The sequence below is a fragment of the Opisthocomus hoazin genome, chromosome 9 (genome assembly GCF_030867145.1).
Source record: "Opisthocomus hoazin isolate bOpiHoa1 chromosome 9, bOpiHoa1.hap1, whole genome shotgun sequence".
Lineage (NCBI taxonomy): Eukaryota > Metazoa > Chordata > Aves > Opisthocomiformes > Opisthocomidae > Opisthocomus > Opisthocomus hoazin.
In genome coordinates, this window is record NC_134422.1 from 21,490,469 (window position 1) to 21,699,448 (window position 208,980).

The window sequence follows — 208,980 nt, forward strand, 5'->3', positions numbered from 1 at the left end:
TTTGACTCATGGCCTTGGGTTAGAGATTACTCCTGCTCCCAACTAATTTAAACTCAAGCTACCAGCTTTGTTCGGTCACGTGGGATTTAAAACAAGAAAAAAGAGTATAAGAGAAAATTAATATTTTGCTGTCTGGTGGCTCCTGTATTTTCATTAGGTACCTCTTCAGTAGTGGCTAGAGGCAGCCCCATTCTCTGTCCCACTGGTCACATGCTTCGCTCTGGAAGTGAGGATGCCAGGGCAGCCAGCACATATCCAGCCTGATGGCTGCTACCGAATCACAACTACATGAAGCAGCAGTAGTGGCAACAACTGCCTACAACCGATGTCCCTTATCTCTGATATCATACAGATATCCCTATTTCAATTAGCATACTTAAACCACAGTCCTTAAGCACTTGTGTCAATTCGTGAGTAGTCCTGTTGATTTCAGTTAAGCTGTGTCCTTGACAGATACAAATACCAAATTCCTGAATGTGGCTAATAACAGCAAACAGAAGTATGTCTGCAGAGGATGTATGTATTCTGTATCTACAGAATAATCTTTGTATATTAAGTGAAAGAGATGTTCCCCCCGCTTGTAAATGCAGCTGCCTTACTTTCCTTGTTTGTTTTTGTAAAACTGAGGCACATGGGGACACTCCTGACCACACTGTTCTGTTCAAGCAAATCCCCCCTTTCATTTCAAAGAGAGTGTGAACATATACCACAGTTTTATAAGATTAAAAAAAAAGATTTGCTCTCCTTTTGATTTTAGTATTTACATTTTCAAACTTTCAGCAGTTAAGAAGGAATGTATTTTTAATAAAAGTGTTCATAGACTCTAAAGCATTGGTTCTGCTTTCATAGGATTATGTTAATTTGGAAAACCCATGAATGAACAGAAGCTGGTGTCTTGATTTTAAACTGCTTAGAAATATTGTTTTGCAACTGTATTGTGTTTTGAAAATCAAACCAGTTTTAGGACTTTTATTTGCTTACATGCTGCATTTCTTTTATTTATTATTTTTAATCTTAAAAAATTTTCTTAGTGGTCTTTAGAAGTTTTCTTTAGAAAGTCTTTATGTCATAGTCCAAATGCAATCATCCTCTAGTAACATGCTAGTTAAGGGTGAGTTATACACATTGAATCTCCTTCTCCTGGAAAAATAAAAAAATTCTAATCTAAACTGTAAACTAGTTCAAAGTCATTAAAACATAGGAAACATAGTCCTTTATATCAGCAATGTAATTCCAACAGAAAAGGGTGTATAAAAAGCAGTTTAGAACCTGAGCTGATTTAGAGATTTGATTCTCTGATAAGTTTTATAGCAGCATGTTCTTGGAATAACTAATTTTTGTGGGCTGATGTTCCAAATAATGGTTAGATTTATGTCGTACTACTAGAGAACCCCAAGTTCTGATTTTTTGTGGTAGTGCCCTTATATTGATTGCAATCTTCTGTGATGTACCAGCTGGCACAATGACTATACGTAATGTATTCATCCATACCAAGACAGCCTGCTCATAGATGTAGGTCTGATATTAGAGAATTGTTGGGTCACTGATTTAAACAGTTCAATTATCAACCCTCACACACAAAAAAAAAAAAAAAAAATCCAGAAAAGGTAAAGTTTTGATTGTAAAAATGATCATGCCACATAAAGTCATGGTAAATATTCATTTATAAATGTGGTGCACATGTGGCTCATATTCTTCTCTAATCAATGTACAGACTTGTCTGTATAGTGATCCAATTCACTGAAACCAGTCAGAGTCAGTCAACTGACATATCTGAAAATCTGAAGTGGTCATTTAAAAGACAACAACAAATAGACTGCTTTGACAAAAGTAATTTATAACAATGCCAGCCTGACACTTGTTTCAATTTAAATTATTAGTACAATTTTTAATGAATCATCACTGAAAGTTCACTTCAGAAATTACAGATAAAAATATAACTTGAAAAGCCCTGACATTTCTAAATAATCTGTTTGTCTGGGAATCCTGCCCCAGGTGCAGTTAAGCTCTCAGTAATGAGTAAAGAAATGCAAAGCTATTCAGTCACTTGTAACTGAGCAGCTGAAACAGAAAGAAATGTTGAAGTATCTTACTTGAAAAGAGAAAAATAATTTAGAACTGTTAAACATGAACGAATACAGCCCCTGTACGAGGTCTCATATCAGGGCAAACCCCATACATAGCTCACATGTAACTTCTCAGCTTCAATGCAGTCATCAGCTTGTTTTAACATCAAATATTTTGTTGGATTAATACCAATATTTTGGACAATAATTCTCTTTAGTGATTCTCAGGCACTTTTGTGAACACTATATATTACACTACTCATAATTTGTCAAATTAACACATATGTAAAGGCACCAAAATATAAGACATGCTGTCATATCTGTTCCTTTGATTACTTACCTGTACTAGCCTATGAAAGTGACCTAAACTGCAGTATTTAGCTAAGTGTGATGGATCTGACTTCAATTCAAGTTCAAGACTGGCTGGTATAACTGTATAAACACATTTTTCCACCTTTAGGTTCTTTCTTTTTTTCTCAGAATCAAAAAACCCTGCTTTTAATAAATTTTTTACCAGTCACTAAAGCATATTTACAAGCCATAAACCTGCCATATATAGTGCCACCACCAGCTAATAATGTGCACTTTTACTTGAGAATCTATTTTTATTTCACTCCCACTTAGAGTGGTAAGGGAAATTTAGGGAAGGCAATACACCCAAGTGCAGTGGAAGAATCTGGTCTAACATTTAAGGAAGATCAGTGGTAGGCTTGCAAATGAGTTTCTACAGTTTCTTTTTATTCAAAAACTTGTAGATTGAACACGTGGAATTTCAAAACTGAGAAAGAAAATACAAAATGTGGCAAGCAGTTAAACGCTATAGAACAGAACTGCAGAACTTCCTGGGGTAAACAGGAGCCTGAGGATATGCCTCAACTCCACATCCTTGCTATATCATCAGTAATAACATAATATTCTGTACAGGAGCACTTAAATGTATAAGGACTTCATAGTAACTTAAGCCTTTGACTGCTAAAATATTATAACAGGCCACAGAGCATACTATCTGAAAAGTTATCTGCTTTAAGATATTAATAATAATGTCATCGTCAAGATAAGTGATGAGCAATCTGTACTTTAATGGTTATAGCTTTCAATAATAACACAAAATTATTTTAACATCAATGTTACTAAATAATAGTTAGACCCTCTTATTCTTGTAGAAAAATAGTACAAAGGCTTTACCCAAATGGCCTTAGACAATGCGAACCAAATAATTCCATCGTTTTAGTAAAAATTAATTAAAAATAAATCTCCAAGCATAAACCACCCCAACCATCTTCCATATGTGCCTAAGTGCTTCCAAAATGTTGACCTCTAGTTACAACTTCCCTGTCATTCAGGTGAACTACAATCACAATTATAAAATTATTGAGCTGAACAAAATGTACACAACAACCACAGCTTAGAGATGTCTTAAAATATTCAATTTATATATAAAGTATATATGTATACACACACACTTTGTGTATGTATATAGAAAGAGTAAAGATCTTGTGTATCCACACTGTAAATAAATAAGATCATCATGTGAGACAGCTATCTGTTTAGTCCAGTGGTCTAACAGTGGCCAGTACCACCAGCTTCTAAGTTCAAGATAATTGGCAGCAGACAATAGTAAAATAACTGGTCGATAAAAAGATGTTCTCTTATGCCAGTGATCCTCAAGCTAGAGGTGGGTCTAGCTGGCACACCGCTTGGTTACAGAAGCTTCACAGCCAACTTCTCTTGGCATTGTTAATTATTTAGTGAGAGAGTTGGTGAAAAGTTCCATAGGTTAACTGCAAAGATGTAGCTTTCCCACCATATGTGTGCTAGATGTTTCTGTCCTCTAGCATGTAGCAGGCACTGCATCTGTTGCCACTACATAAGCAGTTTAGGAATTTCTAGGTGCTAGGAGAAATATTCCTTCTAATCTTGTTAATCTTCCATGATCAGACTTCTTATTTTATGTCTATTTCAGCATAAGACAGGAGAGTCATAGAAGGCAGCTAATTCATAAGGAAATACTTTTTTGCATGACTTTTAGTGTACCTTAAGAACTTACAGATATACGGGCCAACAGCTTAGGAGGATTCTGAAAAACACAGGATATTAATGTGAGTAATAAGAGTTAGAACAGGGAGCAGGCGCTGACTCAGATAATAAGGATTCAGTATCTAAGGCTCGCAAGCTTCTTGTGTAACTTCCAAAACATAATGTATGTATCTCAGTTCCTCATCTATGGAATGGGGATAATAATTCCTGACTTCAGAAGGGGCTATAGGACAAATTAATTTTGTTAGCCAACCGTGCTGTAGAGAACAAGACTGAAGAAGAATTTTAATATTCCCTGTAACGTCCAGAGAGGCCAGCCAGGCCTAGAAAGCTATTATTTTAGGCACTATACAGTCACAGGACACAGACCACATCCAAAAGAATCTACTCTCTACATATGACAAGACAGATAAACAGCGACGAAATGCAAGCAAGCAGTTTCAGAGCGAACAAATACAATTTCAGATAGACAGATTTTAAGAGGTGGACAAATGGATTAAATGATACCTCAGCAACAAGTGCAGTAGTGCTCTCAGAGCTAGTAGCAAAATCTAATAATATTCTCCCAGGACACCTATAAACAGAGAGATTGCATTCATATGTTTTCATTCCATTTATTGCTACTGAGTCATGTGGTTTAATTGGTCAGATGAAAGGTAATCATCACTTGGAGAGAGAGGAGGTTTTGTTAAGCAAACCTCAAGTTATGATTTATTTATTTGCTAGTCTTTTAAAGCTGGAATGCCTAGAAGAATTGCTCTGTTTAATAACACATGTGTGCCAAGTTGATTTTGCATTAGAAACTTTCTCTGCATCTCACAGTATGCCTAGCAGTTATCTGCACTGAAAATAGTACCTTTATAATTAAACCATGAAAATATATTACACTGAGAGAGATGATACAAAATTTCAAACAATTGACTTCAATATGTTTAAGAAAAATAACTTTACTTTGACCTGCTTTCGGCCAAGAATGATAACGATACAGAACGTGTAAGCTGTTTGGTGCACCGAATCGTGAAGTAAGCACAAGCTAATGCCTTAATGGTTCTGACTGTAGGCATACTAATGTCTCAGAAAGCAAAGATGGAAGTAATATGTACTTCCAAAACCTGTTGTACACATTCATTTCCAAATCTGTCTTCACTGTTGGTCATTAAAAGTGACTTTATTGTTAGCCCCAGGCAGCCAGAAATGATTGGCTTTACATTTTGAAAATATTATGCGTGTGATTTAAAATACTTCCTTATTCAAAAGTAATTATCGAGACCAAATAGTTTTCATTACATAGACAAGTGTTCAGAGATCTATTAAATATCAATGCTATCTTTCTTCTTAGGTGGAGGTAAAAAACTGGCAGCCTGCACTAATACACTGCAGATGCAAAGATTTTAGATATGAAATAAATGTAAAAAAATTAAGAGATTGCTGATGTTTAGTAATCACCAGAATAATCTATTAAAGTAACTCTGGAACAGGGAAAAAAATATGCTTCATATTTAGAATCACCTTAAAGATCAGTTTCACTTCAATGAGTAAGTTACAAAGGTGACTCTCAGACTTTAAAGGCAAGAACGATAGGCTTTACGACTTCATCAGAACTAAATAACAGAGGCTGATAACTTTTGCTTGAGATTCATTTACGTTTTTTAATAAGATGACATGTCAAGGAACCATGAACCTGTTCACTCTGCAGACATGTCTTTTGCCTTAGCAAATTTACAGATTCAGGTCTAGAGATCTAGAGTTTAAGAGATTTATGGAGAAAAATTATAAAAAGGAAAAGTAAGGGTTCAAAATATGTGAAATAGCTATTTCTTCGAGGCATGTAAAGGACAGGCGCAGATAAATGTCTGTTGGCCAGAATAGCTACTGGCATTCCTCCTTAGGCTTAACATCCCATGCTGTGTGGAAACTAGAGTTTGACCTTTTGCTCCATTTCTTCTGGGTAAATGTTTTTGCATGATTTAATAGAATGGTTATTTTTTATGCAGATGACTGTTAGCCATGCTCTGAGAGGCAAAGAGAAATTTCTGGTAGAAATGAGCTCTATCAGCATGGTTGAATAAACAGAAAGATTCTTCTAGCTATCCTAGTTTTAAGACACTTAAATAAAAAACCGAGATTTGTTCAATGGACATTTGTTTTAATTACTATATAATTACTATTAATATTATTAATTAAACCATTGTAAGCCTTGTTGGAGAGCTTTAGTAGATTTAGAATTAGCTCAGAGAGATTTACTGAATTTGTTGATTCTCACAGTGCTCCTCTGAATTTTCAGAGAAAAACTCTTTAGGTTTCTCACATACTGGTAACTAGACAAGTTTGTGCCACTGACAAATGCATTTTTTGGTAATGAAATGTAAACTTAGCAAATTCCTATGAATTTCAGAATTTAATTTTTTTATTGTCTTTGACTTATTTTATTGTGGTATATGTGAGATATGGTATCTCATTTTCATTGTACTTTTCACAGAGGATACAGAAAAGCAAAGCTAGCTTTGCCAATGAGCTTTACCGTTAAGATTTTATTGTGATATACCTACAGATTAAAGAAGTGAGAGAGTGATAGACTGTAGAAGGATGAAGATTACACAATGAAAAAAAAAAAAAAAAAAAAGAATAAATACTTCTCTGAGTTTGGGAGAGAGAACAAAGTGTTTACAATGGAGCTGAAACACATCTTTCTTCCCAGTAGTCCTTTAACTAAATGGTTACTCTACAGCTAAAAACTATATGTTAGTACTAGTAAAGGTAATAAAGATTCATACAATTTCCAAATCTCTTGTACTACTTTTATGTCATTGGTTTTATATTTCAGATTTTAATTCAAATGATCTTGTTGTTTTAGATAGCATAGAAATTCTTGTTTAGCTTATGTAGCAGGTCAAATTAATACTCAGAATTTTGATGTTACATATTCCAATGCAATTACTGTTTTGTGAAAAGTACATTCAATAAATGACTTGATTAAAGTAGGCTGTGGAATATCAGCTTCACGAATTCAGGCCTATAGTAGGCCTACATTTATTCCTGGTGTATTTATACCAAACTGTCCAAGTGTGCTCCGCAGTGTTTCCTGTTCCACGGCCTGGCACGGGCAGGGTCTCCGGGCAGGCCGGGCCGCGCGTCAGCACCACGGACAGCGCCGCTGCCCAACAGCTCACAACGGGCCGCGCTGTCCAGGGACATCCCTTTCCAAGGCAGAAATAATATTTTTTATATAAAACAGTATTTTAGAGCAAAAAATCCTTAAAACAAGGTCAAAAGAGAGTGTATTTTTTTGTGACAACAGGATTTCTAAAACTCCCAGTCCGTGCTCGCACAAGAGGTATTTTGACCTATTATTGTCATTACTTGAACTATTTTAGTACTTTGGAGCTCTGTCATGGTCCAGGATACCACTGTGGGGACTGAAGAAGCATAGAAATTGGTCTTTTTCATGAAGAACTGACACTCCGAGGGTTTGTGATAACCATGATGAATCGCTTAAACTGATACAAGTATGAATTCCTACTGAAAGGTACAGTCTCTCCAGCAACTTCCATGTGTTGACATTAGTGATCTTTGTGATGAGCTAGATCACAGATCTTAATTAAAAATTACATTATTAAAAATTCCATGATTTTCATCTAGATCCATTCCTAACTAACTCTTGTGCTTTTTCCTCCCCAAAGCCCCATGTTTTGGTGCGATGAAATTTTCCTCCGCGGCCGAGAACTGTTGAGCCAGCCCTGTGTGCAGATGGCTGCTTGCTGTTTGACGTGGCAGAGCAGGTGTAAGCGATAGAATACTTTTAAGGAAATAGAGAGATAAAAGTAGACATACTCAGCTATACAGCATTCCAGTATAAGGCATCCTTTAGTAACAGTAAACCCAACATTGCTATCATGGGGATGGTGGCTAGAGACAACTGAGGTGAGGCAGTTGACTTAGTCTTTTATAACTAAAAGTATAATTAAAAAGTATAACAAAATATGAAGTTAGAAAATTCCTGTGAATTTCAGAATTTTTTTTTAATGTCTTTGATTTATTTTATTGTGGTATATGTGAGATGTTATATCTCGTTTTCATTGTGTGCTTTAGGGAGGATACAGAAAAGCAAAGCTCGGAGTACCAAAGAGCAGTTTCAAGATGCTGTCCGATTCAGAAGAGAGCCTTGCATGAAACAAAGTAAAACAGATCACGATGAAAACTCTCCATTAAGCAATAATGTAATAGACCTGGCTAAATCCAAGCATCCGATTATTTTGTCTTACAAAACCATCCTTGTTCCTCTGGCATTCAATGAAGATACAAATGTAATTTACATTTTGCAGAATCAATGATGGAAGGGGGAAAAAGCAGCCCACTCCTATTTTCCACTGTTTTGTAGTGGTGGGTTCCAAATAAAGAACGACTTCTTTTTTTTTTTTAAAAGATGACGTGCATTAGTACATAGTAAAATAACAATACGTGGCAGAACAAGTTTGCTGATGACACCAAACTGGGAGGAGTGGTAGATACACCAGAAGGCTGTGCTGCCATTCAGCGTGACCTAGACAGGCTGGAAAGTTGGGCAGAGACGATCCTGATGAGGTTCAACAAGGGCAAGTGCAGGGTCCTGCACCTGGGGAGGAACAACCCCATGCATCAGTACAGGCTTGGGGTGGACCTGCTGGAGAGCAGCTCTGCGGAGAGGGACCTGGGTGTCCTGGTGGACGACAGGTTGACCATGAGGCAGCATGAGCTGCCAAGAAAGCTAACGGGATCCCGGGGTGCATCAAGAGGAGTGTGGCCAGCAGGTCGAGGGAGGTTCTCCTTCCCCTCTACACTGCCCTAGTGAGGCCCCATCTGGAGTACTGTGTCCAGTTCTAGGCTCCCCACTTCAAGAAAGATGAGGAGCTGCTGGAAAGAGTCCAGCAGAGGGCTACGAGGATGATGAGGGGACTGGATCATCTCTCCTACGAGGAGAGGCTGAGGGAGCTGGGCTTGTTCAGCCTGAAGAAGAGAAAGCTGAGAGGGGACCTAATATATGCTTATAAATATCTCAAGGGCGGGTGTCAGGTCGATGGGGCCAAACTCTTTTCAGTGATGCCCAGCAACAGGACAAGGGGCAACGGGCACAAACTGAAGCACAGGAAGTTCCCTCTGAACATGAGGAAGAACTTCTTCCCTCTGAGGGTGACGGAGCACTGGAACAGGCTGCCCAGGGAGGTTGTGGAGTCTCCTTCTCTGGAGATATTCAAGACCCGCCTGGACGCGGTCCTGTGCAGCCTGCTGTAGGTGTCCCTGCTACGGCAGGAGGCTTGGACTAGATGACCCACAGAGGTCCCTTCCAACCCCTAACATTCTGTGATTCTGTGAACCTTGCATTTTCTACAATTATTTTCATAGAGATGTATCCAAATACTTACTTCATTATTAACAAAACAAGTCGCGCAGTTCAGCTCCCAGACCAATTTTTAAAGCTCTGGAGGCATTCGTTAGTCCTGCCGCTCGCTGTGCTTTAAAGCCGTACAGCCAAGGGCCAAGGTGCGGTTTTAACCCCAAACCGCGGTGCCGGGGGCGGGAGCGGGGGGCCCGGCGCAGCCGCCTCCTGGCCGCTAGGTGGAGCTGGCGCGGAGCGAGCGGCCGCCCCCCCCTCCCCCCTCCTCCCCCCTCCCCCCCCCCCTCCTCTTTTTTCCCCCACCACCAATTTTCTGATCGATGCTGGGCTTCAAAGAGTGAATCTCCAAAGAGGAAGGAGGCGAAGAGGCCGCGGAATACTGCGGAGGTTCCTTTGTTGCTTGGATGGGGAGGTTCGTTCTTTATTTCTTTCCCTTTCCATTTCAGTGAAATTAAGAGTTTACAAGCGTCTTTGCCTGTGAACCTGAACCTGCAGTAGAAGGAGCCTCATAACCTACAAGTGTACGGATATCTCTTATGCCATGATTTGCAATTCTTTTTCAATCAGGTAAGACAACACGATGTTTAATTAAAATGCTTAAGCAACAAATTCCAGTTGTTTGGTACCAAGATTCTTCTCTTGTGGTGCCACACCTAGTTTTCAGTTAATATTGATAGAGCAAGAGGAGGGGAAATAATGGCCATCTTTGCCACTGCACGGATTTTTCATAGCATTGAATTAGGTCTTAGCACAATAATAAAAACTGTGGTTGTTCTTTGGAGATCTCTGGTCCTATTGTTTTTTTGAGATTGTATGTTTATAACTAGAATTACTTTTGAGTTTGCATTTTTCATTCTAATTGTGGTAATTTGTGGCTGTTGTTTTGAGGCGGTCATCCACAAGTGTTTTCTTTTTCTGCTGGAGGTTATACTGGTGCTGTATCCAGAATACAAATTGGAGTGTATTTTAAAGCATACAGACAGATCCCTGGGATTGCTCAGTTTTAATGCGGAAATGTGCTGTTGCTTCTGTATACCATCTTCAGTCAGAGGCTTTCTTTGCTTCCTAAATACATCATTTTGTTTTTGTGAGGTATAGGAGATTTACAGGATTATCCCCTCCCTCATCTCCCAAAACTGCCTCTCTTTGATGGAAGACAGAATGGAGGACCTGTGTCTCACTAAACATGGTTTTGCACTGCTGCAAATATCGTATGCAACACATGTGTGTTTTGTGAATCATTTTATATACATAAGAATGAATTTTTATTGTAAAAACTTCATTCCCTATTCCATGAGACAGAAAAAAAATATTCCTTTCATTATTTTTTTTTTGGATGCATGATACCCACTGGGAGAGACAGCAGAATGACTCAGGAGGTGGGAAGCTTATGCAGCACCCCCTGACTCTTCTTTCAGACCTTCTGGGTTTTCTTCTTACCTTCTCTTAATTACAGCAATAACTTAGCTAGTCAGGGAAAACAACATAGAAATGCATTGACTTACACAGTCACAGATCAGAGAAAGGGCTATGCAGCCAGTATGTGAGAAAAAAGAATGTGTGGTTAATATAAATGCATTTTGCTTTCTATTATAAGGTAGTAAGTAGGAAAGCACTTAAGCAAAATGTTCACACACCTGTGTAAAGGTAAACTTTTTTTTTTTAGTGGTGATTAGTGAAGCAACAGAAAATTGCCTGTTGGGATTTGAATGCTAGATACTGCCTTGGCTTTAGATGATTCCTTAGATACATGCAAACTGTTAAGAAGGCTCACACGGATTCTTGCTATCTATGCATGTTGCCTGCTTAGTTGTATTCTTCTGATCAATGTTTAGTATAAGTATGTATGGGTATGGCTCAGCCGTTGTAGTGTCTGAAGATACCTTCAGTAGATGGTAAAGGATCATCCATTCTTGAACAGATCTGGAGAAAAGATGAATAATTGTGTCCAAGTGATCTGCAGTCTCCTCCAGTGGCAAATGCATTAAATAAATGATGCTCTCTTATGTCTGTAGGCCCCAATTCGAAATCAAACGGGCATGTCAATGGGGTGACTCACATCCTTAATATTAGGCAAGTGGATAAGTACCTGGCTCTGTTCTCTTGATTTTCAGACTACACCAGTGTTCAGGGAGAGAATAACTTCTTTTAATCACAGAAATTTTTCAGTGTCCATAAAATGCAGTTAGTAGGCCAAACAAGCATATAGTTTCAAAGACAAGCTATAGATTTACTTTTATATTTAAAAAATAAAAAGAAAATCATTGGAGTTGTTACAAGCCTCAAAGCAAAATATTGAAGCTGAATTCTTATGAATTTTGAGTGTGTTAATTGTGAACATTAGTCTTCGGGAAATACAAACACAGAAATGGCCACATCACATCAAAGCATGATCCAGTTACCTTTCTGTAGCAATGAAGTCAGATGTTTGTCGACAAGTTCAAGTGAAAGTTGACCCTAAGAGAAAGTTGCCCCTCCTTACCTTTTGTGAAATTTAACTTTGGGGGATATTTAAGCCTTTATGTTATTTTTGTTCACCTGAATTACTCTAATTGAAGTGTACTCTGTACACATGTAAGCACCAAATCTCTGCAGCAGAGACCAGCAGACCCACTCTGCAGCCAGAGCAAGAGCCCAGCAGCAGTTACACTAAGGGCGTCGCTTGCTGGGTTTCTTCATCGCAGACCTTGGTGAATGGCTTTGCTGGGTCACTACCTGCAGCCCTGCTCTACCCCCAGGTAGCCCCTAAACTCTCTCACTGAGGGGACACAGAGGACGCTGAAATCTAACACAGCCTCTCTGCTTGAATGGCACCAATGAGTGCAACCGTAATCCCTTCTTACGCATGCAGCTCACGGCTGGAGCACAAAAGTCGCAAACAAGCTTTTTACCGTCTTGCTTCCATTGTTTTAAGGCCACGCACACACTCGCACCAACTTCTCCAGAGGACAGCGTGGACCCTTTGCAGCGGCAGACCATGGTCCTGTGTTCCCCCAGAGCAGGGGCAGCCTCCCACCTGTCAGAGGCCCCCTGTTCCTCCCTCTTCCTCCTCAGCCCAAGCTTGCCGAGCAGGCGCTGGGGATCCTGGAGGCCTCCTTTCTAGAGGCTTCCTGAAGCCACTCGAAAGAATCCATTTCTTGTGCCTCTTCTCGCTGACACCTACCAGTCTCAGAAATGCTCATTTCTGCCAATGGTGGCTGGAATCTCCTGTTCTTCCATTATTGTCTTTGAAAGACAAATAATGTACCTGATTTCAAAGAGGTGTTAATGATGGGAGGCAAATGATGTTGTGAATCACTAAATACTACAAGGATAAGAATTATTAAAAAAGCTAAGGAGGAAATTAATAATCCTGTAATCACTGCACATTTGTGAAGATATGCAGTAAAGAAGGTTTGGGACCAAAATACTGAAAGAGGACGATTTAAAGAAACACTGAATAACTATATTCATGTTATTCAGTTCAAATCCCTATTGTTTCCAAGCTTGCAACTTTACCTCTCTTATTTCTGCTCCTTTTCCCACCCTTACCTCCAATTTAAGTTAGGCTGCTGCTTCTTTCTGCCTCTAACTGGTTTGGGACCAGCAAAAGGGCTTCACTTCTGCTCCTAGTTTCGGCATTTGGTGCCTCAGCAGCTGTCACTGTCAATTGCACTGAAGGGGCTGCTAATGCTAGGCAGAAACACAGTCAACACGTGGCAGCTCTGTAAGTATTTACTGCAAGCTGCTAAGAAGCTTTTTCTGAGCATATTTAGAAATTAGAGAAGTGCTGAGTGGCCAGATTTCAATAAATTTAAATGGCAGCAACAAAATGCAAACTCTTACATTGCCTGAGCAGCCTACTTGACAAAACTCAAATTAAAGACATTGTAGCAAAACTTCTCAAAAAATGGTGGGCAGTATAATTTAATGCTGCAGTATTACCAACATACTTATTAAATGATCACAAAAACAGTTTTTCGTCTTCCTGTTAAAAAAATCAACATAAATTCATTGTTCTTGCGTTTTCGTTTTTAAACTTGCATATTAGTGAAATAATACTTTCAAACCTTTCCCAATAAGCGGACTACAAATGTACCTTTTCTATTTAATGGTGAAGTTTTTGTTGTTATAAGTGTTCAAGCTGAAAGAAATAAGTGCCATGAGGACACATGGATCCATATTGTCAAGTTAAGCTTTTCTTTGTAACTTATTGAAAGAAGTATCTCACCATTTATAGTGTCATTACAGAAAGAAATCGGGAGGAGGCCAACAGCATGAACAAATTCAGCCTCAGCAATTAATGTTTGGCAAAGCTGAAGGCATTAGAAAGAGATTCTCATGATGGAAACTATTAAGCAGACAAAACTCTGTCAGCTCTGTTCATATTATATAGAAAAAAGTTCAAAAAATATTAAAAAAATCAGCAATAACTTATTTTTTAGGTCTCTCTATTGGAAGTTCAGTGATTGTTTCTGTATGAAGTTTTCCTAGGTTTTGTGTAATTGTGATCACAGTTGCTTCTTGATTCTTAGCTCAGCATCCCTTAAATGCAGGCAGAATCTGATTTTGGCCAGATGAACAGCTAAAGCTAGCCAGTTCTCCCTCATCTTTTTGGAGATCCTCACAGGTACTTCCTGTTATGCAGTAAAAATGCAGATTTCCTCCATCAAGAGAGAGGATTATGTTCAATAAGGTAACTATTGCTCTATGCAGTGTGTAGTTACCTTACTTGGACAAACTGACAATGTGTAACATTAGCAGACATCTGTTTGAAGATGATGGCTGTCCAGGTTTTGAACATACAGCAAGTAGTCTTCTCATGGTCTAATGTGGACCTGTCATACGACTGGAGATGCCCGATTTTTATGCCATATGGTGCTGCTTGTCTGGTCTTAAACGGAGCTGTAACATACAGCTTTTGAGCACATTTAGATGTCAAATGACCCACTCTAGCCAAAAAGATTAGGTACCATTCAACCCTGCAGTAAAAAGCATGACTGCAGTAGGTTTAGCCAGCTCTCAGCTTAGTCCTTTGGTTTCGAAGGCAGTGTACATGCTTTATGGAACTGTACAAACCCACCTGATTATTTTGGCTACTCATTTGGCCTGCTAGCCTATCATTCCATAGCTTTCCAGTGACTGGTACCGAGCTAACTAAAGCCACAGTATTTCCACATCTACTGTTGTCACTCCTCTGACGGCAGTGTGAATGTTACTTTAGTTAAATTATTACCAGCAGGCTCTCAGAGTGGGGCAGAAACAGATTTCCTGTTTGAATGGGTGTTATTTATACATTTTTTTTTCTGTACCATCCTCACCACACTCCTCAGTGTAACTGCAAAACCCTCAGCAGACTTTGACCCCCATGTAGTTCTGTTTGATGATAAATGTTAATGACTCACTCTGAAATTAGGAGTCTGACTCAAGTTCTCTAAAGCAATACACCGCATTCTAGACTCACCCATTTGTTTCGGTAGAATCACAGATATATTAGGAGCCAGATTCCACATATGTGTACGAAATGGAGTCAGATGCATGCAGAATGACAGTCTGTGATCTTGAGAAGAATAGTGGCCAGAGTTTAATGCATTATAAACTGCATACAGATAGAGCAAGGTCAGAAAGAAGTGTCCTTTCCCTAGACGCTGTGGTCTGAATTTGCTCTTTAAAAACGAGTTCCATTAGCGGGTGCCAACAAAAAGAAGGTTGAAGTAGCACCCAAGTATCTAAAGAGACCATATGCTTATAGAGAAATGTATGGCAAATTTCTATACAACCACAACTATTATGAAACGAGAACTCTGACTGGTATATTTGAAATTTGACAGCCTATCTGTAAGTATACTCATTGTGTTTTGTTTATTAGTAAATATTTGTACCAAATGCAAACTAGCAGAAAATCCTACCTCCTGGACCTGACGGCAAGATTTGTTAGATCAGCCTTCCCCACTGCAAATCTCTAGCAAGGTTATTCTGACTGGGACTGTGGCACACAAGGTCACATCACAAGACTGTAACAGGTGTATTTGTAGAATGTGTGAGCTCCATATGTTTTCTCTTTACTGAGAGTCAGTAATGAAACCATGGAAACTAAAAGATAAGTACTGACACCAGGCAGAATAACAAACCTTCTATTAGTTGCGTTAACCTGAAAGCAGACATGGGGCAAACACTGCACGATTGTTTCCAGACGGAGACTTCAGTGATGGCTGCACAAACATCCTGATGGCAAATGCATCCGCACAGGTTAGATGGTTGCAGTGCAGGGGCAGGTTTCCGTTTTGCAGGGAAGTACCACAAAAGTGCTGACGGTAGACGGCCTCCTAGGTGCCACGGTAATACTGCTGAAGAATTCTCCCAGTGAAGCAATGAGGATATGCTTTGAAATACTGGGGTGCAGAATGAGCTAATGTTTTATTTTAATATGGCTTCTGGAAAACACTAATAGCCAAGATGGAAAGTGCCCAATTTTACTGTCAGTAGCAATGGTAAGGTGCAAATCTTTCAAGTTATTAAGGAAATAAATTTGATTAGGAAGCAGTACTGTCAGTGTTACTGGGCCACATTTATGAGAGGCACTTTTCAACAGAATAACATTTTACATCTTGCAGACAGTTTGCTTTTGTAGTTTTGTTGGCTAAACATATGCAAAAGTCAGAACATTTTCAAGAGTTATTGTTTCAAATTAGTTTTTTTACAATATTTTCAGTCAGAGTTAACATGTAAAATGCTTCACAGCCTTTACAACATTTGTGACTGTAAAAAGACATTAGTGCTTTTGCCAGCTGTAGTTTTTATGAATTACATGATCTTTGGTCTGAAGCAAAGCTTCGGCCCTCTAAGCCAAGCTGAAGGCAGGCTAGTCTTCGCACAGAGAGAAATCTGTTCTCTACCAGTATCCTTCAGGAAAAAAAATAAAATGAATTTGAATGTAAGCCTCAGGGTATGAAGATTATGACCTTTAATATTATATAGGACACTTGGGTGCTATTACTCATGCTGATAGCTTGCTCTGTGGAGTGGCAGCAGCTGGGAATCCAGAAGCCTTCTCCATTGCTAGGAAAGGATTATATTGCTTTTCTCAGTATTGACCTGGCTTCCAAATTAGTTTAAGGATTCACACATTCTCAAAATAATCTGTCCTTAGTGAGAGAGATGATGGATATGATGCAGAAATTGAGTGAGCTGGTATAAATATTGTAAAGACAGGCGAACAGCTCTGAGACTCTGACAAGGAAAGGAAATATCCCCTGGGAATCTAGAGAAGAGTGAGTGATGGGGGGAAAGCAATCAAATGTTGGGGGGAAAAAAGAGAAATTTTAGGTGGGTAGACAAATTCAGTTCGTATGAGAAAAAAGAACCCATTGTAAAGCAAATATTGAAATGTGTATGCATGTTGCTGTACGGGTGAGCAGTGGCACACATGGCTCCAGTGGGAAGATCTCCGTGCAGTGGTGCAGCTCCAGGTCGCAGGAGATACTGTGAGCAAAGAATGCTTGTGACAACTCTTTGGGGAGCTCTTGTAGTCTCTCTAATCAGAACCCATTTTGCTGGCTCAAACATAGTGGGAAAGGAAAAGCTCTCCTGTGGAGGTTTTCAACATCTGCTCCCTTGCTTTATTCACATGTACCAACAAATGCAAATGGAATCTACTTAAAAAAAAATAAAAATACAGTTAGGAAATTATTCCAAACTGGAGTAAATTGTCAGACTCCACTGAACAAATCTCAGTTCCACATCACCCAGCTATAATGGGCTGGAGTTGTATTTTAGCCTAGACTTTTGTAGATCATCCTGAGCAATCCTTCTTTTCTCCACAGTTATAAAATGACACTATAATGAACAAGTGTCCCCTCCTTTTTTTTTTTTTTTAAAGTTACCTTGAATCTGAGTCTGCTTTTTTAAAGACAGTGACTGAACTTTACAGCTGTTGGTTCTCTGTGGTTTGTTTCATGAGTTTTTTTTTCCCCTCTTATGAAAAAATTCAGGAGCTAAAATAGATTAGTTTTGAGCAGATATATGGTGTAACTGTTCAGTTTTCCATTTCTGGCACATTCCCATACTTGAAAGGAGAAGTGGCACAGAAGTTTTCTTAACTTCACTACATCTAAGTATAAAATAAGTCACCCATTTTATTGCAGTAATACTTTGCCATTAGGTAACTTCCTAAGGCATTCTCATGAATTTGGTGCATTCCAGTTGAGGGTCATGTTAAATGAGGGGACTGTTATAAGCCATACTGTGCAGAACGTCAGAATAAACACTCATAATCTCCGCTGATCCCACACTTACGAGTCTGTGTTGCTCCCTCAGGCCTTTCAAGTTTCTTGATGGAACAGTGTTACTACCTTTCTGCTCTTACTTAACTGCAGAGGTCTGCCATATGCACTTTGTCCCTCAGGATAACTTGATCCATGAACGTTTTTTTATAGTGTTCAGAATATTCTCAATTAATGTCTTGATATGACAGTTAGGTTATCAGGACACTGTAAAAGGCAAGCAGAAACTGGGCCTGGCAAGCTGTTTCAGGGGTTTTTGTAATGGCATTTCTATTTAATTGTGGGCCAATTAACTAGTCGGTTTCCTTTCAGATAAAAAAAATAAATCTAAATTTAATAGAGAGTTGTTTAATGCTTCCTAATGCTGTATATCTGACTAAGCTTTTCATTACCCAGAGAAACAAACATGCTGGTCAGGTCACCAGGGAGTAGTGGTGATGCTTGCTGTCTTCCTTTGCATGGGAGGCGGTGGGGGGTGAAGCTGTAGCTCTTACGTTTTCTAAATGGTTCCTGTATGATGGTCTGGGAAACGCTATCTAACCACTCAGCTGTGTTCTGCACAAGTCACCAACCATATTATTCATCGTGGGGTCTAATTTCATGCTGTTTGGTTTAATTTTTACTTTTTGGTTGACAAATTTTGAATATACAGCCAGCCTTATGTGCCTCACACTGGTGACATCTTCATTTAAAAGACATAGTTATGCAACTGTAGAGACGCCTGTAGTGTGAAGTTTTGGACAGTTGGCAGAACTGTAATAAATCATAACTATTAAAATTACAGTAATTAATATATACGTGAAGTACTACAAGAGGAATATTCAGTTCTCTCCCTGCCTCTGTTAATGTGTATCAGCATGAAAACTGCAATACATTTTCATATGTCATTCTCTTTCCAAAACCACACATGGTTCTGTTTCTCAGAATGTAAAGTGGGAATAACGTTAATAATGCAAAATAAGTGGCTGATATTTAATAAAAAATTGTGGAAGTACAAGGTTCCACTAAATATTTCACATTTTAAAAAATCAAATTAAAAGTATAGTCCTAAGAGGCGGAGTCGAGCAGTCAGCTATGGGACACTGTATTAAGGCTGTCTTCACATTCTGGAAATCAGACATATGCTTTGTAGCCACCTGTGAGAAGAGCAATTTGAGTGAACTGCCTGCTGCAACATGGGAGTACTCGGTAGGATTCATCTCATCTCTCCCCCTTTCTAGTCTGTCGAGAGAAACAGGCACTTCTAGGGCACAGCTTGGCTCATCTTAAGGCAGATATCTAAAAAAGGTCAGAAGAATTGCCTTTTAAAGGACCCATTTTTCTCCAGTGAATATGAAAGGAGTTCAGATGGCCTTAGATACAGATGACACCAGGGAAGGTGAATCCTACCTGTGACACAGGCAGGGGTGACATCCAGTCCTCCAAGAAAGCAGACAGACCTTACACAAAGGACAGTACATCTTGCCCATGTATTTATTGTCCTTTTTCCACTTCCCACTAGTCGCTTCTCCCAATCTATGTGCAGCACCAATGAATCAAAAAAGTCTCCTCCAAAACAAATGTCACTGCTCTGAAGAGGTCATCCATATTGTGTACTACAAAAGACACTGAATGTTGCCTTATAGTTTCTACTGACAAATGGAGCAAAAGTGAGGCAGATTGCATTTCTGTTCTATGCTGTGATTTGAGTTGTCCTTCCTGCAGAAATAGGTGGGGTTTTTTGAGTGTTTGTACACAATTATAGGGAGACCACCTTGATATCCACATGAACAATCGGGAGTTACTGAATGCGTATTTACACATATTTCACAGATCTCTGAACTTGTCATCTTTATAGTGGTCTATAAACTCATTTTCAGATCTTATTGTCCATCCTTCCAATTAATTCCAGCCCAGCTTTCTCAGCTTTTTATTCCCTCTCTTGCCCATTCAGTCCAAGCTTTTTTGCTTTGTCCTATCTCTGCTTGCCCCATTATACTGGCTCCCCCTGCCCCCTTCCCTTTTCCTTCACTTTTTCCCAGTCTGGTCTCCTGTGAGGTCAAACTGATCAACCTAGATGATTTTCTTGGTCATAATAATCTAAAAGTCTTGGAGCTTTTTGTGTCTCTCCAGTCTGCCTCCAGGACTACTACAGCTAATTTTGAGACGATCGCTTTATCCAGGCAGACAGTTCTTCCACATATCATTTCCCTGGAGGCTTTTTCTGCTGCCAGTCTTCAATCCCAGATACATCTCCCTTTCTTCCTACCTCCTCCCTTTTTCCTTCTGTATTATTTTTTTAATAACCAACATATAGGATCATTAAGAACACAATGACAAAAGCATTCCCACTCTTAGGTCAGCACAGTCCACAAAGACACGGAATTCAGCTGCAGGAAAATCCCCTCTGCTGGACACCGAAATATTAACAGAAAAGGCATTATCTCTGGAATTTGCACCTTTAAACCTCTGCAGTGTTCTTCCAAATATATGCAAACTCATTTTTTCACAATTTTTCAATGGGGCAAGTGTTATCGATATCACTCCAACAGAAAAGTAAAAAATTCAGAATGCTATTCTGCAAAAAAGTTCTGCAGGACTTCAAGCTTTGGAAATTGGCAGCTATAAAATTTTAAAGAGAAATACATATCTGTAGCTTTTTCTTGGAAATAGTTGCATCATTTAAGTGGAAGCTTGCCTCCAAAAATCAGCCCGAAGCAAAAATGGAAAATTTTAGCCCCGGTACTTCAAGTTTGGCATAATCAAGGAAGGGAGAGGGGAAAACAGGACAGGTCAAGCATCTCAGTAATAAACACCACTGCCAGCCCCATCTGTAATTATCATGAAACATGACAACCTGTAACTAGAAGCTGGACCTATTTGCACTCTATCCCTAAGGATATAGTAACAACTGCTAACCCATAAACCATCATAAGACTAAAAGAATATTTAAAAGTAAATATGGGACCTCTTCTATGACTTAATTTCCAGAGTCACCGAAGCCACTTTCCTTCTGGCTTATCTGAAGCGGCACTTCCCTGAAACAAAGCCAGTTTTCCATTTTGGTAGCAAAGGCAATCTGGTGGAGACTGTGCGTGGGGAAGGGAGGTGTGCTTTTTGGTTGTGCTTTTTGCCGTTCCTATCCGCTTCGGGGGCCTTGGTAGGTTTCCAGGTGCAGCTACATGGTGGGGTGTGAGCAGTGCTGATGAGGAAACGCAGGCTGTGGCACCCTGCCCCGGGAGGCTGCGGGACATCCAGGGGCGAATCCTTCCCGCGGGATCCCTCGGCAGCCGGTGCAGCGCAGCTCCCGGGGGAAACCTCTCAGCTCTGAACCGCGGAGAGGCTTGTTTCCCACGTGGGACGGTCCTCACGCTTCCCGTGCCTGTTGCTGTTTGGTTTTAGAAATAAGTTCCTCAAAAGGCCGTAGTGTTTGCTACTAACAAACCATCTTGGCAATTGCAGACCTGCTCAGAGAATACTCTGTTTAGATTCAGGTCCTCTTTGTTTATTTCACAAAGTTACAAACTGGATACACAGTGCCTGATGCTCTCTCCCTTACACCCAACCTAAACTCCGGGTTATTTGTCATGTGGTGGAGGAGGTTATTTTTTCTTAAAAAAGTATCAACAGCTTGAAATAAGGACGTCATCTTTTAATAGCAGAGATGATGTAAAGGCTGTCCCAGCACCCCGCTCCCCATCTCCGTTTTTATGGTTTTTACAGTCACCATGTCCTATTGGAAAAAAACAAAACACCAAAAAAACAAAACGCAAACCCTCCAGACGACGAAGGGGAGCTGGCTGACTGCAGGCAGCGAGCAGCATGGCTGACTGCCCGTACCCGACGCGGGCGGTAAACAAGCTGCAGGGACGGAGAGGTGATGGCCCCGGCTGCTTCCCACCCGGGTCGGGGCCATGCCCACCACCCCCCCCCGCTCGCCGGGCCGTGGCCGCAGCCGTCCCTCGCCGGTTCCTCCGAGGGGCGGATTCGCCTCATCCCCGCGGAGCGAGGCCCGCCCCCTTCCGCGGCTGCCTCTCGGTAACCCTGCCGCTGTCCGCCCGACGCTAAACGCCCGCTCTTTTCCGCCTCTCCGGCTCCTGCCGTTTGATTCGGTGCTGCTGAAGCGGGCAGGGGAACCTTTCCTTCTGGGGAAAAAACGGCCTGCCTGGAGCGCGGTGCCACCGGCGGCTGCGCAGCCGGCTGCGCTGTCTGCCAGGCCGCAGCGCTGGTGCCGCAGCCGCCAGGCCGGTTGCTAGGCAACCTCCCCTCGGCGCCGCTCCGTGCCGGCATTGCGGAGCCGCGTCCCCTCACAACGCGGCGGCTCCCCGCCCGCCTCCCCCGCCGGCTTTTCGCTCCGTGTCGTCGCTTCGAGCGGCGTCGGGCTGGCCGCCTTCCCCCGTTGTAGCCCGGTGCGGCAGCGGGAGGTGACGAAGCCCGGAGCGCAGGCTCGGCTGCCGCACCTGAGGCGGTTCCGCGGGCGCGCTCGGCTCTGCAGCCCGCGCCCCGCCCGGCCGCCCCGCCCGGCTCTCCGCAGCGCCCGTCTGGGCGGGTTGTCGGCTCGGCGGGGTTCCGCGGGGCGGGTGGGCGCGCTGTGGGGCCGAAGCGGGCGCTGGCTGCAGCAGCTTGCTGAGGCGGGGGGGGGGCGTTGGACCTTCGTCCTTGACTTGGGGGGAGTTTGGCCCCACATCGCTGTCAGGGCCTGGCCTGACAGGTGAGCGGTAACTGGCAAAGCACGGTTTTGCGCATAGGTGGTGTTGGCCGGGGAAGACAGTAGGAGGCTGTGAGAGTGGAAACACACAGTATTTTCCACAGACGCTTGTCGGTAGGTTCAGAATCATGGTTTACGTTGTTCATTCAAAATTGCTAGGGAGTTGTTAGGGAGAAATTACAATCTCCTACCTACCTGCTGTCTTCTATCCTAAAGGATATAAATGATATGTGATTGAATTTTCTGTAGCCGTGCTATAGTCAAGATCAATGGAGATTTCATTCTAAACATCTTTACATAATGCCCTTACTGGGAATGTTAAACTCCAGGGTTCTGGTTTGTCAGGAAAGAAACCACAGCGTGTTTTATTAACAGCATGAGTAGTGAGCACATTCTCCTATCCAGGCATCTGGAAATATCTAGCTCATCCCATACATATGGCATTTCTGTTACCATTACATCTTTGAATTGTATAGTCACTCTCCCCACACAAATGCACTAAAAATGGATGTATCTCTAGCCTGACGCTTACTTATACAAGAGCGTACTTGAGGGGATACATTTCTCACAACGAGTATCAGGGCAAAGATTGATTTGATGAACAGCCTGCCTCAGCTGGATGGCTGAAAGACCTTAATCAGTTAACCAGCCTCGTTAAGGATTTGGTCAATGCTCCTCTCTCATCACTTCGTCTCCCACATCACTGTTTTCTTTGGTGACAGTCAGGATATTCCTCTTTTTTTTAAAGAGAAACTTGAACTGTTGTCCTGAATCTTTCTCAGGTATGGATTGCCCTTTGTTTTTTCTTCTGGTCATGGAGCACCAGAGGAGCTCATCTGAGTGTGGCAGAAAGCTTACTTCACTGAATACAAAAAAAGTTAAGAATGGTATTTTCATCAAGTGAAAAAAACAAATTGTCTAATGCTAGAAAGAAGGACTTAAGGGCCTCTTACTAGAGAAAATAAATAGCTTTTTTGTTCATTCACTGACATTTGAGTGAAAATCAGCAATTGTTCAGAGACTATTTCTGATAAAAGAAGAAAATGGAGTATGTAACTATAAGCAAATGCAAGTTATTGCCAGTTATTGGCTAACAGTAAGTAAAGATAATGATCAACTGATTTTTGCCAATGTATTTTTCATACTTCCTTAGAGTACATCTTGCCATAGCTCTATGGGCAGTACCCTGAAGTAAGTTCTAAAGAGAGTGAGAAAATTTATTTGAAGGAATTTGCAAACCTTCCCAACAGAGGTCTTTGTATACCTATTTCCACATTAGATGATCCTCACCTGACGTTTTGAGTAAAACGCTGTCCTCGTGTCGTGATGTCCATGTTGAAAGGCAGAGCGTGATCCTGGTCACCTCCTGATCTTGGAAGAGCAGTCATGAGGCTGCTGCCACTGAATGCTAGCCCAGTTTGATCCCTAGATTTGTTAGTGTTTGCACACTTTAGTAAACCTTTTTGCCTTTTTATCCTACCTGTACTGGGTTCTATACCAGCTACAGGATCTGTACTAGTATGTGTTGACCGTGCAATTGTTAGAGCTCTGTTCAGCTCCAGCACTGAGGCACTGAAGATTCCTGTACTCATACTCTGGCACCTTAAGCCCTCTCGAGCTTTGCACTTAGGAGAAGCGCTAAAATTTGGAAGACACTGTAGGTAGTCAGCTAGTCCCTTGCACTCTAAAAGCAAGAGGACATGGTAAGCCTCTTAATTTCTCTTCTGTAGTGTGTTGGATCAGTTCTTTGAGCTGTCTGAAATCCAGCCATTTGTTTGTAGTTTTGGCCAGACCAGTGAGCTGATCTGGCTAAAATGCAGAGGTGCAGATGTCCTCAAGCCAGCACAGTCGGAAATGACCAGGGTAGGCTTGGGTGGAGAGTGGGACTGTCCCTTCTGACAGCACCATCTCATATTGGCTTAAGATTTTCAGAAACTGCATTTTCAAAGGTGACTTGCTAGTTATACATCTATTTAAAATGTTGGACAATGTGTAGGAAGCTCTATTTTTGTATAGCTCTTCTAAGAGCCATTTGGAGAGATTTGTTGTATAGAAACACCTACTGTTCAAATCTCACAATTCAGCACATAGATACTGTATGAAGAGACCTTTGTCAGAGCTCTGACTACTGAACATACAACACAGCACAGTATGAAAGGCACAAACCTCAAGCACAGGAAAACTGATTTTCATTTGCTGTCTACTGATTTCAGCAGTGGAGTAGCGAAACCGTAAATCTTAGCAGAGACACTACACCAGCTGTAAACCTTCCGCCTTCAGACAGGGCAATCACATGTTACACAGTCTTTCATGCAGTGCCATGGTGTGCAGACACATCCAGAACGTCTATAACCTTTTGAGGCAGAACAGGGTTTTTTCCGGCATTTATTTTATCCATGTATAGGAATAGCAGTGATGCAAAGTGCAAGTAGGAGAATGCACAATGGAATAGCTTTCTAAACTGGGTTGTTTTAATTTCTTTTTGTCAGGCTAGAGGAAAAGAAAAATACTGAAAGGAGAGAGAGGTGAGTAAAGAGAAACTGAGGGCAGATCTCCCCTGTTGCACAACAGTGCTTCCTTAGGCACTGTCATCTCTTTCACTGTAAAGAAGTCCTTGGGACTTGCCTACCTGTGACACGACTCTTTTTTCTATTCTGCATCGCACTGGTTCTTCAAGAACTTTCTCAGCCAACAGTGACTGAAATCAGCACCCTTTTCTGCTTCTCTCGTGTATAAACAGTAAGCTCTTGCTCCCTTGAGGCCTGGGGAGAAACATAACAGATAGAGCAGAGCAAAACAATAAGAAACCCACGCTTATGAAGACCCTAAAACAGTGAGGGCCTGTTACAAGTTTCTTGATTCTCATCCTGATCAGTTTTGCTACAAATCTCACACTAATCACTGATCTTTCTTTTTACAAGGCCTAGACTTCTTTAAAGCCCTTGAATGACTGTGGTGTGTCCATGCTGTTCATTCTCTATTTTCACTGTTAAAAGGTTTTCCTAAGAAATCCCTCTTGCTCTAGTTTAATCCCACAAACTGTTTGCCTGTATGCCAGACAAAAAGAAAACAAATTCCTCCTCTTTCTTGGAGGAGCTTTCTAGACATATAAAGAGCCTGTCATTGCGTCTTCCATCAATCTTTTCAATGTAAAATGAAGACAGAAAGAACTCAGATAAATCCCACAATTCCTTGGATGGTTTTTTTTTTATTGCTGTGGTCCAAATTCTTTCCAGGTGGCCCCCATAGTTTTTGAAATGTAGTACCCAAGTTGAACATACTGCTCCCAGCTAGAAGAGTACAAGATCATATCACAAGTTTATAAATCCAAGTACTTGCCTTTTTTTTTTTCCCTCCAATACTGACAGTTTTCAGTCATGCTTGGTTTGTGATGCAGTTAAGTACTCTAGATCTTTTCCTGCAGAGCTATTGGTGGGGTTTTGTTCCTTATCCTATACATTTTCAGTTATTTATTCTTGCCTAAATATAAAATGTTGGACTTGTATCTCTTGAATTGCATCATTTTTTGAGACCATTTTGTTATTTATCAGGACATTTTAAATTCTAATACTGTCCTCCGGTATACCTGTAGCTCTCCCAGTTTCACGTCATCTGCAAAGCCAGCAAACATGTTTTTCAGTCATCTAGATTGCCATGAATAATGTAGTAGTATAGCAAGTGTTTTAAGTGGCATGGGGGGAAGAGGTAACAGGAATTTCTTTAGATTCACTGTACTTGATTAAATGTATACTATTTATAAGATTAAATGTATACTGTTTACAAGAAGAAAAAGCTCCCTTTTCCTTCTTCTACCCCTTTTGCTCTTTAAATGCGAAAAATACTATTTCCTTTTCGAGCATAAACTTCAGATTTTTTTCTAGATTGACGTTCTTAGAGTAGTATTAACATATTTTGCAAACTACGGCAAATACCACAGTAACCTACGCTATGGTCAAAGTTGCCTGTCACCATTATAATTTTGGGACAGATTTTATTTAAAATTTAATTAATTGTTTCAGCAAAGAAAGCGGAAATATGCCAACGTAATTTGCTCCTATCACAAAGTTGGGGGGGCACTGTCAAAGAATGAGCAAGCTATTATACAGAAAGGACTGGATGAGTCTGATGACTGGTGTTACTGGAATGAGATGAAATTCAGAACTGTAAATGAAAAGTCATGCACTTAGGGACAATTCTAATACAGTACAGGAACGCTCAGCTGGAGAGTATGAGGATCACAGAACCACAGAATGACGGCAAGCTGCCACTTGTGGATTTTATTGCTCCACTTTAACATTGGATGAAGGCAGTTAATTTTTACAGATTTCTGAGAAGCTGGTAATCTGTTTTCCTTCTGATTTTATTAATCAGGATTGTCTGTAGATGAAGGGCTCCTGGACAGCCAGGAAGAGACTCAGAAGTTTCTCTCAGCTTTGTCCTGTCAAAAATCATTCACACTCATTGTAGAGTTTCTTCACATACGACACTGAACACTTCTTCAACTCTACCCTTTATATGCGCTGTGAGTGTTTCACCAAATGCTTAAAAGACAAAGTCACTTCAAGCTTTCAGATGTGCCATAGTAGTGGGAAGGTGGATACCACTGGTGATAAAATTATTCATAAAATGTACCCGTGGCTGTAGGCAGGAAGCTAGATAGCAGTTGGAAGTTACCTATTACTCAAATTCTTCTTATTCCATGTTTATATTTTGGTTAAATTTTGACCACGTTTGAACAATAGTTTTTAAGTGTTGGATTATGTTATGTTGGATGGGTTTTTGATTGATATTTACTATTTTATTTGATCATTTTCTCTTAATGTCTTTACTGATTTTATCTATTACATTTTCTATAGCTGTGTAGTATCTAATTATTTGAATATATTTTGAGGATTGTTACTAGCTTCTCCAGATATACTACTGTGGTCACCTCTTTAGAAGTATATATATTTCTCTTTTAGACTCCAAAGATCATATTGCATTTCCTGCCTGTTCTGTCTCTCTGGAATACTACTTCTTTTCGCCTTACAGCCTAGTGAGACTGTAGACCCAAACGTGTAAGGCAATGGGATACAGTGTCCCACTGGCTATTGCCTTTTCGTCTTTCCTTTTCACTGTCCTTCCTAACACTATACATGTAGCTTGTGTAGCTCTGGTGGAAATCACATGGAGATCTCGGGTAATTTCAGACCCATACAATAAGAAACAAAGAATCAGACGCTTTAACTTAATATAGCATTAATGGCAGGATGAAGCTCCTTTTCCATATTGTGTGAATTAGCCCAGCTTTTCAAGTACTTGGTTTACTGTAACTTTCATAAACAGCTGCATACACACATACGTACATATCCACACATATAAATAATCAAAATACTTTTGTAGTTAGAAGCTCCTTTACTCTTTCTGTGAATCTGTGCTGTGCTGTCTCATAATCCTCTTATTTTGAGACTGCAGAGCAGTTCCAAGTAAACCACAGTCCTAATTAGAGCCAGCCAGAAGTTTTCATCCCAAGCTTTTTAAGAAAAAGAAATTGGTTACATGAAATGGTTTGCACGTTTTCAATTGACTTCATTGAATCATTTGTGAAATTAGAAAACTACCAATAAAAGACTTTTCTAAAGAGGCTTTTAACATTATTTTAAAATATTGTGTAATGTTTAAATGATTCAAAACCAAATCAATATATCTGATGTGGTTAAATTGTGTTTTTCATTTGTCATATTTTTTCTTAGTTGCTGAAAATTCAAAAGTACTATTAGATCCAGTCAAACTGTTCATTCTCTCACCACAATTACCAGAGAACCAAACTGTCAATATTTGTCCCTTTCTTCATTATCCTTTTTTTTCAAAGCCGCAGTGGCATTTCTTCAGCTACTGTGTGCTTTCCTTCTCCAACCTGTCTCACTTTAGAGTTACTCTTTGCTTTTTGTTACTTTCCACAACTTCTTTAGTCCTCCTGCAGCTGAAGGACAGGAGATGGCAGAGGTACAGAAGTCAATGACTGCCTGAAGGTCTGAATCTATAGATACAGGAATGTGTTGCTTCAAAAGTTTGGAAGAGATTTGGGTACATGTGAGAGGAGGAGGGGAGTGCAGAAGGTTGATGATGGGGAAAGAGAGAGGCTGAAGAAGTATGAAAGTCATTCAGCGCAGCAAATACAGAGAAAACAGGAGAGTGAAAAGAAGCAGGATAGCATTTCGGCGAAGGGGTGCCCAAAGGTGATGTCTTGTTGATTTGCCCCATGGGAGGGCCTTATACCGCTCCTGATCATCTGGTCTTGCTCCCTGCTACAGTGGGTCATTTCTGTATGGGAATTCACCGCTGCGGTGAACACTCAAAACTGCCGGCCTTCCCTCTCGGTGGTGGCTTTCCCAGATTTAGAAAGAATACATATCAAATATATTGTATAAATTTATTTTAGAAAACTGATACAAGCTATAGTTTAAAATAATCAGACTGCCGATAACCCAGTCTCAGCAGCTGGTTTGGTTGTACACTGTCTGTGCAACCTCCATTTTTCTATTTCTTTTACTTTGCTATCCCTCCTACTTCCTTTCTGTGTCGCCTTCACAGTTTTAACAGCTATGGTCTCAGCAGCAGTAGCTGCTATAGATTCGAAAGGATTTCTGAGAATTCTGAAGCCTGTCTGGTTATATAAAAATGTGTATTTTAGTCCCAGAGTCTCAGTTTAAGCAAGCGTTTGCGCGTCGGCCGGGCGGCCCAGCTGTCCCGCGGCAGGGAGCGTTATGGCACCGGAGGGCTGGCACGGGGAGCTCCGGGCTTGACTTCGGTAACAAGCATCCCTCAGCATGAAGTTAGGTGGGTCTGGAGAAGGGGAATTTAAAAACAAAAAAAAAAAAAAGAGAAAAGAAAAGGAGAGGGGAAAAAAAAAAAAGAAAATACATGATGGAATTTTAGCTGCAGTCTTCCCTGGTGCCATTCCAAGCCCACATAAGTGCAAGATTCTTCACTGGTAATGAATTTTTAATTGTCTCCTGCAGTATTAAAACAGGATTGTGCTTTTTTTTTCTCTGTAATTAACAATAAAATCTAACAGGATGCTGCTGCAGGACCACTTTCCTTTTCCTAATGAACCCTTGTGCTGCTACTCATTGGTGGAGCTGCCAGCAGCGGTGTGCTGCCGACCGTCCGCGGCAGAACGCACCCGGGCTGTGTGCCCGCAGCGGCCAAGCATGTGGGCAGCTGGCGGGGAGACTGGCAGGAGTTGGGCTCTGCCTGGGTGGCTGTGCAGGCGTAAGGGGCTGTCTGCATACGGTTGCAAAGGAGGAGGAGGCATCGTGTTGCAGTTTATTTAGCAGTCTTCAAGAATATGTATTTGCAGCTGTGCTGGAGTGTGTGTATTTAGCAAGACAGAAAATAGGATCATGCTGGTTGTGTTCTAACTATTGTGTTATTGTAATATGATAATTGTTTCTTGGGTGTATCGTCTTACTCAGAAGTTGTTAACTTTTTATTACATTTTCTATATTTTTAATGTGCTTACTCAGGAGAAGGACTCTTGAGAAAAATTCGTGAAGGGTACAGCAGAGATCCTGTTTATGATTTCAGATCAAAGTATTTGCATTGGGAATATTTTTCACTTGTTCTTTTTGGCTGTACTGTCTGGAGACATTGAGATGGTGCTGCTCTTGTTAGTGAAAATTGTGAAAAATATATACAATACATGTGGTATCAGATGTAAAAGATCTAAGTGCAGTACGTAATGATTACAGATCATTTTTGTTTAGTTCAGTGATTCTTCCAGTGCACAGTGTGTTGCCAGGCAGGGGATCTGAATACAGGTGCTTATGCCTGAATCTTGTTTCCTGAGCTGGCAGCTCTGCAAGGGCAGCATGTTTGTACCTGAATAGAAGGAGCATCTCACATTGCTTTCAACTGGCCCCTCTGGCCTTACATGGCAGTAGTGGAGTCTAGGAGTCGTTTCTGGACCTTCTAGCTAGAGGGAGGGTTGGTCCAAGGTGCAGCTTTCAGGACAATAAAGAGATGAATTGTCTGGAGTCTCTCCTCAACACTGAACCAGAAACACTTCAGAACTGTGGATTCCTCACACTGAGTGTGGTGGAATATATCTCCTACTTTATTCGTGGGAATGGAAAGTATTACCATTGGTAAAGGCAAGAAGATGTTATTGTATTTTACATGACTGGTTTTTATACGGTCTGTATATGGCCATCTCTCGTCACAAGCGCTAAGCGAATTTTAAACTAAATGTTTTAAAAATTAATACCTTCAAGACAGCTCTAAGAGGCCAGCTGCAAAGAAAAATGGTTTGTCTTGAAATAAAAAAAAAAAGAAAAAATCCGCTTCACAGCAGCCTCCTCTTGGATGATAATGACGGAATTTAACAAAATGTCCCACAGAACATTCTATGAAGGAATATTCCTTTACATTATTTGTAGCCATTTGTGTTGCTTTACATTTTTCTGTGTTTTTTATATTTTTAGCACATTTTTATGAGAGAGGCTAAACAGTAATTAAGAGGTGCAGGATGAAAAGATGGCACAATCAGTGCTGGTACCACCAGGACCTGACAGCTTCCGCTATTTCACAAGAGAATCGCTTGCAGCTATTGAGCAGCGTGTCAATGAAGAAAAAGCTAAAAAATCCAAACAAGAACGCAAAGATGATGATGATGAAGATGGCCCAAAACCAAACAGTGACTTGGAGGCAGGAAAAACACTACCATTTATTTATGGCGACATACCTCCAGGAATGGTGTCCGAGCCCTTGGAAGACCTGGACCCATATTATATCAATAAAAAAGTGAGTATGTTGTATATTTCTATCAGACTTGAAGAAGATTAAAACACAACAAACTCTTTCACAGGCATAGTATTTCCAGTATTCTGGAACCTGGTCTTTACGTATGATATATTCCCCCAGCAGCTGATTTCATTGGCAGAAATTTCAATTGTAAGAACAGAAGTTAGTAATGACAGTTTGTGGGAACTGGTCTGTTGGTGCAGATGTATATGGGTTTATTTTAATATACCTGGCATTTTACTAAAATCTGTAACTTCCAGTGTTTTACACACAGGAGAATTGAAGAAGTAGCACAGGGGTTATCTTTAGAAATATTATTTTGTTAATTGCTGTATTATAGATGTGAAAGGAACAGCTAGACATCTCACTAGCTTTCTTCACTGTCACGTGGAAAGCCTGTGTTGCGTTCCCTTGTCGCTGGGAAGGACAGGGAAGTCTGTAAAGGTAGTTGCTGAGGATATGCTGAAGATCTTCCATTTTGTACTCTATAGAGGTATCATATATCCGACTTAGTCTGATTGAAAAATTTTTCATATCCAGATGTATATTGTTCTATGATTGTTATCAAAGAGGAGCTGTTTAAAAGAGGGAAATATATAAAGAGGAGGTAGCAGTTCCTCCTGGAGTGTCAACAGAATGTTACATAATTTAAAAAAAATATTTTTTAAAGCTGTTCATTTTTTAAAAAATAAAAGCACGTGTTTTCTTTTTGTTTAAAATTACAACAATGACTGTTATTCCTTTAACAACTGTGGCCAAGCACAAAAGTGCTGAACTTTAGACTTTTGACCACATGGCCTTGGGTTTCCTCCAGAATTCCAGTCCCTCAGATTTTGGCATCCTGTGTATTGTACCATCATTATTCTACCAGTACAGAAGAAATTACTGATTTTTTTTTTTTTTCTGTCCTTGTAATGTTTTTCTTGTGCTTTTTTTTCTTTCCTGTGGAAATTAGCTAGTCAATAAAAACAAGTGAATTTTAAAAAAAATGAAAACAAAAAAACTACTTCAAAGAAAAAGGAAGAAAACCGCCAAGAATTGTTAGGAGTCAAAGATGAACTAACTAAAAAAAACAAACAAGATATTTCCTGCAGGAAGTAGGGGTATACCTAATCACTATTATGTTGAAACAGTAACAATATAGGAAAACTAGGATAAACTAAACAGAGACAACAGCTTTAACAAAAATCAGCTGTACCTTAAATGCTCATTGCAGAATTTCTGAAACTCAATTCATGCATGGGGAATCATGAGTTACATTTGAAAACAAGATTTTCAGTTAAATATTGTGTTCTGCTCCCTTTACTCAAGTGATTTACCCTGTTGAAGTCTGGAAGTAAGACAAATGGAATTTGGGTCAAAGTGCTGATCCCTTTCCTGCGTTCTTTCCCAGTTCTGCAGTAGGGCAGATTCAGTGCTGGAAATCCTAATGTTAGTGCATGTGTTATCATGCTTTGCAAAGTAGATAAGTAATTCTCCAGTTACTGGACGTGAAGTAAAATCCTGCTGAATTGCTTGCTACTGGTTGAGAAATGCATAGCAGTTGTCTTGATCTTTTCCAAAAGCATAGTGGTTTCTAGTGGGAGATTTTTGCTATTATTTTTCTTGGTGTTTCTTTGCATATTTTTGAACATCCTTGTTTAAGGTTCCATTTCAATTTTTTAGTATGTCTTGATGAGTTAGCGTTGCACAAATGATGCTTCATCAGAGGTTTTGTCAGAGTAAAGGGAACAGAAAACGTATGAAAAAATCTGTTTTGAGGGCAGATTTTCTTAAACTCCAGGAAGAATAGTAATACGGTTGAAAAGCAATGGTAGCAAATATAGTATATTGCAAACCAATCCTTTCTCCTCTACAATAAAGGACCAAAGTCTGGCTTGAGAATTGATGGGTATCTGGGAATGCAAGTATGTTCAGTTTGGAAGAGCTGAAATTTACGATTTCAGGCAGGGAGAGGCATTGTGTTTTCAGGATTTCAGCTGCTGTATTTGGCACACCTGCTCAGAAAGTAGAGCATAATCTTTATAGATGCTGCCCTCTGATTCCAGCTGAGGCAGATCATGGCTACTGGCAGTGCTCCAGGTTTGCATGGATTACGTTCCCTTTGGGCTTTTTAGGGCTGCCACAATGCCCGTTAGACCCACTTACCTTCAATGAGCATGAACTTTCACTCGTGTAGAAAGAAGGTATGACATACCTTCAAAATAGGTGTGACAGAAATAGGAATTTCCCCAAATGCATGGAAATCTAAGTAATTTTAAAACTTACTGCATGTTAAATAAAGGCTTTATTCTTTATTTCCAAGGTTTTAAGAAAACTATTACATTTATAAATGCTTTTTAAAATGTTGGCAGAGGCATGACTTATTGCTGCAGCTGTGGAGAGACAGTGAAAATACATGGATTATTGAATTCTGTATTAGGTGAAAGTAAAGCATGATGTAAGAAAAATGGACACAGTTGCACCTATGAAACTCTCACAAGAAACAGTTGAAAAGAGAAGCAATATGTTATTTTCTTAGAGTATAGCAAAAACTATCTAGTACATTAGCATTATGTTGAAAAACTGGTTTTGAACTCTCAATTTCCTTCTTTTCATGAAGACCACTCTTGAAATTTAGATTGCTTTGTAGTACTATTGTCTTAGTACTTTGATATGATCATTAATGCTGGTTATTTGATTCAGGGAATGTTGAAGTTTTAATGGCTCTAATTTTTTTAAAAGCTACGTACCTCAGTGTACATATGTTATAAGGTACAAAAAGTGTACTAATCCTTCAAATATTATGCAAGTTTGTACCTTATATACCTGTCTTTGTTTTTTAGCTAGCAATATCAGGATTACTTATGATTTCTAAATAAACTTATTCAAATGTTTTCATGAAGTTACATTTGTAGTAATTTGGCTGGACTCTACTGTGTGTGAACTGGACAAGGGGATTGTGATTCTAGGGGAGATGTAATTTGACCAAACACGATTAATGATGAAATGAAAATGATTCTGGGTTTGAATTTGTAACTTGTTTGTAACTTTTAAATGCTATTTTTAATTCTGTGTTTCTTTTTCCAGACCTTTATAGTATTGAATAAAGGGAAGGCAATATTCCGATTCAGTGCCACCTCTGCCCTGTACATGTTAACTCCTTTCAATCCTCTTAGAAAAATAGCTATTAAGATTTTGGTACATTCATATCCTTTTCAAGTGGTTAGTCTAAAACCGTAGTGAACGAGATGTTACTTAGTATTTAAATCATTCTCTGGCACATGTCCCAGGACCAATATGGTCTATCGTGCTTTGTCCCTCTTCTCTCTACTAGTTCTGTCTTCTGTTCTTTTTCTTATTCCCTTTTTACATTTGTGTTCATTGCTGGATCTTAATATAGTAATACCAGAAGCCAGATAACCACTCATCGTTCTTTACCATTTCTTCCTGTGTCTTTTTAATTCCCCCACCTATTTTCCCTTCCTTCTTATTTTTTGCATAATCATCACATCTTTTTTCCCCCTCCTCCACATTTTTCATAAACTGCAGATATATTGCTCAAAACACTCAGTTCTTCACTGATGCTTTGTGTTGAAAGTCAAATCTGTGATCCCAGGTTTGTGCTTGCATGAATATTTAGTGAAAATATGGTTTCATTATTCCTTTTCATTTTCTGATTCACATCACAATTGCAGAAGGATAGGTTGATAAAACAGCTTACGTTTCGTGTTTTATTCTACATTCTCAGTCCTGTATGTATCTTACCTGTCTGTTTTATTCTTGATCATTACTGCATTATGCACTGGTAATCCTTGTAGATGTTTTAATGTCAGTCTTCAAGTAGGTAGTGAGATTTCCACATTGCAGATAGAGATTTGCAAAGCTGAATAACTGTAATGACTTATCTATTATTTTGTCTTTTTCAGTGTTTTAATAGCTGACTGTAGTAGGCATCCCACTGGTCTGATCCCAAAGGCTGATATAAGCAATGAGGGCATCGACTTCAGCATGTCTGTTTACTTAAGGAACAAATACGAATGCTTGCACACTTACATTTTACAAGGGTGTACCCTAAGCACACTAAAAGCAGTTTTATGTAGCATGACAACATAGGGTTCCCAAGATCACACAGAATAAATCTTGACAGGATTTTTTCAGTCTTGGTGTAATGGAAATTTCATTATTACAATGGTTGTTTTATGTTGGCAGTTGTTGTCGATGGCTAGCCTAAAAATGACTTCAGAATCAATCAGGACACTACATAGCCTGTTTTGTATTTGTTTGCTACAGGTGTCACTACAAACAATTCTTTGTCAATTATCTGACAGTCCTTAGCATGTTATAGAGCATAATTCAGTTACATGGAGTAATGGAAGATCATGGGACTGAGATGGTGATGAAGAGCTAGTCACCAAAGTCAGAATGTTAAAAAATGTTGGTTTGAAACTGTGGGAAGGTATGTTCTAATTATTACTCCACTGATGAAAGAATAGTGAGCATTTGCAACTCTGAGAGGACATTTCATCAAAAAAGGTTTTGAAAGCTTATGTAAAATACAGGCTTGTGAAACTCTTATAACACATTATTTTATATGGTTGTTTGAATACCTTTCTTTCTCTTCTGCTCTGTTCAAATATGAATTATATAGTGAGAAGCTAGATTCTGAGCAAAGGCTTGAAGTATATTTACTAAGCAAAAACCCAAAGAATTGTTGAGTGTAATGCCACAGTTTGACAATTCAGAAGGCAGAGGTATTCACTGTCTTTTTAAGATTTTTTAATTAACGTAGACATGCAAAGAAAACTTTGTGAAGGGAATCTCACAGTACTTCCCACCCCATTATACTAGGATTTAGTAGTTACAGAAGCGAAAGCGCTTCTCAAAATTGAGCTTTGTCCTCTTTCTAGTTTACGTGAGGGTGCCATCACGTGGACATTTTGTGCGTCATCTGTGCGGTTTTCATTTTTGTGTTTGTGTTTTCCTTGCCAAGAAGAATGTCATCAGTCCTGAGAGTGAAAAGTTGTAGACCCAGAGCAGTTCTGTTAAAATTAATGGAGTTATTTATGAGGTGGACCTGTTCTGGAATTCTTTTTAAATTTCTTTTTTTGAGAATATAACGTGCCTTCCCTTCTACCAACATTTGTATTACAAAAGCCATATGTAAAACAAACAGCAATAAAATAATTCTCTCCCTGAAATTTCCCTATGCTCTCTCCTACTATGTGGTAACTAGCTTTCAATATATGTATTATAATGATAAGCAAAAATTGATACACGCCAAATTTTATGGTGAAACATAAAAGAAGAAAAGTGAAGAAAATGTATTTTTCACAGTTTTGTATGCATGAAATAGATCAGATTTGTCTAGATCATCCGAAACAAATGCTTTTTGTGATATTCCACTAAATTAGAAGCTATTACTTCACTGTCAAATTTTTATTCAAAGAAAAAAAAATCATCTAAAGTCTTAAAATGAAGGGTTGGTGGGTTTTTTTACATATTTCAGGTTTTCTAATTTTTAGTATGTGATTGTTCTCTTTTAGCTATATAGCAGTGACTGTGGAAGCTTTAGCATATGCAGGGCTTTTCCCTGGGTGTTGACAGAGCAGTGGAGGGATAAATAGCTCCTGATAGTGGAAATCTGCCAAAGCAGCATGTTATTTGATATTCTTTTATGAGATTTTCTGGCTTACATTCCTTAACTCTTAACCTACATTATTCAGCATGCTTATCATGTGCACTATTTTGACCAACTGTGTATTTATGACCATGAGTAACCCTCCAGACTGGACAAAGAATGTAGAGTAAGTTAAATGGATTTTCTTTGAATAATATTAGGTAATCTGAAATAAAGTGCTGTAAATTATTTTATATTGGGATGGCATCCACTGGCAGCAGCTACCTTGTTGGCATATCCTTTCAACAGCTATTCTGATGCTGGTTTCTTCTGTGTAATGTTAAATGTATCTATTTTGCAACACTTCCCTTATTACAATTTGTTCAATGTCCATCCTCTGTTTGCAGTACTAGATCCAGAATGTAAGAAAATAAGCTAGTCTTATGACCATGCAGAAAAGTGGTCTATACATATTTTCCAATGTATTCTATGTTACGTCTGCAGAAGAGTGCAGGGAAACACACTCCTCCATCTCTATTGTAATAACCATTACAGATAAAGGGATCATGAAATGGATCGCTATGTTCACATAGTGCAGCTTTCCTTTACCAAAGACAATCTGACAGTGGAAAGCTTGTATGAAAAATAAGCTATGAAATTGTTAAAGTGGTTGGCTGTTCTTCCCATAGGAAGAGGAAAGGTCCAATATAATGTCAACTACTTGGTGCTGATATACAATTGGTGCATATTTTGTGATAGTTCCAAGGCTGTAGACCACAGTGTGAAATACTGCTCTTCAGGGTGCTTCATTTTTGCAATAGCATTTTCTGCTTCTGCTTCTTCTTCTTTCCTGACTGCTTTGGATGCTATGTGCCTGTTTAATGGTCAGTAATCAAAAGTGAAATCATATGGCTGTTAAAGTCAGTAGAGGCATTCTCAGTTTGAGTTCAGTATGAACATAAATGTGTTCAGGATATCCAGCATATATCAAGTATTTATTAATAAAGATAGCTAGCTTGAATGTTTCTTCATGTCATTATATTGTGCCATTTAGATATACAACAGAAGTCCTTCTCATCTGTTGAATGAAGTTGTGCAGGAAGGAAATTTTTTGTTTAGTAATTGAACTGAAAAAAAATCACATTGGCAAATTGGTTTCAGGTTGGCTCAAGTCTAAAAACCAGTTCAAGCCTTTTAAGCAGTTTAATCTGAATTCTTTTGCATTAAAGATATAAATGGAACTAAATTTCAAGATGACGTCATTTGGAGAGAGAAAATTGAAATGGCTCAGAATGCCAGAATTAAATATTTTTAATTTTTTGCATTTCAACCACATTTTTTAGTCAAAATCGGTAGCTGATTTTTATTGGCATTTGTAAATATTTTTGGTTGTTTGTGCACAGAATTTTGCATCTGAAAACACTCGTTTCATTCTGGTACTATGCCTGTCTTGCTGAAGGTGAAGTACTGGATATACCTGCTCTGTAACTAAGTCAGATGAGGACTGATAAGGGTTGGTATATTGCTAGCTCATGGTACTAAACAACATTTCAGCATAAAAATAACATTGAAGAATGAAATTTTTAGTCTGGAAGCAACTTCTGAAACCTTAGCGTAATCCATCTATGTGTTTTGTTATAATGTGGATTCAGAGTGGACATAAACATGCACCAATGAAGTAACCAGGAGTTTTGCAACTGTCTCGTTGGTATAGATTATAGAATTTGAACTTAAGCTATGGATTGTCATTTAGTCTTTTAATCATAATTTGATTCCTCCTTTCTTGTGGTATAAATTCTGCAGATGTTTCAAGTTGGTTGTAACTTCCATTAAATTCTTATGCCACTTCAAGAGAAGAAAATAAGAAAAAAGCAACTAGAGAGCATAACGTGTAAAGATAACATGTATGTGTTTCTATAAACTCTGTCTTGCATGTCTTCCTCAGATACACATTCACAGGAATTTATACCTTTGAATCACTTATTAAAATTCTTGCAAGGGGCTTCTGTTTAGAAGATTTTACGTTTCTTCGAGACCCATGGAATTGGCTAGATTTCACTGTCATTACATTTGCGTAAGTCTTCTACTTTTTTTTTTAATAAAATATCTTTCTGATAACATGAAACTAGTGACTAAAAATTGCCTCATATTTTGTCAGCCAGAACATTTGGAGCCTGGACTTCCTGTGGTTTCAATATGTTTCTTCTACCTCTTTTACACATTTTAGTATTTCTAACTAAGCATGTGTGCAGAGGCCAGCATGGTGTGCCAGCCGGTTCGGATTGTGAATGCCATCAGCCTGAGCTGTTCATATCCTGTCTCCTTTCTGCATACCAGAATTAAAGGAATCCTTTTGACTTCCTGCTATAAGCTGACCAAATTAGGTTTCAAACATCAAGTCGATGTGGTTTATTTTGATAAAACATAGTTTAATTTTATGGTCAGAGGCATATTTATAACACAGGCAAAATACAGTGAACGGTGAAGAGGTCTTGATCAAAGACCCAAGCAAATAGAATAAAATCTGCCTCAATTCTAAGTAACTGTGATTTAATCCTACAGGTATGTAACAGAATTTGTAAACCTAGGCAATGTTTCAGCTCTTCGAACTTTCAGAGTATTGAGAGCTTTGAAAACTATTTCTGTAATCCCAGGTAAGAAGTAGTTGGTGTAAGGTGTTAGGCCCCTCGTATCTCCAGCTGTTATTTGTGTGCTGTCATTGTGTTTGTGTGTGAACTCCCCTATTACAGATATGTGACAGAGTTTGTGGACCTGGGCAATGTCTCAGCGTTGAGAACATTCAGAGTTCTCCGAGCTTTGAAAACAATATCAGTCATTCCAGGTGAGAGCGAGGTTAAACACCGAGGCTGACTTTTGTTCCACAAAGGCTGTACTCACGTTTTTAAAGCATAAGCCTTGTTTACTACACATCGTTAACAAAATAAAAAAGCAGGAAACAAGACATGTAATTTTATTTAAATTGATTCTTGCTTTTCTTATATTAGTTGTATTTTCTTTTCCAAAAAATCAGCCTTTGAGTTTAACAAATTCTTGCATGAGATATTTGCAGTAAACAGCCTATGTGATTTGCATCTTATGACATCAAGCTTTCCTTTACATGTTTTAAATATAAGTTAATTTTAAGCTTTCATACTGATGCAAATTTTATCATTTATTGCAGGCACTTGATCTAGCAATTTAATTCAGTTTTAAGTCATGTATAAAAAATTAAACTCTAAAGGATAGCATGGGCCATGCATGGGGTATTGTTCTAAAGATGTCTTTCTTCTCCAAACCATCACCCCTCTTACAATATAAGAAGGTTATTATGAGGATATCATTTAAATACGCACTTATAATGTCTTTATAATGGGTTTACTAATGCAGAATACTTTTTTAAAGGTTCATATATGAAAGGTTTGGGCAAGAAGCATCAGCAAAAGCGAACGATGCTTTTCTATGTAGGGTTGAGATACAGCATGAATAATAAAATCACTTGTTTTGACATAAACAATGTGTTTGGTATTTTCTTCTTTTTATTTCTGTGCACTATAAACTAAGCATAAACTTACAGCTTTTCATTCATCTTCACAAGTAATAAGGCTTTTCATCAAAATTATTGTATCACGAATGTTAGACTCAGTTGTCATTTTGCATGAAATCTTTATCTTGTCAGGTGAAAATCACATGATTTTTTGTGTATTTAGTATCTGTTCAATGTCATAATAAAAATCTTTTCTCATTGCAGGCTTGAAGACTATTGTGGGAGCCCTAATTCAGTCTGTGAAGAAGCTCTCGGACGTAATGATCCTGACTGTGTTTTGTCTGAGTGTATTTGCACTAATAGGGCTGCAGCTGTTCATGGGCAACTTGAGGAATAAATGCCTGCAGTGGCCTCCAGACAATTCCACTTTTGAAACAACTGTTATTTCCTACTTTAATAGTTCTATAGGTGAAAATGGAACATTTGTTAATACAACAATGACAACATTTAATTGGGATGAGTACATCGAAGACAGAAGTAAGAGTTAATTATATCATCTACTGCATTGATTTTCTGGAATTTTTTTAAACAGATACAAAAGCATCAGTATCTTTCCATTGAAGTTAAAATAGTGTAATCTGGCCAAGAGACATAAAAGCACTCATTTTGTGTAGTGAATAAAAGAACAATCATAATGGAATTTAACATACTCATAATATTGTACTGTGTACCAAAATATATTTTTAACCTTTTACTGAATATGACTTTTAGAGTAAACCCACATTGTAACAAAAGAAGAAATTTCTGTGCTAGCTACAAGCATCCTGAAATAGTGTGACAGTCCTAATATGGCATCTGAAATCATATAGCTGCATTAATGCAAGATAATACCCAATATCATAAATCCACATTTGAACATCAGTTAGCTCATGAATCCTGCCACAGCATGTAAATGCAGCTGCGTTGTTTCTTCTGGAACTTGGTGAGTGTCTCCGTACCACGCTCCCTTGCACAGCACAGACATGCCTTTATGAGATTACTGGTAATTTATCCCATGCTTCTTATTCTAGAAAAATAAGAACTAGATGCCATATTATGTATCTTTTAATTTGTTTCTTATCTGTGGAAAATCATAAAAAAAAAAGCATTTTGGTCTGCTTTGTACCTCATAATACAGTATTTTTACCATTTTAGGTAGTTAATGTCACTACTGTGTTAACAAAAATTGTTGAAAATTCAGATAGAACAACTCTGAACATATAGATAGTAGATTGCTATTCTGAGTTTCATAATGGTAAATAGCTTCAATCTCTCCAATTTATCTATTCAGTTTCTCCTATTTATTTTAGTGTATTTAGTGTTTTAACTTTGTAGTTAGGCATAATGTTGGGTTTTTTACAAATAGAATCATAGAATAGTTTGGGTTGGAAGGGACCTTTAAAGGTCATCTAGTCCAGTCCACCTGCAGTGAGCAGGGACATCTTCCACTAGAGCAGGTTGCTCAGAGCCCTGTCCAACCTCACCTTGAATGTTTCCACTACCACCTCTGTGGGCAACCTGTGCCAGTGTTTCACTGCCCTCACTCTAAAAAATTTTTTCTTCTTATCTAGTCTAAATCTACTCTCTCTTAGTTTAAAACCATTACCCCTTGTCCTATCGCAACAGGCCCTGCTAAAAAGTTTGTCCCCATCTTTCTCATAAGCCCCCTTTAAATACAGCCTTTCTTCACAGGTCTTCATTTTTCTTCATAAAGTCTGCATAATGTTGTAACTAATGCCTGTATCACCAAAAGTTAGGAAACTTCAGTTTAACAGCTAAATGCTCTTGGATCCAAGTCTTATTGCCTTATAATCTTTTAATATACTTATCATCTCAGCATGCTTGCAGTATCATAGAAATGTCTTGGAGAAGATTTTGGATGATAACCTATTCCTAAAAACATCTGAAAAACAGATTCCCCTTTAGCTTCTTCTGGTACTGCATCACACAAATAGAAATTTTTTTCCAAATATCTGACCTAAATTTTCATAATTTCAGATTGAATATATTACTACTTCTCCTGTGGATTAAGAAATAAGATAATCATAGACTATATTAGTCTTTATGGTAACTTAAAACTGTTATCTTCTTATTTCTGATCTTTTCTAAACCAAGAAAGCCGATTTTCTGTTTTGCATTTTCTATACCTACTTTAACATCTTTTTGCTTTTTTGGACTCTTTTCAATTTGTCTGAAATTTTGTTGGATTTTTTGTTTGGTTGGGTTTTTGTTTGGTTGGGTTTTTTTTTAACTGAGATGCTCAAAGCTGGTACTTCCTAATAAAGGTAGAAATTACAAGTAATTGCCTCATGTGCTGTAATGTTCCTATTAACAGATCTCAAAATTACATCCTTTTTATATCGGCACGATATTGTTGATTTAGTCAACTTGCAGTTCATGACAGTCACTGCATCTTTTTGCACAGCAGTGGCTGTTGCCAGATCCTGTCTATTTTGCATTTACGTATTTGATTTTGCCTTGTCAACTGTTGCATTTTGTACTTGTCCCTCTTGAAATAAATCCAATTGCTTTTAGACCAGCTTGTCAGTTTGTAAAGGTCATTCTAAATTTCAATCATCTTCTCTCCAAGCTTGATGTCTTCGGAATACTTGATGCATTTTTTCTGTTATTTCATGTCTTGAGTTGGTAATGAAACATTTTATGAAAACCATGTATAGCACAGATCCCTGGAGGATCTTGAGAAAGATGCCTTTATGAATTGACATTGGGCCACTGGCAACTGCTCTCTGAGAATGTTTTTTCCAGTATTTTGGGATGATTCCAGCCAGAACATATCTCCTTTATTTGCTTATGAAAGTGTCATGTAGGACTTATATCCATGACTGTTGTCCTGTAAGTTGGCAGGAGACAGGAATAGTTTTATGTATGGCATATTGTTTAAAACTCATACTGACTATTTTTATGACTTGATCATTATTATCTTTGTATTGAAAAATTTATTATTTAAATGTTTTCCAAAATAGTGGGCTGAGAGTTGAGCTGACTGGATAGTTTAATTGAATCCTCTGCTTGCCAGAGGAGGAGCTGTGCCACGTGAGAATATGAATTAGTCCCACAGACAATTTTGAAAATCCAGCTTGATGCCTATCTGCATCTAAACTTTTTAAGCTTTTGAAGCAGGGGTTAGATCTCTCACGGGGCATGCTATGTGAGCACCAGAATGTCTGAAAATCCACTGTTTTCTTATCTGATGTCTGAGGATAGATTGCAGACGCACAAGTTACACACATAATCTCTCATTCTCTCTCTTCAAAATAAGCAGATTTTATGCTGCCTCTATTGTTTACTGGTGGTGACAGAGTAGAAACAGTCAATAGGAACTGGTTGCAATTCCCTGCTTGTCTCTAGTATTAGCCCTCAGATAGTTCATGCCAGCTAATCTAGTCCATTCCAGCTGGCAATGAATCTCAAGGAACCATCTGCTTCCTGAGAACAGCCAGAACATACCTAATTTTGGCAACTTTAGCTTAATATGCCACCTGACCCAAAAATCTCCACTAGATATTCCCATTTTACCATAAGAATTACAAAACAGGAATTGATGGCAAATTGCTTTTCCCTTTCTGCTCCAAAGCAGAACAAAGAAAAGATAAGAACGTGCTGGGGAGGTTTAAGACTTCTATCTCTTTAAATTATGTTTTACCTCATTTTGATAATTAGCCTATTAACAAAATACTTATAGATATTTGAAGTACATTTCTCTGCTATAGAATTTTGTGTAGTATTTTTTTGTAATTTACAATAAAAGCTTGGTTTCTCCCTCAGCTACTCAAGTGAAGATCCAGTTAGCATTTTCTTGTGCATGTTGTGTTGTGTTTTCACGCTGCAAAGATTTCAGTACTTTTTCAAGTAATATTTGGATAAAATAGTATGTAATAAATAATTATAAATTAATAAAAGTAAATGGCATATATCAAAATGCATGAACAAAGGCAGGGAATCGCCCTCATCCTTTGTCTTTTTTCAATATACAAAGGTCTTTTTTCAAAATACAAAGGTATTTGTACACTCTTTTGCTGATGTACACAATTTGGTGATCCACCCATTGTACCTTATTCATTTGGGTAGGTTAATGAGAATTACCTGTACAACTGCCTTTCTATTTTCTAAAGAAAGGCCAACTTCAAGACTCTATAGAAGGTCATTTTCCTGTCAAAACAGTATTTCCCATATTTTCTTTCATTCCTAATCACTATATATTGCAGTTAAACTCTTTTAGCTCTGCTCATTTCTTGAAAGTATGAAAGTCTACACCATTGCTCAGTTTCCATTAGGTATAAATGATGCCTTTCTCATCACTTTTTTCATTTACTATTTTTTAAAAACAGATCATTTCTACTTCTTGGAAGGACAAAATGATGCTCTGCTGTGTGGCAATAGCTCAGACGCAGGGTAAGAAAACAATCATCATTTTTCACTATGCATCAAGAAAAAAACATTAACTACTTAGAATAGCTCAGGTGGCCAACTTTAGTATCATCTGTACCATAGATTTGCGAATTCACTGAAGTTTTGCAATTGAGGCTATACCTAAATATAACCATCTATGTGATTTGAGTTTACGCAGGCACCTTCTTCAGCATCCTAGGCTAATTTTCTGAAGGTAACCACATGAATGCTATGTGCATAAATGTTACTGCCAGCTTGCTGACCACTGTTTATTAGCAGCCATACTAGCTGACATTTTTCTCTTGTCCTGCTGGAGATGTGTTGATATGAAAAATTGTGGGGAAGGGTAGATTACTATTAGCTATTATTAAAGTATTGAAATAGCATCAGGAAATGGAATTAAAAATTGGAAATCACTAACATATATATATTTTACCTTAGGTATGTAGAATAAAATCTTACTTGTTCATAATTTCATTAGAAACTGGTACTCCTGAACAATTTTGTGATTTACTATAGCATATCGTAATTTAGCGTAGTTGTTAAAAATAGCATTTCCTCTTCTTTTGTAGTCAATGTCCAGAAGGATATATATGTGTGAAAGCTGGTAGAAACCCCAACTATGGCTACACAAGTTTTGATACATTCAGTTGGGCATTCTTGTCACTGTTTCGATTGATGACTCAGGACTTTTGGGAGAATCTTTACCAGCTGGTGAGGACTTATTAAAATAAACAGCACCATCACCAATACCATTACTGCATAGTACTTGCATAGTTATTTTCATTCACATGTCCCTAAGGCCTTTTGGACAGAAATCATCTTTTATTTCATATATGTCTAAATCAATAGGGGTCTTGTTCATGATTTAGGTTCCCATGTGCTACTCAAATACGTAATAAGAAATAGCTGCTATTTTATGAAGGTGGTTAAGCATTATTGTTTCTTTTCACAAATGAGTAAATGAACTTAGGTTGTTAACGCTTCTTGCCCAAACATGCTGTAAATAGATACTAGTTAAAGTGATTTGCAGTCTAGTACAAATATGTTGTCTTTGAAAAAGTTACATCTTGTCCCTGAACTACACATACCCTTAATCTGAAGGACAGTGATGTTGTGCAGCATGACATTTTGTACACTGCACTGTCTTTGTGGCATTGCGGTTTGGGACTGATGAGACAAGAAGGTAAGATGCTGGTTAGTGCCCCCACTACCATTAGATTTGAAGGCTATAATATAGATGTATAGTGGGGGCAGCAACTTCTACTACAGATTTTCACTGGTAGAAGTTCTGAAGTATTCAAGCTACAGAATCTTATTTACCTTGACCATAGTAGACACAAAACTTGGGTTTTTGCACATGTATCCAAGATATAATACTCTTTGTATATGGAAAAAGTAACTAAATAATCTTGTGCTAACAAAAAGCAATCTCATAATGTATTTCTAGATTATAAGACAGATGCTGCCATGTTAAGCAACAGTATTTAAAAGTCTGCTAAAAATGTGTATTATCTCTTTTTCCCCAGACACTGCGTGCTGCTGGGAAAACATACATGATATTTTTTGTTTTGGTCATTTTCCTGGGCTCTTTCTACCTGATTAACTTGATCCTGGCTGTGGTTGCCATGGCCTATGAAGAACAGAATCAAGCAACCATGGAAGAAGCAGAACAGAAAGAAGCAGAATTTCAGCAAATGCTGGAACAACTGAAAAAGCAACAGGAAGAAGCTCAGGTATCTGTGTAAAGTAAAATTCCTTCTTCTATTCATGATTGTGTTCAGATGCTTAATGTCCACATATGAGAATACTTTTACTCCCCTACTCCTAAAAATATATTAATTCCAGTCTTGTAAATTTCTTCATTTTGCAAACAATCTTTAATGTTTTCCATTGCACTGTATCTGCTGGCTTGAGTGAACCTGTTAATTTGTGACAAAAATGATAACCAATAAGCTAAAATACTGTTTTTTCAAAGTGGAGATGGAAATTAACTTGTTTACTGAGCACCTGAATAAGTTGCCCAGAGTGCTTGTGATAATCCTTGGAGATAATCAAAAGCCATCTGGACATGGTCCTGGGAAACCTGCTTTAGATGACCCTGTCTGTGTTGGGGAGTTGGACACGATACCTCCAGAGGTTCCTTTCCAACCTCAATTACTCAGTGATTCTGTGAAATGGTGATGTGTGGGGAAAAAACCCGAGGAATTCTGCTTATTTAAGTAACAGAAGCAAAACTATTGTAGGTGCTGTGGGAGAAATATTTTGCTGCAGCAACATTTGGCTTTTTCTACGCCTTCCCCAGCACTCACAACAGAAAGTCATGATGTTCCAGTTTTAAAGAAAACTGCAAAAAAGTGGAGAAATTGGAGAAGGTGCTTCTGTGGTACAGACGTGATTACATACTGCTTTGAAATTCCTTTTCATTTTTTGAAGACTGTGAACTCTTTAATAGGTTAATTGATAATGTCTGCTTGGTATGTGGCCACACAGAGAAGTTGAACTGTATCTTCCATGTAAGCACATGACTAGAGTCAGCAATAGGGGGTTTTTGTTTGATTAGTTAGTTGGTTTGTGGGGTTTTTTTACCACAACTTATAAATAAATGTTAATCAAATGCTCCACAAATGCTTGAAACTTCAAGCAGCAACAGCTCTCTAACAACCTGCAGTTTAACTCAAATCTCTGATTATGATTTGCAAAACTGAGATAAACACTGTTACACCAGATCTTTAATAGACCAGAGAGTATTCAAAATCCAGCAATATGGTGTAAGAAAGTGTTGCTTCCTGTTTACAGGGATTTTTCCTGTTATTTGAGACTTGATTCCTTACTTTTACTTAGTATTTCAGGTGAAAAATTCATTGCAGCATATTGCTCTAGTGTAAAACAGATGCTTGTTAACTTGGTTCTCTGACAGCACAGTTTTCCCTTGGGCTTTCTAAGTCCTGGTTTGTGGAGCAGTGGCAAATTATGGTACCTGTGGTATTTCACAAATTATACTTCTTGTGAAATGCTTGGTTCAGTGAAGTGGGATCATTGCTTTTATTTCAAAATCATTATTTTTTTAAGAATGGCGATAAATTTAAAATAGCAAGTGGTGTGTGTTTGTATAAATGTTGTAAACTGCATATGTGCTTGTACGTATAGGCAGCAGCAGCAGCTGCAGCAGCTGACTCAAGAGATTATAGTGGAGTAGGTGGAATAGGTGGATTCTCTGAAAGTTCTTCTGAGGCATCAAAACTGAGCTCAAAGAGTGCTAAAGAGAGGAGAAATAGAAGAAAGAAAAAAAAGCAAAAAGAACAATCGGAAGGCGAGGAGAAGGATGGGGAATTTCACAAATCTGAATCAGAGGACAGCATCAAAAGGAAAGGTTTCCGATTTTCCATTGAGGGGAATAGACTGACATACGAAAAGAGATTCTCTTCCCCACACCAGGTACCGTGGTATTATTACTTCTTAAGCACGGTTATTGTCTACTCATTATATAAACAAAACTCTGTAGTTTGGTCAGTTCTTGCAAAAGATACCATAGATGCTTTAATATCTTAAATCAAAGTATGACCATGTTAATACTTTCAACCAAAGATGAAACCATTAGGATTTGAGAGATTTTGTTTCTATTCTGAATTTATATGTGAAAAATCACAATAACGTGTATTAATGAAAATGAGTTGTATTTCAAGTTTCTTAATGAAAATGGACCTATCTCCCCATCAAAATGGATGTATTCAGCAGGATCAGTGGCTTCAAAATTTGATGCGTATATACGAAGGAATTTCATGTTTTAAGTCAGAAAAGTACTAAATTCAGGATGAAAAAAACCCAGTAGAAATTGAATAAATGTTCATGTGAAATTTGACAAATTAATTGACGTGAGACCATTAATTGTGTTATCTGAAAGAAGGTGGAAATATCTGTGGCAATGTGTCCTTGCATGTGTTCTCTTACATTGAAACACCAGTGACTCAGAATGCCATCTGCATCTCCCATCCAGACATTTATTTCATTTAATAGTTTTGTTATGTTATCCCTTCTACAGTTTTCAGAGCTCCTCTTCATTTGCCAGCCTCCAGCTCTCCTCTCAGCACTTCAAGTCCAGATCTCACTGTCTTTTTTCTGCCCCTTTGTGTGCCTCAATATGCTTCTTCCTTTTATCCCCACCTTCTCAGTTCTCCCTGGTCTTTGACTTGCTTTCTCCCTCTTTTTATTCACTGTTACTAAACTCATTCCTTCCTTTTTAATCCTCTTCTATTACTGTCTCTGGAAAGCCTGTTTCATCCCTAAATAGTTCATGAGCATCCATATTCTTTTCACGTGTCACTTTCTCCAGCTCCTATTCTCAAAGAAGCTCAGACCTCTTCACTGAATATTTTATTACTAAGGTTTGTCCTCCTTAGACCAGACTGTGGGGGGAATATAACGTTTCTAGCTTCCTATTTCTGCTAAGTTAACTCCTCCTTCCACTTACTTCCTAACATACTTCCTTTTTTAATAGTACTGCATCCTTTCCTCCCAACACCCCACCCCTTGGTGTGCCACTGTTTTATGATGTTAACTACCTCGTCTCTGTCAGACTTCATTGCTGAATTTAGTTAGTTCATGATTCATTCTGATCCTTATACAAGTTTTCACAACTATATCCATTGACTTCAACGTCATGTTGAAGACCCATCTGAACCGTTAGGTGCATATTCTTGCTTGTGTCTTCATTCAAACTGCAGCCTTATTGAACTGCAGCTCAATTCATCCATCTTTTAAGAAATGGAGCATTCCTCATACAGCTTGCTTCTCTGACCTTTTCATCTCCAAATTCATTTACAGCTGTTCATTATGACAGTCTAGCAACACCCGCCCCTCTGGTTTTCCATCCCTAGTTCCTTTTCACTCTGGGTTCTAGCAACCAAACAAATTCCACTCACCAGTTTTTAATAACCTTGTCCTAGACAAAACTCAGGTTTATATCTCATCTTTGACATTTTCCTTGACATTTCACTTGCCTTCAATGTAACTGACCATTATGATGTTCTTGACAACTTATTCTTCTTAACATTCATGATTTTGTCCTCTCTCAATTGTTCTGATTTAGTTGTGCTTTAGAATATTCTTTTACCCCTTTGATAGTTTTCTAAGGGATTTCCACAAGGCCTTGTGCTATTTTCCTTCTCTTTCTCTCCCTTTTTTTTTTAGCACACAACTGTGAATCATTTTTAACTTGGACCTCTTTCCATGTTCCAGTTGCTGCTGTATTCGTCAAGAATGTTGTTGCAAAGAGCACTAACCTATCTCATTGCTTTTAGCTAATCGGCTAGTAAATATACCTACCTAAAGATATTTTTTTAAAACCATAAAACATACTGTGCCTAAAGTTCTTCCCAACCCACCTTGTCCACTTACAGTAAACAACTCAAGTCCCAGCTTTGACTGACCCATGCCAGCATCCATAACCTCCTGTTAAATTTTCAAACTAGTTTCTTTGAGCTCTCTCTGGTATGCTGCCCCTCATGCTTGGAAGAAGCTCCCGTGAGTTTCCACAGAACACTTCATTGCTTTCCTCAAATCCCTCTTTAAAACTCTCTTTTACCATGCTGCCTACAGAAAGCTTGACAGGGAAGTGACTTCAGGTGAGCTAAGACCACTGTTTATCATACCCATTGATTTTGCCTCTTTTGTATTCCCTCTCTTTTTGTATCCATCTGTTGTGTTACACTTAAGTGTAAGTTCTTTGCAGACTGCCTTTTTGTTCTGCATTTTGCAGTACCTAGAACAATGGGGCTCAGGTCCATAAAGATAAGTTGCAGAAGAGAAACAAAGACACTGCTTTGTTATGTATCATCTCTGCTGTTCATAGAGGTCTTGGGTGAAATCAGGTGCTAATGCTAATCAATCATGAGAATCACTGATATGAATTAAAGTTAAGAACATCTATGATTATTCGCAAGATTACAGCATTATTGTGACTCTGGCCCTGAAAAGATCCTCCCATAGCAGAACATTTACTCATGAGTGAACTGATGAAGATTATTGAGACTGTTCATATAAAATTACAGGCATATCTTTGCATATTTAGGATAGCTAAGAATTTTTAAGAGAATAAAAACCTTATTGTGGTCTACTTGACTAATATCTAAAAAAATAAGTATGTTTTTTAAACTAGGCAGTATTTGGGAGCTACCTTTGTGTACAGACTGAGTCACAGGAAATTTGCCTAAAATTTTGTTTACTCAGCCTGTCAGACTAATGCCAACCTGGGGTAAATATTGTCTAGATGTGCTTACTCAGTTTATGAACAGTTGGTAATAAACCAGGCAGAATGGCAGAGGAAACAATTCTGTCAAGCAGTTTCTTTTACTCTAATTAAACCAATCAATTTCATATATCCAGAGTAGTAAAATAACTAGTCTTTGTCTGTCACTTATGTGCTCTTTGTTTACTATCCAAAAAGGAGTGTATTAGGGGGGGCTGTACCATTAATTTCTTTGTAGATGACCTTACCCATTAAGACCTATTAACACTGTGTTTTTTTCCCTTGTATGAAAACATTATATTTACAAGGATTTTCATCTGATAATAATTGTTTTTATTTGCCTACAGTCTTTGCTGAGCATTCGCGGCTCCCTGTTTTCCCCAAGGCGCAACAGCAGAACAAGTCTTTTCAGCTTCAGAGGTCGAGCAAAGGATATAGGATCAGAAAATGACTTTGCTGATGATGAGCACAGCACTTTTGAAGACAATGAGAGCAGAAGAGATTCTCTCTTTGTTCCTCATAGACATGGTGAACGGCGCAACAGTAACATTAGTCAGGCCAGTAGGTCATCCAGGACAGTACCTCCGCTTCCAGCAAATGGGAAGATGCATAGCACTGTGGATTGCAATGGAGTAGTTTCTTTAGTCGGTGGGCCACCAGCTCTGACGTCACCTACTGGACAGCTTCTGCCAGAGGTGATGATTGATAAAGCAGCCACTGCTAGCAATGTAAGGAAGTCTGCAATGGCTCAGGCATGATGTCCTCTCCCTGTATGATCAGCTACTGTTTCTGCAAAATTTAGTCACTTGGAAATGATTCCCTTTCTGGCCAAGTTGTGAATGTTCCTTTCATATATTCCAGTTATAAGCCAAATCAGAAACTGAAAATATATGCTAGTTTACTGGAATTAAGAGAATAGCATAATAAACCATTGCATAAATGTAGTATGTGTAGTTTTATACCCATTGATTCATTATGCTAACTAAAGGTTTAACTGGAAGATTCTGTATTTGTATATCAGATAGGATATCAAAATGAAAAAAAAATTATAGATTGATTATATTTACTTAATGGAATATATTAAATGAGTATTTAACTTCCCACTGACCATATATGAAACTTTTGATAACACTGATAGAACAACTTACATGGATTGTGGTAGGGCTCCTGTCACATAATTAATTTTTCTAGGGTTTTTTTTCTGGAGATGTCAACATTATTAAATATTTTTTCTTTTATTTTTTTGAAAACGTGTGCTAAGAAATTGATAATTTATTCTAAATTAAGAACTATCTTAAGAAAATACATTTACTCTGTGCTTTTACTGCTAGCTGTGTGGGCTGTGCATTTTCATGTTTAGAAAAAGACTTCACTGCCTAGTTAAATATTTATGGCAGAGCTTATTGACAAGCATTATGGACCTTTTTATAGTCTAAAAACTGTTTATAGTCTACAATCTGTTTTGATGTCTCAGCCCTGTTTCAGCAAAATACTTAAAACCTGTTCTGTAAGCACAAGAGCAATCCTACTGATGTGTTTGATTATTTGCTATATACGAAGTTAGGCATACATTGTTCTATTGCAAACCATGACATAAATGGAGCATGGTGCAGGACAGCAGAGTGTTTTAAACCTTTCTACTTTTATAATAATTTACAGTGTTATTAAATGAACAATCAATAGGCTATTTTATCAGTGTTTTATTTTCAGGGCACTACTACAGAAACTGACTTAAGAAAGAGACGGTCTAGTTCTTACCATGTTCCTATGGACTACTTAACAGATCCTAGTGCACGGCAAAGAGCAATGAGTATAGCCAGCATGCTTACCAACACAATGGAAGGTATGTAACACAGAATTTTTGTATGACAATGCCATAAAGTGCTATCAAATATATGATACATTAAGTGGCAGTGGTGTTTTATGACAGCTATTTCAGCCTAAAAGGTACAGGCAAGATGAGATTTGTAAGTAGAGGTAGTATTTTTTTTTAAAGATGGACTGATATATTTGGAAAAGCAGTCAAGCTTTCAATACACTAATAGGTTTGAGGTGGAAGCAGCAAAATTCCAAGTTAAATGCAAGTAGAAAGCAGTTGATAAATGCAGTGTTTCTCTAGAGAAGTTACGTTTTGGGGCAAAAGCTCTTTTTAGATTACTGAAACAGCTATGCTTCTTGCAGTAGAACAATCCCCTTCTACCGATTCACCAGACATGGTGTTTCACAAAGGAAGGATCATGTTGTTCTTTCTGTAAGGCTAAATATAACGAATCTGAATCATGGAATTAAGCAACTGCTTGTAAGAAAGGACAATAGCAAATGGGAAGGTAATAATGAACAGGTTTGCACATGTGGACCGTAATACTGTCTAAATAGATGTCTGACTTCAGGTTTGTTCTAAATGTTTATCTTTCATGAGGAAAATTTTAAATATTTTATTTGTTCTATGTTTAGAATCATAGAATGTTTTGGGTTGGAAGAGACCTTATAGATCATCTAGTTCCAGCCCCCCTACCATGGTCAGGGACACCTTCCACTAGACCAAGTTGCTCAAAGCCTCATCCAGCCTGGCCTTGAACACTGTCAGGGAGGAGGCATCCACAGCTTCTCTGGGCAGCCTGTTCCAGTGCCTCACCACCCTCAGAGTAAAAAATTTCTTCCTTCTATCTAACCTAAATCTACCCTCCTTCAGTTTAAAACCATTACCCCTTGTCCTATCACTACAGTCCCTCATAGAGTCCCTCAGCATCTTTCCTGAGGAACACCTTTAAGTAGTATAAGGCTGCTATAAGGTCTCCCCAGAGCCTTCTCCTCTCTAAAACTAAAAGGCTAAAACAACCCCAACCTAGAAGGCTAAAACAACCCCAACTCTCTCAGCCTGTCCTCATATGGGAGGTGCTCCAGCCCTCTGATCATTTTTGTGGCCCTCCTCTGGACACACTCCAACAGGTCCATGTCTGTCTTATGCTGGGGGCCCCAGAACTGGATGCAGTACTCAAGGTGGGGTCTCACGAGAGTGGACTAGAGGGAGAATCACCTCCCTGAACCTACTGGCCGCGCTGCTTTTGATGCAGCCCAGGATGAGACTGGCTTTCTGGGCTGTGAGCACACATTATTGGCTCATCTCCAGCGTTTCATCCACCAGTACCCCCAAGTCTTTCCCTGCAGATCTGCTCTCAGTCCACCTAGTGCCCAGCCTGTATGCCAGATTTCTAAGACAAATTTCTGTTTTGCGTCTTATGTAGTATTTGCTTATGAATGGTTATATTATCCATTGAACATTTAGTATTTTTTTTACACCAAATTAAACATAGTGGGACAGATTATTTTTAATTGCAATTTCTTTTGACTGACAGTAGTCTTGGTTTCAAAAGGTCTACAATATCAACACGGTTTATCAACAGTACTTTGGAAAACAGCATTTAGGCCTCAAGGAAATACCCAAGTGATACTGCAATAAAGAAACATGTTTAAAATGTTATTTTCATTTTTCTTTCTAGAACTGGAAGAATCCAGGCAGAAATGCCCACCATGCTGGTATAAATTTGCTAACACTTGCTTGATTTGGGACTGCTGTACTCCCTGGCTGAAAGTCAAACATATTGTAAATTTGATTGTGATGGACCCATTTGTTGACCTGGCCATTACTATCTGCATTGTCCTAAACACCCTGTTCATGGCCATGGAGCACTATCCAATGACAGAACAGTTTAGTGGTGTGCTTTCAGTAGGAAATCTTGTAAGTCTTTCATGATGTACCATGTATGTCAAATGCATTTTTCTTAAATATTTCTTCCGTGACCTACGTACATATGTTTAAAAGAAAATGTTGACTAGATATTTATAGGCTTGGGATGGTTGAATTTAAGCTGTACTGAATCCCCTCTTGTTGACACTTGTGGATTTCGCCACTCTTGCTTTATGGAGCAAGATAGTAAGATTTATAGAGTCAATATGCATTTTGATTTTCAAAACCTTCAGCATCTGTCATTGAAGCTGGATAAAGGAATTTATCTAACACTTTTTCTTGGGTGGATACTTACAAATAATGAGACCTTTCAGTTCCATTCCCACATGTGTTCTGCTTCTCACTAGCACCTCCTGAGGCCCTGGGTGTTCAGGGAATTGCAGAGGGGAAAGACCCAGTAAGCGTGGCAGATACACTGCAAGTCTGCAGGAAAAGATGAAGTGGCATGACAGTGGCTTCCGCAGAAGAAGAATAGTTCTGTTCAACTTTCAGTGCCATTTTTTTTCTTAATAAAGTAATTGTCTCTCTCATAAACTGATCTTTATCCCTAGAAGCAAAAACATGTCCCAAGGGCAAAGATGAGAGAGATCTAAGGAGGAAAAACTGAGCATTAAAATCAGAAGAGATTCACAGAATCACAGAATCACAGAATGGTAGGGGTTGGAAGGGACCTCTGTGGGTCATCTAGTCCAACCCCCCTGCTGAAGCAGGGTCATCTACAGCAGGCTGCACAGGACCTTGTCCAGGCAGGTCTTGAATATTTCCAGAGAAGGAGACTCCACAACTTCCCTGGGCAGCCTGCTCCGGTGCTCTGTCACCCTCAGAGGGAAGAAGTTCTTCCTCATGTTCAGATGGAACTTCCTCTGCTTCAGTTTGTGCCCATTGCCCCTTGTCCTGTCGCTGGGCACCAGTGAAAAGAGTTTGGCCCCATCGTCCTGCCACCCGCCCTTGAGATATTTATAAGCATATATTAGGTCCCCTCGCAGCCTTCTCTTCTTCAGGCTGAACAAGCCCAGCTCCCTCAGCCTCTCCTCGTAGGAGAGATGTTCCAGTCCCCTCACCATCCTTGTAGCTCTCCACTGGACTCTCTCCAGTAGCTCCTCATCTTTCTTGAACTGGGGAGCCCAGAACTGGACACAGTACTCCAGATGAGGCCACACTAGGGCAGTGTAGAGGGGAAATTCTGTGTATCAGTATTTATACATGCATATTAGCAGGCTAGATAAAAACTATATTTTTCCTATTTGCCTCTTTTTCTTTGGAAACCAAACATTGTGATGCATATGTAAGCTTCGAATCTGAATTTAATTTCAAAGTCCAATGTATAGAGGAGCTGTTCAGATTTATCATGGATTGCTTGCTGAATATATAACTTACCAAAAGTTGATACCATTAGTTTTTGGGGTTTTTTAAAATATTTTCTCCTGAAACTGCAGTAAGAAACTGTATTTTCCTTGCAGGTGTTTACTGGAATTTTCACAGCAGAAATGTTCCTCAAGATAATTGCCATGGATCCTTATTATTATTTCCAAGAGGGCTGGAATATTTTTGATGGGTTTATTGTGAGTCTTAGTTTAATGGAGCTTGGCCTTGCCAATGTAGAAGGATTATCTGTCCTTCGATCATTCCGATTGGTAAATATACTAAATACAATATGTTTCTATGGTATACTTTTGTATTTGTGCATGTATGTTGTGCATTTTTTGTTTGTACTGTATAAATCTGACTAAGACAGATCTTTTCAGGAGAGCTTACAAAATACTAAATTGCATACCCACTAGGTGGCATGTATCTACTATGTCAAGTTTGTTTTACATATTATCTTAGCAATGTCTATTTCTTCTTCAAGACATTGTCAACAATGCTATTCTTACAGTGAGTGTGCTTTAAGCATTAACTTTTTTTAATAGTAGTATCTCTTAAAGTCTTTTTCTCCCTAGATGAGGGAATAAAAAATGCAAGAGCTGCAGATCCTCACTACCTGTGACTGAAGATTAGTAAATCACTTAGTAAATAACGGATTAGTTAATAAAAGTTTATTGACAGTTCTAGCTGTTAGACTTCCCTTAGCAGTATGCTTACATGGTTAGTTAGAGGAGAGAGCAGTATTAAGATTTTTCTTTGGATAAGGATTTTTCATCACTACCAGCCTTCTCCTTACCATCCTCTGCAAGGGTCCATCCACTATCTAACAGCTTTTTTGTTCAGAAGGCACTGCAGGATCTCTGTCTGTTATTAGATATTTTTGTCATGAATAGGAACTTGAAAATCCTTGGTCTTGCTGAAAAATAGGCTAGCATGCAAGCTGATATTCAAATCCTCTTCTGAAAAGACCTACACAGTAAGAGGCATGAAGCTAGAGTTCCTAGTCATCAAGCTCAACTTTTGCCATAAATAAAGCAAAAAATATTTAAATTTTATTTAAAGTTAAATAAACCCAGTCTAAAAAAAAAGAGGTTTAAATTTGTCCATTTGCTGATTCTCTGTATAGCATTATATTGCATTTTGCCTCAAATCTAAAATCTGTCTGGATTGGGTTCTCCCTCAGTAACAGAATTCTGTTTTTAACTTTGCATCTATGTATTTTATTTATGTCTTATCACATGAAATAATATTTAGATTTAGACTCCTTTTAGTCTTCTGCTCTTTCAGTTGACTGAAGACTTGCTGTATCTTTCCAAATATTTTCATTTTTGTCAGTTTCAAGCTGTACTTTAATATAACAATTTCCTTTGTTTTTCTCAATGTTGTATGAGAAACTTGGTGAGACACTTTACGCTTATTTTAAATAACAGAAAAGATAACGTTAAAGATACTTGCAAGTAACTTGCATGTCTGTCATTAACAGCTATAGCTTGTTTCTCTTTCCAGGAAAACCATTTCTTCCATCTCTCTGCCAGTTAAGATGAAAGGGATCTGGAAGTGTCTATATACTTATAATCCTGTTAAATTGATCATATTTCATATGTGCTGGTTTATTTTTAGTCATATTCTCTTAGAGTTAACCAAAGGAGAAAGACTGTTTTGTCCAACTTGTTTATAGATATCTAAAGTCACCAAAAGAGGCAAAGTCTGAATTGGAGACTTTGTGATAATTGCAATGTAATTGAAATGGGCATAGGGACAGTAGTTTTGACTTCTTATGACTTGAATCAGGACTTAAGGCTCCTGATGTCTAGTATTGTACAAAGAATTGGAAACATAAATTTTGTAACTGAAGTTTCTAAAGGTTATATGCAAGGAGACATGATTTAGACACAGGGTAACTGAAATATGAAATGTATAGCAATAATTTCATTACAATTAGTAACATGAATAACTGTATGCTATTCTTCTGTTTTTCAGCTTCGAGTTTTCAAATTGGCAAAATCCTGGCCAACTCTAAATATGCTGATTAAGATCATTGGCAACTCAGTGGGGGCTCTGGGCAATCTGACCCTGGTGCTGGCCATCATCGTGTTCATTTTCGCTGTGGTTGGGATGCAGCTATTCGGGAAAAGCTACAAAGAATGTGTCTGCAAGATCTCCAGCGACTGTGAACTTCCACGCTGGCACATGCATGACTTTTTCCACTCTTTCCTGATTGTATTTCGAGTGTTGTGTGGAGAATGGATAGAAACGATGTGGGACTGCATGGAGGTTGCAGGCCAAACTATGTGCCTTACAGTCTTCATGATGGTCATGGTGATTGGAAACCTAGTGGTACGTAATCAGCAGGGATTTTTAAAAACTATTAGAACAGATTTCCTGGTTTTTATGATTTAGAAATCAGGGATGAATCCTGGAGAAGGACTTTAGGAGATCATGTAATTCATTTGTCCTTTTTCTAAACCAGGTTTAAATATACCTCAATCATTTATGAAAAATGTTTGTCTACCTTTACTTTTAAACCTTCAGTAAGTTTATAACCTCTTTAGTAATATCAGTGCTGAATTATGCTTATAGTTAAAAATGCTTTTTAAAAAACCATCTAACTTAAATCACCTTTTGCAGCCAATTAAACTGAATGGTCTCAATAGTCATTGAAAACAGGTGGTCTTCATGACAACGTTTGTATTACTTAAAGGCCTACTGTTTCCACTTTCAATCTTTTCTTTCTGAAACAAAGTAAGCCTAGCTGTTCAATTTTTTCTCATAGGTGATGATTTCTAAACTACTTCTCCCTTTTGCTCCTGGCCTCTGAATTCCTCCCAAGCAACATTTTGGATAGAGACACAAGTACTGAATAATGTGGAATAATTATACTTCCATGTCTTACACCTAGCATTTCTTGTGATATGTCCCCAAATGACACATGAAATTTCTGTACCAGAACTGCTTTCCTGATGCAGCTTATATGCCCTTTTCTGCAGTGCTTCCACCTTGCCACTTTTCATACCTTCTGTATGTGTACTTTTAATTTTTCGTAACCAACGTTTCCACACTACTACTTTAGAATTAAATGCCATATTGATTTTGAAGCATTTCACCAATTTACCATGGTTATGGCCAATTGTACTTCTTCCTTGTTGAGTGCTAGCATCCCTTGTCTTTTTTGTATCATCCATGAATTTTATAAATATGCTTATCCACAGGCATAAATACCAAGTTTAACTGGACTAATGTGAGATTCCTGTGGTATACCTTTGAAAATCTTCTGCAAGTTTGAACAGGAAGAATTGATAAATATAACTTAGATATGATTTTTAATCAGTTTTGCACAGTCTGTCATAATTATATGTAGTCCAAATGTCTCTTGTATGTTTGTAAAATGTCATGCAAGAAGGTCTGAAGTAGTTTCCTAAAATTGAGATGTATCACATCTGTGGACTCTTTATCTCTTAGCTAGTTTTTCTGCCCAGAACAAAAATAGACTGATATATTGTTGTCGAATATGTAAGTTTATTATATTCTGAATTAAGGGCACTGAAACTATGGTCTGTTGAACTGTAGAAGACTGAAGTCTGCCTGCATTCCGCTTGCCTATGAACACTACAGTGGATGTAGCTTGCATAAATTACTGTCATGTTGTATCCAGCCTCCTTATGCCATTTTCCATTTTGAGGAGCAGACCTGCACCACTTCCAGCATGGAGGAGAAAGTCAAGCAACAGCTTAGATTCTCACCTACACTAGTCAAGTTAAACAAGCTAAAAATGTTTTGGCAAGTTATAATAAAATATGGGATTATGGACTGGAAAGAATAGCAGGAAGGGGGGTTGATAAAGTGCTAACTGTGAAATAAAAATTATGTCACATTGAACAACCCATAATGGAATTACTTTAATGACTTAAAAATAAGAGATCCAGTATATTTTCTCCTTACTGTCTTCTAGGTACTCAACCTCTTTTTGGCCTTGCTGCTGAGCTCATTTAGTTCAGACAACCTTGCTGCTACAGATGATGATAATGAAATGAACAATCTACAGATTGCTGTGGCAAGGATTCAGAAGGGAATAGATTATGTGAAGAGAAAAGTGCGTGAATTCATCCAAAAAGCCTTTGTTAGAAAGCAGAAAGTTTTAGATGAAATCAAACCTCTTGAAGACCTAAACAACAAAAAAGACAGCTGTATTTCCAACCACACAATAGTAGAAATAGGTAAAAATCTTGCCTACCTTAAAGAAGGGAATGGAACCACCAGTGGCATAGGCAGCAGCGTGGAAAAATACGTTGTTGATGAAAGTGATTACATGTCATTCATAAACAACCCAAGTCTCACTGTGACAGTGCCAATTGCTGTCGGGGAATCAGATTTCGAAAATTTAAATACAGAGGAGTTCAGCAGTGAGTCAGACCTGGAAGAAAGCAAAGAGGTAGGACTATTTCTATATTTAAATTACTCTGATGCTTTTCTTTTTTTCTTAAGGTTACTAATTTTGAATTCAAATCTCTATTTAATTCCTGTATAACAGTGTATACAAACTTGTAATGTATTTAAGGTAAATTGATATAAGGTTGCAGGTTTTGAATGAGATGATAGTACAGTATTGCATTTACAGTAATAAACAAGATGCATAAGACAATTTTTTTGAAAATTAATACTTTTTAATATTTTATTTAGTTAAATCATTAACAAGAAAATGAACCAATTAAATAGCCCTGGATACCAAAAGTCTTACAAAATGTGTGGAGATTGTGCAAATTTCTCCATGATTATTTCATCTGTGCAGTCTATATACTCTCTTGTCTGCTTTCTGGAGTGCCTCCGGTCAAATAAACAGTTCCTTCTGATGCTTTTAACCTTTCTGATACGGTCAAAATACATCTAGATACATCATAAGTACATTAGAATACTGGACCAGCATTACTAAATGATTTCATATAAACCACCAATAACCCATCTGGTAGTAGCAGAACCACTGAAGAAGTATAGTAATTGTTTTATGGTAAAAAAGTTATGAAGCTTTATATCTCAGTACAAGATCCTTTCATATGGCTACCCATTGTCATTTTCAAAGCTTTAAGATATTTGAATCTGTTATCTACTGTGACCGTAATAAAATGTCCCTCTTTCTGGCACAATGTGGTGCCAAATTGACAAGGGTGAGCTAGCACTTAGAGGGTTACAGTGGATGCCAAAGCCTTTATTATTGTGTTAACCCAGTGCTCTGTCCTGCACAATTGTACTTGGTGGAGGCTCACCACCACAAGTGGAGTAAGTCTATGCTATGCTTAATTCTGATGCTAGTTCTTTCAGCATTAGCATGGGTGTTTTTGAACAGTGCTGCATGCTACGGTGTAGACATAAACTAAAATAAAGATTTGCATAAGTAACTTCGTCGCGCTTGAATCTGAGGGTATAAATATTGATAAGATTCTAGTAATTCTCACCGTGAGATCCTTTTTTGTACAGACTACATCACACATTCATATTTTCTAGTTTCTTATCAGAACTGTCTTTATCTTTCTTTCAAAATTTTTTTTTTGCAGATTGTTTGTATTAGTATTTATCTTGCTCTTCAAAACTATGACTTGGGCGTAGAACAAAGCAGAAGTTATTGTAGTTTAACCTTTATTTGTTCTGTGTAACAAAAAGTGTGATTATATGAAAGTTTCTTGGCCTGAATGTAGGATCTTGGTTGATTCTATTCCATCTTTGTACATAGGAGAAGAAAGGGAATCTTCTTCAGGGACTTTTACACCACACAGGACTAGTGCATTGTTCTGTCCTTCCGTTGTCTGCTGTTCCATTGTTCTATTGTCCCATTCTTAACTGTTTCAATACTTACTGCTGCCAAAGGAGCAGCAAATTCTACTGCTGGTCTGTTCTAATTCCACCTGTCATCCATAGGGCGAGATCATCTGTAATGATTGCATACGACAGTAATGGCACAGATTATTTTTCTTTTTGTAAATCATGTAGTTTCTTCGTATACACCTGGTCCTTCTGGGTTTGTTCTTTTTTCCTGCTAGTCATGTTCGTCTATTACTTTCAGCCTTTTCCCTGCTTAGCAACTAGTGATAGCCAGAGTATGTACTGAAAGTTTGGGAATAAAGTGTCTTAAGGTAAAGTTCAGTACTAGGAAACAGAATACTTCGGATTTCTTCATCACAAAGTATTTATTGCTATCTTGGTGGAGTAACAAATACCTATCTGTCATTCTGTATTTGTCTTTAAAGTTAGTACAGTATTTTTATCAGTTTCAAGGGTGCTGTCAACCTAAACCTATCATTTTTCATAAAACATTCTAAATGCCTCAACTGGAAAGTGTAAAGAAGATACTGTTAGTTTATTCTGCAGATACGTTGTAACTGGCAATGATGCTTCAGATGATACTACTGTATGAATGACACCAAAAGAAAATCTTCTGACACAGATACAGTCTGAGATGCTGACTGTGAAGTCCCAGTACATTCAGAAGTATGCACTCAGGAAAACTCTCCTCTCTTTTCTTCTTATTTTGTGCTGCCACCCATATCAGATTAATTCTCATAAGGTTACCGATTCTGATACTGTCACTACTCATGGTAATAGTAAACCATGTTTCAAATTGCCCTATATACTTTTCCTGTGCTTGTTCTTTTTTAAAAGTTATGAAGTTATGTATGTATTAACTGAAATTTTATCAAAATAGACTATAGCTCTCACAATTTTTAATTGGGAACTTCCCTGCAAAAACTAATTTGGAAGTGTAATTGGATTCTATGAATTTAAATACTATATGTCATTAAAATGACTGAGAAGGAAGTAATTTAAATATTTTCATTAGTGATTATTAGATTAATTAGCTGCTAAAGTCTGTTTTAAAAAATGTAATCACAGGACTGTTCTGTACTAGTGGAGTATTCTCCATTTCTTATGCTGAAGCTACAATTGTGCAGAACATAATTTGTGATTCTCTGAGCAGTGGAAGCAAGAAGGAACGTGACTTTTGGTAGTGCCTAATGATTAAGGCATCTCTTTTGAGAACAAAATCTTTCCCTGCTACAAAATCTGTTTATAGTTTTTTAACAGTCAATAGTCAGCGGCTAAAATGCAGAAACTGCCTTGAAATAGGGACTAAAACCTGAATTTCCTATATGAACTCCCTGATCATCAACATTCTCCCTTTTGCTTCTTTGTGTAGCCCGCTCAATCTTTAAGTATTTACTCCACAAGAGCATTATGTCAGTAGAAGAGATGGAGGATGTACCTTATTCAAACCTGTGGGCTGGTGGTTAGCAGGACTGCATATGACCACAATGACAGTGGTGCATCTAGTTCTTCATTGTATAACATGATGGTATGACTGCTGACTGGCTTCATTAGCCAAATCTTTCCTTTTCCCAACGGAAGGACGTCCTGGGTTATTCTGCAAGGTGACGAAAATATTGATTTGAATTCCCATAGGGAAAATTTTAAAGTAGATTATCCCACATTTCAGACATGAGCTCCAGTCATTAAGCTTCCACCATAAAAGAAAGGCTTTTTCCTCCAGGTACAATATTTAAAAGAAAATGGTGTCCTCATTGTATTCTTGGAGACACTAAATCCTGTAAATGTGCGTGTTAATCATGCTTCAGCAACTGCAGATTGATCAGGTGATAAGACAAAGAAATGTATATTCAGTCAGGAATGAGCTAGTGCCAAGCAGTTTTGATTGGTCAAGCCTGAAACTCTACTAAGCATATTCAGGACCAAAATGTCTTACTCTTGCAGAAGTTGAAGGTGAAAAATTGAAGGGAAATGTTCACAAATTCCAGGCACCTTCAAGAGGGACACATCAGTGTGACCATATTGCTTATCGAAGTGCCTAAATTTCAAATAGATTTTAATCAAAAAAGTGCATTTTTTTAATCTTAATCCTAGCTCCTACTATTCACTAAATAATTCTTATCCACTATGGTTTTGATATAGAGAAGAGTGATGGCTTATTAGTCACAGGACCAACACTCTTGTCATGAAAATGATTCATAGCAAAATAAGGCATTTTTTAACTTAAAAAAGTGACTACAAAGGACTTTTTGTTCAAGGCTTCCTCTTTTTTATTGTGCCATAATGTGCCTTGCATTTCTGCCCTCTCATATTTTCCCATGTATGTGATTTTGCTGTTGCCAAGTGTTGATCTGCCAGTCACTTCATTGCTTATACCACAAATTAAAAGAACTGAAGTTAGGAACTGGCACCAAACCACTTTCAGTTAGCAGTATCCCACGTGAAAGGCACTGTAGGCATCCACGTGATGTGAGAACGCTCTGCACAAGACAGCCAGGTGCTAATGAGTGTACGTCTGTGTGCTTTTGCGTTTCTCCATGTATGCACATGCATACACGTATTCACTGCGGTATAGGGCAATAAGCTGAATTTCTAAAAAGTAATTATCAATTATTAGCAAGTTTTAATTAAGTATATTAATGTTTGGTGATTTTTTTATTATAACATACATATTTTCTGGTATTTTGATGGAAGTAATTAACTAGATTATGCCTTTCCAGAAAAAATATATACAATATTGTGCATGCTAGTAGGTGTGAATTTACAAGGATTTTTCTAGAAAATTGCCTGAAACCTAAAATAGAATTAATTATGAGAACATTGTGTCCATAAGAATGGTAGTGGGGGAATACAATGTAATAAGGGAATTAGAGAACAAATCCTAAATAAAACTTTACAGTGGAAGCAGGGCCATTAACAAATACGGGGCAGCTGTGCTGAGTCTGTTGTCCTTTACATAAAGGTCTGTAGACGTAAGCTGCATTACTGCTATCCAGCACAGAAACTATAAAAATAATTTCTCTGGTTTAGGCCCTTAAGTACTGTGGGGACTGTTTATATATAAAATTTTATAGTGTATGTATAGCTGTGTAATAATTAGATTTTTATGCTAAATGTAACTTCTAGGCTAGTCATTACACCAAGATATACCTAGCTACAAGATATTTTTAAATGCCTTGAAAAATATGGGATCTCCTAATGCTGTTACAGACACCTTAATAATGTGTATTTTACTTTAAGCAGTATTCAGCGCACAAAAAGCAGAGGTGCTGTGTCCTGAACTTCATTTCCTACCGTTCTTACTTCTCACAGGAGTAGAACCAAGCTGGATCAGTCAAGCGGGCAGCTCTGGTGCCTTTTAGCGAGGCAGAGCATCGTGTCACCAATTTTACACAGGTTACCTAAGCAAGTTATACATCTATATGTATATACTGTATAATCACTTTTTAACAGATATTGACTGGCCTGCATGCTCTTCAGCTATGATCCTGTCCCATTCATTGCAACAGAGTACAAACGTGCACAGCTGCTCTCTGCTGAGTCACGGACTCGCATCACAGCATGGTCAGGCAAGATCGGCAGCCCCAGTGTTTCTGTGGTTCAGGTGCTATACTTTCCATGATATTTTAATAGTAGTTTGCAGTGCATGCTATGTACCTCTCCCAGTCTTGATGGTAAAGTTTTCAGGATTCTATTTTTGAAGGGTTTTCTTTCCTTTTGAAGGAAGACAGAATATGTAACATGTAAGCTATGTTTCTCATCAGAAGCTTATGTAAGTCCATCTGTAAATTGCGTTGATAATGAAAAGTTGCTAGCTGTTTTGGCAGACTTTTATACTATTGTACTTTAGCTTATAATGGACATAACTTGCAAACTCATGATAGTCACATTTTTATTTTTCACAATTTTTTTCTTAGAAATGCTTTTCTTCAGTACTTGTATAAGCGTTTAGTCATTTTGGAGTTGGATATGCAGTACTTCAAGCACCATTAAGCATGAAATTCATTTAATTACCACAGTCAAAGCATGTGACCATCTTTTGGTTAAAAAAGCTTATACAAAACCCGTATTTGGCTGGTCAAACATTCAGAGGTCAGTTCTGCTCTTACTTACGCCCACACTTACACGTGTAGAGGTGCAAAGAGAAAACTTATAGCAAGATCTGGCCCAATTCAGTCTTACCATCGCTCTTTAATTTATGCTCGCAAATTGACTACCTCCCCAAACATCTAAAATTGTCTGCCCTGAGAAACTTAAACTTATTCTTACCTTATAGTTAATAAATAAGGTTCAGCAGCCTAGTATATAAGCTACTGATTTTGGACCACAAGGTCCTCAACTTCAGTATGATTTACATCTCACCTATTAAACATTTTCATGATATTTTCAATACCATAGTTGTATGATGCTGCTTTCACTTTGATAAATCAGTGGAGTTAAAATATACATATTGCATAGCTTTTTGCCTTACATTTTGTGAGGAATAATTTAGCTGACAAGTCATATTGTGATTTAAAAATACTCATTATTCAAAATCCTTTCATACTCTGAAGAATTTAGGCTTTGGATTGTTTGTGAATTGGTCATGTTGTATTGGCATATTGTGATTCATAGTAGATGATACTAAGTTGTTAATATTAGAGTTAATTGGAGTTTGCTTAATTAATCTTTACAAACAGCAGTCCCTTGCTCTGTTTCAGAAATATCCTTTCACTGTTGCTTGTATGAATTAAAAGCCTTTTTAAGTAGCTTCCGATGGGAGTGCTTTTGCAGATATTTCCACTGCTACTTACAATGCTTTTGCTTTCATCTAACATTCTTGTAAATATTTTCATTTATGAAATGCTCATAAATAAATAGATCAAAGGAATTATAGATAGCAGTAAAGCAGAGCGGACTATAATTTAAGGATCCTGTTTTTTTTGCAGTATTTGCAAACAATAATCATCACAGAATTGTTTTGCTTTGATTTACATTGTTCTGTTTTTTTGAACTGACAGAGTTATTATGCCTGACTGTATATGCCTGACTGTAGAAAGAGTGACATCCAGATTCCGCTTATTTATACCAGTGGAACTACAATGATATTTACCACTTGGTCGATCTTATAGGTGATATAGATAAACTGAAAAAGACTGGATAACTTTGGATATAATATTGCCATTTATATTGCAGAACATCTCATTTTCATACTGACGTCCACACAGTACTGAGAAAATAAAAACAATATAATTTCCATTATTTAACATTTTCACAGGTATTTGGGAGGAAAGGAAATTAAAAGGAAAACCAAAATTATGGTGTTTCTTGGCGCCATCTTCCTGCTTATGTCTGTTCTGCTCTTTGCTCCTTCAGTCCCTTAAATTATGATTTCAATGTCTATTGGGGGCATCGTGGCCAATCATGGAATTTCAGGATTTGTTAAAAATGTTAAACTAAGAGCTCTTCAGCTACTCTCAGCTAATCATCTTGGAAATAAACAAAGGAAGAAATGTTAGAAGCTCAAAGTGGCCTGGCTGTAAGTGAAGCAGAATTGTATGACTCTGTGAGATGTTGTCAAGGTTCAGAAAGTAATTATGTCAAAAACTTCCTGACCTAATCTTGGCTGCTGCTTTTTGCAATGCTGCTCTGATAGGCAAGATGCTTTCCACTTTCAGTTTCTATCTTGAAAGCTAAACTAAAATCTGTCTCTCATAAGGTACTGTATTGCTGACTAAAGCATGACTGGCAAGGCTGTTAGTAGATGTAACGTAAGACATATCTCTGTATGTCAATCAGTATATTGCTGCTTTAGAACCATGTAAGTACTTTTGTCCCCTTACTGTCTTCTGTGAAAAGGAGATGGAGTATGTAGATTCTGAGATTTTGAGAAGTGGATTTGTCTGAGAATAATTTCCTTAGCATACTATTCAGAAAAAATCCAGCATCATAACTCTCAGAGAGTGTCTAATACTTGACCCTGATAAATCTCTTATAATCTGGGTGACTGAATACTTTTGAAACCTAGAATCATGGTACAAAAAAGTCTTAAAAAGGACTTACTGTTGTATCAAAGATAACGTTTTGGTTTGATGATTATCCTGTTTCTACAGGTTCATTTTTTTAAAAAGCTGTATATGTTAAGTATATAGCATTGCCTAAATCCAGTTTTTGTAATGCTGGTGAGCAGAGAAGAATTTATCAGGTACAAAGGTAACTTTGAGATATGTTAAGGTAAAGAATTGGGAGATAAGCTGCATGCCCAACATGTCTGGGTCTGCAGTTAGGGGTAGTCTAGCTATCCAGCTGGATTCCACAAGTGCGAACACTGGCAAGTCACACTAAGTGGTAGAAAAAGTCTTGCTATGTATGAAAGCATATGGACAAAACATAATCAGCGATAACATGGTCCATTCCCAGGTGATTCTGTGTTGAATAGATAGAAATCAGTACAACATCCCTGGGTCAGTTTCTTTATACCAGTGCAGGAGTTTGCTGTAGAAATAATGTGATTGTTACTGAAAAGTTTTCCTGGCATATTGAAGTTAAATGATTTAGTAAAATCTAAAGATGTTGTATCATAAAACTTTCCTAGCTGTTTGTCATGCATAATAATTTTTATAAATATTGTGTAGAACATCATGCAATAAATTCAATATTAAAAATAACAAAGAAAAAAAAGAAGTAATTATGTTGAAAATTTTTAATTTTTTCTTCCCCAAATGATACTGAATTATTACAGATTGAATTTATTGAATAATTTTTATAATCTGCTTCTTCATATACTGATCAGCTTGGCGCTGAATTCACGTGTAATAGAACAGCATGCTAAGGAAATACACTGTTACATCAACAACAGAAGAGTAACTGAATACTCAGTAGGATATAAGGCATTTAATTGTTGTGTTTTAAGTGTCAGCTGCTGTTGATTCAATTTAGGATTTTTCTGTTTAGCTTAACTCCTGTGATTATTATTACAGCTCTTTAAAAGAAGCATACCAGATTTTCAGTGAGAAGAGACTTGTAAGATACAACTCACCGTACATATTGCCCCACATAAATAAAGATGGCTTCCTGATGTTGCTGAAAATTGACTGTTCTACTGATCATTTTCTACCTTTTCTACCTGATATTTTTGATCTCTTCTTTTAGTGGATATCTCTAATCTTCCATTTTAACTGTCAGTCTTATGCAATTTCAGTAATAGTAATTCATTACCCCTTCTTAACATGTGCTGATTAAACTAAGTGCCTAATATCTGAGTTACTGAACTCTTCATTTTCCTGTAAAAGACTTGACAGTACGTCTTTCAAACTTATGGTTTAACCAGTTCATAATTTTTGTTTGTTCTGCTACTACTACAGCATTCTGCTAGAAATGCTGTCCAGACCGGAATGATGCAAGCAACATTTTAAGAAAACTCTACATAAAATAAACAGATAGTCATTTTTCAGTTTAAAAATTATTTACTGTATTGTATTCATAAATATTAATTTTTAACACCATCTATAAAGTTTTTTGGAATGTACTTTGTGTTTATGGTATTTCTAGCCTTTCCTCAAACTGATGAGTGACTTCCACTGATGTTTAAGTGCTGTGGTCCTTACTTGAGGACTACAGTATTTACCCCATACTTTCCAGTTTCTCCATTTTAGAGGCAGTATTCCACAATGACCAGACTGTCATGCATTATCTATAATTTTAATATGTTGCAATGGGAAATTTGTAAATAATAACCTGCAGAAAAGTGTGCATCCATGTCTGTGTACATTGGACCTAACCTCATAGATGCTAAAGCTCATGCACAAACATGAGACATGAATATATAAGCTGGGATTTTCAAAGAAACATAAAGGAAATGGGTGTGCAGATTTCATTGAAATTACGTGCATAAGATACCCTACAATAAATGTTTGCACTTGTTTGGTCTTCCTCTAAAATGTGGGCTATAGTATACCATGGTACATAAAAATCAAAGTTAAGCCTATGTCAGAATCACAACATGATATATTGTCGGTGTGATTCGATGAAATCAGAGTGGGAGAGAAAGGAATTAATCTTCTTTTTGTTTGAAGAACATACTTAATATTGTCTGCAATATTGTCTGTAAAATTCCGTTCAAGTCTTATGATGCTTTCTATATTTTCATACTAACATTGTTTACATTTCCTTTACAAAAAAGTATAGAATTTGGAGCTTCTCAAACATGTTTTAAAGGAATAATGCCTCTAACTTAAGTTTGAAGTGTCAGCAAAGATGTATCTTTAAGGTTACCATGGACCATCTCTCTGTCTAATGTTAATTCCCTGTAGACTGTATTCTAAATCTGCTTACATCATTCCCTTTATAAAATTAGCTACTTATCAATGCAGCCATTTTACTGATGTTATACTCCATATAGTGATAACATTAGAAGAGTCATAGAATGCCGTGATCAAACTACTTTTACTCATTATAGTACTCATATTTGTCTGCTGCCAACATAATTGGATGGTGTGAAAGAATAATTTTGAAGACTTGGATTATATTATCAGTATGATTCATTGGTGCAGGATTGTTTTATGACAGCAAGGTTTTAAAAGCATTTGTTTTCACTTTAGTCTTCCAAAAATAAAGATTTTTTTGGCTTTTATAGTGCTTGGACATGTATGTGTACTGTACCAAAGTAATAAGTAGTTTCCCAATGCACAATAAATTCAGAAAATGCATTGGCAAGTGAGAATGCAAAATATCAGCTACTGCTCTTAATGTGCTGCTCTTTTGGAAATAAAGAGAGTTAAACTGTCCTATCTAACTCATAACATGTGTTTTCATGTCAATGAAATGAAAAATTTATATTCAAACTTTATAGATTTTATAGAATTTACAGTCTTGACAGAGTGACATTTACTTGAGACATGAAAATACATCTGTGCAGCTTGCTGTTGGTTTGGTCATGACGTTGGAAAATTATTTGTATTAACACATGCTATCTGAAGTGAAATCTAAAATGCAGCCACGTGATTGGAATAATTAAACAGTACGACGTGTGGAAGGCACCTATTCCTAACTTACTGAAGTTTCATTTCAGAATTTTTATGTGTGGCTCAGAGTAGTAGTCTAATAATTACAGCAATTCCTTGTATGAAAATATCAAAATATTTTCAGTAGGGAAAATGCACACGATGTAGTTTCTAATCTTGTGACCTCACCTGTAGTAGAGCAATTTGGCACTATAGATTGTAGATAAGAAATTATTTTAATGTCAGAACACGGGATACATGCAAAATATTTTGGTATGCATTTCAAACATGAACTTTGATTAAAAATATATTAAATTGAAAAAAATAATTATGTGGGGTTTCATTCACAGAAATTAAATGCATCCAGTTCATCAGAAGGCAGCACAGTTGATATCGGACTGCCTCCAGAAGGGGAACAGCCAGAAGCAGAACCTGAAGAAGCTCTGGAGCCAGAGGCTTGTTTTACAGAAGGTAGGCAAAGAGAAATATATATATATGCAAGGTGATTAGACCTAACTGTGTTGATTTGGGCTGAATTCTGTTTTTATTAAAAATCAAGAAGCTTTGTGATTATAGTTGTATTTGCTGTTTGTATTAGTAACTCCTTCAGAGGTACTGCCATAGGTGTACTGTTCTCATGCTCCCTTTCTCTCCTTGGAAGGTATTATAAGAATTATGAAGCTTTAACTTCAAATATTGAAATGAAAATCCTCAAATAGGAGATACTTATTTGCAGGCGTCTGTTGCAGTAGTACTGAAATAAGCCAAATTACTTCTCTTTGTTGCGATATTTACGTTCTTCTGACATCTCAACATTTATTATTGCGCTTAGGCTGTGTGCGGAGATTCAAATGCTGTCAAGTCAGCGTAGAAGATGGGAAAGGAAAAATCTGGTGGAATCTTAGGAAAACCTGCTATAAGATTGTTGAACACAACTGGTTTGAGACCTTCATTGTCTTCATGATTCTTCTCAGCAGCGGTGCTCTGGTAAATTCAGTGCGGAACTCTTGTGTCTATTTTAAGCAGCAAACATTTAGATATACAGTTAATTATAGAGCTGCAGGTAGCAGATCAGAATTTAATATCTAATTCATAGATGTTCTAATGTCAACATATATCAACAAGTATTTGGCATGTATTGTAGGATGCGTAAGTTTGCTCACAGGCTATGAACAAGTTGTTCTGCAAGTTCAAAATGTAGTGTTAATGGAAATAAGAAATTAGTTCTATCAGACAGGTATTCACATGTCTTCATATTAATAGTAATATCTTTTTTTTTTGTCTTATACACATTTAAAATAAATCACAGCTGAGCTAGGAACTTATTGACAGCAACTTGAATTGTCAAACTGAGATGTAAGTTGCCAATGTGATTCCGTCAGGTATTTTACCAGATTGGTGTTAAAACAGGTGCACCAAGTAAGTACTGAAGTCATTACCTCCTCATAGCAGGAGCAAAATATAATGTACTTGCTACACTTGGGTCAATGCACAGGGATTCACTGTCAGTGTAGATGTTTTCTTTTGAAAAGAGAGTTATTAATCTCTGTTCAGTGAGTTAGTGTGTATAGCTTGGTTTCAATTATTAGTTCCTCAAAAAATCTGTATCACAGAGTCATTATTAAATCCCTCATATAATTTTGATACAAAGTTGTAGCTACCACAGAGGAAATCCTTATATAAATAAGCCATTGGTATCCATGGAAATGAATGAAAATAAGATTTGGAGAATGGTATTACAGTAAGTTTTGTGGATCACTCTTCAGCTCAGCTGAAAGCTGAATATTGTGTTTGGACCCAGCTTTATGAAAAGACTTTACAGTATAGAGTGAAAGCAAAAGCTGTGCTTAAGGGAAGGATATATACCTTATCATCACATATATCTTTTCAATTCAAATTCTTTCTTGGCTACTATATACCACACTGCAAATTGTAAAGACATTTAATTATATCTTCAAAAATCTTTTTCACAGGCATTTGAAGATATATACATAGAGCAACGTAAAACTATCAAGACCATGCTGGAATATGCTGACAAAGTTTTTACTTACATCTTCATTCTGGAAATGCTTTTAAAATGGGTGGCTTATGGCTTTCAAACCTATTTCACTAATGCGTGGTGCTGGCTGGACTTCCTGATTGTTGATGTAGGTATTCTTTTTCATGTCCTGCACGACAGGCTCTAAAAATCAGAATATTATGTTTTCAGGATAAGCTTTTGTTTTATTCAATGGAAACTATTTTAAAACTATTGTTGTGGCATGGTTTATAATTCTGTTCAGAAAAGAAAAAATATTTAGATATATTATTACTCTAGACATGTTTTATTGATATTCGCTAGTTTTTTGAAGTAGTAATACTTTATTGAAATCATGCTTTTTACCATTTTTTTTCACAGTATGGAAAGGATGCTAGGATGCTGTTCATCCTCTTCAGTTTTTGCTGTATACGGAATTTAAATATTTCAAAGTAATTTCTTTAAAGGTTTCTAACATTCTAACCAATTACTTTAAGTGTCCTGTCACTTACTCTGTGTAATATGAAAGGAAAATACTGCTAGGAGCTCTCAGTTCCATTTTACTGTTCAGTAATCCTGCACTTTTCACTGCATCACATGGGCAACCTTAAAGAGACACTTGGAGAACTGTAGATGAGCTCCCTTAGAATGGGTTCTCGAACGATTTTCAAAAGGCTGCACCATCAAGGAGCAGGTATACATTGTCTGAAGGAGACCTAGTAAGAAGGGCATTGTAATTTCAAGCCTACATGCTCAGCAATGTATGCACAGTACTGGGTAGCACAACTGGAATTCTACAGATCTTTAACCATATAACACACATTCATTTCCCTTCCATCCCCAATGGATGGTTGAGTGTTTGTTTTTTTTTTTTCTGTACTAGGGGCACTCCTTCCCAATGGTTTACTATAAATACATTTCTAAGGATTATTGATGAAAGATAATTTTATTATTTATTTTACAGCTATTCTAGTTTATTTACTCATCTGCCTGCAGACCACACCAGCGTTATGCAAGCCAGAATTGATGAAGTGGTTAAAGGAGTCACAGGGAACGTAATGAAGTGTGGATATGCCTAACAATGAAGCTTCTACCATTATCTAACAAAGAGTTGGTTATCAGTCTTTATTAGTCTGGTTAAATCTGAACAGCAGTGGTAGCTATGGCTGTTGAATAAGATTTTCTGGACACTAAAAAATTACATTTGACCAAAAGCCAGGTCTGGATGTGGTTTTTGAGAGCTTTTACATTCTGATCAAATTCTGAAGATATGGGAAGTCCTGGCCTAAATTGACTATTCCAATTCACCCAACTTCTGCGAGTTTTCTTTTTGCATGTGACTTCATTTTTCTTTAAATACCACCAAATGTTGACTGGTTTATGTGAATTTAGAAGGCATTTTTATACCATTCTACCAACACGATTTCATCAACAGGTATCTAGAATATACTTCTATTCTACTTTCTCTGACTTGAAAGATCTTTCTGCATTACAGAGGGATTCCTGGAGAAAGAGGTCCAGCCTTGAATCTTCTTGAGAAGTTCAGGGCACACATCATTCCCACCATATGGATCAAAAGGATATACAAGATGAATGAGCAATATTGCCTTTCTGTTTTTGTGTAGGTCTCTTTGGTTAGCTTAACAGCTAATGCCTTGGGCTACTCAGAACTTGGTGCGATTAAATCCCTTAGGACACTAAGAGCTTTGAGACCTCTAAGAGCCTTGTCGCGATTTGAAGGGATGAGGGTAAGACACAATGAAAGAATCTGAAGTAATGCATGCATACACAGAAACAATGCATGCAGAATAATCAACGACAAATCCATGCAGAAATGCTACACTATCATGCTATATATTTTACATTTATCACTAACATATAAGCAAAAGGCTTCATCTGCTTATATGAATTCATGGGTTATTGCACACATTGTTACACTTATTTAGGCTCCTTGGCCTTTCACCCTGTTTCATATTTTCCTAGAGGGCCCAAGGATTTATCAACTGCATGGATCTATGCAAAGTTACTACAAAACTGAATTTATCCCATACAAATAAATCCTACTATAGTCAGAACAGTTTTAAAAAAACAATACTTCCTCATAAAAGTCTGTGCACATATACACGCATATATATGCACATGAATTTCATACAAATATAGAATATCATGCGTAGTCTATCAAATTTCTTTTAACCTATTATTCTGGAAATACTAATTGGGAATTTCTGTAACAGTTTAAAAGTTTTGTAATGAATTCCTATGTCAGTAAGTAAATTGGCAGTGTTAAAATATATTTGCTCTTTCAGATTAGAACTATTGCATTCTGTTTAAGACAACTTTTCTAGTATATCAAAGATTGAGCAGCTTGTATGATTTCTGGCCTAAATTGGTCACTTACTGCTTTACATATTGATCTTAAAATGTTGATAATCTATGGAGCACTAAGCGGCCTGAAAACATATAAGACGACTTTCGCTGACAGCATTGGGTATATTTGAGAAGTTACTGTCCCCAGCTGTTTGTTATTACCATATCAGTCACCACAGCTGAGACACTCCACTGCCCAAATGGGCTTTTGCAGTCTATTCCAGTGCAAAGTCACATTGATTAGTTTAGATCACTTCTTTAGTGCACCAAAATGGACAAAGACCTTATGTATTCTGCTATGACATGAAAGATAGGAATGTTTGTCTTAGGGGCAGTAGTCAATGACTGAAGATGGTAGATACTTCTAGCTCCAGCTACAAGAAGATATCTGACTTACACCTTCAGGGACCATCTGTCTGCCTTGGACATATTGCCGTAGATCTAATCAGCAGATGCACCTGAGATGAAACCCTATTTCTGTAATTAAAAGGGATCCTTGTGTGAGCTCCCTACTGCAGTCACTCATCTTTGGCACCCCAGATGATAAGCTGATTAACAAATTTGTAAGTCAACTACAAATTGGTGCGCTTCTGAAGAAAATGTGGTGCTCTATGCACGTGGAAAGTAAAAGACTTTAACCAAAAAGGAAACAGGCTTTGAGGAAAGGTTATAAATTCAAATAGAAAATACCACTTTCTTGCATTCAACAAACTTCTGGAACTTTGCTGAAGCAAAACATATCTAAAAACCCCATAACATCTTGCTAAAAAACACAGCTAATGTCTTTGTCCATTTTGATGGTTTTTTTTTTATATGAGAATGATTAGCAAAAAAAATACAAAATAGTACAAAATTTATAAACACAGTAAGTCACTTAATTGGTAATTTAATGGGGCAAGGAACAAACGATCACTTTATCATGAAAGTTTATGGGTAATTTTCAATCCCATAACTTCTGTGTTGCCATAAACTTTACCTACTGATTTGATCCTGATCTGCTAACTGTATCTCTTTGTAAAATACCCAGATAAGGAGGAGATTTATTACTTTGGCAAAAGATACAATAAAAAGTAGTGGATGAAGTTAGATAACTTCAGACTAGAAATGCGACCTGTATTTTTATTAGTTAGGCAATTGACCACTGAATATTTCCTATGGATATAACAAATTTTGCCTTATTTAAAGTAATTCATTTCAGGCTTAATGTCTTTAAAGATACAGTAGCTCAAGTTGGTTAAGAAATTAGTGTGAGAAGATTACTATGTCTGTTCATAACATAGTAGTTTCATTAATATTTAACATCTATGAACTGAAAATATGACAATATAGTGTGGTGCACATATTTGCATGGGCACTTAAAATACTTCCAGTGAGCATTATCCTTCCTATGTACAAACAAGAAATTCACTTCTATACATCTAAAAATTTTGATCCACCTATTTTGATCCATACTATTCTCTAGGATCAGAACTTGTGCCTGCCCAAAATAATAAGTAATAGAAAACATTGCCCTTATGGAAAACATGCTGTTTCCCCTGCATCTGCCCACCACTACTGCTGCTAGGGAAAATACACTTTAATTTGCCCTTGGGACTTCATGAAAGTAGCCTATGAGAGTACAATTAATCTGTCTATGCTCTGTTCCAAGCAGTATCACTGACTGCTGTATGGTGCTAGGCACATAATACTTTTTTTTTAACCAGTAAACAATGCTTTTAATGTCTTTCCAATGCTTTCCCTACTTTCACTTGCTGTCAGGCCTTGCTCTTTTCTCTCACACCCTTCCTACCAATGGAAGCGAGGAGGTGTGTGGATCAGTGTTTTCAGCAACGCTTAACAGTATGTTTTGAGTGTCTTCAAATGATTCATATTACAAGCTGGTCCTGCTATAGCTTCAGGACTCAGACTAAAAACAAAGAAAGTAGGTCAGCTGTAGAAATCCAGCAATTAAAGAATAACATAACTGAACCTGCAGCTGTAGCAGAAGAAGGAACAGAATTCTTGGGTGTAATGAGATTGCAAGCTTGAGGACAAATATTTTTACTTCATTAATTATCCCTTTATATCTCAATAATTATTCCTGATGGATGATATTATTACATTTAAGAAATCTGCTTGTATTTTTAAGTAGAAGAATTGAGATAACTGTAAATAACAATAATGTAAAAATATTAACTAATATATATTTGGCAAATATTCCCGAATTGAGAAAAAATGATGTCGACATTTATTATTCCAGTCAAACTTCCCACTAAAATCAGTGAGTTCATGGATTTCCAATTCAAACTAATTCAGCATTATTATTAAACTATTAATTTGTTTAGGTCAAACTACTCACAGGCTTCCACAGTCATGTCGTTGACAAAGCTGAGAGTACAGGTCTGTCAACTATTGAAATAGTCAGAAGAGATTTATCCATTAGTCAGGTAATCCTCTCTGCTTGGCTGATACTTAACTTCCCCATCAGAAATAAACACTTATTACATGTTGTTTAAAATACATGGAAAAAAAAAAAAACCATGGTAACTTTGGACTTCATCCACTATTCTGTGCTTTTATAGAGTCATACAGTAATTTACATTGAAAGGAACCTCATTTGATCCAGCTCCTAAATTTAACAGAACAACAATTTCATTGAAGTCCTATAGGATCTTTAATATTGTGTGAAGTATGTCTCACCCTAAAGAGGTATCGTTTTGGCAAGAATGGAGCCCTGCAAGTAAAACAATTATTTCTGTTGTCCTTCAGCTCAAGTCTACTACATGGTATACATGGTGGTGGTTCATTACCTACTCTAACATTCAAAGGTTTTATTTTCTGTTCTGTAAAATGGCAAGGAATGAAAGGTGATCCACCTAGATGACTCATTTTACAAGCAATTAATGGAACCTATTAATTGTAGATATAAATGTAATGCCAAAGTATTTTACAGGCTTAAACTACATACTTGTATTTCAAATAGAAACAAATAGCATAGTGTGCTAGAGGATCTGCTGTAATATCTACATCATCTAAACTAAATGAATTATAAATAACCTCATCTATGTAATACCTAATGTCCTGCAAATTTAAAAGAAAATTTTCAGTAGGTTCTAAGGATCTGATGCAGATGTTTTGGCAAAATTGGCGGCAGTGCTCCATAGTTATTAAATTTGGTATTGTTAGACTTACTTGCAAACAGATTTAAAATAGGAATTAACTAATCTAGCAGCTCATCAATTTCATCATGAAATAAATCATTCTCATTCATAATGGACCTACTTTCTCCCTGATTTTATTTTCTTTACTATTTTATTTTTGTTCTGACATGCCTTTAATCATTGTTCATCATCATACACAAACTCATTTTCATGTTTTTCTTTCCTGAAGCCGATTTTACCTAAAATTCATTTGGGAATTAAATCAAGTCTCTTCCTTCTTCAAGTCTTACCTGCCACTTGCCTGCACACTACCAGCTTTTTTGTGTTCAGATACTCAGCTGGTTTCCTGGTTTGAACATGTCTGCTTTTCTGATTTTATATACAACCACCCAAATGAACATGCATACATCCCTGAGTTTTCTTTTATTTTAAAAAAGTCATAAAATTACTTCAAGTGAAAAATTTGTTCAGTAATACTGATTTGGACTGTTTATTCAGTAAACATGTAATAGAAAAAAGTTTGTTGTATTTGATACAGTCAGTCATTAGAAATATTATGGATATGGTTTTGCAGACATACATTAAATAAACATTCTAAAAAGAAGTAATAAATGGTGATTTTTTCTGTTTGATTTTTTTTTCAGTTTGTTTTACCTGTCTGTTCTTCTTTTTCCCATTCTTTAAAGCTACCATTTGCTACTGTTTTTATGGTTTTCTTCCTAATTATGTTAACATTTTATCTTTCCCCTATACTGCTTTTCTTACTTGTTACTCTCAACAATTATAAAAGTGTAACACAGATAGTAGAATTAAAATAGAGCGTTACATTTAAGAAAGGCTTGTAAGATACTGGTGCCTGTGTTCTTACGTGATCTCTCCCTGGTTTCATTTGTACTCTAGGTGGTTGTGAATGCCCTCTTAGGAGCGATTCCATCCATTATGAATGTGCTTCTTGTCTGCCTTATATTCTGGCTGATCTTCAGTATCATGGGAGTAAATCTGTTTGCTGGAAAATTTTACTACTGTGTTAACACTACAACTGATGAAAGATTTGATATCAGCCAAATCAACAACTATAGTCAATGTGAGGAGCTCATAAAAAACAATGAAACTGCCCGATGGAAGAATGTGAAGGTTAACTTTGATAATGTAGGCCTTGGTTATCTTTCTCTGCTTCAAGTGGTAAGTCACCACTCCTTCATTTCTGTTTCTATGTCTCTATTGTTTACTTGTAACAGTAAAAAGTAATTTTCATTGTTTCTTTCATTTAGAAATCTTGTATCTCACTTCTTGGTTTGGAATTATAAAGTGTGGGAAATAATACAAAGCATAGAGGCTATGCTGACTATGAGGAAAAAAAAATAATTCAAACCTAATTCACCTTAACTACATCATTGAATCTATATCAAGTACACTTACTTTGCTCATACATAGAAAATCAGATATTACTCATAATTGATAAAAGTTCTTAATAGATGCTGTGTTCTCTGTAGTCAAATATTAGAATTTGCTTGCAATTGTCATACATTAATAAAACATACAATAGAAGGCAAGAGTAATCTGTTAACATTGAACTGTGCTGGTGTTTATGATGAGTGCTAAAGGCACTTAGTCTTCAGCTCTTGAGCAGTGTTTCTGACAAGCCATTTTCCAGGAAAAGCATGAGGTAAACACCAGTGTTCTGTTTATAGGCTACATTTAAAGGATGGATGGATATCATGTATGCAGCTGTGGATTCTCGTAATGTAAGTATAGTCCCTTGACTCCATTTGTTTTGACTGGATGAGCTGCAAGATTGAAGAATGTAATTTTAACATCTTTCAGAAATAACAGTAAAAATGAGAGAATAAGGAGTTGTTGTAGTTAAAGAAAATGGAAACCACAGGAATAACACAAGAGACAAAGAAAGCAGAGGAGCAGTCCTAAAGGATTCCATGTTCTCTGTGGTACAGTTGGACCAAAATTCCTCAGTTCCACAGCAGACTTAACTATTGCAGTGAAATGTTTTTTTCTCCTCTCATTATGTGCATTGAGGCATTATTTACATTTGGAAACAGGCATCGATACACAGCTTAGAGGTGATTTTTTGTAATGCTGATCATTTTTTTTAAAGTTGAGACTTTCACTGTGCTCTGCAAGCCGCCTGACTCCTTTCTTCAGGGCGCAGTTCCTATCCCTAACTCAGCCTGTACATTTTCTTACCTTTTTGCCTTCCCCTTGCTCCCTTGGTGCAAGTTGTCCTCTAGTTCTAAGTAGACAACTGAATAAACTCTACTGGTAAAGCTCCAGCATTTTTGGTAAGCTACGCTCACAGCGGGAGGCCTGTTGTAGTATAGTAAATGTGCATAGCTGTACCAAGAAAATATGCTTGCTCTAAACATGGCTTGGATGACTCTCTTCCAGAATTGAGGGCAGTTTCCTAAGCGCCTGTAGCAGTGAAAGCTCCACAAGCCCACGTCAAGAGCTTCGCACGAGATATACAGAAAAGTTTTCAACTTTACAAGCTGGTGTTTCTGGTTGTCTATAGACTCAGACAGATGGTGCTATACTGGTTTAAACCCATTGTGTCTTCAGTATTTATTCTACACTCATATAGCCCAGTTACTTTTTTAAAAAGTGAAATATCAAGTTTGATAGCAAATTTCTTAGTCAACAATGTGCCTTCATAGACTGAAGATCAGTGGGATGGATATGTGGGAATTTGACCATAAGAAGCAAAGATCAGAGTGAGAGCGCCCTAAATTCTATCCAGCAGATATTTGATTCTGTTCTTACAGTTAAACTAAGGCTTAGTTTCTATGCATTTTTTGCAGGTTTTGGATCAGCCTAAGTATGAAGATAACCTATACATGTATCTTTACTTTGTCATCTTTATCATCTTTGGATCATTCTTTACTTTGAACCTTTTCATTGGTGTCATCATAGACAATTTCAACCAGCAGAAAAAGAAGATAAGTACTTCAGCATTATTCTGAAAAGAAGCCAAAAAATGCTTATTTTTTGTCCACACACAATAACTTTATTCATAAAATATTATTTTTCATTTTATTATAGATTAATATGTGCTCTACACATTAAATATGTTAAATTATTAAACCTTAAAATTTGGCTTGATGAGGGTTTGATGGACAAGTGACAACATATGTTTGCCTATGGTTAGTGAAATACCCAACGTCATCTTTGTAAAGATGTGGATTTGGGGGTGGAGTCTATAATAGACTTATAAAAAGACTAACCAGTCAAATAGCTAAATGTAGCTATAAAACCTCTTAGCTATACTACCTTCACATCTCAGAGTCCAGCAGTGTAGATTTCTGAACTCTGATAATAAACATTGTATTATCTTGATTTGTACTCTCTTTAGTCTTGTATTTTGTCAACACTGCCTCAAAAGGTATCAGTGTTTCAGCTGCAGAACTTAACTAAAGCATCGGGCTACACGAAGTGTTATTGAAGTGGTGGAAGTGCTGTAATTGGATCCATGTGCTGTAATGGGTTGAGAAGGAGAAAAATTGGCTTTTTTTCCTCTCCTCGTTCCACATAGTAGTTCCAGCATCTCCTGCTTCAAGTCCTGCCCCAGTGGAGGGAGAAGAAGCGGTTGTGAAATATGACCGTCTGGATAGCTTCTAGTTCTCTTTTGGTATCATAGATGTCAGCTCTGAAATTTTGCCACAATCTAGAGGAAAAACAGAAGGGGATTAGAATATTTTATTAATTTGTGTCTCTGTAATAACTGATGGAATTTAGCAGAACAAAGAAAAAGCACCTCTCTGTCCTCTGTACTTCCCTTCTTCCCAATGAAAAGCAGAGGTCTACCCCAAACAACGCAAGTTCAAGAGCCTCTCAAAAAAAACAAAAAATCCTAAATATTGAGTGGAATATGTAAAGAAAGTCATCAGTTACCAAAATACTAATAATCATGATAAAAGGGGATTTTTGTGTCTGTCCTCAATTTTCTCAGATGAGAATATGAACAAGAGTGACTATTACTATTCAGTATCTTTGTAAGTAATCAGTACAGATAGGTGATTGTAACCAGTTTTTGTCTCTTTGGTTTACTTTGGAGGTCAAGACATTTTTATGACAGAAGAACAGAAGAAATACTACAATGCAATGAAAAAACTGGGTTCAAAGAAACCACAAAAGCCTATACCTCGACCAGCAGTAAGAATAAAAATATTTTCTGTTATTTTTACATTTATTTAAAAATGGGATTGTTTCAGTTATGCTTTAGGATTTATTAAGTTGTAAGCTAAAAAACCAAGTGATATCAGAAAAGCCTTATTCATTGGAAATCCAATTTTTTTCTCTTTTATAGTCTGAATACGGGAGGCTCTTTCCTTTCCTTTCCCCCCCCCCCCCATTTTCTCTCTGCTGATGGCAATGACATTTTATGTGGCATTTTTTCAAAACACTGGTTTGACTAGAGCAATTAAGTGTGGCAGTGTATTTATCAAAATATGCGACAGCCTTAGGGCACAGGCTTTTTCAGTCATCTGGGAAGACTGAAACTGCTGCAGGGGGGCAAGTTACCGTATCACTGCCTGAAAAAAGTCGTTTTGCACCTCACTTTGCTGTTGCACAATCCACACAATGGTTTGCTCTCCTGAGCAGAGCTACCCTAGCACTGCAGAGCCGGGGTTGCCTGGGGCAGAGCGTGATTCCAGCTCTACACTTCTACTTTGCATTGTGGAACCTGCTCAGTGGCCAGTCCAGCCATCAGTAAATTCTCTGTAGCTGAAAAATGCAAGATATTGTTTTAAAGGTTATTTTGGTAGCATGAAGAGGTTGAACTCAGGCACTGAAAACTTTGTAAGTTCTCTGGCAAATGAAGTTCTCTCAGCCCGCTTGCATCTACCCCGTGCTTAGTATTTTTCAAATTTTGCCAAGCTAAGCTTAGTTAGTACTCTGTGTCACAAAAGGTTACAGTGAACTGGTCCAGGGTGGTAAAGTCTCCTTTGCGTCTTTAAAAAAATGCACCATGCTTATTTTGAAATCATCCCTTTAATGCTTACAAACACAGTGGCTGCATTTTTATTTAATTTGTGTTTACATGTACAAACTGGAAAATTCATCCAGATGGAGGACTTCATGGAAGACATGAAATTCCATTCATACTAGATTTGAATATTTTGTAGAAATTTCAAAAAAGAAATTTTACCCAATGCATATCATAATGAATCTTATTTTTTCCCCTCCTAGAACAAATTCCAAGGCATGGTCTTTGATTTCGTAACCAAACAAGCATTTGATATCAGTATCATGATACTTATCTGCCTTAACATGGTCACAATGATGGTAGAAACAGATGATCAGAGTGAAGACATGGAAAACATTTTATATTGGATTAACCTGGTGTTTATTGTACTTTTCACTGGAGAATGTGTCCTGAAATTGATTTCACTTCGCCATTACTACTTTACTATAGGCTGGAATATTTTTGATTTTGTGGTTGTCATTCTCTCCATAGTAGGTAAGAGCAATTCATTTTTATGAAATGGCTAATTCTGTGGGAACTGAAACATTTTTGGCATGTAAAGTCTCTTTATATTTTGGTTCAACACTGTCACTAGAAAGTCTGACTACAATTTTTCTTTCTTCTGATTTCATATTGTCCATAAAATAACTAAACACCATGGTAAGAAATTTGTTAGCAATAGGTTTCATACAGTCTCACTTTTCTATTAGTTGAAATTAGATTTTTATTCTGAACTCAGTAGAAAGTCCTCAGCATAGAAACAAACACACATGTGAAAGGCAATTTTAATATAAACTAACAGTGGCAGTTGCAGGAAAAGAGTCCAGCAGTCCAAAATCCAAGAGCAAAATCTGTGTGGGACTGTTGTTAGGCTAGCATGCAAGCACCCCAGACAGCAGTGTAAAACCCTCAGCCCACTTCAGGGTTTTGTTTGATCCTGAGAGGTTTTATGCCTGAGCTCGAGTGAGCCGCCAGAGAAGCAAAGCTGAAGCAGATGTAGTAATAAATACATGGCTCCACTAATCTTTGCTTTGTCTAGAGCAGAAAACCTGAAAGAACTTGAGTAAAAATTCTGCCATTTTAACTTCTCAGAACTCCTTAACATGCAAATTAATTTTGCCATTTTTTTATGGAAACAGGATGTAGTTATTCTTCTGCTTTGAGGCACGTACTATAATGTTCAATTCTTCTACTCTTCAGTGAGTTCTAAGAAGCCTTTTTATTATCAGTTTGTTTATGTTTGGAATTGCTGTGTCATTTATACTAAACTTGTGGTCACGTTATTTCACGTGTGATTAAGAATTTGCAGTTCTCTTCAAACGTATGTATTTTCTTTGAATACCATAACTTGATTACACGGTATTTTAATACTACTATAAATATGATCTTTCTTCAGATTAACTGAGATCATTTTGTTACAGTTAAACAGAAAGCTATTCTTCTGGTCTCAGCATTTGCTAGTCTACATATACTAGGTATCAGTTTGTCCTATAAAAGATTGATGTGTATTTCTGTGACTGTTTGCATATGTAGTCATACAGTTAATACTTAGAAATGTCATTGATGCAGTTTTTCATTACCCTGCAGATTACTTCAGAATTTCTTTCGGGATTTATGTGTTTCCAAAGCATACCAGACTGTAAAAGTTTTGTAAAAACAACTGAATGGCTAATTTCAAAAATCTGTTTAAATATCCTATTCTTCTTAAAGTTATTGAACATCTTACAATGTTTGTAAGATAAACCTTCAGCAGTGTTTTTTCAATGTGATAATATTCTTCACTAATTTAACTTGGTTTTCAACAGGTATGTTCTTAGCGGAGATGATTGAGAAATATTTTGTATCCCCTACGCTATTCAGAGTCATCCGACTTGCCAGAATCGGTCGAATCCTGCGTCTCATTAAAGGCGCTAAGGGAATCCGCACTCTGCTTTTTGCTTTGATGATGTCCCTTCCGGCTTTGTTCAACATCGGCCTGCTGCTGTTCCTGGTCATGTTTATCTATGCGATATTTGGCATGTCCAACTTTGCCTATGTTAAGAGGGAAGTTGGGATTGATGACATGTTCAACTTTGAAACGTTTGGCAACAGCATGATCTGCCTGTTTCAAATTACCACATCTGCTGGCTGGGATGGTTTGCTAGCCCCAATCCTTAACAGTGGGGAGCCAGACTGTGACCCCCATAAAGATCATCCAGGGAGCTCTGTGAAAGGCGACTGCGGCAACCCTTCCGTTGGGATTTTCTTCTTTGTCAGCTACATTATCATATCATTTCTGGTAGTGGTGAACATGTACATTGCTGTCATTTTGGAGAACTTCAGTGTGGCCACTGAAGAAAGCGCTGAACCCTTGAGCGAGGATGACTTTGAGATGTTCTATGAAGTCTGGGAGAAGTTTGATCCTGATGCAACACAATTCATAGAGTTCAGTAAGCTGTCAGATTTTGCAGCTTCGTTAGATCCTCCTCTTCTGATAGCAAAACCAAACAAAGTCCAGCTCATTGCAATGGATCTGCCCATGGTAAGCGGTGACAGAATTCACTGCCTTGACATCTTGTTTGCTTTCACAAAGCGTGTTTTGGGGGAGAGTGGGGAGATGGACGCCCTCAGAATACAGATGGAAGATCGGTTTATGGCAGCCAATCCTTCTAAAGTCTCCTACGAACCAATTACAACCACATTAAAGCGAAAACAGGAGGAGGTATCTGCTGTCATTATTCAGCGTGCTTTCAGACGTCATCTTTTACGGCAAAAAGTCAAAAAAGTTTCATGTATATTTAATCAGGATAAAGGTAAAGATGAGGATGATCTGCCCACAAAAGAAGATATAATTATGGATAAGCTAAATGAGAACTCCACCCCAGAAAAAACAGATATGACCCCATCCACAACCTCCCCACCATCCTATGACAGTGTAACAAAGCCAGACAAGGACAAATATGAAAAAGACAAATCAGAAAAAGAAGATAAAGGTAAAGACAGCAGGGAAAGCAAAAAGTAACACAGAATTCTGTTTTTGATAAACTGTTCACAGCCTGAGAAAGTATGTATTGTGTCGACAGGACTCCCGTGGGAGGTACATGCCAAACTGACAGTTTTTACATATATAAATATATATATAATTATATATATTATATATAAAAGGTCAGTGCCTATAACAAGACAGTGACCCCTCGTCATCAAACTGCAACTCTGTAAAACAGGGTAACATCTTGACAGGAGGTTGTTGTTTTTATTACCAGCTGACACTGCTGAAGAGAAGATAAAATGGCCAGTCAGACTGTAGGGACCAGTTAAAAAAAAAGGTGCGAACCTATGAATCTCTGTGTTTAAGATGAAACACACAGTACAAAAATTGTATCCACTGTTTGCATTTCAACAGCCACATTTGCCATATTTTTACAAAAAATCAGTGTTGGTGAACTTATCATTTTTTAATTCACAGGTTGTTTACTATTATATGTGACTATTTTTGTAAATGGGTTTTATGTTGGGGCAGGGGGTATGAGAACCAGGTGTTCTACTCTCGGATTCTCTATAATGTACAGACAGAAGTGATTTGCATGAAGGCATGCTGCACTGGTAGTTCATGCATGGAAAAACATGACGTCGCACAAAGCAGCAGAGTCTGACTCCTTCCATGTTTCAGGGTGGCTCTATATTTTGAGGTGCTTAATAACAGTATCCATCAAATATCTCATCCAGACAAATCTTAATGTGCCTGTAAAGTCCCATAGAGTCTACAATAACAGAACAGATGTTTTATTTTTTCATAAGTCATTTAATTGTAGTTGAACGAACTCTGCATAGAAGATTTACTGAGGGACGTAGAGTCCATTTTTAAGTACTCTTCTGTAGAAAACGGCTTACCTGAACTTGGGAAATTGAATTTACCAAAAACCCGCAAAACTTAAGAGTTATGAAGTTGTTCTGCTTCACCCTGCAGTATCGTTTAGCCATCTTCTGCTCTCAGCAAGGTTGACATTGTATGTGTTGATTAAAAAAGTACCGTCTGTGTAAATAGTTATTTTATCCTGTGGTGCATGTTTGAGCAAACAAATAATGACCTGTGCACAATATTTATTGCATCAAATATGTACCACAATAAGTGTAGTTTGCAAGTTTTCAACAGCTAATATGAAGTATTCTGTACCATTATAGATAGTTTGGAAGCTATCACTGATGCATGTTTATCTTGCCTTTGCTGCTGTAATTTTACTCCTTCCACTGTTAAAAGTCTAATATGGGAAGCCGTATCTCAGTGGTTAAGTGAAACAACTTGTTCAATCGGTCATCATTCTTTCATGACATCAAGCAATAGTTTGCAGCTATTTAAGAGCTTCTTGCTTTGCATTCTGAAATTTTAAGTGACTACTGTACGGTGCATAGTCAGACTGTACAGGATATGTTGCAAACTGCTTGATCTGTTGAAAAATACATGGATAGAATTTTCTAAGAAAATATAAATATTGTAAAAAATACCATTTTATTTTATTTTTCAGCATTTTGTACATAAAATAAGAAATGAGAATTATCTTCAGGTTGATGTCACGGTCACTTTTGTTACTTTCTATTCATAGCACTTTTTAATTCAAGAACTTCACAAAATAAGAAACAAAGTAAAGAATGGGGTAGCTTTAGGTTTCTGCTTTTTTATTAGTACTGTATTTTTGCACACATTTTAATGTGAAATAAGTTTCAAACTGAGTCCAAAATGCACTTGCTTCCAAATAGACATAACTTGTAATTGAAATGTGGTGGGGAAGATTTGTTTAAAATTCTAGCACTGCCTGCATCAGAAGTTTCAAGGTAGTCTTTTTATTCATGAAATCTTTACCAGTGTTTGTTTACATAGACTATTCTTATTCTTGTTGATTCATGCTGCACTAGAACTGTTCTAAATATAATATGGGATCCACAATGTTTTTTTTCCACAGGAATTAAATAGGAGACTTGTATAATTGATCACATCAGGACATTTTGTGTTTCCTACACAAGCAAAAATTCGATGTTGACTCCTCCTTTTACAAAAATATTGACTTGTGTGTTGGTGAACTGCATGCAGGAAAATGCTATTACCATAAAAAACAGTAAACCACATTACAGTTGAGCCAAAAGAATAAAGACTTCATTTTTTATTGTATTTAATTGTTCTGTCTTTGTTTTTATCATGAAAAACTATTGGCTATCAAGAGGTGCTATGAAAGCAAAATGTGAATATATAAAATGTTAGAAATAAGGAGTGGTGATTAAAACCCATTGTAAGAATAGGTTTGCGAAAAGTTAAACATTGAAGCTGTGTGCTTTCAGAAACATCTTTAATATGATTTGCATTTGCACTCTTCAGGTTATTAATCCTATTTAAAACTATTCTATAGTAGGATAAAGTTTATGTGTACATGATGCTTAAACCTCTTTCTCATGTCAGGTATACTGAGACAACTGGAAAGACAGATGTTAAAGAAACTATCTAGCTATTAAGGCTGCAAACCAGTATGCATAATTTCAATGATATTTTACATCTGAAGTGAAGAATTATCTTTGTTTCAGAAGAAAAATTTTGTTTGCTACATGGTTTGTAAAATATTTATAGTTTATTATTTTGCTTTAAGCCATGAGGGGTAGAAGTCAGCAGAAACTTTGCTAGTAGTTTTGGTAAAGCATCGATTTCATAGGGTTTTTTTAAACCTAAGGGGCTGAATGCAATTATAATGTGAAAAATACTATAATGTTAAACTTCTGTGGTGAATTTACAGACAGTACTTTTCACTTTCAGGGAGCTGGCGTACACATCGAGTGAGGCATACACGCCTGTGGGAGGGCTGATAGCAGAGTGCAGAAGCTAGGTGCAGGACAGGCATTACCAGAGCGGTGGCAGTGGAACTGAGAAGAGTTTTGAACTTGCGGGGAAATACAAGCATTCACTGGGTCAGTCGTGTCATGCAAATTACCTAATCTATCTCCACTTTACAGAATCCTTCATGAGATGCTTGGAACTATGTTGAAAAAATGACTGGTGTCACAGTGTTTTATTTGCCCCTAGCAGGGCTTCCTATACTTCGAGACACAAAGCAGGTTCCTGTTGGACTGAAGGACAAGAAGTTGTCATTAGGCTTTCTTTTGACTACGACATACAACTATCTTCTCAATGCATTAAAAGGAGATTTCATTTACATTGTTGCAAAATCATCTCTGATCCTGTAAAACATGCTGAAATGGGTTCTGGATAAAATCGCATTTGTTACACTGAAAGCAGCAGAGCCAAATTTTTAGTGGCAATGACATCAGTGTTATTTGTAAAAAGAAATTATCCCAGTTTTAAATGTAAATTAACGCCTTAAAGTTAGGTTGGAAACACTGAACAACTTACAAGCTAAGGAAAACATGCACGAACGCTGATAACCATCATCGCTCCGGAGTACAGGGACAGCCAGACGGACCCAGCCCCGTACGTGGTGTGTAGGTCCTAGCTTTGGGTGAGGGCCCCAGACCCGGAGAAATGCTTCCAAGCGGAGCAGTGGGACGGTGCTCTTCACCTCTTCTCTACAGCTTTCAGCCACGAATGGTTTGTTGAGATTGCTCACCCCAAAAATGGGTATCGTGATAGTAATGTAGCAAGCTCTCAGGCCCCATTGTGGCAGTTCGATTTTTTTACCTCCGACTATGAAAAAACGGTTGTCAGGGCAGGGTCTGAGATCCGAAGAGGTGAGAGGGTCTGAAATTCTGCAATTCAAGGACCAAAGTGAGGGCTGGCTGGTTGGCTTTGTGAAGGGAACAGTATCGGAGAAAATGCCGATACATACATTTGTATGAATTGGACCATTCAGAAAATAATCAGTGCGCTTCTTGCGGGGATTTATACTGAACTGAAGACTAGTGCAATTAAAAAAACATAATTAACTAGCAGGCAAGTATGTTTTTGCTTGGTCGTGTCCCCCCCTTTTCTTTCTCTCTTTCATGCAGCCGTAGAGTTACTGAAAGCACACGCCGGCACTCTGAGCACGCACGGCTTTCCCCACCGCAGCAGCCCCTGCGTTTGGCCCACCCCGAGGGACCCCGCTCCCCCCGCGGCAGTGGGGGCCGCAGGAGGCCGCGCCACCCCGTCCCTCGCTGCTGTTCACGAAGCCGCAGCAGCGCTCCGTGAGGCCGCGTCCCCGCAGGCCGCCTGCCCCAGCCAGGAGCGGCCCCGGCGCTGCCCGCCGGGCTCTGCGCTGCCTCCCGGCCCGCCGCTCCCGCGGCCCTGCGCCGCCCCGCCCCGCCCACTCCTCCGGCCGGGCGGCGAGCGCGGCGCGGCTGGGGCGGCGGCTGGGGGCCGCCTCCCGCGCGGGCAGGTGGCGGCCGCCTGCTCTCAGCCTCGGGCCCGCCCGCTCTGCGGCCGCCGCGGGCAGGTGAGGGGAGCGCGGGGCAGCGCGGGCCGGAGGCGGGCGGCGCGGGGCGGGGCGCCGGCAGGCCGGGGGGTGCCGGGTGCCTCGGGGAGGCGGCCCCGGCCCAACGGCTGGCGAGGGCGGCCCAGAAGGTGGCGAGCGGCGGCCGCGGCCCGGCGGCAGGTGAGGGCGGCCGGGGCGGGGCAGCGGCCTTCGGGAGCCGCTGCTCGGTGTCGCCCAGCCTCGGAGCTCGGCGGGCGCCGCTTGCAGGGCCGGCCGCTGGCGATGGAGGGCAGCGGGCCAGGCGCGGCCGTTACTCGCGTTATTCCTGACGGCCAGCGGAGGACCGGCTCGCCGAGGCGGTGGCGGGATTAGCTGAAATACCGGTTCTTCAGGCGCTGTGGAGCGAAGAGGCGCCCGCTGTTAGCCCAGGAGCCGGGGGCTTCTTCCTGGGGAGAGAGCAAACTCCGCCAGTGCGCGGGGTCGTCAGGTGCCCAGCGAGGGCAGCGGTCCGCAGATCGAAGACTTACTGGATCCTCGCCTATCCCGACCGCCCTTCCTGGTGTCCCTGACGCCTGAGGCGGGAGGCGAGGAGGCCTGCGGCACCCCTGTAGGCTCCGTGGGTTCCAGCCGGCCCCTTGGCTCCCGGCTGTGCCGAGCGGCTCAGAGCCCCTTGGTGCGCATGCAGGCCCGCCGGGCTGTGCGGGGCTGGGGAAGGGGAGCGCTGGCCTGAGGGTGGTGTCCAGGCCCGCCCGCCACACTGCACGGGCGGTGGCAGAGCCGTGCGAGGGCGGCTGGTGATAGCCGGCGTAGCCGCAGCTGTCTGCTGGGATAGCGGGATAAATGGGAGACGTTTCACGGGGTTTCTGCGCATGTTGTGGTTCTGGATAAATCCTCTGCTGCCGCAAGACTGTGCTCGTCCTGTGTGAGAAACTGTGCCCTGAATCTGCTGAAGCGCGGCGAGCTGGAGCAGCAGATACCACCAGCCGTTTCTTTGCCTGAAACACCTTCTGGTGTATGTAGGCGGGAAGGACAAACTGCTGGGCAGGGGCAGTGGCTGGCACAGGCTCCTGCAGCTGGAGGACAGACAGGTTGCTCCCAGATGAGAGACAAGCTCAGTTTCCCCTGTTCTTCCGTTCAGCTCTGAGAAGTCTGTAAATTTTGATATCTTTACTCTGGGAACTGGTAAAGTAAATAAAGACACAAGGGCAAAGATGCGAGAGTGGCATACCCTAGGGTGACTGCAGGACCACTTCTGTGCTGTTCAGTCTTGTCAGAGGAAAGCAAGCTTTGGTAATCATGATCTCTAAAATACTGCTTTTAAAAATCGACTCTAAGGAAGGGTCTGCTCCTTCTGTGTGCCTGTTCTTGTCTGTGGTTTTTGTTTTAATATGTTATTTTTGTGTTTATTGTGTGGAGCATAGTTCAGGCCAGCCCAGCAACGTACCTCACTAGTTGAGGGCCAGTCACTAAAAATCTCATTTCTCATTTGTTTAAGATAGAGAATGTAATAAAGAGCAGCAGAACCAGAGAACTCGGAGAAATTGTTTCTATTTGTCTTTGTGACTAAATATCCTTTATTTTAAAAAGTTCTTGGGTATCTTGGCTCTTTAGATCTATCTCACTTTTGTGATGAAATAAACAGAACTTTCTGCAGTGTGTGGTGTAAGCTTGGCTGAACCTAGAGAAAATCATTTGTGACTTGAGTTAGGTGGTCTCGGAGTTCTGGAATAGAAAGCACTTGAATGCTCCTGAGAAGTGTTTGCAGCATGCCCTGTTACCTTACTGGGAACTTATCGCTGTTACATGTCTTGTGCCTTAGTGTTTAAATTTTAGATGCTGTCAGGGCTTTCTAATGACAATTTAAAATGATTTCCTGCCTTTGTGATTGCATAGAAACGGCTGAGGGGGAAACAAGCCGTAAACAACTGCAGGAGGTGCAATTGTGTTGTTATAACACACATCCACTATTGTAAATTGTTGTACTTCGGAAACAGATGGCCTTGTAGAGAGGCTACAGACCAGAAGATGGCCTGGTTTGGCGCGTGTCACGTGGGTGGGACAGTAGGAGAAGCAGCAGTTTGCTTCAGCCGCAGCCAGATGTGGCAGCATGGACGTAATACATCGATCTGCTCCCTCAGAGCGGGGAGCAGGGTGAATGGGGCTGAACTGTGGTTGGGTTTCTTCTCTACTGGTGGTTGATGGTGACGATTTAGAGAAACGGTGAGCTGGAGGAAAAGGAGCGTTGGGTGTCCCTGGCAGTGACGACATCTGCTTGACATCTGTATGAATCTGAGAAAGGCAGAGCATCCCTGTTACTGAAATAATGACTCATCAGGTAGATGCAGTCTTAAGTGAAGGACTGATATATGCAGATAAAATGAGCTACAATGTTAAATATTTTCATGTGTTTCTTACTGTTTGTGGTATACTTTGTATTATATTAGTTAATTTCTTACTCCACTGCCCTTTCTCCTCACCAGTCAATTCTGAGGAAAAGGCACTTCTATTTTTGCTAGTTCTAAAAACTTGTCAAATGAATAATGCCACACTGTTATGAATATAAAATTTTACCTTTAAAAGTATTGTGCACTTAACTCTTTCACTTTGTTGTTGTAAATTGCTTGACTTCTTGAGCCTAATTTAAATATACTTGCAATTTTTGCAAGCCATAATTAAGATGCAGGTATCCCCCCAACCACTATCGTCCTGTTTACTGTATGGCTTTGACAGGGAAAAAAAAGCCTGTTGCATTTCCCAGGTGAGCAGGCTCTCCCCTGGCAGTGCCTCTCATTACTCTGTCTGTCCTTGGTTATTGGATGATGTGTCCAAGCCTGTCAGAAGACCTGAGAGTTCCATGCCAGGCTCTGCAGGCTCGGTCAAAAAGGAGAGTGGGCACGGCTAAGCTGTAGGTAGCTGTGCTCTGGGAGGGAGGTTAATCAAAACCAGTTGGTTCCAGTGGTGCTACCTTCTGTGTAATGTGCTGTCTGATAAGCAGCTGTTGTTAGATAAAAAAGTATGTATTTCAGAACAGATAAAAAAGAATATATTTGCTGATCAATGGTTCTGCAGAGCCATCTGGAACCATGAACCATTCTGCAGGTAAGACTTGTACTTCATTTTCAAGGTTTCTTTTTAAAGGAGTTTGTCGTAATCTGATACTTCAGTAGTTATAATGTTAAAAGAAAAATGTGTTTTGTTAAAAGAAAAACATATATAAAATATATACTGAGACTGCTTTGACATGCAAAAGCAATTTTTTGCAAATACTGTTCTGCAAAACTGTTTCTCCAGGGTTCTTCCCCACTTCGTTGTTGTGTTACAAACCAGCACATGGCCTAGAGGTGCCAGCATTTTTACAGCATTTCTATGTAGTACTTTTCACATGGTGTTCTCAAGACATTTTATATCCTATACATATTTGACAGGAAAATAAATCTAGTACCTCTGTGAGATTATAATGGGGTGCTGAAAAGGGTACATTTGATAGTATGAATTCCATGGTATTACATGGATCCTTTGATCAGCGTGGTGGTTTTTTTTTCACACTTCTGGGAACTGTTTGTGTTCAGGTGGGAAGTGCATGACTCTAGGTTTGACACTGATTTTTCACTTTGCTTTGAAGTGCCAACAGCTTTCTCAAAAGGCATAGTATTCTATTTTAGAAATCAAACGTTACTTTTTGTTACCTGGTAACAACATAGATACAAAGGGCAAATTGCATGTATAACTAACCTTCAAATATTGTTTTGAACAATTGTGTTATAAATCTTGCTTTATATAGTCTGTCTTAGGCAGTATTCTTTTTTTTGTGCTTCTCATCAAGTGCTTTAGTGTTTGTTTTTGTTTTTTTTTTTTAAGATCGGTTTGTTGTCCTATGTGTACATTGACTGAGCAATGTAAATCATTAGTGCACACTTTGTACCTAGTATATCTGGAAAAGACATACATACAAGTTGGTATTCTTGCATTGCATATAGTGCATCTTCAACACTAATTTGCTTACCTTAGTTTGTATAAACTATATATATATATATGAGAGCAGGTTTTAGTGAAAATTTGCAAAAAGATTGGGGAAGGAGAGTTTGGAAGTAAGATTTGAGGAAGCATTTTGTTTTCAGGTTGAAAATACCTAAGCATTTTTGATGTGAAAACCTGGACTACTGGTAATTTCCCAGCAGACATGTTCCTGTTATAGCCTTGCGATGTCATGACTAGCTTTTTTTGCAGTTCCCATGGCAACGAGGATTTTTGATCTGCAAAGCAGAATGCTGTATATGGTTTGAGGGGGTATAAATTTTCTTTATTACAGAAGAAATTTTGATCCATGAAAGCTGATCAGGCACCCTGCTGTCCCCTCCTTCTGACCCTCTCCTTAATAATCTGTGTTTTGCCCCTAAGATTAAATGTAAATATGAATTCCTATTTGACAAGAATACAGTTAACTGTTCTAATTTTTGACATAGTATAAGAGATGGTGGAAAACTGTGAAGGCTTACTGTAGTGATAGCATGGCAAACGTGTCATCTTCCAGGCGGAGTCTTGACAAACAGGAGATTGTTGTATATGCATATAAATTTGTATGTGCGTATAAAAAGTAATGAGTTAAAGTTGCTCAGGATTTGCACTGGCTTCTGCTAATGTTTACTTTTGCTAGGACTTGTTTCCAAGATGCATTCATAAAATACTTACTTTTTAAGTGGACTTACACATTTTAACTAAAGAATTTCAAAATACTGCACCTGATTCACAAACTAAAATTTGTTAACAGTGACAGTAATCTTGTGTGGTGTTGTGTGTGTGTCTCTCCTTCTCAGAGGCTACATGGGAGTGATGGGGTGTTTGCAATGTATCCCGAACCAAATAGTTACAGGAGAAGCCTTGATAGAGTAACTGTGCTTAGGACATTGGTCTTTGGTTTTTTTTCTAAATTGGATAGGTTTTCTGTGCTGTTGTTGGTTTTGTTTTTGAGCACTTGTTCCAAAAAAAGAAGCCAATTCAGAGCTGTAAAGTTGCCTACGCACCCCTGTTAGTTTCTTTTCTTTTTTTTTGGTGGCTTTTTTTTCTTTTGTTGAAGAAGAAAATGAGAATCATGTAGTTACTGAAACAAACAGCATAGGTAAACTAGGAAATTACTGTTTTAAGTTTTAAAAGCCCTTGAATAGTACCACTAAGGCAGATATCTTCATAACACCTGACAGGCAATTTAGAGATGCATTAAAAACAAGTTTAGAAAGTAAAGTCTGCTGCCAGTGGCCTGCTGGTCTTCATGTGGTTGGGCTGGGAGACACCCTGCCACCGTCACCACACATACACATGTAGGCTTATTATGGAATCATGAAAATGGAAGAACACCGCATTGGTCTCTGCAACTGAAGCTGCTCATCCAAAGACGTGCAGTTCTGCTGGAGAGGTGTTGTACAGGAGTAGGGCAACCTAGTACTGAGGTAATAACTTCATCCAAACACCCGTTTGTAAAAGATTTTTCAGTGGTGCAATCACCTGTCTATGTCATGGATGTGACGAAATAACTTACATGTACAGGAGAGAGAAACTGAGTTTCACACCCATACCCAGGCTTGAATACCCAGGAGGCATTGAAGTGTGCGACGATACCAATTTGTTCAAGTGAAACTAGGAGTTCTGAAAGGACTAATTTTTTTTTTTTCTGCTTCCGCCTCCCCCCCCCCCCACTGGCCTGCTGGGAGATGGGTTGCCCACGGTAGGTGCGTGTGGTGTAGACCTCTGTGTCACCCTTCTCATGAAGAGCAACTTTCAAATCAGTTCAGTGCTAATGTTGGAAAAAAGCTTATGGCCTGCAGTAGTGTCCCATTCAGAATGCTGTGTGTGATGCTGGAGCATCTTTATGTTTGGGAATTCAAGAAAATTGAGGTATGAAAACTGGAATTTTGAACATGGGTCTGGAAAAGTTTACAGTGAGTGGTAGCATCTGGCAGTGTATTGCATACCACCTCCTCCCCACCTTCCAGCACAACCTTAACCCATCTCTAAGAGCTTGAAGGTTTATTTTGTTTTTTCTTTCTCTGGCTTTGCTCATAATGCTAGGCAGGACAGTTTTTCACGGGTCCACTGCTCCCTGAGAATTCAAGAGAAAAGATCGTTGCTAGCTTGGGCTTTTTGCTTGAGAAATGTGCAAAGTTTAGGAGAAGGGATCCCTTAAATACAGTTAAAGAGTAAGAAGAGTTGTGAGTTGCAGTGTTGGGTATTTTGCGTTGTGTATGGAGAGGGTGTGGGGCTGGTGATCTGGGTGAAGCTGGATGAATAGGTCAAACAGCTAGCTTCTGCATCTCTGTTGAGATGCATGAGGAGGGGTGACAATGCGATGACATAATCGCTGACCCCAGATTGTTCTCAGCGATAAATCCTCTGGCTGCAGTCTCCACTGTTCCTCAGCATGTGCCATTCGCGTTTAAGGGCTTTTCAGATCATCCCCATCACCATCTGCTGCACAATGGAGACAAAACAGTTGTGCTGTGTGTGGAGCCAGCTGACTCCCAGAGTGGAGGTCTGCAGAATACATCTCCTCCCTACGAATGCGTTTGTCTGGTTGGGCCCGGTGACATCCTGTGCGCTAGTCGCTAGGTTGTCCTTACCGACAAAAAATGATACGAGGTCATGACTAATTTACAGGGACATATGCGCTTTCTGAGCAGGTCAAATACTGCATACTATATGTGTGTTATGCTCGTGTACCAGAAATGCCGCACATTCTAATGTCTCTCTAATGAGACAACGGGAAGCATAGTCCATATGTAAAACATCTTGTCAGCATGAATATATTGGTAACATTTGTCCTGCATGGGCAATGAGAAGCAATGGGATTTCTTAACTGGAAGTATTCACTAGGTGTCAGTGCATGATCACACCGAACTGATGTTCTCCCCGAGAAGTTCTTTGATGGTTGTGGTACCTGCCTTATGAACGGGGATTTTAAAGAAAATTCCTACTTCTGTCTCCAGAATGTAGTGTGGATTAAATTTAAGTATAACTAATGATTAAAATTAATTAATTCAGTCTTGTTTTTAGGAGCAGTCTGAAAAGAAAACTGATTTAAAAAAACCCAACACATTTTGTGCTCAATAAAGGTAATTTAAAGACTTGGAATAGCCCCTGTGTTGATCATTATCCGGCTTTCTTGTCCATAGCTGGTATGTTACTGATCAGACGCTCTAAGTGATACTGCTGCTGATCCTGGATGCAACGCAAAATTCCTATTAAGATGAGGAAAAATTACAGTTTCATAGAGATACATTATCTGTAACATGCACACATTCACTTCATTATTTGCAAAACTATTGTTTTCCTTAAGCGATGTAAAAGATCAAGCCTGTAAATGTCAGTCAAAGTGGAGAAAACCCTCATGAATATAGCTAAGAAAATCTTCTTGTTCTCTTGCCATATTGTGTCACTAGAATGAAATATGATGTTTATTACAATATTTTGTATTACTTGCATCTCAATATTAGATTTTTTTTTTAAAGCAGATTTAAATTCATAATATTTAGCCTAGTTTTAATGATGGATGATTAGGGAATGTATCTTTTCAATCTGTATAGAGCAATCAGCATTCATCTAGAATTTTAAATTGTTACAAAATGTTTTTTTCTGTCTTGTATGTGAAGAACTGTACATTAGTAGGTTAAAATAGCAAAAATAGTAATTTACGTGATAAATGCAAATATTTTATATGGCTTTTCTATATCTTCCCATTCCTACTGAACTTTTCCTGTTATATGTTAATCCAAAGCACTTAGTGAACAGTAAAAACATTTAGATGTTACCCTTTTATATCTAATCTATTTACAAGTGAGGCCTTTTTTAGCGCAGTTTGCTGGTACCCTAGAGGGAAGTGTTAATACTCATGCTGATAGATAAGAAAAGTTAGTCTGGTTACAAAGGCACATTATTTCACTTATGCTTAACACTGTATTGCTACATATTCAGTATGCAGCAGAAATACTGATGTGATTGTTTGATGGCCGACCTTTAGTATTTTCCCTATTGTAGCTGTGGTGCCTTCTTTGTTTATTCATACCACTTAACGGTCAGATAGGAACTATCTGATCATCAGACAAAGGCGTATTTCTTCCACCCCAGTGTCCCTCGAGTTACAACATGCAGTGACATTTAAGTACTGCATCTCTCACCATGGGAAGCAGCTACCTGCCTGGCCAGATTTTAAGACAAATTCTGATCGAGCTTGTATAAGAAGGTCCATAAGAGGTACGGTAGGAAGACTATAGAGATTAAAATAGACCGTTGTCTAACGTACACCTCTCTCTTACACAGGCATACTGAATATAAACACCTATAACAAGTTGTAAATCTAGGAGAGCTTGAGTGACTTCTCATTGCATATGACTATCTGTGTCTCTGAACATTGAATAAAAGCCCATTCTCCAGCTTCAATTGCTCATTAACTTCACCAGAATTATTATCTATTCACAGTGATGCAGAAGAGAGCAGATTCTGTCACTGTCTTAAAAATTGTTCCAAACTAAGGCTTAACAATTTATATAAAAGAAATGCTGATTTTCATTTTTAATAACAGCTTCAGGATTCTTCCAGGACCTCTCTTCAGAAGTTGATCTGTCTGAAAAGAGATCTCTCTGACCAGTGGCAAAATAATTATCTTCTGTTGTTTGACATGTCTTGAGAAATTTGTTTAAAATAATTCTTGTTGCTTGCTTTCTGTGGTCCTGCTTTTCATTGCCAGCCGTGACATTCTGTTGGTATGGTTCCTTTGAAGTTCATGATTCTGCTAAGCATTTTCTTGCTGGCCTACTGCTGTGCTGAAGGTGATTAAAAAGGCACTTGTAACTCAGGAAATCAATTTGATGGTTCTCTGCATCTACAACTTTTAAAGTAGCACATAGTGTGGTTTTAGCATAGAAAATAGAGCTTGTGTCTGTGCAAAATATGCGAAGAGAAATTCAGTCGTCCTTCATTTCACTGGAGTTTCCACCTTGATGAAATGGACATACAAACACAGTAGGATGTCGGAATTTCTGAGCCGCTTTAGAGTATAGGCAGCTGTATGTACTGAGAATCCAAAGTGCTGATCCCTCTTCTGTGGGGGGACTCTTAAAGTAATAGGATTTTCTCTTTTACCAATGATAGACGTGTACTTGTTTATTGTAGTTGAGAGCGCTTCCTAAGAAAGTGAGAGACTTGGTTACTGTTCTTTCCTCAGCCTGAAAGTGTTCAAATCCACCCCTGCATCTTCCAGAAATGTGCTATAATTGACAAGCTATAAAATAATTTGGAGAAGATGGTGCTAAGCAGGGGTCTGTCTTTCCTTTTGGGTGATACTGGACAAAAAGGGGTATAGCACTCTAACCTAATACTGGGTCATTTGGTTCTGTGGCGGGATACCTGCGCTTTCTTGTTCACAAGATTGCTTTGGAAATAGAGTCTAGGCTCCTGTTTCTTCCCAAGGGAGTGTTCTCTTCTAGAACTCTTTTGCAAATCTGTATGTGAGGGCACAGGTGGATTGTTTGCAGAACACTGTTCCCTTTGGTGTGGCTAAAGTTCACATCACTTGGGAAACAAGTACATTTTAATTTATCAGCAAAACTATGCATTGATATTTTGAACGCCACCTTAGCTATAACAGAGCAAAAAGGTAAATAATGACATTTTTTGTTGCAGGGAGCATGACAAATCAGCCACCCACTGAATTTCTGAAAAGACAACTGATCTTTCCGATAATTTCTGTAGGATTTTTTCCCTCCCCTTTTTTTAACAGCTCTGGTGCTTACAAGCTTTATATTTGTTTACTTTTCATTCAATAGCTTAATATAATGCTGTACTGATCATCTGTTAAGGTTAAAGATATTTAGTGTTTGTTGCATGTACAATGGTGAATTTTACCTTGAAGAGTCAACTAGGATTTTTTAAAAAATACATACTGGAAAAAACATAAATGAAACAGCAGTAGTATCGAAGGGCTGGTAAGTACTGGTTAGTTACATGTCCTTATGGACTGGACACGATTTCCTCAGATGTTCTCTTTCCCATTCTGTTCTGATGAGCTGTGCTTCGGCAGCACTGGGGAAAAACAGTGAAGATGATCAAGAGCAACAGTGCACAGCCTTTCTTAAAAGCATACATGGGGTAAAGGAGGAGCTCCTTCAAAGACTTCTGGAATTACATTTTGCCCAAGTGTATTTAAAAATGTAGTGCTTGTATTGGTAGAAATGTAAAGCAATGTTTTTTTTTAACCAGATACTAGTTTATTAAAAAGTGTATGTTTTATGCTTGCATAAGGTACTCGAGGACCAGATTCACCATTGGTCCCTTCTCTTTGACCACTGGTTGGCATATGGATATGCAGAAAATCCAGGGTGACTTTCAGATGTGAGTGTAAACTCGTGAGCTCTCTAGTAATGTGTGTGGACTGAGTGTGGGCAGTGTCCCAGTATTGGCTGTGCCCGAGCAGAAGGCTGCTTTTAAGTGAATGCGGCCGATGGGGGAGGCTGAGGACAGGGTAGCTGTAGAGTCGTGTATGAAGCTAGGCTGGGTGGAGAGAGCAGAAAGTTCTAGGGAAGAACACAGGAGGGCTAGGACACTGTGCAGATGGCTGAAATCAGGATTGTAGCACACAGGGCAAAATTTATCAAATATAAATTAAGTTAATTTTTAATTTTGGTCTTTGAAAAGTGAGAGATGCCCACAATCCTAACTTGGGGTCAGCATCAAACGTTTGGAGGAAATGTATTTTGTTATTATCCCTATTCTTAATGTTTTTCCACCTTTCCTGTCTGGATTAGATGTTTGTAACTAACTGCAGTATAGCTGTTTACGCTTAAAAAAGTCAACTTCACATGTTTATGGTTTTGGACTTTCTATTATGTTGTAGTACTCTCTGCAGTGAAGATTTCTGAAAGAACTACTAAAGACTATCAAAAAAGGAAAAATATTTTTGATATCTGTTTGTTATTTAATAAACTTCCAAGAATGTTTGAACACACCCACAAGTACATATGATCTCTCAAATCAAATTTGAAGCATTTTCTCTAAATGCAGGTTCAGTAACAACATCCGTGGGAATCAATTCCCATGAGCATTCCACTTAAACCATGCTTGCTTTTCAGTAGGAACTTTGATCCCATGACAGAAATATAGGTAATAGAGACTGAGGTTGTAGTTCCTTCATCAGTAAAATACCTTATTCATGGTCCTAAAAGGTGGGGGTGGGGGATGTATCTATTACTTTCCACATGTGGTCTTTGCTATTTATTAAAGTAATTATTAATAAAAGAAATAAACTCTGCAGGCAACCTGGGAAGCGTGGAAGCATTTTTTTCTTTCAGGCATCTTTATGCGTAGTTGCCAGCTAGGTCAGAACTGGCTTGACTCAAAATCAGCTTAAAGGTTTCAGCAAGTCAGTGCATTAGTAGAGGAAGAAGGAATATAAATAAAAGAAGAAACTCGTCTAACCTGCAAATTAAGCAGAAAGAAAAAGAACCCTGTTAATCTTTACTCGGCTGTGGTGACGAAGTAAGATCTCATAAGGCGCCTGTCATAGCAATGAAAAGTGGTATTCCTCCCTGACCTAGCTGTCACTCTGTGTCTGTGTTCCTTCCAAAAGGGGTGGTACCTCATCTTTTTTCTTACCATCCTGTGCCAGCATTATTCTCCTCACTGGAGCAGATATGGCTGAAAACCAAGAATTTTTTTTTACAGCTAATAAAAGCTGGGTTAGTAAACTTGTTCAGGTTTGATTAATTTTGCCTTTCAGTCATGAAGTCTAGATTATGGTTTAAAAGAAACTTGTTTTTAAAGTCTGATGTTTTAGGCTTGTGTACTGTTATTTATTTACGAGAAGTTGATTCCTGATTTTGGGAAGAACTTACCTGACTTTGTTGTTGGTATGTAAATAATTAGGATTAGAAATAATTTCCATGCTAGAAAGCTGCTTTGTAAGATAGTCACAGATGAATTAATGGAAATCCACATACACTCTTGTGCAGAAGTTCTTTGCTTACCTTTTCTCTCATTTGTGTCATTTAATATACGACTTTTGATTTCACCGAAGGCAGATGACTACTCTTGAGTTGATTCAAGGACTATAAGTGGATGTTGGTAAGTGGGTGGGAGTCTGAGGAAGTTGAAATTTATGTAACTTGCATTTCTGAGAGGTGAAAATTAGTCTGCTTTGAATACGTTCTCAATTTTGCCCTGAGATTTGTTCCCTCCTGGTACTATTTTCATGGAGGTTTCTGGTGGTTTTTTACACAAGCTATTTTTTTTTTTAAGAGGAAAGGAGAATTTGTTTTTATTTTGCTTGGGTTTTTTATCAAGGAATAAAGAAAAACTTGCCTGTTGTAACAGAGGTGCTGCAGTACTGTTTCTCTTCAAACTAAGGAAGGAACTAACGTGCTCTGCTTTCAGCCTTTTTTTTTTTAGTCCTTTGTTTTTCTTTTTTTCCTCTCACCATCTTAGAATAGTTTTTACAGCTCCTTGATTAGATGATTTCTCCGAAAGTAACATGTACTGAAGTGTCAGATCCACTGACCAGTATGTTCACTTTTTAGCATCCTTGTGTGCCATATAAAAAGTGCTTGGTTTGTTACTGTTTTAAACTGGAACAAACTCTGTTCAGCACAGCTGCTTCAGAGACAGCAGGGTCTTCTAGGTTTTATTAAAGAGTAAAAATGTATGAATGCTGTGGTAAAGTAATCCTATTCTTCTTTCCTGAAGCAGTTTTAAGTTTCAAACTATAGGGTGATGTGTTTTCATTGTGCATCGCCCATAATTATCCACCTTCTCCAACCTGAACAGTCATCCCTTCAGGCTTCATTAAATGCAGTCAGTAGGGCATTGAAGCCGATATAGCTTGTTGTATGGCTTCTGCATTTTAATACATTGCTGTTTCTGACTGCGGAGCTCTGGTTTGTTTAGAGACTCATGGAAAATATCACACACGTTCTGTTTGATAGCTTCTTGCTGTTTAAACCTCGGACTACTGGAATCCTACGTGCCTTGAGAGGTTTCTAAGGCTAGTAGATGATGGCATCTGTCCACCGCTTGTGAGAAAGAAAGCTCGATTCTCCATTTGTTTTCAGTCATAAATCATACATAATTTCCTTGCAATGACAGCAGCTTCAAATTAAGGAAAGCTTGGCGTGGATTTCATAATAAAACTTCAGTGGGTTCCAGTTCTTTTGACCCCGCCGGATTTTTCCAGTCTGCAGCCCTGAGTGCACACCAGTAAGTCATCCATAGTTCATTCGTCACTTTCTGCTTTTGTTCCTCTATTTGTGTTTACTCTGCGTGGAGACCATGCTGGCACATTTCTTAATGACACTGGCTACTGAGTTGCCACATGGAATTGGCAGTGGCTGTGAAATTCAGATAGTCTTGTTGCTGCCTTACAAGGTTGGTCCATCCGTCTTCAAGGATCTTTCCACAGACATGTAGGATGCTGAGAAAAAAGGTGTTACAATGTCTCTCTGCATTCAGGAGATCTAGTAGATCTAATGTGTGGCATGTGACATATCTTCCTTGGATCTTGCTAGCAGGATGGTGACTAAGATCCTTATTTCTAGACTACATGTGAGAAATTTGTTCTGACGTCCTAGTCACAATCTTTCAGGACAGTGATTATCCTGTAGAAGATCTGACTTCTTCCAGCGTTAATAGGTGAGCTGATAGCTCGCTTGCTCCTGAGCCAGACAGTAGCCACTATTTTTCTTAGGCAAATGCCTGATCTTGCGGCCAGTAGCCTGGTGAACAAACTGTTCACAGTCTCAGATGTTTGCCAGTAGCTTTCTCTAAGTATCAAACTCCACTCATGTCTTCCTCAAGCAGTATGTTAGAGCAGATCTCATGCTTGATAGAAGAGATCTACAGTCGCTGATTTCTAATGAAGGACTATGTGATCAACTACTACAAAGTTACACAACCTGCGGATAGCTACTGGGAGTCACACAGGGTGTGAATGCCCGTGTGGGTTGTCCAGTGGAGATCAAGAAAGATGTTACTTACCAGTAATGGGGTTCTTTGAGATATGTAAATCCACAAGTACCTTTTGCCCACAGCCATTGTTTCCCTTTCCTTCTCTCCTACCTGCAAAGATTTGCAGTTCAGAAGAAACTAAAATGGTGTGGAGGGTACTACCCAGTATCCTAAACACGAGAGCAGGCGGGAAATCAGCACATCCTATACTAGAAGGCAGAAAGAAAAAAGTGGTCTAGTTTTGAAGTGAACATACATGTGAATCATAGGGAACTACAGAGAGGAAAGTGATCTGAAAAACAGCTGCAAATGTTTTTTTATTTTACAAAACAAGAGTAAAAAAAGCGTAAGGCTTAAAGAGGAAGATAAGTGGACTACTGATACAGTGTACCAAGGGAGGGGAGTGGAACAATTAGCTCTGCTAAAGGAAGAAGCTGAAAGCAGATACCATGGGGAGGGTCATGTTTAGTTTTAGCAGTCTGTGTTATGAAATACAAGAGATTTGTTTGAGGTTCTAATTATTTCCTAAGCTGTGTCAATTCATCTTTACAATCAAGGTTGTCTAAAGTGTTAAGATAAACAATGGTTTTATTTGTTTTTTCCAGCATCCCTGAGTGTGGAAGTGTGTATGGTTTAATCCTCATCGTAAATAACTTGTACTATATGAGTGTCATTTTGCTTGTCTCCAGTGGGTCTGCACAGCACCTTTCAACTTTGTGTCCACCATAGCTTATCATTAACCCTGGAGCGGGAAGTTAAAATCTTGACTGATAAGCCTGGATGTTACAAAGAACTGTGAGTTGCAAATGAAACCTGAACCGGGTGTCATGAATTGTTTGTGATGAACCAAACCATGTCAGTACCTGCCTTCAGCCCTGATGCCATACTTATATAGATTTAGTCAAAGGACACTGGCAGTCTTGCAGTTTTATTTCAGCTTAGCTTTATTCTCGTAATTTACTCAGTCAGTACTGTTCTATGGTAAGGCAGAGTGGATTACTGAGATGTAATTTATACATACTTTCTAAACTTTCTCTCTGAAGCTTTTGTCAGGAAGGAAGTGATCCTGTAGCATATTATCCTTCCATAAAGGGATTGCCAAAAGAAGCTGGTTTCTTTGTATAGTTGGAGAAAATGGAAGCAAGTATTTTAGTAGCAACAGACATAATCAGGGAAAGGAGAAGTGAAGAAAGTCATTGCAGGAATCTGTTTCCTGATGAAGCCTTCCTTTTATCCAATGCAGTAGCTCTGGAGAAAAAAATTAAAGTGTATGTTGTGAGGAGTATTAAGTATAGAGAACGTAGAAAAAAGCTGAAATAGCCGAATGAGTATAAGCACACCCGCTGATCACGTGAGTCACAGAAGGGGCTAGGTACAAAGCAGGATTCAAAGAGGACCCAATTTCCCTTTCTCCATCTCTGTATATGTGTGATTAATTAGTCTAATAATAATAGCACTTCGGAGCACTATTGTTAAGACTTTGCAGGTGCTGGCTCCGGAAAGGGACAGTCCAGGCGCCGTGCCGGGGCAGCCAGGGCAGCCGGCGGCTGGGGAAGGGCAGGTGAGCCCCAAGCCGAGGGCGGCCCAACAGCGCTGGGCAGGCCAGGCCTGGGCACGGGCCGGCCTTGGGCCCCAGCAGCAGAGGGGAATGTCATACGTTTACAATGCATTTATCAAGTACATGACTTCAGTTAATTTTTGATGGACAAAGAGGGGCAAATTTCACCAGGGCTGTCAGCGTGTTATGTAGAACTCTGATGAAACTGGCAGTGCACAGGCACCGCTCTGTGGGGCAGGCCTGTGTGTGTGGCGCTTGGGGAGTGCGGGGAAACATCGGCCTGCTGAGTGAGAATCGTTTTTTGTAGCAAGGCTATTTGTGTTTTATTTTAGAAACGCTGACTGTATTGGAGTTGCTTCGTTCTGGAACCATTTTAGAGGTGTTGGGTTTTTTGTTGTTAATAACCTCCTTATTTCATAGTAGATTTTGCAAGACATTCCGATTTCCTTGTTTGTACTGCCCATTTCTCTGTCATTAGTTATTCTAAGAGTGCTTCAGGGCTGGAACAGTGTTGCATCTTGCATCTGTATTGAAAAGGTTTTTATGAAATCCAGGTATGAGACTACAATTCTGTATGTCTGTGCGTCTCCCTCAGTAGTCAGACTGGTTGAGAGATGAAGCCTTGGTGCTCAACTCCCAAGTTTCATTCTGCAGATAAAAAAGAAAATAAAGTTGAAGATGCCTTCCAGCCAGTCACTTACAAGGGCACAACGTCCGTTTAAATTTTCGTCAGTGTTTGCCACAGTTTCTTTCCACTAAAGAAAATTGTATTGGTCTGGATTTGAAATTTAATAGTTATTTTAGTTTTTTAATGCTTGCAGGCATAGATTTCCATTTTTCTAGGCATCTAGGAAGAGGTTTTATGTTAAGCTGAGTAATTTGGTTAAAATACACCTACTTTACTTGTTAAGACAGAATCTGAACGTTGTGCACAGGATCCACTGGTAGTTTGTTACAATAAGACTGACAGCTAATTTTTTTCAGAAACTAAAACAGCTATTACTTTATAGTGAAAGTATGCTAATTGGTGTAGTCTTGCTGTGGTTAAAGATCAATAATTCAGTGAAGAGGATAGATGCTCTTATTTAAAGGAAGTCACAGTTAATTTTATTGGAAACCCATAGCTGAAGATTGAAATTTGTAAATACGAATGTATGTCAGCTTCTGCTGCATAACATGTTTGTTTAGGGGGAAATCCTGGACTACAAATGCTTTGATGTGGCTGTAAACATTACCTTACCTAAGACTGAAGACGCATTCTTGATTTTGATTTTAAATTTAATTAAACTGTCATAAAATAAAACTGATGCTGTTGTCTTTAGCTGAGCTGGTAGCTGATTTATATGGATATGTAGAAAATAAAAATCCCCTGATCTTGGGAGACATTTTTTCAACTAGCTTTACGAGGCTACAAATAGACCTAATAGTATATTTGAGGCACACAAATTGAAAATTGTTCAGCCAGTCATCTTTTGCATTTGAATTCTTACTTTGGTAGAAAGTTTTATGCAGACAAAGTTCATGAAACATATTGAATTTTGGCTAGAGTATTATAAATAAAGTAAAATAAATGCATATGCACCGTTTATACAGGTAGAGCTTTATATACATAGAATTTCAAGAAAAAGTACTAGTAATTATTCTCTTTCATGTGTTTTATAAATACTGCTTCAAATAGAAAGAAAATGTATTTAGTAGGGAATTACTTTCACCCATCTATGAAGTAGTCTAATTTGCTTTGAGATTTCAGATTCTTGCTTTCCATAAAAGCACCACTGTTATTCTGGTAATCACAAAATTTCCTAAATACGTAGCAGTATTCTTCACTGAAGATCGTGATAGCTGAGTCAGTCTCAAAGAATGTATACAGGCAATAACGATGTTCCTACAGCTGTTTGCTTGTTTTTTCCTTAGCTGAAAGGAGCTGAAAGGGAGAATTGCTATTCACTAGTGAAGGCGAAGGTTATTAATACAGAGACTTATTTTCTTCTTGTCTTTAAATTTTGTCATTACCTTCCAGTACAGAGCGCCCTGACTGATTACTAAGTTGCTCATTAAAGCTGTTTTTTAGATGTGCTTTTTTGCTTTGTTTTCTTCTTGCTGTTTTCCCATTTTGCTAGCATGCAGATGGGGGTGGGGAGTGGGAAATGAGGGAGAGAGCATGTTCCAGAGGATGCCAGGATGACTTCAGTTATTGGATGACTGCTGTCTGATGGATGGAAAAAGGGGGAGTAAACCTTTCCGTCTGTGCTGACGGAGCTGAAACAGAGAAAACCGATTTACAGGTAAGGGTGAAAAAAATTCCTGTTCTGAATAGCTATTCTTGATCCTTGCCACAACATTTTGTGGGTGTAAAGAATGCATGTGCAAGCAAGCAACTTATTGTTTGTTCCTCGTTAATGACTTTGAAGCAGCTTTTCAGGTTATTGTTTCTCCTGCCTAGCAGGTCTCAACCGATGTGAGATCCACAGTGAAATCATAGGCATGCCTGTGATGCTATCTGACAACTTTCTCATGTGACAGTATAGGCATCGCATCTCATTGATGCTGAAATTGTTCAGTAAGCTGTAGGAAGAGGGGTCTTTTGTGTGATGGAAATACATGCTGTTGGAAATACAGTGTATGCTAGCAGCAGGAAAACTGGAAGATCTGAAAATGTTTTCTTTGAGTTTGTATAGGCAAAGGACTTACCGTTTTAGCAGCAGTTCATTTGTATGTGTTTTGTTTAGTGTTGAACATGCAGTAAGAATGACTCTTCAGAGCAATTCTTAGAGTTTTTGTGGATTTTTGCATTATTTTCAGGTTTGGAATGAATGTGGTTTGTAATTCAGCCATAAAATTATCTTTGTCATAAAGAAAAGACGTGATGCATGTAATGAAATTTTGTCTACAAGACAGATAAATCTTGTAGTACCTACAGCAGTTACATACCATTTTTAATAAACTGTTGAAATAGCTTGTACAAAACCTGTTCTGACAAGTTTATGTGTTATCAGCAGCTGTTAGTTCACAGATGCTGGGGATGGCAAGCAGCAAAGAACTTGCTTGGTGCAGAAAATAATTTGTTTATCAAGCCACATTATTTGAGGATATTGGACTACAGGCAGAAGTCCTGGCACCTCTGAATGAATTTGAGATTTTGCTATTGGCCTCACTGGGACAAACATTTCAACGTGTCAGCTCTTTATTGACTAATTTCTACATTTTACGTGTAGCAAATAATTGTTATACTCCAGGACCCTGTTTTGCTGCTATGAATCTGAAATCTTCATTGAAATAAATGAATTGTGATTCTAAATTGTTGCCAATGTGTAGGTGTGGGGCTTTTTGGTTTTGTTTGGTTTTTTTTAAAGCAATCAGACATTTGCATGACTTCTCATTAGTGATGGACATAACACTGGTGGGAACCAGTTTGCTTTAGATAACTATGTTTGATGTATTTTATCTCTTGAGTATCTGCACTTGCTCCCTTTAGATGATTAAGTAACCACTACGTATTTCTAATGTGACCTTTTTTCTGGAATTTCTTGAGGTTAATTATAAGATATTATTAAGAAATACCTAATCTATAAGCAATTATCAGTATGTACATTTTATGGAAGAGGTTCCTTTTAAAAATAATATTAAAGCAGTTGTTAATTCTTGTGACAGTTGTCCATGTCTTTTGAATGTTGTATTCTAAATTAATCCATTGATAGAAAAACTGGGGTTATTTTGCGAACAAATAATTTTTAATTAGTTAATTGTTCATCTTTAGACTGCATTGAAAATATAATAATGGGATTATTTATTTGTCACAGTCCATTTATATAGTGTTGAAATAAAGGAAAAGATTAGAAGCTTTCTGCTTGATTTGATAGTATATAGTAATAAAATATATTTATAAAGCTAAAATACTGGAATTTAATTATAATTGATTTCAGAGATTAAAATCAGTAAATGCACGCATCCATTTTTGTGGTATTCACAGAGAGTGAATGCCCTTAGGGCAGACCCAGAGTTATTAAAAAGTGATGATATTAAAGAAAAACTGGACAAAGTCAATAAAACTCTTACTGAGTCCTAATGATGACTGGAAGAAGCTTTATCATCTGTCCACGTATTTATACACCTTACCAGCTGTAAGCATCTGGTGTCCCTTTTTTGTTAGCTGTTTCTTCAGAGAATGAAGCCTGATATGTTTGCTAAACAAACAATCAAAAAAAAATAGTAACTTACAGCAAATGTCAGCAATTTACAAATTATTTTAGAAGACTGACGAACTGTGTCTTTTTTTATACTGGTATGTGAACACTGCTAAATAACACTGCCTGAAAAATGGATGAGTTGCATCCTAATGTTTGTGATTTGTGGGGAATGGATATGTGTCTGAAAATATAAGCACAACTGTTAAATTACAATCTCAAATCTATGTATTCCAGTCACTTTTCCTCCTCAGATGAAAAATCTGACTCAAAGCAGCTTCAGTAACAGAGAGGAACTGATGAAAACAGAGCTGTAGTTCCACATGTATTTAAATTATTCTGTCTCCTTGGAAACGCTGCTGCTGCAGATGGATTTGGCTTTTGGTGGCTAAAAATATCTACCGCTTAATAATGACAGCATGAAAGATACTGAATAAAACTACTGTGTTGTCACTAGTTTTAAAGTTCCCAAATGATTCAGGTATTCAGTGTGAACTAGAGATTTGCATTTTCTGTCCAGTATTCCCTGTCAGCTGCTGCCAGCGCTCACCAGCTCGCTGGCAATGAGATAAGCTCATGAGCCTTGGTTGCAGACCCTGCTGACGAGGGAGCATGTGAGTGGGAGGTAGGACAGCCAAAGAGTTTGAAAGCAGGTAGAAAGTTAGAAAAAAAGTTCATGGTGGTGGTGCAGGTATGTGTTGTGTAATATTTGAGGATATGGGCTTATTCCCAGTGAAGTCAATGGTAGGAAAAGTGTGCTTAAGCCCTGCCTTTGTAAGTTAACAATTTGTAAATAAAGTATGGTCTTTTCTTTATTGCAGAATCCTTAATGAACAGTTCTGCATCAGTTGTATGTGTAGGTGATTGAAATCCAAACTATTTTAAGTCAAATATTAAATTACCTTAAACAAAAACCAAAACCTAACTTATTAAAGAACTTGTAAGCAAGACATAGCATTGCATTAGGTAACACTACTAAGAAATTTCATCCTTTAAAGAATTAATTCTCTTCAATTAAGAAAGTGTAGCCGCTACTTTTTTTTTTTTCCAATCCAGTTCTGTATTATTTATTTATTCCACATATTACAACTTCTTTTGTTGTTGGCTGGTATTCAGTATATATGAAAAATACTTATTTTTTTGATCTCTCCATTTCAATTGGATGGCTTCCTGCTTCTGCCCAGAAGACAGAACAAATGACAGACATTTCCTCAGTGCTGCATGGTGGGCTAAATATACTTCTTTTATTCTTTTATTTTGTTGTTGTATATGTCATTTGTTGTAGCAAAGATCAAAATTGTGGATTAATTTTCCTGTATTGAATGAGGCATTTTTCCTGTTCTACAGTGTCTCAAAGGCAACATTAAAATATTACAAAGTGTTGTTACACGTATAAATAATGAATCTTCTGCAGATACATACTAAAATCCATTTTTAGCTGACAACACAAATACCAAAGGTCATTTAAAAAAAAAGTTGAATACTTGGGTTTGATTAATTGAAATGAGTAAGAGGAAAGGATCTGGTATCTTTCATTCTATAAGAGGCTATTAACATATTAATAAGGCAGATTATTGAACGGATTATAGTAACTTTTCTGTGAGGACAATAAAATTTAATCAGAGCAGGCCGCCTTATTGAGAATAATTTGTTTTGTATTAAGATGAACAAACCTGTGTTGCTTTAGACCCCTTTTCTATAGTATGTAGTTTAAGATTCCATGGAGAAGATAAGTAAATCTAAACATTATTTGGGGATGTAAAGGTGTAATAAGTTGCTGGAAGCGGCAGTTAAGTTGTGCCAATTTGACATGAATCCCTTGATTTTTGGATACGGAAGCAGAAGTTGTCATCTGCTGAAAATAGTAGGTAGAAAGTTTGTTGCACATGGCCTGTCATTATGTCTAGGTTGTCGAAGACAGTCATGATAACACGGAGAAAGTACTGCTTTTTTCTTTTGTATTTTTTTTTAAACAAGTTACAGGCAGATGAGCTGAGGTTTCTGCCAGGCTAGGTTTTCCCAGCAATTTTCAGCATGATTTGTTTGTGCCTGAAGAGAGTTCTGTGCTGTATAGCTAGTATCAGACCACGTAGGTGAAGACAAACTATCTTACCACATTTGTCACTCTCCAAAGAAACCCCCAAACTATACATTCATCTTGTTTCTAAACTCTTTATCTCCTAAAATCAGACATTTTAAATCTTGTCATGTGTAGGTAGTACCATTGTTGTCAATGACAAAGGCAAGGTATGAAGGATTTGGTGCTTTGCTATCTAAAATTTGCGTGTACACTCCCCTGGCCACCTGCAGACAGACGCACAGGCCCCTCCATACAGAAACTGTTAAGGTGGAAGGCTTTACTCCTGTCTTGTCGGATAGAAGTGGAAGACCTAGTTCAGAGTTACTTTTGCAAGCATGTTCCAGTACGTTTTTGTGCCACAAGTTCCCATTGTACTTCGGGGAGTTCAGATGTTCTGGTTTGGGGGTGGGATTTTGTATGTTTTTTGATGGTTTTGTTTGTTTGTTGGAACTCTGTTAAACACTAGAGATTTCAGAGGAGAGAATGACTAACCCTGTGTCAAGATGCAGAGATCATGGGGCAGAAGGGGAAAGCGGTTGAATTCATGCCCTCTCTGATGGCAATGGTGAATGAGCAGCCACGCTGTGTGTTAAATAGCATGCAACAGGGAGCTACGCAGCAAGTATCAGGGCTGTAGAGGTGTGAAGGCCCCTTTGGCATATACCAGTCTTGACCATGCTGTACTTTGGCAGGAGCATACTGAGCTATACGAGATAGCCTACCGTGTTGTGCAGTCCCTCTGCAGGCAGTATGCAAGATTGATGTTCATGAAAGAACAGTGTGGAAGATCAGTACCTGAGATAGTATGAAGACAGGCCACAGTGTGCCAATTAGTATTACTACCTAGGCTAATTTTGGCAAAATTTATATTAAAGACCACTCATTTCCAGCACTCTGTAAGTTGATGGTATTTCCAATCTCCACTACAGAGCTGGACCCTACTGCCATTCTTGTAGCTGGGAGCAGCATAATGCAGAGCTGCTGTACCAAAACCATGCTGAAAACACTACTGCCAGGCTCAGAACCTCACTCCAGTCGCTGGGGAGGGGCTAAGCAAGCCTAATATCCTCTGTCCTTTTGCAAGAGGCGCAGGAAGGACGTGTTTTTTGTATGCTGTCTCCCACAAAGCAGATGGGCCAGTTCTTCCCATCACCTGCATGCTCACTCTTCTCAAAAAGGCTGTGTATCCATGGAAGTCAGTAGGACTGGGGGTAGTGTATTTCTGTTTTCACATTTCATCTTTTTGGAGAGCTGTGACATCTCCTGGGCAGAACTCTGCTGCAAGCAGTCTGGCAATAAAGTCTAAAAATTAACAAGTCTATTCTGTGAGCCCACATACAAACTTAAAAATTTCTTTCGCGATACACATACTTCTGTAATAGAGGCCAATGACATGGAACTATATTTTTTTTTCTTCAAACAGAAGCAAGAGAAATTCTTCCACAGAGATTTTGGCTGAAGAGATTTTAGTTGATGAAATTTCATCATCAGAGCTTAAAATCTAGAAGAGAAGTGGCCAATACCAGGTCTTCAGCAGTGTTGCCTGAAGACTTTGGAAAGACTTCACGACAGGCCCAGCTAAAAGTGTTCTAGGTGACTTAGAGGTTAGGCATTACGGACCTGAGTTTGTGACCCAGCTTCAGCATGGCTGTCTCCTGAATCTCCTGTTTGTCTCCAGGACTTGGTGTCATTTATGCATCTTTCACTCTTGTAGAAGCAGTTCTTGCTGCAGCAAGCTTAGAAAATTGTTGTAAATGAAGCACAAGATCAAACTAAACAGCTTGTGTGGGCAAATCTCATCTTTACAGGAAAGCCCTCTCACTGAATGCTTCCGAATGCCCTGCGAACAAGTTACGCCTTTGTCACTGGAGGTCTGAATGCTAAGCTCCTGGATGCGTGGTTGAATTGTCATTGCCTCTTACTCATCTCATTTTGCTCACTGGGGAGCGTGCTGAGAGAAGTCTTAGGAGAACTAGCCTAGAATTTTCTTCTGTTGGCTGAATTATGTGACCATTTCATTTAGCTGCTGACATCAGTTGACATAGCTAAGAACTGAACTGGGGCATCAGAAGGCCATTTCACTGCTGCTGTATGCGGGAGTTTTGTATTTGGACTATGGAGGGGGGGATATTTACATGCTTGGTGTGTGTAGGACCTCATGAGATGCTTCTGGAGGAGTAAGGGAGCCCGATCTGCCGCCATTACATCTGTGCTGAGTGGAAACAGGAGGTGAGCATATGCCAACATCCTCTGTGCATTCTAAATTCATTGCCAGTGGAGCTAGTTGGTGTGTGTTAGAGTGTACAACAATGTGTAGGCAGTCTAGAAGATTGGTGGATTAGTACTGAAGTGTGAAATCAGGAGTGGTGTAAAGTGATGGTATAGCAGCCCTGCAAAGAGCAGGATTTGGCTGGCAATGCCAGAGTAGATTCTCCAAGTTGAATTGCGCAGCCTTATCTTGCAGGATTTACTTAGTGCTGTGGATTTAGCAAGACTGAAGCAAACAAGCAGAGAAAGACTTTTCGTAGTTTATGGTTGTGTTAATTGACCACTGCTGTAAGCACAAATTTGTGAGTAAGATTGTGCTAATGGTGTTCCCCGTGCGTATATGCAGCAGTCCGTTTAGTGGAATTAGCTCACAATGTGTTTTTAATTTTTACAGATTGTAGTTGTGAAAATATCAGAGCCTACCTCTGGCAACTGTTACTTGTGATTAGAGCTGCCAAATACAGCAAAACATGTATTGCAAACATTAATTTGAATTCTGAACAGCTGTTTGATTCATGTTCGTGTACCTCTGTTGTTCACTGTTTGCAAGCATTCATGCAAATGGATTTTTGTCTGCATTAATGCAGTCCTGTACATGAATAGTCATTTTCACAAGGAAATGATATTCTTTGTGTGAGTGATGTTGTCACTGTGGATGCTTTTGGTTTTGACTCTTCCCACTTCTCCCCCACCCATTTAAAACTGTCAGTTACACAAAGAGCAAAATAATTAAGTGCAATGTGTGGAACCAAGCAAACACCTTGATTAGTCCGTGACCATTCTGCTGCTGACATTTATTCAGCAGGTAAGAAAGATGTCTTTAAAAAAAAAATCAAGCTTTGTTTGCAAGCTAAGAAAAAGGCCTAAATTCAAAAAGAATATTAATCATAACAAATAATCCAAATATCTCTGCTTGTGAGCATCAATATTCATGATTTAACTGTGAAATTTTTTGCCAAGTCTCCCTAGCATATTGTAGTACACGCTGACTGGCCAGTGGGTGGGAGTTGTTCGTGAGGAGTACTTTGCAGTAATGCTTTATGTGTAACATCTGTTTTCTGCATCCTCCTGTTCAGTTTGCAGTCATTTGCATAGAAGTGTTTTCTGTTTGGAAGGGAATCTGTATTGCTACTACAGACTTTGCTTAAATTTTTCTGTACTTGCAGTTGATACATTTGAGACAAGGCAAAATGCAGTGTGACTCACAGGTCAAATTTTTGTTTGATGCCTGCCTTTCTATTTTTAGTTTTGTTCTTATTTTCAGATAAGAATTTTTATCCAGGTAGATTTTATCATGGTATGTGATCAGCTCCCAAGAAGGCATTAATACAGAATAAGGTTTCATAAATGAATGAAAGAAGCAATTAATTCGTTTCCCCCCCCCCCCAAATGCCAGTGTGTTCTTGAACTTTTTCTCTTGTTTTTGCTAAGCTTTAGTCAAGTAACTGATTCCGCTAGTGAGACTTTGCTCTAAATAATGAGGATACAGAATCTGAGGCAGGGTCCCACTTTAATATTTCATATCTGTTTTGTTACGCATACTGCATATGGTACATACTTGATGTTTATGTCTTCACGGGTATGTTCCACATTCATTCAGTTTCCCACGTGATGTTGAATGAGCTGTATACTATAGTGCTGAATTTTGCAAAACAGACATTTATTTGACAATTTTGATTATGGTGAAAATGTCTTTGGATTTGTCTTTGTTACTGCACAAAGATTTTTGTCAATTCCCTGTTGCCATTGTGCAGATTGTTGTTTGTTTTATTAGCATCTTTTAGAATATTTCAAAGCAATAGCTGAAGTGCAAGTTAGGAGAAATGCTTTTACTTCTCCCTGTAGTCCCTATCCAGTGTGGTCCTGGTGCTTTTGTTTTGTGGATTATTTTTGTTTTACTGTCCATGGATGTCAGTAAAACACTGAGGATATGGCAACTTAAAGTTAGGTTTTGTAGAGCAAGTTTGGCAGTGTGTTTGATGGTGAAGAAGCTTCTCCTGGGACCACAGGTAATGTTACTGTAACTCCTCCCCTCCACTCAGTGATTGTAACACTGCGCTTTTTGGGCTTTACACTGGGATTTGAAGATACCTGCTTTCTAAAGGACAGCTGCCATGAGGTTGTTACCATGGTTTTCTAAGTTTTCCAGCCTTTTCAGGTACAAGAGAAAATCAGTCCAGCCAGGCTTCTACATTATGCTGCTTTGTAGATTCTGGGTAGTATTGTGGCTGTTTTAAACATATCCCCCACATTTACATGGGATTTTTGTCTTCTGGTAATAACATGTTGCCTCTGAACTTTGTAAATGTATGGTGCCTGCCAATTATCTGGCATTGTAGCAAGCCAAAGTCTGTTGCCATGGAGCTTTGAGGACTTGCTTTGCCAGTCAGCGTACCTGCAGCTAGAGAGCTGGTTCAATGATCTCTTTGTGGGAGTAGTTTTTTCAGGGTGGAGGAAAATTAGGAAAGAAAGGAGGAAAAGTGGGTGAGGGGCTGTTTAAGAAAGATAGATCCTTCTCCCAGCCCACATCCATCATATGCTTCTGTTGTGGCAAGTTGCCATTTCCTTGAAGAATGCTTAACTGTGTCAGGCATTTGGTGTTTGACCTAGAGCTCCCACCAATGTGTGTAGCTGATCTTCCTTGCTTTAATACCATTCCCTCGGTTTGAACTTTATTTTACTTTGCTGTGCATTAATGCCACATTATCATGGTGAGAGGCATGGCAGAGAATGATGTATCACATTGCTGTGCCAGGATTTTTTGTTGTGAAGGATGCATCAACAAACAGGAAAGCTTCCAGTGCCTGCTTGTTACTCAGTTGTGTGAATCAGCAGGATGCTGCTCCAAATCAATCTTAGCTACTAGAAGCTATGTAATAATTATCCAGAAAGGTCTGTTTCTATCTGAACTTTTCAAGCCACCTTTCTCCCTTTTTCACCTAAACTGACAGTTTGATGTAGCGGGTCTCTACCTGTAGCTTTTGGTTGTTTTTCAGAGTTTGCCTCTGAAGGCTGGACCTCACTGGTGCCCTACTGGAAGGCCAGGAATATTGGCTTACCACTCTGTGCATTTGTTTTATGTAGTCATGTGATGGTGTTTGGTTCCTATAGTCAGTCATGGACTTTTGTGTACTGGATACAGTACACAAAATACACACATTTGCTTGTTTTTCTTCAGAATATACATATTGCTATAGTACGTCTGTGTGTTTGAGATTATTCCCATCCTGTATGATGTACTGTCTTGCATGCCAGAAGTGACTTTTGTGTTAACATAATCATACACTGTATAGTTATGTTACCCTTTATGATTACTGTTACCAGATACGGGATTCATTTATAGTTTGACTTTCCATTCATGTATTGAAAATTTGACTTGTGTAAGCCTTTGGTGCCTTGTCCACTAAACCTATAGAGTCTTCACTTCAGATGAGGTTGGATTTGGATTTCTTTGTGACTGCAGTTGCTTCAGTTTGATTCCCCAAAATCTGAAATTACTGATTCAGTCGTAGCTATGGTGCAGGAAAATGGGCGACAATTCAGTGTGAGTTCCCTGTCCTGGTTCCCTGATTGGGGACTTAGGGAACCTTTAGAGATGACACAAACTTCGTGCCCTCACTGCCATTAGAAGTTTGACTGTGGCTTATTCTTGTTGGTCTCTGTCTTCCGCTGGGAGATATCACATCATCAACAGAGAGTGCAAAAAAATGCTTTCATAAACAGTATTGAGTTGTGGTCACCATGCTTATTATCTCCTAGTTCCTGGAGATGTGGATCTCACTCGGGTACTGCAGAATGCCTGTCTAAACAAGGCGTGGGTTAAATCTATCAGACAGAACATGCCTCATGCATTACTGCGCAGATGTGCCTCTTTCTGAAGAATATTGGCTTATGGAGCGGCAGCTGTTTATACAGATGTTATTCTAAAGGGATCTCCTGCTGGTACATAGTGTGTACAAAGAGCTTTAGATACTCTTTAATCTATCTCTGTGATAGCCAAGCTCTTGAGTAATGGAAGTGTCTCCTTTCCCCTGTGTCGCGTTTTCCTAGGGAGACTTTATAGCAGAGAGACTAGAATCGACAGGTCTCAGGCAAGTGGCGAGGCCTAAATTTTATCACAACTACTTTGTCAAACAACCTTCTTGATAATCTTCCTGGAGGAGATTCAGAACAAAAATTGAGCAACAGTGATACTAAATACATATAATAGATGGCTATGCCTTCTTTATGTGTTGTGGTGATACTCGGGTTCTGCAGTATTCCCATGCCTCCTGGCTTGCCTTGATCAGCTAGCTGGGTGTAGTGCTAACCTGTACGCCACTTCCGAGGATCCCAGGAATCATTTGTTATGGTTCGTTACATAAATCTTCTTAATGAAGTGGCTTTGCTGCTACCAGGTTGTGACACTAGGTGCAAATGTAGGCTATGCTAAATGCAAGCAAATTAAAAACCCTTTGGTGTGAAAAATATTTGTTTCTGCTAGTAGCTGTAAACGGTTCTGGCTGTTGAGACTCTCCGCATCTGCAACAACTTTACTGACGCGCAAGATACCTGTTAGTCATCCAGTTGCTGTGTGGTTTACTTGCAGAAGACAGTGCCTGACAAAAGGGCTTTTGTCTGGAAATCATCACGGGCCATGGAATTAATTCTTGCTCTCTGACAGCCTGCACACTGGTGACGATTGCAGCTTTTAGGTTTGCCTTGCAATGCAGTTATGACTGAGGTTCTTTGGACTCGGGACTTCCCAAGTCCTGTAGCCACAATTTCAGTGGGCTCAGATGTGGGTTTGACCTAGGTCTCACTTGTATGATACACTTTTTGTCAGCCTGTTTCTCACTGTCTTCACTGAGATGTTTGAGTGTAAGCATTTTTCTTTCTCACACTCCAGCTGCTTCTTTACCCTCTTCTGCAGTCAAGCTATAATCCTGTGGTTTTGATATTGCAGGCGGTTGCCATGGAAATAATGGTGATTTCACCATTTCCGTGCTGTAAGCACTGCAGGAGGCAGTGGAAAAGGTGGTTGGCAAGAGATATAGGGAGGACTTGGGGGACACTTCTGAGCGGTTGTTTCTGACCCTATTTTTTGGGGGCATTCTGCTGCCTCTCTGTTATTGTGGGTTTTCAGTGTGTGTGTTTTGTTCTTTTTCTCTCTTTCTCTCTCCTTTTGTTTCTTTTTTTTTTGTAAATGTGAATTTATTAAAGGTTGATGCTTGACAATTTCATGTATTCTTACATTTTTGGAAAAGGTTATTACAAAGTTGTCCTCAGAATAAAAATACAGTGCTTTCTTTGCAGTTTATCATAATTCATTTTTGGACGAAAGGGCAAAGGTTGAGATTTAAGCACGTTCTGTTGAAGTTGTGACTTTAGCTTGAAGAAATCCCTTTCAGGAAAACTTTTTTTCACAAATAGTGCAACAAACTGAGAACGTCATGGCAAGCGTTTAAAGCTGTCTGTGTGACTGACAATATTAAAACTTAATATATTTGTTATTTAATTTTTAGTGTGCTCTGCATACAAACAAGTTCAGTGCTGAAGATCAGCTTATGCAGCATCTGTTCTTAGCATTATGCCGTGATTCTGCACCTATACTGAAGTCTTTTCTCTAAATTAGACAAATTCATAAAGGTAGAATGAAACTTACTGGAGGAAATCAACTTTGTTATAAAATGAATTGAACTGGCAGCTTAACAAGCTGAAGGCAAGTGGCGTTCACAAGAATAAGAATTCTTGGTACTATATGCTTGAAAGCATCAAACAGCAGCCTTTTTTCCCCAGCTATTTACAGCAACGTTCCACTGATTAGCGTAGTCAGAGTGTACATATTATCTGTAACTTTTAAATTAAGATCTTAGAATTAATTTTCAGTTTTCAGTAGGATATAATCAGTAATCATGGTGACAGTAAACTTTAAGATTTTTTTTAATTAAAGATAGAGAAAAAATTGTTTCAGCCTATCAGATGCATTAAAATGATCTAGGAATTGCTTTAAAAATATTTTGATCTCTTTCTGCTTGGTGTTCCATAAATGGAGATAAGAAGCTCTTATGTTTGAAAGGGAAATAATAAGGAATGTTCAACATGACTCTAGCTTTGTTGGGCAGTGTTATTAGAAACCCAAGTTCGTAAGAATAGATTCAGTCCCTTGGCACTTTACTTACATGAATGGAAATAGTCTGCATGTGTGCCAGTACTCGTATCTGAATTTCACAAAAGCTCTGCAAGAAATGTCTGTATAAATTAAAATGACAAAATGAGCCAGAACTGTGTTTGCAGGACCTGGCCTGAGAAGATGTTAAGTATCTCATGCTCTGAAATCTAATTGAGAATGTGGGCATTTGATAGTACTGATCATTACATAAATCAGACCTTTAAAGTAAATCAAAAGAGGGAACATTTTATTTCTGAACTATATTTATTAGTGAGCACTGATCTTTGTGATGTAATGTTTCTTTGTGCCAAGTGTTGAAGTGTTGCATAAAGGCGCATTTCTGTTGAATTATACTGGATTATATATACTTTATGCTTGGCCCAAATTTGCTGCATAACTGAAATATTTATATTTTTTATGCATGAGATTGGTTACAGAATTTTGTCTGCGCTGGTAGAATACAGGTAGCATCTACCTTCTGTCTTAGGTGGAAAAGACTGCCTGGAAGAAATACACCGTCTCACTGACTACAGTGATGAGAAGTATTTTTGACTCCTTCCTGGAAAAGTTTTATGAAACTATTGGTAAGGAGCCATTTAACTATAGGCAGTAGTATTTGATTGATACACGAACTCCTCCATGATAAATGAATTTGCAGACCTGGACAGCAGGCAGGTGTTTCGGTGCCTCATTGCCTCTGTCCCTGTTGCAGGTGCATGTGACAGCATTGCAGCGATGAGTGGAATTTTAAAGAGGAAGTTTGAAGAAGTTGATGGCTCCTCACCTTGTTCCTGTGTATGGGAATCAGATGACGACATTTCTAGCAGTGAAAGTGCTGACAGTGGAAGTAATGTCCATCCATCCACTTCTAATCATTTTACTCGTAAGTACTAAAGTGATGTGTAAGGCATGATAGTCCTTTTTATGCAGGGTTTATCTTACTTGGAAGAAATACAGTGTAGGCTATCTGCTTTTATTTTGAAGCATTTTTCTGTTCTGTTACATTTAAATGTTGACACTGTGAGGAAGTACTACTTTTTGAAAAAAGAACTATCTCCTCTGGTAGTTGTTGTTTATGTAAAAATTTGTATGTCAGAGTGAGTTTCAGAGGAAAATCCACTTTTATACTATATCATTTACATCTAGATAGTGTAAAATGTTTTAAGCGTATGGGAGAACATCTTCCATTTCGGGTAATGATTTGGGGGAAGAGGGAAAACTGGCAGTAACAAAGCCTGAAGGCTAGTGCTTCTGCTTGATCCTGTCTGTTCAGAGTGAGAGTAGCCTGTGCGATCTGTGACAGAATAGCTGATCCCTCTGATCGTTCATCCAGCCACCTGAGCCAATGCAACCACACAGCCCTCAGGCCTCAGCAAAGAGAGGAAGAAACGCATTAGTTCTTCCTGAGAAGATGTTAGATTCATATTTGATGTCTCCATGAGGCACTTGAAGAACAGAAGTCCTTTTCTTGTTCCCAGTCAACCAGCTGAACATGAATAGTTAATTTACAGCATATATTTCTTCTGACTTCTCAGGCTGAGGTTACCAGTTACTCAACTCGCATAATTTATGGAGTCTACATAAAGCCTCATACTTGCAGTAAACCGTATGTCTAAATGAGCAGAAATAAGTGATCTGGACTTTATCTGACAGTTCATAGGTAGCAGCTAGAAGGGTGTCTCCATTTTTTTTTTAATTGTCTGTCTAATAAAGCTAGGCTAGAGCTATTTGTGAATTGCAGCTGGCAATAGGGTGAGTGTAGTTCCTCATCTGAAAATGAAAAAAGCTCCTCTGGGTAAAGGACACTTTTGTACCACCTTCTCTTTGAGTGGAATTTTCAAAAGCACACTGAGAACTTACTTGGTTGTTCAGCTGAGGGCTTGTGCTCTGCCTCCACAGGAGACTGTCCTGAAACCTGTCCTGCTTAACATCTTTATTGATCACCTGAAGCAGGTGACGGGAGTGACTTGGATCAAGCTTGCAGAGAACCACATTGAGGGGAACTGGTGAGGTGATGCCCTTAAGCAAAAAGCCACCATTCAGAGGGACCTGGGCAGGCTGGAGGAACGGGCTGACAGGAGACACAGAAAGTGCAGCAGAGACAAATGCAGAGTTGCGCCCCAGGGCAGAAAGGGCCCCTGGCAGGGATGCAGGCTGGGAGCTGACGGGCTGGGGAGCAGCTCTGCAGAAAAGGTGCTGGGGGTCTCGGCGGACAGAGAGCAAGGTGCAGGGGAGCTGGCAGTGTGCCCCAGCAGCCACAAAGGGCGATGACCTCCTGGGCTGCGTGAACAGAAGCCCAGCGGGCACAGCAAGGGAAGTGCTGTCCACTGCAGCTCAGCACTCCTCAGACTGTACCTAGAACATTGTGTCCAGGTTTGGCCTCCCCAGTGCAAGCAAAACATGGATAAAGTGGAGCAAGTTCAGCAGAGGGTCACCAAGGTCATGAGGGGGCTGGAACATTGGCCCTGTGAGGGGAGGCTGAGGGATCTGGCCTTGTTCAGCCGCGAGAACGGAAGGCTGGTGGGGATCGGTGCAGTACCTCCGAGGAGCTTATGCAGAACGTGGGCAAGCTCTTCCCTAGTGGTCTGTGATGGGAGGGTGAGAGACAGTGGATATAGATTGAAATGAGGGATGTTCCAACTGACTGTAAGGAGAAATTTTTTGCCATGAGGACAGCCAGGCACTGAACAGGCTGCCCGGAGAGGCTGTGTAGTCCTGTCCTTGCAGATTCTCAAGACCTGACTGGCTGAAGCTGTGAGCTGCCTAGTCTGATACTTTTCGCTGACCTTGCTTTGAGCAGGAGGTTGAGACCTGCTGAAGTCCTTTCTAACCTGAATTATTTTGTGGTTCTATGGCTTGTGTGCATCAGAGATTCAGAGAGAGCTGAAGTAGCATTGCTTGTTCTTGTTGCAGAACCGGCTTCACTGGTAAGCAGAGAGAAGAGTGTCCAGAAGCGGTTTGTACAGTGCTGTGAAACCTCAACTAGACTGCTTTTGGGCCTGTTCTGATGAGTCTGTAGGGAACTGTTTTGCTTCATCAATTTACTAGCTCAAGTCTCTGCTATCTCTGGGATGTGTTTGCCCCTTGCCACTGCCAAATGTGTATGTACATCCCATGTTTTGATGTGGTACTTTCAGTTTTACAGCCTTCACCTCTGTGAGCACAGACGGCAGCCAGTCCTGAGGGGTTTAGAACAGCCCAGGCTTTTTGTAGGCTGCTTGCTGAATCTAGAGTGCTAGTGGGAAGAACAAAGACTGGGGTGATTTGAGACACAGGTAGCTGTCCCCTCCCCCTCCCCAGCTCATTACCCTGCTTTGATTGTATTTGAGGCTCTTACTGTTGGCTCTTGAACTTGAACTCTCCAAATTTAGCGATGAGGTTTTCAGCCTGGAATTTCTTCCACTTGGCAGTCTGCCAGCACTTTTGTCTACTGAATAGGCTTCAGGGCATGATGCAGTTACCTTTATTTTGCTTAGCTTTCATTTGTTTTCCATTTTCAAGTGTTTTTTGGTTTTGTTTTGGTTTTTTCCACATTCATTGTTTCATTCTTGACAAAGCCGCAACATATTTGTTCACGTTTCTGTAAGTGATGGCAGTAGTTTTTAAATGCAGCTCAGTCTAGGTAACTTCTTTGTAAGATTTTTGTGGGGGAATAGTCCCAAACAAACATCCCTGACTGCTGCAACAGCAGACTTTATAAATCACAAAGTAAATTAACCAGTTTGAGTGTTTTTGTAAAGCAGAAATAAACAAGAAAGATTGAATTTAAGGAGCCTGGCTCTTCTTAGTTGAATCTTGTACAATTCAGTGGTGTCAAAATAGAAGGCATATCTACATGTTTTTACAGTGGTGTTTATATAGGGTGGTGAAGAATCAGACCTATAGCCCAAGAAAATGTAGTATTTCATGTAAATTAGCTGAGGAACTTTGGGCTGTTCTCCTGTTTTCTACCTCAAAGAAAATTTGGCGATTCCTATATAACAGTTTTATTTTCCCAATTTTACTAGCACCTGTTGTCTTTTGGAAGTATACTTTTATATTTTTCTGGGGAGAATGGGTTTATTGGAGTGGTTACTGCAACAGATTACTACTTACTAGAGGTTTTTCAGAGGATCTGGAATTGCACATTTTGTATCAGAACTGATTTCAATCAGATACTGGTAGCAGCAGTTTTGAGATTCCTGTCCTCTGTTGTTGTTGCTGCTTTTATTTTCTGTTAGTTATCAGCTTCTGCAAAAAACAAATGACAAATTTATTAGCAGTTCAAAATCTCTAGATGTAAGATGTAAATCAGTATTTGCAAATAAAGATTATTTTGTGTGAGAAAGCTGCAGGATTGGGTTGCATAATGTTTAAATACGGGGCCAAACAAGAAAACATGCCTTGCTGTTGCAGACAAGTATATCCTCACCAGCATATGTTATACACATGGCAGCAGGCTTTTAGAATGTGTAAGACATGTTTGCTCTAGCCTCATCTGAGATCAGTGTCAAATTTTTTCCTCCTTGGCCCAGTTTATGCAGCAATGTGTTTATTCTGTACACATGTTCCCGGAAGTCTGGGCTCCTACTGTGTACCCAAAGCCACTCTGCTGTTCAGAAAAATCTGAAAAGATTCATATAAAATCTTCTTACTCTTCATTATGAATACATGTGGAGATTCATTGCTTCTCCAAGGAATGGCTGAGACATACAACAGCAGTCTAAAAAATCCTCTATTATGCCATGAGCTCCAGTAATCCCTGCCAGTACAGTAATTCTTTGATAGTGGAATATAATACAACAGTATTTTATAAGCTGCATGTAGATTAAGACTGTTGTTAATAATTAATAATCAAACAGCCTACATTAATTTTTATATTTTTTTTTCCTGTGGTAGCATGTTTTATTCAAAAGTAAAAGTTGGGCATATCTAAATCAATTAAATAATTACAGTAGCGTTATATTGCTTTTCATTTCCTCAGTGGCATTCATGGAAAGGAATGTATCTTGTTTAATAAATAAATAAAGATAGAGGTGTGTGTGCATACGTATGTGTGCATATATTTATAGCTTGAAAAAAGCATAAGTATGTATGTGTATATATATGTAATTTGCAAAAGCTTATATATGTGTATGTGTACATATATGTGTACAAGTGCAGTGAATGTGTTAATGGCCTTATTTGAAGAATAAGTAAAAGCTACAAAGTGAAAATATGTCTAAAGGAAACTAGCTGAAAACCAGAAAAGTTTGCTTAAATTTCTCCATAACACTCAGTTCAGGGCTTCTGAGATTTTTTTTTTTTTTTAAGGACTGAATACTTCCACATTAGCATTGCTTCTTTTCATATTGTTTATGGTTAAGCTACTCAGTGAGGCCAGCCCAACAATATTCCTGTGTATTATGATCGTCTCTGCTTAAAGGGCAAATGGTTGCACTAAGCCAGTCCTGTCAGTAATTATGAAGTGTTAAGTGGTTCCAGTAAAAGGCAAGAAGAACTGTGGTGTGTGGAGCTTGTCTGTGATTTGGCTGTGGGAGATGGAGAGTGAAAGGCTCTTGTAGCCTTTGTTAAGTCAAGAGTAGAGTTTTATTTTACTGAGCTTCATCTTGTAGGGAAAGAACCTGAGATAATGTTAGGGGTGGAGCTGGGCCACTTTGGGTTGTGGCAGAGGCCCGCAGATTATAATGCTTTTTCTGAACAGCACAAGTAAGAGACAGAAACTAATGGCAATACAGATTGTTAAAGTGATTTGCCTCAGTTTAAATTGCCAAAAATGGGATCTCGGGAAGGCGGAGAACACTGACCATGGTATCTCAGACGTGTAGTCAAAGAAGTTCAGTCCCCTTAAGCAGAGGCTTGTGCTGAATGTTTTGGGAAGAGTCTGTCTGCTGTTAGTGTAGTCTATGTGTAGAGCGGGAGTAATAAACACTATCACTTTCCAGACTCTGACCGGATTATTAAAAACAATAATCATACCTGTTGTTATCAGATCTTTGGTAGATTTTGGGAACTGCTTGACTCCGTAGTTAAAATTGCTGAAGCACTTGCAGCATGAAAACCTGAGCCAGCAGACATTTTCCATTATCCTGTTGTTATGTCATGAGTGACTTCAGTTTTTACAGTTTCTATGACAGCCATGATTTCTGATTGGTAAAGAATAAAGTGCTAAAATATTTTTTTTTTTTTTTGGACTGTACAGTGTTTTTCCATCAAAGGAGTAGAGTGATAACATCAAGACGCTTTTTTGCTAATCAGTATTGTAACTGAATTGCTGCCTAAATGTGGATACCTGTTTCTGGCAGACTCCACATATACTGATTTTTCAGATAGAACAGGTGAGAAAATAGCCCTATTACAGTGGCTGGATAGCTTTCTGGAAAATGACTGATAATTTATACTCACAATTTAGGACATTCTTATTTTTCAAATCATGTAGATATTTACATTCCCATGTTAACCCTTAAAGAAGTGTACTTATGAAGGCATGGCTCAAAGCAACACACTGGGTTGTTTTCTGAGATTCTTTGGCAATTTTTGCAAGTCATCAGCAAAACAGTACTTGGGAACTAATGATAGAATTTCATCAGGTGGGAGTCAAAAAAAAAAAAAGGAGATGACTTTCTGGATTATAAGAATAGAGAGAGGGGTCAGAATGCACAGGTGAACAATTACTGGTTACTGGGGAAGTACAGAGAGGAGCTGATAAAGAGCTGCTCAGGGTGGGAGGGTGGCTTGTTTACTATGTCACGTATGAAGGAAGAGAGAGAAGGGTGTTCCCCGAGACAAGAGGAGCTTGACAAGCATCAGGGTGTTTTTCAGTAAGAGCAAGAAAGCAATGGTAACAGATTTTACTTGGTAAATATGTCAGTTTGCAGAAAGGGCTACAGATTGGCTGGCTCATAACTGGGAAAAGAGAGAGGGTTAATGAACAGAATGAGAATGAGCCAGCTTATCAAGATCAAAGGAATTTAATGCTCCAGCAGTTTGCAAATTCTTAGTCAGTAAAGTGACTCATCCTCTTTCACTACATTGATGTGTGTGGAACATATTTCGAAAACACGTTAGAAAATTACTGGGAAATGTTGATTGGGATTCTGTAGCGCTTCTGGATCTGTTCTCTGTTTATTAGAGGAAAGCACCTTGCACTAAGAATGTATGTGTAAATCCTGGTCCATATGCAGGAGTACGTACTGTCAGCAGCTCTGGAACCATCTTTTGCAGGCAAATCTGGGATCCCTAGTTCAGAATGATGCTAACACAATGTATGAAATGATATTTGCTAATCCGCTTTTGTCTGTGACGTTTGCTAAAAATTAAACATGATGGTTTGATTTTGTCCTTGATTTGTGATGCAGAATAAAAATTAGATTCACAACTGGAGTAGTATACCAGATCGAGTCTTCGCCACTACTTTTAGAATTTTTATAGCAGTTGATGTCTTTAGATGCCATTACAATATGCAAACTGATTTTAATAACTTCACAGCCTAATTTATAGACATAGAATGTGGAGTTTCTTTTTTCTCACCTGTGGCATGCATGTAATTTTAGAAACACAAAATTGTGATAACTGTGGCTTTCTTGATAAAGAGGAATGTACCTAAGCCAAAAGTCTTTAAAATCCTTGCAGAAGTTCTTCTTTTCAGCTAACTTCTACCTTGGATTTGAACTAGTCTTACCCAACATCCTTTTCTGGAGAAATCATGAGGTTGGGGTGTAGATGGGCTGTAATTTAGTGGAGGCTTGCTCTGTGGTCTTTGGCAAATAATATCAGAATTTTAATATGTGTTTGTAAACATAAAAACCTTCCATGTATTGTGTACTAAAAGTAGCTGTCCTGCTTTTCAGACGTGAAGAAACATTACGACAATGTTTGGATACCAGTGAAAGCTGTGGGTGGCCTGATAACATTACAGCAGCTTCTGTAGGGAAATCATTGATGAATCAAATCATAAAGGAGGGAAAAATGGGTTTTTTCTGTTACCAGTTTATAACTTCTAATAGCTTCGTTTTCGTCTGAAAAATTTTCTTCATGCTTGCTTTCTCAAGAGTGCTCTATCCTAACACTAGCTTTTATTCCTAGTGAGAGTCCCAGTGGCCCTTCAGCGGCTTTCTTTGAATTTGTTTTATGGGCTCTTACAAAGCAAATGAAGCTTCAGAAAGACGCTTATAATATCCTCTCTTCTTATCTAGTGCCGTGTTTTGTTTCATACGTTTAGTAAGTAGTCGGCATTTTATACTGGTTAACAGCTTTTTACTACCAGTCTTTAAAGATAGCTCTGAAGACGTTTTGAAATTTAAAACCAAGTTAGAATTAGTGCTTCTAACAAATTATATTGCCTTATAGTCCATTCCTATAAACTTTATAACTAATTTCAGTATGTACTACCCTCAGTACATGAGCCATTGGGTAGTGTTTCCTCCTTGCTTGCTGAATGCTGCTCTGCTTTGCTCACACAAGCAGTGGGTGTAGGAGTAGGCACGACTGGGGGGAGTTAACACTGGGAGGGCAGCGACATAAAGGCGCAGTCTCTACTGGTAGTAGATCTTTGAGAGGTTCCTTCTACCCAGTGGCTTGCTCTTGCTCAAAAGTTTTTTCCCTGTCAGTTGATACAGCTTCCACATCAGCTGTTTGTTTGACTATGCTGAGAGATCGTAAGTGTCTAGCAGTGAGCTGGGAACAGCCTGCTGTGTGGTTTGGTTTTGGTGTGGTTTTTGTTTGATTGGGTTTGGGGTTTTTTGTTTGTTTTTAAATAGACTAGCAGTTGTGCTTGCAAAGCAGAATTAACAAGGATGAACTTAGGAGTTCTATCTTTTCTTGGTGCTTCATGATGAAACTTTTTTCTAACGCTTACAAGAAAGGTGTAACTATATCTTATCTGTGTTTTCAGTATTATCAGTGATCAAGAATATTATATTCTGATTTTTATTATGTCATTTGTATTGTACTAGGGCTTTTTTGCCCTGTTGGGCCTAGACTTGCTTAAGATGAAGGCCCTGTATCTGCATACAGAAAATACAGATAGACTTCTTCAAATAATTTACAGTCTTATAAGACAGCAAGCATACAGAGTAAACATAGAACTGTAGGGAGCAATGAACCCATGGAAATTACTGACCTATAAGCAAAAAATTAAAGAACTTTGTTTGAAACCTTAGGGAAAAAGAAAAGTATTCTGGAGGCTGTATTGGCTTCTTGATTTCTTCTTCCTCTGTAGACCAGCTTCATCTCCCACATGTGTTGTAGTCTTGCTGTTTGCTGAAATGTTGGTGGTGCTCATGGCAGTCCACTGGCTTGCACTGAGCATGAAGTATATTGAAGATCCTGATCCTTACAGGACCATAAGGAAAGTGAGTATCAGTCCCCCACCCCCCAAATACTGTAGTGACATTTTCAGCAGCTCCAGTTAGGAGAATATATACAAACTATTATTTCTTTGGAATTTGCCAATTCAGTGAAGTAAAAACAGTTGCACAGATTGTTTGATTTTTGCTAAAGCTCTGATGAAAACCAGAGAGCTTTCTCAAACTTTCTCCATTCCATGGCATTTTGTCGTTTGGCTTCCCAGCAATCTTGCTGTGACGTCTTGTGTTCATCTACCAGTGGTTTGGGGCTTGGAAGAATTTAAAGCAAGTGAGGGGACATGATTCTTCATTCATGCTATTCCAAACTGTTGATTATCATTCTTCTGTTCACTAAATATGTAGCATTTTTGATGTTTTGATTGTGCATGTGAAGACTGATGCTACCCTACTGCAACGTATTTGTAGCACTAATAGCATTAAGGCGTGTGGGTAGCATCCAAACATTGAAGCTTTATGTTTCAGAGTTTTCATAATACCTGTTTAAAAAAAAGTAGCCGGCTTGGTCTGAACTCATGTAATAGTGGAATGACTCTGTTCTCAAGGGGAAAACGAATTAGCAGTTGTCAAGGACATTGACTTGTCCTGTTACTTCCCAGTTCGCTATCAAAGCCAATTAGAGTTTTTTTGTAACGTGGAGTCTTTTTGTATTGTAATGAATTCATCATCAGCTATGTATGCCCCAGAATAATAATGGTGAGAAAGGGATTTTCACCATCAGCCTGACTGAAGGCTATACTACTTCCTCCCAAGTGAGGCTTTAACTGTTATTATCCATGGCTCCAGCCTTGTTACATGACTGGGTTTCACTGTGTGCTTGCGTGCAAAATAATAACATGCCAACCCATTAACTCCCACTTGCAATGACTGCACTGAATGCACCGTTGCTGAACTCGCAGTGTGCTTACCAAAGACAGCTTAGCCTAATGTGAGTGCTTTCTGAACTTCTGTATTACTGACATTTGGTGGGTTGCTCTGTAGAAATATTCCTCTTATTTGCAGCTTCTTGTAAAGTTGACTGTCTCCATTTTGGACACTCCAGACTTGAGATGCAGACAAACAGTAGATTTTTAGTACTAAAACACTAAAAATTAGTTTTGTGTGTTTAGTTTTGTGTGTTTTCAGCTGGTTAGCAGAGTAGTTTGTCTACACAATGATATCAGGGGATACTTTTGAAAATGTTGAAGCAGGAATTATGTTTGGAAGTAAACTAGTGGCAATTCCAAGCACTTCTTTAGCTCTTTCTTATTTTAACTGAGGCATGGCTGCATTTGTACATCACCTGGTAGCAAAGAAAGCAGCCATAGGCAGTGGTCATCTGTAGATCTATAGTTCAGCAGTGGTTACTATGGAAACCATAGGTGACCTACATTTTACCAAAAAGTGATGAAGTTTCTGTGATTTTTTTTATTTTCTTAAATGAAGCACACTTACTGATTTCTACTACTGTTTTTCATCTTTTACACATTGTTTTACTCAAGTAGTATTTTTACTTTTGAGTTATTAATGTGGACTGGACAGAAAAATCTTAGAACAAAGATAACATTTCATTGTTACACTACTATTTAAAATTAATAGAAATTGGTACCTTTGCTATCATGTCTAATTGTATGTTTTTAGAAAGAAGGTAACACAACTGTATGTTTTTAGAAAGAAGGTAACACAATTTAATTAATTACAGTGTGCATTATAGTAATGCATTATTTATATAGCTACCAGTGTATGGTCTGTAGTGGCTTGCAGTGGAAAGGCTCATTTATTTATTTTATAGTGAATTTATCTGTTTCACTAACATTACATGTCAGTAGGGTGCTGTATGAAACTCAAACTATTGGACTTTGAGTAAGCATCGAAAGTGCTTCTGGCTTTAGTGAATTCAGCTTGTCGTTGCTTTTAAGGAAGTGAGAGTTTTCTCACAAAATGAGAATATACCACAGCCGTTGCTAGAGAAAAGAGCAGCCAAAAGGGAGGACAATGTGTGATATTTGAAATAAAGCATGAGGTGGCGTTTTAAATATCCATTTCTCACAATGAGATTAACATAGAAGGGTGAGTGTTGGACTAGAGCATGTGCCTTATGAAGTCATTAAATGTTGTGATTTGTCTAGAACTTCAGCTTGCAGATGAGCCAGGCCTGGATTTTCAGAAAATTTTGTTAAAACAGGTTCTCAGAAAAAGGATTTACATTTAATGTTTTTCATTTGGGTGGCTTTGTGGGTATTTAGATAAAAACCCTGTTCTACTTTGAATTGTTTGTTGTACTTTGTAGTGTGAAGGAGTCTTTAGTTTACAGAAATTAAGGGCAGAGAAAAACTAAAATACATACTTGTACCAGACTATACAGATCCATCACTGCCCATATTTCCAGTCCTTCCTCACTGTTCACGTGTACAAAATCATATACATCCTGCATCTAGTAATGGAACCACCTCCTGATTTCTGCTGTATTTCCCACTTACTTTTCTCTGCCCAGGTGTCTTTTGTAGCCCTTTTTATTGCTCCGAAGTTCATACAGCCTGCTCAGTTTGATCTACACTGCGTGGCATGCTATGCTCCGTCACTTCAGTCATGCGTTATTAGATTAGCTACCAACTCACTTGTTTGCGTACCTCAAAAAATAAACATTTTTGTTTATTACCTTCTTTCTTGCTCCAGAAAGCTCAAGTTGTAAGTGCTGTGTCCATCTGCCTACACTGTGATACATGCAAACAGCAGTAGTAATACTGGTGAGAAATTTTAATTGCTTGTGTAAAACAGCTGGTACTAAATGCTTTTGGGAGTTGATCTAGTTTGCCTTTATGATGCAGACATCAATTATCACCTAAACTTCCTGTATCATGATCAAAACCGTTTTTTTCCCAAGTTATTTTGATCCTACAAACTCTTAAGCATGCCTTAAATAGAGAATGATGCAATAGCAAGCGTTGCATCACTGATGCTGAAGATCATAGCCAAGACAGCATGTAGGAGTTGTATGCCCAGAGAGTCGTGGCCTACTGTGGAGGCGGATATGACAATCGCCAGAGGTCTGACTGGCGTCTGTACCAAAGCTGCTTCGTAATCGTGTGGCTGTGAACTAGCTGTGAGCACAAAATACCTTCCAGGCATGTTTGAAGTATATCTCCACTGCTTCTGGCCGTAAGCCTGTCTCCAGCTGTGCTCAATTTTCAGTGCCACAGAAGAAGGTGAAAAACAATCATTCAGACCTTAGAAACCAGATTCAACAGTCAGAAATGTTGAAATGTTGCATATTCCTTCCTGACCCTCTGCAAGCTGAGTTGAAATACTGAACCCAAGATAAGATTTTGTCATTATCTTAAAGCAGGATCACAAGTGTTAGGGGCCAGAGTGGAAAGTGACACAGACAGGCATCTGTGATGGCAGAGCCCCAGCTGTCACTGGCTCGTGCCACCAGGCCCTTCTTCTTTTACCACAGCCATGTCCACAGGTGCGTTCTATGGATCAAATGTTCTTTTCAAAACCTGTATCCAAAAATGTCTTTTAGAAAGACATCAAACCTTGCTTTAAGGACTTCGACAGATGGCAAGTCTGTCACCTGCCTTGGTAAGCAGGATTCATGTTTAATTGTCCTTGCTGTTACTGAATTTTGTTCTGTTCAGTGAGAGGCAGGGAGGTTTTCAGGCTCCCTGTTGTGTCAGAGCAGAAGTAGCTCATGTGTACCAGAAACCAAATATGCGTGCTGGCTATGTGCTCAAAGGTTGTATGATCATTTATACTAAAAAGTCAGGTCTGCTCTTCTGAAATATAAAATATTTTATAAGTTAGTCAATAATTGTTTACAATAATTAAATATTTTTGTAAAATAACTTCTGTGGCTTACTCATACATGTGACTCACATGCTGTTCTGACTTTTTTCCCCCCTAATATGGTAATTGGTTTCATTGCAAACTGATTTTTCTGTTTATTCTGAGTGTGCATAAGGCATTGCTAATACTTTGATAGAAATTCTGAAAGTTTGTTGATATCATTTTAACAGTAATGAGACATGAATTTCATTTTTTTAAGGACAGATTAAGGAAATGTCTACAGACTGAAAACATGATTTCAGAGGTCTAAAAAAATATCCTGAGAGAAACTGGCGTTCTTTGAGATCACAAGGTCAGTAGTACGGTAGCAGTTATTCACATGCATATATCTATACAATTATGCAAGCCCAATTTCAATTTTGTACCATTTGATGCTAGAAAACATGATGTTATATTTTACATCTCTGCAGAGATTTTATTAGCAACTTTAGAGCAACATTAGTAAAAAATGCCAATTTCCAGCTGCAACTTTATGTTTAAAAATGCTTAAAATTCATGCTAAAAGCTACTGGATTAGTATACATCAGCAGCTTCCAGTGTAACTAGATTTATACAGGAAAAATGTTCCCAACTTGTTGCCTATGTTTGTAAATGAATTATTTCTTCACTTACTTGCAAAAGCACAAGCTGTTTAAAATTTTGGAAAAGGAAACATAAAGTAATCTGAACAGGTACTTTCAAAGCTTGTATTTTGATTTGTCACATCATGATGTGATTTATTTTTTCCAAAGACTGGAAGTAATAGATATGATTTATTCAGCCACAAAGAGCTAGCCAACACCTCTCAAGCAGTAAATGTGTTGAGAGCTGTGTGTGTAATCAATATAATATTTTAATAACATCACGAAGTAATTTAAAATGCTTGATAAATAGCAAGAAAATGATGATAGCATCATCTCTTGGATAATATGTTCATAATTTGTTGTAAGTTTTGCTCATAGACTAGAACACGTCTAATTGTTATCTTTTAGATGTTTGTTATTAGAAAATGTTATTTTTAAATGTTACATGTACTGATGAAGGAAAAATCAGAAAGCACAAATGTAGTTAATTCTTATCCTGAAGGGTCTGTTTGGATTATGGGTTAACCATGACAGGAATGCAAACATTAAGTCTGACTTTTCATGAATGATTGTGGGTCTAAACGTGGTAGTATGCTGCTTATGTAGAGCGTCATGTGGACATGCACATGTAGGGTAAGATTCCATGACCACAGAATTGCTGATCTCCTTTTCCTGTTTACCTTGTTGAATGTTTTTATAGCCTGACTCAAATGAACTTTTTATATGATTTTTTTTTTTTACCTTATCTGGATTATCGTTGTCACACATTACTGACAGCAGTTGGCAGTTGATTCTCTTTGAGTATCTTAAGCCTTTATATTATGTTGTGTCTTGATTATCTGATGGGTTTCTACAGTGAGGAGGAGGATGCATGTCACTGAATGAAGGCTCACTTGGCTGAACTTTCCTCATCTTTAGTGTATAAGTGAAAATGAATTCATTAGAATTTTCACATAATACTCATTTAAGAAAGAATAACACTTCCAACAATGAAATATTTTTCTTTTGCTATAGTCAGGTGATGTGAAGTGTGTTCCTTTTACATGCTTAGCATGCAGCAAGGTGGAACTATGGTGAAAAAAACCCTAGAAAACAGCATTTCTGACTTAAGAGGTGCTCCATTAAGTTGGATTGGTAAATGCTGTAGGAAAACTTTCCACATGATCCTTGGTGTTACCATTGTTCAGTGCTGGGTACAATTAAAAATGTCATTTAGAAAGCTAATAGACCAATATTCCTTTAGTGGCTGCATCAGAGAGGAGGATTTGTGAGGAATTTTCAAGTACCAAGTAATTTACATTAAGGCAAGCTGAATAGCTCACTGTTAATTTGTGCCCTTCTCTAGACAGATGGGATATATATGTTAAATTTTGAGAAAATCTTCAGAAGCTTGTTATGTTTGTGTTGCAGTATAATAATAACTTCAACTGTTTTTGAATTATGATACATAAATAAATCTTGCAACATAAGGCTTCATCATACAGTCATTACTGAAGAAAAACTTTTGAAAATGAGGCTTAGTATCTACATGATAATGTTGTATGTATAACTTTTTCTTTTCAGGGTTCTGGTGATTTCCCCCTCCCCACCACCTTCTGTTCCTCCCCCTCCCCCTCCCCTTGACTTCATTAACTCTTAACGGATTTTAGACATCAGAGGAGGCTAGGCCAGGACTCACTAGCAGTAAAAAAATCTTTAAAGATGTTTGGCAATTAATAGATGTGCAAATATATAGAATCCTTTGGATTTTTCCTCCAGAGCGTAACACCAAAGATCACCAAAACCGGTGCACTAAGTGCTATGACATTCTGTTCTGTCAACAAGCTGTAACAGAATTTTATATTAAAATTAATTTTAATTTAAATCCTTAATGTGTATATCAAAGGAAAAATGTTTTAGGATTTCTTAAAAGTACATGATTTAGTACTCTAAGTCTCATTACTTTCTAATAGAATAAAGGCTTGTTATTCAGTTGTCTACTTTTATCAGATTTCTGTACAATAATGTAGTGTCACGTTGTTCAGTCTTTTCTTAGTAATATTTTAGAGTTCAAAGGTAGTGTAAAGGAACCAGTCTGTAACATTACCTCAGTTCACTAGGTGATACTTGCCCTGATCTTGCTTGTCATATTTTAGCATGTATTGTTTTATTGAAAATGGAAATAAGAGAAAAAAAAAAAAGTCTACAAAGCAACCTAGACCAGATGCAAACAGTGGAACTGTTTGTGAAATGCAGTTGCACATGATATGTACACCCCATGCTACCATTTTATGTGGAAAATCTGTGTTGCAGACTCAGTGAGTTGAACTTTGTCACTTGCAAAACATTTACAAAGAAGAACGATTGTTACCTGCTTTTGTACAGGTAATATCCAGAAGAGCCTTTCACTCACTGCCAAATCTGTTGATAAAGATAAGGACCTTAAGCAGCCCCCACAGAGGAGCCCCCGATCCCTATAGCAGTCTGGACTCCCAGTCCTCCTGCCTGCAAGTAACGCACAGCCACTGGGTGTAGGAGTTTGTGTTCTTATGTTCTTATTGCCATGAATTAACCATTTAGGTAAGAAGACAGCTTTTCCCTCCTGTTTTTCTAATTCTCACAATAATGCATAAAAGATGAGAGTGTGTGATTCTAGACTGAACATGTGATTTGGTAAGATTCGTAGACTTGTTTAAAAATTGCCTTTGTAATAAACGAAATGCTTCTTTTATTTCAGTAAGCATGAAAACATGCATCAGATTTCTGGAATTAATTTCTTAGATGCCTAAATGTTACCAAACTTGCAAAACTTGTTGATACAATTGTACCTAAAATTCTGGGTCATCAGACACTGGAAGACAGTTACTGCATACTACGAGTTCCTGGTTATATCTGCTATCGTAATCCTACAGTGTGAAGCCAGGCTTTTATCATGTTCTGATTTGAGATGTGCGGGAAGGATGAGACTTTCCACCCCCTCCCCGCTTCTCCCTCTGGTACTGGGAATTAGGTTTCTGGACTATGTAAGAGATCACTTGAAAGAGATTTCCTTTTCCAGGCTTTATTTAGTAAATAAGTAACCTATCTAATACACAATATAATAGCATAAATAAATGAGAACAGATATTATCTATTTTTTTGATGTTTTTTCTCCTTGCCCTTCCTTTTGTGAAGGGGAATTTTGTTCTATGTCCTTTTTAGATGGGAGATTGACTGCTGTAGCTAGTTCACAGGAATAAGCAAATTCCAAAACAAGGACAAGTTGGAAAAATTAATAATTTAACCTCGGGTAGGTGGGTTCCACACAGATTATAATGAAAAGTTTTTGCAGAGGCTTTTGTGTTAACCAGTTGAGTTGAAAGTAGCTTGAGAAGTGCTTATTCTGCAGTTGTTTCATGACAGACTTCAGTCTGCCAGTTCAAGCGCCTTGTCACTTTTGTGCCTTCTTCCTCGGGCAGTGACCGATCTCTTCCACGCTTTGTGGATCCCCCCTCTACACCTCCCTTCCCATGCAGTGTCACAACAGCCTCCAGTTAATTCCTCCCTGTGGATCAGCCCTCAGAATTGTCAACAGTCATCACAGGCTCAAAAGAGCAAGTGTGTTAAGATACACAGTTTGATGCATCAATCAAAGTCATTTTTCCCCTTCTGGAGTGATTTCCCCTCTCTGTATGTTACTGGGTTTTAATTTCTCTTTCAGTTAGAGGACAGACAAATTATAGAAATTTCTGCATACCTGTAAGCTGATAAATACAATTTTGATGAAAGGTTTTGTCTCTACCATACATAAGAGGGAGGAATTGCTAGCTGCTAACAATGCTGCTTTTGATTATTTTTTTTTTTTTCACCATTTGTCTCCACACCCCAGTCTCTGGCTAACAACAAAGGGGGGGGGGGGGGGGGGGGGGAACCCACAAACCCCCCCCAAACAAACCCCAAAACAAAAACCAAACCAAAATCCATCTACAAATCTTGAAATGACTCTGCATTTACAAGGTCTGAATGGTGTTGGGGATGAAAAATGTAAATATTAAAATCTCAATCCATTGTCTTAAATGGAGGGGAGCGGAGAGACAGCATAAATCACTAATGTAATTGTGCTGCAACAGCTGCCCAGATACAGCAACCTTGAAATCTGTAGTGGAAACCTGATTAAGTTGGTGTTTTTATAACCACTGTGTCACCTAACTCAGTTCTATGTGCTGTATCGCAGTATCTGGATCCAGTGGGTGCTTTAAGACACTTTAGCTGGTGGGGATGAATTCCAGTGAGAGTTACTGCACAAAGGCAGTATGTACATCCTCTTCAGCAGTGCTGGCTTGGCTCTAGCGTGTGTACTCAGCACAGCACAGATGCGAGACATGCAGAGATTTACTAAAGGCTATAATGTTTGAAGGGGATGATTGCCGCTGTCACAAATGCAAGTTTTCCCATGCCATGATCTATAAAACTGCAGGACAACTAAACAGAGGATATTTCAGGAACAAATGGCATAGTCTTAGTTTTAAAAAGGAGGTAATTTAATTTTATGTGATGGTGCCTGCATTTTAATGCATAGCATAATAACACCTGAACCCTTTGGCTGAGGTCAGCCTGTCTACTAGTGTCTTCTTTTAGCAGTAGTTAGATATATAAAGAAAAATTCTTATCTTCCCTTAAACATTTTCCAGTGGTTCAGTACAAGAGTTTTTAATTGGAAAGCGCAACATATGGGAACTTGGAATATTTATGTGACTATAAATTCCCTCATAGCACTTTTTTCCCTAGACATTAGAAATAACGAATGAAAAGATAATGGCTTGTGTCCTGTGTTCCAACTCGGAGAATAACTGCTGCAAAATTTCTCGCGTAGTACTAAGGGCTTGTATTATAGGTTGTGCGGCTGTAGTTTCCATTCTAAGAGTTTTGCTCAGATGCTGGTATTAGCTAAAAAAAAAAAATTTACTGGGGATGGCAAAACCCAATATTTAGAGTGCAAAATTAACTTATACGTTTTGTACTTCTTATATGTAGGCTAGAAAAATGCACGCGTTGTGGATTTCATGATTGGGAACCAATTTAAAAATCTGAAGTAATTCTACTGCAAAAGGTGTATATCGTGTAAAGAATAAGCACTTTCATAGTATCTCTACCCTCTTTGTCTGTAAAGATACTGATTTTGTTGCTAATATGATGTAGTGTTTGAAATGATACACAGGGGCTTCAGAGACTTGTAGTCTAGGCTCTAGAGTTTCCTTCCTTTGGGAATTTGAAGAATTCATTAAATAAATCTGACCAGGAGAGATTAAAGCCCTTTTTTTAGCATGCTACTTAAGTGATATTCATGCTTAATGAGAATAACTGTGCTAGGACCACTGTTTTTTAATATCTGGCCTCACTCAAGTGGGGCCTTAAAAATCCAACCATCTAAAATTACAGCAGAATAAACAGTTAAGGATACTGATGAACAATTTCAAAAAAAGCATGCTAAATATTTTAGCAATCTGTTTCTCCCTACCTCTGTTTCTTCATCGTCTTCCCTATTATCATTGTGGTTGTTTGAAAAGCATTATAATGCAGTGGTCCAGTTTAGCACTTAAGTAAGTCCTAGACACATTCTTGTTATTTCTAATCCATCAAGAGTACCCAACAGCTCCTTTATTTTCTTTATAGCAGTATAATGAGGTCAGAAAGGTCAGAAGAAACTAGCAAGAAGGGTCAGAATGGCTTATGCATGGGTCCTTTTCTGTAGGCTGATATTCAGCATGCTGGGAATGGGTCAGGCTCTACTGTTTGGATTGTGCAGTGAAATAATGACATGACCAATTTGACAAGTAGTCTTCATTATCCTTTCCCACAGAATGTATTTCCATGACTAGAGCAATTAGTAGGGATTATCTCTGAGAAGAGAAATAAATGGCTTTTAACTGCTTTGTGTGTACTAAAATAACGCTAGATGGTTTAAATTTTTCCTATCTGAAGAATTTTTTTTTTTTTTGTAAATTCAAGTGACAGGGTATCACCCTGTATCAGAAGAAACAGTACTTTCCCATCCACTTAGTGCTAGTACTTAGAATTGTAAAGTTCATATCAGGCTTAAATTTTCAGACTTGCCACTACAATTTTCCTTTTTTCTTTTTTTTAGTTATTGACAATAGTGCAAAATAACTGCTGATTAATTTTCTTCCTCTAATTATTTTGACTTGTCCAATGAGACACGTTCACTCTAACTGGTGGTCTTGAAGTGTACCTTTTACTTTTAATCACTAAGAGTGCAATTGTGGGAAGAGTAGCAGTAAGATGCTGTTTGAAATTTTTTTTTTCATCTGGACAAGCTAAGCATGGAATGGTTAAACTGCTTGAGGTCGCACAAACTTGCTCGTTAAATACAGCTTTCAGGGTTTTAACTGTTTATGGAAACTGATTTCAGGTCTCTAGTGCCAGCCCAGTGCTAGTGGTTAGATAGGTTCTCCATTTTACAATCCAGAGAAAAGTTTTGAAATATAACCACTAGTTAAAGTATTAATAACACCTATACAGTGAAAATAACAGTTGTGTAGCAATTAATAAGTACTTGGCAGTTTCTTTGTAATATTTCTTTAAGAAGAATGCATGCTATTAGTGGCTAGTTTTTATTCCTGTTGTGGAATTGTACAAATCAGGCTATGGCTTGAGAGTCCTCAGTGGTTACCCACTGTCTAGTAAACATTCCCCTGCATTGTGTTTGACATTTAATGTATATGTGGGCCTCTGAATATATGCCTCTGTTTTCTGAAGGTTTGGCTTTGGCTGACGGTTGGGTGTTGGCTAGAGGGTTCCAGTGCTCCTACCACTGGCAGAGTCACCTTGTTTGTATGCTTAGATTCAGCAAAACCCTGGATGTGTGGACAGGCGGGAACTTTCACTCCATTCTGGTTCAGGGTAGATTGGATTCAGCTGTCAGCCTGTCTGCTATTTTGGGGTTTTGCTTTCCCCACCCCCATCCATAGTAGCCTGAGGTCATTGGTATATTTTCACCAAACTCTCTGATTTTGTGTAGCAAAGTGATACCTTTCAGATCTTCACTTTTTGCTCAGCACACCTCACACATTGTGAATTTTGCCTCTAAGTTTGCTGGAGGGATTGGATGCAAGGGTATTGCTTTTTATTACTTTTTTAATGGATAGGATTAGTTTCTAGCAAATATTGGCAGTGTCATGGTATGGTATTTCTAGTATTCTCGTTCATTTACTTTACTCCTATCATTCAGTTACTTTAGGACCCACGTGCCTTATTTTCTGCATATATACATTAGATACAAATGTATTTCCTAGATCTCAAAATAAACATTTTGGCCTCATCTTCCATAACCCATCTTCAAGAGTTTACCATATTTCCTTTTCTGAAATGTTGGCTTGTCTTTGTTTTTTTTCCACTCTTGGTTCTTCTATTGCTCTAATTGCTACTCAGTTTATTTTTGAAAAGGCACTTTGTTTTTTCCTTCCCTACCCTGCAACTTTTTGTACAGTTATATTTTTAGTGGTCTTTTCATTTCCATCTGTACTTTTTCTGGCTAATCTAAAAAAACCCCAAAGTTCCTTTATGATGTCTATGCTAACAATAGATGTATCCCTCTCAGACTTTTACTGTGAGATCATTTTCCAGTGAGCATTTGTCTCTCCTCTAAGACAGTTAACTGAACTCAGCTGTGAAGAAAAAAAATCTTACGCACATTTCTTAGCATTTCCCATTTCAAGTGTCACAAAATCCTGGCCTTAACAAATGCATTGTTAGCGTGTTCTGATGCATATCTAACGCTGCTCCGGAAGTGATGTTACTTTGACCTGCTGATGCATCTCTTTGTATCCTCTTTAACATCACACTTTTTTTACTATCATAAATGTATATTCTTTGCCTCTGCCTCTTGAAACAGAGGGAAGTTCTTCTTGGTCTTTTCATCTCCACTTACCTGTGAGCATTCACCCATGTTTAAAATTTTCAACTCCCCTGCTGTTTCTACTGTTTTGGAGCAGTTCCTGCAAATGCATTTCATTGGTTTTTAAGTTCTTTTGTAAAACTCGCCTTTGTCATTATGTGTATAAAATTTCACTTGGCATGTAAAAATAACTGTTGCGAGATGACAAGTGAGATCTCTTTATTTTCTCTGCAGTCCTAGATCTTTGAATCCACCTTTGTTTCCTGCTTAACATTTAAGATATTTAGCTTCTAAGGCTATATATCAGAGAGTTTTTTAAGGCTATATATCAGGCTATCTATGGCTTAAGACTGTTAATGCTGTCATTACTGTGGTATGATAATCTAACGATAACCACCAGGCAAGGTTTGTGGGGAAATTAGTATTTTTTAATTAGATTAACTTCTACAGTTAGAAAAATAGGCAGACTTTTGTGGGTATGACCCCTTTCTTGTGTCCTCAAAGGGTTCAGTTTTCCTAGTAATCTCAGGTTGTCTTCTTAAAGATACTGTTTTTCTCTGCAACCTCTGCCTATGTCATTGCTTGACACGTGGAATGTCACAACAAGGCTAGCAGTTGTTGGTCTGCGTCGGTTCCAGAAGGGTTAGGAATGTAACTTTTTTAAGAGTTGTTTGCATCTGCAGGAAGAGTGAGGAAGTTGGCACAGAGTATGTACCAATTTGCTGTTTTAAGTATGTTACGAGCTAAATATGACAGCTTTTCAGGAATTCTCACAGTAGTGGAGATAATAAAACTGCAAGATACACAGTGCATAGTTACGAACTCAAGACCCGCCTGGACAAGGTCCTCTGCAGCCTACTGTAGGTGACCCTGCTTTGACAGGAGGGTTGGACTAGATGACCCACAGAGGTCCCTTCCAACCCCTACCATTCTGTGATTCTGTAAATGGGGCCACTCCTATCTCTCAATCCAAGACATCCAGGGCAGCGAGAATGTCTTTTGCTCTGGAAAAGTAGAACAGTTGGCCCTGGCAAATGTTTATACTTCTTGAAATCTTAAATGGCTGAAGTCTGCATTTATGATCCTGTATCTTAGAGACGTACGTAACTGCTGCTGACGGCAGACTTCGGGCGGGAGGAGAGCAGTTCCAGGCAGGCAGCTAGAGCAGTGGTAGGGTCACTGAAATCCGCCCACCCCAGGAGATGGAACGAGGCAGCCGAGGACCTTGACTTCCTGCTCTGCAGTCGCAAAGCTGAGGAGTTCCTCTGTGGGCTTGGAGCTGTTGATCTGGCAAAAGGCTGTTAGCAGCAAACAACAGCTGGTGCTGTCAGCTTGCACCTTTGCTGTAACCTGGAAGGTCAAAACAGACACATAGACTATGGTCTTTCAGGATATCCAGCAAGACTAGTATTATTCACTGCCTATAGCAGAAATAAACAGGATCCTCATGTTCCTACAAGGAAAAATGCTGTGTCAGAGACAGTATTATCTTTGGTGCTTAAAGATGCCAGGCCAAAGGGGTAAATCTGGTTGACAAATCACTCTTGTTGCAGGAATGCCAAAAATCACACTGAAGTAGTAATCGCCTCTTTTCTGCAGTGTAGGAAGTTACGTCACCTGACAGTTTCCTAGCAGGTGATACCAGTGGTCACTACAGTCTTAAGTTTTGACTGTGTCATAAATTGGTCAGCCTTACTCAAAGTATTTGAATATAATCCTGGTTGGAAGTCTTATTTACTGGAAAAGATGTTGAATAATAATTTAAAAAAAGAAAAAAAAAGAAGAGACTTTCCTCCACCAACACAACATGAGGCTGAAAAAAATTGAGTCTTCAGGGACTGTAGCCTGACATACTCAACCTATGGCTATTGTACTTCAGTCCGGGTGATAAGCTCATCTACTTAATACTGTGAACAAAAATCTAACTGCAACATTAGGTCCTTCAGCTAGTAGGTATCCAGCAGTTTAATTAAAAAAAAATTGATGAAGGTTTCTGAAATGCTGAGATCTTGAAAGACTTTTGGGCTATAAAAATGCTCTAATAAAAGTCTTTCTTTAGTCCCAGTGCCTTTTAGGTGGAACCTTTTGATAAAACAGTCACTTGATTGTCGCTTCTACCAAAGAGCTGCGAAACTTGAGAATGTTGCAGAAACATTGATCCTTGTGCAGTCTCAGGGCATGTGACTACTGCAGTTACCCTGTGTACTCCCGGAAAGTTAGACTGAACACCGAGTGTCTCTTTGAACACCAGCTGAGAACTGTGTCATCAAATTGTAAATCAGCAGGCCATTTTGGTGATGACGTAATGGATTTATACCAGTGCATCCTAGAACTATCCGCTGATTTGCTAATATGAATGTGGTTATTTAAATATTGCTAATCAATCTTCTGCCTATATGAAGGAAATGGCAGTCAGTGTTCCTTAGAAGGCATATTTCTGAATTGGAGGGGCTTACTTTCGGAAGCTTTAGAACATTAGAATGACATAGTAAAAAGTTTGCTGCAAGAGTATAGTGGTTCAGATTTTAACTTGATGAAAATCTTGTATATATGCTATGAAATTTATTTTGGATGCTAAAATATATGATAGGATTTTTATTTAATTTCTTTAATATTGATTTCAGGGCAAGTGAAATCATTACCATGTTTTTAGGGTATGCGGAGGAGAATCTCCTTCAAAATACTTCCACTTTCTTAGTGTGGTCTTTGTCATGGAACATATGGGGGAAAAATGTGTTGTGTTCTGCTGGTAGAGGAGACTCCACATAAGCAATAACATTCCCAGTGCTGTGCTGACGTTATCAGTGATGCTGGTACACAAACAAAGAAGTAAGTAAAAATTATTTTGAAGCTCTGCTGGATACACATAAGGGAAAGAAATCAGTGCTGGCCAGATGGAAATGGACAGAATTATTAAAGAAGGATCAGTTTCTAGGTTTTAAAGGTTATTTGAAACAGTGAAAGGTTACCATACAACCTAGAATTCAGTGTCCTTTTAAGCTTAGATGGCAGCTCTAAGGTGGTATGTGGGATGTATAAAGGTGGAATAAGTGTTGCAGTGGATTCACTTCCTGTGGAATGAGATCCTGAACCGATGTTTAGCAATTCAAGGCAGACATCTTATTTTAGAATTTAGATATCCTTTTATCTGTAAGATTAAAAGTCCACTATGTATTTTATTCTAAGTAGTGCCTTGAAAATGTCTTGTGTTGTAAGTTGGGATGCTTCATAAACTACTAACTGCTATAAAATTGTTTAAGTTGCTGCTTAGATCTGTCTTTGTGTCTATTACATTTTTATGCCTGTGTCTGCTTGAATTAAAATACTTGTGTTTATGGTAGATGGGAGCAAATTCAAAGATTGTAACAATGAAAGATGCATCTTTCAGTGGAAGATAAAAACCAAAGAGCTTGTCTGCTCCACTGTGGAAATTGTGAAAGCGAGGAATGAGGCAATGTGGGTAGTTACAGTGGTGCTTTGGAAAGTTCTGTTGACAAGAAGTCCAGAAGGAAAGATGGTTTGCTTCCTTCTGACTGGATTTTATTCCTAGTTCAGCTGTGCTGACTCTTTTTGGTTTATCGTGATATCAGGAAGACTAGAAGAACTGAATAGCTGGAGAAAAAGAGTCAATACTAGCTATGATGCTTGCTTAAAATATTTCTTGATTTTATTTATTTTTAAGCTTTTTGCTGGTCAACAGCCAAGTCAACTTTGTAAGTTGGACAATGATGCTGTAAGAAAAGGTGTGCTTAGTTACCAAGCAGGAGAAAAGGGATGGAGTAGAGAGTATGTCAGTTAATTAAAAACAAAAAGTACCTTTGTTTCTTCTGTTTACGTCTTGCAATTTTTAACCACACCAAGCATAGCTCTGTGCAGTTCTGAATTACTCCCTGGCATGGATCATGTTGCTATGTCTGAGCTGTCATGGAAACTGGCTGGAGCAAAGCTGGTTTATGAAGCACATACACGACAGCACAGGCAATCTCTCTTCTTGAAGTATCTGCTGCCTTTAAGTCTTTTTTGTTTTCTTAACAAGATAACAAGCAGTTTGCTCTTTAAAATAGAACTTAGTTTTATCTGAGAAACTCCATGCTCTGCTGGTGTTTTGGGCCTTGCATAAGGCCAACGATGGCTGTATCAAGCATTACAGCAACAGAAAATTGCTTGCTTTGGTTATTCACATCATCTAATGCAACACCAGTCAAGAGATTCTTTTGCCGCTTGCTATACATGTCTCAGTCCATTAATTTGCCTGCCAAAGTTCGTATGTTCTTTGGTTTTGGTAGTTAACCAACAGTTTTGAGAAAGGTTGTGAAAGGAGAAAGTAACCCTGTATGTTTGCTACAGAGGAGTGTTTTTGTTTGTGTACAGTAACTCTTCTAATGCATGGTACCATTCAATGGTATTTTCTGAAAGGAAGTGCACTTTCCTCCGAGATACCACCCTGGTGAGAAGGTTTGTTTTATTTTAGAAAAAATGCAAGTATTGTAAGATGTAGCAGGAATGTAGCGTTAAAAATGAGGTTGTTTTCAAGAGCTGTTGTGCTAATAATCATTAGGGAGTCGTTGTACGCCTCATAATATGTGTAAAGAGAATTTGCTGCTTTGCACCACATGATTTAGGAATTTGCTCCTGGTCAAGGAGATACTTTTTAAGAGACATGAAACTGTACCTGCTGTCCTAATTAATATCATTACATCATTTTCTCTCGTAGATGTGCATTGTTAATTCTGTAGAACTTCTGTAATGGCAGAGTTCCATGGGAAGTTTGCAGCTATGCCTCATCCTGAGTCCAAATTAGAGGAGTTTGTATGGGCAAGGTTTATAGGTCTTACCAAAGGAACGATCGCAAACCATCTACTTCCAAACCTGAAAGCCAGTGCTGAGGCATTTGGAGTTGCTGCTGCTGTAGCTCATAAAACACAAACCATGGCATGCAAACCATGCTGCTTCAGAGAGCTGGAGTAGAGCATACATGGTCCACTGAACATGTGTCATAAATCCTGGACTTCAGATCTGTTTTGGCACTAGACTGCAAAAGAGAGTTTCAGCAAAACCGTCTTTTTCTCAGCTCTTGTGGAAGTTCCTGCATTTGTGGTGTACGTGGAGAAACAGGAGCTTTTGCATTTTGCTGCAATGTACAGGATTCAGCACTTAGTATAACAAGGCATTGAGTGCAAGTTGTTCTTTTTTGTTCATGAAATGGAACAGTGCTGTCCCAATGATTGTTTTGATTCATATCTGATTCATCCAACTGTGATACAGGATACTGAACAGCAGATTAAGCTCAATACCTGACAAAATAATTTAGTTACATAAGGTGGGAATGATCTGAAGTTCAGATCATAGGCTTAATCTGTTTTGTGATGTATGGCTGTTTTTGGGGTGCTGTGTGTTGGTTGGTTGGTTGGTTTTGGTTTTGTTGTTTGGTTTGGTTTTTTTGTGGGTTTTTTTTTTTTTTTTAATTCTATGCAAGATCTGTATTTCAGTGCATATAACCTGTGTAAAAGTACTGAAATTTAAATGCGTATAGGTTAGAATAAACCAGACTTTGCGTAATTATTTCGTAGTAATGATGCAAACGATTCAGAGTCCGAGTTTCCTTAACAGTTCTCTTTTTCTGTAGCTTCTGTGGAATAGGAAAGCATAAGAATGTTCTTGTGAATTGCTTTTCCTACAAAGCAGATGTGGGATCTGACAGTTTATCCTTATTTACAATTTGTCAGCGGGTTCTTGGTTCTGTTTTAATTTGGATTCACAAGGAACCTTATATTAGAGAAGAGAGAGCCCTTGCTCACCTGTTGACTCCCATGGGAGACCTTGAGTGAAGAGACTGCTAAGCATTTGCGTATCGTTCTTCCACTGTTGTTTCAGAGAGGTGAATTTGGGTTCTCCTGAAGAAGTCCTGTCTGTTACAAGAGGGGTACTGGAAAGTATTGTCTGGTTTGGAGCTCTTTTTGCTATGGAGTGACAAGGGAGGTCTGGGTTCTGGCTGCTGTGAAATTCTGGGGTGATCTTTGATTCCTTTCATGATGGCAAAAAGGCGCTTCCTTAATAGTCTGTTTGGGCAGAAAATCAACAAAATGGCTCTGACAAAGACTTCCTTCTATTTAGTAAACCTGTGAGAAAAGAGTATGGGATGGAATATAATTCAGCTACCTAAAAAGGTCAAGTTAAAATTAGGAAACCCCAATTCCATTATGGAGGATTGAAGCTTCACTCCTCCCCCCCCCTTCACTTCCCCCCAGCCTCGACGAACTGATTAACTGAGGCTGCCTTTCATACAGCACGAAGACTGCTTGCTGCTATTGTCTCCTGGAGAAACAACACTTTCCTGCTAACTGGTTTAACTGTATCATGTCCTTGAACACGTTTTCCTCTCACCTCCTTTCAGAATTTAAAAAGTGCTCTGCAGCCTATATAACGACACCCAGAAAATGTGACAATAGTACTCTCTTCCTGATCAGTTTTTATTCTTTCCATCTGTCAAACATTTGGTTTTTCTTTTCTTCCCCTACTGCTACTGCAGCAAAAATGCCTGCCTTTTGTTTATGTCTTCCTACACTAGCATCGTGACATCATCAGTGATATCGCCAGGGGAAAAAAATATGCATAGCTGTAGCTAAACCAGCTGTTCGTTAGCAACCCATCTAGGCTGCTTTCGTTTCTTCTCATTAATGTACACACGGTAGTGTTTCCTGCTCAAGAGACGTAGAAGGATCTCAGCCACAAACCATCAGCTCGGTCCATGTCTTTGGGTAGATAAAAATGGTGGCACTTTAAAATGCACTCATTCTTGTTAATGGAGTTTTTTATTAAACAAGATGAATGTGAGAATCTAGAAGATACTCGTCACTGGATTTACTCGTGGGTGATTCTGAATCCTTTACTATCCATCTTTTATAATTCAGTGTAATCATAGAGACTGCATATCAACTGTTAGAAAACTTCAATAATAAACAATGAGCAAGATGCCGAGAACAATAAGCAAATGGGGAGTTTTGTCATTGATTTGCATGACGACACAGCAAAGCGCATAATCTGTGTTTGTCACGCTCGTCCCTTCTTCTGTGCAGATCAGTGGCAAAACTTCCACTGACTTCCATAGCACCAGAATAATGCCAACAAAGAGCAACAAGCTGTCATTTATTCTAATGAGGGAGATCGTAAATAGAACAAGTAGATATTTCATTTGTGGAATGCTAATGAGAAAACAGTTTCTTTTTGCCATCTTATATTTTGAAAATGCTATGAATTATTCCAGAGATAATTGACTGTTTCATAGAATAGCTGCATCTTTGCAATGTTAATATCATGGTTAATTACGTGTTCAGTACCAGTTTTCAGGGTGGAGAAGAGTTGTTCATTTATCATTCCTAGCTGTACGTTAAGAGTTTTAAAGTAGAATATTCCAGGAATTCACTCTGCAGTAAGAGTTAAGCTATCTCCAAATATTCCAGAATGGATCTCTGATACTGATAATGTATCAGTGAAAGAAATCATTAAATATTTATCTTTTTGTGTAAGTGCTTTTTGTAATTTTGAATGTAGATATTCGGTTATTCCAGTATAAAATGCTTAGGTAAATAGTAAGTTTTTAACCAATATAAAATGTTACTTAAATTTATGTTCTTGTGTTTAAAAAACCCCCAAAAACCAAAACCCAAACCAAACAAACACCACCACCCCCCAAACCCCCCCCCCCGAGTATCACCAGCTATTATCAAGAAGAAATTAGACTTCATTAGTTTGTCATTTAGATTTGAGAGTAATCCTTGCTCAAATGACAAACTCTTATTCACCTGAGTAGTCTCACTGAAACCGGCAAAACTAATGTTACGACCAAAGATGACAGGATAATGCCCGTGACTGATGAGACAAACTGAAATCGTGAGGCTGCTTTTTCGGAACAATTTCTCATTCAGAAGCTCATCCTCTACGTAAAGGGTAAACACTGGCAGATTAAGTGCTGGCAAAATATTCCCTCTTCAGAATATTAATTTCAGCGTGCGCTGTGTGTGGAGCGATGCAGACAATGCACAGGGTTTGCCACTCCCTGCAAGAAAAAATTACTTTTAACAACTCTCTTGAATTTCTACTTGAACCTGTGTTACAAGGGGAGGAATAACAATAAAAAAAAAAGTTGAGGGGATTTCCATAACGACGGCTGTCTTAATGAGGTAAAGAAGCTTTAGAATTTATTATTCCTTCCTCATAGTAGACCTCAGCTGATAAAAATACCCGTAGCCGGAGCCCTCAGTGGCATGCCTGGCGTTCTGAGACACAACTCCCATGTGATCCCGCGGGCAGGCTCAGTGCGCCCGGCGCCGCTCGGCGAGCGCTGGGTAATGAGGCTTTGTGCAGGGCGAAGCTCTGGTGCCTGAACAATAAGGCGTATGGTACCGGCAGCACGGCCCCGCGCTGGGGAGCGCAGGAAGGCGCTGCTGGAGCGGGGAGGACAGCGGATATGTCAGACGTTGTAAAATGGTGATCGGTTTGGTTCGGTTCCTAATCAATAAAAACGGTGCATGGATTGGGAAAACAACAATTTGAACAGGTCAGTTGTTCTACGGATTCTTCGCACACTTCAGCGTTTTAAAGATAATCGGGGTTCTTGCTGTTTCCTCGTTATGAGTAAAGTCAGGGGTTTTTGCGTTTTGTGAGGTGAAATTGGAAGGATGCACATCGGTGTGATACCAGGCTAAATAAATTGTGCAAGTTCTGCAGGCAGATTAATTGTAAAAATGCTTTTATTATTATTCATGTGCAATTCAGACTTCAATTGTGCATGAAAAACTGGATGGCAAGTAAAATTAAATTTATGCTAGATGGATCATTTACCAATATCATAAAATATTTAGTAACAACAATCTATTAATTCTGCTGTGTATTTGACACTAATGCTTTCTCAATTTCTTTTTGCATGTCTGTGTTTGGTTAGAAATAACATAACATTGGAGCATGTCTAAGGCTGCACTTACATTTGTTTTTTTCCTCCACGTTTTTCCTGGATAATTTTGAAAGTGGCGTTTTGTGTTATTTTTAACGCAGTTGTGTACAGACAGGGATGATATATTGTAACCCTCGGCGTCCGTTTCACTCCAGTATTAATGCAAAATAGGTTACTATTTTTCAAGCAAGTATTTATTTCTCATAGTAGTTCTTAGTTCGTTGTACATAACGTTTTATTTTTTGCAAACTGCCCCCAGCGATCTTAGCGGCCTGTGCGTGTCTTTGGGAGGACAGACATTTGATTTCTGAGTCGTATCACATCACATGGAAATTAACCGTGTAAAAGTTCTCACCCGTAAATCCCTTTATAGCGGTATTTTTCTTTCTCCTCCCGCCCTCGGCGACCACGCACTGGAGCCGCTGGCGGTGCCGCAGAGCCGCAGCTCCGTCGGCTTTGGGAGCGTTTCGGCAGGGGCGAGACGGAGCCCTCCAGAAGGGGGGGGGGGGGGGGGGGAGAAAGAAACGAACGGGAGAGAACAGGGGGGGAGCGGGATGCCGGCGGCTGAGAAATGCTCTTGGTAAGCGCCGGCGCGAGGAGGGCCGGGGGTTCGTTCTGTTTATCCTGTGCCAGCGCGGGCCCCGAGCCCCCGCCCCGCCGCCGGGCCGCGCCGCGCCGTCGGAGCGCTGCGGGGCCGGGGCCCTGCGCCCGCCGGTGTCGGGGCCCTGGCGGCAGGGCCGTCCGGTGTCGCCGCTGCGCCTGTGCCATGCGGCCGAGTCCCGCGGGGGAGCTGAAGGGAGCTGGGCGTACCGGAGCGCCATCGCTTCCCCGCGCTCCCTGACCGCTCTGGGTAAAGAAAGGGAGAAGAGACACGGGGGGGATGAGGGTCGCCTTGGAAACCGCCGCGGCGGGCGGGCGGGGGGCGCCGGTAGAAGCGGGGGCTGCCGCTTGGCACCGGTGGGGGCTCAGGCCCGGCCGCGCTGCTGAGGGGGGCGGATGGCGGGGGGTGGAGGGGGGAAGGCGACCGCCCCCGCGGGCCGCCGTCCCGGAGGGCCGTGCCCGGCATGCCCTGCGGCGGGGGCGGGCCTATGCACATGAGGGGGCGGGCGCGATGGGGGAGCCGGGCGCTGCGCTGCGGCGGCGGTGGGGGCAGCTGCGCGGCCGGCGCTGCCTCCAGGTAGGGCGGGGGGCGGGGGTGCGCGTGCTCCGCCGTCCCGCAGCGCGCGGGGCGGGCGCTGCCGCGCGGCTGCTCTGCGGCGGGGCCGTGTGCGGTTTCCCGGTTGCTGAGTCCCAGGGGAAGGCGCTGTGCGGCCGCTGTGCTAGAACAGTTCTCCTGCGCGAAGTGATTCTGTTTGTAAACCCCGGCCCGGCGTGGCAGCTCCTTGGGAGCGGGCTGGTCGGCGGGAGGGACGCGGGGCTTGGGAGCAGGCGGGGAAGCCTTGGTTCCGCCGCGCGGCTCTCCTGCGAGCAGCAGTGTGCGTGCTGAGGGCGCTGGGAGGGCTGCAGTAACGCCTGCGGTGTTCACCCTCTGGCTGGAACAGATACGCTGAACCTGTCGCGCTGTGCTAATTTAAACGGCGAAAATAAAGCGGCAGGTAGTCATGCAATTATCATATAATTACCGTATTTGTATAAAATGAGTACAGCAGATTTTAAGTTTGGGTTTATGAGGCCGTTGGGTACTTAGAGTAAGTATGTACATAGATAAAATGAACAGCCTGCACTAAAGTAACAATAGGAGCATCCTTGTGGAACAGCATTCCCACTGCTGTCGTGGAATAGTGGCTTCGCCACAGCCCTCCCTGCCTTCTCCGTGCGCGCACGCGGGGAGCGGAACACCGGGCGCTGCTCCTGCGGATCGGGCACTTCATGTCCTAAAGCACTCCCGGTGTAAAGTTAATTAAAGAACTTTAAAGAAAAAAATCCAAAGAATTCCTGAAGCAAACAGGTGTTCCGTGTTGCTGCCAAGTTATGGTAATTCTGAAATACAGATTTCTCCTCGTCTAAACTCCGTTGAAACGATGGTTTGTATAAACGTCTGGTGCTGCAGTTTGGATGTTGAGCTCCTTTAAGCACCATGAACAGAACCAAATCCTTGTGCGTGCATCAGACATTTTGGAGACACAGATGTGATTCTGATCTCTTGTATTGCTGAAGTTCAGTGTTAATTCTGCTAATCTTAATTTACTTCTAGATCTGAGGAGCCAGAGCCTGCCGTGTAACATTTTGGTTTGAGCATGCACAGTGTTTATTGTGTATCGTAGGTTTTTGGTCTCATTTGTTTATTGGAAAGAGGAATTTACTTTTATTGAAAAACGCATTGATTTGGACAGGTGCAATCATTAAATAATGAAGTTTAGTATAAATTGAAGACATAGAAGTCGTGACTTAGGTTGCATAGTGGCAAATGTTTGGAAATTCATTCCAAAACTTAAAGATTTTCCCCAAAATAGCAACACATAATTCTGCCATCTAAAATGCTTCCTTGCTCTGATAAGGTACTTCTGGTACCTTGAAGTTTAGGGGTTTTTTCCCCCTGAACAGGCAGATAGAAGATCAGGCTGAAGTGAGCCAGGTATAATGTGTTGCAAGGTTGGTAAAACTGTCTGAAAGATAAATTTACATGTAGTCTGTCAGTATCTGTCTTTGTCCTTGCTCTGAACCAGTTACAATGATGAGAAGAACTGGTTTATAAACATGCCATTCCTTCAGTAAAACATCACCAGACACCATCACATCTTTAAAACGTTGATGCCATTTGAAGTCCTATGGATGAGTTTTGATCATTGTTGCTTCATTGCTCTTTTGTAGGTTTTTTTGACCCTGAGAAAGGAATTGAATGTAGATAAAAGACAGATATGACTCATCTACAAATGCACACAAGCCAAAAATATTTACTAAGTTAAAACAGCTCTGGGATGAATAGCATGGCTTTAATTTCTCCATCTCTCCACAAATATGATACAGTATTCTAATGAAGCCTGTGATAAATGGGAGCTGGGAATAATTGCTAACAAAAAAAAATTGGAAAATTGTGGGCTTTTTCCTCTTTCAGATTTACATATAATTCTCTCCAACAACTCCCCTTGCTTATGTCTTATCCCCCACTCTCCAAAAAAGTTTGCATTTCTAGGACCTCTGCTTCAGTTGTCCATCACTTCATATCTTTTTTCCCCACAAGGAGATAGGGAAAGTGGGAAAAGGAACATAAATGTGTATCACCGTAAAAATTTGGTGGAAAATCGGCTTAATATGTAAGTTGTCTAAAATCTGAATTAGAGATAAGAGGAAGAGGAGCTGCTTGAGTTTTTCAGGTTTTTGTATGTTTAAATGCAAAAACAGAAGCGAGGATGCTTCTTTAAACTTAACGTCAAAAGGCATTATGCCACTTGCATTGAGGCTTTGTGATGAAAAGGTAGATGGCTTTTGGTTACTAGTTCATGAATCATGTAATGAGATATTTAACTTAGTGTCCCGGTTCATTTTGGGGCCGGTTAGTATCCTGTCCTTTCGTGAGTAATAGGGATTTGCATATTTATTTCACTGTCTCGTGTGAAGTAGGAAATATGGGCTGTATGGTACGGAGCCTGATGCCCGTCAGTCTTGCTGAGGGATGTGGGCAGGAACTAGAACATCATTTACTGATCGTAGCTTCGCCACCCCATGTAGTCCTTGGATTTTGATGAGGAAATGCAATCAAGTCATACTGTTACGCAGGGTAAAGCTGCAGAGTAAATAAGCCTCCATGGTAATTGTAGCTTTCGTCAGCGTGCTGCCCCTTTGAGGGCAGTGAGAGAAATTTGGGGTCCTGTTACACTTATTTATTTCATACTGGTAAATCATTTCTGTGCATGCCTATAAATGTCATGCTTTTCGTCTGTGCTGCAAATCAGGATAAATTGGTCTGTGTTGAGCTCTGTGCTGCTGCAGCTGTCCTGGCGCCGGCACCTCTGTCGGTGGGTCCGAAGCTGGCCTGGGGGTCTGCGGCGCCCTGCAAGAACAGTGCTGTCTGCCGAAGGCAGCGGGACCTGCTGTGGGGGCTCCGCAGCCGCTGTTGCCTGACCCCGCGAGCCGCCGAAGGACAGGCTGCTGACCCCTCCGGGGCTGACATTTCCTTGCTGGGGGACCAGGGCGGCGGGTTCAAACCCATCTCTGGGCTGCTCGTGAGCGGGTCCGGTGCTCCTCCGGTGCCTGAGGAGCCGTGGCTGGTGCTGCTGGGAGGGTGGGAAGGCTGGCATTGCTGTGACTCCTGGAGGAGGTTGAGGGCTTTGAACAGGATCGGAATTTGGCAATGAACTTCTCAGTGATTTAAAATCTGTTTGTTATTATAATTGAACAAAGTCTCCCTTTAATGTAGCATGAATATGTTAAAAAAGTACACTGGGTTGCAGACGCTTGCATTGTACTTCCTAAGCGATAGCAAGCTCTAGTAAATGCCACTTGTATGGAGGTGAAAGTGTAAGCAAAAAAAACATTGAATGCCACAATATGTATTTGTTTGTTATTTTTAGTGTGGATAACAAATGATAGCACTGCTTACTTCCAACATGAACTGTGACAGCTGAGCAGGCTATTCTCAAGCAAACATTTTGGTCTTCAAGTATTTATTGCGGGGGGGAGGGAACCCCGTGGCTCTGGGGGGACTGGGAGTGCTTGCAGAGCTGCCGTTGTTTTGTTCTCTTCCAATACCAGAGTCTTTAATCGAACCATTCACTTTCAGAGTAGCTCAAGGTTTACCTTGTAGCTTTCAATTAAGTCACTCAGTTGTTTACTATTATGCCCTCCTCACCCACTCTTACTTCTAAACAAACGTCTTTTAGCAATACAATGAAAAAGTGAAAATTGCAGAGTGTTAACCTTCTCATCTCAGCTCCCCTGGAAAAGACAGAATAATGAGAGATTTGATAAAGCAAAATGTAAAAATATATCAGATAAAAAGAATACCTCGGATTGAAAGTGGAAGCCACATACCTTCACAGCAGCGCTTTGCAGGAGGGCGTAGGGCAGATAATTAATTTTGTCCCAGCAGAGTCCTCTGGCTGAGATGCCGCCGAATGGTCATAAGGTGCTTACAAGTCAGGCAATGCTGTGGGAATGGGCTGGCTGCTTAGTTTCTGTTCATCACTGTCTCGGTGACAAGAGGGCCTGGGGAATTGGATGGGTACATACTTGTTGTTAGACCTGCAGCTTTTCTGTCAACCTGCTAGAAGAGTTTTCAGCTTTGAAGTATAAAGTGAACTGAAAGAGATTTTTGGACATGTTTATTACGATGCCAAGTCCCTACAGCCATAAACTCCAGACTTTCTTTAGTATTACAAAGAAGAGAGTCAATGTTCAGTTTCAACACAGTCAGGATCTAATTTTAGGTCAGTCTTATTGTGGTCTGTAGCGTTACAAATTCATGTTGTGATAACACCGTATACCCTTCCTTCATGTGCCTTTGTGTTGAGCATACGAAGGTACACATGCACACGTGAGTAAGGACCTGTGTGTAGTTTTTGCTGGCCAAAAGTATGAAGTTACTATTGGAAAGATTAGCTGTGATTGAATATGTGCTTTGAAAATTCTACCTTTTTGAGGTTGCTAGGTGTTGAAATTACTGAGGAGACTACTGGCTTACAGAGAAATGTTGCAGTTTATTGATTACATGTTTTGTCTCCATAAAAACCAACCATCTCATTCTGTGATGCTGTGGTCACTGAATTTGGGAATTTGAAATCTTAGTACAGCTGATGTTTTTGACTGATTTGTTAAGGAAATTAGGCTTATAAAGTTTTGCTTTCTCTATGCCTGTCGTATTCTCCGATATGTCTTATCATATTTGTCTGACTAGTTTTTTTAAGCTGTTACCTCATTTCAGCTGAGCTTGAAAGAGAAGTAGTAGGTCTTCAGATATTGTGCAGATGGGTGGTGTGTTGGAAAGGAGAGACACTGTTAGTTCACTCCAGTGAAAAAAATTTGCGCTATGAATAAATCCCTGACTATCAAAGTAACCACAAAGAGGAATGCATTAAACACTGCAACCCTGGGGAAGACCCTCAGTGAACCAAACCCCCTACTGTGCGTCAGGTAATCCTACCCAGAAGATGCAAATCTATGAAGAATCAACTTCGCTTTGTTTCTCAGAAAATTTTTTTTGCAAACTTGAAGTTAAATTCTACTTGTATTTTCTAGCTGATAACTGAGTAGCTTATTTTTACCTTGCGCTGTTCTTAGAAGAAAAGGTGAATTGTCAACACTCCACATGTGTGTCCGTGGCTGGAGGAATCTTACCAGTTGTCGTATTGTATAAATTCATTATTTCCTGCATTCACTCATTTGTTGTGCATTTTATGGGGTTTTTTTTGATAAATTTCCCCTGTCAGTGTTTATTGTTGAAATAATACTATTGCTAAAAATCTTCAGGGTTTTTTAAATAAACGTATTGGTTTTCCTGGTTGAATAGATACACCATGTACAGTGAAAAGTCAAAAAACAAATAATAGAAACAAATATTAATTTTACGTCTTTTATTTTTGTCATGTTTTTGGGGCCTCAGTGCCTACTTCAGACTGTCTTGGGTGTGCATTAAACCTGCAGATTGTAACATTGTATGTTGCTTGTGCATTGTCCTTGATTTAGATAGAAAGCTTGAATTATTATAGCCATAAAGCTATTTTTTAAGGTAGTAGTTTCAAAACATTGCAGCCTTCCAGTAGATATTAATAATTTATATTTTCCAGTACAAAGAGTTTTATTGACTCTATTCTCCAGGGAGAAATGCACTTAAACATCTTTTTACTAATTTTGGCTTCACTTGAGGCCAGGCCTTGAATGAAGTCATGATTTTGTTCTCATGCCATGGAGCTATATTAATTTCATTGGTGGCAATTGAATGTTGGCTCCTGCTGACGAAAACTGTTTTGGTTTATAGGGGCCTGCTTTGTACATATTTCCTCCAATATTTCTGCTAAAGAAGATAATAGGTTTTCTGGTATTTTTGAGCTGCTGTTTGGTTTCTACCATTTTCTTTCAGCTTTCCAGTAGAAAAAAAGCCACAGAGTAACGTCTTCAAGAAGTGTTTTTGTCTACCAGAGATGTCAGTGTATCACCAGTGCCAAATATTTATTTAGTGTCTTAAAAATGTGCACAGCCCTGTGAGGGTATTAGAGAGTTGGGTTAATGATGTTCTTTCGAATTTTAACATTTATTACAACAATTAAACCAAGATGTTATGGCAGATTTTTATGGTTTTGGTGTTTGAAACAAGAGAAAAGGGAAAAAATAAAAAGCCCATTAACCCAAAATCTTTTGATTGATTGTTTGTAAGTTATCAGAGGCAAAGAACCGACCTCATACCGTACGTTTTAAATGACTTACTACTGAAGTTGGAAGAACGTGATTTGACCATTGTATTCCAAGGACTCCACACCAGTTTCTGTCCTTTCCCTCACCGAAAACCTGGAGGCTCCTGGAGCTCTGAGATCTGTGTCAATGCTTGCGTAGGAGAAGGTATTCCTGCAGCTGTGCCTTTTTTGGGTCGATGTGACAAGACAAAAGCATCGGGTTGGACAAAATCATCTGCCAAGCTGGAATTTGAACACTGAATTAAGGAGAGGAAAGTTGAAGCAGTCTCCGTTAGGGAACGTGCTGAGCATGCCTATTGTGTAACACTGCAGCAGTACTGAAACGCAAATGGCTGCTGGCTGTGCACAGGCAGTTCATTAATATCTCAGGATTTGGTGCGTAATAAGCTAAGACTGTTTTGTCATGCTACCTGTGTGATGAATTCTTATTAACAATATTTGTTAAGGCATGTTAAACATCTACGTTAAACATGTATACATAATTAAATTTTATCAGTGTGTGACAAAAGAAAACCTACGTTTTTAGAGCAACAAAATTTGCAGAGCTAAGCAGTGGATAATTGGCAAACAGCATCATTTTTGCAATCATATGACCCTTTACTGTTTATTGTGATATCTAAAGCAATGTATATTTACACTTCAGAGATGCTTGTTGAAGCTAAGAATACATTTCACAAGGGTACTGCAAATGGTCTAACTGTATTAGGGCAGCATTCTGCTTCACCAACTGGTTCTGCTGAGAAGCTGGGTGTGTTCGTACAACTGATCTGCTGCTGCTAATTGTGCCGGCTCGTTCAAAGTGAGCTGAGCTAACGCAAACACTTAGCTGGAAGTTCAGATATATAGCATAGATGAATGCCTGCTGCATGATGTCACTCAGCTTTGAGGACACCCGCGTTTTTTTGTATCTGCTTTGTTTACCTTCTCCTCTGTAACTGGCCTCCAGTGATCGTGACAGTGCATGGCTTTGCTATTTCATTTATATTGATCCTAAACAGTGAAGGAAGCTTGAAACTCACTGTTTCTGGATCACAGTCCAGCTTCTGTAGGAAAGGAGACTGGTTTTTTATAACCTTTTACTTAAGCCATCAATCCCTGCTCATATTTTTTTCTTTTTCCAGTTCTACCAGTTCTGCCTCTTCCACTGTGCTGTTATTCAGTCCTAATTGTCATTCTCAAAACCTGACTAATTTAGGCAGTTTTTCACGTGTTTATGCACATCTTTGAGACGAGAGATGTTTCCACTATAAATTTCAAGGGTTTTCCTTGAAGTTCTTGGGAGTGAGAGTGCTTTTCAACCACTGTAGTTGGAAGATCTTTTAAAATTATTATTATTTTTTAGCACAGATAAAACTGTTCATATCTTTTCACTTTTAAAATATTTTTGCTATGTTTAAACATACGTGCAGGTACGTATGAAACTTGTAAAGGAGGTGAGAGAAAATGGGCAAAAAGTCGGAGAATAAGAGCAAGTTCTTCATGTTCCACTTTCCAGAAGAACATATTTAGAGGTCAGAATAGCCAGCATAATTGATTTCTGCCAGAGGCAGTATGAATTTATATCTTTACCCTTGACTTGACTTTTAGCCTATATTTATTTAGCCATTTAAATTGTTGTAGTGATTTCTTTTGACCATCCCCTTGGCAGTCTCATTGTTGACACTTACACTTGATTTCCTCTGCATTTGAAGTCATAATGGCTGCATATCTTTTTGAATGCGAACATGTAGGCTACAATTAAATACTGTGTCACTCTAATTCCAATTGTTAATGCTTTCTCAGCTGAAGCAAGCATTGTGTAATGTAAGGTATATTTCCTCATAGGGAAGTTCTGAGTAAATATATAAAATGTAATTTGACCTTACATTAGCTGTGATAAACAAACTTAATGATTTAAAGGTGTAAGTGAGGGTGTTAAGAGAGCTGAGTTGATTCTGAGGTGGCCAGAAGGTAAAGGAATCCGGTTTACTGAAGGGAAGAGGTATCGACGTTCAGAAAAAGAATTTTGAAAATGAACAGGCCAAGCTATCGTTCCCCTGGAGAACCTGTTATTTAATAAATCTGCTTTGTTTTTCAAACATTTCCTTTTAAAGTGTTTTAGAATTGATCAGAATCCCATTGTGTTTGAAGACACAGCAGAATTACAGTGCCAGCAGAGCTCGTTTACCGATGCAGAGTCCAGTAATATACCGTAGGGAGGAGTGTGTGTTCCCGAGCAGTGTCGAGAAGGCTGTAAAATACCTTGTCCTTGCAATGTCTCTCTGTGTGCAGAAATCATTTTTTTTCATCTATTGAGGAGAAGCTGTGGTCATTGAACACCACAAGTGTTGTACAGTTTCAGGATTAGTCCCTAGGTCACATCCCCTTAATGAAATTAGAAGCAAGGCAATTAGAGGTTAGATGCTCGAGGGTTAAATGTTTTAATCCTCAACGCCGGGGTGGTTCCCCTTCAGTGTGGAACCGCAGCTGGGCTGGTTGCTCTCGGAGGTCCCCACGCTCTGCAGTCACAGCCCAGTGCCTGCTCCTGAAGGCAGGCACATACACCTTCCCTTTCCAGAACAGAGCATAGGTCACTTTCCCTCTTAAAACATCTTTCTTGTAAAGATCTGCCGCTCAGTGGGTTTCCTGTAATTTACACAGTTGTTTAGCTCACCCGGGCTGGAGAGCTCAGTCTGGTGTTCAGTAATTGCTGTCTCTAAGCTATAGCTTAGCGGAGAGCACTCAAAGTCCTTTGCTGAGGTGGAGACCCTTTCACTGTGAAGAAAATAATGTCAAGATTCTTAGTCCAAAGAGAGCATGCACAGGTAGCATGCCAGGTGCTGTGCTGTATTAACCAGCCTTCAGGAACGTAAACAAACACTCATGGGTTTGGGCCTGGCCCAGCCTTGCCATCAGCTTTCCTGCTCAACACGTTCCACGCTCATGCTCTGTTTTCCTTTTGTTCTTAGACGCCTTGCTTGGAAGAACACCAAGTTTCAGGCTCCCAGGGAGACCTGGACATGAGGTTATTCAGGCATCTCAGATCTCTGTAACTTCTGGGTATGCGCAGAAGCAGCTTTTATGCTAGGGGAGCTTTGAAATAAGAAAGTGAGACCCTGAAAAAGCTCAGATGCCTTGGAAGACGACAGTCTGGTGACAGCTGGGCAGAGCCAGAGCCTCAGGTTTTGACCTGAGGACTGGTCAGAGATATGGCATTGGAGTCATTTAGAAATAACTGGTTTCTGAACTGAAAGTAGCTGTTTCTCTGTCAGTACTCAGGCATTCGCATGCCCCTGTGCCCTTGTGGGGGGTGGACCGAGTAGGTGTCACCGGGGCTGCTGGTGGCCATACTGTGTTGCATGGCATCGCGTACCTGTCAAGGTTGCACATTGCACCCCCTGCTTTTGTTTCCTGGCCCTAGGGAATCTGGCCCCAGTTCTCAGAGCAGACTCAAGATGGCTGTATCAGGGACCAGTGCTCCCCGTACGTTACTCTCAAGAGTTGGATACCTTCTGATGGGAATCCATGTCTTGTTCTGGGGATCATTAGCTCAGAGCTGGGAAGAACCTGTCTGAATGGCAACTGAGTGCACAAGTGTTTTCGCACCTGCACAGTTTTTTTGCTCACTTTCTCATCCTTGTTCTGGCTGATGAACACTTCAGTTACAACACTAAAAGTGGAATAGTGTCAGCAATAAGCTGAGCTGCTCTGGGGCCCTGCCGAGAGGCAGGCTGTGACGGGTTGCATGGCTGTGCGGCTGAGAGCGTGGGCAGTAATGTGCCGGGTCCTTCCTGGCAGCTGCCGCCGTCGGATGGTCTCCTCAGCTTCAGGATGAGTAACTCGATGCTGCAGTTCTGTTTGCGTCTCCACCACCATTCTCTCCCTGCCCACGCCCCCACACGTAAAGGCATTTCCTAATTCTGTACAGGATCAGCAGATGCACTGCGCCTCCCTTGTAATGTAATTGCCATTGGCGGCTGAAATGGAAATATCACTGTAAAAGAGCAAGAAGACCTCAGTGACTTCTCTTCAGCTATTTCTACTTTGTGGGGAATACCTGTATATGTGGAGATCTGTCTAGTACAGCACGCTGCTAGGCACTGCTGCTGTTTACTGTCCAAACTACCGTAAAGACTGAAACTGCTGTGATTTTGAAGGGTCTGTGGCTATAGTTTCTGGAGATGCGTTTTGTTGCGAGTTTTTTCCCCCCAGTAAAGTGATGTGAAACTTGTTGCCTCTGGAGAGCAAGTCGAATGTAGAAGAGGCTGCGCACTGTCATATAGCAACATTTCAGCCTTATGCTTAGGGGAAATTGACTGCAAGGATGAGGAAGCAGAGCCATGTGTCTGCAGTGGTTGTGGCTGGATTTCTCATCCCATTGCTTTCCACTGAAGCATTAAATACTGACTACTGCTGGAGACAGAATATTAAACTTGTTGTGATCGTGTACGTGTGTCTCGGAGCTTTTGCTTCCAAAGAGGTGAAGGAACTCCCATATTGTAAAACTTGTGTTCTAATCCTTGTGATTAAATAAGATCATAAAAATGTTGTATAATGTATCTGTAATTTCTAGTTTTGACTTACAAAGGCAAGTTGAAACCTGCCTGTAAGTCCCTCTGGCTGTGCTGAGGAGCTGGCGGACAATGTAAAATGCTTTCTCAGCGAGGCAAAACAAGCAGTTAGAACTTGCTTTCTGTTGCACTGGGATGAAACCGTACTATTCTTGCCACCTCAGTCCCAGGATTTCCTACAGACAGATTTCAGTGTTTGCAGAATTAGGATTTTGAATTAGTCCTACAGACTCTGTAACCTGGTGACCCCATCAATTTTTTATTTTTTTATTTTTTTGTAGCTCTCAGCTTCATATACCCACCCTTATCCTGTTCTGGCCTCATATCAGGCCAAAAGTTGGGTGCAAACCCCTTCACACTGTTGCTTTGGTTTTTCCACGAAGCAAACTAGTGTTGAGGCTTGAAGGGAGCTATGGGATGCATTGGAGACATTGAAGCTACTTGGTACTAGGTCAAGGGTGAGCAAAGATACCAGAGGATCTACTGTAGTGATGTGCTTACAGGGTCAGAACATAGCCGCTACATCACTGAGACTACCTCTATATTAATTAAAAAGATGAAAAATACGCAGGCTGAGGACAGCATTCTCTGGCTTCCGCTGCCAAGTAGCAGGGTACGGTTCTTGTCCACGGTGGCTAAACTGTCAGCCCGCTGCCAAAAGCCGGGTACCCTCATCCAGCCTGCCTGCTGGGACTGGTTCTGGCACCTGCTTTCTCCTGCGTTATCCAGGAGAGCGCGAGGTGGCCTGCGCCAGAACTGCAAAATGTGCTAATTGTTAAACAGTATGGCCAGTGCTGGAGCCCCTGCCTTCACCTGCTCTGACTGACTAGTGGTCATTTAGCCCAGCATATGTTCGCTTCTGGATGCGTTTATTTTATTTTAAACATATAACCATAGACATGTCGGTTGGAAGGGGGCTCTGGAGGTTGCCTAGTCCAGCTTCCTGCGTGGAGCAGAATGCAGCTGGCTCAGACTTACGGAGCCCTAAATGTAGCTGCAGGGATTTTAAAAGTTCTGTTTCAGTGAGGAATGCAATTTTTTTTTTTTTCCCCCTTGCTTTCAGGGTGATTTAGCAGAACCCCGTGGTAAGTCCATAGTGCCAGATTGTGTGTCCTACTCGGTAAGTCTAGCATGTCATCAATCCTGGACAGACATTTTGCCTAGCCGAGTGTCAGCACTGCTTGCCTCTGCAGTGCCGCGGGCAGTGTGGTGGCGGCTGCCTGGCCGCAGAGCAAGCTCTGGCTGTCCTTGGTCTCTCCTCAGTTGGCTAAGGGTACGCTTTCTCCTTAATTATGTGCAATTGGTGTTATAGTCCTACCTCTGCTGCTAAACTGCTGCTTGAATACTTTGCTTTATAATCTTCTGCTTGACCTCAGGAGTATATTAGGCGTCTCATTTCTTGATGTGGGAAGGGGAGAGTTTGGAGGCAATTGGTGTCTCCGACTGGAGCGGGCAATGTTCTGAATTCCAGGCATTTATTGAGCACTAAATTGATATATGGTCTTCGTGACTTCATTTCTTTTATCTCACCATAGTATTGGAAATATCAGATGGATTTCTTATAGGGGTGATGTGAACATTGATTAGAACACATCTATTTGGCAGTGGGAACTGTAGTGTTCAGAACGATTTCTTCTTAGAACATTTCTTCCTCTGGTGGCAGCCAAGGGAGGGATCAAGTGAAGGTGTTTGAGAAGAAACATCTGTTTTTTCCTTGTCTGAAATTTCACAACATAACCTAGAAATCAGGGATGCTATTGACATCGAAATGGGAAAAATATTCTCTGAAGGCAGTCTGTTACACATTATTGTAGCAAAATAACCTACTCCATACATGTCAAGTTGGAGTATTGCTTTTGATGGTTTTTTTCTTTCCTGTGGCTTCACTGTCTCCTAATGAATTATATCTGATTTCATACTAAATGATTATTCAAGACCAGCAGTGGCAACTTATTGGTAGTTCCGAGTAAAGATGACTTTGGAGGTTATGGCTTATATTCTGCAGTTGGATGTTTCAGTGCCTCATTGCCTCTGTCCCTGTTGCAGGTGCATGTGACAGCATTGCAGCGATGAGTGGAATTTTAAAGAGGAAGTTTGAAGAAGTTGATGGCTCCTCACCTTGTTCCTCTGTGCGGGAATCGGATGATGACATTTCTAGCAGTGAAAGTGCTGACAGTGGTGATAGTGTCAATCCATCCACTTCTAATCATTTTACCCGTAAGTACTGAAGTTGCGTATCTAAAGATTCTTCCTTTTCCTCAACATAAAATAAATTTTATGGTTAGATAAACATGATGATTTTAAATTGAACTGATGATAAAATGGACTCTCTGTGGTGTTCAGTTTGTGACTTGCTTAAAATGACTGAGCAAACTTGCACCTTTTTGCCTTCTTGTTAACTATATAAAACTGTCATTGTAAAAATTTGAAGTCACTTGGAAGCCCTTAGCTATTTGGTATATGAATTATGTAGCTGTGTGTAGTTAACATTGGGATTTGTGCTTAAGGTGTTTCAAACAGGTACTGTAGGGAAGGTGCTTTAGGTAAGTTTGTTTATTTTCCTTAGATAAGTGTAGTGCAGCTGTCAGCTATCTACACTACTGTGTTGGTGAGAGTTCTTCTCCAAAGAAAAGAATAAGCTTTCTTTTATTTGGAATTGAAGAACATTGGGGCCAAGCTCTTTTCAGTGGTGCCCAGTGACAGGACAAGGGGCAACGGGCACAAACTGAAGCATAGGAAGTTCCGTCTGAACATGAGGAAGAACGTCTTCCCTCTGAGGGTGACGGAGCACTGGAACAGGCTGCCCAGCGAGGTTGTGGAGTCTCCTCTGGAGATACTCAAGACCCGCCTGGACAAGGTCCTGTGCAGCCTGCTGTAGGTGACCCTGCTTTGGCAGGAGGGTTGGACTAGATGACCGACAGAGGTCCCTTCCAACCCCTACCATTCTGTGTGATTCTGTGATTCTGTGAACATTGTGTATGGGACACATTATTGGAGTAGTTTCTATTCTTCATGTAGGGGAGGGTATCTCTGTACTAGGCAATGGTTTTCTGTACAGGTAAGAATTTGGTTTTAAGTTAGCAAAACTACATGTGCAGCATGTATATGTAGGAAGAATGAATTTACAGTTTATATATGTAGTTTATGATGTTATAGGTGGTTATACTGTTTTATAGTGGACTGCATGTTTTAAAAAGCAGGGGTTTGCCTGCTTCAACTCTTGCATGTACATCTCCCCACTGGAGTTAGTGGCTGTAAGGCTGTTTTCTTAAGACTGTGGGCCGAGGAGTAGGTGATGCTCCTCATCACTGCCCGTGCACAATCTGATCATTACAACTGTGTGGTTTAGATTGTGCCTAGAAATCACCTTTGTAGCATGTGATATGAATGTTCTGATAACTGATTCGTCTACCAAATGCTGCTGTGCAGTTTGCGCTAGGGTTTGGATATGAGGGTCCGAATCTTCTTTGCTTTGGTATGGAACACTCCTGTGCAAAGGGTTACATGGGCACGTCGTCTCCAGTGTGTTTACCACATGTAGCAATCTTGATGTGGTATATTATATTTAAGATGCAGAACTAGTAGGGGACCGATTTTATTGAAATGCCACAAAGGAGTAAGTGATGCAGTGAATCTCTTTGGTAGTATTAAGAAATCACTTGGTGACAATATTATCTGCATGCTGATCTTTTAACTTTTGCATCTGTTAAAGGACTTGGATCATTGTTCGACATAGACTGAAGGCAGTCCTTTTACCTCAAACAGTCATTGCCACCCACACAGAAAACAGCGTTTTTATTGTGAATACACAGATAATACAAAGGCAGCTCGTAATTCAGGGGAGAAACTTGGAAGCTGTAATATATGCATGTAATAATAAGCTTTGATTGTAGTTGACACAGTAAATAATTCAGTTTTTGAATAAAATCTGTAAGGGAAGCTACAACATTTCAGTATTATGATTAATGATCCATAGTACTGAGATACCTGTGGCCAGAGTAATAAATGTTTATCTGTGCGTGCACTTACACACGTATATGGAAATTGCACGTACTACATTCTTTTAAATACATACATAGTTGTGATACGGAAATAGAGTAAATTGTTTGCATGTGCATTGATACTACTTTTTAAAAAAGGTGTTGTCTCTAATACAGATGCGGCAGCCTAAATTCGAAGAAATCAGTCCAGGGTTATCCCAGTATTGTATAAGGCTGGTTTGGGAAGAAAAGAATTGGACGGGTGGCCTTGGTGCTGCATTCGAATCGGCAAATCTCAGGGTCCTCACGGAAAAGACTTTTGGAGACTGGTTTCTTTGCCACTGGAACGTGGCATCTTTCAGTGTCTGACATTCTGCTTTGCTCTTGCTGTAATGCAGTGTACTTGCAGGAGCTTGATAAAGGTGATAATTTTTTATTGGCAAGAAGACAGAGGATGTTGGTGCTCAGATGAAGTACAGAATGGAAAGGTGGTTTTATCCCTACCAAATTACTTGCATCTTGCATCCTGACTCTTTTCCGTTGTGCATCATTATTTTGTAAATTTACCAAGGGCACTCCATGTTGCACCTGGTGGGGAATTCAGAGTTTGTTCATTTGTTGTTAGGATGCTGTCAGTGAGATTTTGCACCTTCTTCTTTCTTGATATTAAAGCATATCAGTTAGTTATATGTTTACACAACCAACATCTACCAACTGAGCAGTGTTAGAAAATTCACTTAGCTAGCCTTAGGCACATCTGCTATGTATGAGCGACTCTGCACTAAAAGGTGAGTCTTACTAAAGATATATGATAGCAAAAGTTAAGAATTAATCATGTTCATATTGAAAATAAATGTAAAGGAATAAAGATACTGGAAAAATGGTGAAAGATTTTTTTTTAACTTGATAACTGACTACCTCTAGAAAAAACAGTATTTTTGTTGAGATAGGATTTTTATTTTGTTTTATTCTTCTCACATTTTCTTGAGTCTTCATGTGCTTTGATTCTGGAAACAATGTTTTAATTGGTCAACTGGTGAAGTTTTTATACACAGAGGATTTGTTTTCATTTTGGTTTGTATCAGATGGTTGACATCAGTTGTATGTGATGTTGGATGCTCTTCAGGAGAGGAGCACTTTTCTTGGTATGTGCTTAGATTTTTTTTTAAACTTCTAGATTTTTTAAACCATATTCTTTGAAAAGTCATATTTTGAGTTCTAGGAAGTGATAAAAAATTAACTGATCCTCCTGAGGTACTTGGCCCTGTCTCGTCAAAGCAGAATATGTGGAAATTGTCAGTGCTTGTATCTCATGAATACAGGTGTCTTACAGAGCTGCTAAGCGATGCTTACTTGAAAACTGCATGCAGATGTGTTGTACAATAACAAAACTGTTAACAGTGTACATTGAAAGGAGTTTTGTTCATTCTTTAAACACAGTCAGCTCCCAAGATAAAAGATATGAGCTTTCCTATGTTGAATATTTGAATCCGTACTCCTAGGGGCATGTGGAAGGGAAGAGTTCTGTGAGACATTTTCAGCAGACTGGAACAAGCCAGTGCAGAGGAAAGGCTGGCCAGATTCCTTGCCTCTGTTATGTGCCTGAGTACCTCCTTGGTGGAGGTTATCTGTTTAAGCCATTTCCTGACACTTTGTACCATTTTCTTTTCTCTTTTCTGAGACGCTGTCAGATCCTGTGTACTGTCTTCCTTCCAGTGCATTTTCATATAAGTAAATGTGAAGTTCAGTGTAAACTCTCTTCTACTGACTGGAAACACACAGGTTGAGGGTGACCTGTAGCCAGCACCGAGACTGATATGTTAATTCTTTAACTGAGCTTTTAAAGAAAGCCTGGCGTGGCCCTCTTAAGTCTTATTTTTCCTTTCTAAATGACCTGACAAATAGATAATTTTTTATCACTTGTAACTACAGGTCTTTCAGTGCTTCAGCAAGCAAGCAGTTTGTGTATAACTCTATGAAGAATAGCTGATGCATCTCACTATTTACACAACCCTTGAAACAATATGCGTTGGGTTAGACAAACAAGAAGCTTTCCGCTATGCTGTGCCATTAGCCTTAAGGTCAGTTTCACCTGCCAGGGAAATGAGGCACGCAGCTGCTGTGGATCATTCAGGTGGGGCACAACCACCAGAAGATAGCTTTGATCTCAACAATTAACCTTGTAGTGTGATGGCAGAAAATACATGGCTGCAATGGCCCTAAGTGCTATTTGTTGTGACTACTATGCAGGGAGAAGTACAGAGTTTCTTTAACAATCCATACATTTAAATAAATCAAGACAGCAACAACAACAACAAAATCCCTAGCCTATGTTACAGGCATCTTTTTCTGAGTCAGGAAATGAAATTACAGTCCATAAAGCATAGACAACTGTTACCAGATTCATAACCAAAAAATAACTAAATGTAGTACTTGGTCAGGTATGTGTATATATACATCTGCACATTTTAACATCTCTTCCCAGATAGTGGCGGAGTGCCTTCATTGCCACTGGCAGATACAATCCCTACCATCTTTTTCACTTACTTTTCTCAGTCTATTGAGGTCATTTCAGTTGGTTTCAGCAGGCCATCAGTGACACCACAGATTTACGTAGTGGATGCCAAAGCGTATTACCAACCAGTCCACGTACCTGTCCCACTTTACGGCCCCTCCTCTGTATCAGAAAGAGAGGTGTTCATCTTCAAATAGCAGTCCAGGGGTGCATGTACAGTATTAGTCAGGACTAAGAATATTTGTTCCCTTTTTCCTTCGAGGTGCATGGAATACAGGGCGGAAGCACACCCAGTGCCCTTTCAGCTCCTTTAAATTGCCCTCTGGAGCTGGGGCACCCTGTTGCTGTGTTTCATCAGCTCTGCAGCATGCTGTCTCTGGAATTGCTGTTCCGGATGGCAGCGCAATGCCCCGACAGTTCCTGTGGTTGTGGGTGCTGGGTTCCGTGCTCCAGCTCAGGTGTGGGGGATTCTTCCTGCCTTGTGGAGGTACCTGCCCCTAAATGCTTGATCTGTTTTTCTGATGAAGAAAAATATCCAAACTGAAGTTGCAGAATTGCATGTAATTGAAAGACCTGTGAAGACCTCATCAAGTCCTGTCTTTTGCACTTTGGTGCTGCTAAAAACTCCCCATGCTACATTAATCACAGACTCATCCCTTAAGACACATACTTTGAGGAGCTGAGGCTTTCCTCTGCTATTTCAACTTCAGTGTAGCTAGCTGAAATTTTGAGAGTAATGCCCTGATTGCAGAGGCTTCTCCACCTGCAGAGGCAGGTGGCACCTCCAGCACCAGCTCATCTGACAAGGTGATCAGCAGGAGGTAGAACCACAGTCTGGTTGATATCCTCCATCAATTATCTGTATCTTGCCATTAACGTTATCACTGTCGTTAGCGAGGTTATCCTGCAGCCAGCTGTAATCATAGGTGCTGTCTTTCTGCTAATTAGGGTACTGTCTTTAAGGGTGTTGGATGCCTCAGGTTCATTATGGGTGTATTAAGAGGAGTGTGGCCAGCAGGTCGAGGGAGGTTCTCCTCTCCCTCTACTCTGCCCTAGTGAGGCCCCATCTGGAGTATTGTGTCCAGTTCTGGGCTCCCACTTCAAGAAAGATGAGGAGCTACTGGAGAGAGTCCAGCGGAGGGCTATGAGGATGGTGAGGGGACTGGAGCATCTCTCCTACAAGGAAAGGCTGAGGGAGCTGGGCTTTTTTAGCCTGAAGAAGAGAAGGCTGAGAGGGGATCTTATAAATGCCTATAAATATCTCAAGGGTGGGTGTCAGGAGGATGGGGCCAGACTCTTTTCAGTGGTGCCCAGCAACAGGACAAGGGGCAATGGGCACAAACTGAAGCATAAGAAGTTCTGTCTGAACATGAGGAAGAACTTCTTCCCTCTGAGGGTGACGGAGCCCTGGAACAGGCTGCCCAGGGAGGTTGTGGAGTCTCCTTCTCTGGAGAGAACCCACCTGGACGAGGTCCTGTGCAGCCTGCTGTAGGTGACCCTGCTTCGGCGGGGGGGTTGGACTAGATGACCCACAGAGGTCCCTTCCAAGTCCAAACATTCTGTGGTTATAGATGTGGCCGGTCAGTAAGGGTTCTGAGAAAATCTTTCAGTCTCTAAATGCTCTCGCCATTACAAATGCATCACCATTGCACTTCTTTCCATATGCACCTAAAAGTACTGTTTCGAATATTCTAGAGTCACTAACGTGTTGAGATTGGCTCATCAGTGTGGCCAGGCAGAACTTGGAAGAAGGTATCGAATCTGTTGAAATAGTTAGGAAGGTCTAGCTTCTCTTAAATTATCTTTATGTGAAGGATAAAGTTTTATTTGGTGTGAGGTCAGTAGCACAAGGCATTACCAGACCTTTGAGCTTAAGCTGTGTGTTTAATTGCTGGTTAATGATAGAAATCTAAATGCAGTGAAGTGGTGGTGCTGGCTTGTTATGGGGAAACACTTAGAAGGTGTTGCTAAATGCAGGTGGTTTTTTTCATGGCATCTTGCAATTATTTGTATTGACTGCAACCAGGCTTGGAATTTCCTTGTTAATGAGGAATATATTCTGGTTGTTATTTGACTCGCTTTGTGAAATGTCAGGTTGAGAGATTCTTGGTTTTGATTTTAAAATAAGTTGCCTCATCTGGGCAGTAAAACTCAAGAAATGCAAAGAAGTTCAGTGAAATGGATTGTAATGTCTTTGCTGAGATAGTCATAGAGTGAGAGGGCAGGGCGTGCCGTGGCAGGATCTCACCTGCTGTCTTTCATCTGGAATAACGACGAGTGTAGAGGGAGTTGTTCAGAAATGTAAAGAGGGGTTAGGAGGCAGGCTCCAGCTGGGTTTTAGAAAGATTTGTGCAACTAATTCTATTTCTGTATTTTTGAAAAGTTTTCTCCTAGAAATTAGTGCATTTTGTATACTGTACCAACAGAGGGACAGTTTTTGCCTTACAGGATGTTTTTGTTGGCTTAGATAACATGTAAACAATGTTTTTGTTGTTGAAGATGTTTGTGACACATATGCAAAATATGTTTGCAAATGCAAAGTCACGGGCAGCTGAACGGGTGGGTGTATTTGTATCCAACGGCTGTTCACAGAAGTCCCCGTAAGATGGGACAAAGGATTGCCTGTAGTGTCTTGGGATCAAGAGTTCAGGAAATACAGTTGTTACGCATGGGTGTTCCTGCAAGGATCCGTGGTGGCGGCTTTCCTCCTCACACTGTTCGAAGCTGGGGCCAAGGTTGGAAATCATCATCTATGAAGCAGCAGCTGGCATTTGGAGTCAGTGGTGAGGCAGAGCACAGCTAACCCTCCCCACTTCTCCCCACAGGCTGATTATATTTGAAGAGTGGAGAAAGGGGACTAGTGTGAATGTCACAGAAAAGCGTTCTGGAGATGGAGGGTGATGAGAAAGTAAAACTTTCGCTGGTATTTTACTGCTAAAATTCCAGCTTTTAGCATGCATGCCAAGGACTTTTCTGTGAGATTTCAGGCAGAACTCTGACAGTGAGGTAAAATGTTTAACTAAAGTACAAATGGAAAACCTCTCCTATTTATGCCAGACTGGTCTGTGAGCTAGTATTTTTTCAAAAACCTTTTCAAATGTGACGTAAATAAATCTAGCATTATGCAAGCCCTTCCCACTGAGCCTCTCCTGTGAGGGGATTTTAGCGTTGGCTTTACCCAAAAGGAAGGTACCAGAAGGATGGAGCAGTGAAGTGCTGCTAGGGTGGGTGTTGCTGTTCCACAGCATTGTCCCTGTCCTGTCCAGTTCCTGCTACTCAATTTATGCCTTTCTGAGTATGCAGTTCCCTTCAAGACTTCCGAGTTTGAATTTATTTTAGAAAATAACCTTGCTGCCCTCAAGCCCGCATGTTTCTTTGGGCAGATATATTGTATGTAACAGCAGTTCCTCTTAATGGAGATTTCCAGCATGTAGGAAAAGTGTTTCATCATTAAGGGCTTAGAATTTGTAAATGTAGTGTATATAGACTCTTAGGAAAATATCTTTTGGAAGGCAGTGAGGTAGAAGGAGGGGTAGGAGACAGAGGTAGAATCAATTTCTGGAAAATGACCTTTCCCCAAGTTTTAGTTTTCTATGGAGATTGCGAAGCAAGCTGGCTTTTAGAAGTGATGTTCTGACCTGCGTTACGGTGGTGGATCAGGCTTTGCTGGTCTATGGTGTCAGGCTCGATGAAACACCACGTGGGAAAGTCATGGAGCAGGTGGAGAATGGTGTTAATCCGTCTTGTCACAGCGGTTTGTATGGCACTAAGAGTATGTAAAAAGCAGACAAATGGGTAGCAGAGTGTAAGAAAAGCAGCATTTCCTCCAGTCTAAGATAGAGCTTTAGTGCAAAAAGCTGCTTCGTACACGTTTTCCCAGCCTTTTGAAATGTTCACGTGACTAAGATATTTCTGTGCTGGTGACAATGAATTGCTTTGCCCTCATTGATACAAGAGGGCTAGTAATCTGCCGGGTGGCCATATGGTTCACATTTATTTTAATATGTCTTTGACATCAGGAGAATAGCTGAGACAGCAGAGGAAAGTGCTTATGTCTTGGAGTTCAGCCAGAACCGAGATCATATGTGTTTTGTAATCCAAGAACTACCAGTTTTCTCAGTAAAAAATGTTTGAAAAACATGATGGGCTTAAAACATCATTCCTGTCAGGATTTTGTAAAATTAGGAATTAGGCTTTGCATTTCATAGAGGAACACAGCTGCAGTGGGATCCCTTCCCAGGTGGGGGGGGGGTTGGAGTCTGTTTTGGCCACTGAACGTGCGGGAGGAAACGCTCTGTCTCTCACAAGTTTCGCACTGCTGTAGCTCCACTGCCCCGAGAGCAGAGTGAGGATGTTCGGAGGCAAACGGGAAGTGCAGCTGTATGGTGCACTGTATGTATGTGAGAGCAATTCAGGAAAGCTTTCTGTCACTCTGCCAGCACGTTTTTACTGTTGCTTACCTATTTCATCAGTTACAATTCATGTACAGATGAGACCTGGGTGATTCTGATAAGGATACACTGGACTGCTAGTGTAAAAAATGAATTTGTCCTTTGGAAAATTACTTTTCTTGGGATTTGGAAGTTGGATGGGCCTGTGATGACATCTGTTACCAAGACATAAGAAATGTATTATGAATAAATACAATAAAACCTGAATTTTTCCAATGTGGAAAGAGTTGGCAGGGTTGTGTCTTTCATTATCACAAACTGACAAATAGATAAATAATGGTTATTCTCAGAGAAGAGAGCAAAAAATACAGCTGGAGGTGGAGAAGGAAGGGGCACCAGAAGCAGGTTCAGACCTTTTTCCCGACGGTGGTGGGGGATGTTGGGTGTGGGTGACACTCACCGGTGTCTTCTCCCTACGCCACATGGGGCCAGGGGCTTCCTGGCTTGTTGGTGCCTGTGGGTGGGGAGGGTTGGCAGAGACACAGCTCACCTCACGTGCGGGGGTCCGTAGGAATCTCCTCTGCTTCTGGCTTCCCGCTCGGTGCTTTTAAAATCCCTTGGTGTGAGGCAGCCGGAGGCAGGAAGGGCGCACAGCTTCAGAAGTTAGAGAGCTGATGGTATATGGCTTGGAATAAGCTATGCAAAATGAGCTAGTAATAAAATTCTTCAGTCTTCCAAGAATATGTAAAACGAAAAATAAATTTTATTTGTGATAGAGAAGGTAAGTGCAAAAATCTTATAGTTATGAGCCTACTGGTAGGAATAAGGTGATTGCAACCATGATTTGAAACTAACTTAGCAGCAGGACTTGGTGGTTTCTTCCATGTAACTACAACACTAAGGAGACAGTCTCTAACCATGGTCTTCTAGTTACATTAAAATATATTACAAAAATGTTGACACAGATTCGTCTCAAACCTGTGTATTGCTACATCTTTCTTCACCCTTGTCTATTCACCTGTTGCTCTGTTGCTCTAGACATAGGTTTAAACTTTCTGCCGTATAAATTGCTTCATTCTCTTTTATTAACTGCCGATGAGCAAAGGCCCTGCTTTATTCTCTAACCTCACGTGACTTGAATGGCTGTCATTTTTCTTACTGTCTTTGTTGAGGAGTCTTCTTCCAAACCAAGAAAGCATTTCCTCACTTGCTGTGTTTGTACGGTGACAGAATTCCAGCATAGATCAGTGCTTTGAACAACATACTTGGGCCGGGGTGAGTCTGACAGGGAAGTTTTATTGTCAGACTGCTATTGCTAATATTTGCCCTTCTCCCGTTAATTGTTGTTGTGACAGAGATTTACGCGACACAGCAAGCCAAAGTGAGAAAGAACAGCAGCCATGGAAGCTATTTTACAGAACAGTTTTATTTTTTTAAGGCTATTGGAATTTTCATGATAGCTGTAATTTTTTTGACGTTCATACTTTCTTGAGTTTTGACTCCAAAGTTTTATTTTTAGAGTATCTTTGAAAAATGAATTAGTGGGGCCTCCTGTTTCATGCAGACATACAGGACACACTATGTCTGGAAAAATCCATTTAATGCACTGGATCAAGTACCTATAAGCTTAAAAAAAAAAAAAGTCTGAGGAACACTTAGTGTTTCTGGTAAACCGTCTTGTATGTCATTAGTTAGCCACTGGGTGATAAAATTTGTACTTTATGTTTTCATAGATAAAATGTTACCATTTTAAATTACAACCATTGCAATAAAAATAATGGTAATAAAAGTTATGACTTGGTGTCCTGATGTAGGAGGTGATCCTCAACTATGTGTATAATTTACCACCTATGGGAACAACCATAATGATGTTTGTGTGTTCATTCTGTTTTTAATCTTTTGGCAGTTGATCTTCCGGTGTGTAGCAAACCACAGGCTGGGTAAGACAGCCTTGGAGTCAAGCCTTAATCTGTGTAATTTGGAGAGGGGGGTGGTAATGTGTAGAAAAAGGTGGTCTTGAATTAGAGAAAGCTTCTTTCATGTTGGTGTGCGGTCTTGTGAATAATTCACTGAAATCACATTTTTTTTGAATGACTGCTGAACAATTATCTCTGTTCTATATTACAGTCAATGGCTGAAAAAGGACCTTACTGAAATATGAAAAATTAAAGGGCTGTAATAAAAAAACCTCGATACGTGCCATTCAGGCATTGCGCCATTCTGCAAGTCCCTGGCTCGCCATACAGGTGTTCTTGAATTTTGGAAACCTTAGAGATTGCTTCGATGTTCTATAGCAGGAGAAGTGCGTAAGCCTGGAATTGTGCCTAAAGAGAAATGGCAGAAGTATCGTATGTAGTCATGAAATAAATGATAACTGCTGTGGATGAAGAGAATTGTTGTGAGGGAGAGAAGTTAACTGAGAAAAAGATGAATAAACGCATCCTGCTGTGTATGTGTGCAGGCACATCATGAGCAAGGACAGCAAAAGGGTGAGCACAGAGAGCAGGTTGTGCTTCCAGCAGGAGTTAACCGTGCTCAGGTTAGACGAGTGTTTGCTATTAAAAGTTTTCCTTTAATTCTTTTGGCCTCATCTTTAGGAATTTTGTTTACAATTGCCAGTTTTGCTGTAAATGGCCTGTGCGGCCTGCAGGGTCTGGCTTAGCTCCGGGAGGAGGCCGGCTGCTTGCAGGCAGGTTACAGACTTGGGCTCTGCTCTGCTGAACCCAGAAACTGAGCCACTCGTATGTCAGATGCCAAAAATCAAAATTTCAGCAGTGAATATTATTTCAGATGAGGAATTCTCACAGTCGTATTTAAAGATACTTGAGTCTGAAGACCTTGTTCAAACACAGTGACCATTTCTGAGACATAGTTCTGTGGCGGTAATTATTTTTTTAACAGTATCATCCTTCCCTCTGATAATGGTACACTTTATGCATTACAGTACTTAGTTACCTGTCAAAAATATTTAGTTCCATATAGTCTTGAAACATGGAACTAAAAATTATGTTGCCTAAATACATGGAGTATTTTTTTTCCTTCCATGGAATATGTCAGACTTGTAGTATATAAACGTGTTAAAGATCACGTGTGAGCCATAGGACAGTTCTAGGTGATGATGAATATTCCTGTTCCCTCTGGCATCCTTGCTCACTGTGAACTGCTAGACCCTAGATGGTGGCATTCATTTTCAAAAACCACCTTCTAGTTGCTGTTGAGAGCGTGTGTCCAGCAGCTGCTGAAACCCCGCCGCCCTGCCGCGCAGAAGGGTGATGTTGGCATCCGCTGATGGCACTGGCTGCACGGGCAGGTGGCATGGAAGTACTTGTTTGAGACTGGCCGAGCAAGGAAGCTGTTGCTAGATCTCTTTAGGAAACGCGTCTGTGATTCTAGGATTTTATGCTCTCTATGGATAAATTTTTAGTGTACCAGCTTTTGCTTCTCTGCAAAACCTTTGAGACTGACTCCGAAGAGGCACGCAAGCCCTGCACAGTCTGTCTCCCTCATTCTGAAAGGAGCTTACTAGTTGATTAATGTCAGTAAATTTCTTCTGGGCGTATGTTCATGCTTTCCAATACATCAGAAAATATGTATTTTTTATGTCCTTCTGCTCTCTCTTGAGTTAAGCGGTGTCCTTAGCAGTAACTACAGTTGAATTGAATGTACTATTTAAGGTACAGTGCATGCAAAATAACACAGGCCCCTGACTCTTGATAAGATGGTCTGAGAATCTGAGTTGTGGTTGGCTTGAAGCAAAAGGACTGAATGAGTTATAGAGCACTTTGTGCCTGATGTTAGAAAATCTTCAATGTTCCCATTCAATATCTAACAATAATTCTTTTTTGAGGCCACATTAAGGCCACCCTCTGCTCGGAGATTGCGGGAAGAGTAGTAGAGCAAGAACATGATGCCTCTGTGGCGCTGCCTGTGCTTCCTCTCGTGTCCTTGGTTACTGAGGTGGTCGCAATTCTCCAGTTCCCTCGCTGACATCTCTGAGCTATGCTTGTGGGTAATCGAATAAAATCCTGTAATCTCGTGCAGGTCCTGCCTGATCTGTTCTTGTAAACAACATTCTCATAAGTATGAATATGTCCTGACTGCTCCCTAGCAGTAACACAGAAGAGGTGACAATAGAGTTATTCACAGCTCTTTGCTTGTGTCTCACCCAAGAGCTCATTAAAGCAAACCCAAATCGTAGGATGTGCTTCAGAAAAAAATAATCACATGTCATCTGAGGGCTCTGAATGTTTACGTGCTTGTTTACTTATACAAATTATAATTTGACTGGCTCGGAACTATAATGTTCATAAATAAACCCATGAACTTTAATGACTTTGACAACAAATACCTGTTGGCTCTCACACTGTCTCCAACACAGTTGTATAGTGCTGGATTTATAGTGGTGGTGGTGGTGCAGTTACACTATGCCAGCACTTCCCTGAAGTTCAGTTTAATTCTATTTGAACACAGTTTTTGTCCACGTTATGGGTTTGCATGGCAGGGTTTTGGTAGCGGGGGGGCTATAGGGGTGGCTTCTGTGAGAAGCTTCCCCCATGTCTGATAGAGCCAGTGCTAGCTGGCTCTAAGATGGACCCACTGCTGGCCAAGGCCAAGCCAATCAGCGATGGTGGTAGCACCCCGTGATACCATATTTAAGAAGGGGAAGAAAAAAAAACTGCGGTGAGACGGCAGTGAGGAGAGAGTGAGATGATGTGAGAGAAACAACTCTGCAGGCACCAAGGTCAGTGAAGAAGGAGGGGGAGGAGGTGCTCAAAATGTCTTCCCTTGCAGCTCGTGATGAAGACCATGGTGATAAATTAATTACTAAAAGTGATAAGAACTATAAAAAAGTTGAAGAAATGCATTGATGGGTTCTTCAAGACTGCTCATGACAACTACAGTCTTACTGAGAGAGCCTGGTGACCAAACTTTTGGGTATAAACATACAGCGATGTGTGAAATTCCATGTTCTAAATTTTGACAGCACACACAGGGGCACCCGCACCCCTCCCCCAAAATCCACGCAATGAAAAAGCTTGTTCATTTAGTTTTTATCATAGATTACATTCTTTTTCTCAGCTGGAAGTAATTAGAGCAGAGTCTTCTGCCTAGCTTCATTTAACTATTAATGTTAGTGAATAAAACTTAAGGTTCATTTCTGTATGTATAGAAAGCAGTATGATTCTTTATGTATGAAAAGTAGTACAGAAAGTAGTGTGAAAGTAGTACCTCTTCCATAAAGAGATTGACAGACGTAAAAAAATGGAAGCACTTATTGCAGCATTTGCTATTCCTGCCAGTAAGCAGCCATGTCAGGAGTTCCATCGCGAAGGTTTAAACCAAGTTACTGTGAACGTAGACCTTAGGTGGTAGATCCTGAAGTTTACAGATGAAGATTCAAGGCATTTGCTGGCTTGCGTGATTTACAGGCACAATTACCTTCTATTTTCTCATGAAGCATATGTATGTATTTCCAAGATTAACCTTCTATCTTTTCTTTCCTTTAATATTTTATTTATCTCTCATTCCATTGGTGGCTGGTTCTTTTACTTGATAAAGAAGCTTGCCCTTCAGTAGCTGTCAATATGTCTTCAGAAATAAAGGCAAGATCCAGCTGAGATCCAAATAACAACAGTACTGTTACTCAGCAATCGGATGCATCCCAAAAGGTTTAGATACTGCCTTCCGCAGAAGCAGGATTTTTAAGGACACGCTTTCCTGTGCGTAAGAGCATATAGGCAGTGAAGGTTCTGACTCAGAGTATTTGCTTTCATGCTAAATTGAAAGAGAATGTCACAATATCAAAGCTACACCATCTTCCAAATGCTAAAAATTTGGTTTTGTTAAAGATAGTTTTGTTTTGAAACTGTGGCATATATGAAAAAAAACAGTACATTAAAACACTATTTAATATCATGCTAAATTGACATACTGCTATCAGCTAGTCTCTTCTAACAAAATAACCCTCTTCCCCCACTAGAAGCTTCCTGTAGATATCTTTGACAGATTCTGTTGATACGAGATTTGCTTAATCTTGGATGTAAGCTTTAACATGCCTGAGGTAACAGAATTTATCTTTTGATTCCTCCTTGTACATCCTACACCTTTTTGGAACACCCTGCACTGAGAGCTTATAAATGAGTGTAGGACCTGAGCTTATTTAGCTGTTTTATATTTACCATCTAACATACCTGCAGCACACCTGAAGCTGTGCATGTTATTTATATAACAAACCATACTTTTAGCTGCTTGTCAGTATCTGGGAAAAATAATACTATTTCAATGTTTTCCTGAGCCCCAAATAGTTCTGTGATGATGTCAGCAGGGCATACTGTCTGTAACTTGGTTACAGGACTGAATTTTCTAATATACTTGTTTTTCATGTAGTTAGCTAAATTATACTATTTTTTTTGGTTGAATTACTTAATGTAAAAGTTGGGGATTTTTACATTTATGGTGGTTAACATTACATAATAGTATTAGAGAACGAACTACGTTTTAGCTGTGACAGTAAACCAGACCTGTTACAAAACCAAAGCTGGAGGCCAAGTGCTTCCAATCTCCAGAGAGGGTGCAGTTTTAGATTAGCAGTGTACGTCATGTTGCTCTTACTGCTGTTATAGAATGGTTCCAAGTCTTTCGAGAGTGGTCAGGCACCTTTTAAATCGTCTTACTGCCTGAATTCTGGCAGTTAGGTCTCTCATTCACACCTGCCCAGTTGCTGCCTGTAAGCTGCAGAGCAATGACTTACTGCCTACATTCTCAACGTCCTGTTGCCATTTTGCAATAAATCAAATAAATCAGGCTGCTCGTCGTAAAAATCAAGGATTCTCTCTTGTCTTTCTCTAATGTTTGTGTCTCTTTTTTCTCTAAAGGTTCACCGCTGTTATCAGTGAGAAACAATCGATTGGTGTCGTTGGAAGGAGTTACTGAATGTCTGTAGAAAAAACCAATATTTAACAGTTAAAATTTGGCATTTGTTTTTAAACAAGTCCATTTGGTACGATACTGCATATGTGTATAAGAAAAACTGAGCACAGGTGTGAGGGGAACTAGAGAAGACTAGATTTTTTTTTTTGGTCAAAATTCTGCACGTTAGATTATATATGTACACACGTGTGTGTGCAGCGGATGGGAGCAGAAAGAAGGATGAAGGTGAAGAAAAGGGAGGTGGATCTAATTGTTAATCAGCATTATTCCTGTATTATTCTGTGAGGATGATGATGATGGTCTGATTTTCTGAGACAGTCTGAAACACTAAACATAACTGCCTTTGTAGTTTTTCTATTACTAATTTCTCACATTTTAGCTTATAAGAGAGAGAAATCTTTTCTGCCCGTGTGATCCGGTGCTTTAAAGCTGTAGTCACAGCTGCCTGCAGCTGAGCCGTGCTGCCAGAGCAGCAGCAGTGTGCGTGGACCCGTGAGAGACGGGACCTGCTGCTCTCCTCGCTGCTGTTGCTTGCGGCGATGTTTTGTTGGTGGGGGGTTGAAGAGGAGCGGGTCAGTGGATCACTGCCTTTCAGGTGGCGCTGGGAAAGAAGTTCCTTTTGCTGGGATTTATTTGCTTCCTTGGTAAAAAGCTGAAACATTTTTTTAATGCTGTGAGAGGCCAAGAATTTCTGTTCTAAAATATACAGCAGTGTTCACGATTGTAGCTGTTTGCAATGGCTTCTAGGTTTGTATAAACAGTAAATATTTGTAACGTGATCTCATTTAGAGTGCACACCTCGGAGCTTGGGTAGTGTGCGTAGCCAGGTGCTGTTAAGGTGAATAGAACTACACAAGTGATGAGTTTGCTACATGACTGCAAGTTATCATTCATGTTGTAATCTGCATCTGTTCTAGCTTCTTCAATCCTGAAGAGAGAGAAGCGGAAGAGAACAAAAAATGTCCACTTTAACTGTGTTACTGTGTATTACTTCACGAGAAGGCAAGGCTTCACCAGCGTGCCCAGCCAAGGGGGCAGCACCCTGGGGATGTCGACGCGCCACAACAGTGTGCGCCAGTACACGCTCGGGGAGTTTGCCATGGAGCAGGAGAGGCTGCACCGAGAGATGTTAAGGGAGCACCTAAGGGAGGAAAAACTCAATTCTCTAAAATTGAAGGTAAAAATTGTTCGAGACTTTGGTCCCTGCCTTATTTATTTACCTGAACAGTGTCAGAGCTATATGGGCCCACTGTGTGTGCGTTAAACAAACCCCCTTCCTTTCTGTCAACTCCATTTTCAGTTGAAACAATGGCGTCTTTCTTTTTTTTAATTTTACTGAAGAGGTATTTTTGTTCGCTATTACCAAGTGCTGTGGTAGCGCTTGCTGATGTGTACCTGAGAGTGCTTTACAGGGAGGTGGTTGTTTACTCCCCGCTTTCTGCAGAGGAGCACAAAGGCAGAGCGCGGTGGGGGTTGGCTGTGAACGGAGTGTCCAGAAGTCGGGAAGTGCCAGGAAGAGAAGGAGTCTTCCGAGCCCTTGCACAGTGCCCTGTTAGACAAGGCAGTGGTAACATCCTAGAGCACAGAGAGAGACACAGCTCATTTTCTTGGCCAACTTGAGCAGATTTGGCAAGAAGAGAAGAACAGTAACACTAAAAATGTTTTCTTTTTTCAGTATACCAATTTATATGATCCTGTGTCTTTAATATTTCACCGAAGGACATCTGTGTTAGAGAAGAAATGTGAGGGACGAATTAACCAGCTGTATCAGTTTAGCTAGTCAGAACAAAGCTTGGACACAGTTTTGAAGCTGTCTTTTTAAACATAGCATAGGAGAGCAAAGAAATTGTGTGTTTGAGTGGAGGAGAACAGAGAAGGCGGGTGTGTTCTTGGCAGTGTCCCCTCTGCCTCTTTAGAGCTGGTGGCAAAACTTCAGGTTTTGTTATGCTCTTGTGGTGGATGCAACACTTCCTGCGCAGTGCCTGGGTTGCGTGTGTTTTGGGCTTTTTCACATGAACCCTGTAATTAAGAGTGAACAAAATTTACAATTGTAACTGAACAGCTGTGCTCCATAGCCCCTTCTTTTGTGACATTATGTCTCTGTTTCAGGTACTGCTGCAGTTGCTCAGAGCAAACTGGTACCCTCCAAGTTTGAGAAACGCCTTTCGGTGTTTTTCCCATAGAACGAACTATGTTCACAAGCTCTGTGTCTGAACTCGTGAAGAAGTGTGAACGACCCTTACTATTGTAATTACTTTTTTCAGTCTCCCAGTTGTTTTTTATTTCAATAGCTAAATAGATTCTTAAATAGTTCATAAAATTTGAACTGTCACAATGAAAACAAATAATCATAAAGCCACTCAGGACAAAGGCAAATTACAGACAGATGCTTGGACAGGTTGGAAACCAAAGGCTAGAGTGTTAGTGACTTGTTGCTAGATAGAGGTTCCACCTCTGAACATCTCGCGTCACAGGATCTTCAGAGCATGAAGGGTGAATTGAGCTGTGTCAGTGTAACCACGGACTCTGTGCAGATCCCTTGGCTGACTTCCAGGAGTCAGCTCAAAGAGAGGCATCCCCAGTGGAGTGAGTAAAGAGTAAGGCACGCAAATACTTCACCTTTCTTTTTATAGCTAGGAAGTAAATCAAGAAAAATCACAGATCCTATTTAAAGATCGGATGAGGCCTTTTAGCCTTCATCTGTATGGAGTAGAGCTTGGCTCTTTGTGCTTTCATAATTCTCCTCTTGGCTGGGATGGATCTCCTTTCTTCATTTACTTACTTCACTCCAGCCCACTCTTTTTTTGGGACTCTACTTGCTGCTCATCTTCCAAATACAACGTGTTCTTCCATCTCCCCAGTCAGCTGTTTGAGTGGATGATAATCTGTACTGTGACTGTTAAGTTCCTGCAAAATCTCTTGGTAAGTATTCAGAGAACAAGGAAAGCGTGATTTGCATTCCTCCCTCTGTCCTCATTTTAATTGTTTCCTTGTACCAAATAGATGAGTCCTTTCCCCTGCACTTAGCTCAGCAGTGGTGGGATTCTTTCTTCACTGATCCTCAGCAGTTGCTGTGGGAATAGTTTACTAGCATGCTCTGGGACTGGCAAGCTGACTCCAAAGTTTCAATTCAAATATCAAGAAATTGTGGTTAGGTTGTCAGCATCCTGAGAGTGACTTAAAAATGGTGTCATCTTACTAGTGTTAAACCTTTTACTAGAGTAAAATATTTCACTTTAGAGCATGTATAAAGACATAGGAAACAGAAAACTTCGTTTTGGAACGAGTCCATTAAACTTGGCTTAGTTACATCCCTGATTGTACACTTGGAGTTAAAAAAAAACCAACACCAAACACTTTCACTCCCAAGAACAAATCCAGGGCTTGCTGACTTAGTGCAAAGTCACTGTAAAGCACTGAGCGTGGTTTATTTGCTGAAGACCGCTGGGCCTTGCTAATTTCCCATTACAGAGATGGGAGAGCTGCTTGGTCATTCACAGGGTTTCTAAGTGAACGCAAAAAAGAAACGCTGTGGTGTTCTAAGGTGACAGTGTCAGCAATTATGATCTTTAATGAAAATGTACTAATCAGGATTTGCATTAAAATTACTGTACATCTGCAGAGAAAAATGAAGAAAATGGGAAAAAGTAGGGCAAAGTTTGCTCAAAAAGATTATTCTGTTTGAAAACCATAATGCAAACAGTAACATTTCCAGTGTGTTTTTTAATTTCAGTTTCCCTGTTTTTTAAATTTTTTTCATTGGATTAAAATATGGAAGTCTGTAGGTACAAAGTGTTCTCTCGTAGAATCTGTTAGAAAAAAATAGAAATACAGGAATATATTGAAATTGAGTCTCCATAATGTTAGGTACTGTTTATTATTTTACTTGCTAAAAGTGAAGAGCCAAATAAGAAACTTCTCTTAATTAAAAGCAGATAAAGACTTTAAAATCGTCTTCAAGTCACTTGAGCTATTTAGCACCAGCCCTTTGGTGTAAACACTGCTGACGGTGGCATAAGCACTTGTTAGCAGCAGAATGTGAGATTTCTAATAGCAGTCTGGACACAAGAGCCATCTTGCCAGGATGAAAGGTGCAAGGTAGGCTTTACTGAATACTTTGTCATTTGGGAAAGCGTTAGGAGTAAGCACAGTGCATTAGCTGGAATAGTCCGTATTGCTTCCTCACTGTGTCTCCTCCCATGAAGATCTGTTCAAATGATTAGCGTCAGCCTGGTGGTGTTGAGGCTTCCGGGTCCGTGGACACAGTTGGTTTCCTTTGTGGGAAATTGTAAGGAATAATTTCCAGCTAGGGCGGGCAAAGGTGTCTAACCTTTATTTTTCACATTTTGCAGAGTTGAAGTGAATTTCACCCAAAGGCTTCACGTATTCATTGGCCCTTGCCTTGTTCTGTTGTGAGGACATTAACCTTCAGCTTTATGAGAGAAATTTTACCCATCTACATACCAAGTTTAAATCAGATGAACAATATTATGACAATCAAGAGCACTTAATGTTCCCCTGAAGTTCTGTATGGGAGAATGTAGTTGCTGGTTCTTGATAATCTTCCTCCCTCTGTGGTCAGCCAGTTACTTGTTTGAGAAGTGTTCGAAACTTTCATTTCATTAATTCATTCGTTCTCTGTGTGACACAATTGAGAAAAAGAACCAGAGGAGACGAGGAGGTGATCCAGCCCCAGGGTCCGAGCTAAGGTGCTTTGGAATGGCAGGCTGCGGTGTGGCCCCCCTTGGTGCCCAGGGATTTGACCTCCCAGCCTGCGGGAAGCGGACCGGGTTCGGTGCTCGTGGCAACGCTGTTGAGGTTTGTGGGAGGAGGAGGAACGCGTGACAGCTTTGGTGTGGTTCCATGGGGGGGGCCTTTGTAAGCTGAGCAGTCACAGCATTTGCCTCATGGGTAAGAGCCCTGAAACTTAATTTTTGTTAAATAGTAATGGAATAAAATACTAAAATAATTACAGAAACAGGGATTAGAATTCTTCCCTTTCCCCACTTTCAAACTTAAGTTCTGACAGGCAGTTAAATAACAGCGATCTGCTTAAGCAGTGGTTTGAGCCCTGTGTATTTAAAACTAGAGAAATCAGAATTCTTAGGTAGGTCATTCTCTTATATATTAAAAAAAAAAGAAAGCAAAAAACATAAATACACTGTACTTAGTTGTACCTAGCTAACAAAAAATGAAAAATAAAAAAAACCCCAAGGATGCCATTCTGGGTTTGAACGTTCAGGCTGAGTTGCAGGTGCAGTGGCGCATCCCTCCCACCTGCTGCAGGCAGCTGGTGCGAGGTGCCTGCGGTGACGCTGTGGATCTCCCGGTCGCTCACTGCAGATGATACAGAACAAGGGTGACTGCTGATGTTGGCTTTCCTGCCTTACTGAACTAATATGTCGAAATACCTGGTGTAAATCACCTCTCCATTGTCCCAGGGCCAGACAGAACTGATCAGGGGGCAATTACCCCCTCTTTTCCTAGCCACTGTGAAGTGTAAATGGAAAATAGACTAAGAAAACAATCTGAAGGAAGTTTGAGAGGAGAGCTTGAACATGTCTGCATTAAAGGTGAAGAAAGAGCTAGAAGTAGCTGCACGTAAAGGGATTTGAGTGTTATAGGGATAAGAGACATGATAAATAAACTGAAACATGGAATAAAGTGAAGGCGCTGAACTCCAAAGGCCACAGTAACGTGGAAAGATGGAGAATACACGGAAAAGAGAAGGAAACAACAAAGCCTAGAACGCGGAGTTGTGGAAGTGGCAGAACACCTTTGTGTGAACTAAATACGGTGCTGAATGCTGAGAAGGGATGGCTGCTGATCGCAGGAGAATTTTTCTTTCTGCGGTGTAACGTGTACACGTGCGCTGTATGTAAAGACTACCAGGCATGGCACAGATTCTCCTCCTACAAAGGAAAGAGTAGTGCTTTTAACCCGACTTTACAAGTCAGGAATAATTAGGGGTTTTTTCCTGTGATTGTCTTGCACAGTTGTTCTAAACGCAAAGCTGCAATTACAAAGAAGAGTGAAAAGTCAGTAGGAGTTCACCACTGAGTAATTCAATAATGCCATAAATAACAGCTACAATCCAAAAGATTGTGGAAAGGACAAACTGTTAATATAAATGGGGAAATGGAACAGACAGGAATGTGATAAAAGAAGAAATAGTGGAACGGGTTAGGTTCAGGACTGCTTCTGTACCCAGAAGAAGCATATCTCGGTGGAGATGACAGGATTTAGTAGCAGAAAAACCGGGAGTTTCCTTTACAGTGAGAGTTGTTAAATGTCTAAGTATTGAAACGCACAAGAAACAGGGCAGCGGTGGCTATGACTTCAGTATTTTATCTGTATTTAAAACTGGTGTCTAAAAATTTATGTGGGATAACAGGCCAAGCTGAAATTTTCTGCAAGTAAAGAAGAGAAAACAGGGTGTGTTTGAATGTCGATTTTTCTAGAGGCAGGAAACATTCAAATGGCATTCACTGGGGGCCATTTTTTTGAGGTCGTGGTGATGCCAGTGGTGAAACTGTTAATGCAGATGGGACTGGAGGCTTCACCAGTGTACAATTATCACATAGTGGCACCGTGGGGATTTTTCACAAAAGTGCGAGACCAGGTGCTCAGCTAGCGCAACTCGGCAGCCGCATCCACTGAGAACATTACATGGAGCAGGGTGAACACTGGGAATCTGGTTTTGTGTTTATTTGGTTTTCCATTTTAAGCAAAGTTCTTTCGCAGAACAATAATAAAAGAAAAAAGATTTATTATATGACACAATAAATCATGTAGCTGCGCTTGCTTCATGCTTGCTGTGTAGTACAGTGCTCAGAGTGACTTGCTACTGAGAAAATATATCTTTTGTAGTGAATGTCATCATCTCTCTGAACTTGGTTTTAACATTTGTTATCCTTTCGAGTCTCAAGCAATTTTCTCTGTAGAAGAACTTTTGTAAACCCGGTAGTTGTGTTACTTGGCAGATGCAACAAGTGAGCTCTACCATGGATGGGAAAATTAACCTTCTGTCAATGCAGTAGTTTTTTTATTTTTCTTTTCTCCTGCAATATATGCACCCCCTGCTATAGGAGATGAGTTACAGGAGTGTGGTACAGAAGTGTGCTGCCTTGTGAAAGTGGTGCTGGGTGTTTGCGCTTGATGCTCATGGCCATTTAATTTTGAAACCACTTTTGAAAGGTTTGAGAGCTAGACTATATATAGGTAATAATATAGTACCAGGATACTTCCATCTACAGAGGCTCAAAAATTCCCATCCCTAGGAAGGGAGCATGAATCCTCTAAAAACTTTTCTCAAGATCCTCCACAACTTCCGTTTTTCTAAGTTTATTCATTTATTAACTACCTAAGAATAACCTGGCCTGGTTAATGAAGTACTAAAATCCTGTGACAGCACAAAGGTCAGTGGGTTGTTTTCAGGACCAAATAGGACTAGAAGGAACTTCAGAGGAGCTGCCTGCATCAGCGCTATGAAATGCATTGCAAATAAACATGAATCAATGTGGGTAGGAAGGGGCAAAATGAAGTGACTTCCAGGCTTAAAATTGTCGACTCCAGAAGCAAATACAGGCATCTGCCCCAGTGATGAAGTGGAAATACTGCTTTGTGACCTCAGCTGTACAAAGTCAAACAGCTTGTCAGGCTGAAGAGGAACAGGATAGCAAACAGTGCATAAAATACACCATTTTACAAATCTGTGATGCATCATCATCTGAAACAGTGTTGGTAGTATAATTACTATCTCCAGAGGGATACTGAAGAATTTCAGAGAGCCCAGAGACGGGAACTAGAATCAATTAAGGGCTCAAAAATTACCTTATGAAATAATATAAAGGCATGAGATCTGGCAAATAACAACAAATGATAAAGGATGTAAAGAACAAGAAGAAATTAGAAGAAACTTAGGAAAAAAATTAGTTTCATGACAACCATGAAACTAAAAACATGTTTAATTCACATTTTAAATGTGGAAGAGCTGCCTTTTCACCCATCTGTAATTGTATTCTGGAACTTACTGGCAGTCATGTGGAATTGTTGTGTTTCCCCGTTCATAATGCAGTGCACATATTTACATCTATGATACGTATATATGTGTGAGTATAGTTTAAGAACTTTGTTAATTGTTCTGTGCAACAGATGACAAAGAATGGCACAGTGGAATCTGAAGAAGCTAACACCCTGACACTGGATGACATTTCTGATGACGATATTGATCTAGACAACACTGAAGTGGATGAGTACTTCTTTCTACAACCCCTGCCGACAAAAAAGCGGAGGGCATTGCTGCGAGCCTCTGGAGTGAAGAAGATCGATGTAGAAGAAAAACACGAGCTGCGGGCCATCCGCCTGTCCAGAGAGGATTGTGGCTGTGACTGCCGTGTTTTTTGTGATCCAGAAACTTGCACTTGCAGTCTTGCAGGCATAAAATGTCAGGTAAATGTCTGTATTAGTGTCGTTATCGGGGGGGGGGGGTGGGTGGGTGTGGGGGTGGGTGGGTGTGTGTGCGCAGGTGTGTACTGTTTGTGGTTAAAGTTACAGCTACTGGAAACAAGTTAATTATTAGACAATAACATTTGTGGATCTCAAACCAGTTTATAAAGGCCCAGATATAAGAGTATGTAGTGTACAATACAGTCAGTCTTCTTCAACATCCTTCTTTATTTTATGATTGGTTTAGGCACATAGATTGCTTAGGTGTTTTTATTTTTTTTTTCTTCTTACACAAATATTCTGCTCCTCATATTCCTCTTTGGCCTTTGTCTAAATATGCAGATGCAGACAACAGAAGAGTGAGTAGCCTGCAGGTTTTAGAAGGGATATTACCTTTTATTTCAGAGACAATTCACATACAGTCCAAATGTGAATTATAGTCCAAGCTCAATGAGAAACAATAAACGAAACTCTGTGGTACTGTCCTTTATTTAACATGCATGATACTTAAAACGCATGCCTGAGGAATTTGCATGTAGGCAATACAAAAATACATCTGCTAATACAGCGGGTAGTTTTTCATCTGCAGACTAAAAAGGTATTTCGTATTGCACATTTACATAGTGTCCTCTGTACAGCTGAAAATGTGCCAGAATGGTCCCTAAAAGATGTTTCTGCTAATCCTCCTGAGTCATCATTAATGCAGCTGAGTTGGTTTCTTCCTGAATGCATTTTTCTTCATTTCTTAAATCCAAGCTAAATTTCTCTGCTATTTTAAATAATCCATTCTCTTTGCTGTCCCTGTTTTCATCTTCACGTGTGGGGCAGATGTACTAGATTGTGTTACGTGGTTCTCCTCTGCATCGTATTTGATGTGTGGGTGTTGCAGTGCAGATGAATCATAGACCTAAAGCTATCTAATCTAATGATCCGACACGTGGATCCAGTCACATCTGTAGAAATTTCAGGTCGCTGTTGTTAGATAGGTAAGTTCTGCCCACAGTCTGCTAAGCTTACAATATTGCATCTACAATTGACTGGAATAGCTTTTAAAATATACTGGAGTTATTTAATCCTGCTGTCTGTGGTCAGGTGTCTCCATTGGCAACTTTATAAAGGTTTTTATATATAATTCAGTTTGTTTCAGTAAGTTTTTAGTTTTCATTATTTTTACCAAATTTTAAGACTCTTTCTGGTAATGCTTGCGTCTAGATTTGAGCACAAGATGAAGTAAAGCTGTAGCAGATCCGTAAATAGAAAAACTACCTATTTTTTGTTCCACTGTGTAATGCTTTCACCTATGGAACAGCCCCACGTTTTGCTGCCCTGCAGCATTATGGCATGTACGGCTCCCGTACTGTTCCTCTCAGCAGTGCCAAATTCCAGGGTGAAGTCTCTGAGTTATTGTTAGCTTTGACTGTGACAAGCACTTCTCAAGGTGAATCCCACCTAGCTGTTGTATTTCTCTAGGCTGTCTGCGTTCTGTTGTACCACCAGGCTCGTGCTACGTATTGTTAATCTGTATTCTTTTCTTTAAAAGGTGGATCGTATGTCTTTTCCATGCGGTTGCACTAAAGAAGGGTGTAGCAATACAGCAGGTAGAATTGAATTTAATCCTATCCGTGTACGGACTCACTTTTTGCACACAATAATGAAACTTGAATTGGAGAAAAATAGAGAGCAGCAAGTTCCGGCGCTAAATGGCTGCCACAGTGAGATCAGTGCGCACACTAGTGCTATGAGTCCGGGACCCCATCCGGTTGAATACTCAATTGCAGAAAATTTTGAGATTGAAACCGAACCTCCGGCTGCGGTTATGCATTCTCAGTCAGCTGAGGACTTGGACTGCCCAGGGGAAGAGGAGGAAGAGGAAGATGGGAGTAGCTTTTGTAGTGGAGTTACAGATTCTAGCACACAGAGTTTAGCCCCTAGTGAATCAGATGATGATGAAGAGGAAGAGGAAGATGAGGAGGAAGATGAGGAGGAAGAAAAAGGAGATGATTTTGTAGAAAGCATGGGCTCCCATGCTGATATGGTGCCTCTTCCTTCTGTCCTTTGCTACTCTGATGGAACTGCTGTGCATGAAAACCACTCTAAAAACGCCTCATACTATACTAACTCTTCAAATCTGTATTACCAAATAGAGAACCACGTTGCTGGCACTGCTAACCAGATCGGTGAGACTTACCCAGAAAGGGATGCTGTCAAGAACGGTAGTCTTTCTCTGGTGCCTTACAACATGACTTCAGAACAGTTTGTTGACTACACACGGCAATCAGAGGAAACCTTTAGCGGCCCTCATTACCCTTCTGCAAACCCCTCAGTGATTGTTTGCTGCTCATCTGCTGAAGGTGAGAGCAGTGCTCCGTGCAACAGTTTGTACGCTGAGCACAGGCCAAGTCACCCGCAAGTGGAATTTCACTCCTACTTGAAAGGTCCTTCTCCAGATGGCTTTGTTTCAGCTCTGAATGGCGACAGTTGCGTGCAAGAGCACCCTGCGGAGAATTCGCTAAACCTCCCAGAAAAGAGCAGACTGCATGAGGAGTGCATCAAATCACCAGTGGTAGAAACGGTACCTGTTTAATACTAAAATTATTCTAGGACTGACTTCCTGTAATAAAATGCACTCACGCTGGATTTCCTAGAATCTTACTTTTTTAAGAAGTAGACAACACTTGGACTGTAGTCAATGTTCCAGACACGTTTTGTTTTCTCAAGCTACACTGGCAGTGGTATTGCACAAAACAGTTCATGTAAAGGTTTAAATAAAAACACTCAAACTGTCTTTTGATAAAAATAAAACACATACGTGAAAAACACAGCCAACATATTTCAAAGTAGCCTACCTGTCGGAAGTATGCGAAACCTGCCAAGCTATCTGAATCAAAGCTTCGTGTTTTTGATTGTCGGGCCTGTGCAAGATTGTTAAAAATGATACTTTGAAATAATGATGTTTAGAGTCCTAATTTTCAACATATCTGAAAAGATGGTAAGTTTAATGTAAAAGTAGCTACTGTACAAAAAAGTTTCAGTTGTTCTGTATGTATTTTATTTATGGTAGTTTAGTACTCATGTTTTGATAAAATGAACAGCATGTTCATTTGAGCAGAAGATCCATAGCTAGGTACAAAGAGCATGTCCACTTTTCATCTGGAGTACCTTGTATTCTTCCCTTTTTTTGTTTTTTTAAATACCATTTCTGGTAAATTATCTGTTCTCTCTTTTACTGTTCTTGACAAACAGAAGAGTCATAAAGGGGGCATTTACATCTTTTAGAAAGGTGAAAGGTAGACAATCCTCCATTAAAATTAAAACCGGTGGCATTCCAGAACTAGTACCCCCTCCCCAAAGACAAATGATCTTGTATATCATGGCGAAGCAGTAGCTTAAGCTTGCACAGCACCTTTTAGCCCAACAAACATTCAGATACTTATGCACTTTAGTGCCATTTTGCAGTACTGTATTAACTGTGGGAACTGTGAACTATTTTGGAGAAATGCCATAGCTCCAGACTCTGAGGTATGTAAGATCTTAAAATCCCTTGTAACAAAACCTGTACCTTCTTCCCAAGCCAGTTTATGAAGATGTCAGTAGGTGATTTATAAAAGCAGAGTCTTGCTGATCAAAGTTTAAATGAAGCATGGAAAAATATGTGGAATTGTCTAGATTTCCTAAATATTTAGCAGTTTTTATGAAAAATGAGACTGGCTTTTGTGGTCTTCTGATGGTATTTCAAATTTACAGAGTCATTTGGTCTAATTAGGAACCAGTAGAATCAGTGACGATACAAAGCTTCAGAAATTTTATATCTGCTAAACTCTGCAAGCAAAATAGCACATGCATTGTATGGGTATCCATTACCTTGAACTCCATTTGTTTTTAAATGAAATGGGAATTAAAATACCTGCTGTATCTCAACCTTCAATTTATTAACCAGCCGTGCTTTCTTCTAGAAGAGGAGGTACAAGAACCTTCTTTTCTCTACACTGATAATTCTGCACTGCCTTATTTTGATTTCAAAATCTATTTTAACATTTTTGTTCTTCCAGTACTGAAATTTTATTTATGATTCATCAAGTGGGTTGAAATGTAGACCTGTCTTAATAAGGATCAGCATCTTAGTTTCTGTGTGTCAAATCTAGATGGTTAACAGTATGCATGTAAACACAGTGTAAATTTTAGCTCTGTAACAGTGACTCTTCTGGTTAGAAGCTCTTTAAAACATCATGTACAGTACTCCAGTAGCAAAACAGCCAGATTTAAAACATGCCTTTTTTTTAAAAAAAAAAAAAAAGCATAGTTGTTTTTATATGAAATCTGGGCAAAGTGATTTCTCATTTTTATGCTAAATTAGCAAAATATTTTTACTCCATGTAGCAGCTGGAAAGGTTTTTTATTTACTTGTTTCCACAAGAAGTCCTACGTGTTTTATATGAACTGCATTGGAAAGTCCTAGTTCTCTAGGGACCGGATTCCACACTTGCACCGTGTTCCATCTCCTGGGAAAGCGCAGTCGTGTTGGCTGGCTGAGCAGTTCCGTAGCCTCTGTTCCTCTCAGTTGCAGAACGCTCCAGCTTCGTTCTTTAAAGGCTGACTAGCCAGGTAAGCGTGTGTATTCTCCAATTCCAATTCCATACAGCAAATACCCATCTTTATTTTTAAAGAGAAGCATGTTAGTTTATAAAGTTGTGCATCTAAGAATAATATTAGTCGTTTCAGGATATTCTATGGGCAAGTGTAACAGGTCTCTGTGGCTATAGGCATCGTGCATTAACAGCAGGCTTAAATCTGGCACTCTCATTCAACACCAGCACCAAAAGCACAAATCCCTTCTGCTTGAGCTGGGACAGCAGCTGTGAATCAGTAGCAGCTTTTTAACCTCAGAGCGTGTTGGAGGATCATGCACACTTTACCAGGGTATTTCTCTCAGGAGGTTAAACATTGTATTTCATTATTCAGCTCCTCACTGAGCAATAAGAAAATTATTTTCTTGGCCCCTGCGCTTTCACATGAAAAATATTTTTAATAATATTAGCAAGCACAGTAAGTGATTAACTTTATAGAATACATCTCCGCTAGCTTTAAAATACTGAGGTGATGGTTATTTAATATTTCCATTGGCACAGGCTTCAGATACCGGCCTCCTTAATATTAGCGTCTGTATAAAGTTCTGAGTACTTAGATGTGTATGTTCCATGCCACTGGGTCATGGAAGTGAATACAGGACAATTCTCTGAAGCTTGCAGCACAGGATGACAAGCAGTAGCTTGCAATAGGTAGGCCAGAGAAGGCAGTGGGGATATAAAGAACTTGTGCTACACTGTTTTCCCTTCTTTAAGGTAGCTAACCCCTGGGAGTCACAAAGTAAAATCTGCAGAATAAAGACTTATGTTGAAAAAAATATTCTTAACTACCTGGTGATAACGTAGCTAGTAAAACCTTTCTTTTGATCCAGTCTGATGTTTTGTGATCAACATTTGATCTCAGGATACAAAGTAAACAAATCTTGTTTAGTTCTTGCAACAAGTTACAAAGTCAAGTCTGTTCATAATTCATGGAGGTTTCCTGGTAGCTGTACTCGTAATATCAACAAGCCGCCCAACAGAGGTAAGCTCATACTGAGGAAACCCCCCCCCCAGAAGCCTCTTTTTTTCGATACAGGCTAAACCTGTTCCCCAAGCAATTCCATACCAGCAAATTACAAAGCTGAGGCATTTTCTAGCACGTATAAGTTGACTAGAGTGAAAAATGTTACAGCCCTGACCGAAACAGATAGGCTAATTTAACTGTGGAATCTAGAGCAGGCTGTAAAAATTGGGTGAGAATCAAGATTCTGACCCCTTGATTAGACTTTAATCTTGGTTAGAAGAAAAAAAGTACCCTTCATAAAAGGATAAATAAACTTAGATCATGGGATGGAAGATGTTTTAATGTTATTTTCTTGGCTAGTATATAATAACATATGATGTGTCCCAGGTGGTTAATATTCATGCTGATAAGCAGTCCTTTCATTGTGGCTAAGCTTATTCCTGTGTGATACAAGTATTACATTACTAAATGTTAAACAGCAGTATTTGCGTCTGTATTGACACAGCATATCATTTGGGGAAATGTTTGCTTTACTGATGGTTGTATCGGTTTTATTTCCCAAGATACCTAGCTACTGATAACCACTCCTAAGAAGCCAGGTAATAAATTGGTAGGTAGTTTACAACTACACTACGTAGTTCAGAAAAATGAGTCATGGTAAAAGCATTTCCCTCTGTTAAATCAGAATTTTCACACAGGGGATCACTGGAACAGCACCTAAAATTGGATGACTTTTTGCCTATAGTGTGAACTTTGCCCCTCTTGGAGAAAATGCATTGTTAAAGTTTATATATAAACTTTAACTGACGTTAGACATGAAATTAGCACTTTTCTGGCAAAATTGCAGCAATTGCAATTGTTTCCGAAGAGCTATAGCTCATGCCCACTGGAACATCCTTTAAAGAATTAAAAGCTGGTCAGTAGAAGTTTCTAGTATTTCTTTCCTTTTTTTTTTTTCCCCTCCAAAATAATTCTTTGATGAGCCATATGCCATTTAGATCAGAAAGTTCTAGATTTTTAAAGTTTTGCTATTTTTCATTTACATAAGTCCCTGCTAGTGAATTGTAATTCAACATTTATTTATTTTAAGGCCATGGATTACACTGTCATAGTAACCATCACTTGCTGTAAGTGTGGTTCAGCCTGCTCGCTGATTTGTTAACAGAGTCAGTTAACAATGCGACCCTGCCTCTTCTCTAAGTTTTGCAGAAACTGCGTGTAGTATTCATGATGGTGTTACTCACTGGATTGCTAACTGATCCTGATCCAGCTTCCCATCTTAGCTGGGTGTTGTATTTCAGTACACGTGTGAACAAACTGATCATTTAGCCTTCCCCACCTCGTAATCGAGCAGATATCTTCACACAACACAGCCAGTTTGTTAAAGGTTGTGTACATACATTTGTATGCAAAACAGAACATGTATTATGTTTTTATATTTCAGACATTCCTGACTTTTTGATAGAAACATGATAGACTAGATAGAGAGTATTGGGCTCTGACAGACGAGACCTGGGTTCTCTTGGCTTTGCCTTTGTCCTGCTGTGTCACTTCCAGTCTCTGTGCTCTGGTTTGTAAGGTATTTGGACATACTGTGATAAAAAAAGAATTCTATAGAACAGACAGAATACTGTTTTTTTCCTCTTTTTTTGGCATCATAACTAAATTTTTGTACTGCAAACTAGGTCATTTTCCCAATAAAACCCAGTCCAACTCAGAAGTGAATAGAAATTTTATCACTAACATGATCACACACCAAAAGCAAGCTCTCCTTTCCATGGAAAGCAAAAGCAAAAGTGAGCAAAAGTTTAATGATAAATTTCACAGTGAAAATAAGAATAAAAGCTGAGGTGAATACACATTTACCTGATGAGGGCTGGAAATTTGAGCAACAAGGTTGTAGTTTGCCTGCAACACCATACTTGGCAGCAACAGGCAGGCTTATTCCCCTGCTTGTCTTCTGCCAGCTGAATTCTGTCAGTTGAAATTCCGTGTCTAGGCTGCTCCTGTAGTGAAGCAGGTGCCCTTACGCAGAGATAAAGCAAGAGAGACCCATGATACTGTTTTAAAAGGCATTTGCTGAATAAGAAACTCCCATGTTATAGCTCACAAGTTGTATAAACTCATGTTCATTGTGTCAGTTGTTTAATTTCCTGAAGCTGTCAGGAACAGGGACAGAAGAGGATGACATGGGAAATCGTTAAACATTTAGGGGTGTTCCGCTTTCCCACTGAGGCTGAAGAGTATCACCTACTTTATTATGGTTGAAGAACATTTGATGTAAAATACTTAGAAAAACTAGAATTAACTCAGAGAATATATTCTATAGAATTTATTTCTAAAATACTAAATCTGATGATTATTTTTTTAAAATGGTAGAAAGCTTACTGTTATTTTCAAAACATAGTATAGTTCATTAACATGTTCCTTGGTATTAGAAATCTCAACATTTGCCTTTCAATGTTTCCAAATTTTTAAAAATACTCCTTAATTTTGCTGTTCTCTGTAATTGCTGTCCATGTGCAAATTAATTGTCCATTTTCTCCAAGCACAAACATTGTGAAGTGATGAACAAGTGCGATGTAGTTGTAAAGATGGCTAAGTGAATGCGCGTTTGAATTCTTTGTAAGTGCTTCCTGTTCACTGTCTCTTCCTACTCCTAAATCAGAGGCAGCTTTTAATTTTGTTGCTAATGAGTGTGCCAGAGTATTGTTTGTACTTAAGGACTTCCCTGAGAACTTTCTGCTACCCTAACAGCTGATACCAAGGCTTTTTATAAGCATATCCAATTCACAAAACATCTGTTTTGCAGCCTTAGTCTTTTTTTTTTAATTTGTTCCTCCCTTCATCTTAGTGTCTGGGAAAGGTCTTTTGTACAGTAAGGCTTTTCATCAAAATGGAGCACGAGAGCTACTGTAGTGTCCTCTCTGCTATCTCTCCTTTATTTTGCTACAAGAGTTAATTTTATTTTTCACTTAACATTAGCATGTAGATAAATCGGAACTGTGGTGAAAAATAGTCCCCCGTTGGCTCTGAACGTGAGCGCCCTGAGGGAGCAACCCCTGCAGGGGACTGTGGGCTCTCCCTTTCCCTACCCACAAGCGAACAGGAAGGAAGCCTACCCCGGGGGCTGCAGAGGTGTGGACAGGGATCCTCGTTGTCTCCTGAGGCCTGTAGATCCAGGGGAGGAGCGTCCGTTCGTGATACAGCACAGCCCGGTACACAATGAAAATCCAGGATGAGGGAAAGCAGAAAACTGTCACTTAGGGGAATGAAAAGTTTCCTTCAAACTAGTTATTATTTTTTTCTTTTTTCTAATGCAAGTAACAAAGTAAAAACACCCTTTTAAAAAACAGAAGTGAATTAGATCTTAAAAATGAAAAGTTAAAATGTGTATTGCTCTACTGCTGTATGGTCTTTATGGTTAGGAGGATACCCGCTACACAGAAGGTCCCACCAAGTGAAGAACCGTATTCATGGTTCTCTGTATTGCTGTTTCTCAGTTGAGATGATAGTCCTTCATCCAAGGCCAAAGAGGGGGACCAAAAAAAAAAAAAGAAAGAAGGCAAACTTAATTTATTTACTCAATTATCTTAATTGGGATCTTAGCAACGACACTTTTGTTTTACTTAGGTATTCCATGAATGAATGTCAAATAGAACCAAGTCAAAGGAAGTTTGCCTCGTGTATGTTCTTCTCTAACTATGCACTTTTCCAACAAGCCATGAAGACTGAACTGGCTTTTCTTGATGGACAGGAAGAATGGTGGAAAATAAAAATGAACACCACCATTCTAACACAAGGCTCAAGACAATCCTTTGTCTTGAGGCATGGGTGAATACACCCTGAGTGAGTGAGTGGAGGACAGAAAAGACAATTTAGAGGAAAAGAAGGATTAAGGCAAGATGTAGATTGATAGGGACAATTTTTTCTTCTAAAGGGCAAAACATTATATATGAAAAAAGGAGGGGAAAAAAGCAAATTAACATATCCCCAGAGAAAGGATGGAAAAGTATACGTGTCCACTACAAGCTTGGCCATGTTAGATCGTAATATTAATGCCATTATTTAATATATTTTAAAACAAACAGGGAATGTCATTTTTCTATGCCAGTTGTATACAGGTGGACATTAAATAAAAGACTTATCCAAAAGCATGGGGTAAAAAAAAACCTGCAAAGCAAAACACCATCCTAGAAGCATTGCCACCATGTCTGTTCTTTGCCTATGTCAACTGCGAAGTCATGTTCAGTATCATTTTAGCCAGCTCTGCTCCCAGGCAGATGTTCTAATGTAAACTGTTTCACAGATAACAAGAGACAGTAAAAGCAAAGAAGAAATGGGTGTCCTTTTTATTAGCATTTTAGCTTGGGATTTTCAAATTAGACTTAGTACATTATGGCAGCTAATTCTTTTAGGTTTCCCCATCTTAAACTTTTTAAAGATGTTTTTAAGAATGAAGTTTTGGGTTGGATTATGGGTGAAGGTCAACCTTACTGGGGTACTGGGGGATCACTGTAAAGAAATGGCCGTCGTTAGTGAGTCTCTGATACACAGACTGAGCATGAGTTTTCAGCTCTGTGAAAAGACTGCATCATTGTGTGTGCTGGCAGCTGGTTCTCTGAAAACCAGAAGCAAGCATGCTGGTTTTTCAAACCATTTCATACAAATACCACCACTTCAGTTCTTGCATAACAATGCCCATGTAAACAATGCTTAACAACTGGGCCCTTCTTTCAAGTGACTGATTGTAGGCACTTCTGTGGAAATACGTCTGAGGTGTAGTTTGTGAAACGTTAAAAAAGTGTTTGATGTAAAATAAGCGCTAGACATTTAACAGTACAAAAATAGTAAAAATCTGTAGATGACAAATCCGTTCCTAAGAGCCTCAGCCTGTAATACTGTCTTAGTAAAGTTGATCTTTTAAGTTAAATTGCATTCTGGTGTAATAATCTTTTACAAATAAAATTATTAATACAAATGTACTGGTTAATACCTGTTAACACAGAACATGGCAATTCATTATTTTGATTTGTTTCCATCTGCAGCTAATAGACAGCAATTTTGTAAAAACTGCAAACAAAGTCAACACTTACTACATTTTTTATGTATGAAGTGTTTCAATTGTTTTAACAAAATATGTAACATTTACACTGTCTAGTCCAGCCCTGCCTTTTAGAAGGTTCATCTCTCTCTGTGTATATATATATTTCCCCATAAGAACATAAAATTGCTTTTGAAATTTTTGTTGGCAAGTGGTAAATAATAGGCCACGGCATGGATTCAAAAGCACTTACATTGATGGTCTTTCAGACGTGTAATCTATTCAAATGGGACTAATAAAATGTAGTGTAATTTCAGCTATTTGTTTAAAATTTGTACATTACTTTTAACTTTACTAATTATGTTAAGTACTTAACATTTTCCATTACAGATGATCTTGCATACTAAAATTGCGGAGATCTCAACAGTAAAGCAACTTATTTAATTGGACTGCTGCTTTTAAACTGTTTGAAGAAGCCAAGGGAAAGAAAGTTCATCTTAAAATGTGTACATGGAAATAATTTTAAGCTTCATGAACTACACATTTCCTTAATTTCCTTCCTTGTTTTTTTTAAACAAGTTGTAACATCAAAGATGCCAAAGGGTAATATAAGCTACAATAATATTCAACAGAACTTAACCTAGACCTTATGTTGTAATAATTTATTCAAATTAACTGTATTCTTCTGTATTTATATTTTCGGTATTTATTATGAATGATATGGAATTTGATGTATTTATTGTGGCTTATTACTGCAGTGTATATATTACAAAAATGAGCATTTTTAAGTCTTAACATTAGTTTTTTGTTATTTAGTGGCACTTGTATCGGCTGTATTTTTATTACATATTGTACAATATATATTGTCCATTTGTTTGCAATGAAGTAAACCAGGTTTCTACGTTACATTATGGCTGCCAGTGCATCTTATTTCTGCTATGCAGTCCCTAGACATTGAGCATTCCTCTCTCATCTAACAGAGCCAGAATTAGTACTGCGCCTCCTCCCCCAGACTTGCAGAGCCGCTAAAGATGCTCTGTGATATTTCAAGCATTTCTCCCATACCTCATAGTTTGATAGCATAAGGAGAAACAGTTTTGGTGTTTGTTTTTTTTTTTAATTTAATCAGCATATAAATATTTAAGAAATGAACATAAATGCTTTGGTAGGTATATCCGTTTGCCCTTTAATGATACTGCTGCCTACACTTTTCTTTGGCCAGTAGAATAAACTACCGTGATTAATCTGCACCTATCATGGTGAATTTAATAATTCTGGTTATAAGTTAACAAAAGAATCATTTTCAACAGCTGTTGGAAAAACAGTTTTGCAACAGCTCTCTCTGGTGGACAATTTGCAGTAATTTTATACAACAAATCATTTCAATGGCTACAATGGCATAGAAAGCATACTGTTAAATTTCAGGACAACTGCTTAATTATTTTGAGAACTGCTGTTCAATATTGCTTCATTATGAAAACAATTAACAATCACAGGTCTCTGCCATCTTTTTAATCTGCTATTTCTTGAAATTGAGCTGTATATTTGTAAAATGTAAGTTGTCCTTAAGTGTCCATTAATGAGAAATTACATATGGCTAAATAATTTGTGTTTATAAAAACTAATAAAGATCAAATGTTCTCTAGATTATAAAAAAAAAAGTTCGCATGGGATTTAAGGTAGCATTTGTTTTTCATTTGTTAGGAGTTACACAGACGGAATAGCTAAACATCAGCTTTTTGCATTGTCATGAACTATGGTTAACAGTGCTGCTTCAGGGCTTTCTAAGCCAAACTGACACAAAAAAAAAAAATCTGTAAAACACCTTTCAACACTAGTGTTCTAATCCAAGCCATCAGGATGCCAGTTCAGAATTAAGAAGACTTAACACTATGGTTCACTTGTAAGTTGATCTATTAATACTCATGTAATTTTATACTCACAGTAGTGTAAATCAGCAATTACTCCAGAGGGTGATGAAGCAAAATCCTCAGGTATGGTGATCTGGCGAGGTCCCACTGCAGTTAACGGTGTCATAACCAGTTAGAGCCACAAAGGACCAGTGGGACATCTTCTTGTTGGGTGGGAGCTGGACAGAGCCCCAGGCTATGAAGTCTCAGAACATTTAGGACCTGCTTTGTCCTGCTGGGAGTAAGGCTGAGCTGTTCTTGCCTGAAAGCAAGCCTTCTTCAGCACTTGTGATTACTTTCCTGGAGGTATATGAGAGCGTGGTGGTGGAGGTTAACACTGGTGCTAGATTTTCAGGTAACCTTCAGTAGTTAACATAGCCATCTAATTGATGTATGAATTTTTACATGCTGTGTATGTTATAGTGTTTCTTTTTTCCCCTCTGGGGGAGAGGAGAAGAACATAACAACATTGCTGAAAGTGTTTTAAATTAAAAAAAAGGCAGTTAAAAAAAGACAGAGACCCCCACGCAACAAACTCTCATTTTCAGCATGCCACTTGCATGAACATTAACAACACCCAGAAGAGCTGTAGATTATGTGGAGCACATGAAGATGGTTTAAGGTTTTTTTAGACATGTAATCAAGCATTAAAAAAAAAAAAAAATCTTCAATTTGATTTATTAGCTTAGAGGAGAGTAAAGGCTTATGATTTACATGTTTCAGTGTGTACTATGACCATGATGTCTGCAGGGCAAATGAAGATACTTCCTGAAGGAACAAAGCTAAATAATTTCAATAGCCATTTCAGCAGAAATTTCCTGCTAATGAGAGAGAAAGGACTTTTGGAAGGAGAGTGACATGATACAGATTGTAGCCCAAGGGAGAATTCGACTGATTTTGAGCTGGTTAAATTATGGTGATACAGCACCCTGGACTACTTACACTACAGATGCATTATTTCTCTATTATGTCATTACTAAAGAGTGTTTTGGATTATGCAACAAATATTTCTTGGTTTCTGATACTAAAATGGCATTTAGCTTGCATGAGCTCTTGTTTCTATGGCTTAGTTTTATATGCACACCACAAAATGCACTATGTAGGCAGACTACAGAAAGCATTTTTATTTCAAGATCTGTGTTTAACTGGTTTGAGTGCTACAAGCTGTAGATAATGGCAAACCAGCCTGTGCGGAAGAGATCTTCCACTTACACTGGAAATCACCATGCAAAAAGCATTTTGAGTTCTGTTTCTTCTAGCATACCCCTTCGGCTTTTGACTCCAGTCCCAAACAAGTACTTGAAGTGCACACTGGAGCCGCACATTACATTCTTGGCCACACCTCTGCCTCTTCCTTCCTTTCCACGTCAAAGGCACAGGCTGCCCCTCATCTCGCTTGGCCTTTGCATGGCTCCATTTTTCCTCAAACCCCATCTTTCTTGCTCCAAGTTGCTGCCAACAGTTAGGCTCTGCTCATGGCAGAGCTCAAGCAGAAGCCCAGCTTTTAGGCAGACCCAGCCAACCCATAAAAACCAATTTTTGTTCCACAGCCAGAAAAAACATTGCAAGTCTACACTTTAACCACAGGCCTTGAATAAGTCAATAGGTGGCCTTCAGCTCTTAGCTTCCAGTTATCTAGACAGGGAGGTAGTAGCCATGAGTCACCCTGAGCTCACTAGCTTGCTTTCCCTTACTCCTTTTTCCTCTCTTCTTACACATTCCACTCCCATTTAAAAATATACACAGGAGCTCTTGGATTAACATTCAGGCAAGTATATTCAGTGAATATTTCCCGGTCCTAGAGTAGCACCGTTTAACATTTTAGGTGAGTGCACTGTGTCATTGTGAACTACTGTCCCCTGTTAAATTACAAATTGATTATCTCACAGAAATCATTTAATATCAAAGCAAGGGTTAATACTAAAGCAAAGATTTTGATTTAGATGCAAGGTAATCTATGTGGATGAATATTATTTTACTGAGCAGCCTTTAGAAGCAATTATACCAAAAACAAGTGACAAAAACTTATATAATTGCCTTCCTCGGCAAGGGACCCAATAGCTGCTAGCTACTAGCTTGTCAACTGACCAGTCAGTCACAAGGCACATGATGATTTCTCTGATAGCATATCCATTGGCAACCACTTACCTTTTTCCTGACTGCACTGCATGTTTGAAGTATAGAAAGTTTAGCCAAGTGGAGAAGAAAGCATCTAGACTTCTGAGACCTATATAATCTAGGAGGCACTGAAGCACTCCAAAAGAATCACTAATTCAGTGAACTTCGGTGAAAATCATCATTAAGAAATCTCAGCAGCACTTTATGATTCTAACCTTGGAGCTCTTCCTTAAAGTGCCCACATACGTTTACTTTGTGAATGCCACTTCTGACAATATTCTTCCCAGCACAGATTCCAGACTCCTTGCTACTTCACTTTTCCAGCTTTTCCTCAAACTCTCACTGCCCTTCACTCGCACTGCTGTCCCACACTCCCTCTTAGAGAAACCTGTCCCCTACTTTCCTTCCTTTTCCTCCCACATCTCTTCTTTCTCACTAGCATTTCTCAGTCACTCTTCCAAGTCCGCTCAGTCCTTGACTTCACCACCCAGCCTTCTGCCTTTGTTATTACTTCCCAATGTTATGTTCCTGTCCTTCAGGCTCCACCAGTTTTTCCTTCCATCAGATGGGCAGAAGGCCCCCCTTTTTCTTGAGATTTGAATGTGCCAGAAAGTTATTTTCTCTTCCTTTTACAGGAGTTAACATCTCCTAGGTGCTACCTACCTTTCTTCTGCAGCTGTCCTCACCAGCCACTTGCACACAGCATAGACTGTTTATATTCCATCATGGAAGTTATTATGTTACTTCACTTTAGTCATTTACTAGTTTGAAATATTTCTCTATCTCACACAAATTCCCCCGGACTTACTGCTAGTTGCAGTGGTTTCAGGCCTTCTGTTCTCTTTGCTGTTATCCTTTCAGTCACCCAATCCTTCATACTACTGCTGGCATTCCCTTACACCAGACACTACCATATGTGTTTCTCCTTCATGAACCCAAATACCAGATAGTCCTTCCTGGAAGTTCAACACCTACTAACTTTATCCACATTATTTAAGACATTATTGGCAAGAAAGGATTTACATTCAGCTGTCTTTAGAGTCTAGTAATATTAGGTACAAAATTATAACTTAGTACATAAAGTATTCCATCCTGTACGTTTGAAAAAATACAGTAACCATGCTTCATTAAGAACCCGTGCAAGTGTTTAGCCTTATCTTAACACAACAGCTAGAGTTGGTCAAGAACAACGAGAGAGTAAGGATAGTGATTTGTTAGAACCAAAGCGTGTTTACAGAAATTGTACTGGCTTCAGAGAACATTCAGCAAAACATCAGTAGAAAGAACCAATGTTTCTTGCTAATTCACCATATATGTTTATTAGCCAAGATTTTTAAGATCTGCAGAGCAATCCATTAACTATGCTAACTAGGGATAGAGGTCTTGGTACCTTTCACCCCTTCATCGGGTGGTCTTAGAGGATCCAGACCCCCTACAAATGCAAAAATCAGTTCAGGGAATCCTGTGGAATCAGAATGGATGCCTGTAACTCTAATTAGGCAAAATAATTGTTTAAAAAATAAAAATGTGCATTTGTAGCAGAAATTTTATGAACGTCATTCAGAAAAGCAATGTCATGAGAAAGTAAACTCTAACAAGCAAAAAAACCTCAGTGTCACATACGTATTAACCTATTGCTGTTAAGTCCTTCAAACCCTGTCTGACTGTCTTACCTTCCATAGGCTCTTATTTTTGCTAAAAAAAGGCACTTCAGCCTTTGAAATTATGCTACTGCATATGTCCAGTGACACCAACTTTCTGGCTGACACCCTAAAGAGAGTTAAGGAGAAAACAGATATTGAGAATCTAGAAATCAGGTTATCTTTGCATTTAAATTGACATAAGCAAGCATAAAAACCCTACTGGTTATAGCAGTAGCTTCCGTTTGCCCTGAAATAAGTGGATGATTAAGATTACTGACGGTAAAGAGAAGGCAGCAGAGATAGTGATGTCCACTTAAAGGCTGGGAGATTAAAGAGACTGTCAGGAGTGAGGAAGAAAAAGCTAGTGAGGATAGTCACATTCAAAAGAGGAACTACTTGATTCTCATCCCTTTCTGCATACTTTGGAGCAGTCTAACAGCAATGACATTCTACGAGCAGTAGTTTCTATCGCTGCTTTTGAATTCTGCTGAGTCAACTTATTACAGTCCAGAATTCAGCCCTTTAATGAAGGGAGACAGTTTTCTAGTCACCCTGTTACTTTGATCTGATAAATAGTTCTACCTGAAAGAATGAGACGATCCTTTTGACACCCACCAAATCACAATGGATTTCATATTCCCAAGATGATGCCTAACCTGCCTCAATCAGCTAGGCCACATCATAGTGCTTCAGCCATCAGTTGGTATCTAACACAATTAGTCAGTCTTAGGACAAGCCAGTCCAATTGAACTGAAAATAAAATTTCACACACAATATCTGAGAACATCATATTTTAGGGTAGCATATTTGTTTTGAGGTCACTACCCCTAGGAAGTTCTCCACTTTTAGCAAAATGCTCTCCTCATGCTTTGTGCACTCTAACAAAATGCAGCATGAGAAATACACCAGGGAGAAAGCACAGGAATTTTTAAAAAATAAAGCATAACAACTAACCATTTTAATTTGAATCATTTAGGTATAATGTAACTATTATATAATAGTTATTATTAAATGAAGGGTACGAAAAGTAGATTAAATATGTATCTAAAAGGGGAAGTCAGAATATAGTTTTAGTAACAAAGTGACAAAAGTTGATGTTTCACATCAGCCATCTTCTAGTTTAGTTGCAGACAAAAATACCAAATGAGAATAAAGGTATTTCATGTTAAAAAAAAACAAAACAGTTGACACCCCTTCAAAAGCTGGTTTTGGTATTGCACTGAACTGTAACCCAGAGAGAAGAAAAATAATGTTTTGACACGCAAGTGATAGATTAAAATCAGAAAAGAGGGAACTAAATTAGGAACAGAAAAAAACCCTACAAAAATTAAATATGAAGTGAACAAGGGTACTAGTTGAAATGCCTAACTTTGGGATTAATTTTTTGCAGGGTTGCTGGCTTTAGTAGTAAATGCCACTTTAGCAACATAAACTTTATTCATTAAATAATTCTTATTCCTTAACCACAAGCTTTTTTCTTCCCGAAACTCCTCTATCCTATGTAACAGATGTAGTACCTGTCAGAAAATACAGCATTTCTATTTTTAATTTGCACAAAGAGCTGAACTGTCATTTCCTAGCTTTTCAGTGTGTGAATATAATGTTGATCTGACTCTAAACAACTTTAAAAATGCAATTTCTTATCATAAAACCAATCAACCAGAACCTCCGCCATGTACAACTATTTCATGAGGAAGAGGGTTGGGCAGAAATATGACATTCACTTTTTAGGGGATTTTACTTTTGTTTGCTGAACCTGGGAACACCAGTGTGTGATTTTAGTCTCTGTATGGAATGCTATACAGTTTTAAATCATTGTAGCCATTCCCCTCAAAAAACAAAGAGCACCCAATCTAGACAGTGACGTTTCCAATACAGCTCATTCTCCATCCTTCTAGCTCCTTCCTATTCTGATTTTCTTCTCCTCTTCTGGTTGCCAACCCTTTGCTAATGCTTTACTTTTAAATGATTTTTTTCATCCTTTAAAAAATTGTAATCTTGTATTAATTTCTACGTTAGACCAGGGAGAAACTGAACAAGACACGCTAACGTTGTTATTCTACCCCTTATAAATATATAGTCAAGCTAACCTTTACATTGTACAGGACAGAATCGGATATTGTAGATTTAACTTTAAAAGTACGCTTTTCAAAAAATTTTAAAGAGGGCAACCTAAAGTGAAGGGTTAATGTTTATAATGCAGCAAAGCTTTTTAATAAAAATTCATTTTTTTTAAAACATCATAATGTTAAACTACTACTTGAAATATTATTGAGCTATTGACGTGCAGTTTTGGACAGGACATTTTAGCAATGAAATCCCTTCTTGAAGAATTCAAGAGATACATTAAAATACAGAAAAGACTACATTCCTTGGACTGTTTGATAGAACGTACAACCCTAAAGCAGTTCCATGCACAAGAAATTCAAAGGACTGGCTATAGTTCTGACAACTCAGCCACTGAAATGAAGTCCCCTAGATCTCAATCTAATATTATAATCTTGATCAGATGCATAAGATTACATAAGACTAATTCCCAAAATGGGGGAGATTATTCTTTAAAAGGCAGTAGTGTGCACAAATTCTTTCAGTTTTGTGTATTTCTCAGAGTAATCCAACATATTTAAAGAAATGTATACAGCAAACAAAGTACAGAACAGTTAGTACTGCATTGTAGAATGTACTAAAATTACAAGAATCATGCTGGAGGAGTAAATTATGCCAAGGAGAACACCTGCTTTTGCCCTCTAAAAACAACCCTGAAAAATGGTTTGCTTTTCAGGAAAGATTGAAGACTGATGCTAGAAACGCACAGAGAAGATGCACAATAACTGATACTTGAACTGCTTGCAGTTTTTCTTACTGCTGCTATTACTTTTGAAAAAGTAATTTTTAAAAAAATGTAATTTACTGTTTTAAAAAATATTTTCTAAGCGCCCATTCATATTTACAGATCTCCTATTGCTCTTCTAAAATTG

General features: G+C 39.2%; 2 protein-coding genes across 14 annotated transcripts; both read left to right on the plus strand.

Annotated features, from left to right (window-relative positions):
• The first annotated feature begins 9,768 nt into the window (after window positions 1-9,768).
• Window positions 9,769-88,535, plus strand: LOC104329051 (sodium channel protein type 2 subunit alpha). Of its 5 annotated transcripts, none has more exons than XM_075430562.1 (27): window positions 9,769-10,041; window positions 30,888-31,206; window positions 34,276-34,393; window positions 36,902-36,992; window positions 38,751-38,879; window positions 39,368-39,459; window positions 40,554-40,826; window positions 44,678-44,741; window positions 45,311-45,452; window positions 46,268-46,474; window positions 47,889-48,176; window positions 51,333-51,713; window positions 52,696-52,828; window positions 54,486-54,724; window positions 56,194-56,367; window positions 58,079-58,435; window positions 60,048-60,527; window positions 71,241-71,361; window positions 71,723-71,877; window positions 72,864-73,037; window positions 74,533-74,655; window positions 79,315-79,596; window positions 80,106-80,159; window positions 81,228-81,365; window positions 82,474-82,578; window positions 83,617-83,887; window positions 85,198-88,535. In XM_075430562.1, exons 2-27 carry the CDS (start codon window positions 30,940-30,942, stop codon window positions 86,391-86,393), a joined length of 6,054 nt encoding a protein of 2,017 aa, XP_075286677.1. In that variant the 5' UTR covers window positions 9,769-10,041; window positions 30,888-30,939; the 3' UTR covers window positions 86,394-88,535. The 5 variants fall into 5 exon arrangements, with proteins under 5 accessions (XP_075286677.1, XP_075286680.1, XP_075286675.1 ...); XM_075430565.1 differs by having other exon boundaries at window positions 51,333-51,680; XM_075430560.1 differs by lacking the exon at window positions 39,368-39,459 and adding an exon at window positions 39,556-39,647.
• Window positions 88,536-90,709: 2,174 nt separating this feature from the next.
• CSRNP3 (cysteine and serine rich nuclear protein 3) lies at window positions 90,710-201,242 on the plus strand. 9 transcript variants are annotated; one of them, XR_012765036.1, is made up of 7 exons: window positions 121,475-121,564; window positions 121,693-121,863; window positions 165,481-165,651; window positions 182,168-182,427; window positions 189,405-189,701; window positions 191,239-194,300; window positions 200,722-201,242. XR_012765036.1 is itself a non-coding variant. In XM_075430569.1 (6 exons), the coding sequence occupies exons 2-6, from the start codon at window positions 121,716-121,718 to the stop codon at window positions 192,280-192,282; spliced, it is 1,920 nt and encodes a 639-aa protein (XP_075286684.1). In that variant the 5' UTR covers window positions 90,710-90,780; window positions 121,693-121,715; the 3' UTR covers window positions 192,283-201,242. The 9 variants fall into 9 exon arrangements, 7 of the variants coding, with proteins under 7 accessions (XP_075286684.1, XP_075286683.1, XP_075286682.1 ...); XR_012765035.1 differs by having other exon boundaries at window positions 191,239-192,687; window positions 194,076-201,242; XM_075430569.1 differs by lacking the exon at window positions 121,475-121,564 and adding an exon at window positions 90,710-90,780 and having other exon boundaries at window positions 191,239-201,242.
• Window positions 201,243-208,980: the final 7,738 nt, after the last annotated feature.

What these genes read in the sequence shown, in the direction of transcription:
- LOC104329051 (XM_075430562.1), top strand. Translation starts at nt 30,940, where the DNA reads ATGGCACAATCAGTGCTGGTACCACCAGGACCTGACAGCTTCCGCTAT. An exon ending in AGCAACAGGAAGAAGCTCAG is followed by an intron (nt 46,475 to 47,888) that starts GTATCTGTGTAA and finishes TTGTACGTATAG; the next exon opens with GCAGCAGCAGCAGCTGCAGC. An exon ending in AGAGGCTTGTTTTACAGAAG is followed by an intron (nt 71,362 to 71,722) that starts GTAGGCAAAGAG and finishes TATTGCGCTTAG; the next exon opens with GCTGTGTGCGGAGATTCAAA.
- CSRNP3 (XM_075430566.1), top strand. Translation starts at nt 121,516, where the DNA reads ATGAGAAGTATTTTTGACTCCTTCCTGGAAAAGTTTTATGAAACTATT. An exon ending in CACTTCTAATCATTTTACCC is followed by an intron (nt 165,652 to 182,167) that starts GTAAGTACTGAA and finishes CATCTGTTCTAG; the next exon opens with CTTCTTCAATCCTGAAGAGA. An exon ending in TCAATTCTCTAAAATTGAAG is followed by an intron (nt 182,428 to 189,404) that starts GTAAAAATTGTT and finishes TCTGTGCAACAG; the next exon opens with ATGACAAAGAATGGCACAGT.